General features: G+C 47.7%; 6 protein-coding genes, 1 long non-coding RNA gene, 1 other non-coding gene and 2 pseudogenes across 35 annotated transcripts; 4 read left to right on the top strand and 6 right to left on the bottom strand.

Annotated features, from left to right (window-relative positions):
* Positions 1-19,686: 19,686 nt before the first annotated feature.
* LOC149123465 (small nucleolar RNA SNORD43) lies at positions 19,687-19,741 on the top strand. The gene has a single exon (XR_016217185.1). It is a non-coding gene; the product is annotated as a small nucleolar RNA SNORD43 (small nucleolar RNA).
* Positions 19,742-57,207: 37,466 nt separating this feature from the next.
* On the top strand, positions 57,208-156,270 carry LIMA1 (LIM domain and actin binding 1). 11 transcript variants are annotated; one of them, XM_089308318.1, is made up of 12 exons: positions 57,279-57,417; positions 87,145-87,235; positions 90,487-90,628; positions 103,621-103,666; positions 113,189-113,635; positions 128,458-128,542; positions 131,319-131,467; positions 134,451-134,558; positions 139,918-139,975; positions 141,317-141,426; positions 151,179-151,312; positions 153,765-156,270. In XM_089308318.1, exons 3-12 carry the CDS (start codon positions 90,510-90,512, stop codon positions 154,768-154,770), a joined length of 2,262 nt encoding a protein of 753 aa, XP_089164444.1. In that variant the 5' UTR covers positions 57,279-57,417; positions 87,145-87,235; positions 90,487-90,509; the 3' UTR covers positions 154,771-156,270. The 11 variants fall into 11 exon arrangements, with proteins under 11 accessions (XP_051702233.3, XP_089164443.1, XP_051702231.3 ...); XM_089308316.1 differs by having other exon boundaries at positions 139,918-140,002; positions 141,314-141,426; XM_089308323.1 differs by lacking the exon at positions 87,145-87,235 and adding an exon at positions 133,993-134,012 and having other exon boundaries at positions 57,296-57,417.
* LOC108176640 (protein lin-28 homolog A pseudogene) lies at positions 97,289-98,220 on the bottom strand (annotated as a pseudogene).
* On the bottom strand, positions 108,196-109,246 carry LOC149123464 (uncharacterized). Its single transcript, XR_016216724.1, has 2 exons — positions 108,763-109,246; positions 108,196-108,670 (listed from the first exon to the last, which is right to left on the bottom strand). It is a non-coding gene; the product is annotated as an uncharacterized LOC149123464 (long non-coding RNA).
* Positions 129,316-130,580, top strand: LOC103348300 (large ribosomal subunit protein uL16-like; annotated as a pseudogene).
* Positions 156,271-158,942: 2,672 nt separating the features above from the next.
* CERS5 (ceramide synthase 5) lies at positions 158,943-193,946 on the top strand. Of its 12 annotated transcripts, none has more exons than XM_070052214.2 (11): positions 158,943-159,351; positions 180,337-180,442; positions 181,024-181,154; positions 181,822-181,879; positions 186,290-186,340; positions 187,155-187,247; positions 188,613-188,741; positions 188,842-188,948; positions 189,975-190,131; positions 191,709-191,817; positions 193,038-193,946. In XM_070052214.2, the coding sequence occupies exons 1-11, from the start codon at positions 159,155-159,157 to the stop codon at positions 193,049-193,051; spliced, it is 1,152 nt and encodes a 383-aa protein (XP_069908315.2). In that variant the 5' UTR covers positions 158,943-159,154; the 3' UTR covers positions 193,052-193,946. The 12 variants fall into 12 exon arrangements, with proteins under 12 accessions (XP_069908315.2, XP_069908319.2, XP_069908313.2 ...); XM_070052218.2 differs by lacking the exon at positions 193,038-193,946 and adding an exon at positions 192,725-193,011 and having other exon boundaries at positions 158,974-159,351; XM_070052212.2 differs by lacking the exon at positions 193,038-193,946 and adding an exon at positions 192,022-192,153 and having other exon boundaries at positions 158,996-159,351.
* Positions 193,947-204,758: 10,812 nt separating this feature from the next.
* On the bottom strand, positions 204,759-208,199 carry COX14 (cytochrome c oxidase assembly factor COX14). Its single transcript, XM_089308314.1, has 2 exons — positions 208,140-208,199; positions 204,759-205,164 (listed from the first exon to the last, which is right to left on the bottom strand). The coding sequence occupies exon 2, from the start codon at positions 205,154-205,156 to the stop codon at positions 204,983-204,985; it is 174 nt and encodes a 57-aa protein (XP_089164440.1). The 5' UTR covers positions 205,157-205,164; positions 208,140-208,199; the 3' UTR covers positions 204,759-204,982.
* Positions 204,759-215,593, bottom strand: GPD1 (glycerol-3-phosphate dehydrogenase 1). 3 transcript variants are annotated; one of them, XM_051846267.3, is made up of 9 exons: positions 215,310-215,368; positions 214,601-214,778; positions 213,783-213,923; positions 213,132-213,270; positions 212,795-212,907; positions 211,993-212,226; positions 211,693-211,799; positions 210,440-210,553; positions 204,759-205,164 (listed from the first exon to the last, which is right to left on the bottom strand). In XM_051846267.3, exons 1-8 carry the CDS (start codon positions 215,348-215,350, stop codon positions 210,457-210,459), a joined length of 1,050 nt encoding a protein of 349 aa, XP_051702227.2. In that variant the 5' UTR covers positions 215,351-215,368; the 3' UTR covers positions 204,759-205,164; positions 210,440-210,456. The 3 variants fall into 3 exon arrangements, 1 of the variants encoding a protein (XP_051702227.2); XR_016216722.1 differs by lacking the exon at positions 204,759-205,164 and having other exon boundaries at positions 209,976-210,553; positions 212,795-212,929; positions 213,025-213,270; positions 215,310-215,593; XR_016216723.1 differs by lacking the exon at positions 204,759-205,164 and having other exon boundaries at positions 209,976-210,553; positions 212,795-212,929; positions 213,054-213,270; positions 215,310-215,593.
* Positions 215,594-219,033: 3,440 nt separating this feature from the next.
* SMARCD1 (SWI/SNF related BAF chromatin remodeling complex subunit D1) lies at positions 219,034-232,424 on the bottom strand. Its single transcript, XM_008256439.5, has 13 exons — positions 231,327-232,424; positions 230,578-230,765; positions 230,248-230,290; positions 230,031-230,153; positions 229,434-229,556; positions 228,308-228,424; positions 227,051-227,152; positions 226,618-226,779; positions 226,090-226,187; positions 224,231-224,366; positions 222,429-222,551; positions 220,824-220,925; positions 219,034-220,707 (listed from the first exon to the last, which is right to left on the bottom strand). The coding sequence occupies exons 1-13, from the start codon at positions 231,501-231,503 to the stop codon at positions 220,654-220,656; spliced, it is 1,548 nt and encodes a 515-aa protein (XP_008254661.1). The 5' UTR covers positions 231,504-232,424; the 3' UTR covers positions 219,034-220,653.
* Positions 232,425-233,316: 892 nt separating this feature from the next.
* Positions 233,317-256,459, bottom strand: ASIC1 (acid sensing ion channel subunit 1). 5 transcript variants are annotated; one of them, XM_051846263.3, is made up of 12 exons: positions 256,321-256,459; positions 255,123-255,500; positions 254,396-254,591; positions 237,943-238,093; positions 237,173-237,300; positions 236,774-236,927; positions 236,075-236,131; positions 235,483-235,636; positions 235,049-235,140; positions 234,689-234,768; positions 234,487-234,591; positions 233,317-234,383 (listed from the first exon to the last, which is right to left on the bottom strand). In XM_051846263.3, exons 2-12 carry the CDS (start codon positions 255,482-255,484, stop codon positions 234,279-234,281), a joined length of 1,584 nt encoding a protein of 527 aa, XP_051702223.1. In that variant the 5' UTR covers positions 255,485-255,500; positions 256,321-256,459; the 3' UTR covers positions 233,317-234,278. The 5 variants fall into 5 exon arrangements, with proteins under 5 accessions (XP_051702223.1, XP_051702225.1, XP_089164431.1 ...); XM_051846265.3 differs by having other exon boundaries at positions 236,774-236,924; XM_089308305.1 differs by lacking the exon at positions 256,321-256,459 and adding an exon at positions 255,997-256,021.
* Positions 256,460-256,963: the final 504 nt, after the last annotated feature.

Genomic DNA, 256,963 nt, shown 5'->3' with positions numbered 1-256,963 from the left:
TCCACTTCTGACCCAGTTCTCTGCTATGGCCTGGGAAAGTAGTAGAAGATGGCCCACATCCTTAGGCCCCTGCACTCACAAGGGAGACCTGGAAGAAGCTCCTGGCTTTGAATCAGCACAGCTCTGGCCATTGCAGCTGACTGGGGTGTGAACAAGTGGATGGAAGACCTCTCTCTCGCTCTCTGCCTCTGCCTCTCTGTAACTCTGCCTTTCAAATAGACAAATAAATCTTTTTTTAAAAAAAAGTTTTCCCCTCTTCTGGCTTACACTACGAAGTTTCCATATAAAGAGGAGAATATGGCTAGTTTTTCTTCTCCTCTATAGCCTAGTTCTTCTATTCCACTTCCCCAGGTTGCTGCTGTGATTAGGGAGCTGTTAGGGATTTGATCTCTGAGAGGTCAGAGAAGGCGAAAGGAAAAGTTCTTATTCAGTGTTACTGTGGCATTTTCTAGTATCATTGTAATTTTCTTATTTAAATTTTTAATTTATTATTATTTATCTTACTTATTTGAGAGGTAGAGAAACAGAGACAGAAGTAGACAGAGCTCACATCTGCTGGTTCACTCCCCAGATGCCTGCAATGGCAGGGGCTAAAGACAGGAGCTAGAAACTCAATCTGGATCTCCCACAGGGGTGGCATTTATTTTATTTACTTCAAAAGGTAGAGTTACAGAGAGAGGAGGACAGAGAGTGAGAGCAAGACCAAGAGTGAGAGAAAGAAAGGGAGAGAGCGAGAGAGAGATCCTCCATCTGCTGGTTCACTCCTCAAATGGCTACAACAGTTAGGGCTGGTACAGGCCGAAGCCAGGAGCCAAGAGCTTCTTCCAGGTCTCCCATATGGGTGCAGGTGCCCAAGCACTTGAGCTATCCTCCACAGCTTTGCCAGGCCATTAGAAGGGAGCTACATCAGAAGTAGAATAGGCCGGCGCCACAGCTCACTAGGCTAATCCTCCACCTTGCTGCGCCTGCACACCGGGCTGTAGTCCCGGTCGGGGCGCCGGATTCTGTCCTGGTTGCCCCTCTTCCAGGCCAGCTCTCTGCTGTGGCCAGGGAGTACAGTGGAGGAAGGCCCAAATACTTGGGCCCTGCACCCCACCGGAGACCAGGATAAGTACCTGGCTCCTGCCATCGGATCAGCGCGGTGCGCTGGCCGCAGCACGCAAGCCACGGCGGCCATTGGAGGGTGAACCAACGGCAAAGGAAGACCTTTCTCTCTGTCTCTCTCTCTCACTGTCCACTCTGCCTGTCAAAAAATTAAAAAAAAAAAAAAAGAAGTACAATAGCCAGGACTCAAACCACTGCCCATGTGGGATGCCAATGTAGCAAGGCTGCTACACCACAATGCTGGTCCTGGGGTGGCAACTTTCATAAAGTACTTTGGTGAGTTCTCTGGAGAGTGTGCTCATGGGATCTCACCTGCAGTTGTCTTGATCTGGGCAAATGCATTTCTATTTCAACTGACTCTTTACATTTATTCCCTCAATACCTGGGAATCCTGCGAACATCTAGCTTCTCTCTGCTTTGTGCTGTGATTGCACATTTAGGCAGCCATCCTGGACAGAATCCAAGACAACCCACGGACCATCTCTTTTTTCATTTTCTTTTGTTTTTAAAGCATTTATTTAGTTAGTTATTTGAGAGATAGAGTTACAGATAGAAAGATGAAGAGACAGATAGAAAGGTCTTCCATCTGCTGGTTCCCTGCCCAAATGGCTGCAATGGTCAGAGCTGCACTGACCCGAAACCAGGAGCCAGGAAGTTCTTCCAGGTCTCCCACTCGGGTACAGGGGCCCAAGCACTTGGGCCATCTTCTGCTGCTTCCCCAGGCTATAAGTACAGAGCTAGATAGGAAGAGGAGCAGCCAGGACTTGAACTGATGCCCATATAAGATGCTGGCACCTCAGGCAGAGGCTTAGCCCACTATGCCACAGTGCTGGCCTTTTGTTTTTGTTTGCTTGTGTGTTTGTTTTTTTTAAACTAGAAACTTATTTAAAGTATACAAACTTGACGCATTTCATATATACCATTTTAGGAACACATTGATTCTTCTCACCCTACCCTCCCTCCTGCCAGCACTCCCACCTTTCTTCTTCCTCTCTCTCTCCTATTCTCATTCTTATTTTTGACAAAGAACTATTTTCAATTAACTTTATACTCATAAGAATAACCCTACACTAAGAGTTCAACAAATAATATGATGAAGAAAATTAAAACAAACAAACAAAAAAAAAAAAAACCTGTTCCTCAACAATCAAGACAAGGGCTATTCAGATCATTGCATCTTGAAATGTCAATTTCACGTTCATAGATTACCTTTTTTTTTTTTTTTTTTTTGACAGGCAGAGTTAGACAGTGAGAGAGATATACAGTGAGAGAGACAGAGAGAAAGGTCTTCCTTCCGTTGGTTCACCCCCCAAATGGCTGCTATGGCCGGCACGCTGCACCGATCCAAACCCAGGAGCCAGGTGCTTCCACCTGGTCTCCCATGCAGGTGCAGGGCCCAAGCACTTGGGCCATCCTCCACTGCCTTCCCGGGCCACAGCAGAGAGCTAGACTGGAAGAGGAGCAACCGGGACAGAATCCAGTGCTCCAACCGGGACTAGAACCCTGGGTGCCGGCGCTGCAGGTGGAGGATTAGCCAAGTGAGCCGCGGCGCCGGCCCATAGATTACCTTTTAGGTACTCTATGAGTCACCATACAAAGGATCTGTGGAGTCCTCAGTGAGAGCATGGATCTCATTGTGATGACCCACCCCAGGCAACCAGGGAGCTCTGAGCATGTGAAGCCACTCATAGTGATTTCCCCAGAGACCCAGCTACACCCCACGCCCTCTCCTGCAGTCACAGTGTTCCCACAGTCTCAGCACACAAGGCTCCCACAGTCATGGGGTGCAGAGGATCTGCTCTACCCAGCTAGTCTGTCCCAGAGAGAGGCAGAGACATTCCCAGAGCCAGCTTCCTGTTGGTGCTCTGGCTAGGCACTTTGAGTACGAGAGCCTGTAAAATGTTGGGAGTCTGGTGGCACTTCAATGTCCTATGTGGGTGTTCAGTCCTAATCAATCCTCCCAGCCAGACTCAAGCATCTCCTCTCAGCTGGTTGCTGGGCAGGTGGACATGAGCTGGTGCAGCTGTTACGTATATCCAAAATGGCGCCCGCCCTCTCTCAGCTGGTTGCTGGGCACCAGGGCAGGGGACAGAAACATGTCCCTTTTCTTTAATTTTGGTTGGGTAAGTATCCTGTCCCCCACGGGGCTCCACATGCCAGGCCCTCCCGCAGCCATACTGCCAGTGGCATGGGCTGCTGCAGTCTGGTCTCACCTCACTCTCCAAAGCTGGTTGTCAGGTTCTCCGCTGTGGTATCTTGTGTTGTGTCCATGCCCATGCTGGGCATCCACACACTCCACACAGTGTCCCTCTTCAGTCCATGGAATTCCCACTGCAGTTTTCTTCCTAACTCTTCCCTGAGATTGCATTGTCTCCATTTTTTTTTAAACTATCTTCCCCTAGCCTAGAGCAGTAAGTGCCTTCCTATTCTGCCATCTTGCTAACCCCCAGCAATCCCACACCATCTCTAATAAGTGTATGTGTTTGTGTGGCCCCCATCTGGTATAAGGGAAACACTAGAGCTTTCTTTGGCCCAACATTCTGAGGTTAAAGGCTTATCCCAGAGTAGCAACCAGTGGAGGAGGAACTTTTTTTAAGCAAAGAAATTCACTTAAAATCCTCTTCTTGATAATTCCATGCCCTCAAAGGTCAAGAGTCAATTACTTTTTAACTCTTGGTCTAGTACTTCTCTTTGGAAATTGGTATCAATGTTCTGTTTTTAATTTGGTAACCTTTCTATTGGGTTTCACCAGAATGTCCATTTGTCCATGCTATCACACATGAAGTATATCTCTGTTAGAGGGGAGTCTAATTAGAAGTTAGGTGCCTGAAAACTTTCAGAGTGGGAGACACCAAAAAAGTGAAAAAATTTAAGGTATTATAGGAAATAAAGAGTTAGGGAAAATGAAATCTAATCTTTGCCAGGACTGAGGGATATGACTATATTCAGCATCAGCACTCACTCTTTTTTGGTTCATAGTTGAGATTTAATTGGTCCTAGGAACCAGTACACAGGTATTTCAGTTCATTCACAATTCTTAACACACAAACTGAAAACCTAAAAATCCATAAATTGCCATTCTTTTTAAAGGTATTCCATTGACTTTCCAGCTTTAAATTTGGAGGCAACTTTTCCTTAAGGGATATCAAGTACCAGTATCTTCAAATGTTGCTGTTAACATAAACCCCATCAATTCACAATTTAATGTCATATACATGAAATACCCAAATTTTCAATCTTTCACAGCACATCAATTAAAACTATTGGGATAAAATATGTGCAAAGCATATCTAAAATAATGGAGTTGTACTCAGCACTTACAAAGAACTCTCATAACTCAATGAAAAATAATCAATAAAAATAGCAAAAGGTTTGAAGTTAATTCAGCAGAGGACGGTTATGAATGGCAAAGAAGCACATGGAAAATCCTCAACATTGTTAATCATTAGGGAAATGAAACACTACTATAGACCTACTATAAAATGTACAATTAAAAAGACTGACCATACCAAGTATTGCCAAACACGTAAAGGGTCTGTTATACATTGCTGGTGATGATGTAAATTAATATATCCACTTTGGAAAAGTTTCACAGTACTTAAAAGGTTACCCATATACCTGCAGTATGACCTACCTATTATATATACCCCCAGGTATTTACCTGAGAGAAGTGGAAGCATCAATCTTGGCAAAGATGTGTGTATGAAAGTTCATAGCTGCTTCATTTACAACAATAAAAACTGGAAATAACTCAAATGTCAATCAACAGGTGACTAGATAAAGTGTGATACTGACAGTGGAGGATTATACACCATAAATGGAATGAACTATTAATACATGCTATAATTCAGATCAATTTCTAAATAATTACTCTGCAGGAAGTCAGATAAAAAGTACATGCTGTACAACTGCACCTACAGTAGATTCTAGATGTAAATGTACTTACAGTGACAGAAAAATTAGTGGTTGTCTGTAGACGTGAAGGTTTCAGAAGAAGTTAGAAGGAGCATAAGGAAGCTTTTGGGAGTGATGGACATTCTCAACATCTTGATGGTAGTGGTGGTTATATGGATGTAGACAGATATCCAAACTTAGCAAACTGTGTTCTGTAAATATAGGCAGTTTAGAATGAGTCAGCTGCATCCTAATAAAATATTAAAAAGTCTTTTAAATCTATTTATCATCTATCCACTCATCTACATATTTCTGTGTAATCAGCTCTGGTTAAAACAGAACCCCCAACCTATATTAGAATGCCTGAGTTTGATATTTATCTCCTACTCCTCACTCCATCTTCTTGCTAATGCAGACCCTAGAAGGCATCAGGTGATGGTCCAGGTTACTGGGTTCCCAGCTACTGGATTCAGCCTCACCCAGTCCCAGCTGTTGCAGGGCATTTTGGAAGGATACCAGCAGAAAGAAGAACACTCCCCCCCACCCCGTGTGTGTGTGTGTGTGTGTGTACACAAATATTTATAAATAAACAGATTTTAAGAAAAGAATCCCAGTAATCTCCCTCATGCTCCCTGCCAGCTAATAGTCTTCATTTCAAGATAAATACTATGGAGAATACCATCACTGTAAATAGTCTTGCCTATGTTGGACTTCATCGAAATCAAATCATATAATATTTTATCTTTCTGTCTTCCTTCCTTCTCACATTATTATTTCTGTGAGATATATCAACATACTTGTTTCTCATATATATTATAAAGTATCTTCCTTTCTACTGCAGATAAATATATTATTTTTTATGAATCAATGCTAATATCCAATGTTTTTCTACATCTACTGAGTTGAGTTAATCACATGATTTTTCTTCACCTTAGCAAGGTTATATATGATACTGGTTTTTAACTAAGAGTATTATGATATATTTTACCTTGAATAAAATGTATACAATTGGAAAAAAAACTCAACTCTCCAGTTCCTTCTCTTCCTGTTTCCAAAGAGGGTAACTAGAACTGAAATTTCTCCCTTCTTCTTGACCTGCTGGAGCTACTACCATCCTTGGCAACCTTGAGATGATGATGGTGAGATCAAGACTTGAAGAGGGGAAAAATCAGAAAAACCTTGTTCTGTATAACATCACCAAATTGTAGAAGCTGAAGTACATCTGCCTCTCAGCTTCTAGTTGCTCACTTAAGTGGATGATAAATGGCCTTCCAGCTTCAACCATATTTAGTCAAGTATTCTGTTCCTTGCAACCAAAAAAAAAACCTCCTGATTTGCTCAGCTTAGTTTTTCCACTGGGGAAATTCTTTCCTGACCTTCCCTATTGTCCTTGAGTGCCATTCCTCCATACTCCCATAATATCCTGAACTTATTACTCTCTATCACTGTATTTGTCACATGACTTGTACTTGTCTGTTTATGTATCTGTCTCTGTCTCCTTGGAGGACTGGCACTTTTCCTGGCCTATAAGAGTTACTCAAAATAGTTTCATGTTCAGTGAATGAACAAATCTATGGTTTTCCCCCCAGGAGGTGAGGAAATATTGAGGAATGACAAAAGATAACTATCAGAAAGACTCTCTTCTTCTTTTTTTTTTTTTTCTTGACAGGCAGAGTTAGTGAAAGAGACAGAGAGAAAGGTCTTCCTTTTCCATTGGTTCACCCCACAAATGGCCACTATGACCAGTGTGCTACACCAATCCAAAGCCAGGAGCCAGGTGCTTCCTCTTGGTCTCCCATGCGGGTGCAGGGCCCAAGCACTTGGCCATCCTCCACTGCCTTCTCAGGCCACAGCAGAGAGCTGGCCTGGAAGAGGAGCAACCGGGACAGAACCGGCGCCCCAACCAGGACTAGAACCCAAGGTGCCAGCGCCTCAGGTGGAGGATTAGCCTAGTGAGCCGCAGCACCGGCCAGAAGGACTCTCTTCTGACAGAAGCGATTTGAAAGTTGCAGGATGTGATGTGACACTGGCATTGTGGCACCGTGCAATGCTAGCATCCCATGTGAGTGTTGGTTCATGTCCCAGATACTCTAGTTCTGATCCAGCTCCCTGCTAATGCACCTAGGAAGACCATAAAGAATGGACCAAGTACTTGGGTGTCTGCACCCACATGGGAGACTGGGTCGGAGTACCTGGCTCCTGGCTTCAGCCAGGCCCAGTTCTGGCCATTGTAGCCATTTGGGGAGTGAAGATTAGATCTCTCGATCTCTCTCTCACTGTTTACAACTGCCTTTCAAGTAAATAAATAAATCTTTATTAAAAATGTATAAATGCAGGAATGTCTATTAAGTGAGCAAAGTACTACTGCCTGATAAGTAGTAATAAAGCCAGTAACACTTCATGTCTGTCATGTACAGTATAAATACAATCACTATTGAACCTCACAAACATCCTAACAAGGTAGGCAGAGCATTTTATTTTTTTTTTTAAGATTTATTTATTTTGTTTGAAAGGAAGAGAGAGGGGAGAAAGACAGAGACATACAGACAGAAAGAGAGATCTTCCACCCGTTGGTTCACTCCTAAATGCCCACAACAGCTATTGCTAGCTAGAGATAGACCAGGCCAAGGTCAGGGGCCATGAACATCATCCAAGTCTCCTCATGGGTGGCAGGAGCCAAGTACTTTGGCCATTATCCACTGCCACCCAGCCACGTTAGCAGGAAGTCGGATCAGAAGCACAGAATATCTGAGACTTGAACAATGCACTCTGATATGGGATGCAGGCAACCCAAGAGTCAGTTTAACCTGCTGTACACAATGTGAGCCCCCAGATCAAGCATTTCGTGATAGGAAGCTGAGGCAAAAGAAGACTTTCAAATAAATTTCTATACCACATTATAGACATATAATGTGAAATGTGCCTTCAACTAAATGGTTTAAATATTTAATGTGAAAAATTTCACTAACTACTAGGTTAAGGTCAAGGTCATTTAGAATCATTATAACTGCCAGTTCTCTCTGTCATTCACCCTATGTTTCTGTGACTGTATTGCCTTTCACTACTAAACTCTCTGCTAAAAACCACAGAGAGAGCTGGCACATACTGTGCTATGTTATCATCCTTTACTTCCCTAAGGGAGGTCTTGGCTAGGGAGTTGTGTAATTAAAAATAATTAAATGACAAATGTAATTTACGGATGTTTGAATTGGCTTTTTAAGAGCATTTACCTTTTGAAAAAAAGCTACTTATACAAATTATAAACTAGAAAGTTGTCTGGTAAATACAGAATAAGGGGGGCTGGTGCTGTGGCGCAGCGAGTTAACGCCCTGACCTGAAGCACCGGCATCCCATAAGGTCGCCAGTTTAAGATCCAGGTGCTCCACTTCCAATCCCACTCTCTGCTGTGGCCTGGGAAAGTAGTAGAAGATGGTCCAAGTCCTTGGGCCCCTGCACCCACGTGCGAGACCTGAAAAAAGCTCCTGGCTCCTGGCTTCAGATCAGTGCAGTTCCAGCCATTGAGGCCAATTGGGGAGTGAACCAGCGGATGGAAGACCTCTCCCTCTCTCTCCCTGCCTCTCCTCTCTCTGTGTAACTCTGACTTTCGAATAAATATATAAATCTTTAAAATAAATAAATAAATCCAGAATAAGGGCAGAAGCTACTTGTGTGCTATCAATGGTTGTGATGTAAAATCACAATTTGTATTCACTTCCACTGTAAAGACACATCTGACACACAACCTGGACAGTTATGCTGCTTGTGTACAACCAGAAACAACTCTCTGACCCTACGTTTCTTTCTTTTTTTTTTTTTACAGGCAGAGTTAGACCGTGAGAGAGAGAGAGACAGAGAGAAAGGTCTGCCTCCCGTTGGTTCACCCCCAAATGGCCACTATGGCCAGCGCTGCCCCATTCCAAAGCCAGGAGCCAGGTGCTTCCTCCTGGTCTCCCACACGGGTACAAGGCCCAAGCACTTGGGCCATCCTCCACTGCCTTCCAGGGTACAGCAGAGAGCTGGACTGGAAGAGGAGCAACCAGGACAGAATCTGGCACCCCAACTGTGACTAGAACCCGGTGAGCCGGCACCACAGGTGGAGAATTAGCCAAATGAGCTGTGGCACTGGCTAACCCTACGTTTCTTATTCTCATGCTATTAGCCATTCCATTTTTTAATATATTTATTTTATTTATTTAAAAAAGCAAAGTTACACAGAGGCAGAGGGGGAAAGAGAGAGAGAGAGAGAGGTCTTCCATCCACTGGTTCACTCCCCAAATGGGTGCCAGTTCGAGTCCCTGGTGCTCCACTTCCAATCCAGCTCCCCGCTAGTGTGCCTGGAAAAGCAGTGAAAGATGACCCAAGGACTTGGACTCCTGCCACCCTTATGGGAGACCTGGGTGGAATTCAAAGCTCCTGGCCAGCGCCACGGCTCACTAGGCTAATCCTCCGCCTTGTGGTGCCAGCACACCGGGTTCTAGTCCCGGTTGGGGTACCAGATTCTGTCCCAGTTGCCCCTCTTCCAGGCCAGCTCTCTGCTGTGGCCAGGGAGTGTAGTGGAGGATGGCCCAAGTGCTTGGGCCCTGCACCCCACCGGAGACCAGGAGAAGCACCTGGCTCCTGCCTTCGGATCAGCGCGGTGCACCGGCCGCAGCGCGCCGGCCGCGGCGGCCATTGGAGGGTGAACTAACGGCAAAGGAAGACCTTTCTCTCTGTCTCTCTCTCTCACTGTCCACTCTGCCTGTCAAAAAAAAAAAAAAAAAAAAAAAAAAAAAAGCTCCTGGCCCAGCCCCTGCCACTGCAGTCATTTGGGGGCTGAATGAGCAAATTGGAAGATATCTCTCCCTTCCTCTCTCTCTCTCTCTCTAACTCTGCCTTTCAAACAAATAAATAAATGTAAAAAAAAAAAAGTACCACATATGCCTACGAGTGGTTTGTGTAATCTGATGAACACTTGCTATGTGCTAATCCTAAACAACAAAAGCAAGACCTAATTTAGATGACAGATCATGCTGGACCCAACCTTTGCAATAAGAGTGACTAAAGACTGAGTTATTTGTTTTTGTTGCTATTGAGTTTCCCAAGCTCCTCATATAACCTGCAAGTTAATATTTTATTTGGATGTATAGTTTACACATATTTTTCTCCCATTCTGTCAGTTGCCTCTTCATTTGGTTGTTTCCTTTGCTGCAGATGCTTCTTATCTTGATGTAATTCCCTATGTCTATTTTTGCTTTTTTTTTTGTCTATGATTCTAGGGTCTTATCCAAGAAGTCTTTGCTTATGCCTATGTCTTGCAGTGTCTCCCCTATGTCTTCCTCTAGTAATTTGATGGTTTTAGGTCTTAAGTTTAGATCTCTGACCCATTGTGAGTTGATTTTTGTATACAGTATAAAGTAGAGGTTTTGTTTCAACCTTCTGCATATGGAAATCCAATTCTCCCAACATCACTTTTGGGAACAATCCAGGGAATGATTTTAGTTTGGTTGTCAAAGATTAGTTGGTTATAGATGTATGAGTTAATTACTGGAGTTTCTATTCTGCTCCATTGGTCTATATGTCTGTTGTCTTCAAGATTTTATTTATTTATCTATTTGAGAGGTAGAGTTACAGACAGAGAGATGGAGAGACAGAGAGAAAGTCTGATTTTTTCCTAGAAAGTCTAGGAAAAAAATCCTAAAGTTCTTTTGGAAACACAAAAGACCTCAAATAGCCAAAGCAAACTTATACAATAGAAACAAACACAGAGGCACCACAATACCAGATTTAAAGACATAATAATGGATTGTTATAATCAAAACAGCCTGGTACTGGCACAAAAACAGGCATTTAGAAGGCTGGCACTATGGTGTGTAAGGCTAAGCCTCCACCTGCAGCACCAGCATCCCATATCGGCACCAGTTCAACTCCTGGCTACTCCTCTTTGGATCCAGCTCTCCACTAATGGCCTGGGAAAGCAGTAGAAGATAGCCCAAGTGCTTGAGCTCCTGCACCCACATGAGAGACCCAGAAGAAGCTCCTGGCTCCTGGCTTTGGATGAGCCCAGCTCTGGCCATTGTGGCCATTGCAGAGTGAACTAGCAGATGAAGACCAACCTCTCTCTCTTTCTCTCTCTCTCTCTCTCTCTCTGTAACTCTGCCTTCCAAATAAATAAACAAAATCTTTTTAAAAATAAAAACGTACTCCTTACCCTAATTGTTGCAATATGGTTTAAAAAAAATTGAGAGGGGGAAATAGTAAAATACTGAGGGCACAGGGCCAGTGCTGTGGCATAGCAGGTAAAGCTGCAGCCTATAGTGCTGACATCACAAATGGGTGCCAGTTCGAGTACCGGCTGCTCCACTTCCAATCCAGCTCTCTGCTATGGCCTGGGAAAGCAGTAGAAGATGGCCCAAGTCCTTGGGCCCCTGCACCTGCATGGGAGACTTGGAAGAAGCTCCTGGCTCCTGACTTTAGATCAGTGCAGCTCCAGCTGTTGTGGCCAATTGGGGAGTGAACCAGCTGATAGAAGACCTCTCTCTCTGCCTCTCTCTATAACTGTGTCATTCAAATAAATAAAATAAATCTTTAAAAAAAAAAGAAGAAGCATGTGTCCCATAATGAGGTGCTTTGTACTTTATGTATAACTCTAGACAACATAAAAAATGATTAAAATTACCAGATAAAATATGATACCCAGTTAAATTTGTTAACTTTCTCTATTGCTTTCCTATTTTTTATTTCATTAGTTTCTAGTCTGATAACAAAATAAGAATAAAATATTAATACATTATATTATATATAATAAAATAATACAAATTTATTTTCTTCTCTTTACTTGGGATTTAATTTGCCCTTCTTTCACTAGTTTCCTAAGGTGGTAACCTAAATGATTAGTTTTAGATTTTTTTTAATATATGCATTCAATGCTATAAATTTCCTTCTATGCTCTGCTTTCATTATGTTCCATGAATTTTTTTAAGATTTATTTATTTATTTATTTATCTGAAAGTCAGAGTTACACAGAGAGAGAAGGAGAGACAGAGAGAGAGAGAGGTCTTGCATCCGATGGTTCACTCCCTAGTTAGCTGCAATGGCTAGAGCTGGGATGATCAGAAGCCAGGAGCCAGGAGCTTCTTCTGGGTCTCTCATGTGGGTGCAGGGCCCCAAGGACTTGGGCCATCTTCCACTGCTTTCCCAGGCCATAGCAGAGAACTGGATTGGAAGTGGAGAAGCTGGGACTTGAACTGGCGCCCAGATGGGATGCCAGCACTGCAGACGGTGGCTTTACCCACTACACCACAGTGCCAGCCCCATCCCATGAATTTTGATACCATACTCTCATCTTACTTAGTCCAAAGAATTTCTAAATTCCTCTTGAGATTTAACCCATGTTATATGTATGTTATATATAAAGAATTGTGTTGTTTAATCTCCAAATATTTGAGGATTTTTCCAACTCTCTTTTTTTAAAAAGATTTCTTCTATTTATTTGAAAGACAGAGTTACAGAGAGAGAGAGGTAGAGAGGTAGAGAGGTAGAGAGAGAGAGAGAGAGAGAGAGAGAAAGTCTTCTGTCTGCTGGTTTACTCCCCCAAATAACTGCAATGGCCAGAGCTGAGCTGAGCTGAGCTGAGCTGAAGCGAGGAGCCAGGAACTTCATCCAGGTCTCCCACATGGGTGCAAGGGCCCAAGGACTTGGGCCATCTTCCACTGCTTTCCCAGGCCACAGCAGAGAGCTGGATCAGAAGTGACTCAAACCAGTGCCCATATGCATGCTGGCACTGCAGGCGGTGGCTTTACCTGCTATGCCACAGCGCTAGCCCCTGTACATTTCTGATATGAATGTTAATGTCTGTAACTATAAAAGTAGATTCATCTATTTATCCTTGTAATTCTATCAGTTTTTGCCTCAAGTATTTTGATGCTCTGTTGTTAGATACAGAAACACTAGGGATGGTCGTGTCTTCATAGAGAATTAGCTAGCCTCTTTATCATTATACCCTGCCTACCCCAATAACTTCCTTTGCTTTGACATCTGCTTTAAAAAATAGCTACTCCTGCTTTCTTTTGATTAGTGTTATCATGCTATATCTTTCTCCATATTTTAAATTAAATGTCTTTATATTTAAAATAAGTTTCAGGCAGAGGTTTAACCTCTGTGCCACAATGCTATCCCCTATCCACCTGTTCTTGCATTTGTTTACATTTTTCCATTAGATCCCCTTAGCATATGAATTATAGTTGTTTTATATTGCTGCTCTGCAAATTCCAACTTCCCTATCATATCTGACCTGTTCTGTTGCTTGCTGTGTGTCTTAAACAGTGCTTTTATTTTTAGCTTTTGGCATACCTTGTAATTTTTTGTCCAGTCCACATATAATGTACCAGGTGAGAAGAAGTCTAGTATAAATAGACCTTCAGGGGTATAGTGTTGTGTGGGGAGGGCAAATGTTCTACAGTCCTACAACTAGGTCTTGGTCTTTTGGTGAGCTTGTGTCTGTGGACTGTGAACTTCACCAGTACATCTAAGTTGTTTTTTCTCCACTTAGGAACAGTATGGCTACAAGGAGCCAGAATTAGATATTTCCCTCCCCCTGGTAGGTTACATACTAGTAAAACCACAGGCTCTTGAAGGCAGGCCTTGTTAGAACGCAGTGGCACACTTCAAAATGGTTACTTTTCCCCTCCCTCTGCCAGGGCACAAAGGATCTTTTTCCCACATCTTCTGTGAAATGAGCCCCTGCATGTAAATCTCACAAGAGTGGTCCCTCCACAAGACAGGGTCCTCCTGGAATTTTCTCTCTCCAAGTGTCCACATTGGGCCTCCAGCAATTCAACAATGACGCTTTAGATTTCTCAGGACACATTCCCACATTCTCACTTATGTTTCTGCTTTATTATGTGGTGATTCTCTTTACCTATCTGTCTCTGATTTAAGGGGCAGCGACTGTGACCTCACTTCCCTATCAAATCTAAGGCAATATATATGTATTTATTTTTTTAAATATCTGTGTACCTATTTCATTGCAAAAATAAGCTTATATTTGGTAAGTTTTTAAACTTCCTTTTTTAAATATTTATTTATTGGGGCCACCACAGGTTCTCTCGCCAAATGGCTACAACAGCTGTAGCTGGGCTAATCCTAAGCCAGGAGCCAAGAGCTTCTTCTGAATCTCCCACATGGGTGCCGGCCCCAAAGAGTTGGCCATCTTCTACTGCTTTCCCAGACACATTAGCAGGGAACTGGGTCAAAAGTGGAGCAGCCGGGACTCAAACAGACACACCCTGATGGGATGCCATTGATGCAGGCTGAAGCTTTAACCTCCTGAGCCAAAGAGCCGGCCCTATAAAATTCCTTTTGTTTAACTTAAGAGTGCATCTTTGGGGCTGGTGCTGGGGCACAATGGGTTAATGCCCTGGACTGAAGTGCCATCATCCCTTAAGGGCACTGGTTTGAGACCTGGCTGCTCCACTTCCAATTCCGCTCTCTGCTGTGACCTGGGAAAGCAATAGAAGATGGCCCAAGTCCTTGGGCCCCTGCACCCACGTGGGAGATCCGGAGTAAGCTCCTGGCTCTTGGCTTCGGATCAGCACAGCTCCGGCCGCTGCGGCCATCTGGGGAGTGAACCAGTGGATGAAAGACTTCTCTCCCTCTCTCTCTGTCTCTCTCTCTCTCTGCCTCTCATCTCTCTGTGTAACTCTGACTTTCAAATAAATAATAAATCTTTAAAAAACACGTTTTTTAAAAAAGAGTGCATCTTTGTAATTTTTCTATGTTGATAAATAGAGATTTACATTGTCAGTTCCTTGGTTAATTGATATTCAGTTACACAAGTGTTTCCTAATTTACTGAACAATTCTCATACAACTGTCAATGCTATTCACAACACTGCTCAGTTATCCTTGCACTAATTGCCATATTTATATGATTACTGCTCTACGAAAACCCCATTAAAAGAATATTTTTGTTTGTTCTAATTACAAAAATAATGCATGTTCACTGTAGAATATTGGAAATGCAAGCAAGTGTACCCCAGAAATAACAACCAGTGTCCATATTTAAGCCATGTTTTTTTTTTCTAAAAGGTAAGTTTATTTTGGTACAAAAACCTTTTGAAATCCATGTATATAAGGGATCTTCAAAAATTTTATGGAAAATGCACACTATAAATAAAACTATATATGGATTTACAATGATATATTAATACAGCTATGACAATACAGTGTGATACCCATATCATTTTTTTATAGCCACATGACATCAGCACATCATAAGCCATGTTTTAACTTTAAATATAAGAAAACTGTCTTGGCCAGCTCTGTGACAGAGTAGGCTAAGCCTCTACCTGTGCTGCTGGCATCTCATATGGGTGCCAGTTCAAGTCCCAGTTGTCCCACTTTTGAGCCAGCTTCTTTTTTTTATTTATTTATTTATTTATTTATTGACAGGCAGTGGACAGTGAGAGAGAGAGACAGAGAGAAAGGTCTTCCTTTGCCGTTGGTTCACCCTCCAATGGCCGCCGCGGCCGGCATGCTGCGGCCGGCACACCGTGCTGATCCAATGGCAGGAGCCAGGTGCTTCTCCTGGTCTCCCATGGGGTGCAGGGCCCAAGTACTTGGGCCATCCTCCACTGCACTCCCTGGCCACAGCAGAGAGCTGGCCTGGAAGAGGGGCAACCGGGACAGAATCCGGCACCCCGACCAGGACTAGAACCTGGTGTGCCAGCGCCGCAAGGCGGAGGATTAGCCTAGTGAGCCGCGGCGCCAGCCTTGAGCCAGCTTCTTGCTGATGGCCTGGGAAAGCAGTAGAAGATAGCTCAAGTGCTTGGGCCACTGGGAGATCCAGAGAAAGCTTCTGGTTCCTGGCTTCAGATCAGCTCAGCTCTGGCCATTGCAGCCATTTGGGAAGTGAACCAGTGAATGGAAGACCTCTCTCTCTGTCTCTCCCTCTCTCTGTCTATAACGCTGCCTCTAAATGAATAAATATTTAAAAATAAATAAATAAAAGTAATGAATGCCTCTAATGAAGGAGGCATTGGGCACAGTGGTTAAGGTGCCTCTTGAGACATATGTATCCCATACTAGAGAGCCTGGGTTTGAGTCCCACCTCCACTTCCAATCTAGCTTCCTGCTAATGCACACCCTGAGGCAGCAGGTGATTGCACAAGTTCTTGAGTCCCAACGCCACCTGTTGGAAGACCTGGATTGAGTTTCAGGCTCCTGGCTTTGGCCTGCTGCAGTCCCAGCTGTTGCTGGCATCTGGGGAATGAACCAGGGGACAGAAAATCTATGTCTCTCTGTTTCAAATAAATTTTTTAAAAAATACTGTCTAATTAGTAATCAGCTACTCCCAAGCCCTTCTCTTCTTGATTTTGTCCTGGGAGATATTCCGCCTCCCTCACCTGACTTTCATAAATATGGACTACATGACTTCACTAAGCTGACCTTTGTGAGTTCTGGAGGCACTCTTATTTTCCAATATGACTTACCTACATTCCCACAAATGTATTTAAGAACTATTTGTAGTAATTTTTTTGTTTCATTTCCAGGTGTAAGAAGACCCCCAAGTAACTACAAAATTAAATACAAGCATGCTTATAGTAAATTCACTGTGTCTCATTTTGTTCTGTTTCATGGATATACATACATTGCTTTGTCTCTTCTTTGCCTTTGCATTGGAGCCAGATTTATGTACAGAAACAAGACATTGAGGTCTTTAATAGGAAGTAGTCTTTTATTATTATTTATAACAGCATAAGGCCTAGGTGGATTTTTACCCAAAAGCCTAAGCCGGAACAGAGAGGGCTATTTTCTTATATATGATTTTAGCTTCTTTGTCTCCCTTATGTGGCTACATGCCTGCATTTGAATGGATATTCTAATGTTACATGGGAGCCACAGAAATTGATACAATACTGCACAAGCATACATAGTTACTGATGATGGGTTTGTTTTTTTTTTTCCACACACATACTGAGCTGTATGCGCTCTCCCATAGGTTAACACCATCCCTCTACACTAACAAGCAGGAAGCCAAGCAGATAGTAACTCACAGGCAAGCAGATAACAACCACATTTCATTCCCAGGACAGGTTCCTCCTTTTGTCTTCTTCGGACCTCGGGCCTCCTCGGGAAGCCTCTACCACAATGTTAATCATGTTAGTTAGAAACCATTCTAATTAAAATACAAAGGTCTTGAGAGAACTCAAGATGGCAGAGTAGGGAGGGAGCTTACCGCTCTAGTTTAGGAGATGATTTTAACAAATAGAGAGAGTGCAGGCTCAGGGAAGAGTTAGGGAGAAAACAGCAGAGGAAACTCTACAAAAATTAGAGGGACACAGTGGACCTACATGGAGGGCATGGATGCCCACAACTCAGGACCCCAGCAGCCGAGAGCTTCCACACCAGCGTTGGACAGTGAGGTGAGACCAGACTGCAGCAGCCCAAGCAGCTGGCGATGAAGCTGTAGGAAGAGTCTAGAGGGAATCCAGCTTGGAGCCTTGTGGGGGATAGTGTACTTGACAATCTAGAGGAGAAAAAAAAAAGGAGGAGCATATTTCTTTCTCTCGGATCACCCTGCAACAGCATCCTGTAACAAGCTGATAGAGAGCAGGTGCCATTTTGGACATATGTAACAGCTGTGCCAGCTCATGTCCTTGCCCAGCAGCCAGCCGAGTGGACAGTCCTGAGTCCAGTAGGGAGATCTGACAGGGGGCTCGGTGCTCCTGACTGTGGGAGGCTTGTGTGCCAGGACTGTGAAAACAATGAGGCTGTGTGGGAGGGCTCACAGTGTGCCTGGGACTGACAGTCACTGTGGGAGGCTCCACACTCACAGGGCTCCCTAGTTACCTGGTGAGGGACACTGCTGGGGAATCTGAGCTTACACTGAGAACTGCACAGATCCTTTGTGTGGTCCTTGGGGCACAGTGAATGAATATTTTACCCACTGGGGCCAGCGCTCAGGCACTAGTCTAGTCTCCCTTGAGGAGAGGAGCTCAGCTGAGAAGAATAAACCTTCCCTCAGATTTGAAAAAAAAAAAAAAAGGGAGACTTACCACGATAACCCTTCGTGTCACCTTAGACACGCCCTTCACCCTGGAGAACGGAACAGAGCTCCCTGGCCACACCCACCACAGGCCTCTAGGTATTCAATGAAAGCAGACACTCCACTAATCTACAAAGGCATAGTACAAAGATAAAAGCTGCCATAGAGAAAAAACAAAGAAGAAACTAACAAAAATCTCCACAAAGAACGAGTAACAAACACACCAATTCAAGAAATAAGACTAAGGAAGAAAACATGATGCCCCCAAAAGAACACAACATTTCATTCTAGAATGTGAAGATAATGAAATTGAAGAAATGCCAGAAATGGAATTCAAAAAATTGATTGTAGGGGCTGGCACCATGGCACCACCTGCAGCATCAGCATCCCATGTGGGCGCTTGTTCTAGTCCCGGCTGCTCCTCTTCCCATCCAGCTCTCTGCTATGGCCTGGGAAATCAGTAGAAGATGGCCCAAGGCCTTGGCTCCCTGCACCCTCATGGGAGACCTGGAAGAAACTCCTGGCTCCTGGCTTCAGATCAGTGCAGCTCCAACCATTGCGGCCATTTGGGGAATGAACCAGTAGACAGAAGACCTGTCTCTCTGTCTCTCCCTCTCACTGTCTGTAACTCTACCTCTCAAACAAATTTTAAAAAATTGATTGTAGGACTACTTAGAAGTACTCAAAAGTAAATGCATGAACTAATGAAATCCATACATGACATGAAATTGAGATCTTAAAGAGAAAGCAAAATGAAATCTTGGAAATGAAGAATTTAATAGAACAAATAAAAATTGCAGGGAACGCCTAAACAATAAAGCAGAAGACAGAATATCTGACTAGAAGACAAAGCGAAGAAAATTATATAATCAGAGCCAGTGCAGAGGCTCACTTGGCTAACCCTCTGCCTACAGCACTAGCACACCAGATTCTGTCCCGGTTGGGGCTCCTCTTCCAGTCTAGCTCTCTGCTGTGGCCCGGGAAGGCAGTGGAGGATGGCCCAAGTGCTTGGGCCCTGCACCCGCATAGGAGACCAGGAGGAAGCACCTGGCTCCTGGCTTTGGATCGGCACAGCACACCGGCCGGCCGTAGTGGCCATTTGGGAGGTGAACCAATGGAAGGAAGACCTTTCTCTCTGTCTCTCTCACTGTATATCTCTCTCACTGTCTAACTCTGCCTGTCAAAAAAAAAAAAAAAAAAGAAAGAAAGAAAAAAGAAAAAGAAAATTATATAATCAGACAATAAACAAGAGGAAGAAATTAGAAAACAAAAAACCATGTTGGGAATCTATAAGATACTATCAAACAACTCAACATACATGTTCTAGGAGTTCCTGAAGGCATGGGTAGAGAGAAAGGATTAGAAGGCCTTTTTAGTGAAAGAATAACAGAAAATTTCCCCAATTTGGAGAAAGATAGGGACATCCAAGCACAGGAAGCACATAGAACTCCTAATAGACATGACCAGAAAAGATCTTCACCACAAAACATTGTAATCACACTCTCCACAATAAAACATAAAGAAAAGACTCTAAAATGTGCATGAGAGAAATGCCAGATTACTTTCAGACAATCTCCAATTAGACTCACAGTGGACTTCTCATAAAAAACCCTATATGGTAGGAGGGAATGGCAAGATACATTCTAAGTCTTAAGAGAAAAAAACTACAGATGATGAACTCACTGACGGGCAGAGACTGTGCTCTGTCATGTTCTGATTGGGCTAAATATTAAAAAGAGAGAGAGAGAAAAACCTATCAACACAAAATACTATACCTTACAAAGCTCTCATTTATGAATGAAGGTGAAATAAAGATCTTCCATGACAAACAGAAACTGAAAGAATTTGTCACCACCCATCCAGCCCTGTAGAAGGTGCTTAAGGATGTGCTGCACACAGAAATACAAAAACATGATCATTACTATGGAAGAAGGCAAAGGAAGGAGATCTCCCCATAAAAGTACAATGGAAATCCAAAGTAAAAAATGGGAATATTTATGGAAAATGCCAAGGCAAAGTCATTATCTATCAATAGTCACCTTGAACTGTAAATTGCCTTAACTCTCTAGTTAAAAGACACACGCTGGCTGAATGGATTAAAACAAAACCCATCGGGGCTGAAACTGTGGCGCAGCAGGTTAAAGCCCCAGCCTGCAGTGCCGGCATCCCGTATGGGTGCAGGTTTGAGTCTCGGCTGCTCCACTTCTGATCCAGCTCTCTGTTGTGGCCTGAGAAAGCAGAAGAAGATGGTCCAAGTCCTTGGGCCCCTGCACCCGTGTGGGAGACCCAGAAGATGCTCCTGGCTTCGGATCAGCACAGTTACGGCCATTGCAGCCATCTGGGGAGTGAACTACCAGATGGAAGACCTCTCTCTCTGTCTCTGCCTCTCTGTAACTCTGCCTTTCAAATAAAAATAAATCTTTATATAAAAAAAAAAGGATGTAAATGAATATCAGCCAATTGAATACAATAATCAACATTTTCTTCTAAAAATACAAGAATGGCTTAACAGAAAAAAACTATCATATACACTATTGGTGGGAATGTAAATTAGTATAGCCACTATGGAAAACAGTATGGAGATTTCTTTAAAAACTAGAAATAGAACTGCCATACTCCTACACCCATGTGGGAGACCCAGAAGAAGCTCCTGGCTCCTGGCTTCAGATAGGCCCATCTCTGGCAGTTGCAGTCATTTGGGGTGTGAACTGGCAGATGTAGGATCTCTCTCTCTCTCTCTCTCTCTCTCTGTAAGTCAGATTTGAAGTAAATACAAAAACTTTTATATATATAAAATTAAAAAGAACTGGCCAGCGCTGCGGCTCACTAGGCTAATCCTCCGCCTGCAGTGCCAGCACCCCGGGTTCTAGTCCCAGTTGGGGCGCCGGATTCTGTCCCGGTTGCTCCTCTTCCAGTCCAGCTCTCTGCTGTGACCTGGGAAGGCAGTGGAGGATGGCCCTAGTGCTTGGGCTCTGCACCTGGCTCCTGGCTTCAGATTGGCGCAGCACACCGGCCTTAGCGGGCACTGGGGGGTGAACCAACAGAAAAAAGGAAGACCTTTCTCTCTGTCTCTCGCTCTCTCTCTCTCACTGTCTATAACTCTCTCTGTGTGTGTGTCTCTCTCTCTCACTGTCTAACTGCCATAGCAATATTTCTTGGTATATATCCAAAAGACATGAAATGATCTTATCAAAAAGACATCTGCTACACAACGTTTATTGCAGCACAGTTTGCTATAGTTAAGACACAGAATCAAACAAGGTATCCATCATCAAATGAATGGATTTTTTTAAAAAATGTGAACTATATACACAATGGAATATTATTTAACAAAAATAAAAGAATGAAACCCTGTCATTGGCAGCAACATGAATGGAATTAGAAGATATCATGTTAAGTAAAACAAGTCACACACAGAAAGACAAATACTGCATGTTCTCCCTCATAGGTGAAAGCTAAAGCAAATCCAATCTGAACTCACAATGGTGATTGGTAGAGGCTGGGCAGAGTGGGGAGGATGGAGGAATGTGGATAAGAGGCACTAAATCAGTGAGAGGGGCCAGCCTCATTGTGCAGCAAGTGAAGCTGCTGCCTGTCTGCAATGCTGGAGTTCCATATGAGTGCCAGTTTGAGTCCCAGCTGCTCCATTTCTGATCCAGCTCCCTGCTAATGTGCCTGGAAAAGCAGCAGCGAATGGCCCAAGTTCTTGGATTTTTCAGGGTCCTGGCTTCAGTGTGGACCAGCCTTAGCTGTTGCAGCCGTCTGGGGGAGTGAACCAGATGATGGTGTGTGGGTGTGTGTATCTGTAACTCTTCCTTCTAAATAAATAATAAATATTTGAAAAAAAAAAAAGTGAAATCGAAGGAGTAAACTACCCTTACACAACAAAGTGAGGAGACCACGTAGTTCACGGTAACCTAGTAGATAGCGTATGAACAAATAGGAGAAAGGAGTTCCAAGCTTTTAATCAAAACCAATGGCAAAGAAAGGGAAATATTGATTACCTTGTTTTGATCAGTACACATGTATTGAAATGTCACAGTGTAGCCCATAATATTTATAATTAGTGGATTTTAAAAAAATAAGAGATAAGTAGCCAGCGCCGCGGCTCACTAGGCTAATCCTCTGCCTTGCGGCGCCGGCACACAGGGTTCTAGTCCTGGTCGGGGCACCAGATTCTGTCCCGGTTGCCCCTCTTCCAGGCCAGCTCTCTGCTGTGGCCAGAGAGTGCAGTGGAGGATGGCCCAAGTACTTGGGCCCTGCACCCCACGGGAGACCAGGAGAAGCACCTGGCTCCTGCCATCGGATCAGCACGGTGCGCCGGCGGCAGCATGCCGGCCGCGGCGGCCATTGGAGGGTGAACCAACGGCAAAGGAAGACCTTTCTCTCTGTCTCTCTCTCTCACTGTCCACTCTGCCTGTCAAAAAAAAAAAAAAAAAAAAGAGAGAGAGATAAAAAAAGAAAAACTATCAATATAGGAATCATACCTATGGATTCAAGGAGAAAAAAACACATGGTCATGTGAAGAATTGCAGAATATACCTAATAAAGTTAAATGTTTATTTTTAAAAATCAGAAAAATAGATATTATTTGTAATATTAGTAATAATAGATATATTAGATATTATTAGTAATAACAAAGCAAAATTGGCATCCTACCATTCACAGTATCACTAAAAACTATAAAATCTCTGAAAGTGAATTAAAAAATGGCACAATATTTTATCCTGAAAAATGTTTAAGTTCTGTAAAGGACATATGAGAAAATCTAAAAAAAAGTTAAATGTTACACTATATTCTTAGATGACAACTTACTTTTTTTTTTTGACAACTTACCTTAATAAACGTGTTAACTCTTCCCAAATGAACTTATAAGATTAAATTAATTAAATGTATAAAAATTTTTAAAAAAATATTAACTTAGAGGTAGGCATTGTGGCATAGCAGGTTAAGCCATAGCTTGGGGTGCTAGCATCCCACATCAAAGTGCCAGTTTGCGCATAACCTCCTTCACTACAAGCCAGCTTCCCGTTAATTTACCTGTGAAAGTACCACTTGGGGTTCTGTCAGTCACATGGGAGACTAGATAGAGCACCTGGCTGCTAGCTTCCGCCTGGTCCAGCCCCAGCTATTGTGGCCATTTGTAGGAATGAATCAGCAGACAGAAGATCTCTCTCTATTTCTTCCTCTCTATCACTCTGCCATTCAAATAAATACATCTTTTTTAAAATGGTACCATAAAAGTGGCAAAGGCACCTTTATGAGGAAAGGTCAAATTGCTTAGAAAACAATTTTAAAGATTTATTTAATTATTTGAAAGGCAGAGTTACAGAGAGGCAAAGGCAGAGAGGCAGAGGCAGAGAGAGAGAGACAGAGGGCTTTCATCCACTGGTTCACTCCCCAGTTGGCTGCAACGGCCGGAGCTCTGCCAATCCAAAGCCAGGAACCAGGAGCTTCTTCTGGGTCTCCCACGTAGCTGCAGGGGCCCAAGCATTCAGGCCATCTTCTACTGCTTTCCCAGGCCATAGCAGAGAGCTGGATTGGAAGTGGAGCAGCTGGGACACGAACCGGCGCCCAAATGGGATGCTGGCACTGCATGCAGTGGCTTTACCCACTACACCACAGCGCTGGCCCCGCTTAGAAATTTTTATAAAACTGGTTCGTAACATGAAGAAAAATTGTTAGATGCCTACCTTACACTAAATATAAGGTGAACTTCAGACAGGCTGAATATAGTAATAGAAAAGTAAAAAAAAGATGTTAATGAAAAAAAAGTAGATGTCCACATTTGAGACATAAGGCAGGAAAAGGTTTCTTGTTTTAAAAATTATTTATTGGGGCTGGTGTTGTGACATAGCAGATAAAGTCATCGCCTGCAATGCCAGCATCTCATATGGACACCGGTTTGAGTCCCACTTGCTCCACTTTTGATCTAGCTCCTTGACAATGGCCTGGGAAAGCAGTAGAGGATGGTTCAAGTGACTGGGCCCCTGCACCCACATAGGAGATCAGGTAGAAGCTCCTGGCTCCTGGTTTTAGTTTAGCCCAGCCCCGGCCATTGCAGCCACTAACTGGGGAGTGAACCAGTGATGGAAAATCTCTCTGTGTCTCTCCTTCTCTCTCTCTCTCTCTCTGAAGCTCTGCCTTTCAAATAAATAAAATAAACCTTTTTTTAAAAGTATTATAAAGTTGGGGCCAGTACTGTGGCATAACAGGTAAAGCCACCACCTGCAGTGCCGGCACCCACATGGGTGCCGGTTCAAGACTTGGCTGCTCCACTTCCAATTCAGCTCTCTGCTATGGCCTGTGAAAGAAGCAGAAGGTGGCCCAAGGCCTTGGGCCCCTGTACCCACATGGAGACCTGGAAGAAGCTGCTGGCTCCTGGCTTCAGACAGGCCCAGCTCCAGTTGCTACAGCCAGTTGGGAAGTGAACCATCAGATGAAAGATCTCTCTCTGTCTCTCTCTCTCTCTCTGCCTCTCCTTCTCTCTGTGTAACTCTGACTTTCAAATAAATAAATACCTTTTTAAAAAAGTAAAGTAAAAAGTGTAGAGACAGAGCGCCTATCTGCTGCTTCACTCCCCAGTGCCTGTGACAGCTAAGGCTGAAGCAGGCTGAAGTGCGAACTAGAAACTCAATCCAGGTTTCCCGGGGTTACTCACAGGGCGCATATTACCAGGAAGCTGGAATCAAATGCAGAGTCAGGACCCAAACTCAAGCACTCCAATATGGGATGCAGGTGTCTTAATCACCATCTTAGCTCCTAGACCAAATGCCTGCCCTTGGAAAGGTTTCTTAAACAAGATCCAAAGCCATAATACTTTAGGCCAAAAGTTGACACATTTTTTACCAACATGGCAGAAATTACGAGGTAGTTAATACCAAATCCTGGCATGACTATGTGAGGACGCTGGTCTCTTGTGCAAGGCAAGTAGAATTACAAAATGTCTCAATGGGGAAGGACCTTGGAAGCATGAATTTAAGTGTGTATATGTCCTGGGTCCTAATACGCTGTCTTCTGGGTATGCAAGTAAATCCTGGAAAAACGGTCATGTGAGTCATCACAGGAACATATACAAATGTTCATCCATCTCTGCCATGATAACTGGCAGATGGAAGCAACCCAGGTGTTTTAACCAAGGGTCCAGGCAGATAAAATAGGGTGGATGTGACTATGAAAGAAACATAGAAACTAAAAACAATAAGCTAGGTATATATACTTCTATAGTACAGAGGTAGATTTTAAACACAAATACTAAGTGGAAAAGAATATTTATTTAAAGCACAATATTATTTACATATAAATATTTAAAAGAAATACACATTCCAGCCAGCGCCACGGCTCAATAGGCTAATCCTCTGCCTGCAGTGCCAGCACCCCGGGTTCTAGTCTGTCAGGGCGCTGGATTCTGTCCCGGTTGCTCCTCTTCCAGGCCAGCTCTCTGCTGTGGCCCGGGAGTGCAGTGGAGGATGGCCCAAGTCCTTGGGCCCTGCACCGGCACGGGAGACCAGGAGAAGCACCTGGCTCCTGGCTTCGGATCAGCGCGGCGCGCCAGCCACAGCAGCCATTGGGGGGTGAACCAACAGAAAAAGGAAGACCTTTCTCTCTGTCTCTCTCTCTCTCTGTCCACTCTGCTTGTCAAAAAATAATAATAAAAAAAATTTTTGAAAAAGAAATACACATTCCAAGTTCCTCTAACAAAAGCTCCTCCTTAAAACTATATAGAGCAGGAGCCAGTATGATGGCACCGTGGGTTAGGCCATCACCTGTGGCACAAGCATTCCATATGAGTGCAGGTTTAAGTCCTGGCTACTCTGCTTTCAATCCAGCTCCCTGCTAATGCATTCAGAAAGCAGCAGAAGACAGACCAAGTGTTTGGGCCCCTGCCACCGTTGTGGAAGACCTGGATGAAGTTCAAGGCTCCTGGCTTCAACCTGGTCATTGTGGCAATTTGGGGAATGAACCAGCAGATGGAAGATTGATTTTTCTCTCTCTCTCCCCTCTTATCTCTCTCTCTCTTTTTCAATAAATATGAATTTAAAAATCTTTTTAGGGGCCGGTGCTATGGTGCGGTAGGTTAATCCTCTGCCTGTGGTGCCGGCATTCCATATGGGCACTGGTTCAAGTCCTGGCTGCTCCTCTTCCAATTCAGTTCTCTGCTGTGGCCTGGGAGCAGTAGAAGATAGCTCAAGTCCTTGGGCCCCTGCACCCACGTGTGAGACTAGAAGAAGCTCCTGGCTTCCAATTGGCACAGCTCCAGCCGTTGCAGCCATGTGGGGAGTGAACCAACAAACGGAAGACCTTTCTCTCTGTCTCTTCCTCTCACTGTCTGTAACTCTACCTCTCAAATAATAAATAAATAAAATCTTTTTTTAATCTTTTTAGAAAAAACTACACAGAAAAAAGGAAAGCAAAGAAAAATTTCTGTAGCTGATAGTAAATACAGGGGAAAAAAATCCTATACTCTCCAATTTAAAAGCAGGTTGGGAAAACTACACTGGAGACCAGTCAGAAATCCCATGAGAATGTGTAGGGCCCTGGAGCTAATGGACAGCCTAGGAAATATGGAAACTCTTATCAATGAGGGATCCTGGTAACACCAACAAGCATTCACACCTAGAAGAATGGTGCCCAAGCTCAGTGAGAAAAGCTGAGACCTGGTCCAAACCCTGGCAAATCAAATCTGGCAATACTAATCATAAGTGCTTGAAAAATTCACAGGAACAATGATTGAAAGTATTGGTGAGGGGCTGGCCCTGTGGCGCAGCTTAATCCTCCCTGTCTTCGCTGGCGCTGCGGCTCACTTGGCTAATCCTCTGCCTGCAGCACCGGCACCCCGGGGTTCTAGTTCCGGTCAGGGCACCGCATTCTGTCCCGGTTGCTCCTCTTCCAGGCCAGCTCTCTGCTGTGGCCAGGAAGGCAGTGGAGGATGGCCCAAGTGTTTGGGCCCTGCACCCGCATGGGAGACCAGGAGGAAGCACCTGGCTCCTGGCTTCGGATCAGCGCGGTGCACCAGCCACAGCGCACCAGCCGCAGCGGCCATTTGGGGGTGAACCAATTGAAGGAAGATCTTTCTCTCTGTCTCTCTCTCTCTCACTGTCCAACTCTGCCTGTAAAAAAAAAAAAAAAAAAAAAAAAATCCTCCCTGTCTGCAGTGCCGGCATCCCATATGGGTGCCAGTTCTAGTCCTGGCTGCTCCTCTTCCCATCCAGCTCTCTACTGTGGCCTGGGAAAGCAGTAGAGGATGGCTCAGGTCCTTGGGCCCCTGCACCCCTATGGGAGACCGGAAGAAGCTCCTGGCTCCTGGCTTCAGATCAGTGCAGCTCCAGCCGTTGCAGCTATTTGGGGAGTAAGCCAACGGAAGGAAGATTTTTCTCTCTGTCTCTCCCCCTCACTGTCTGTAACTCTACCTCTGAAATAAATAAATAATAATAAAAAGAAAGTATTGGGGAAAAAGTCTCTTTTGGGATAAAGAGTTACTTTGAAAATGTTTTCCTAGTAAAAAGTACCCGACTGTAAAAAAAAAAAAAAAAAAAAAAAAAAACCAGAAAATCAGAGGAAGTCTGGCTACAAAAAAGCAAAAAAGCACACTAGCATTAGGAAAGCTGTTCTTCACTACAACACCAGAAGAGGGAGCTCGTGAACTGAAAAACAGGCAAGACCCTCAAAACCCTTCCCATTCTTTCCCAGACTGTTAAAAACTAGTCCAGAAAAATCCTACACATTCAAACAAGCATAACAAAAATTATGCATCCATATACAGTTACCACGAGGAAAAAACCCAAAGAAACAAGAATCAAGATATGACAGATGAAAGCACACCACAAAAACGATGTCCCGGATCCTGGAGCAGAAAACACGACTAAACCACCAGAGATGCAAACCGAGTAGAAGCCCTGTGGACCCCTCCCCCTCCCTGCCAACTCCTCAGGGCTGAAGCACTCATACTCCAACTTACTGGCAGTGCTCGTGGCTGGGCATTTCCTCTATCCAAAACAGAACCCCCTCACCCAAGGTCACCTGCATGCACTCACTGGTCCATGCTGGGCTATGGAAGCCCTGGCTTCAGGCTGTCACTCTGAAGGGCCATCCCAACTCCAGACTCCTCATGGGACCAGCTGAGACCTTTGCTGGAACTGCATTCTGGCCAGCGCTGTGGGGCTGGCGCTGTGGCATAGAGGGTTAAGCCAGTGCTCTTCTGGAACTGGCTCTACTGGCCTGTGAGAGCCAAGTATTACATTTTTAGGAATTTTGTAAGTAGGTTGCTAAATGCAAACTTTATTAAAATTTAAATTACATAAATTGAAAATTAAATAAGGTAATAGAACCTAAATCACTACCTCCTAATTATTTTATTACATTTACTATTATCTATGCTTTAGATACTGCATCTGTATGGGTGCTACTATGTCTCTCTTCCCAGCTTTTTGCTCAATGTCACATTGCTAGCTTAAAATTCACTATGATGGCAGTATTTACAAATGGGAAATTGTCAAATGTTGACAAATCCAAGGATTTATGCACCTGAGCACTGGTTGTTCATTTACCAGCACATCACTAGCTACAGTTCAGCTGCATTCCTTCACTTTGTCACAAGCATTGACCCCAAGGGTATTCTTCAATGAACTCTGTACCTATACATCTGTGTCTCAGACTCTTTAGGTCCCAGGAAAAGTGACCTAAACCAACAAAAAGAGAATCACTAGGACTGAATGTACAGTTCAGGAAAGGATGCTAATTAGAAAATCCAAGGTCTGGTGTTGTGGCATAGCAGGTTGGGCCACCGCCTGTGATGCTGTCATCCCATACAGGTACCAGTTTGCATCCCAGCTGCTCCACTTCTCTTCCAGCTCTCTACTAATGCACCTGGAAGGGCAATGGAGAATGGCCTAAATCCTTGGGCCTTTGCACCCACATGGGAGACCTGGGGGAATCTCCTGGCTCCCAGCTTTGGTCTGGTACAGCCTCAACAACGCAGCCATTTGTGGAATGAACCAGAGGATCTTTCTCACTCTGAATCTCCCTCTAATTCTGCCTTTCAAATAAATAAATCTTTAAAAAAAAAGAAAATCCAATAAAAATTAGACATTAAAATGACCAAAAACAATGATAAATACAGAAACCAGACAAACAAGACCCAACATACACATTCCTGGAATCCTTGAAAAGTAAAATCAAAATAATGGAATATATATTTACAACTACAATTCAATACCACCTACATATTAAAATAGCAGACCATGTATCAAGTTACATAAACCAATATTGGTCAGTTTATAGATATATCTCAGAAAATTATTACACTTTAATAAAAAGAAAGAAATGACTTATGATTCCCAGCACACATCAGAAACTATCCCTTTCTAGGGGTAGCAGCCATTTAGGCATCAGAGTTCTCAGCAACATTCAAGTCAGAAAACAGTCAAGCAGTATCTCTGGGATGATCAAGGGGAAAATACGCACCAGGGGGTTCAAGTGCCAGCACATTGTCTAGAAGTAGTAAAGCTACAGAAAAAGTTTGCAGCATGCTAAACATCAGCGACTATTATACTAACGAGACCTTTCATGAGAACACAGTGCTCCCAGCTAGAAGAAAACCGTGCAGAGACTGGTAGTGAAGTGTTGAATATATTCAACAGTATATCTAACACTAAAACGGAAGTGGAGATAAGAATAAGGATGGGGTTAGAACACACTACCCAAAAAAAACGTGGCACCTTAAGATTTGAGAAGGAAGCAGAAGCAAGAGGGTCATTCTCTCACTCCCCTCGCCCACCTCTCCTGAGGCAGGTCATAAAATCTTCATTTGAGAGATGCCCACAGGAAAGAAACCTCCTTAACTCTGAAGACTGTAGGACAAGGAAGAACAAGAAGCCTTGAGTTCCCTTTAGTTTATTCCCATTAGATCAAATCACTCTGTCCTCTCCTGTTGAACCATGACTGCCCGTATTTCATCAAACTAAGCATAAAAAATATACTGGTTTCCCTCTTTCTTTTGTTCTTCAATTCTGAAGGATCTCAGATCATACAAAACTTACATGAAATAGATGTATATGCTTTTCTCTTATTTACCTATTGTTATATGGGTCTCAGTCATGATCCTAGCAACTCGTAAGAAAATAAATCTTCCCTCCACTACAACAGTAGACAAAGTTTATTTGTCCTAAAAATTTAGTAATAACTAAACATAACTTTTTAAAAATGAAAGAATAGAAAGATAAAGAAGAAGTATAATTATCTCACTGATTTTCTCACAGGTAAAAAATGGAGATGGGGGCCAATGTTGTGGTGCAGAGGGCTAGGCCGCCATTAACAGTTGTATCCCATATAAGCATGGGTTCGAGTCCCAGGTGCTCCACTTCTGATCCAGATCCCTACTAATGAACTTGGGAAAGCAGCAGAGGATGGCCTGAGTCTTTGGGCCCCTACACTCATATGGGACACCCAGATTGAATTCCAGGTTCCTGGTTTCAGCCTGGTCCAGCCCCAGCCATTGCGGCCCTTTGGAAAGTGAACCAGCGGATGGAAGATCTCCGTCTCTCCCTCTCTTTACCTCTCCCTATCTGTCTCGCCCTCTTTCTCTGTAACTCTGCCTTTCAAATAGATAAATCTTTTTTTAAAAAAAAAAAAGTGGAAAATTCCAAGATAGTATCTTGGATGCACTACTTTAGGCTAGGGGAAAATAGTAGCAAAAAAGTGGAGGAAGTACATCCCCAGAGGAGAGTTGAAGAGGAATTTGCAGTGGAAATTCTACAGAAGGAAGAGGGACGCTGGATCAGCGTGAAAGGTACAGACGCACAGCAATGAGCATGAAGAAACATGCTACCCCACAGCCAAGAGCCGGACAAAGCGCCAGCTGTAGAGAGCAAGGTGAGAGCAGACTGCAGCAGCCCCAGCCACTGGTGATACTGCTGGAGGAAGAGTATGGTGGATTATGCTATCTTTGAGTCCGGCATGAAGCCCCAAGGGGACAGGGCACCCACCTAACCAAGTGAAAAAAGAGCATGTTTCTCTCTCCCCATTCCACCAAAATGGCCCCCGGCAAGTGGCTGGCACAGGGCGCCATCTTGACACCGGGTAGCAGCTGCAGTGGCTCATGTGTGCACACCGCAACAGGTGGGGAGAGGGAGCCATTTTGACATCAGTAGTGGCTGCAGCTACTCTTGTACACATCTGCAACAGTCAGGGAGAAGGGGCCATTTTGACATCATCAGTAGTGGCTATGGCAGCCCTAGTGTGCACACAGCAACTGGTGGGGAGAAGGAGCCGTTGTGACACAAATAGCAGCTGTAGTGGCTCTTGTGCATACGTGTGATCCAGGGATTTTACCAGAGGGAAAAATCCACATTTCCCACTGTTTGGAGTCTGGCTGAAAGGAATGACGGGTGGATGGGCACCCACATGGAACTGTAAAGTGCCCCCATCCTCTCTTACAGGCTCTGGGGCTCAAACTGCCAAGGAGGACAACCTACAGGGAGCCGGCTCTGGGAAAGCCTCTGTCTCCCTGTGGATGGACAGGCTAGTGGGCCGGAGTGGATCCTCTGCACCCTGTGACTGTGGGAGCCTCGTGTGTTGAAACTGTGGGGACTTCATGACTACGTGATAGTGCACAGGGTACATGGTTTCTGGGCCATCACTTGGAGTGGCACCAGAGTCTCAGAGTTCCTGCTGGCTGGGGTGAGTCACTGCAGCAGGACCTGGGCTCACACAGGACTGCACAGATCCTCTGTACAGTTCATACGGCAGTGTGAGCATTGTACCAACTGTGGGCTAACCCAGGGCATTAATCCACCTTGGAACAGAGGTGAGAGTGTGACAATACCCTGCCCCCTGCTGACAATACAAAAGATCTACCATGCCCACCCAAATTGGGTGTCACCCTGGATACTCACCCCACCCTAAAGCGAACACCAGGACTCCCTGACCTCATCCAGCACACGCCTCTGGGTATTCATTGAAACAGCCAACACTCTACTAAGCCAGAGAGGCATAGTTCAAAGATGAAAGCCATGAGAAGAGAAAACCAACAAATAATTCCATAATTGCCTAAAAGTAAATGCAGAAATTCAAGAAATAAGAATAAGGAAGATAAAATGACTCCACCAAAGAAATGCAACAATACTTCAATATTAGAATGTGAAAATTAACAGCTTGATGAAATGCCTAAAAAGGAATTCAAAAGATTAATCATAGGATTGCTCAAAAGCAATGAGAAACAAATTCACAACTTAAAGACTTCTTGGAAAAGACCCCAGAAGCACAGGCAATCAAAGACAAAATACATAAATGTGATTACATCAAGATGAGAAGCTTCTTGGGCCCCTGCACCCATGTGGGAGACCCGGAGGAAATTCCTGGCTCCTGGCTTTGGAGTGGCACAGCTCCAGCCATTGTGCCCAACTGGGGAGTGAACCAACAGATCAAAGACCTCTCTCTCTTTCTCTGCCTCTCCTTCTCTCTGTGTGTAACTCTGATTTTCAAATAAATAAGTAAATCTTTTTAAAAAATTAAGAAAAGTAAAGAAATGGGCAGGGGCCAGTGTTGTGGTGTAGAGGGTTAAGCCACTGCCTGTAACGCCAGCATCCCATATGGGCACCAGTTTGAGACCTAGATGCTCCACTTCCTATCCAACTTCCTGCTAATGTGCCTGGGAAAGCAGCAGAAGATGGCCCAAGTTCTTGGGCTCCTACTCCCATGTGGACATCAGGAAGAAGCTCCTGACTCCTGGCTGTAGCCTGGCCCAGCCCCAGCCATTACAGCTATTTGGGAAGTGAACTAGAGGATGACTCTTCCACTATTGTATAACTCTGACTTTCAAATAAATAAATAAATCTTTTTTTAAAAATTGGCAAAAGACTTAGGTATTCTTCAAAAGATGAAAGTTAATGGCCAATAGACACATGAAAAAATGCTCAGGATCAGTAGCCATCAGGGAAATGCAAATCAAAACCACAATGAAGTTTTACCTCACCCTAGTTAGAGTGTCTATCATACAGAAATCAAAAAATGATAAATGCTGGCAATGATATAGAATACTACTCAGTGGGAAAGAAAAATGAAATCCTGTCTTTTGCAACAAAATGGATGCACCTGGAAACCATTATATTTAGTAAAATAAGCCAGTTCCAAAAAAAAAATCACGTGTTTCCCCTGATCTATGGTGACTAATAGAGTACAAAACATTATAATGTATAGGAGTGAAATTAACATTTGAGATTTGATTATTGTTAACAGCCCTTGTCTCTACTATTGAGGAATAGTGTTTTTTTTACTTCTTACTATTTGTTGAATTCTTTTCTTAGTGCAGTGTTAAGCTTATGACTATGAAATAAACTGAAAGTATGTCACTGTAAACATTAAAAGAAAGAATAAGAAAGAAAGGAGGATGGAGGGTGGGAGCATGGGCAGGAAGTGGGGGGGAAGTATCACTATGCTCCTAAATCTATATGTATGAAATACATGAAATTTGTCTACCTTATAGAAATAAAACAAAGCCAATAAACTGAATATTATAATCAATACATTTAAAAGAGTAATAATAAATATTGGGAAAGATAATACTCACATAAGCGATAGACTGATTTCCCAAATCCTGGCTTAAACCAGCCCTGCCCTGGTCATTGGGGGCATCTGTATAGTGAACTAGCCAAAGAGATCACACACACACTCTTATTGCCTCCAAATCAATTTTTTGAGATTTGTTTATTTATTTAACTGTCACAGTTACAGAGAGAGGCAGAGACAGAGACAGAGAGATTTTCCATCCTCTGGTTCACCTATGAGATGGCTGCAACAGCTGGGTCTGGGCCAAACTGAAGCCAGGAGCCAGCAGTGTCTTCCAGGTCTCCTGTGTGGGTAGCAGAGGTCCAAGAAGGAGCCATATTCCATTGCTTTTCCCAAGTTATTAGCAGGGAGCTGGATTGGAAATGGAGCATCTGAGACATGAACCAGCACCCAGTGGGATGCCAGCATTGTAGGTGGTAGCTTTACCTGCTATACCATAACACTGGCCCCCTCGCAAATTAATTAATTAATTAATTAATTTTAAAAAGAATTTATATCAATATAACATAACTGAAACCAAACATAATAGTTGTATCAATATTTATAAGTGGGTATAAATCATCCATTAAGAGAAAAATATTATCAGGTTGGCTCATACAGTAAAAATTCAATTCTATGCTTTATATGAGAACCTAAAATTTAAAAGTGAACAAAGATATACTGGGCAAATTAAAACTTTAAAAAGCAAGTGCTGGGGCTGATGCTGTGGTATAACAGGCTAAGCTTCTGCCTCTACCTGTGGCACCAGCATCTCATATGGGCACCAGTTCATGTCCCAGCTGGTCCTCTTCAGATCCAGCTCTCTGCTTGTGGCCTGGGAAAGCAGTAGAAGACGGTCCATGTGCTTGGGCCCCTGTATCCACGTGGGAGACTTGGAGGAAACTCCTGGCTCCTGGCTTCAGATCAGCCCAGCTCTGGTCACTGCGGCCATTTTGGGAGTGAACCAGTGGATGGAAGACCTTTCTCTCTCCTTCTCTTTATAACGCTACCTCTCAAATCATAAAATCTTAAAAAAAGCAACTGTTATAATGATAATATCAGACAACGTAATAAGCAAGACATTGAATGAGATAAAGAAGGACATTTTCTAGTCTAAAGGCTAGAACTCACTATGAAGATATGATAGTCACTAATATCTACACAAACTTTCTGAAAGCAGAAACTCCAGAGGAATGAAGAAATAAAAACATGTTAATAATATCTTTGATACATATCTCTCAGTCCCCTCTTTATAAGATGGACAAAAGGTTTATGTTTTCTTTACCACAAAGATGTTATGTGATAGGGGCTGGTGCTGTGGCACAGTGGGTTAACACCCTGGCCTGAAGCGCCAGCATCCCAGCGGGTTCAAGACCCCGCTGCTCCACTTCCCATCCAACTCCTCTACTACTGCCTGGGAAAGCAGTGGAGGGTGGCTCACATCCTTGATCCCCTGCACCCGTGTGAGAGATCCAGAAGAAGCTCCTGGCTCCTGGCTTCAGATCGGTGCAGCTCTGGCCATTGCAGCCAACTGGGGAGTGAACCAGCGGATGGAAGACCTCTCTCTCTCTCTCTCCCTCTCTCTCTGCCTCTCTTCTCTCTGTGTAACTCTGACTTTCAAATAAATAAATCTTTAAAAGAAAAAGTTATATGATGGTGTATCAGTTACCTACTGCTGCAAAACAAATTATTCCCAAAATTTAGTGGCTTAAAACAACCCAAACATCATCTCACAATTTCTGTGGGTCAGGATTTCACCCATGGCTTAGCTGGCTAGTTCTCAGGGCCTCTCATGAAGATGTAGTCAAGACATTGGCTGGGGCTGCATTTAACTGAAGGCTTGACTTCGGGGTGGGTAAGAAGGTGAATGATCTGCTGACTCACATGGTTGTTGCTAGAGGCCATGGGGGCTTCTCCATGGAGCTTCATGAATATACTGATGACTTGGTGGCTGGCTTTCCCTAAAAAACTGACCCAAGGGGAAAAAAAAAAAAAAAAAAAAGGCCACTAGGCTAATCCTCCACCTAGCCGCGCTGGCACACGGGGTTCTAGTCCCGGTCGGGGCGCTGGATTCTGTCCCGGTTGCCCCTCTTCCAGGCCAGCTCTCTGCTGTGGCCCGGGAAGGCAGTGGAGGATGGCCCAAGTGCTTGGGCCCTGCACCTCATGGGAGACCAGGAGAAGCACCTAGCTCCTGCCTTCGATCAGCACTGTGCGCCGGCCACAGCGCGCCAGCCGCAGCGACCATTGGAGGGTGAACCAACGGCAAAAGGAAGACCTTTCTTTCTGTCTCTCTCTCTCACTGTCCACTCTGCCTGTCAAAAAAAAAAAAAAAAAAAAACCAAGAGAGAAAGGAAGGGTGAAGCCACATGCCTTTTTTTTTTTTTTTTTTTTTTTTTTTTTTTTTTTTTTTGGACAGGCAGAGTAGACAGTGAGAGAGAGACAGAGAGAAAGGTCTTCCTTTTGCCGTTGGTTTACCCTCCAATGGCCACCGCAGCCAGCGCACTGCGCTGATCCGATGGCAGGAGCCAGGTACTTATCCTGGTCTCCCATGGGGTACAGGGCCCAAGGACTTGGGCCATCCTCCACTGCACTCCCGGGCCACAGCAGAGAGCTGGCCTGGAAGAGGGGCAACGGGACAGAATCCGGCGCCCCAACCGGGAATAGAACCTGGTGTGCCAGCGCCGCAAGGCAGAGGATTAGCCTAGTGAGCCGCGGCACCGGCCGCCACATGCCTTTTTAAGACTTACCCTCAGGGGCCGGCGCTGTGGCACAGGGGGTTAAAGCCCTGGCCTGAAGCGCCGGCATCCCATATGGGTGCTGGTTCAAGACCCGGCTGCTCCACTTCCAATCCAGCTCTCTGCTATGGCCTGGGAAAGCAGTAGAAGATGGCCCAAGTGCTTGGGCCCCTGCACCCATGTGGGAGACCTGGAAGAGCTCCTGGCTCCTGGCTTCGGACTGGGGCAGCTCCAGCCATTGCAGCCAACTGGGGAGTGAACCAGCGGATGGAAGACTTCTCTCTGTCTCTACCTCTCTCTGTAAATCTTTCAAATAAATAAAATTTAAAAAAAAAATAAAAAGACTTAGCCTCAGGGGGCTAGCACCAGTTCATGTCCCAGCTGCTCTACTCCTGATCCAGCTCCCTACTATTGACCAAAGTGTTTGGGTCCCTGCCACCCACATTGAAGACCCAGATGAATCTCCTGTCTCCTGGCTTCAGCCTAGCCCAGTACTAGCCATTGCAACCATTTGGGGAGTGAACCAGCAGATGGAAGATCTCTCTCTCTATGTTACTCTTTCAAAATGAATAAATAAATCTAAAAAACAAACAAACAAACAAAAAAACCGACCTGGTCTCAGAAGTGATACTCTTATTTCTGCCACATCTGATTTATTAGAAGCAAATTTGTAAGTGCTCCCATGTTCAAGGGGAGGGACTTTGTTTTTTCCAGGACAGAATTATCAAAGAATTTGTGAGTTAGATATAAAACCACTACAATGCTATACCAAAAGTCAAAATTAGGAGTTTTCTACTAAAATAAAAATTGATCTTTGAATACATAGGCTGCTGTAAGTGACCAGGAAACAGAAGTTTCTTAAATCACAAAAATACCCTCAAACAAGAGCCTACTACTTTATGAGCCTGGCTTTCGCGGTAGGTCCTCAAGAGATGTAGGAAAGGAAGAAAGGGAAGATGTCAAGAAATCATGGCAAGAAATACAAAACCACATTTGGTCAGCGTGACTCACTAGTGGGAATTCTCCAGAATTATCTGACTTGTTTGGAAGGCAAAGACCTTTAGAGAATAGTGCGATTTAGAGATTTGGACGTGGTCCTGCTTGGGCTGAAGGGGCTTTGCCTTGTTAAAAGCTGCACGCAGAGGATAGAAGAAGAGGTTAAGTATAGTCTTTCTTGCATGTATGTGGCAATTATCTCTAACCTGGATAAAGGAATCTACAAAAGACTATATACCTTTGCTTTAGTTATTTTCTACCTAGGTTAGTTGCTCAATAAATGAACTGCCTAGCCAGTCCTAGTCCTGGCCGCTCCTCTTCCGATCCAGCTCTCTGCTATGGCCTGGGAAGGCAGTGGAAGATGGCCCAAGTCCTTGGGCCTCTGCACCCATGTGGGAGACCCCGAAGAAGCTCCTGGCTCCTGGCTCCTGGCTTTGGATCGGCGCAGCTCCAGCCGTTGCAGCCAATTGGGGAGTGACCCATTGGATGGAGGACCTCTCTCTCTTCCTCTGCCTCTCCTTCCTCTGTGTAACTCTGACTTTCAAATAAAATAAAAAAATCTTTTAAAAAAATGAACTGCCTAAAAGAAATTGAGATTTTAAAAATACTGGAGGTCCAGTGCTATGGTGCTGAGCCCCTCCTATCCATATGGGAGACCCTGGAGGAGTTCTAGGCTTCTAGCTTTGGCCTGGCCCAGCCCTGGGAGCTAAGACCATTTGGGAAGTGAATCAGCAGATGGAAGATTTCTGTGTTGCCTGCAACACCAATTGGTTCAAGTCCCAGCTGTTCAACTTACAATCCAACTCCCTGCTACTGTGCTTGGGAAAACAACAGAAGATAGGCCAAGTACTTGGGCCACTGCTACTCATGTGGGAAACTCTGGTGGAGTTCTGGGCTCCCAACTTTGGCCTGGCCCAGCCCTGGCAGTTGTGACGATTTGAAAAGTGAATCAGCAGATGGAAGACCGTGTGCATGTGTGTGTGTCCTTCTCTTTCTGTAACTCTGCCTTTCAAATAAACAAATTTATTGAAAAGGGGGTGGGGAGGCCAGTGCTGTGGTACAGCAGGTAAAGCTGCCTTTTGCAGCATTGGCATTCCATGTGGCTGCTCCACTTCCAATCCAGCTCCCTAATACACCTGGGAAAGCAGTGGAGAATGGCCCAAGTCTTTGGGTCCCTCCACCTATGTGGGAGACCTGGAAGAAACTCCTGGCTCCAGGCCTCAGACTGGCCCAGCTCCATCTGTTGAGGCCATTTGGGGAATGAACCAGCAGATGGAAGATCTCTGTCTCTCCCTCTCTCTCTCTAACACTGCCTTTGAAATAAATAAATCTTTAAAAAGGAAAGGAAAGGAGAGGAGAGGAAGAAGGAAGAAGGAAGAAGGAAGAAGCAAGGAAGGAAGGAAGGAAGGAAGGAAGGAAAGAAAAAGAAAGAAAGAAAGAAAGAAAGAAAGAAAGAAAGAAAGAAAGAAAGAAAGAAAGAAAGGAAGGAAGGAAGGAAGGAAGGAAGGAAGGAAGGAAGGAAGGAAGGAAGGAAGGAAGGAAGGAAGGAAGGAAGGAAGGATTTGCCAGTCATCATGTCATGTCAGGTACTAATTATAATTCCAAGAGTGCTAGAACTGAAGTCCTGTTTTCCAATTCTTCTATGTAAATGAGCTAACTAGAATTAATAGTTCTAATTCTAATCACCTGCTACACAAAAACAGGTTTAACAAATCCTGGTATTTTCTAAGTTAAAAAAACAAAACCAATTTAGCAACCTAATGCACAAGACTATTCTTCCCTTATAAGTTTAATGAGAAAAAAAAAGTCTCCCAATGAAAAGAGATAAAATGAGCACATTTGAGCCTCCTCTCAGGGTAGTAATATGTAGATGGTTGGAAAACGGCCAGAGCTCAGCTGTCCCAAACTCCCATCACAGTTGACCAACTGAAATTAATAGTGTGCCTTCCAGATGAGGTCAGTTCCCATGAGGAGATGGCCTGGATGAAACTGCTGACCTTTTCTCACTCCTTGGGAAGGCATGATCCATATTTACTCCAATATGCTTTAACTCAATCCAACGATCCACCCAGTCCTCTTAGCCAATGGACTTAGTTATGAGATGCTCTTTTAATGTTAGGATCTGGGAAATGTCAATGTCTCTGACAATGACAGGAACTAAAACTCTTAGTTACTTTTCTCTTCCCAGTTTATTTGCAAAGACAGAATATTTTAGTGCTGATTTAAAACACAAATGACATGAAAGAAGAACAAATTGAGGTTTACAGCACAAAATATGGTCTTAAGTAGGTCATCTAATCTCTCTTTTCTTCCAGTTTCTGAAATGGCCATAATAATATTCAATACACAGCATTAGGTTACAATAAGCAATTAATGATTTAATATTAGATGAGCTCATTTTAACAAAATCTACAGAACCCCAGTGTTCTAGTGTAGGAGTTGGCAACCTATAGTCTGTGACTCAAATCACTGCCTATTTTGTATAGCCCATAAGCTAAAATAGTTTTTACATCTTAAAAATGTGTCAATTTTACTAAAATTTTTAAGGTTTTTTTTAATTTATTTGAAAGGCAAAGTGACAGGGAGAGAGACAGAGAGAGAGCAATCTCGCATCCATTGGCTCACTCCTCAAATGGCAGCAAGGTGAGGCTGGGCTTGATTAAATCCAGGAGCCCAAAACTCCATCTGGGTCTCCCACATGGGTGGCGGGGGCCCAAGTACTTGGTGATCTTCTTCTGCTTTCCCAGGCATGTTGGTAGGGAGCTGGATCTGAAGCAGAGCAGTTGGTATTTGAACCAATGCTCATATGGAATGTCCCTCCCAAGCTGTTCCATTTTTAAAGGATTGGAAAGTAAGAAGGAGGAGGTAGAGGGAGTGTACAGAGGTTGTATGAAGGCAACAGAGTTCAAAATGTTTACTTACTGATCCATTAGAGTTTCTGACCTTTGTTCTAGTGGATTCAGCTATTAGAAAAAATCATTTCTGGGAATATTTTTCAATACATATAATAAAATTTACATACTTCAAAGTTATACTATGGGCAGTTAATGAATAAAGAAGAAGAAGAAGGAAAGTGTATTACAGGCCATTCATTAAATATTTTGAATACCAACACAATAATGTGCTAAGCAGGAGCTGGCATTGTGGCACAGCCAGGTAAGCTGCTGCTGGGATGACCACATCCCATCTGGGAACTCTGACACCTCCACTTCCAATCCAGCTTCCTGTTGATGCACACACGGGGAGGCAGCAGGTGATGGCTCAAGTGTTTGGGCCTCTGCTACTCATGTAAAAACCCCAGTGGTGTCCTGGGCTCCTGGCTTCAGACTGGGCCAGTCCCAGCTGTTGCACGCATTTGGGGAGTGAACCAGCAGATGGAAGTATGCTCTTTCTCTCTCACCCTCCGCCCTGTCACTCTGCTTCTCAAATGAATAATATATATTTAGAAAAAAAAAAGTGCTAATGAATGAGGATGTTAGCAGTGAGTAATCAGCTTCAAGACCTTCAAAATAGTGCTTTATGGTGCTGTTTCTATTAGGATTTTACTGTTGCTGGAATTTATTTTGATTACAAGTAGGAATGGTATTTTCTATTTTTCCATATTAATAACCATTTTCCCCAACACCCTTTATTGAATAATTCATTAGTGACCTGAATTGTCATCTTTAATCATTTGCAAAATCAATTCTTATATGTGGATTTGTTTCCAGGCCCTACATTCTGCTTCATGGATACATCTTATTGTGTGTAAATTATAATTTTTACAAGATTTATTTATTTATTTGAAAGGCAGAGTGACAGAGAGAGGGAGACACAAAAAGAGATCTTCTATCTGCTGGTTTATTCCCCAAATAGCCTCAGTGTCAGAGACTGGGGGCCAGGAGGAAGCCAGGAACTCCATCTGGGTCTTTGATGTGGATGGCAGAGTCCCAAGCACTTGTGCCATCATCCAGTGTCTTCCCAGGCACATCAGCAAGGATCTAGATGGGAGGCAGAACAGCCAGGACTCAAACCAGAGCTCCAATATGGGGTTCCAGCATTGCGAGCAGCAGCTTAACCCACTGTGCAATAACAGTGGCCCGAAGTTATTATGACTTTTAAACTCAGCTTGATGGGGTCGCCAGCTTCCCATATGGACTCCAGTTCAAGTCCCGGTTGCTCTACTTCCTATCCAGTGCCCTGCTACTGCACCTACTAAAGCAGCCGATGATGGCCCAAGTGCTTGGGCCCCTGACACCCATATGGGAGACCCAAATGGAGTTCCTGGCTCCTAGCTTCAGCCTGGTTGTTGCAGCCAACTGGGGAGTGAACCAGCAGACGGAGAATCTCTCTCCCTCTCTCTATCCGTGACTCTGCCTTTCAAATAAACGAATAAATATGTAAATAAATAAGTAAATATATTTCAGCCAATAGGTGATTTCTGATATTGAGTCCTCCCACACACGAACACTGTATATTTTTCCATTCATTTAGACCTTCTTCAATGTTTTTCAATAAAATTTAAAATTTTCCTCAGAAATACCTAATATTTTGTTAGGTTATTCCTATTTATATTTTGCTTTCAATGTTACTGTAAAACACATTCAAAAGTAAGTTTTTAGGCCGGCACCGTGGCTCACTAGGCTAATCCTCCACCTTGCGGCGCCAGCACACCAGGTTCTAGTCCCGGTCAGGGTGCCGGATTCTGTCCCGGTTGCCCCTCTTCCAGGCCAGCTCTCTGCTGTGGCCAGGGAGTGCAGTGGAGGATGGCCCAAGTGCTTGGGCCCTGCACCCCATGGAAGACCAGGATAAGTACCTGGCTCCTGCCATCGGATCAGCGCTGTGCACCGCGCAGCGTGCCGGCCACGGCAGCCATTGGAGGGTGAACCAACAGCAAAAGGAAGACCTTTCTCTCTGTCTCTCTCTCTCACTGTCCACTCTGTCAAAAAATAAATAAATAAAAATAAATAAATCTTTAAAAAAAAAAAAGTAAGTTTTTGGGGCCGGCGCTGTGGAGCAGCAGGTTAACACCCTGGCCTGAAGTTCCAGCATCCCATATGGGCGCCGGTTTGTGTCCCGGTTGCTCCTCTTTTGATCCAGATCTCTGCTATGGCCTGGGATAGCAGTAGAAGATGGCCCAAGACTTTGGGCCCCTGCATCCATGTGGGAGACCCGGAGGAGGCTCCTGGCTCCTGGCTTCAGATCGGCGTAGCTCTGGCCATTGTGGCCATCTAGGGAGTGAACCAGCAGATGGAAGACCTCTCTCTCTGTCTCTACCTCTCTCTGTAACTCTGACTGTCAAATAAATCTTTAAAAAAAATAAGTTTTCTGGGGCTGGTGTTGTGGCATAGGGGTTAAGCTGCCAGAATCCCATATATGAGTGCCAGTATGAGTCCTGGCTATTCCACTCAATCCAGCTTCCTATTAATGCATCAAGGAAGGCAGTGGATGACAGCCCAAGCTTTTGGGCCCCTGTCACCCATGAGTAAGACATGGATGGAGTTCCTAGTTCCTGGCTTTAGCCTGACCCAGCAACAGCTGTTGTGGGCATTCATGGAGTGAACCAACAAATGAAGGAGTTCTCTCTCCCTCTTACCTCCTCTCTCTCCTTCTCTCTGACACTCTGCCTTTCGAGTAAATAAACAACATAAATCTTTTATTTTTATTTTTTGACAGGCAGAGTAGACAGTGAGAGAGAGACAGAGAGAAAGGTCTTCCTTTACCGTTGGTCACCCTCCAATGGCCACTGCAGCCGGCGCGCTGCGGCCAGCACACCGTGCTGATCTGAAGTCAGGAGCCAGGTGCTTCTCCTGGTCTCCCATGCGGGTGCAGGGCCCAAGGACTTGGGCCATCCTCCACTGCCTTCCCGGGCCACAGCAGAGAGCTGGCCTGGAAGAGGGGCAACCGGGACAGAATCCGGCACCCTGACCGGGACTAGAACCTGGTGTGCCGGTGCTGCAGGCAGAGGATTAGCCTATTGAACCGCTGCACTGGCCAAATCTTTTATTTTTTTTTTAAAGTTTTCTGGGGCAGGTGTTTAGCTTAGTGGTTAAGACACCTGAATCCTGCATTGGAAGGCATAGGTTCGATTCCTGGTTCTGGCTCCTGACTGAAGCTTCCAGATACTGCACACCCTAGGAGGCAGTGGTGATGGCTGAAGTGAGGGATCCCTCCAACCACGGGGAGAGCAGGGATCCCTCCAACCACAGGGGAGAGCAGGGATCCCTCCAACCACAGGGGAGAGCAGGGATCCCTCCAGCCACAGGGGAGAGCTGTATCGAGTTCCCAGCTTCTGGTTCCAGCTCCCTGAATGCTGTTGCAGACCTTTGGGAAGTAATGGGAGCTCTCTCTTGCTCTCACTCTCTCTCTTGCTCTCACTCTCTTTCTTGCTCTCACTCTCTCTCTTGCTCTCACTCTGTCTCTAATAAATAAAAATTTTGAAAGTAAATAAAATGAAAATTTAAATCTTACATAAACCCTTCCAGAAATGACGTTTTCTCAGCATTCATGGCTGAAGTATAAACATGGATTTGGTTTGCCAGCATCGTGGCCTACCATGTTAAGCCACCGCCTGTGACATATGGGTGCCAATTCATGTCCCGTTCCACTCTGATCCAGATCAGAAAGCAACAGAACATAGCCCAAGTGCTTTGAGCTGCTGTAAGAGTGTATGGGTATTTACAAGGTCAAAAAATATTTACTTATGTATTTATTTCTAAAGATTTATTTATTTATTTGAAAGGTAGAGTTACAGAGAGATCTTCCATCCACTGGTTTGCTCCCCAAATGGCCGCAACAGCTAGAGCTGGTCCAGGCTAAAGCCAGGGACCTGGAATTCCATCCAGGTCTCCCATGTGGGTGTCAGGAAACCAAACACTTGGGCCACCTTCCATTGCTTTCCCAGGCGCATTAGCAGGGAACTGGATTGAAGTAGAGCAGCAGGGACTACAACCAGCACCCACAAGGGAGGTCGGTGTCACAAGCAGCTTAACCCACTGCACCACAGGGCTGGCCCCAGAATTGACAATTTTTTGGCACAATCCCCAAACTATACTAAGATATTTGTACATGTAACCAAGAATTTGTTGTTTGCTAATTAGAATGTAGAGATCTTCCCAATAAATAGGGCATGTTGAACATTTTTCCAGCCTTTTGTAATAAAATTGATTGTGAAAAGGCAGCTGTATTGGGGAGATGAGAGGAGGAACAGGAAGCAGCTTAAGTTGGGCAGCACCACTGTTTCTTTCACAGGATAAAGGTGGGAGGAGGTGAGGAGGGCCAGGGTCTGGTAATTTAAGGTGACAGACACTAATAGTAAGTGTCTCTGAATTTAAAAGCTGCAGTCAAAGAAGACATAATTAAATTACATGAGGACAAAGAGGGATAGAGAAAGACTCAAAGGCACTCTCAGGTCACCCTTCCACTACAGCTGGGTACTGTTCTCAGAGAGTTCCCTAGAGAGCCTCTTACCATCAAGTGACATTTGAGGTATTAACATGCGAGATGGGATTGGACACCTTGAGCATATGATCCTTAAGGGGCTGACAGTGCACCCTTCCTGCTGAACTAGTTTCTTGTCCTAGAGGCTGACCCCTGAGCTCAGGTGTTCTGTTCTCCAGCACTTTTCAAACTTCTATCATTCTGTTACTAAAAAGAATGAGGAAGAACCAACAGTTGAGCTTCTGCTGTGGGATATGCAATTTACCTCTAGAAAACCTCTCAGCCTGCAAGAAGTGTGGCATCCAGTGCCTGCTACAGGCTAAGCAGAGTACTAGGAGTCATTTCATTTAACCCTCATAATAACAGTGTCATACACTAGTCTTACTGCAAAGGAAGAAGCTGAGGCTTAGAGAAGCTAAGAAAGTTGCCCCCTAACTCACAGTTAAGAAGTCAAAGATAGAATGCAGGCTGGCGCCGCGGCTCACTAGGCTAATCCTCCACCTGCGGCACTGGCACACCGGGTTCTAGTTCCGGTCGGGGTGCCGGGTTCTGTCCCGGTTGCCCCTCTTCCAGGCCAGCTCTCTGCTATGGCCAGGGAGTGCAGTGGAGGATGGCCCAAGTGCTTGGGCCCTGCACCCCATGGGAGACCAGGATAAGTACCTGGCTTCTGGCTTCGGATCAGCGTGGTTCGCCTGCCGCAGCGGCCATTGGAGAGTGAACCAACGGCAAAGGAAGACCTTTCTCTCTGTCTCTCTCTCTCTCTCACTGTCCACTCTGCCTGTCAAAAAGAAAAAAAAAAAAAAAAGATAGAAAGCAAGTGAATTCTGACTCCAAAGCCTGTGCTCGTTCCACCAAGTAAGGGGTAAGGGAACCCTCCTGCACGGGTAATGCCTGCATGTTTTCCTCCCTCGTAGTGATGCACCCTCTCCTTGGCTCTGGAACACTTCCACAAAAGACTGGTTTGTTTTACTGAAGCAACGTTAACGTTCTGCACACTCAGAATCTGACAAAATCCCAAAGGTTTATTAAGTACAGGAATATCTATGTACATGTTCGAAAGGAAGTACACAGGTCCTGCCAACAATAAGTTTTTAAAAAAAGGAAAATCACTTCCTCCTTCATTTATTGGAATTGCCTGGAAGCAGAAGTCAGGAAATCCCCTCCCTTGACTTGTGGTATTTATATGACCAAACTGTTATTCCCAAAGAACAGAATTTATTCTGTTTTACCCTTTGAAACTTTCAGCAATTTCCACATGACTTAAGTTTATTTTATTCCTTTCTCCACATTCCCAGAAAATGAAGCAATCAGCAAAGAATGCCTATGTCTCATACATTAAAAATGTAAATATGATGGTAACTTACTATAATTACTTACAAGAAAATATCTTAAGCATATGTATTTCTAGTTAAGTAATAGATGTTTGTGAAGAATCCAAATTGTTCACATGTACAGGATTCAGCTCTTTTTTATAATATCAGAGTTTCTTTTCACCAAAGTAAAATAATTTTCATTACTAAAAAAGTTATCATAGATAAATAGATTAGAATAATGTGTCTAAAATAGACCCACAAAAAATATCCAATTTTTCAACAAAAGGCCAACATAACTCAATGTTGGAAAGAACAGCCTTTTCAAGAAATGGTTTTAGGGGAGCAGAGGTTTAGCCTAACAGTTAAGACACCCATGTTCTACACTGCAGTAGCTGTGTTCAAGTCCGAGCTCTGAGATCCTGACTTCAGCTCCCTGCCAGTGCAGATCCTGGCAGGCAGCAGTGATGCCTGTAGTTGGGTTCCTGCCAAACATGGGAGACTTGGATTGTGTGCCCCACTCCCAGCCTGAGCCCCAGATATTGCAAGTATCTGGGGAGTGAACCAGATGGGATGGGAAGTTCTCTCTGTGACTGTCTTTCTCTGCTTCCCTGTTTTTCAAATAAATAAAATAAAATAATGACCCTAGAACAACTGGATATGCACATGGAAAAAAATCTTGACTTTTACCTCCCTCATACCATATTTCAAAAAATTAACTTAAAGGGCATAGCAGGTTAGTCCATTGCCTATGATGCCAGAATCTTATTTGAACATCAATTTTGAGTCCCAGGTCCTCTACTTCCAATTCAGCTTCCTACTAACATGCCTGGGAAAGCAGCAGAAGATGGTCCAAGTACGTGGGCCCCTGCCATCCATGTGGGAGACCCACATGAAGCTCCTGGCTCTTGTATTCAGCCTGGCCCAACCCCAACCATTGCAGCCATTTGAAGAGTGAACCAGTAGATGGACAACTTCTCTCCCTCTACCTTTCAAAGAAATAACATAAACCTATAGGTAAGAGCTAAAATTATAAACCTTCTAAAACTGTAAGACATAAGAGAAAAATGTTTGTGACCTTGGGTAAAGATTAGACAGGATGAAAAAAATCATAAGCCATAAAATTGAAAAGCTATAAATTATGCTTCAGCAAAATCTAAAATTTTTACTTTTTAAAACACTGTTAAGAAAAATAAAGGAATAAGCCACAGACTGGGAGAAAATACTTTCAAGTCAAGTATCTCTAAAGAGACTTGTATCTGGATGATACAAATTTTATACTTTTAACATAAGATAAATAACTCAATTAATAAATGGGCAAGGGGCAGCATTGTGGAATAACTGGAGAAGCCACCACCTGCAGCACCAGCATCCCATATGGTCACCAGAGTCCTGGCTGCTCCACTTCTGACCCAGCTCTCTGCTATGCCTGGGAAAGCAACAGAGGATGGCCCAAGTGCTTGGGTTCCTGATTTATGCAGGAGATCCGGAAGAAGCTCCTGGCTCCTGACTTCCGCCTGGCCCAGCTCTGGCCATTGCAGCCATCTGGGGAGTGAACCAGTGGATGGAAGCTCACTGACTCACTCACTCTCTGCAACTTTGCTTTTCAAATAAATAAAATAAGTCTTTAAAAAAAAAAAAAAAAAAAAAAAGATCCTGGCTGAGACATCCACATCCCATATCAGAGTGCCTGGATTCAAGTCTCAACTTGGTCCTCCATTCCAGCTTCCTGCTAATGTGTAAACTAGGAGGCAGCAGGTAATGGCTGAAGTACTTGGGTCCCTGCCTGGTTCGATATGGCCCAGTTCCAGCAGTTGAAGGCATTCGGGGAAAGAGCCAACTGATGGAAGATTTGTGTCCCTGTCTCTGACTCTCTGCCTTTCAAATAAATAAATAAATAAAAATAAAGGGACTGGTATTGTGGCATAATGGGTTAAGCCCCTGCCTGCAATGCTGGCATTCAGTATGGTTGCCAGTTTGAGCCCTGGCTACTCCACTTCAGATGCAACTCCCTGCTAATGCACCTGGGAAAGCAGCAGAAGATGACTCAAGTGCTTGGGCCCCTACACCCACATGGGAGACCCAGATGAAACTCCTGGCTGCTGTCTTTGGCCTGGCCCAGCCCCGGATGTTGCAGCCATTTGGGAAATGAATCAGTAGATGAAAGTTTTTTTTCTCTATTTCTGTAACTCTGTCTTTCAAGTAAATAAAATAAATATTTTTTAAAAAATGAAAAGAAAGCTGATCAGTGGTTGTCTACAGCAGAAGTGAGGGGTTGAGGGAGATTTACAACAAAAGGGCACAAAATTTAGGGATCACAAAATCATTCTAAAGCTGAATTGCATTGGTGGTTACACTATTATATTCATCTGTCAAAAACACATAGAAAGGCTGGCTTCGTGGCATAGTGAAGAAAACTGCCACCTGCAACACTGGCATCCCAGATGGCCACCAGGTTAAGTCCCAGCTGCTGTACTTCCCACTCTCTGCTGTGGCCTGGGAAAGCAGTGGAAGATGGCCCAAGTCCTTCAGCCCTGCACCCTTGTGGGAGACCCAAAAGAGGCTCCTGGCTCCTGGCTTCAGATCAGCCCAGCTCTGGCCGTTGTGGCCAGTTGGGGAGTGAACCAGAGGATGGAAGACCTCTCTCTCTCTCTGCTTCTCATTCTCTCTCTGTGTAACCCTGACTTTCAAATAAATAAATAAAATTTTTTTAAAAAAAGGATCTCTGTCTCTCCCTCTCTGTAACTCTGCCTTTCAAATAAATAAATATTTTTAAAAAGACACATCGAAATGTATACTAAAAACTAGTGATTCTTAATGTATGTGAAGCATATTTGAAAAAATTTATTTTTAAAAAATGGTCCTCTTCCTTCATGAGAGATTTAGATTAGCTATAAGAAATTTTTGATCTTGTAATATGATTAAATATTCTTTTTGGCAATTCTGAACAAAGGGCCATTCCTTTAACTATAATAGGGTTTGGGAGCAACGAGTTAATGATACCTTATCTGATATATTACATATATACAAATATAAAATGTAATATATTTATCTGATTCTAGAATATTAGATAAAAACCGCATTTTTTAAAAGATTTATTTATTTTACTTGAAAGACACAGTTACACAGAGAGAGAGAAGGAGAGGCAGAGAGAGAGAGAGAGAGGTCTTCCATCCACTGGTTCACTCCAAAACTGGCTGCAATGGCCGGAGCCGTGCCGATCCGAAGCCAGGAGCCAGGAGCTTCTTCCAGGTCTCCCATGTGGGTGCAGGGGCCCAAGCACTTGGCCATCCTCTGCTGCTTTCTTAAGTGAATCAGCAGGGAGCTAGATAGGAACTAGAGAGGCTGGGACTCGAACCGGCCCCCATATGGGATTCCAGCACTGCAGGCCAGGACTTTAACCTGCTGCACCACAGCAACAGCCCCAAAGCTATAATCTTAACTAAACCTGAGCAAATCATATGACCACAAACACCAGGGCCTGTGTTGTGGCACAGTGCATTAAGCCACAGCCCACAATGCCAGCATCACACATGGGAGCACCTGTTCAAGTCCTGGCTGCTCTATTTCCAATCCAACTTTCTGTTAATGCACCTCAGAAGGCAGCAGAAGATGGTCCAAGTACTTGGACCCCTGCCACCCACCCACATAGGAGATCTGCATATAGTTCTAGCTCTTGGTTCAGACTGGCCCATCCCTGTAAGCCATTTGGGAGGTTAACCAGCAGATGGAAGACCCTTTCACTCTGTCTCTCTGGCTGTCAAATAAATAAGTATTAAAAAAAAAAAAAAAAAAGGCTGGCGCCGTGGCTCAATAGGCTAATCCTCCGCCTTGTGGTGCCAACACACCAGGTTCTAGTCCCAGTCGGGGCGCCGGATTCTGTCCCGGTTGCCCCTCTTCCAGGCCAGCTCTCTGCTATGGCCCAGGAGTGCAGTGGGGGATGGCCCAAGTCCTTGGGCCCTGCACCCGCATGGGAGACCAGGAAAAGCGCCTGGCTCCTGGCTTCGGATCAGCGCAATGCGCCGGCCGCAGTGAGCCGGCCACGGCGGCCACTGGAGGGTGAACCAACGGCAAAAGGAAGACCTTTCTCTCTGTCTCTCTCTCTCACTGTCCACTCTGCCTGTCAAAAAAAAAAAAAAAAAAAAAAAAAGATTTATTTACAGGAGCCAGCACTGAGGCACAGCGGTTTAACACCCTGACCTGAAGTGCTGGCATCCCATATGGGCGCTGGTTCGAGACCCGGCTGCTCCACTTCTGATCCAGTTCTCTGCTATGGCCTGGGAAAGCAGTAGAAGATGGCCCAAGTCATTGGGCCCCTGTACCCGCATGGGAGACTCGGAAGAAGCTCCTGGCTCCTGGCTTCAGATTGGTGCAGCTCTGGCTGTTGTGGCCAGTTGGGGAGTAAACCATCAGATGGAAGACTGACCTCTCTCTCTCTCTCTCTCTCTCTCTTTCTCTGCCTCTCCTCTCTCTGTGTAACTCTGACTTTCAAATAAATAAATAAATATTCAGAAAAAAGATTGATTTAGAGATCATCCATCTGCTTGTTTGCCCACTAAATGGCCACAATAGCCAAGGCTATGCCAGGCTGAAGCCAGGAGCCAAGAACTTATTCTGGGTCTCCCACGTGGGTACAGGGCCCAAGGACCTGGGCCATTTTCTGCTGCTTTCCCAGGTGTGTTAGCAGGGAACTAGATGGGAAGTGGAGCAGCCAGTTTCAAACCGGCCCCCAAATGGGATGCCAACATTGCAGGTGGCAGCTTAACCCACTATGCCACAATGCCAGCCCCATTAATCTTTTTAAAAATTTTACAGAGCTTTTGTGGTGCATTTAATTTTTCTTAATTTCTGAATGTTAGTTGATTTTGACTGCAATACAGTTGAAAGTAATGAAAATCCTTGACGAATATCAATCATGAAACACAATTCCTTGCCAGAAATTAACATTAATTAATCTCTTTACCAAACTAGAGAAAAGGGACTGAAATCAAAAGAGCATATATAATGCAGGATATGCATGCCAGACATCAGTGGCAGTTCATAAACTACATGCTATTCATCTTGATCCCAGTTCTAAGTCAATTTCAAGTTCTTTGGCTATACAATTTCAAATTCAGATTCATTTTTATTGCATTGATGATAAATTTTATCCAGAATATTTTTAAATGATTGACTTGTTTTATTTCAGATACTGAATTGCAATCATTGACTTAAACAGTGCCAAAGACTTTAAGAAAAATTTCCAGGCCAGCACTGTGGTGTAGCAGATAAAGCCACCACTGGCAGCATCCCATATGGGTGCCAGTTGGAGTCCCGGTTGCTCCACGTCCAGTCCAGCTCCTTGCTGATGTACCTGGGAAGGTGGTGGAGGATGGTTCAAGTGCTTGGGCCCCTGCGCCCATCTGGGAGACCCAGAAGAAGTTCCTGGCTCCTTGCTTCAGATTGGCCCAGCTCCAGACGTTGCAGTCATTTGGGGACTAGGCTAGCAGGTGGAGGGTCTCTTCTCCTCCTCTGTCTGTAACTCTGCCTTTTGAATGAATGAATGAATCTTTAAAAAGCCAGCATAGAGATAAGTTATGCAGGATTCCAAAAAAGAAAAAGAAAATTGTCCAGGGCTGGCATTGCGATGTGGTGGGTTAAACCACCACCTGCAATGCCAGCTTCACTTTTAATCCAGCTCACTGCTAATGTACCTGAGAAAGCAACAGAAGATGGCCCAAGTACTTGGGCCCTTGCAACCATGTGGGAGACCCACATGAAGCTCCTGACTCCTGGCTTTGGCCCGGCCCAGCCCTGGCTGTTACCACCACTGGGGAGTGAAACAGCTAATAAAATATATTCTCTCTCTCTCCCTCTCTCTATATATAATTCTGCCTTTCATAAATAAGTAAATATTTTTAAAAAGAAGAGAAAAATTTCCAACAAATTTGTAGCCTTGCCAGTTTTCCTTCCCACTGTTATACAAGTACCATTAGAACAGGATGCAATTAAGTTCACTTTCAAATATTTATTGTTAAATTTCAAATACTCACTACTAAACCCACAATCATTTTAAGTAGACAATAATTGGGGCTGGCATTGTGGCACAGCAGGGAAAGCCACCACCTGCTTTGCTGGCATCTCATATAGGCACCAGTTCATGTCCCAGCTGTTCCACTTCCAATCCAACTCCTTGCTAATGGTCTGAGAAAAACAGCAAAAGATGGCCCCATCTTTGACTTGGGCTCTACTTGGGCCTCTACTACCCACCTGAGAGACCTGGAAGAAACTCCCAGCTTAACTTTTTTATTTATATAAAGGGACTGTATTTCATGTATGTCATATATACAGCATAAGGGGCCAGCACTGTGGTGTAGTTGATTAAGCATCCACCAGCAGTGTTGGCATCCTGTATAGGTACCAGTTCAAGTCCCAGCTGCTCCACTTCTGATTCAGCTCCCTGCTGATGGCCTGGGAAAGCAGTAGAAGATGGCTCAAGTGGTTGGGCCCCTATACCTGCATGGGAAACCAGAAAGAAGCTCCTGGCTCCCGGCTTTGGATCAGCCCAGTTCCAGCCATTGTGGTCATCTGGGGATTAAGCCAGCTAATGGAAGACCTCTCTCTCTGTCTCTCCCTCTCTCTGTAATTCTGCTTCTCAAGTAAATAAATAAATACTTCCCACCATACTCTCCATCTCTCCCTAAATATGCCTTTCATTCCTTGGAATCATAAACAAGCCTTTTGATTGTCCCTCCTTAAAGCTGAACTATCAAATACTCTTTATATCCAAATTCATATTCTTTTATTCCAAATCCTTGGTACTGTTTTAAAAACATAAAACACAGGCTTTTCACTAAGAAACACAAATTATCTATTTCTTCCTTTGATGAAAATTATCACTTTCTTTCATGATCGGTCATTTAACAACTATGAAATTTGTTTCTATTAGTTTAAGTGCCCTCTGATTTTTATTCCCATTATTGTTTTCTGTGTCCACTTTTACCTTCCCAAATTTAAAAACTTGATTATTCTGCACTAAAATTAACTACAATTTTTAAAAGATGTACTTATTTGAGGGGCTGGTGCTGTGGCATAGTGGGTAAAGCCACCGGCTGTGGTGCCAGTATCCCATATGGGCACCGGCTCAAGTCCCAGCTACTCTACTTCCTATCCAGCTCTCTGCTGTGGCCTGGGAAAGCAGTAGAAGATGGTTCAAGGTTTTGGTCCTCTGGACCCACGTGGGAGACCCAGAAGCTCTTGGCTCCTGGCTTTGGATCAGCACAGCTCCAGCCGTTGCACCCAATTGGAGAGTGAATCAGCTGATGAAAGACCTCTCTTTCTCTGTGTGTGTGTAACTCTTTCAAGTAAAATAAATAAATCTTTAAAAATGTACTTATTTGAAAGGCAGAATTGGTGGGGAGTAGAAAGAGACTTTCCAACTACTGGGTCACTACCCAAATGGCCACAAGAGCCAGAGCTAGGCCAAGCTGCAGCCAAGCCTGCAACTTCATCTGGGTTCCCATGTGGGTGGCAGAGGCCCAAGAACTCAGGCCACTTTCTGCTGCTCTCCAGGCACATTAGCAAGGAGCTGGTTTGGAAGTAGAACAGCTGGGGTTCAAACTGGTGTTCATATAGGATGCCAACTTCTCAGTGGCTTAACCTACTGTGCCATAATGCCAGTCCCATTAATTACCATTAATTGAATCTGGAAACTAATTTTATGCTACTAAAGGTTTACTTGGGTAATTACATAAAATTTTTGTCAATGATTTCTTTCTTTCTTTCTTTCTTTCTTTTTTTTTTTTTTTTTTTTTTTGACAGGCAGAGTGGACAGTGAGAGAGAGAGACAGAGAGAAAGGTCTTCCTTTTGCTGTTGGTTCACCCTCCAATGGCCGCTGCGGCCAGTGCACTGCGGCCGGCGCACTGCACTGATTCGAAGGCAGGAGCCAGGTACTTATCCTGGTCTCCCATGGGGTGCAGGGCCCAAGGACTTGGGCCATCCTCCACTGCACTCCCTGGCCACAGCAGAGAGCTGGCCTGGAAGAGGGGCAACCGGGACAGAATCCGGCACCCCGACTGGGACTAGAACCCGGTGTGCTGGCGCCGCAAGGCGGAGGATTAGCCTAGTGAGCCGCAGCACCGGCAGGTCAATGATTTCAATATGCATTTTTTTAAAAACATTGATGTATTTACTTGAAAGTTAGAGTTGCAGAGAGAGTGGGAGAGAAAGAGAGGTCTTCCATCTGCTGATTCACTCCCCAAGTGGCTACTCAGGATTGAGCCAGGCTGAAGCCAAGAGCTTCATCCAGGTCTCCCATGTGGGTAGCAGGGGCCTAAGCACTTGGGCCATCTTCTGCTGCTTTTCCCAAGCCATTAGCAGGCACTAGATCAGAAGAGGAGCAGCTGGGACTCAAACTGGCACCAATATGGGATGCTGGCATTGCAGGTGGTAGCTTTACCCACCACACCACTATTCTGACTCCTTATTATGACTTTTGAAATGACATGAATTTTAAATTAAAACACTTTGCTTTAGAGCATGCATCATGGCACAATGAGTTAAGCTGCCACCTGTAATGCCACCATCACCCATGAGCACTAGTTCCAGTCCCAGCTGTTCATTTCCAATCCAGTACCCTGCTAATGTGCCTGGGAAAGCAGTGAAAGGTGGCACAGGAGTCTGAGCCTCTGTCACCCACGTAGGAGAACCAGATGGAGTTCCAGGCTCCTGACTTCAGTCTGGCTCAGGCCCTGTATCTGTGTGCGTGTGTGTGTGTGTGTGTCTGCATAACTCTTTCAAAGAAATACATAAATCTTCAAAAAAAGAAAAACACGTTGTTTTTCACTCTGTACCTATATCTTCATTATGGTTTTCTATATCTTGAAAAACTCACTTTTGATAATTTTTTCCAACAGTATTTTGTAAAATATATTAACAAGTGTTTGATTACTATTTTATTCAATAAGAAATTGTTCACCTCACTGCCAAAGGAGTATAAGTGGATGTTGGCTGACATTTTGTTTATGGTAACCAGTAAAACAAAAACAAAACAATAAAGTGGAACTGGTTATCAATGACATAAGCAACTAATATCTGGCCAGCCTTTATTGGGTTTCCCCTGATTCCCAAACTCACCAAACCTCTTGTATTTCCCCATTCCTTTTCTGAAAGTTCCATCTTATGCTTTAACAGTGGGTCTGATCATATTTTTAATGTTTTTGGCTTCTTACAAGAGTTACTTAGGATACTCTCACACTATGCTGGCCTGATTCCACACCCCTCCATTCAGAATTCCCTCACCAGCATTTCTGCACACCAGCTACCTCCTTCGTGATCCATAAAATTTTTTCCAGACCCCCCATATGAAGAAACACATTTGAATAATATCCTCCTGTCTCATCACTGGCCCTTAATAAAGGCTTTCCCCTCATGTGTCACAGATGTGGTGCCTCAGGCAGCAGACCTACCTGGTTCAGTGACACAACGTACTGGATGAATCACATAATTTTCCAAAACTGCCTCAATTTCTTGTGCTATTCACAATGTAAAAGGCAAAGTTGTCTCACACCATTCAGTTTATTTCTGCATGATCCATATCAAGAAACAAGCCTGATGCTTGTTTCTGTAAATTAAGCTTTTTTAAAAAACAAATTCTTTAGGTATTGCCTATGGATACTTTTGCACTATAATGAAAGAGTAGAGTATTAGTGACAGAGACCATATGTTCCACAAACCCTAAAATAATATTTACGCATTTACAAAAACATTTGCTGCAACCTGGTCTAGAAAAAAATTTTAAAAAAACTACCAACTCTGATATATGGCATTTGCTAATTTCCATGGTGTGCATACTCCCATTAAACCATAGATGTATACATTACACAGTATCTCTGTCATAGAGATATTATGGACAAACAACTTCAAGAGTAAAATTATTGATGAAATGAAGTTAGGAATAAAACCTATGAAGTAATGACTTCGGAGTATTTACTCTCTTAGAGATATTATGGTATGTTAAACTATAAATGTTTAGATGGACGATCTTTCTGTCTCTCCCTCTCTGTAGCTCTGATTTTTAAATATATAAATCTTGGGGCCAGTACTGTGGCATAGCAGGTAAAGCCACTGCCTGCAGTGCTGGCATCCCATATGGGTGCTGGTTCAAGTCTCGGCTGCTCCACTTCTGATCCAGCTCTCTGCTATGGCCTGGGAAAGCAGCAGAAGGTGGCCCAAGTCCTTGGGCCCCTGCACCCGCATGGGAGACCTGGAAGAAGCTCTGGGCTCCTGACTTTGGATAGACGCAACTCCGGCCGTTGTGGCCAACTGGAGAGTGAACCAGTGGATTAAAGACCTCTCTCTCTCTCTCTCTCTCTCTCTCTCTCTCTCTCTGCCTCTCCTCTGTGTGTAATTCTGACTTTCAAATAAATAAATCTTTAAATACATATCTTTTTCAAAAACTTTTTAAACTGTTAATGCCACTCTCCACAAACTTTTTGAAGTACCCATATACCTTTTCAGTAATCAGCCCAGGCTGCTTATCTGAAGAGAGGAGAACAAATGGCTGACCTAGTCACCGCTGGCAAAACTGTCACTAACTGCTTCAGCATTTATCGCCACTGGCTCCTTCTAAAGACTTATCACGCCGCATGAATTCCCAACAGCTTTAGAAACCTTGTGAGCGGAAACTCTACTAAACCTGGGGGACAGGAAAGGGCTCTATCAAGGAACTGGGGTGAGAATTTGGCGGGAGAACGTCCACGCGGTGGAACCTCTTGACGTTTGCTAAACCATTCGCCAGGCTGGGAGAGCGCGTGGAGATCGTTTGCCCTCATCCATCCCCTTCATTCATGAGGAAACTCAGATCCAGCGAGCGGGAGCGACTTAGGAAAGCCAAAGAGCCGGAGTCCCCATTGAGGGGCAGCTCCATCCACTGCACCAGCCGGCCACCTGCAAAACACCTTTCCTCGCACAGGCCTTACCCCGGAAGCCGTCAGGTGAACTGACGCGAAACCTCGGGGTGACTCCTAAGTCAAACTGAGGTGACCTGCACTCAGAGGCCTCAAGGCCAAAGTACAGAAGCGCAGGAACCAAAGTCCTTTAGGGCTCGGATCCTCCAGAAAACCTGAGATAGGAGCCACGCCTCTCGCAACACCAGCGCCCCGCCCCGCGAGGGCGCCGCGCGCACGTAGCCGGCGGCGCGCACGCTCGCCTAAGTCCGCCCGAGACGAGGGCGGCCGTGCGCGCGCCCGCGGGCGATGGGCGGGGTCCGGGGGCGGGGCTCTGAGCGGGACCTGGGCGGAGCCGCCAGAACTTGTAGGTGTAGCAGCTTGGGCGCGACAGGTGCGCGAGGTAGAACGCCCGAGACCCGTGACAGGGCTGGTAACAGCGTCGGGAAAAGACGGCTAGTAGTCAGGTAAGGGCCTTCTGGCTCCACCTTCTCCACCGCCGGAGAGTGAGCCTACACTCGCTGCTTCTCCCGCGACTTGTGCGAGGAGAGGGCGCCAGGCGCGTGAGCCCCTCCCCCTCGAGAGAGCCCCCGGATCCGGCTCCTTCCTCACGTCTGGGGACTGCGCTCGGGGTGGGAGTGACTGAGCTCTTCCAGCCGGAGAGCGGGAGCTGATGGAACCCCCCCCCCCGCCCCCCGCCCCCCGCCCCGACTCCTGTGCCGGCGGGAGCGCTGCTTTCTCACTGTGCGCATTTTTGCTGTGTTGGTAAGGGAGCAGTTCTTCAAAACTCGAAATCTGCCCCCCAGGGATATATTCTAAATATTTATCTGCTCCTTTTCCTTCTCCGTCTGCAGCCGTTCCCTCTCCCTTCGGCTTTTCTGCCCTTTTGTTCCTCCAACTGAACTCTTGGAAGACTGTGGAGAACAGAGCAGGGCTTGCAGCTGATGGGTCTCTGTCGAATCGCTATTGTGGGTGTCCTAGCGGCACCTGTCTCCCACATACGTAGGTGCTAATGGGAGGTAAATGGACACCCCTGGCTACACATACCAAAGCTTGAAGTTGTAGGTTCCAGGAGTGAACCAACCGGCGCCCTTCCTCCCCTCCTTATGGGGGTCGCAACAGCCAGATTAGCTTATCCTGGCGAGAGACATTTGAACTATGATTGGTTTGCACCTAATTCCAGCTTTTGGGAATTGACTTGACTTTTCAAATTAGTCAAAGGTACCAGGGGCCTTTTCGGCAGGGGTCTTCTTTTGCATTCTTCAATCTCCTCTTGATTTAAGTGGCTCATTGGAATATTTTTTATCGACATTTTAACAAATACTGTTCGCAAATGACATATTTTAGGAGCTGTAAAGTAACTCTTGCTTCTGATGTAGATACAAGAGGTGACCCTCAATGAACATTTTCTAAGTTCCAGCGCAGTTATAGCCTGGCTGCAGGATAATGCTTTAGATAGATCTGCAAAGAGTACTAAAGTCGACTGCAGATAAAGAAATTAAAAGTTCACATGCATATATATTGTCTGGTTTTACACTAATAAAACAATACGTATTTTGGCACCTGTTAGTTACTTTAGGACCTTATTTTATTCTTTGACAAAACCTTCATTGAGTGCCTCTTGTGTCAGTGCTGCTGTGGATTCGACACTCCCAACATCCCTGCCCAGAACAGCTTGAAATCAAGTGGGTTGGCAGTCATCTATACAGCTGATAGTTGAGTGAGGTCAGCCCAGGGTGCTTTTGGAGCTCAGAGAACATAGGTTTTCTGTTTTAGTCCCCTTTTTGCCTTTCCTTTAAAAATAGATCAAAAATACATAAAAAAAAAAACGGTATTAAAAACCTTTGGGTAATAATGAGTAATGCCCTTCAGTTCGTGTATTTGTATCATGGTCCTATTTCTCACCTCTTCTCTCTTCAACTCCATGGCCTGTTAAAGATGGGATTAGATCCTGTTTTTAATTCTCTAGTGATTCGCAGTGTGGTTGGTGGAACTACTTTTACTGTTCTTTGCTGGGCCCAGAAGTGTTATCAGGTAGGCCCTGAACTGCTGAGCATCTGGGAAGAAAACATTATATTGGGGAGGTTAACAAAGCAGTGCCATTTTGTAAAAATTACCTCATTGTATAACTTTGTTTAACTTGCTACATTCAATCTTTGTTTCAGACTGGTTAAAGGTGGGGCCGAATTTCAACCCCATAATTCTAGGAAGAGAAAGCTTCAGAAGGGGTACAATTCTCTGAACCGCACATCTTAGTATCGGAGGATTCTTTCTCCTGCTGTGGTCCCCTCAAAATAGCTTTTCCTTTCTTTCTTATTTTTTCTTGAGTGGGGGAGGAAGGAGAGGGGAGTTGGTGGTGAGCAAAGGATCAGAGTGTTTGGAGAAATCTTTGCAGAGTTTTGATGAACTAAAACTTATACTCATCTTGTGTGTTCCTCTATAACTGTAGACTTTGATGAATTGCCTGCTATGTGCCAGTATTCTAGGATGTGGAAGATGAACTGGACACAGTGCCTTCTATATGCTATTTTTTGTTTGTTTAAGTAGAAGTTTTGAGTTAACAATGCAGGTGGTGGTGGTTTGGTGGTCTCAGTCACTGAACACATTTCTTTGACCTCATGCATCTTTCTTTCTTGGTCACGCTCCAGGAAAGTGGTCTGTAGCAGAAGTTTTTGGGAAAGAAGCAAGTGTATTTGAGAATGTGTTGGCCCTCTATGATATTTATATAGTTTTCTTTGGATGTTTTTAAGTGAAATTTTAATTACTGTTTCCCTTTGGATTTCAGATTTTTGGCTTTCCTTTGGTATTTTTCACCAATCAACTCAGAGCCTTTTGTAACAAAAAGGTTCACCAAAGACACATTGTGTACACAATACAGAAAAGAATGAGTGTGGGAGGCCATTGGACATTTTACCGTGAAAGGCCACCTACCCACAAATTGGGAGAATTTACCGTTGACAATAAAATTCATTGTCAGGTATTCTTAATTTTATACATTTATATAGGAATTGTACCCCATACTGCAGATAGGAAAATGTGTAACTTCCAAGTCAATATTTCACACAAAAAGACTTTTTTTAAAAAAGGTTTCTACCATCTATCACTATGTGCTTTTTAATAGGACGTTAAAGTAATTCATTTTCTAATTGTGTGCAGTAATCTCCTGAGGTTAAATTACTTACCGCAGACTCTCAAGGTTCTTTAGCAACAAACCAGTGGTTGCAAATTAAGTACTCTCTACTTAGGGTTTGTGAAGTTGAGATTCTTCTATATTGCTGGGCCTGGCAACTCAGTCAAATTACTGTGCCACTGCAGACCTCTTTTCATAAAAAGAATCAGGTTTGACCCAACAATCAAACAATTCACTGTTCTGCATGTCAAATGATTTCTTGACACTTGAAATTCTACATCTGCTCAGTAAGAAAATTAACATGATACTATGAAAATTCACAACCTTTTGATTTTCTTTTAAAGAATTTCTCACTAAGTCGACCCTGAAACTAAGAACTTTCTTCTTTAGGAGGGAAAAAAGATACCGCTTTTTTTCATACTCTGATAACTGATATGGGGCTATTTTTCCCATATTTATTCTTTTTTTTTTTTTTTTAAGATTTGTTTATTTATTTATTTAAAAGGCAGAGTGACAGAGAGAGGGAGAGATACAGAGAAAGAGAAAGATCTTTGATCTGTTGGTTCACTCCCCAAATGTCCACAACTGCCCCAGCTGGAAACCAGGAACCTGGAACTCCATCCAGGTCTTCCACGTGGGTGGCAGAGGCCCAAGCACTTGGGCCATCTTCTACTGCTTTCCCAGGTGCGTAGCTGGGAACTGGATCAGTAGTGGAGCAGCCAGGACTTAAACCAGCACTTTAACTGTTGTGGTAGTAGCTTTACCTGCTATACCACAATGCTGTCCCCAACCCATATTTATTCCAAAACAGAGTGTACAATCCCTCAAACATGTTCTGTCTTGGATGTCAGAGTATTTTTAATTTCATTAACCATAAATCAGTAATCCTGATATGTTTTTACTTGATTTAGATTTCTACAATCATTTGTGTGTGTGTGTCTTTTTTTCCCATAAATTCGAAAGCTAAATGCCCCAAGACTTCCTTGCAGTCAGCCTGATAGATTAGATGACATTTGCTCAGATTTGGCTTCTGTGTCGAACACTAGAAGAACCTTGTCTGTCCAAGCCCAGTATCCAGTGGCCCTAGCACTGTTCTCCTTACACTTAGCGACATTTGACCAAGTGGACAACTTTCCTGGTTCTTTCCGTCTGTGTGTGCTTTTATATGACTGGCTCTCCATCATCTAATCTCACCACTGCCTCCTGTCCTTCACTAATGCAGTCTTTTTGCCCCTTAAATCAGTGTTTGCCATCACCTTATCCAGCAAGGTGTTCTCACCATGGCCTCTCCCTGGGGGACCTGATCTGTTTCCATGACCTCATCTGTCACTTCCATGTGAATGACTTGCAAATTTCTCTTTTTGTAAACCTTTTTTTTTCATATTTTCATGTATACAAACATACATACTTTTTTAAAAAATATTTATTTGAAAGAGTTACACAGAGAGAAAAGGAGAAGCAGAGAGAGAGAGAGAGAGAGAGGACTTCTATGCGCTGGTTCACTCCCCAGTTGCCCACAAGAGCCAGAGCTGTGCCGATCCAAAGCAGGAGCTTCTTCAGGTCTCCCACACAGGTGCAGAGGCCCAAGCACTTGGGCCATCTTCCACTGCTTTCCCAGGCCATAGCAGAGAGCTGGATGGGAAGTGGAGCAGCCGGGACTCGAACCAGTGCCCATATGGGATGCTGGCACTGCAGGCGGTGGCTTTATGCCACAGTCCCGGCCCCTATATGTACATTTTTTAAAAGTTATAATATGTTTTTAATAAAAAAAAAACCTGGAAAAAGTAATAAAGAAGACAAAATAATTTATATTTCATACCCTGCTCCAGAGAGAACTACCACTTGGTGTATTACTTTTGCTCTTTTTTTTTTTTTTTTTTTTTTTTGGTGATAAACACACACACTTCAGGCCAGCGCTGTGGCCTAGCCGGTAAAGGCACCGCCTGCAGTGCCAGCATCCCATAATCCCATATAGGTGCCAGCTCGAGTCCCGGCTGCTTCTCATCCAATCCAGCTTTCTGCTCTGGCCTGGGAAATCAGTAGAAGATGGCCCAAGTCCCTGGGGCCCTGCATCCACATGGGCGACCTGGAAGAAGCTCCTGGTTTCTGGCTTTGGATCAGCACAGTTCTGGCCCTTGCAACCAACTGGGGAGTAAACCAGCAGGTAGAAGACTCTCTCTCTCTCTCTGCCTCTGCCTCTTTGTAACTCTGCCTTTCAAATAAATAAATAAATTTTTAAAACACACACACATACTCACATAAACTCTCAGGGAATTCAGCTCATACTATTATCATAGATAATATATTAATATAGTAGATATAGTTTTGTATCACTTTCACTGTTATTTTTTCTATACCATCAAAATTATTTGTCAATGATTTCCATGGATGTTTAATACCTTATTGTATTCATATTGCATAATTTAACTATGTTCTTGGGCCTTCTGATTGTTACAACATTATTAAGTGATAAACTTGAGAACAAATTTATGCTTAGGTCTTTGTGAAAACCACTCATTATTTCCTTAAGTTAGATTTTTCAGAAGTTGAATTACTGGCTCAAAGGACATGAAAATTTAAAAATACTAAAACTGCTCCCAAATCACTTTTCATAAAGACTAGACAAGTTAACATTCTCTCTACAGGGATTGTGAATACACATCTTAGTGCATCTTTGGGAACACTGATTTTTTTTTTTTCTTAGTTTATTTGAAAGATCTTCCATCCACTGATTCACTCCTCAAATGGCCGCAATGGTGCATTAGCAGGGAGCTGGATCAGAAGTAGAGCAGCCGGGACTGGAACTGGCACCTGTATGGGATGCTGGCATCGCAGGTAGAAACTTAACCTGCTACACCGCAATGCCAGCCCTAACGTTGATTTTTTTTTTTAATCTGTACTATTTGGACCAGGAAAAATTACTTACTTCATTTACATTTCTTGTGAGAACAGATGTTTTCCACACATTCATCCCAATTTCTGTGTGTTCTGTGAATTGTCTTATTGGTTAATTCTATTACCAGTTTTCTTTGGTTGTTAACATTTGAATTATGTTGGCTTATTGTTTGGGGTTCTTTCATTTATTTGGGGTGTTTTTGGAGGAAGCACGAAGTTTCTTTTAGTCCAAATTGAGTGAATGGAGTGCTAAAGTGCGAAGTGTGTAGAAGTTGGAATTGTGGTTTGCAGGCGCCCTGAGGGGTAGAGCTTGTGCTCCCCGAAGCAGCACCAGGGCAGGTGCTGCTGGGAGTCAGGACTCAGTCTTGGGATTGTGGCCAGCCAATCAGGTGATCCTGGAAGTCAGTCATTGACTCAGAGCCTCAGCTGTAAAATGAGAGGGTTGTGCTATTGATCTCAAAGTCCATCCAACCTCTGTGCTGAAGGTTGACTTGAGAGCCACTGTTGGCTAGTCATTCTGGAAGTTCTTTAGCCTCATCCCCAGCCCTCTACTCTTCTAGGTGTGTAGAGACTGGGGTGAAACTGGATGCAGTGAAGGCAATTTACACTGTAGTAGCAGAGATCAATGGAGCCTGGGGGAAATTGAATTCAACAGATGGGTGCAGTATGTTTCAGACATTGCCATAGACAGAGTTAGGAACCTGGGAAAGTAAGTCATAAGAACCCTGCTGACTGATGCCATAAAAATCTCATCATCTCCAGTGGATGTGTGAAACAGATGTCATTTTATTATGAAGGGTTTATGTTGCTACACCAAGTTATTTAATGATTTCTGCTATCCCATACAGAAACTATTTTTAATAGGTCTGTGTGTGTATGTGTGTGATTTGTATCTGCTCTTCATTTTTAAATATATTGCCCTCCTTGTCCTGTTTTTAAATATTTAACTGATTGTTTGCCTTATAATTTTCCTGTGACACATTATCTATAAATCTTTTTATTTGGGATTTTTTTGCTGTGGCCTTTATGTTTAGAAGGTCTTCACCAGCCATATAGGTTAAATGTTCACTTTCATTTCCTTCTTAAAAAAAAAATTCTTTGTATTTATTAGAAAGGCAGAGTGACAGAGAGAGAGAATGAGAGATTTTCCATCTGCTGATTCACTCCCTAAAGGGTCACAATGACCAGGGCTGGGCCAGGCGGAAGCCAGTATCTGTTAACTCCATCCAGGTCTTTCATGTAGTTGGCAGGGGCCCAAGTACTTGGACCACCTTCCACTGCTTTCCCAGGCACATTACTGGGGAGCTAGATCAGAAGCAGAGCAGCCAGGACTCAACCAGTATGAGTTGCTGGCCTCACACATGGTAGCTTAACCCGCTGTGATGCAATGCCAGCCCCTCATTTCTTCCTAATTTGTATGGTTGTACTTTTAACCCTCTGTTTTGAATTTGGAGTACCAAACTGCGTGTTTAGTGCCTTTGACAGCTTAACCCCAGATCCATATTTTTGGTTTCCTGGTAGATCCCATGGACAGTATCCATATACCACGTATCTGTCTCTGCTGTTCTCCTTAAGGAGAAAGTTTGCAATTGTCTGTAACACTTAAGTCCTTCTCTCCTTTCATATTTAATCAGTCACCAAGTTTGATTGATGCAAACCCCAATAGTGATAAAGGCTCTTTAATCGGTCGTCTTAGTCTTTTTTTTCTCCATAGTTCTTAAGTAATTCTTAGAGTTGGCTGAGTTGGCTTCAGCTTTTCCCTTTCAATCCAGAGTTGCTACTTTAAAAAAAAAAAAAATCACTGATTTTCAAAGCAAGATTCTCTCAACTGCCTGTATCAGAATTACCTGGGAGTTTGTTGAAAAGGTAAACACTCAGGGCCAAGCTAGACCTTCCTGCATATCAGTGTATTGGAGGGATGGGTCTGGAAATCTGAACGGTTTAACAAGTATCTCAAGAGATTCATAGGCACATTTAAGGGACACCAGTGCCCAAGTAAATTAAGTCTAAATGTCTGGGCATGCCCTTGAAGACCCCCACTCCCCGCCCTGACAGCCTGTTCCTCCAGGCTTATCTCCCGACGTTACCTGCTCCCCAGCCTGGCACTGTGGCCTTGGACTGAGTCACGGTTTCCTGGCCCACCCTGGTCTTTCCTGCCTCTGTGCCTTTGCTCATGCAGTTCCCACAGCCCCGTGCTCCGCCCCTCACTTCCCTTGAAAGCCTTTTCCTTAAGGGCCTAAATCAAATGTTACATTTTTTTAATTTAAAAAAAAGTATTTTCTAATTTCTTCTATTTAAGTACGTGGTGCCCTCCCCAGTGTTCCCTCAGTACTTTTAGTTCATCTTACCTTGATGTTGTCATTATTTATGAATTGTTGCTTCATTGTAAGATTATAAGCTTCCTAAGTGTGAGAACCTATCTTTCCTCTTCATTTTGTAGCCATTATGCATTTAGGAAACAAATACTCAAATTTGTGGTACTAGGATACTTTCTAAAGCTCGTGGAAAATGTAATTAAAAGATAAGTATTTTGGTGTAAAAATTTTTGAAATCCATGCATAGTTTCTTCATACTACACTTTTTAAAAAAGGATTTACTTATTTATTTGAAAGAGTTACAAGAAAGAGAGATACAGAGTTTAGAAATATTCCATCATCTGGTTCACTCCCCTGCTGGCCACAATGGCCAGCGCTTGTCCAGTTCCAGGCCGAGAGCCAGGAGCTTCTTCTGGGTCTTCTTCAAGGGTGCAGGGGCCGGACTTGGGCAATCTTCCACTGCTTTCCTAGGCACATTGGCAGGGAGGTGGATTAGAAGTAGAGCAGCTGGGACTCGAATCACCACCCATATGGGATGCGAGCACTGCAGGCATCATCCACTATGCCACAGCTCCCATCCCATACTGCATATTTAAAATTCATTCAGGGTCGGGCTGCAGCATTTCTGATCCAGCTCCCTTGCTAATGCACCTGGGAAAGCAGCAGAAGATGGCCCAGGTGCTTGGGCCCCTGCCATCCACATGGAAGACCCAGATAAAGCTCTGGCTACTGGCTTTCTCCTTGGCCCAGCCCTGGTCTTTGTGGACATCTAGAGAGTGAACCAGCAGATGGAAGACCTCTCTATTTCTGTCTCTCCATGTCTCTGTAACTCTGACTTTCAAATAAATAAGTAAACCTTTAATAAAAATTCACTAGAGACAGAGAACATGTTTCCATCCACTTGTTTACAAACCATATGGCCATGGCCCTGGGAGCTAAGAATTCAATCCAGGCCGCCCACGTGGGTGGGCAGGAACCCAGTCACTTGAGCCATCATGGCTGCCTCCCAGGGTCTGCATTAGCAAGAAGCTGAAGTCAAGTGACAAAGCCGGGACCTGAACCCCAGGACTGCATTACAGTAGGACACGGGCATCTTCCCCAGTGACTTAACAGCTAGCCCCAACATCTGCCCCTCTATGATCTTTTTAAGATTCTTTGTATAATAAATACATCTGATCTTGCAGCCATACTATTATATAACAATGTTTGGTTTTGTATCACATTTAGAAAAAAAAATTGAAGTTTGCATTCAATTTTGCTGCCACTCTGTCCTCTCATAGTTCTCACCCATTCCCCAGGCACCTACCTCAGGGTCTCTTTCTCTTTCCTTTGCCTAAGAAACTGCCTTTCTGTTCTCTTCACCTGGCTGGCTGCCTGTATCCTCCCCGTCATTCAACTTTTAGCACAAATGCCATTCACTGAAAGAGGCCTTCCCTGACCACTATCAGTGTGGCTGCTCTTTCTCAGCGCTAGTCCCTCTTGGGTTTCCTCCCCAGCGCGAATCACACTGCATGGGTAGTCCTGCTTCTCCTGCGGGAATGGAGGCCTTGTCCATCACTGTTCACGGTATGGCCTTGGCACTTACAGGGTTGCCCAGCACATAGTCAGTGCTCAGAGAATATGTGTAGCTTGCATGAGTGAATGAGCTTTGAAGATACGAGTCTCAGGTTGCCGGCCAAAGCCTTGTCTTTGGTATTGTTTCTAACGGACAGCCGCTGAAGTGGTTCCATCGGGGTTCAAATCAGGTAGCAGTCTCTGAGGATTTCTGAAGGTTGCCGGACACACTGGGACTCAGTTCTGCCTGAGTGCAGGTTTGCCAAGGTGTTGTGAGTTCCAGACCACTATTTTACTATTTCCAGGGCTGTCATTGCCGGGCAACACGAGCCTGTTGGCTCCCATTACACTTTAACAGCAAGTGCAGCAAACTGGAAACCAGCTGACTAGAAACTTCATTCAACCAGAAGTTTTCTTCTGCTTTCCTTCTCTAGGAGAAAAATAAGAAAGTTATCTCAACTCCTGCAGAAAACAGTAACATTGTTTTCATTATATTTGCTCCATGCCTGGAAGTAGGACAGTGTACTGGTAAACATTTTCAGCAACACCTTCAAGCAACAGGCTTCCTTATTAACACCTGGCAGAACCAGTCATTGTAACTAATTAGGTCTAATTTATTCCTGTTTCTCTTCATTGATAGCCTTTTTTATTTTTTTTTCTTAACCCAGGTTTGATGTCTATTTAAAAAATAATAATAGTAATGCTATACTTTTGGTTTTATCTCCTTTAATCTTCTTGATCTTCTTCATGAATTAATATCTCTTTTGAGATGAAGAAATTGAGAACTGGAGGGTGGGCATTTGGCATAGAGTTTAAGATGTCACTTGGGGTGCCGGTGCTGTGGTGTAGCAGGTGAAGCCACCGCCTGCAGTGCTGGCATCCCATATGGGTGCTGGTTCAAGTCCCAGCTGCTCCACTTCTGATCCAGCTCTCTGCTATGGGCTGGGAAAGCAGCGGAAGATGGCCCAAGTCCTTGTGTCCCTGCACCCCCATGGGAGACCTGGAAGAAGCTCCTGGCTTCAGATTGGCCCAGCTCCAGCCATTGCAGATACTTGGGGAGTGAACTAGCGGATGGAAGACTCTCTCTCTCTCTCTCTCTCTCTCTCTCTGCCTCTCTGTAACTCTGTCTTTCAAATATATCAATCAACCTTTTAAAAGATTTTTTTTAATTAAAAAAGATGTCACTTGGAATCCCCATATCCTATGTCAGAGTACCTGCTTTCAAGTTCTGGCTTTACTCCAGATTCCAGCTTCCTGGTAGCAACAGGTGATGGCTCAAGTTCTTGGGTGCTACCACCTCCATGTGATACCTGGTTTGAGTTCTGGATTGTGGTCTGGCCCAGCCCCAGATGTTTCAGGCATTTCGGGAGTGAACCAGCAGATGGCAGATCTCTGTCTCTGTCCCTTTGCTTTCAAATACATAAAAAATTTGTTTCCTGGGGCTGGTGTTGTGGCACAGTAGATTAAACTTCAGCCTGTAACACCGGCATCCCATGTGAGCACTGGTTCAAGACCCAGCTGCTCTAGTTCTAATCCAGTTCCCTTCTAATGCACCTGAGAAAGTAGCAGAAGATGACCCAAGTGCTTGGACCCCTGCACCCATGTGGGAGACCCAGATGGAGTTCCTGGCTCAGACCTGACTAATGTGGTCATTTGGGGAGTGAATCAGTGGGATGGAATCTCTCCCTCTCTGTCTCTGTCTCTCTCTTAAAAATATGTATTAAATCAACAATTAAAAAACTGAGACCCAAAGAATTTGATTTACTTTCCCATACCACCTGCAAGATCACTGGCCCAATAAATTTCTCTTATTTTTTACAGTTCCATAATTTGATGTAATTCTTAGGAAACAAACATGACAGTTCAATTAAAACATTAACATTAATATGGGTATTTGTGTTACCAGTCCTTAAGAAATAAGAAGCAGGGGCTGGCGCTGTGGCTTAATGAGTAAAGCTGCTGCCTGCAGTGCCAGTATCCCATATGGATGCCGGTTCAAGTCCCAGCTGCTCTACTTCCAATCCAGCTCTCTGCTGTGGCCTGGGAAAGCAGTAGAAGATGGCCCAAGTCCTTGGGCCCCAGCACCAAAGTAGGAGACCTGGAAGAAGCTCCTGGATCCTGATCAACGCAGCTCTGGCCATTGCGGCCAGTTCAAGAGCAAGCTAGCAGATGAAAGACTCTCTCTCTCTCTTTCTCTCTTTCTCTCTCTCTGAAACTCTGGTTGTCAAATAAATAAATAAACAAATCTTAAAAAAAAAAAAAAGTAGCATAGCATTCATTAGTCCAGATACATAGTGAAATTGTATCGCTTCTGTGGCTGTGTGATTTGGTAATTCTGTGTGTAACCAGCCTTGGTTATACAAATCTTTGGCTAAAGCATTGTTCTGTGTTAGCTTCTCAGATTTTTAAAGAAAAGATTAGAGATTTTGCCTAGAAGAGTCACTTTTCAATAAACATGTTTTAATTCTCCAGCTTGAAGGGATTGGTTAAATTGATCTGAACTGGCTCTTCAGATTGAGCAGGTTCTGAAAAAAGCACATCTAGAATTTCAGATAAGAAGAATGGAAGCTAGGCCTTCCCTGCAAATGGCCAGGAGTGAAATTAAGAACGTCTGTGTTTGGAGAAACTTGATTAATTATTAAGGATAGAGGAGCGCTATAAGAAGGTGATATCTTTGACAGACATAGCCTTCTTAAAATAAGTGTATATGGGACTGTTTATTCTGTCTTGACATTGTAAAGAAGGCTAATTAGCTACTTTGTCTTAATTAAACATGTAATTGGGGAGAACTGTGAGCAGGTAATTTCTCAGCAGGAGTTGGGCTGTGGAGGTGCATTTTTGTTGAGATAGACTAGCACTGAGTACTAACGTTGTACCATGTTTCATTCATACAGCAAACATTTATTGAGCCCCTGCTGCGCCAGGCCAGTATTTGCTGTAGGTGATGTTCAACATGGAATGGTTGCAAAGGTTAAAGGAGAAACAGACTGTTCAAAGGAAATCTATGCTTTGTGTGTAATTGTCTTGTCCAGCTATAAATTTCCACATTCTTTTTCTGTTAACTCTGCTTTTCTCTGTTTTTCACCCTAAATTTGAGGTTACTGACATAATGATCTGTTTTTGTCTTCACTGAAAGAGATTTTTCCTACTATATTTAAGAAAACAAAACCTTCCGTTGGATTATGTTTGCTCTTACAATGAGTTAATTATCAACTAAGAAGGGAAAGGTCAGGAGGGAAGGAACCAAATGAATAAATAACAAATTGGATTTGAGAAAGAGGTGGCGTTAAACTCGATTCACAGCTGGTAATTCCTGAAGTTAAGGGAGAAACAGTTTAGAAAGGTTTTGAATGGTACGTCATAGCCTTCAAATTTTAGACCAAAGTCAGTTTTTCAAGATTAATTGTGTTATTCTTTTACCTGTTTAAGTAAGATATATAAAGAATACCACAGTTATGTAAAAAGCTAATTTGGATTTCAAAAGTGCAACAAGATAGTCAAATGAATAGAATAAGGTAACAAAAGCCATCCGGGAAAGTTATGGTTGTGGTATTGTCTGCAACTTAGAATTCTTATGGGGTGTTACAATACCTTAGATTTGGCTCTTACAAGGTATAATTTGACAGATTTAGATTTTGTGGTACAGAGAAATGGTGTCAGGGTTTTGAGCAGGTCTGGTGTTCTTGGTAGAAATTACCAGTTTCAGGGCTGGCATTGTGGGACAGTGGGTAAAGCTGCTGCTTGTAATGCCAGCATCCCAAATGGGCGCCGGCTAACCCAGCTACTCCATTTCGATCCAGCTCCCTGCTAATGCACCTAAGAAAGCAGCAGAAGATGGCACAAGTACTTGGGCCCCTACACCAATGTGGGAGACCCAGATAAATCTCCTGGCATCAGCCTTGCCCAGCCCTGGCCATTGTAGCAGGGTAGGGAGTACACCCGCCGGATGAAAGAAAGCTCTCTCTCTTCCTCTCTCTGCAATTCTGACTTTCAAATAAATAAATATTAAAAAAAAATCAATTTCTTAGAGATGACATTAGGTACTCTCTTTATTGATAATTTAACAGAAGTAATTTGGCCCTAGAATTGCTTTTCTGGTTTACTCTCTGTACTGGAGTTCATTTTGTTTCCAGCCTATTCGCTTAAAAAAATGAGTAAGAATCAACATTTATTTAACCTCTGTATTGGGGGTGGGATGTAGGGGGGTTGAAGGTCCAGTTTCTTGTCTCTGCATGGAAGAATTCAAAGATAAGTAGATAAAGGCTAGCAGAGAAATATGACTTACCAGCCAAATGAAAGTACCGCTCGGGAGGGAGAGGGAGCTTGATCTGGAGTGGGCCACAACCCCTGAGGTTCCAGTGTCAGACCTGTGTGTGACCTGGAGGCACCTGGGGGTGGGAGTAGGGTTTCCAAGAAAAGGATGGAAATTTTCAGCAAAGTGACCACTGCCCATTTTCTGGCCTTTTTATGAAGTCTAGGAATTGTCCTGGCCTCAGGTGGGAGTAAGAGTGTCACTTAGGATGAATTTTTTATAATGTTGTTATAGGCTGTAGGCTATTGTGGGGCCGCGGTCAGAAGCCATGTTGGATATTTTAGGCCTGCTGCTGTTCTGGGCAGTAGTTTTGCTACAGTAGTAATTTTCTGATGCCAAGGTGGGGAGGAGTTTTAGAGGCAACATCAGAGGAGGTTACAGGGACATGTTTACTCTGGCTCTTTTTCTGATCCCCAGCTGTCTCCTTACCTATACCATGTGGGCTTCGGTTTCATCTGAATGTCACTCATTGACACACTTAAATAAATGGACAGTGATACTAGTTCTGAATGTGTCACTGTGAAGATGAAATGAATTTCTATGTGCAAAGCAATTAAAACAGTGTCTGAAATATGGTAAATGCTCAATAACTGATAGATATTTTTGCTGCACTTATTTTGCTGCACTTATACTTGATCTTAGCCAAAAGGCCAGGAAGCGATTAATCACTTACTTTAGCAATGAACCAAAGGAACATTTTAGAAATGATGAGACTAGGCATGGAGTAATTTTCCTTTTTTTTTTTTTTTAAAGATTATTTATTTGAAAGACCAACACACACACACACAGAGTTATCTTCCATCCACTGGTTCATACCCCAAATGTCCACAATGGCCAGGGCTGGGCCAGGCCAAAGCCAGGAGCTTAATCCAGGTCTCCCACATGGTGCAGGGGCCCAAGCACTTGGGCCATCCTCCACTGCTTTCCCAGGTGCAACAGCACCCATGTGGGATGCCAGCACTGCAGTCAGAAGCTCAGCCTTCTCTAGCACAGTGTGGGCCCCAAGGTCAAATGGAATGGGACCTGCGCTGTGGTGTAGCAGATTAAAGCCATGGCCTGCAGCATGAAAATCCCATATGGGCTCCGGTTTGATTCCTGGCTGCTTCACTTCCCATTCAGCTTCCTGCTAATGCACCTGAGAAAGCAGCAGAAAATGGCCCAGGTTCTTGGGCCCAAGCATCCGCATGGGAGACCTAGAAGAAGCTCCTGGCTCCTGGCTTTGGCCTGACTCAGCCCTGGTTGTTGGCAGCCATTTGAGGAGTGAAGCAGATGGAAGATTCTCTCTCTCTGTAATTCTGCCTTTCCAATAAATAAATATAAAAAAAAATCAAATGGAATGAGGTAACATATGTAGAGTACCTTGCATATGGCCATTGCTCAGAAATCAATCCCCAGGGCCCTAAACTTTGACCTAGTTCTGACTTAACACTAACTAGATGGTGGGCAAGTGGGGTCTGTATCTGCCTCCCTATTGTGATCAGTAACACTTTTTATATTAGAATCATTGGGGACCCTTTTCAGAAAAATTAGATGTGTGTGGATTCCACATGAGAGACTCAGATCCCGTAGATGACCCTAATATTGAGAGCACCAGCTCCACCACCAGCCCTGAGAAGCCCCAGACTGCCTAATAGAGGGTGGTAGCTGAAGCTCTGCACAAAACTGGTCTGTTAATGCCTGGGTTGTGACACAGTCTGTCAGGCGCTCACAGGGCTATGCTCTGGAAGGAATATTAATGAGCAGTCAGGGACGGGCACCCTACAAAAGGGAACTCTATAGAAACAAGGCTCTCATCTGTATAGTCAAGTGGCATTTCTGTTTGGAAAGAATATTAATGAGATCTGGATAAGAATCAGACACCAGGAAGGGACAGCTGCTCTGAGAGGCAGTTTTAATTGTACAAGGAGTTACACATGATATTCAGAAAGTCTTTGTGCAATTAAAAAAAGTAATTAAGTTGTAGAGATAATAATTTATAAATGACGTTTTAAAAATAAATGTCTCAAAAAGGCAATGTATTGAATGGCCAATACACAGTTCAGAATTTGCTCAGCCTACTTATGATTAAAAGAATTAAAACTAGTGAAATAATGAAGCATTTTTCACATATATCCTATCAGGAAAAAATAATGCTTGATATTGATAAGGGTGTATAGGCTTTCTCATGTAGCTGGTGGTTCAAATATAAGTTGACACAAGTATATAAATGAATGCCACATTTTTTAGAGAAATTTTGGAATGTCTTAAATATTTTACAATTTCGTTTCATTTTGAGAGGCAGAGACAAAGCGATCTTCTATCTGCTGGTTCACACCTCAGCTGCTCACACACAGCAGCTGGGACTGGATCAGGCCTAACCCAGGAGCCTGTAACTCCGTCTAGGTCTTACACAGGGGTAGCAGGGACCCAAGTGCTTGAGCCATCATCTGTGGACTCCCAAGGTGCACATTAGCAGGAACCTAGATCGGAAGCAAAAGACTCAACCCAGGTACTCCAATACGGACTGCAGGTGTCCCAAGAGTCCACCACTGCACCAAACACCTGCCCCATTAAATATTTAAAGACATAGGCCTTTTGAACAAGAAATGCTGCTTCTAAGAATTATACCAAGGATGCATGCCTCCAAGTTGCATAATAAGAACCCAAAACAACCTGAATAAGTGTTCATTGACAGGGGCCTGTGATGCTTAAAGATTGAAATAGATCTTTGTATCTTGAGGTGGGAATACTTCCAAGAAGAAATCAGCCATTACTAAATATCACATTAACATAAAACAATTGTATTCCCAATGATTCTAATTTATAATAGTTTACACATGCTGTGTGTTATTGTCTGGGCCTTGGTTTTCTTGTCTGTAAAATAGATATCATAATGAGTTGTTGCAAAAGTAAAATGAAATAACATTTTTAGAGTGCTTAGAATGGTGACAGACACAGAGCTGTGTGTTTAGTGTTGTTGTATGTAGACACCATCAAAAGGGTTGTACTCCAAACCCTGACAGAGGTTACCTTTGAGAAGTAGAATTGGCCTGGGGAAAGCAGCACATAGGAGCAGGCAGGGACTTTGACTTATATTTAATATTTCTATGTAACTGTTTATAATAGGCACACCCATCTGTTGACAGTCACTGTAAGCAGACAGCTGGACAGTGAAGAAAACAGCGGCTCAGGTTTGGAGAGATTGAGACTCACAGAAGCGGTCTCCCTGAAAGGGAAGGAAGAGGTTGAGGAGGATGCTGCTGGACTCCACCAGGCTACTGAGCTCTGGAAACCACTGAGCTGATTAAAGTGTTTTTCATTATTTAATTGATTAAGTTCCGAGCTCCTGGCTTTGTCCTGGCCCAGCCATAGAGTTTGTGGAGTGAACCAGTGAGCACGTGGATGATCTCTCTCTCTCTCTATGTGTGTGCCTGCCTTTCAAATAAAATTAAATTTTAAAATTGTTTAAAGAAATTGGTGGCTTTTCTAATAATTGTGAAATAAAAATTTTGATGTTATAAAGAGACCACTAATTTCTTCCAACTAGTATTACTTTTACCATTAGATAATATTACAGAGCAATTTTTGTACTAAAAAGTCCACAGCAAATGTAATATTTATGAAGTATCTTTAATCAGAGCCTTGTGAGATTGGCTTTGTTAAGACCATATGACTTGTAAACTACGCTTACGTGTTCTGCTAACTAAACCTTTAGAGTGTTTAATGAATGTGTCTTAGACACCGAGGCATGCAAAGACTGAGAAGACACGGCTGTGACCTCAAGCAACACGCCAGGAATTGTTTTGCATGTATTATCCTCTCTTTGTGTTTAAAACCACCCTGTAGGGCAGGTTGTCATCCTCATTTTACATAGAAGGAAGATGAAGTACAGAGAAGTTGCCATGCATCTGGTAGCCACCAGAATCAGAACGGGGATCAGCTGCTGTTTCCATTACACTTCACCGTCTCTAGTGACCACAGTTTTAAGGGTGTGTGATATGAACCCTGTGTGGAGGCACTGGGGCTTCTCAGGGACCTCTGTGGCCATCTTTCATCTAGCCCAGGGACTTTCAAACTATAACTATTCTTATTTATTTGAAAGATTAAGAGAGAGAGAGTTTTCCCAGTACTGGTTCACTCTCCAGATGCTGGCAATAGTCAAGTCCAGGCCAAGCTGAAGCCAGGAACTGAAAACTCGATCCAGGTCTCCCACACTGGTGGCAGGGACCCAATTACCTGAGCCATCATCACTGCCTATAAGGGTGTGCATTAGCAGGAGTCTGGAGTCAGGAGCAGAACCGGGCCTCGAACCCAGGCACTCTAACATGGGATGCTGACCTCTTAACTGATAGACCAAATGTCTGCCCCCTGTAATTCTTTAAATAACAGTTTTATTGAAATATAATTTACATGCCATATCATTCACTGATTTAAAGAACGTGTTCTGGTGTCTGGATATTTGCAGTTATGCAGCCATCACAGTTCATTTTACAACATTTCATCTCCTCCCAGGAAAACTCCAAACTTCACTAGCAGAGTCCCTGTCCTGGGCAGCTGCTAATCTACTGTCTGTCTCTGCAGATTTTCCCATTCTGGGCATTTCATTTCAGAGAATCATAAAAGATGCAGTCTACAACTGGCTTCTCTCAGTGAGCTTCCCATTTTCAGGGTTCATGGTATAGCATGTATCAGCACTTCATTCCTTTTTATGGCTGAATAATATTCCACTGTATGGGTATAGCGCATTCTGTTTATTCACCAGTGGATGGACATATGGATTGTGTCTGCTTTTGGGTTACTGTGATAATGCTATGAACGTTCATATACAAGTTTTTGGTCATGTTTTCATTTCTCTGGAGTATATGAGAGTATGCCAAAAAAAAGTTCCTGGAATGGAATGAAGAGATTATTTTGGTGCAAAAGATTTTGAAATCCATGCTTAGTTTTTTTTTTTTTTTTAAAAAAAGATCTTTTAATTTATTCGAAAGTCAGAGTTACACAGAGAGAGGGAGAGGTCTTCCATCCGATGGTTCACTCCCCAGTTGGCCACAACGGCCGGAACTGCGCCAATCTGAAGCCAGGAGCCAGGAGCTCCCGGGTCTCCCATGCGGGGATCCAAGGACTTGGGCCATTTTCTGCTGCTTTCCCAGGCCATAGCAGAGAGCTGGATCAGAAGTGGAGCAGCCGGATCTTGAACCGGTGCCCATATGGGATGCCGGCACTTCAGGCCAGGGTATTAACCTGTGTGCCACAGCACCAGCCCCAATGTATCGTTTTTTTTAATAGTTCCATGAACTTATTGAGGTTGTCTTATGTGTGTGGATTTCACAAAACCTGTGTTTTTTATTAGATTTTCTGCAAACTTTTTGAAGTGCCCTCACATATATAAACATATAGGAATGGATTTGCTAGGTCCTATGGTAACTCTGTTTAAGCCTTTTGTGGAACTGCCAAACTATTTCCCAAAGTGACTGTGCCATTTTATATCCCACCAGTGGTATGTCTGGATTCCAGTTTCTCTGTATCCTCACCAGCACTTGTCAAACTAATTCTTTCAGCCATACCCCGCAGGAGGAAACTTTTTACATTGCTATCCAATTTATAATAAGAATTTCTAATCTGTACTGTGTGTGATACTCCGACATTTTCTTTCACATGTGGTTGTTTTTAGTGGCAACACACATGCTGATTCTGACCACTGTAACTGATTCACAACTCACTAACTGTGACTTTGGCTAGAAAAGCACTCAGCTATTTTAACCCCTTCATTTTACACACAGGGAAAAAAGCAAGGCCCAGAACCGGGGCTTGTTCAGAGTTGTACTTACTAATTAGCGGCACATTCAAGATCACAGCCCAAGCCTTTGGGTTCTGGCTTTAACTTTGACATCTCAGTAAGTTATAGTTGCCCTCATATTCACTAGATAAAAATAAAATAGGCATAAGCATTTGGCCTAGGGTTAAGACTCCTTGTTGGGATGCCTACTTGCCTTAGTGGAATGCCTGTGTTCCAGTCCCAGCTCTGCTCCTGATTCCAGCTTCCTACCAATACAGACTAGGGGAGGCACTGGGTAATGGCCCAAGCTGTAGGATCTTTGTTACCCCGTGGGAGACCTGGATTGGGTTCCTGGCTCCTGGCTTTGGTCTAACCCACCCCTGGTTGCTCAGGCATTTGAGGAGTGAATCACTCACTGCATGGAAGTTCTTTTTTACTCTGTCTCCCTGCCTCTCCAAATAAGTAAACAAAATTTCAAAAAATAAAAATAAAAAAAAAGTTTTTATTCTGACTCCATTTTGAAAAAATGTTTTTCTCAAGCAGCGTTTTAGACTTACCAAAACTGACCTACCGAAGAAAGAATGAAAATAACTGAATTTCAGTTATCATGAATCACTGATCTTCACAGAGGTTGTGCTGTGTAGGTAGGGAAGTTCTCAGTGAACCTAGATGATGGGCATCAGATCAACCAGATCAAGTTTATCAGTTCAGTGTACCAGGTTCAAGTTGTCAGAACTTCATTCTATTTTATTTTATTTTTTTTTTTTTTGACAGAGTGGACAGTGAGAGAGAAAGACAGAGAGAAAGGTCTTCCTTTTGCTGTTGGTTCACCCTCCAATGGCCATATTTATTGATTTGTTTGGAAAGCAGAATGACAGAGAGAGGAAGAGATAGATAAATCTTCCATCTGCTGGCTTACTCACTCCCCAAATACCTACAACCACCATGAGTAGGCCAGGCTGAAGCCAGGAGCCAGGAATTCCACCCCTGTCTCCAACACCGGTGGCAGCACTCAAGTGCTTGAGCCGTTGTCTGTCGCCTCCCAGGGTGAACATTAACAGGACTCAGAACCAAGGGCAGCCATCTTCCTTGCAATGCAGATTTGAATGGCATATAAAAATTTGAAGTGGGCAGTATAAAAATATGTTGTGCTGCTCTTCTGTTGTTCTTGGGGGTGCATCTAGATCTTCAACCCTGTAATTGTTGTCCAACATATGATGAGGAAACCCTCTGACACAGAGTCACTTCAAGGTTCTTGTTAAATGTGATTTTCCTGGGCCCTACTCCAGACCTGATGAATCAGAATCATGGGATGGGACCTGGAACTTAGTATTATAAACAAGTTTCTTAGGTGATTCATATTTTCACTCAGTTTGTGACTTAATTTCAAGTCTCCCCTCCCTCTTTTTTATTTCTCATCTTGACTCCTTTCGAGTTTCTAGAGTTACTGTCCAGCTTTGGCCCAGGCAAAGCCAAATAATTATTCATTAGCATGTGTAAGAAAATACCTGGATCATGACAAAAGAGGGAGTGAGCTAAAACAGTCTGCGTTGATGGGATTCAGTTTTATTCTACCTGAGTGTAGTGTTACAAACTATTTTTTGATGGCTATATCCACTGGTTTCTAATGATTTATTTTGGGATAAACACAACCTATTATATTGTTTCATTTTCTACCCACCCCCCAGCACTAGTTTATAAAAACGCTGAATCCAACAAATGACCTCAGATACTTGGGATCCCTCCATTCATTAACAAACACTTGTGAGCCCACCATCTGTCAGTCACTATTCTAAGAGTTAAAATGCAGTGTGATCAAAAAATCACAGTGTCTGTCAGTGTTAGGGGTAAGTCCAGTACCTTACAAAAGCAAGAGGAACCTCCTAGCCCAGACTTCAGTGGTGGGTGAGGAATCAGAAGAAGCATCTGGAAGGGAGATGTAGCCCTGCAGTGAGTTAATCCACCACTTGGGACACCTGCATCCTATATCAGAGTCCGGCTACTACTTGTCTTCCCAGTCCAGCTTCCTGCTAATGCATTCCAGAGGCAGCAGATGATGGCTGAAGCACTTGGGTCCCGGCACCCATGTGGGAGACCCGGATGAAGCTCCTGGATTCAGCCTGGCCCAGCCCTGGCTGTTGAGGCCATTTGGGGAATAAACCAGCAGATAAAAGATATATCTCTTCTCCTTCTCCCTCTCTGTAACTCTGCATTTCAAATAAATTAAAAAACAAAGAGGTAGAGGTTGAAAGCGAAGAATACGTATGGTTTGGGCTGTGCTGTGTTGTGTGTATTTGTGGGACAGTGGAAGCCATCCATCATGCAGTGGAGATTCTAAGCATGGAAGTCAGGAGGGCTATGGCTTATTCAGCTTTGGAAATCATCTGATGTCACTGACCTGTGATGATTTGAGACCAGGTGAGCTGACCCAGAGAGAGAAGAGGATCTGATGCTTAGGTAGTTAGTGCCAGGGAACAAGAGCCAGTGGAGGTAGAAAAGGAGGCATCTGAGAAAACTGAATAGTTTAAAAGATGGAAAGGAATCACAAGAGTTGTATTTAAGACTAAACAAGGGAAAATAGCATTGCAAAAATAAGAAATTCATCAACCAAATGGTGACTAAGAATGATTAAAACTGAGCCAGGGCTCTTGGGTTTAACAATGAGAGATCTTTAGTGACCTTCAGGAGAACAATGGCAGTGGGATGGTGGGAATGGAAGCCAGGCCAATGTAGGCAGAGGCATGGATCTGAGCTGAGGAAGCAGAAAGACCATGGTTTGGCTGTGACAGTGGGAGTGAGGTGAGGTAGTCATTTGAGAAGGAAAGAGACTTAAAAGTAAAAAGGAACTTTAAAACATTAATATATTCAAATTTCAGGTATGCATATATACATCTTTATATGCATACTTATCAAAAACGTGAGCCTGTTGTGGGCGGAGGGGGTCCTGTCTGGTGCAGGTGGGGTGAGGTTTTGGGGAGATGGAGCTTCTGCCTGGGCAGTCACGGCAAATGTTTTCACCCTGACACAGGCAAGCAGAGGGCAGATTGTGTCTGCAGGTGCTTGCTCGCTTCTTCCTTTATCCCTGGAGTGGCAAAGTGTGAATCAGCAACGATGAATGTTTGTAAGCCCCTAGTGAAAGCTGCTTTGCAGGCCTAGCCTCCTTCCACGATTCCTTGGTGAGAGCTTCCAGATGTGAGACTGCTTCTGTTGCACAACTTCTTTTTCCCTGCTGTTGCTCTATTTATTTTTAAGACATAGAATCTCCTTAAAAGGAGATAGAGATTGTTATTGGAGTGACTCTGTCGTGATGCAAACATCTCCATCCTTATGACCCAGGGAACGTGGTCAGTGTTACAGACATCCTATTGTCTGGATGCATGTTTCTACAGGTACCTGGCAGAGGCTCTTCTAAGAACAGTAGCGAGTTGATTCCAGCACACCTACAGACTAGTCTGTTGTCATGCTTCTGAACAACAGAGTAGTGAGCCTTTTATATCTAATATTTAAAGTTATTAGTGGTTCCATTTTTTTCATAGCATGGGAGTTTATGTCAGAGTTTCAATGAGCTAAAATTACTGAATAATTCACGGTATTGAAAAATCATATGCTTTCTTAACAACTAGTTTTTTTTTTCTAGAAAGTTTTTATTTAATAAATATAAATTTCATAGGTACAACTTTTGGATTATAGCAGTTCTTCCCCCCACCCAAACCATCCCACCTCCTACTCCCTCTCCCATCCCATTCTTCATTAACATTCATTTTTAATTATCTTTATATACAGAAGATTAACGTTATACTAAGTAAAGATTTCAACAGTTTGCACCCACACAGACACACAAAGTATAAAGTATTGCTTGAAGACTAGTTTTACCATTTATTCTCTTAGTACAACTCATAAGGACAGAGGTCGTCCTACATGGGGAGCAAGTGCACAGTGACTCCTGTTGTTGATTTAACAATTGATACTCTTATTTATGATGTCAGTGATCACCCAATGTCATGAGTTGCCAAGGCTATCAAAGCCTCTTGAGTCCACAAACTCTGACATTTATACAGAGCCATAATCAAAGTGGAAGTTCTCTCCTCCCTTCAAAGAAAGGTACCTCCTTCTTTGATGCTCTGTTCTTTCCCCTGGGATCTCACTCACAGAGATCTTTCATGTAGGTCATTTTTTGCCACAGTGTCTTGGCTTTCCATAGCTGAAATGCTCTCATGGGCTTTTTAGCCTGATCCGAATGCCTTAAGGGCTGATTCTGAGGCCAGAGTGCTGTTTAGGGCATTTGTCATTCTGTGAGTCTGCTGTGTGGCCTGCTTCCCATGAACAACTAGCCTTAAGATTGCCTGATAAGCATTCATTTTCTGCACTACTTGTGTTTTGGATAAAATTTAAAGCTTTGTACAATTCCATTCTAGGCAGATGTAGAGAGCTTCCTCTGTCTAATTTTATTTATTTATTTATACTTTGTTTGAAAGAGACATAGAGACACACAGGAAGAGATCTTCCATCTGCTGGTTTAGTCCCCGAACGTCCACAACAGCAAGGGGCTAGGCCAAGCCCTCTGCTTCCCTCTACTTCTCAAGTGCAGACAACAGCTGGAAGCGGACCAGACCAAAGCCAGGAGCCCAGAACTCCATCTGGGTCTCCCATGTGGGTGGCAGAGACCCAGGTTCTTGAGCCATCATCTGCTATCTTCAGGGGTGTACATTAACAGGAAGCTGAATTTCCAGCAGAGGTGGGACTCAAACCCAGGCCCTCTGATATGGGGTGCAGGCATCCCAAGCAGAGTCTTACCTTCCATGCTGACCACTGCCCCACTTCTGCTTAGAAAGCAATATACTTGATGCAAGAAGGGCAAGAGGCAGTGTCAAGAAGGGTTTATCAAATTATGATGAGGGAGGGGAAGTGACCTGTGCTGACTGGGAATAGGATTGGGGCAGTTCAGGAGAGGTTGAGCAGGTAATTTTCATTTGCGTTATTAAAGGTAAATAAATTGAGTAGGCGATATGGTCCCAGATGGTATGAAAAAATATATAGTGTTTCAAGGGAAGAGAAACTGATAATGGTATCATTTTAGAGATTCTGGATCTCTCTTGAGAAGTCTAAGTCCTATGGGGCTAGGTTTTTGACTATCAGAGAAAGAAGTTACAAGTAAGCAAGAATAGAGATGTATGTCTGAGCGTCAGGGGTTAAGAAGCTGCTCGGGACACCTGCATCCCATATGAGGTACCTGGTTCAAGTCCTGCTTCTGATTCAGTTTCCTGCTGATGTGCCTTGGGTCCCTGCCAACCAAGTACAAGACCCAGATTGAGTTCCAGGCTTCTGATTTTGGCCTGCTCTACTCCCTAGCTGTTGCATGCATTTGAAAAGTTGGAGGGAATATCTTTCAAGTAAACTGCAAATAAATAATAAAAAATTAGGTAACAATACATATATAACTGTAAAAGTAGTTGTAACTTGGATCTTGAAAAAGCACTATGTGTGAATGCATTTCATGTTGCTTGTATATAAAATTCCCCTTTGTACCTTGAAGTTTTTTCACTTTTTATCTTAACTAGTTGTTCCCTTTTACTTGTTGATATTCAGATTGAGAAGGTTTGTTGGTAGATAAATAGAGAAATTTTAAAACTCCACAACCTCCTTCTAAAAGATAACATTTTCTCTTAGTAAATCTGTGCTTTGTTCTAATTTTTCGTCTGTATTCAGGTAGCTATACCACATGCTCAGGTAATCTGTTGGGACAAAGGGGTAGAAAGGAGGTGGGGTGTGGAACTGAGATTGGATTTATATAAGAGCAGGATTTTATTAGTGGCTTCTGGGATTGCTATTGTGACAAGTCCATTTGCTTCTGTCCCAGCCTGGGAGAGAGAATTCCCTTGGTTAGGTGAGTCTGTAAGTGAAATTAGAATAAGTTTCCTGGAACAGCCAAGGGCCTCACCCTAAGCAATAGCTTAAGGAAGCAGATACGGGCCAGTTCCCAGTGAGTCACAGCCCAACCCTTAAGCTTTTCAAGGACCTTTGTTCCTGAGATCTTTATCTTCAGGCCATAGCTCACCCAGGACCATTGAGCGATCCCCACTCAAGCTGCCTGATTTGATAAAAGACCTTGACCAGGATTTAGAACTCTAGCTCTAATACAAATCAGCAGGTGACTTTGGGAAATTATGGGGCCATTATGTGGCTCAGGTCCCTCAATATAAAAAAGAGGGAGATTTGGTTACTGCATTTCTAAGCTTCTCCCTTAGTGTAAAATTCTGTAGTATGTATCTAAAACTGGCATCTTTCGCCTCAGCAGCTTGCCTTTCTTTCTTTTTATTTTAATTAAGGTTTATTTATTTGAAAGGCAGAGCAGTAGAAAGACACAGAGAGAGATCTTTTATCCACTGGTTCTCTCTCCGAATGGCTACAACATCCAGAGTTGGGCCAGGCAGAAGCCAAGAGCCAGGAACCCAATCCAGGTCTCCCATGTGGGTGGCAGGAACTCAACCCAATTACTTGAGCCATCCCTACTGCCTCCCCGAGTTTGCATTAGCAGGAAGCTGGAATTGGGAACAGTCCAGGCACTGCAGCCTGGGACACAGGTATTCTAACGTGTGGCCTAACCCACTAGGCCAAATACCTGCTCCTTGTATTTGCCTTTTTTTTTTTTTTTTTTTAACAGGCAGAGTGGACAGTGAGAGAGAGAGAGAGACAGAGAGAAAGGTCTTCCTTTGCCGTTGGTTCACCCTCCAATGGCCGCCGTGGCCGGCGCACTGTGGCCAGCGCACCGCGCTCATCCGAAGGCAGGAGCCAGGTACTTATCCTGGTCTCCCATGGGGTGCAGGGCCCAAGCACTTGGGCCATCCTCCACTGCACTCCCTGGCCATAGCAGAGAGTTGGCCTGGAAGAGGGGCAACCGGGACAGAATCCAGCGCCCCAACTGGGACTAGAACCCGGTGTGCCGGCGCCGCTAGGTGGAGGATTGAGCCGCGGCGCCGGCTGTATTTGCTTTTACAGAACCTTTCTGTGTTCCTCCATAGAGACTGGGTAATCCACTGCAGAGCTCTTATCTTACAGATAGGGATATTAAAACTCGGGGAAATCATTATTTTTATTCACAGTAAAGGTCAAACCTGTGTAAGGGATAGCACACTGAGACTAGAACTCACCGTGCTCGCCCACAGGCTCCTTCTCCACTGTTGGAAAATAGCCCAAGGTTTCCAAGGCTCTTCCTATGCTGGCCCCATTCTGTCTCTTCCTATCTTATCTTCAACTTCTTTTGCACCTAGAGTCTAACTCACTCCCTAAAGGTGCTAATGCTTTTCCTCACACTGAGGTGCCCTTTTCTTCTCCTGTGCTCACTTTGTTGAAATTCTGTCTATTCTGTAAGTCCCAACTCAATTCAGGTTTTTTTTTTTCCCCTTCTTTCCCACCAAGCCAGAAAAGCAGGTGGTATAGCAACCCTGGTAGATTAGGAGCACTGCTGGGGCAGGGTCCTCTCCCTACATCTAGAAAGTAGGTATTCAGAAACCTGGTGCCAGATCTATCAAGAAATCAGGTCCTGGAGCTGGCACTGTGGCATAGCGGGTTAACGCCCTGGCCTGCAGCGCTGGCATCCCATATGGCCGCCAGTTCTAGTCCAGGCTGCTCTTCTTCCGATCCAGCTCTCTGCTATGGTCTGGGAAAGCAGTAGAAGATGGCCCAAGTCCTTGGGCCCCTGCACCCATGTGGGAGACCTGGAGAAAGCTCCTGGCTCCTGGCTTCGGATTGGCGCAGCTGCAGCCATTGCGGCCAGTTGGGGAGTGAACCAGCAGATGGAAGACCTCTCTCTCTGTCTCTACCCCTTCTCCGTAACTCTGTCTTTCAAATAAATAAAATAAATATTAAAAAAAAGAAATCAGGTGCTAACTATAGCTATTGTGGTACAGTGGGTTATGTTCTTGGCTTGGAATACCTGCACGCCATATCAGCATGCTGGTTCAAGACCCAGCTACTCCACTTCAAATCCAGCTTCCTAATAATGCATCTTGCAAGGCAGCAGATGGTGGCTCAAGCGTTTTGGGCACCTTCCACTCAGATGGGAGACCTGGATGGAGTTTGGGGCTCCTGACTTCAGCCTGTCCCAGCCCTGGCTATTGCAGGCATATGAAGAGTGAACCACTATGGCGACCCTGTGGCATAGAGAGTTAAGCTACCCTCTGCAGTGCCAGCAACCCATATGAGCGCCAGCCCAAGTTCCAGCTGCTCCACTTTCAATCCAGTTCCCTGCTATGGCCTGGAAAATCAGCAGAAGATGGAGCATGTCCCTGGGCTTCTGTACCCATGTAGGAGACCCAGATGAGGCTCCAGGCTCCTGACTTCAAGCCAGGCCCAGCTCTGGCTGTTGCAGCCATTTGGGGAGTGAACCAGCAGTTGAAAGCGCTCTCTTGCTCTCTCTCTCTCTCTCTCTCTCTCTCTGTGTAACTTTGCCATGCAAATAAATAATATATTTTTAAAAAGAGGCTTTTTCCATATGTTTAAAAATAAAAAATGAACCAGTAGATAGATTACTCAGTTGTTGCTCTGCCTTTCAAATAAATGATTTTTTTTTTTTTAAATCATGTGCTGTGGTGGACATTTGGCCTAGTGGTTAAGACGCTCACAGTCTACATCAGGACTTGAGTTCAATTCCTGGCTCTGACTCCTGACTCCAGCTTCCTGTTGTTGCAGACCTGGGAGAAGCAGTGGTGATGCTTCAAGGAGTGATACTCCTGCCCCCATGTAGCAGCCTTGTGTGGACTTCCTGGCTCCCATTATCAGCCTCTGCCCAACCCCTCACTATTGCAGGCATCTAGGGGGTAAACCAGCGGATGGGAACTCTTCTCTGCCTTTCAAGTAAATAAGCAAACAATTTTTTTAAAAAGTCATGTATTGAGGTTCTAGTGTTGTGGCATAGCAGGAAAAGTTGCCACCTGTAATGCCAGGATCCGATGTGGGTGCCAGTTTGTGCCCCAGCTGCTCCACTTCTGATCCAGCTCCCTGCTAATGGAGCTGGAGTGCAGCAGAAATGGCCCAAGTGCTTGAGTCCTTGCCACCCACACAGGAGACCTGGATGAAGCCCCTGGCTCCTGGCTTTGGCCTGGCTCAGCCCAGGCCATTGTGATCACTTAGGGACTGTACCAGTGGACGGAAGATCTCTGTCTCTCTCTGTGTCTCTCCCTCTCTCTATGTAACTCTGAGATTCAAATAAATAAAATAAATATTAACAAAAAACACATATTTTGGCCTGCATTGTGTCATAACAGGTTAAGCTGCCACTTGCAGCACCAGCATTCCATATGGGCAGAAGTTTGAGTCCCTGTTGCTCCTCCTCCCACCCCTTTTTAAGATTTATTCATTTATTTGAAAGACAGAGAGAGAGGTCTTCCATCCACTGGTTCACTCCCCAGATGGCTGCAACGGCCGGAGCTGCACCAATCCAAAGCCAGGAGAGAGGAGCTTGTTCCAGGTCTCCCACATGGGTGCAGGGGCACAAGCACTTGGGCCATTCTCCACTGCTTTCTCAGGCCACAGCAGAGAGCTGGATCTGAAATGTACCAGCTGGGACTCAAATGGGCACCCACATGGGGTGCCGGCACTGCAGGTGGCAGCTTTATCTGCTATGCCATAGCACCAGCCCTGCTGCTCCACTTCTGATCCAACTCCCTGCTAATTCACCTGGGAAAGCAGCAGCAGATGTCCCAAGTCCTTGGGCCCCTGCACCCAAGTTCAGGACCTGGAAGAAGCTTCCAGCTTCTGGCTCCAACCTGGCCCAGGCCTGGCCATTGCAGCTGTTTGGGGGAATGAACCAGTATGTGGAAGATCCCTCTCTCTGTAACTTTGCCTTTCAAATAAAATAAATCTTTTTTTTTTTTAAAAGATTTATTTGAAAGCCAGAGTTACAGAGAGGCAGAGGCAGAGAGAGAGGTCTTCCAGCCACTGGTTTATTCCCAATTGGCTACAATGGCCGGAGCTGTGCTGATTCGGAGCTAGGAGCTTCCTCCAGCTCTCCCACGTGATGCAGGGCCCAAGGACTTGGGCTATCTTCTATTGCTTTCCCAGGCCACAGCAGAGAGCTAGATTGGAAGTGGTGCATCCGGGACTCAAACTGGTGCCTATATGGGATACTGGCACTGCAGGCAGTGGATTTACACACGGTGCCACAGCACCAGCCCCTAAAATAAATCTTTTTTAAAAAAAGCCATGCTTTGATCCTCAGCTTTATCTGTTTCTCAGGTGCTAATCATGTTGCTAAGAAGTAAGAGTGTGCCTCTGAAAGAAGTGTGACCAGGGTGAAAGTGAGAGCCACTCAGTGCTTAAGTATAAGGTATGCCTTACATCAAGGTGGATGTTCTCACTTTGCTTGGCTATCTGGCTGAGAGTAATCAAAGCCATTGACTTAAACATGGGAATTAACTCCTTTTTCTGGGTACAGCACAGTGGCATACAGGTTAAGCCACAGTCTGCAGTGCCGGCATCCCACATGGGCCCTAGTTTCAAGTCCTGGCTGTGCCACTTCTGATCCAGCTCCCTGCTAATCCACCAGCAGCAGAAGATGGCCCAAGTGCTTAGGCCCCTGCACCCATGTGGGAGACCCGGAAGAAGGTTCTGGTTCCTGGCTTTGGATCAGCCCAGCTCCAGCTGGGGAGTGAACCAACGGATGGAGGACCTTTCTCGCTCGCTCTCTCTCTCTCTCCCCCCCTCCCTCTCTCTCTCTCCCTCCCTCCCTCCCTCCCTCCTTCTCTAACTCTGCAGCTCTGCCTTCTAAAAGAATGGATAAGTCTTACAAAAAAAAAAAAAAGATGGGAGCAACAAACAATTCAGATTAACTGAATTATGTAAAACCACAAGCCTCCATCTGCAGCGCTTGAGTATCTTCTACTGCTTTCCCAGGTCATCAGCAGGGAGCTAGGTCAGAATCGGAGCAGCCGGGATGTGAACCAGCACCCATATGGGATGCTGGCTCTGCAGGCAGGGATTTACCCACAATGCCACAGTGCTGGCCCCTGCTTCCATGTCTTTTGCTCACTGGAGAAAAGGCTGACCAGTGTTTGTGAGTCTGTCAGTTATAAAGTGGAGAACAGTTGTCATGTATTATGTGATGCCCTCAGGTTTATTTATTAAAAAAAAAAAGGTAGATTTAAGGTTATTTAGTCCAGGAAGCAGATAATATTTTAAAAAATTTTTATTGCTTCCTTATACTGTATCAGGGTCTTTTCTTTGTCTTATTTATTCATCATAAGGATACTATGAAAAATCCAAGTTTTAGGGAAAGGAATCCAAATTTATGTGTGAGGCCAATACCACTTACTTTAGACATATCTATCTCTTACAGCAGACATCCTGACCACTAGAGTACTTGTTCTGTGGTGCCTTCCAACCTGGGGTTAAAACAAATAGATTCACACAAATAGTAAAGCTGTACATAGATTTCAAAATTTTGGGCACAAAAATAAACTCGCCTTTTAATTCTGTTTTTCCATAAACTTTTTAAAAATGTTTATTCAAGAGGTAGAAAGAAAAAGCTTCATTCCTCAAATGTCTGCAACAGCTGGGATTAGGATGGGGCTGAAGGAGCCTGGAAGTCAATCCAGGTTTCCCATGTTGGTAGTATAAACCGTATATTCTACCAGATCAGTTATGCTCTGCGGCTGTCAAAGAAAGCTACAAACAGTACTTCAAAAAGTTCAAAGAAAAGAGTGGGCAGTTGGCCTAGCAGTTAAATGCTGTATCGGAGTACTCATTTGAGTCTCAGCTCCTCCACTTTCCATCTAACTTCCTGCTAATGCTCCTGAAAACAGATGATGGCCCGAGTATTTAGGTCCCTGCCACCAGATGGAGTTCTGAGCTCTTGACTGCTGCCTGGCCCAGCCCTGGCTGTTGTGGGTATTTGGGTACGTTGTGGGTATCAGCAGATGGGGAAGATCCTTCTCTCGCTCTCCTGCTCTGCTCTTTGAAATAAAAAAATCAATATTTCTTTTTTTTGACAGGCAGAGTGGACAGTGAGAGAGAGAGACAGAGAGAAAGGTCTTCCTTTGATGTTGGTTCACCCTCCAATGGCCGCTGCGGCCTGCGCGCTGCGGCCTGCGCACTGCGCTGATCCGAAGGCAGGAGCCAGGTGCTTCTCCTGGTCTTCCATGCGGGCGCAGGACCCAAGCACTTGGGCCATCCTCCACTGCACTCCCGGGCGACAGCAGAGAGCTGGCCTGGAAGAGGAGCAGCTGGGACAGAATCCGGCGCCCCGACCGGGATTAGAACCCGGTGTGCCGGTGCTGCAAGGCGGAGGATTAGCCTAGTGAGCCGCGGCGCCGGCCAAAAAAAAATCAATCTTGAAAACACACACACACACACACACACACACACACACACACAGAGTTCAGATTAATGGATAGAGACTACTTGAGGCAAAGATATGGCTTTATGTATTCTTTAGTTTGAAGAGATTTTTTTAATTTAAAGATTTATTTATTTTTAAGTCAGAGTTACACACAGAAGGAAAGGCAGAGAGAGAGAGAGAGGTCTTCCATCCTCTGGTTCACTCCCCGATTGGCTGCAACGGCCGGAGCTGCGCTGATCCGAAGCCAGGAGCCAGGAGCCAGGAGCTTCTTCCGGGTCTACCACGTGGGTGCAGGGGCCCAAGGACTTGGCCATCTTCTACTGCTTTCCCAGGCCATAGCAGAGAACTGGATTGGAAGTGAAGCAGATGGGACTTGAACTGGCGCCTAAATGGGATGCCGGCACTGCAGGTGGCGGCTTTGCCTGCTACGCCACAGCACCAGCCCCTGAAGAGATTTTTATAAAATTCAGTTTAGAGATTTTATTTTCTGAATTGAAAGTACATTATGTTTCCCCCAATTGTTTAAGGGCTTTAAAATACTAAGAATTATAAAATCAGCCAGTGCTAATAAATTATACTTGAACACATTATCTCCCTAAGTCTACATTAAAACCCTTTAAAGATAGATATTATCCTCATTTTTCAGCTGAAGAAACTAAAACTGAAAAATTACATAATTTGTTCAAAGTAACAAAGTTGTGATTTTGCTGGAATCTGTCCCACCTTAAAGCCCTTGCTCTTCTAATACGCCATTCTGTGTACTCCTATCTCTCCCCAACACCAGGTGGCCAGTGCCACAAAACTTGTGGGTAGAGGGCAGCCAAAAGAAACTTGGATGCAGGTAGAACCTACTTTGGATCTGACTCTTGTGAGAGGCTGATTGTACCTCTCCTGGGATGTAATTCAGTAGAGGAGAACATTTCACTCCAAATGTGACTTTGGAACAGACTTGGGTTCAGGAAAAGGCCAGTTAGTATCTACACAGTAGGATCAGTCATAAAATGATGGAACTGGAAGGGACCTTAGAGATCATCTTGTCTAACCTCCTTTTGTAGGAAACTCCAGCCCAAAGATATTCAATCATTTGACCAAGATTACACAGTTTCGGGGAGAATCAGTAGAAAAGTATAGTGTTCTAGTGTAGAGTTCTCTGTTCTCTACTTATACCACACCACTGCCAGTCCCTGGATGCTGGAAAGTCCTCTCCTGTGTCTAATGTTTTGCTTTTCTTTGTTGCATAGGTATTTCAGTATCTGAAGACAAGATGGAATCAGCTCCATTTAATAGACGGCAATGGACTTCGCTATCACTGAGGGTAACAGCGAAAGAACTTTCTCTTGTCAACAAGAACAAGTCATCGACCATTGTGGAAATATTCTCCAAGTAAGTGCTGAGCCTGGTCCAAGAGGACCATCTGTGTGGAGCGCATGTTGCCATCTGTCAGGGAAATTGTGAAGGAAATACAAGTACGAAGGGGCCTTACTGAGCACTCCCTGGATTTTGAGCACCGTGGAAGGCACTGTGGAAACAGAGGATGGTAACAGTAATCAAAAGACATATTCTCTGCCTTGGAATTTTTGTTTAGTTGGGGAAAGAAAAAGTTACAACAGACAATTATAATAAACATAATTGCAAAGCAAAATATCAACAAGGGCAAAAGGAATAGAAGTGAGGATGGGATAAAGAGAAAGACCATCATGAGCAGGAGCTGAGCAGGAAGGCTTTCTGGTGGAGATGAATTTGAACACAAGTTTTTTTTGGTTGAAGGGGCTGGTAGGTACACTTTATACCTGCATTTTTCTAATCACTATTTACATGGCTGTTTAGATTTAAATTAATTAAAATTAAACAGCATTTACAATTCAGTTTATCAGGTGCATTTGTTGCATTTCAAGCACCTGATAACCCTTGGCTGCCATCTTCAACAGCACAGAGACATTTCATCACTGGGCAAACTTCTGCTGAACAATGCAAAACTGTGCTCGCCTGGCTGCATGTTTGGGAAATCAAGGTTTTTTGGCACACAGCTGCGCGCATTTGTGTATGTCTATGGCTGATCTTGTGCTATAACGGTAGAGTTACAGTTGCAACTGAGACCATATCACCCTTACAGTCCAACATATTTACTGTCTGGCCCTTTAAGAACAAAGTTGCTGACCCCTGCTCTGGGTATGAGGGCCCCATTCTTGTGTGTTTTATATCCCTAGTGTGTAGCTGTAGCCCAATGACTAGCATAGAGACATCAGCAGATGTTCAGGGGCCGGTCTGTGTCAGTGATGTGCCTGAGTTGGTACACACATTGGCCAGTGGAGATGCCGTGGTAGGGAGGAGCCTTGGACAGGCAGTAGGCTCGCCTTGTGCGTATAGACTTTGCGAGTAACAGGAAGCTGCTGCACATTTTGTAGAAGAAAGCTGGTAAAGATGTGAAGAAAGTGATTCTGGGAGCTGTGTCAAGGACACAGTGAAATACCAATAGGGAATTTCTGTTATCTGCAATGTCACCTTTTCTTCAAGAACAAATCCGTCAAACACCTGCTATGTGCAAAATGCTGCCCTTCCAAATTGTTGACCTTGGTTCCTACTTGGTGCAGTGGAGGTCAAGGTGAGACCACATGGCCCTTTTACTGTCTGCATTATATATTTTTACATTGCAGTAATTTTTATCAGAAATAAAATCTAGGAATTAATTTTTATTTTTATCAGAAATAAGAGAAAATCCATAAAGATATGTCAGATGGGGGAGGGGGGATAAAGCTACTAAAACTTAATCCTGACCTCAAGGAATTAAACAATATAATTTAGGTCTCCAGACTTTCCTGGTCTTAAGGATCACCTAGGGTTCTTATTGATAGCATGGTTTTCCAATTACCTATGGTGGTATTTAAAAAAATTCTCCAAGATGTAGTGTCTTAAAATAATGACAGCATTTATTTTATAGCTTATGAATCTCCTGTTTGGGCCGGGCTTGTCTCTGCTGTATTCAGCATGAACCATGGTAGCTCAAAGGTGGAGGCTATCATCCAAAGACTCCTTGCAGTCGGGTGGTTGATGTTGACTGTTATCTGGGCTCTCAGCTGGGGGGCCGTGGTCATAACATCCACACATGGCCATTCCATGTGGCTGTTTGGCTCGGTGACTGGATTCCAAGGGCAAGAGTCCAGAGCCAGAGGCAGGGAAAGAACAAAGGAGGAAGAGAGCTGGAATTTGGGTTCCCTGGAAGTCGTCCACTAATACTCTGGTCACCTTTTATTCATTAGAGGTGAATAAGCCTGGCTTATTTTCAGGAGAAAAGGAATTCAACTCCGCCTTCTGGTGGGAGGAATTTTTTTCCAGAAATGTTTTAAAATCATCCTATATGACTTCCCAGGCTACTCCTCTGCAGATTCTAATTTGTCTGGAATGGGGCCCAGGGGCTTGTTTTAAACAAACAAACAAAAAAAATGATTTTTAGCTTCAGGGAAGTTTGGGAAGCACTGGGAGTGGAATAGATGGTCTTAGGAAACCTAGCAATAAACTTGAATATGAAGTAGAGTGAATACAGTTTAAGACAGGAGGTTCCAGCAAAGGATCATGGAAGCTGAACACGAATAAAGGAATCAGGGATCAAACCAGCTGGCATGGAGACGTATGAAAGGGAGAGGGACCGGTGCGGTTCAGTTAGGGCCAGGTGGCCTTGAATGCTGTGCTAAGGTTAGGGTCTTGTTGAAGGTTTCCACGCAGGGAGAGTGTCAGGATCAGACTTACCATGCTTCTCACACAGTGTCAAAGGTATAGCGGAAAGGTAAGGGATCGATAGCACGGAGGCAATTGATGGAGCTCTCTCCGGAGCCAAAGTGAAAGCTGTTGAGTGTGGGGCACCAGCGCGGGGAAAGGAAGGGAAGGATATGAGGCGGCGTTGAGATGTGATTGATGAGATTTGGAAACTCCCTGTTCTGCGGAAAAACTTCTACACATTCTTGCCCTTTTTACCTCCATCCCCCACTCTGCCATCCCCACCTGTCTAACTAAAATTGGCTTTCCCTTTTCATGGCTTCTGTCTCTGAGTAGTGGCTGCCTGCTCTCTCTGCACATGCTTCCCTGAAATATGCTGGGCTGGGAGCTTAGGTTGCTACTCTTCTACATCTCCAGTGCCATTTCCCGTGCACTGTTTTCCATGCCCACTTCCATATGTCTGCCTATACCACACTGCTGTCTTCCCCTTCATTGCAGAGGTGTGTCACCTCTGGGATGAGCTCCCTGCCTTCCTTGGGGACACTAACTCCCAGCCTCATTTTCCTCTTTATGTCTCTCTTTCTGGGTGAGGCATATTTTCCTTGTATAGACTATTCATCATCACTCCCTCCTCCAAGTGCAAGCAGCAACCCCCAACATTGTGGCACCCAACAAAGAAAAACAGGAATACAGGAGAAGACCCAACAAGACAAAAAGCCTGCACATTTCCAGATGCCCCCCACCCAGGTCCAGTGGCACCCCCATGAAGAACCACTGGCCCATATTGTTGGACCTGTGTGATACTTTGGACTCATAATTTCTTTCTTTCTTTTTTTTTTTTTTTCAAGAATTTATTTACTTGAAAGGCAGAGTGTCAGAGAGAGAGATCTTCCATCCACTGGTTCTATCCCCAGATATCCACAATGGCAGGAGCTAAGCCAGGTCAAAGCCAGGAGCTCAAAACTCCATCTTAGATCTCCCATATGAGTGGCAGAAACTCAAGTACTCAAGCTGCCATCCAGTGCCTTCCCAGGCACATTACAGGAAGCTGAACTGGAAGCATGGAGTGGCCAGGACTTGAACCCAGGAAGCGGCTTAACGTGCCGTGCCACAATGCCCACCTGAAATTTCTTGATCTTCCCTGCTTCTTCAACCTGCACGTTGTTTGGCACACTTCCGCTTCCAGTCTCAACCTTATCCTTCTATGAAATGACCCATTCAGAAATCCTATTAGAGCCTCCTGGTCTTCCACACGTTACATTCTCTTACTCGCACTAGCCCTGGGCTTTGACCTCACCAGCACACCCTGCTCCACACCCTGCTCTGGACATCAGCCCTCTTCCTGGCTTCGCTTCATTCCTTGCACTTCAGTGAGGCACTCACCTCTTCCTCAGTGCCTCTCACTCTTCATTCTGTCCCTCTCCAGCCCAGCTGCTTCTCACAAGGGCTTGGGTCCTGCAGTAGCACTGAGGAGAGGAAGTTGGAAAAGGCTGTTCATTGCAGGGGCCTTTTCATCTTTCAGAAAGAAAGTACAAAGGGACCTCAGAGGTCTCGTCTTCATAGCATAATGGGTTAACTGTCTTTCCCCATAAAGGTTACTAAGGGCAAATGGCAATTATGCAAAATTGTAAATCCTGAACCCATTCAGCGGAATCAGTGCACCAGGCAGCTTGCTAGACATCTGAGAGGAATACATACTATTTCTAATTCTAATAAACACTCTGTGAGGAGGGATATTTATCCCTGTTTCATAGTTGAGACAAGTGAGATGTAGAGAAGAACATACACAGTTAATGTTTAGGCTTGTTGCTATTTTTTTTTTTTTTTTTTGACAGGCAGAGTGGACAGTGAGAGAGAGAGAAAGGTCTTCCTTTTGCCATTGGTTCACCCTCCAATGGACACCGCACCAGCGCGCTGCAGCCGGCGCACCCGCTGATCCGATGGCAGGAGCCAGGTGCTTCTCCTGGTCTCCCATGGGGTGCAGGGCCCAAGTACTTGGGCCATCCTCCACTGCCTTCCCAGGCCACAGCAGAGAGCTGGCCTGGAAGAGGGGCAACCGGGACAGAATCCAGCGCCCCAACCGGGACTAGAACCCGGTGTGCCAGCGCCGCAAGGTGGAGGATTAGCCTAGTGAGCCGTGGCGCCGGCCGGCTTGTTGCTATTTATTACGTTTCTTCTGATGTCTTATATTGAAGAAGAGTAGAGTTTTATCTGGTAGACTGTGAGATTGGTGGGGACATTTATTCCAGAGGAACGGAAGGGAAGGGCACAGATGTGGGGCAGTTAATATTATATTCTTTTTTTTTTTCAGTACCAGTAAATCTTGATTTATTCATTGCATTTCCCCAGGGAAAGGAGAAGGGATGGGGAGAGTCAGCATATGTATTACAAAGCAATTAGAAAATGGGAAAGGAGGAACCCAGTACAGCAAAAATCAACCTTCAAATACATACTCCCCAGTGATGGGGTCACCAAACCCAAGGGGGCTTATATCTCCTGCAGTTCAGGAATGGGGGGGGTCAGCCAAAGAACAGACGCAAGCTTTCCTACCCTCCTTCCCTCCCGCCCATAAATTCAAGATTTCACACAAAGCTTTGGTTTCTAGCAGTAAACATGGAGTTACATTCGTCTGTCTCCTATCAAACAATCTTATGGCCACTTTGACGTAAGTTTCTTGCACCTGCATAAAAGTTCCTGAGTGACTTGGATGTACATTCATAGTCCCCTTCTTGATCTCCAAACCCCTTTTCTACACAGAAGGTGCCCAATAGCTTCTGTTCTTTCAGATAAATTGAGGTCTGACCAATCCAAATGCATCAGTGTCTTAAGTCTTTGGCATGAGTCCCATCAGGAAATGGTCTTGACTCAGGAGATTGGGAACAAGGGGCGGAGCTTCCTATTTTGTTCAGGATTTTTGTATGAATCCTTTGCGTTCTATTGCATTTGTCCCATTTCAACACAGTGAGGTAGGTTGCGGTGATCTCTCAGCATGTACATGAAACCCCCTTCTCCTTCAGTTACCATGACAGTAATCACTACAGTCACAGAGCAGGACACTGGCTCCAGACACCACCACCGAGGCTCTCACTTATGGGTCTCCCTGGAAGCCTAGAATTTGGGAAGGTTAAGAATTTTTTAGTCCTTGCTTCATGTTCACTCCTGGACAGCACAGGATGGGTACAGGGGTATTGGTCTTCAACTCATCCTTACCAGCTCCCATTTTTCACACACGCGTGTGTGCACACAAACACACACACCCTGTTGTGCATAGTGGGCCTCGCCTAAATCTGGTTGATGAAGGATGGCTCTGTTAAGTGAAGCAAAAGACCTGTGTCCTAGGATCAAGCAGCCCTGACCATGGCTTCCTCTCTGGGCGTTTCAGCTGGCGTGGCCCGTCTGACTTCTCTGTACCGTCTTTTCCTGCCCAGACTAATTTTCAGTCTTCCGGGAGGAGGAGCTCAATCATGGGGCAACCCCATTAACACTTCATCTCCCTGAAACATTTTCAAGGTGGAGGGGGTTTCAAGAGGACACTGTGGCAAAAAAGCCAGCTCCAGTTGGCAAAATGAGGTAGTTCAATAAGCTGTGCACTCTAAATAGTTGCTCTCCATGGTGATAAAAACAACAAAAAGCCTTCCTGCTGTGCAGACCTGGAGCTGCTGCGGACTTATCCCTGAGATTGCTCATGTACCTGAGAACACAGTGCAGGAATGAGGGACTTTGATTAAAATATACAAAAATACAAACCCAGACTATTTATATTAAAAAAAAAAAAAGTTCAAATGCACAAGATACATCATTCGCACATAGTACAGTTGGCATCCTGGAGAAAGTGGGACCCAAGGTGCAGTTATCCAAGGGAGCAAGTAAATAAATCGCATTGGCCCAGAATGGGGTCAGGAGTGAGCTCAGGAGCAGCAGGTCTGTGACTGTTCCCCTAGCCACCCTTTTTGCCAATCGTCAGAACCCACGGCTTGGGACAGTTCCCAGCACCCTGTCCCAGGATCGAGTTATGAGGAAACAAGATGTGGAAAAACCCTGCCTTCGTCCCGAGAGTCCCTCCCACAGGATGTAGTGGTTTGGGGGTTGGGTCCAGGAATCTGGTCCCACAACCAGTCTTCTCACCCTGGCTAGGGAAGTATTCCATATCCTTCCTTCAAAGGAAAACTTCCCCCATCCAGGCGACTTTCCAAAGCTAGAGATTTGGCACGCGGGGCCTCAGATAAAGCATGCAGGCTACAGGGTGATACCCCCCCAAACCCCTTAATTGCATTTGGATATAGCATGGTTGGAATTCCCTGCCTCACTCCTTCCTCCCAGCACGAGGGAAAAGGGGGTGATGCTGTGAACCCCAGCCTGGGATACGTGGCAATGCCAGTTCCCCCAACCCACCCTGTCCCCATTTTCTCCACTCTGCAGTTGATGCCTGTTCCTTGAAACTTCCTGATAGCCAAAAAACCAGCCCCCACCACTGTGGCTCAATTCTGGGCCTCAGGGAGCATGGCAGGGCTGTGGATCTCCTCTTCATCCTCCCGGAAGTAGGCTGGCTTTCGCTGGGAGCTGGGGGCCTGCTGGGCCTTCAGGGGGCGCGAGGCCACCATGTGGCTGATGCTCTGGCAGAAGTGGCACTTCTTGGGTTGGGGTGGCAGCTTGCACTCCTTGGCATGATGGTCTAGACCTCCACAGTTGTAGCACCTGTCTCCTTTAGATCTGCGCTTTTGCATGCTCTTCCCCTTTGGCCGCCTCTCACTGCCAATACAGAACACCCTACCAGGCCCGGTGACACGGATGGATTCCAGGCCCTTGGCGGACTTCTTGAAGGTGAATTCCACTGCTTCACCCTCCTTCAGGCTCCAGAGGCCCCATGTGCAGCTTACTCTGGTGCACAAAGACGTCCACCGCGGGGTCTAGCGCGACCCCGGCGCCTGCGGTCATGGACAGGAAGCCGAACCCCATGCGCACGTTGAACCACTTACAGATGCCGGCCCCGTGTAGCAGCTGCGGCGGTGGTGGCTCGTCCACCGCCCCCGGCCGCGTCCTCCGGCGCCTCTTCAGGCGTCTTCGCCGCCGCCTTGGTGCAGCCACCTGCAAACTGCTGGTTGGACATGGAGCCCATGGTCGTCGGCAGAGCCCGCGGCCCCGGGCCCCTAGTTGGGCGACTGCTGGCCCCAGAGAAGTCCGGAGGCAAAGGGGTGGTTCAGAGAAGAGGCAGCTACATCTTCCCCCGCACCAATATTATATTCTTAAGACAGCAAAAGGGGCGGCACCGTGGCTCCCTTGGTTAATCCTCCACCTGCGGCGCCGCCATCCCATATGGGCTCTGGGTTCTAGTTCCAGTTGCTCCTCCTCCAGTCCAGCTCTCTGCTGTGGCCCAGGAAGGCAGTGGAGGATGGCCCAGCTGTTTGGGCCCCTGCTTCCGCATGGGAGACCAGGAGGAAGCACCTGGCTCCTGGCTTCGGATCGGCGTAGCTCCGGCCATAGTGGCCATTTGGGGAGTGAACCAAGGGAAGGAAGACCTTTCTCTCTGTCTGTCTCTCTCATTGTCTAACTCTATCTGTCAAATAAATAATAAATAAATAAAAGAGACAGCAAAAAAACAGAGAATGAGCCTATGTTTCTTTTCCAGTTTTTATACTCATAGGAGACAGGTTGCTAATACTGCTTAAACTTTTTAGGGTTTGCTCACCATAGATTCTCAGAGAAGACTGCAGTACTGTTTTCCATAAAGCACAATATTAATTTCTATTTCCAACACCTACCTGGTGACCTTTTTCATATTTTAAGATACTATATTTTGAGTTTTAGAATTATGTATTTTTTTATTTGAAAGAATTACAGAGGGAGACAGAGAGAGCTTACATTTGCTGGTTTATACCCCAAATTGCTGCATCAACTGGGACTGTGCCAACCCAAAGCCAGGAGCCTGAACTCCATCCCAGGCTACCACGTAGGTGGCAAGGGCTCAAGTACATGGGCCATCTTCCACTGCTTTTCCCATTTGCATTAGCAGGAAGCTGGTGAGCCTGTTACGTAAGCTTGTATAATATTTACTAGTTCTGGGAACAGTGTTATGGCACAGTGAGTGGGTTTAGATGCTGCCTGCAAAGCAGTATCAGAGGATCTCTGGGTCGAGTCTCAGCTGCTCTGCTTCCAATCCAGCTCCCTGCTAATGTGCCTGGGAAGGCAGCAGAAGATGGCCCAAGCACTTTAGCCACTGCCAGCCACCTGGAAGACCCAGATAGAGTTCCTGGTTCCTTGCTTCAGCCCAGACTTTGGAGTGAACGGTGGTTAGAAGAGCATATGCCCTCTCTCTGTCTCTGACATCCAAAATAAATACATCTTTATTTTTTAAGAGGCTGTAGAAACCTTAGGTTTCTAACTAGAGACTAATGTAAAAGTATTTGTAGGAAGCTTAATCTGGCCAGTGTTGATAGATTAGTTGATCTTGACTTTCGAATTGCTAATACATTTTATGGTTAGAGGTACAAATGTTTCAGCCATAAAAACTTGAGTCTCAGAGGTTCTTATAGCTTCCGGCTAGTTGTTTGACTGAATTTCTAACTTTATAAATCATTAAATTTGAGGTAGGGAAGGTCCCACTGACAGGGACGATTTGAACAGCTGCCCTTAGTTTCACTCCATAGTGACTTCAGCATGACATGATTTTACTTCATAGAAGTGGGCTCTTGGGTAGAAGCTGGTTTCTTTACAAAAGGTCCCTTGTATGATTCAAGGGACTCCAGTTCAGTGGTTTTCAAGCCATCTTCATTGAGTTCTTCACAGACCCTCAGGGACTAGCTCTGGAAAAGATGGGAAGATCTAAAGGGCTGAGCCCCATGACCTTCCACTCAGCGGTCCCACTTTGATCTCTTTTATATGGTATGTTCTAAATAAGACAGCGTTTGAAAAGAACTAAGAGTCTGAGAGCCACAGACCAGGCTAACCTCTGTCACCCTCCTCTAACAGATTAGGAAGTCCTGAAGTCGTGACTGAGGTCATCCACCAAGATGGTGGACTCAGTGAGCCCGGCCTGTGGATCCCTGACTCCCAGGAGGCCAGCGTGCCTCCACTTATCACTCCTGCTACTCAAGATACTTTATCCATTCCAAAGGGAAAAAAAGAGTGTTCATATCGAGTTTTCTGCGACTGTTCTTCTTTCACTAAGACAAAACTGACCTTTGGCCCTCCCTGGTTAGCTTCCTCTTCTTCGGCTTTTCTGTAACATTTTAGTGGGTGAAATTGTTCTAAAAGAAAAGGGCACATTGCCTAAACCTTGGGAGTTTCCATTTTCCCTTTTTTGGCTCATAGTTCCCTTTGCTCTGTTTGAGGGCATACAAGCAAGAGTCATGGCTCAGGAACTCTGTTTTCTGGTCTCAGAAAAATTTGAGACACTGTTATTACTCCCCAGATAATTTTAGCATCCTCCATCAGCTGCCTGCCTCACAGCTGAGCATTAATGTGCAGTTGCAGGATTAAACACTGCTGTGAGGAAAAAGAGACTGTAGCACAAGAAAATCTGGGAAGGCATGGGGGACGTGTTTTATTTATAGAAATTTCATAGCAAATATTTTTGCCTCAGATTTGATCTTCCAAATGCCTTTCCAAATAAATGACCTTCACGTTTTGTGTCAGAATAACGCTTGTTGCTCCGAGTGCCTTTGAGTAATGTCCAAGGCAGGAATCCTGTTCAAACACTGAATTCAAAAGCACTGGGCCTCAGAGTCTCTCCGAATTCTGAGAGTCCAAAATGGAAAAGTACCAAGGAGGGCCGGCGTTGTGGCACAGCAGGATGTGCAGGGCAGAGCATCCCATTCAAGTGGTGGTTCAAGTCCCAGCTGCTCCACTTCCGATCCAGCTCTCTGCTGTGGCCTGGGAAAGCAGAGGAAGATGGCCCAAGTCCTTGGGCCCCTGCACCCATGTGGGAGACTCAGAAGAACCTCCAAGCTCCTGGCTTCGATCTGGCCCAGTCCTGGTCATTGCAGCTATCAGGGGAGAGATGAGTGGATGGAAGATTCTCTCTCTTTCTCTTTCTTCCTCTTTCTCTATAATTCTGTCTTTCAAATAAATAAACAAATCTTTAAACAAACAAACAAACAAAAAAGAACCAAGCAACTAACTTGGAAGAAAGCGGTGGTGTAGAGTCTTTCTCCCTGTGTATCTGTGTAGCAATATTTCATTATAGATAAAGGGTGGGAATTTCAAAACAGGCGTCAACACAGTCATCAGCACATACACCTGTCTTACAGCTGCCTTGATACTAAAAGAACAGGGCTGAGGAGGGCACCATTTGGTGTTTTAAAATCTGTGCTTCTGTTGGGACAGTAAATGGCCAGGAACCTCTGAGCTTATTTGCTCAGCTAATCACATTGTAAATACCTTGCCCTGGAGGACAAATGACTAAGTAAAAACCCATCAGCTGATTGGCTCTTTCATATATTGCATTGTTGCTGTAATATGCTGTAGATGATTATCCCAGGGGCGTGGAAAGATAAATTCAAGGCCAATTCTAAAGTCTTGTTTAGCTACAACCCACTGTTTCTGAATTCCCACTTTTAGGGAATCTCTTGGACAGATATTTTAGTACAAATGCAAGAAAATACACGCACAAGGACATTTGTGGAGACACTTTGCAATAATGAAAAACTGGGAATGGTGTCATGGTGCAGTAGATGAAGGTGCTGTCTACAATTCTGGCCTGCCATATCTCAGTGCCAGTTCCAGTCCTGGCTGCTCTGCTTCTGACCCAGCTCCCTGCACTTGAGAAAACAGTGAAATATGGCCCAAGTGCTTGGAGCCTTGCCCATGAGAAACATGGATGAAGTTCCTGGCTCTCAGCTTCTGCTTGGCCCAGCCCTAGCCGTTGCAGCCATTTGGGAATTGAATTAGCAGATGGAAGATTCTGTCTCTTTCTTTCTCTCTTTCTCTCTTTCTTTCTTTCTCTTTCTCTCTGTCATCTGCTTTTCAAATATATGAAATAAATCTTAGAAAAAAAAAAAACCTAGAATACTCCAAATGCCTATTAAAGAATCTGGGTGAACTAGTGATTTTTATCATGGAAGAGGCTTACCAAGATTACCAGACATACTGGTTACTACATCAAGGGGATGTTGCTTAAACAGGGCCTCTCACCACTTATTCCTCCCCCAATTTTTTCTTCCCTTGGCTTTTCTGGCACTTTTCTGATTTTTCCTTGAAGCTTTCTGTGGTCATTCTCTTACTACCCCTTCTTCCTCTGTCAGTTGCTAAATGTTAGAGTCTTCAGGACTGAGTCTGTGCATCATCTTACACTGTACACTCTTGGTAGATTTTATAAATGATATCATCTATTATTTTAATAATGTATCTGGGCAAACAAGTCCTAACTTTTAAAAAAAAAAGATTTTACTTATTTGAAAGTCAGAGTTACACATAGAGAAAAGGAGAGGCAGAGAGAGATCTTCCATCCACTAGTTCACTCCCCAAATGGCCACAATGGCTGGAGCTGCACCGATCTGAAGCCAAGAGCTTCTTCTGGGTCTCCCACGTGGGTGCAGGGCCCAAGGACTTTGACCATCTTCTACTGCTTTCTCAGGCCATAGCAGAGAGCTAGACAGGAAGTGGAGCAGCTGGGACTTCAACCAGCACCCATCTGGGATGCTGGCACTGCAGGCGGTGGCTTTACCCGCTACACTACAGCTTCGGTCCCAACAAGGCCTCACTTTAAATGACCTTCTCAAATCTCTCTTCCAAGCTCTAAATCTTGGTTTCTAATGACTACTACCACTAAAGGGATGTTTTACTAACACAGCTAACACTGAATTGTTTGGGTTAATTTTTTTTTTTTTTTCATTTATTTGAAAGAGTGGAAAAGACATCTTCCACCTGCCAGTTCGCTTCTCAAATGCCTGCAATAGCCAGGGCTGGGCCAGTTGAAGCTAGGAGCCCAGGATTTCATCTGGATCTCCCATGTGGGTGACAAGGACCCAAGTACTTGAGCTATCACCTGCCAACTCCCAGAATGCACATCTACAGGAAGCTGGGTGAGAAGCAGAGGCAGGAGACGAATCCTGGCATTTCAATATAGAATGCAGGCTCCCAAGTGGTAATTTAATCCACTCTACCACAATGCCTACTCCATAATTTTTTTTGAGAGATAGAAAAAAGATAGATAGATAGATAGATAGATAGATAGATAGATAGATGATGGATGGATGCATATGCTAGATATATGTTCACTCCCCAGAAGCCCAGACTGGTTGCATCTAGGCTAGGTCAAAGCTGGGAACTGAGAAGTCAATCCAGGTCTTCCATGTTGGTGACAGAGACCCAAGTCCTTGAACCATCAGCATTGCCTCCCAGCATCTGCAGGAAGCTAGAACTGGGAGCATAGAACCCAGGCACTCTGTTAGGGAATGCATGTGTCCCAAGAAGTGTCTTAACTGCTAGGCCAAATGCTCGCCTCCCTAACAGTATTTTCCTAGCATTGACCCACGTGGGTCTTTTTGTTGTAACAGGGTGAATGACTGGAACAGTCACAGGGCTGTCTGGTTCTCTGCTTCTTCGACAGAGTTGATTAAAAACAATTGCTAGCACAAGTAGACATGCACAAGTCATTTCTTAAAGATTGAAAAAGCGAAAATATAAGTTTAATCTGAGAGTATTCTCTTTTTCCTCCTTCTCTGTAGGTACCAGAAAGCAGCTGAAGAAGCCAACATGGAAAAGAAGAGAAGTGTAAGTATTCAGAAGCCCTGGGGTGTGTAGAACTCCAGGAGCAATGCTTGGGTGACCAAGACTCCAGCAGGCTCTGGGGGGCTTGGGCTCTGTGTCCTCTGAGCTGGACATTTGTGCCAGCTGGTCTGAGTGTGAGCCATGCGCGCAGGATAAATTGGCTCAGGTGCAAGGAATCTGATTTTTTCACTTAACTGAGGTTCTCCTTTTGAACCGTATTTTCTCTCCTTTGCTGAGTGAAGCACGTACGGCCAAGTGCTTTGCCTGAGGTTAATAAAATAGCTACAACTTCTGCTCAAATGAGAACGCACTGTTTCCTAGGCTGTCACCATTTTTTTCCCCAAAGCCAACAACCAGAATTTTTATATCTATGCATGTAAATGGTAGAAGCTGTGCAACTTTTGTCATCCTCTGGGTTCTTTGTTTAAAGCAAACTCCTTGACCCAGTCTAGTTCTCAAGTTTCCTCACTGAAGGGCCCATCAAAGACAAAAATGTCCCGCATAAACTCTACAAGTTCCCATTCTCTGCTCCCCCTGCTTGTAAACTTTCAACTGGCCTGGATAATATATTTATTTTGAACTCTTACTTGATTTAATCTTACAGGGAACAAAACTCTGGGCAAGAATTCTCTAATTTGGCTGTCATCACAAACACATGCTCCTGGCAGTTTTCAGCACCTAATGGACTTAAATTAGCACATAACGTGCCTCTGTCAATCTGTTTCTCTCTAAGGGGGCAACACTGACCACAGCCTTGGCATAATTCCTCTGTAATTAGAAAATGGATTTCCACAGGTGCATTACAGAAAAAGCTCGGGTTATTTACTCAACTGCGGGTGTCTTGCATCTGGATCTCTCCTTCCTGTTTTTACCTCCTTCCTCCTCCAATTCCTTCTTTCCTTTCCCTCATTACTTTAGCGGGTTTTCAAAGAGCACTTGCTGACACCAAGCCCTATTTGAGGCACAAAAAATACGGACTACATCTCTGCCTTCATAGAGTTTATATTCTAGTGGGAGAAATGGCCAAAAAAAAAGTGTTGTGTGTGTGTGTGTGTCAGGAGTGATTAGTGCTGTGAACAGCATAAGCAGGTAAGAAGAATGGATTGGGTCTTTGGGCCTCTGACAGGGAGACACTGGCACAAAGATCCAAGGATAAGAGCTAAGGAATAAAAACAGAGGGGCCAGTGCTGTGGTGCAGCAGGTTAAAGCCCTGGCCTGAGGCGCCAGCATCCCATATGGACGCCAGTTCAAGTCCCGGCTGCTCCGCTTCTGATCCAGCTCTCTGCTATGGCCTGGGATAGCAGTAGAAGATGGCCCAGGTCCTTGGGCCCCTGCATCCATGTGGGAGACCTGGCAGAGGCTCCTGGCTCCTGGCACAGCTCCAGCCGTTGCGGCCATCTGGGGGGTGAACCAGCAGATGGAAGACCTTTCTCTGTCTCTCTCTCTCTCTCTCTCTCTCTCTCTGCCTCTCTCTGCCTCTCTCTGTAACTCTCTTTCAAACAAATAAAATAAATCTGGAAAAAAAAAAAAAAACACACAGCAGAAAGAACAAAATGTCTTCCTGGGGCCCACGTTGTGTGTTGTGACACAGTGTGTTAAGCCACCAGTTGCAGCGCCAGCATCCCATGTTGGGGGGCCAGGTTGAGTCCCAGCTTTTCTGTTTCTGATTCAGCTTCCTACCTTCATGGGAAGGCAGCAAATGGTGACTCAGGTGCTTGGGCCCCTGCCACCTACGTGGGAGATAGAGTTCCTCTCTCCTGGCTTTGGCTTGGCCTAGCCCTGGCTGTTGTAGTCATTTGTGGGGGTGAACGAGCAGGTGGAAGATTGATCTCTCTGTCTCAGTCTTTCTCTCTCTGCCTTTCAAATAAATAAATCTGAAAAAAAAAATCTTGCTATGATTGAAGAGTAGGAAGAAAAACATCATTTAGAGTTATTTTGAGGGACCTAGACTTTAACTCTAAAAGCAGGGAGGCCCTTGGAGGGCTTATGTGTAAGAGTGATATCTGACTTAAATTTTTATTTTTTAAGATTTATTTATTTGAAATGCAAAGTAACAGAGAGAGAGGGAGAGACAGAGAGAAAGAGATCTCCTATCCACTGGTTCACTCCTCAAATGGCCGCAACAACAGCTAGATCTGGGCCAGGCAGACGCCAGTAGCCAGGTATTGTATCCGGGTTTCCCATGTGGGTGTCAGGGATGCAAGTACTTGGGCCATCATCTGCTGCCTTCCTAGGAACATTAGCAGGAAGGTGGATGGGAAGTAGAACAGCTAGGACTCAAACCAGCACACCAGTATGGGATACCAGCATTCCAGGTGGTGGCTTAACCCACTGCTCTAAAATACTGGTCCCTAACTGAAGTTTTGAAAAGAGGAAGAGGCTGTAGAGGAACAAAGGCAGAAGCATGGAGAACAGTTAAGAGACACTTGGAATCAACTAGAAAAGATATGACCATGATTACTGAAAGTGAGAGGTGGTCGGGATTTTTACTGAAGGTGGAAAGAAGAATCAAGAGTGGTGATAATTTTTTTTTAACCTAGCCTCCATTAAACTAAATTAAAATGCTATTCATTGAGATGGGAAAGACTGCAATGGAAGCAAATTTGGAGAGGAAATAGTAGAGGCTCAGTTTTGGACGTGTTAAATGTTAAGCGTTTTATTAAGACATCCAAGTGGGAATGTCAAGGAGGACCTTGGGTAGACAAGTCTGGAAGGGGAAGAGCTGCCAGCTGGAGATAAAATGGATGTGGGTCAAGTGTCAGTGGTGCTTTAAGCCATGACATGCTCGAGATAACCTAGGGAGTGTAGATGGAGAAGAGAATGGGTCTGTTCACTGCGCTCAGAAGCTCAGGGGTGTTCCAAGAAATAAGGGGGAACCAGCAGAGGAGAGAAAGGGGGGAGCAACTGGTGAAGTCACCATGGAAACAAGAGAATGGGGGTACTGAAAGCCAAGTGAAGAATGTTTCTAGGAGACTTAAACACACTGAGAAGCTGAGGACTGATCATTGTGTCCAGCAACCCGAATGTCGTTGATCATCCTGTGCTGTTGGGGAGTGGTCGGATAAAGGCTTGATTGGGTTTGTCCAAGACTGAGAAAACGGAGACCAGCAGTAGAGACAAACATCTATGGAGTATCACCCACATGCCATTGCTGAAGACGTAAGAATGGTAAGATGTATTCCCCACTTTCGTGGGAATGTTTAGAGTCTGGAAAACAGAACTAAAAGCTGAGGTGTGATAGGTCTGATATTTTAGGAGCAACTTGTAACCATGTGACTATGTCTCATCAAGGAAGGCTACCCAGAGGAAGAAGAGCATGATTGAACCCTAAATGGCCAATAGGAATTATTGCATCAAAGGGGACAAGGGAGGGGCAGAAGGAATGTGTATCTCAGAGGAAGCAGTCCATGAACAGCAGGAAGGCACAAGAGAGCAAGCACTTTTTCTTCAAAATTGATTTGTTTATTTGAAAGTCAGAGTTACAGAGAGAAAGAGGGAGAAGCAGAAAGAAAGCGCTTCCATCGGCTGGTTTGCTCCCCAGATGGCCGCAATGGCCAGGACTGAACAAGCCTAAGGCCAGGAGCCAGGTGCTTCATCTAGGTCCCCACATGGGTGTCAGAGGCTCATAAGTTGGGCCATCTTCAGCTGCTTTCCCAGGCACATTAGCAGGGAGCTGGGTTAGAAGCGGAGCAGCTGCAATTTGAACTGTGGCCCACAGGGATGCCACCGTCACAAGCAGCAGCTTAACCCATTAAACCACACACCAGCCACAAGAGCAAGCCCTCTTGGCATATGAAATGAGAATTGTCACATCCACCAAGATGAAGGTTTCAGAAGCACTGAAAGAGTGAAGGAAGAAAAAGGAAGATTTCAGCCTTAGGCAAGGGAGAGTTGAAGATGCCTATAAATTTTCCAGATAGAATTGGTGGACCAGAAGTGACATCAGGCCAGAGTTATATAGGTCATGGGTCACCACCAATAGATAGCTGGTGGGTGAAACCTGGGGGTGGATGACATCATCTACCAAGGATTTGTGGAGAGAGCAGTGGCAAGAAGCTAAGACAAAGGGACCCCACCATCGGAGAGAGGGACAGAGGAGGAAAAAGCCGTGAAGCAAATTGAGGGCTGGCCAGAGAAATAGGAAGAATCCAGGAAGCAGGCTGCTGCACCACAGTGGCAGCCCCCAGTCTTTATATGAATTTCCCCAGTTTTCCCACTAGTGACTGAGGGTTGCTTTTAAGATGCTCTATACTTACAAAAGTCTCAATGATCTCCTGGTCACAGAAGTCTAAGAAGTAAATGACTGGGCTAAAGGTGCCTGCATGTTACAGTGAAGAGTCAGTCAGAGATGTCTCTGTGACTTTCACTCTTTGTGTCTTCCAAATAAAGTGAAAATAAATTTAAAAAAAATTTTTTCCAAGCAAGTTAGAGAAATAATAGGTAATAATTGGATAAATTTACTTCCTTAGCAACTAGTAGAATCTGGCTACATGATAACCTGGATCCCCAGGAATTCACTCCTTTTGCCTCCATTTTTTTTTTTTTTTGAAAGATTTATTTATTTATTTGAAAGTCAGAATTACACAGAGAGAGAAGGAGAGGCAGAGAGAAAGAGACAGAGAGGTCTTCCATCCGCTGGTTCTGGTTCACTCCCCAGTTGGCCAAAATGGCTGGAGCTGTGCCGATCCGAAGCCAGGAGCCAGAAGCTTCTTCTGGGTCTCCCACTCGGGTGCAGGGGCCCAAGGACTTGGGCCATCTTCTACTGCTTTCCCAAACCATAGCAGAGAGCTGGATTGGAAGTGGAGCAGCCAGGACTTGAACCGGTGCCCATATGGGAAGCCAGCACTGCAAGTGGCGGCTTTACCCACTACTGCACAGCGCCGGCCCTAACTCTACACCACTTTTTTGAGATGCTCTTGGCCTAGGAATTTCTTCCCTTTCTTGGAGGCTGTTCCTCCAAGTAGTCCATGTTTCCAACCCCATTGCTGTATCATGCCAAACATCCTCCTGCATTTAAAACAAAGATATGCCTGCTGATATTTCAACATGAAAGCTCATTTGAGCCAGCCTCTTTCTGTGAAAGAAGGGAAAGAACTTACCGAGGGCCATACATCTCAGAGTGACAGTGCTGTGACTCATCGCAGTATCCAGGTCAAATGTTCCTGCAGGGAGGAGACTGGGTTGCATGTCCTGGATGGGCCCGAGGTTCGTGCAGCACTACACTACGGTCCAGAGGCAAATCTGCTGAAGTTGTTCTCAGCCTTCGTGGGTAGAATGAACAGTTTGCTGATGTCACTTGGAAAATGGAAGCTGTACAGTTAGTGTAGCAAGCAGTGTGACCCTTGAAAACATTCAGCCTTCATGACTTCCCACTGCTTTATTCTAGGAAAATACTTGGGAAAAAGTTATAGCCTTGATTCAAATGACATCAGCTGGATTTTCCCCTTATTCTGTGTCCCCTAGCCTGGAAGAATTCAGACTGTAGAGAGAGGAGAGTAGCTAGAGTCCATAATCCGGGATCAGGATTTGAGAGATGAGTGGATACTGTGGCTGAACATGGTTGATCACCATTAAGAGATGCGGCTGGAAGAGTAGAAAGGACCACCCCATTTAATAATAATTGTCACCACTTTCTGGTTGCTGACATGTCAAATACAACACTGATATAGTTACATTAATTCTCCACAGCAGCCTGTGTAGTGTTACCCAGAAATCAAGAAACTTACCCAAGGTCACTTGGCTGCATAGAGATGGATTACGTAAATATTAACATGTTCATTATAGAAAATAACAGGGGCTGATGCTGTGGTGTAGCTGGTAAAGCCACCATCTGCAGTGCCAGTATCCCATATGGGCAGCTGTTCAAGTCCCAGATGCTCCACTTCTGATCCAGCTCTCTATCATTGCCTGGGAAAGCAGTGGAGGATGGCCCCTGCATCCTCATAGGAGACCTGGAAAAAAGCTCCTAGCTCCTGGCTTCGAATCGGTACAGCTCCGGCCATGCGGCATTTGGGGAGTGAACCAGTGGATGGAAGACCCCCCTCTCTCTCTCTCTCTGCCTCTCTGTAACTCTGCCTTTCAAATATATAAATATTAAAAAAAAAAAAGATAAAATATAAGTGACCCATCATCCAATGATAATTCAGGCTGTCTCAGTCTAATAATCTTTCCATGGTGTTGCCCAAACTGCTCTTAACTTTTTTAAAGGATTTTTTTTTTATTTTAAAGACAGAATTGCAGAGAGAGGGGGGAAGAGAAAGATTCGTTCCCCAAATGGCTGCAAAGGCCTGGCCTGGGCCAAGCCTAAGCCAAGAGCCTAGAACCCCATGTGGGTCTCTTACCTGGGTGACAGGGGCCCACATCCTTGGGTCATCTGCTGTTGCTTTCCCAGGCACATTATCGGGGAGCTGGACTCAAATCAGCACCCATATGGGATGCTAGTGTTGCAGGCAGCTGCTTAATCTGCTGTGCCCCAGTGCCAGCCCCTTACCTATGGCTTTTGTTCTGTGCCTTGTTTATCCCACGCTTTGCCTCCTAAAGACTTGAACAACTTGGCCTGGGCAGCACTCCCAGGATGGATTTAAGGGTGTGGGCCCCTTAGTACTGTCAGGTCACACAGCCCTGCCCTTCCCCTTCTTGCCACCCTATCCCCATGTTGTTCATGAACTTGTGTCCTTAAGAGCTCCTTTCTGGTTTCTTTTCTTTCTTTCTTTCTTTTTTTTTTTTTAAAGGCAAAGAGACAGAGACAGAGATCTTCTGTCTGCTGGTCCACTCCCCAAATGCCCACAACAGGCAGGGCTGGGCCAGGTTGAAGCCAAGAGACAAATTCTATCCAGTTCTCCCTTGTGGGTCGCAGGGACTTAAGTACTAGAGCCATCATCTGCCTTCAAAGATCTGCATTAGCAGGAAATAGCAATCAGAACAGAGCTGGGCTGGGGCCAGCACTGTGGTGTAGCAGGTAAAATCGCTGCCTGCAGTGCCAGCATCCCATATGGGCACCAGTTCAAGTCCCTGCTGCTCCACTTCCAGTCCAGCTCTCTGCTATGGCCTGGGAAAGCAGTAGAAGATGGCCCAGGTCCTTGGGCTCTAGCACCCACGTGGGAGACCTGGCAGAGGCTCCTGGCTCTGAACAGCTCTGGCCGCTGTGGTCATTTGGGGAATGAACCAGCAGATGGAAGACCCCTCTGTCTCTCTCTGTCTCTGCATCTCTCTGTAATTCTGTCTTTCAAATAAATAAAATAAATCTTTATATATATATATATACATGCATGTTATAAATGGGATCATACTATTTATTTTTTTTATATTTATTTATTTGAGAGGTAGAGTTACAGACCGTGTGTGTGAGAGAGAGAGAGAGAGAGAGAGGTCTTCCATCCACTGGTTCACTCCCCAAATGGCTGCAACGGCTGAGCTGCGTCAATTCATAGCCAGGAGCCAGGTGCTTCTTCCCAGTCTCCCATGTGGGTTCAGGGGCCCAAGGACTTTGGCCATCTTCTACTGCTTTCCCAGGCCACAGCGGATAGCTGAATTGGAAGAGGAGCAGCCAAAACTAGAACTGGCTTCCATGTGGGATGCCGGCACTGTGGGCAGAGGATTAATCTACTGTGCCACGGCACTGGCCCCAAGGGATCATTCTGTTTATAATTTGCCTTTCACCCAGAATTATCTTATGAGCATCTTTCCACGTCAACAGATATGCTTTGATCACTTGATATGTGTCTGAGAAAAGCATTGTGCAGTTACCAAGGCAAAAAGCCCCTTAGATTCTTGGGGCTCCTCTTGGGCAAGGTGGGGACCATGAAGACAGAGACCCAGGTGACTCATCTGTTGTGTGCATGAGATAATAGAGCCAAGGGTACTGCTGGCAGTGAAGGTAGTGCCAGTTTGTGGAGCAGTTTTTTTGGTTTTATTTTATTTTATTTCTATTTATTTGAGCACCAGAGAGGGACAGAGAGAGCACTCCCATCTGCTGGTTCACTCCCCAAAGGCCCACAAAAGCCAAGCCTGGGTCAGGCTGAAGCCAGGAATTGGGAACTCAATCTGGGTGTCCCACATGGGTGGCCAGAAGCCAGGAACCCAAATACTTGAGCCTCCAAAAACCGCTGCCTCCTAGGGTCTGTATTAGCAGGAAATTGCAGTTGGGGGCCAGAGCCATATATGGCATCCAGGCACTCCGGTGTGGGATGTGAGTGTCTTCATTAGCATCCTAACAGCTAGCCCAAATGCCCACCCTTGAAACTGTCTTTTAATTTTCCATTTTCCAACATAAACTTTTTCTCCTGCTTCTATCTCTAGTCCATACATGCTTCTCCCAGTGAGTCATCTTGGAAGCTAAGATTTAAACACCAGCATCAAACAGCTGTTTTCTATCACTTTTTTCCCCCCAGGCCTTGCTGCCACTTGATGAAGTGGCTCTCAGACTGTATTCAGAAGAGTAATAGGGTGAGAGACTTAATTCCCAATATAGCTGCTAATCCTGTTTAATTCCCCAAGTCTTTCAGTCCTGGGTTGTTTGTCCTTTCTTTCTGAGCTGAAAGCCCGGGGAGTCGAAGCTCTCAGGAATGGAGAATCGGAAGGTCAGAGTTTGGGCTGGTGGTGCTAGTGCTGTTCACTTTTCTAGGAGTGCTCTCGAAGTACCTGACAGTTACTTCCACAGCAGTGTCAGCGTGGTTCCCAGGTTATTTGCAGTCTGTCTTTACACGGATGTGTTAATTCCATTTCTGACCCAGGTGAAAGTAACCTCTCTAAGAGGTGGAAGTGTGTGTGCTTTGATCATCAGGGTAGGTGATGGCTGTTTTCACAGAAAACCTGGATCTTCTTCAACCAAAGGGTCCGGAAAATAGCGAATTTTCTGTGAGCTGAGAATTTATACATAGATGAAACAGGTAGAGAAAAGCAGGAAAGAAAGGGGATTAGGCTCCTATATAAAAGTAAAATGTATTTATGTGCATGTAAATTAGGTCAAATACAACTTAATATTTAGCAAATACTTGTACAAGGATGGTGACTTCTTTAGGTTATTCCAGAGAGCTTCAATCCTCAATGTTACTGTATAATTATTGGTATTAGTTTCAGCTATCTTGTGTCTTTATCTTGTTTAAAAGAAAAACAAAACAGAATTCACGTCATTTTTTAGTCTAATGAATTTCATTAGTGCATATTTACAGTGTTTAAAATAAGAGGTATTTTGCCCCCCCCCCCTCGTTGATCTTGGAATCAGAATTTCTCGTCTCCGATGTAATAACTATCATCAGAGCTGGGCTCCCCTTTCTTCTCATTTTGCCCTTATAAGGCTATCCTGTTTTATCACTTCCTGCTGCAGCTCCTGACTTTTTCTCTCTTCCCCTCTGCCTCTCCCGGGTGGATGCTTGCTCCATGTGGCAGGGCTGTAACTGCACAGCTGTCTGAAACAGCCGTGGACTCGCTGCAGCTTGCAGTTTGAACTTTCATTTCGCAAAGAGCAACATGTTTGAATGTTTCAGCAGGCAAGTTGTAACTGGCACTTGCTTCTCCTTCTTGTAGAACCCTGAAAGTTTGCCCCCGCACTTTAGACGGGGGACCCTGACTGTGTTAAAGAAGAAGTGGGAGAACCCGGTGCCGGGAGTGGAGCCACACACAGACACCGTGCGAAACAGCAGCGCCGAGACTAGGCACAGAGTCGGCCATCCGCCCACAGAAGTGACCGGCAGCTCTGTTCCTGCCACCCGAGTGGATCCGCAGGTCCACCCCGGACCCGGTTTGGAATCACCTCCTGAAGCCCTCTCTCACCGCATCGAGGAGTGTCAGGATCATAAGGACCACGCAACAGAAAGTAAAAAGATGGAAAACTGTCTGGGAGAATCCAGGCATGAAGTAGAAAAATCCGAAATCGGTGAAAACACAGAAGCTTCAGGCAAAATAGAGAAATACAATGTCCCACTGAACAGGCTTAAGATGATGTTTGAGAAAGGGGAACCAACTCAAACCAAGGTAAGAATGGGCTGGGAGTAAAACTTGAGAAGGGCGAGTCCAGTACTAAACAAAGCTGGTTTTCTCATTTAGACAGTTGGAATAGAGGCCGAGTGTGTCTTTTGATTCAAGTTGGATGAATTCACAGGTGAATTATTTATATAGGTGCTAAGATTCGTGAGTATCTGACCCAATTTCATCTTAATTCAAGCTGAGGCCGAGAGTCCAATTGCTATCTAAAAATGAAGATTGGATTCTGTTTCTGTGTACTTGCCCTTTTAATTGGTCTTCCTGTGCCTTTTGTCATTGTAGCCTTGGGGGGTGAAATGACTGCTGAATCTTGCTCTCTGCTGGACACAGCTGCAGAGTTGAGCATTAAGACTGAGGCTTAGTTGTCTCTTTGCTAGCTGAACCCTTTCTCCGCTTCTCAACTTCCTCATCTGTGCCTTCCAACAAATGTTTTCTATCAGCTAAAACCCTCTCCCAGGAAAAATCAATGAAGATAGCCAGACAAGCTGTAGCTTTAGGAGTTTTGACTTGCAAATGCCCAGGGCTGCATTTTCCTACAACTGCTAATGAAATCTGAGCCTTCGTGTGGATTGTAGACTGAATCCCCAGAGGGCATTACTTAACTAGAAAATGAGTTACATATGCTGGTGACTTACAGCACAATCCCGGGGCCGCAGAGCTGGTAAATTTTTCCAGTTTTCTCAGACTTTCCTACATATCTGGCTTTGTACGCGGGGATGGTTTGTTACAACAGTCATTATAATGAAATAAACAGATCCAACTGGAAGCGAAGCCATCATTTACTACAGATTCCATCTTCACGGGAGAGCTGAGTTTTTTAAAAGCTAAATATTTGGCCCAAGTCCCTCTATTTGTGAAGTAATAGGAGGAAGCATCCTCAGATAAGAAAAGAAAAAAAATAGATAACTCATCCAGAGGTCCTCTGCTGCATTCATTGTGACATTGTTGTCTCGAAGTGCCTGTTGCTTTCCTGCCTAGGAAAGTTCTTGAATGTTTGAGGACCGAGGAAGAATTTGTGAAGGTTCGACAAGCTAGAACCTTTCTCTGTGAGCAAGCTTTAACTACTTTAACATTGAAAGCAGTTGGCAAGAGATACAACCACAAAGCAGTTTTATTACTTTTCTTCAACTCTCTTCCCTCTCAATTTTTAGTCCTCTTTCCCCTTTATGATCTTAATTTAATTTTTTTAAAAGTTTAAGTGAGAGGAAGAATTTTAACTGGAAGGAAAATATGTCAGAAATCTGAAATAGAGAGGAAGGGGCTTTGTGGTGACTCAAAGCACCATTGTAAGTCCTCTCCTCTCAGACCCTGCTTAGGGGAAGGATGGCTGATGTCACGCCAGCACACACAATGTGGATTCAGTGCAGAAAGCATGTCGAAACTGGCCTGAGGTAGGAAATGACTAGGACCGCAGCAAACAAAAGTGCTGATTATGCGTAAGGATCTGGCAAGAGGCTTTTTTTTCTCATAAATGTCTAGTGCGAGATGGGTCAGAACAAGCCTATCTCTTTCTGCCTGGTCGGAGTAGGGGTTGTTGAAACACCGTATAGAGACTGATCCTACCAGATCACTGATGGCACTGGACAACCTGACTACAGAAGGATAGAAAGGAGGAGGAGTTTTGAGAGTCTCCTGGGCTTTGTTTTTTAGGTTTGGATTTTTGTGTATGGGTGCCCTTTTTTACTTCCTGATTAAATAGTCTTTTTGACTTAATGGACTGCTCAGGGAATGAAAGGCATAGTTATCCTTGGTTCTTCAGCTGTTTCTGAGCAAGCATCATTATCCATGTTGCAAACAGTACAGAGCAATTTTTTTTTTAAATTTTGGTTTCTTTTTTAAGATTTACTTATTTATTTGAAAGAGTTACAGAGAGAGAGAGGGATGCAAATCTCTGTCCGCTGGTTCACTCCCCAGATGGCCACACAACAAGCCAGGGGTGAGCCAAGCCAAAGTGATGAGCCTAGAACTCCATCCAGGACTCCCACATGGGTGCAGGGGCCCAGGCACTTGGGCCATCCTCCACTGCTTTCTTAGGCACTTTAGCAGGGAGCTGGATCAGAAGTGGAGCAGCCAGGACTCAAACTAGTGCTGTTAGGATGCCAGCATCACAGGTAGGCTTAACCCATTGTGTCACAGCGCAGGCCTTCCTAGTGTCATTTATATGTTGACTGGGTTTTAGGTAGCTGAGGTGACTATTCTGGGAACTTTTTTATGAAAAAGATACCTGATCAGAGCTGGTGTTATGGAACACTGGGTTAAATTGCCACTTGCAACATTGGCATCCCATGTTGGAGTGCCAGTTCGAGACTCCGCTGCTCTATTTCCAGTCTGACTGCCTACTAATTGCGCCTGGAAGGCAACAGCTGACAGCCCAAGTACTTGGACTCCTGCCACCCATGTGGGAGACCTGGATGGAGTTCCTGGCTCCTGATCTTGGTATGGCCCAGCCCTGGCTATTGTGGCCATCTGGGGAGTGAACCAATAGTTAGAAGATCTCTGGCCGGCGCCGTGGCTCAATAGGCTAATCCTCCACCTTGCGGCGCCGGCACACCGGGTTCTAGTCCCGGTCGGGGCGCCGGATTCTGTCCCGGTTGCCCCTCTTCCAGGCCAGCTCTCTGCTGTGGCCAGGGAGTGCAGTGGAGGATGGCCCAAGTGCTTGGGCCCTGCACCCCATGGGAGACCAGGAAAAGCACCTGGATCCTGGCTCCTGCCATCGGATCAGCGCGGTGCGCCGGCTGCAGCGGCGGCCATTGGAGGGTGAACCAACGGCAAAGGAAGACCTTTCTCTCTCTGTCTCTCTCTCTCTCACTGTCCACTCTGCCTGTCAAAAAAAATAAAAAAAAAAAAAAAAAAAAAAACAACTCCCTCCACCCCCAACCACTCTTCCTTTCAAATGAATAAATCTTTAAAAGAGATGATCAACAGGTTATAACCAATGTCCAGATATTGTTGACAATCGAATCTTTAGAAACCTCAGGATACAGTTAGCCAGAAATGAAATCCTTCTTGGAGCCAGTGCTATGTCACAGAGTGTTAAGCCTTGGCCTGAAATGCCAGCATCCCATATGGGCACCAGTCTTAGCTGCTCCACTGTAATCCAGCTCTTCTTGCTAATGTACCTGGGAAAGCAGGGGAAGATGACTCAAGTTCTTGGGTCCCTGCAACCATGTAGGAGACCTGGATGAAGCTCTTGACTCCTAGCTTCAGCCTGGCCCAGCCCTGCTCATTGCAATCATTTGGAGAGTGAGCCAAGCAGTTGGAAGATCTGTCTCTGCTCTCTTCCTGTAACCCTGCCTTTCAAATAAATAAATACATCTTAAAAAAAAAAAAAAAAAGTCAAGGTGGAGGGGGCCTGGCACTGTAGCACAGACAGTTAAAGCCCCAGCCTGCAGCACCAACATCCCATATGGGTGCCAGTTTGGGTCCCGGCTGCTCTACTTCCAATCCAGCCCCCTGCTATGGCCTGGGAAAACAGCAGAAGATGGCCCAAGTCCTTGGGCCCCTGCACCCCCATGTGTGAGACCAGGAAGAAGCTCCTGGCTTAGCTCTGGCCATTGTGACCATCAGGGGAGTGAACCAGTGGATGAAAGTCCTCTCTGCCTCTACCTCTCTCTGTAACTCTTTCAAATAAATAAAATAAATCTTAAAAAAAATAAAAAAAGAAATTCTGTACTTCTTCTCCCATCCCCAGGAATTATCAAACAACAAAGAAAACTCCTGAAAGACTCCTAAAGCCTCTGTTCTTTGTTTGATTGCCAAGCACATGTTTGGTCCACACAAATCCTTGGAGAGGAGAATAAGGACCAAATATTTGGATGACTTATTTCTACCTTCATAATCTATTTAAATTATTACCCTTTCTTTAGGTCCATATTGAACCAATTAGGCTTAATACAAGGAAGTAAGGCTGGCAAATATGGTTGCCCTTGTATTCCTTTGCACAGATGCTGACTACTGCTACTACTATTACTACTTCCGGCATCATTTTCCACCTGTTGGAAAGGAATTAGGTAAAGCAAAGCGAAAAGAAGCTTCCTCCCAAAAATTCTAAGACACATAAACACTTACTCTCTGGGCACTACCCCAGGCTAGGAGATAGCAATGAGAAAGGAACAAGAAGTTTATTCATAAATGAACAGAATTGCAACTTTTTTTCCTCTCCCTTATCCTTTTTTTCCATTGCCCATGGTTTATTTCAATGCTCTCAGTTATTCGTTTTTTAATTGCTTTTCATTTAGAGTGTAAAGGTGAAACAGCACATTCAGATAATTTGCCTTGCCCCATCCTCCTCTTCCCTTGTTTGCTGCTTCTCTCCTCTTAGACTCCCTGTCCCTCGGCTTCCCTCAGAATTTCTGTCCTCTGATTGCCAGGATCATACATATGGACAGCATCAAAATGCCAAGGAAAGCTTTGCTTGTTAGCCTGAGAGTAAAACCATATTTCTCCAAATGGTCTAACATTTTTGTGGTTTTTCTTGTAAGTTCCTGGAAGTGACACTTGGTATTTTGTTCAGTTTTACATAACACTGGTATATAACAGTATATATGTGCCAGTGTAATACAGTGAGCCCTTGAGAAAATACACAGCCAAACTGTAGTCTGATCTGTGTTTACCAGATATTTTATCCATAGACAGCTAATTTATAATCTGGATAAAATAAGTCATTTATGTATGCTTTCCTTTTTATTTTTTGAATATTTATTTTATTCAAAAGGTAGAGTGACACGGAGGGAAGGAGAAACAAAGAAAGAGATATTTCATCTGCTGATTCACTCCCCAGATGGCTACAGCAGCCGGTCTGGGCGAAGCTGAAGCCAGGAGCTCCACCAGAGTATCTCACATGGGTGGCTGGGATTCAAGCACTTGAGCCATTATCTGCTGCTTTCCAGACACGTTAGCAGGGAGCTAGATTGGAAGCAGAGTAGCCTGCACTCAAACCAGCACTCCAGTATAGGATGTGGGCGTTCCAAGCAGCTGCTTATAATCTATTACACCACAAGGCCCGTTCTGCCCCTCTTTTTAAAATTTTCTTTATTATTTTTAATGTATTAGAGTGTGTGAATGAGCATATGCCAGCTCCCATCTGCTGGCTCATTCCTCAAATACCTGCAATGGCCAAGACTGGGCCTAGGCAGGAGCCAGGAGTCAGGAATACAGTCCAGGTCTCCCACATGGGTGGCAGGAACTCAGTGCCTAAGTCATCACTACCACTTCCTGACCTTCATTGCTGGGAAGTGGGAGTCAGTAGCCAAAGACAGGAATTGAATCCGCACTCCTCTCTGGGACATGGGCATCTTATCTGCTTGGCTAAATGCCTCCTCCTGTGTGTGCCTTGACAGGTAGGTGTCCACTGGGAATCCTCAGATTGTTGCAAAAACTATATATAACATTTTATCTTCCCGTCTCTTGGTTAATAATTGCCTGTATTCCCTTAAAAAAAAAAAAGATTTATTTATTTGAAAGTCAGAGTTACACAGAGAAGGAGAAGCAGAGAAAGAGAGAGGTCTTCCAGCCACTGGTTCACTCCCCAATTGGCCACAATGGCCGCAGCTGCGCCAATCCAAAGCCAGGAGCCAAGAGCCTCCTCTGGGTCTCCCACGCGGGTGCAGGGGTCCAAGGATTTGGGCGATCTTCTACTGCTTTCCCAGGCCATAGCAGAGAGCTGAATCGGAAGTAGAGCAGCCAGGACTCGAACTGGGGCCCATATGGGATGCCGGCACTACAGGCGGCGGCTTTACCTGCTACACCACAGCACTGGCCTCTCTGCTTACTTTCATGCCAGCTGGTTACTTACTGGTTTCTAGCTAGTTTCATTACAATAAAACCTGTTGAAAAGCAATGTCAGGGAATAGAAGAGTCTCTAGGGGCTGGGACTGTGGCGTAGTAGGGTAAACCTCCTCCTGCAGCACTGGCATCCCATATGGGCGCCGGTTCTAGTCCCGGCTGCTCCTCTTCCAATCCAGCTCTCTGCTGTGGCCTGTGAAAGCAGTAGAAGATGGCCCAAGTGCTTGGACTCCTGCACCCATGTGGGAGACCTGGAAGAAGCTCCTGGCTCCTGGCTTCCGATAGGCCCATCTCCAGCCATTGTGGCCACTTTGGGGAGTGAACCAGCATCTGGGAGACCTTTCTCTCTCTCTCTCTCTCTCTCTCTCTCTCTCTCTCTCTCTCTCTCTCCCACCCCCCCCCCCCCGTCTATAACTCTACCTCTCAAATAAATAAATAAAATCTTTTTTAAAAATTCAAAAAATAAATAATAGTCTCTAGGCAGGGTTGGCTATGTGAGAGTTTGAGGATCCAGAAATCCTTTGTCTGCTCCCACCCCCCAAATATCACCCCTTTTGTTTTCCTGCTATTGAACTCTCCTGGCTTAGACACGTGTATCCATACGAATACATTATAGAATCATTTCCTCTAGTCTTCTAAGTCACTGATGAGTTAAAATGAGTGAAAAATTCCCATCAAGGTTGTTGTTATATACATTCTAGAATTGTAAGGTACTTCTGGGAGGTAATTTAATCCAGCACATTGCTCACAGGCAGTTCGGATACTACGGTCCCAATTTTATAGATGGAAACAGCTGAAGTTAGGGAAGTAAACCCACATATCCAATGTCATATGGTTAGTTAACAGCAGGACAAGGATTAAAATTGTGTAGTATCTCATCTACCATATAGCACTGGCTCCATGGAAATGATGACGACTGTTTATTGAATAGAAACAACTGGCCATGGCCCTACATAGCTTTGAAATCTAACGAAACTGGGAAAAATGTAAAACATATCAACAGCTGCATTCTCAAAGACATTAACTCTGTCTTCCCACATTTTATACTTAATGAAAAGAATGAAGAGAATTTTTTGGAATGCAAGAGATTTATCTGAAACTCTGGAGTTAGAAGCTTGTGGTTTGGAAGGTTTGTTTTTCTTTTCTTTCTTCCTTTTTTTATTTGAGAGGCAGAAAGAGAGCGCAACAGCTCCCATCTGCTGATTCAATCCCAGATGCCCTCAGTGGCCAAGACTGGGCTAGGCAGAAGCCAGCAGCTGGAAGTTCAATCCCAGTCTCCCATATGCATGGCAGGAATCCATTTAGCTGAGCCATCACCACTACTTCCCAGGGTCTGCATTAGCAAGTATCAGGCATAGTTACCACAATGTAGAAAATGAATATTTGAGTTCCCTAGGCCAGTTGCCTGCCCCTGTTACTCTTTTTTTTTTTTTCATGATTTATTTATTTATCTGAAAGGCAGAGAGAGAGACCCCTTCTATCCACTGGTTCACTCCACAAATGGCAGCAATGGCTGGACCTGGGCCCATCTGAAGCCAAGAGCTTCTTCCAGGTCTGCCACTTGGGTGCAGGGGCCCAAGTACTTGGGCCATTTTCTACTGGCTTCCTAGGTGCATTAGCATGGAGCTGGATCAGAAGTGCAGCAGCCGGGGCTTGAACTGGTGCTCATATGGCAGTGGCTTCATCCTCTAGACCACAGCCCCTGCCACCACCCACCCTTACTCTTATCATGTAAACTAAATACTCTGCTAAACACACAATGTGGGGGCTGGCGCCTGGCATTCCATATGAGAGCTGGTTCAAGTTCTGGCAGCTCCTCTAATGATCCAGCTCTCTGCTATGACCTGGGAAAGCAGGAGAAGATGGCCCAAGTCCTTGAGCCCCTGTACCTGCATGGGGGACCCGGAGGAAGTTCCTGGCTCCGGATCAATGCAGCTACAGCCATTGTGGCTAATTGGGGAGTGAACCAGTGGATGGAAGACCCCTTTCTCTCTGCCTCTCCTCTCTATGTGTAACTCTTTCAAATAAATTAAACATACACACACACACACACACACACACACACACACGATGAGTAAACCAGAAAGAAGAAGAAAAAGTCAAGTAAACCAGGAAAAAAGAATAACCTTTATCAGTTGTACACAAGACTCAATCATTTTTGGTTCTTACCATTGCTTAACTAGTTCGGTTGTTTTTCTTTTTTGTAAGATTTATCTATTGATTTATTTATTTGAAAGGCAGAATCACAAGGAGGGAAATGAAAGAAAGAGAGAATGTTCCACTTATTGGTTCACTCCCCAAATGCCCACAATAGGCAGGGCTAGGCCAGGCCAGAGTCAGGAGCCTGGCTTCAGCTTGTCACAGCCCCAGCTGTTGTAGGCATTTGGGGATTAATCAACAGGTGGAAGATCAATTTCTCTCTCTCTCTCTCTCTCTCTCTCTCTCTCTGTCTCTGTCTCTGTCTCACCCTACCTCTCCCCCACTCTTCCTCTCTGCCTTTCAAATAAATCTCTTTCTTTTATTTTCTCTGTGCTGTGTTACTGAAGTGCTAGTATCAGTATCATGGTCTAAAGGTGCACAGTAACTCATTAAACATTCTCCTTACGTATCTTCGGCTTGTTCTCAAAGATGATACTATTCTATAACACCACTAGCACAGCTCCCCACAGCTTCATTAGCATTTGGTTTTTTATCATTTTTATCTGTTTATATGTAAGTAGGAAGTATTACTTCTCCTTTCTCATTTTTCCTAATTGTGAGACTAACACATAAGTTTTATAGAAAGCTTGGAAATACAAAAAAAAGTCAAGAAATCCTACCACTTAGAGATAAGTGCTCATTCTATTATTTTCACATAAATGAGTTCTAATTTTTCTAAGAGGATACCTAAAGAAATAAATTCTTTTCTCTCAGTCCTTTGAGAAATTAAGACTAAGTTTCATCTACACCCCCATAACCCCCATGCCTTGTTTAGCAAAGTCCTATTTTCCCGTAAAAGCCACTCTTCCTGTGCCCTTGAATCTGGAAGGTTGAAGTTGAAAGACTGAAGAAAGTGGCTGAGGCAGACAGTTCTTATTTGGTTCCAAAACTCAGGAGAATCAGCTTCCAAGGAGAAATTGTTCTGAAAGGAGTGGAGGAGAAAGGAAACCCTACTTTAATGTTACTTATTTAGAACCTGACTTGCTTTATTTCTTTACAAAAGGAATCCCTGCAATAAGAAATTCGGCGGAAAACTGACTAAAAGTCCCAGACTCTTATCCTCTTATGGGTACATTTGATTTATGGATTCGCAGAGAGTATTTAAGGGGCATTCACACTAATGAAGTTAGAGTCAGCTCACAGGAAGGAGGACGTGGGTGGGTAAGGCCAAATCTTGGCAAATTCCAGAAAATCCCAAGTGTCTTGACTTTTCTGTCTTCCATGATAGATTACGATGACTAAGGCTCCCTCAAATATCTAAGAAAAAAGGACTGAAGTGTGGTGGAAGTCTGTTAAAGAAGAGTACTTAAGTGTCAAAATTTCTGTTAAGTGTGTGGGCTTTTCTTCTTTACATCCTTGAGAAATACTGGAGGAAACCTCTCTTTCCTGTGCCGCAGATAACCACCCATAAAATTAACCTCAAGTGCATTTGGGATCTGGTTGTTCTTCATGTCTGAGTGGCTGGGAGAGGAAAAGGAACTGAAAGTAATGCTCTGTGCTTCACCTGGGCTCTCATCAAATCCCTGGCATCTCAGCACCATAGTCAGTGTAGCTGATTTCCGAATAAATTGTTTCTTTTTTTTCCTCCAAGACCAAATTGCTTTTGCACATTCACTCTTTGCAAAAAAAAATTTTCCTTGAAAAAGTAGTTTTAAAAAACAGTACTTGAGGGACAGCACTGTGGTATAGTGGGTAAAGCTGCCGCCTGCAGTGCTGACATCCCATATGGGCACCGGTTCAAGTCCCGGCTGCTCCACTTCCAATCCAGCTCTCTGCTGTGGCCTGGGAAGCAGTGGAGGATGGCCCAAGTCCTTGGGCCCCTGCACCTGTGTGGGAGACCTGTAGGAAGCTCCTGGCTCCTGCCTTTGGATCAGCACAGCTCCGGCCACTGTGGCCATCTGGGGAGTGAACCGGAGGATGGAAGACCTCTCTATGTCTCTGTCTGCCTCTGCCTCTCTGTAACTCTGCCTTTCAAATAAACAAATAAATCTTTAAAAAAAAAAAAAAAAAAAAAAAAGCAGTACTTGAGCCAGCGCCGCGGCTCACTAGGCTAATCCTCCACCTTGTGGCGCCAGCACACCGGGTTCTAGTCCCGGTCGGGGCACCGGATTCTGTCCCGGTTGCCCCTCTTCCAGGCCAGCTCTCTGCTGTGGCCAGGGAGTGCAGTGGAGGATGGCCCAAGTGTTTGGGCCCTGCACCCCATGGGAGACCAGGAGAAGCACCTGGCTCCTGCCATTGGATCAGCGCGGTGCGCCAGCCGCGGCGGCCATTGGAGGGTGAACCAACGGCAAAGGAAGACCTTTCTCTCTGTCTCTCTCTCTCTCTCACTGTCCACTCTGCCTGTAAAAAAAAAAAAAGAAAAGAAAAAAGTACTTGAAAAAACGGTACTTGTACTGATATTCTTACAGACCAGAAGTTGTGTTTTTCATTTTTTTTAAAGATTTATGTATTTATATGAAGAGCAAAATGACATAAACACACACACAAACACTACATACACATAGATACAGAGGTCTTTCATCTGCTGGTTCACTCCCCAAATGAATGCAACAGCTGGGGCTGGGCCAAGCCAAAGCCGGTAGTTTAGAACTCCATCCAGATCTCTTACGTGAGTGGCAGCACAAGTACTTGGGCCTCATCTGCTGGTTTTCCAGGAACATTAACAGGGAGCTGGATCAGAAGCAGAGCAGCCAGCACTCAAGCCTGCGTTCTAGTGTGGGATCCTGGCATTAGAAACAGCGGCATATCCTGCAGCACCACAAAGCCAGCCCGCAGAAGGCTTCTTTTTGAAAGGCCCTTACAGGGGAAATTGGATGCATCTGAAACCAGGGAGAGCCTCTGCCATAGCCGGGTCTGTATTCTGGTTCTAAATTAGTCTGCTCTCTTGGGGCTAGCACTGTGGCATAGCAGGTAAAGCCGCTGCCTGCAGTGCCAGCATCCCATATGGTCGCTGGTTTGAGTCCCGGCTGCTCCACTTCTGATCCAACTATCTGCTCTGGCCTGCAAAAGCAGTAGAAGATGGCCCAAGTCCTTGGGCCCCTGCATCTGTGTGGAAGACCCAGAGGAGGCTCCTGGCTTCAAATCTACCCAGCTCTAGCCATTGTGGCTATTTGGGGTATGAACTGGGCATGAAAGATTTCTCTGTCTCTCTCTCTGCCTCTGCCTCTCAAGTAAATAAGTCCCAGTAACAACAGTGCAGGAACTTGACATAAGAGGGATGGATACTGATTGAACTAGACAGAAAGCTGCACTCTATAGGTTGCAACATGTAACACATACTCTTTGTTTGTTTTTGACTGGCAGAGTTAGACAGAGAGAGACAGAGAGAATGGTCTTCCTTTTCCGTTGGTTCACCCTCCAAATGGCCGCTACAGCTGGCGTGCTGCGCCAATCAGAAGCCAGGAGCCAGGCGCCTCCCCTCTGGTCTCCTATGCGGGTGCAGGGCCCAAACACTTGGGCCATCCTCCACTGCCCTCCCGGGCCACAGCAGAGAGCTGGCCTGGAAGAGGAGCAACCGGGGCAGAATCCGGCGCCCCAACCAGGACAAGAACCCGGGGTGCTGGCGCTGCAGGAGTAAGCCGGCACGCCAGCCATAACACATACTCTTGAAATTGTACTTGAACATACCTTTGACAGAATCAAGAATGAAAAACTCATTCATTCATTCCCTTCTGATTGAAGAAGTAGTAGTAGTAGTAGTAGTAGTAATTGTGGTGGTATTTCCTGGATTTCTCTCTTTTTAGTGTCCTGAAAATTTTAGTTCTTGTAGAACAGCACCATTTAGAAAACATCTGTGGAATTCACTGTATTTTAGTGATCAGGAAATGAGAAGTATGGTGAAAACAAAACAGAACATGTGAATGGAGGGTATCCTGCCAAACGTCCTTTCCTTTTGGCTGATAATTTTCATTTTTGCATGGGGTGGGGGGGCGCCTGCAAAAGTATATCCTACAGCTATGATTGAGGTTAGAGCTGTGTTTGATGTAGTGAGGTTAGAGTTGCCACATCTTGTTTTGGTTTTTATATAAAATGGATCCAGATAAAAATGTAAATTGCAAAGCTGACCAAAGTATGTTATTTGTATACTGAATTTTTGAGAAACTATTCTTAATGGCATGGTGCAAACAAACCAGTCCTTGGCTCTGATTTCTGAAAGGCAAAATTTCCTATCTCCACAGGAGACGAGTTAAAAAAGTATAAATGTATGATAATACAGCTTCTTAAACTTCACTGTCAAGTTGATTAGTCCATTGAACTTAATGATTTAATAACTATTGACTAATGTTGAACTCAAAAAGGTGATATGTGTTCAGTCTGTCAGAGTGGATTTTAGATTTCTTTTCTACGTTAAATGATCTGGGAATAATGAGATTTGAATGACAGAATCTGGTTGGAGCCTCCTGTTCCAAGTTGAGTAAATATAACATACTCCCTGTCTGCTATGGAGCTATTCTACAACACTCTGTAGCTTTCAGTTGAGTTATTTTTTCAGTCTTGTAAATTATCATGTGTAAATTTCTTGGAGATCCACACTGGATATGAAAAGGATAGATGTAGTGAATTACAGGAATGAGAAAATATTGAAAGTCTGTACCAACTTCTTTTTCTGTAAGTCCTGTAGATACAGATGAAAAGGCATGGTCTCTGCCCTCTGTGAACTTACAGTGTAGCAGAGGAACAGTCCCACTAGTCTATGGGCATTGCAATGGGAGTTTGACCAGGGAACAGAGGAAGAACTGCCTAGCCTTTTTTTTTTTTTTTTTTTACAGGCAGAGTGGACAGTGAGAGAGAGAGAGAGACAGAGAGAAAGGTCTTCCTTTGCCGTTGGTTCACCCTCCAATGGCCGCCGCGGCTGGCGCACCGCGCTGATCCAATGGCAGGAGCCAGGTGCTTCTCCTGGTCTCCCATGGGGTGCAGGGCCCAAACACTTGGGCCATCCTCCACTGTACTCCCTGGCCATAGCAGAGAGCTGGCCTGGAAGAGGGGCAACCGGGACAGAATCCAGTGCTCCGACCGGACTAGAACCCGGTGTGCCGGCACCGCTAGGGGGAGGATTAGCCTATTGAGCCGCGGCGCCGGCCTACCTAGTCTTTTTGAAGACTTATTTATTTGAAAGAGTTATAGAGAGGAAGAGCCAGAGAGAGAGAGAGACTTTCCATCCACTGATTTACTCCCCAAATGATCACAATGGCCAGGACTGGGCCAGCCAGGAGACAGGAGCTTCTTCTGGGTCTCCCACATAGGAGTAGGGGCCCAAGGACTTGGGTCATCTTCCATTGCTTTCCCAGGAAGCTGGATTGGATGTACAGCAGCTGAGACTCAAATCAGTGCCCATATGGGACACTAGCATTCTAGGCAGCAGCTTTACCCACCATGCTACAACACCTGCCCGAGAACTACCTAAATTTATGTAGGAAAGGCGATTGAACTATAGACTGCATGCGCTGAGTCTTGAAGGAACAGGCATTTGCTAGACAACAGGGCAGTCCTGGTGGAAGGAGCCTCATTCACAGAACTGTGGTACTCCCAACCGCTTTCTTTTCCTGGAGGGTAAAGACAAAGCAGAGAATACCCAGAAGAGAGGAGGCTGAGTAGGTAGGGACCAGACCTGGAACGGGCCTTTCGTGACATGCCAAATACCTTGGATTTAATTCAACAGGTGATTGTGAATTTGGGAAACAATATTGAACAGTAGAGTAAAATTAATTTATAGTTTGAGGATAATTACTTTGTATTATTTAGGATAATGGCAGCATCATAGAGAATAGATTAGAAGAAGAATCAATTAAAATGGTTACACAGTGGCAGGCATCTGGCCTTGCTTTTAAGACACCCATATTCCATAGCGAAGTCCCTGGATTCAAGTCGCAGTTCTGGCTCCTGGTTCCAGCATCCTGCTGATGCAGACCCTGGGAGGCAGCAGGTGATGGCTCAAGTGGTCGGGTCCCTTCTACCCATGTGGGAGACTGGGATTGAGTCCTGCTTTGGCCCCAGCCCATTCCTGGCCGTTATTGGCATTTGGGGATTGAACCAGTGAATGGGAATGCGCTCTTTTGTGCTTACTCATTCTCCCCGTCTCTCTCTCTCTCAAAAAAAAAAAAAAAAAAAAAAAAAAAGATGCACTAAGGCAGTAACAGGAAAGATAAAGAGGGATGGGGATGGGAAATGGCAAATGTTTCCATAAGGATTTAGCAGTTTGGAGGAACATACCATTGTTATCCGGGATGTGAGGCTCTCCCTACAATGACTGTTTCAATTATAAGCCTTGCTGGTTAAGCTAGTTAGGCAGTGACCACTGGGTGATAGCATTATCTATATGGAATTGCTTTTTTTTTTTTTTTTTTTTTAAGTTTATTTTCATCTAACTGAAAGGCAGAGAACAGAGAGATTTGGTTCACTCCTCAAATGCCCACAGCAACCAGGGCTGGGCTAGGTTGAAGCCAGGAGCTCCATCTGTGTCTCCCACTTGGGTGGCAGGGACCCAAGCACTCAAGCCATTATCTGCTGCCTCCCAGGATACATTAGCAGGAAACCAGAGCAGAAGTCATAGTAACAGAAACTCAAACCAGCACTCTGACATGGCATGTGGTAGTCCTTAGCAGTGCTTTAACCTGTTGTACCATAACACCTACCCTGGGGTTTTATTTTTTCCTGGGCACCTGTTAATTTATAGTGTTTTATAGTTATAGTATCTTTTTAATTCTAAGAAATGTCTAATCTTTTCTATATTTTATTTATAAAGGAAATGTATAAGCCTCCTTTCTGAATATCGCATCAAGATTTCCCATCTGCTGTGCAAATCTTATCCTTGGGTTTTGTTTTCCAAACAGAATCTTTGGGCCCATGGCCGAAATTCAGGTGGAAGGAAGATCTCTGAAAACAGCTATTCTCTGGATGACTTGGAAATAAGCCCAGGTAAGCAGAGTTCAGTGTGGGTGAAGTCCTATTAGAAGTGCCTTCTGGACTCAGAGCCAGTGCTTGCAAAGGAAGAGTGACACAAATTAAAAGGAAGTCTGTCAGAGACAAGCCATCCGAAATCCCCTTGCCTTCTATAAATAGCTCTTCTTGTATTTTCAACCCATCTTTAGTAGCCTGTGGTAACCAAAGGGTACATTTAAGTGATTTCAAGTGGCTCCTCCATAGCATCTAGTGCTTGAGGGTTTTAATAGGTGGATTATATCCTTTATCAAGGTGCATTGTCTCCTATTACCAACGGTAACATAAGACCGTGAGTATAGAATTTTATGTTTTGAGGGGCCTACATAGGCACCTCATAAAATAAAAAATTAATGTAGGAAATCATAATCCTCCTAGTAATAAAAAATGCAATTAAAACAGCATTGAGGGGGCCAGTATTGTGGCACAGTGGTTTAAACCACCACCTGCAACACTGGCATCCCATATGAGTGTGGGTTCCACTGCTGGCTACTCCACTTCTGATCAAGCTCCCTGCTAACACACCTGGAAAAGCAGCAAAAATGGCCTGAGAACCTGGACCCCTGTCACCCACATAGGAGACCCAGATAGAGCTCCAGGCTCCTGGCTTCTGCCTGACCTGGCCCAGCCCCTGCCGTTGCAGCCATTTGGGAAGTGAACTAGCAGATGGAGGATATCTCTCCCCCCGCCTTTGTAACTCTGCCTTTCAAATAAATAAATAAGTCTTTAAAAACACACATACCAAAAAATAAAACAACTTGGAGTCTCCTTTTCTTTTGTGTGCCACCAAAGATCCTGGTTTCACCACGGACCGCAACCCTGCGCAGTGTTACCAGTATTGTAAGAACAGGCCGCACCCAAAGTCTTGCTTCTCCCAAAGTATCCAGGATGCCTGGATCCCTGATTTTGATCTGGGTCAGAAGAAGACAAAAGGGGATGAGTTCCCACCGTGTGGCTGCAGGGTGTCAGATGAATATGAGCAGCTCTCCTCTAGAGTCCTGAGACTTCCTGTATTTGTGTCAACAAGGAGCTGGTAAAAAGCTGTGGCAAAGATGGCTTTCCTACTCAAGTGTGCCTCCACCCCTTCCACGTCATCTGCTGGTGCTGACAGGTTCCAGACAGGTGTGCCGAATGCTTTTGGAAAGCCCCAGGGCACAGTGACCTGGGTTCATATTGGCCAAGGCATCATGTGCCTCTGCACCAACCTGCAGAACAAGGAACATGTGGGTGAGGCCCTATTCAGGGCCAAGTTCAAGTTCCTTGGCCAACAGAAGATCCCCATCTCAAAGCAGTGGAGCTTTACAAGTTTAATGCAGATGAATCTGAAGACTGAGTGGCTGAAAAGCAGCTCTTTCAGTTAGTTCTAGGGTCAAATACATCCCCTGCTGTGGTCTCCTGGACAAGAGGTGAGCATTGCACTTGCGAGGGCTTCCACTATTCTGCCCTCTCTTTAGTCGTATAACCAATAAGAAAACCTGTTTGCTGATAAGAAAGGAAAAAAACAGCATTGCAGTCTCATTTATTTTTCACACTTATTTTAAATTAGCCATAATTTTTTAAAGTTTTATTTACTTACTTGAAAGGCAGAGATACAGAGAGAGAAGGAAAGAGAGATCTTCCATCCGCTGATTCATTCCTCAAATGGCCTCAGTGGCCAGGGCTGAGCCAGGCCAAAGCCAGGAGCCAGGAGCTTGTTCCAGGTTTCCCACATGGGCGCCAGGGCCAAGTACTTGGGTCATCCCCTGCTCTTTTCCCAGCTGCATTAGGGAACTGGATCCAAAGTGGAGCAGCCAGGACTCAAACTGGTGCCCACATGGGATGTTGGCACTGCAGGTGGAGGCTTAGCCTTCTATACCACAGTGCCAGCCTCATATTAACCATATCTTAAAATATACAAGGCTCAATTATGATAAAGGTTCTTTTAGTGTTAGGAATATGAGTGAATATTACCTTATAAATGACAATTATATTCCTAATTTCCTTCTTTGTACTCTTAGTGGAAGAAATTGGCCTCTAGAACACAATAGCCCAAAACTTAGAATCTTAGAACCATTTGAAACCCATTTGGGGCTGGCACTGTGGCCCAGCGGGTTAATGCCCTGGCCTGAAGCACAGGCATCCCATATGGGCACCTGTTCGGGACCCAGGTGCTCCACTTCCAATCTGGCTCTCTGCTGTGTCCTGGGAAAACAGTAGAGGATGGCCCAAGTCCTTGGGCCCCTGCACCCGCATGGGAGACCCGGAAGGGGCTCCTGTCTCCTGGCTTTGGGTCGGCGCAGCTCAGGCCCTTGCGGATAACTGGGAAATGAACCATCAGGATGGAAGACCTCCCCCTCCCCCCCCCTTCTTCCTCTCCTCTGACTTTCAAATAAATAAATAAACCTTAAAAAAAAATTTTTTTTTAAGGTTTATTTATTTGAAAGTCAGAGTTACAGATAGAGGGAGGGAGAGACAAAGAATCTTTCATCCACTGTTTTACTCCCCTAGATGACCACAACAGCCAGGACTGGGCCAGGCCAGAGCCAGGAGCCAGGAGCTTCTTCTTCCAGGTCTCCCACATGGGTGCAGGGGCCCAAGCACAGGGGCCGTCTTCCACTGCTTTCCCAGGCCACCAGCAGGAAGCTGGATCAGAAGAGAAGTAGCTGGGACACGAATCGGCATCCATATGGGATGGCGGCGTTACAGGCAGCAGTTGTACGTGCTGCGCCACAGTGATTTGAACTCCTAACAAAGCGTGTTATTTGTGTGCTTCCAGGTCAGTCATCATCCTCGGCAATCAACTTGGAGAAAAATGAGAGTAGGCGAAATCTGGAACTTCCACGCCTCTCCGAAACCTCCATAAAGGATCGAATGGCCAAGTACCAAGCAGCTGTGTCCAAACAAAGCAGTTCAACCAGCTACACAGTATGTGTCCTGAGTGTTCCTTGACTGTTTGTTCAGGCATCAGCCAGTGGTCACTGAACACTAGGACAAGGGAGTGTCTCCCAGACCTTTCTTTCTGTGCCCTGCTCCCTTCCCTGTGCCCTGTCCCTTGCTTCCTTTGTAACCCTCGCCCGGTTCCTCCTGAGGCTCATCCCTTGCCCACTCATTTTTTTTTCCCTAATGTTACTAGCCAGTAATGTCATCTACAGTTTTCCAGCCTCTTCTATTTATTCTTTTTGTTGTTACTAAAGTAGTACTGTAATGAAACCAGACTAAATGTCCATATTCACTTTAGCCTTATTTTTTCAAGTAAAAATTTGAATTTTCAAAAAAGAACAGTAGTACTTTATTAGTTTTAACAGAAACACTTATTTTGCTTTTTGAGGGAAGAAGGGAGAATATTGGAATGCAATAACAAATGTGTTCACCATGAACATGGGGTCTTTTGCAATTTTTTAATTGAGAAATAATTCATGTGACATAAAATCACCATTTTAAATTCTGCAATATAGTGATTTATTAAGCATATTTGCAAGATTCTGCAGCCATCACTACTGTCTAATTCCAAAACAGTTCTGTTATCCCAAAAAGAAAAGAAACCCCATACCTATGCAGTCACTCCCAATTCCTCCCTCCACTCATCTTCTGGCAACCACTAATCTATTTTCTGTCTCAGTGGTTCTAACCATTCTGGACATTTCATATAAAGGAATCATAGAGTCCATGGCCTAGTTAATCCTCAATTCTTGTGATGTTATGATTTTCTACAGAGTTAGACCAGTGGTTAAAAAAAGGGAGAGGGGGGTAAGAAATGACAAGAAGACAATGTGCTCAGTAAGCACAAAAATTTAATATTCTAAATTACCATTTTATACCTTCCTATACTTCCCTGGCAAGCTGATACTGCGGAACTGCTTAATAGAAGTTATCTCTCAAATGTCATTCATTTATAAACACACACACACATAGAAGTATGTATGTATCTTTCAGACATCTGTTCCTTCAAATTACAAACCGTTAATCTCTTGATGTCCTAATTTTTTTTTTAGCAAAGTTGGAAGAATAGTGATGAATTTTATTTGTTTCAGGCTGAATGAAACTGGCTCATATTAGAAATCATAATGTGTATTCAGGAGTTAAGCCTTCTTTTCTCCACGTAATTAAGTGTGCACTCTCCGGTGGTATTACTAGATTACTCTCTGGGCTATGACTAGTAGTTCCATCTTGATTTTTCGCTGTAGTTATAAGAAGAGGTGGTTGTATAAATCAATAGTGAAGTGGAACATCACAGGGTACTCTTCACTGTGAACATGGAAAATGAGAAAATGTAGACTTCTCTTGGAAGGCCGGTCAAAAAACACAGCAAACGTAGGAGTTCTGGGACCTTAATTCCCTCTTGGTTACAGGATTGAGCTGCTCCTCAGTGTCTTCCTTCTGCAAACATTCCAACCAAATGACTCCCTAAGTAGAAAAACCAGTTTAGTAACTTTCATTTTAAAACTCCTAATTGTGTTCCTGCATTGCAGTTCTGCCCTTTTAAGACTTGAAAAAATTCTTGTAAAAAGTTTACATTTTATCTCATCCCAGAAGAATTCCACAGGCCCCTGACGGAAGCGGTCTGTAAGGAGGCACATACGGGCTCAGCGGGAGCTGGGAAGAAGCTGTCGGGCTGTGTGGTTGCCCGCAGGCTCCTCCCACTGGATGCACCTCCAGCTCTGTGTGCCTGGAACACCCCTCACATTCCTTGGCCGTAAATGGCTGGTTTCCTCTCAGGCGTAAAGATCACAGAGAACAGAAAGGTGCTAGATTACTAAATTACTAGTGTACTGAAGGTCAGAAATAGTCAAGCCATCTACTTCATTACGTTGATTTTTTTTTTTTTTTTTTGACAGGCAGAGTGGACAGTGAGAGAGAGAGAGACAGAGAGAAAGGTCTTCCTTTGCCGTTGGTTCACCCTCCAATGGCCGCCACGGCCGGTGCGCTGTGGCTGCGCTGATCCGATGGCAGGAGCCAGGATCCAGGTGCTTTTCCTGGTCTCCCATGGGGTGCAGGGCCCAAGCACCTGGGCCATCCTCCACTGCACTCCCTGGCCACAGCAGAGAGCTGGCTTGGAAGAGGGGCAACCGGGACAGAATCCGGCGCCCCGACCGGGACTAGAACCCGGTGTGCTGGCGCCGCAAGGTGGAGGATTAGCCTAGTGAGCCGTGGCGCCGGCCCTACGTTGATTTTCAATCTAATAGGTTAATTTTAATATTTGCCCCAGGTGTCTTTTACAAGGAAAAAGAAAGTGTGATTATGCTTACTCCTGTGACAAGATTAATGCATGCTTTTTTTTTTTAATGTTGAGGCTTTGTTATGAGAAGTATTAAAATATGTGTTAGTATACTACTCTATGAACTTCATATACAAAAGTATGTTTTTGAAAGTCCCATACCAAAAACGTTTGTTATGTCATTACGTACAGTTTCAGTTTTTATATGAATACATCACCCTGTCTCTCTTTCCAGGCCGGGCATTTATATATATGGTCAGTATATTTTCGCAATTATTGGCACTTGGCATCACCTTCCCCCTGCTCCAGAATGGCCTTTTCTGGTCAATTTCACAAGCTTTGCATTGCCACAAGCTGTGCTGCTGAGAGTGAATCACAAGAATGCTGTGTGCTGGGGGCAGTCTGTGGGTGTGGTCCTGTGGATGTGTCTGTATTCTAATGAGCACCCAGTGTCAGACTGGCCTACAAATATTTAACTCTGAGGGGTGTGTCCACAAAGCTGCTTTTGTCAACTCACTAGTTAATGGGTTTCGCTTGGGAGAGTTAAAGGGTTGATTTAACCTGAGGCCTCTTACAAGAATTTTTTTTTTTTTAGCATTCCAAGTTTACTTAATAGATGTGCTATGAAAAGAATGGAATGGTAGGGTTTTTTTTTTTTTTTTTTGAAATTTACAGGTTATTTTTATTTTGTAGAATGAGCTGAAAGCCAGTGGTGGTGAAATCAAAACTCATAAATTGGAGCAAAAGGAGAATGTGCCCCCAGGTCCTGAGCTCTACAACTCCCATCAGGAGGGAGAAAAGGTGGGTTAAAAAGCTTGCTCTCCAGTTGCCGAGGAAGCATGTGTTCTAAATTAGATGCTAAAATTAGAAATAACTCTAACTGCAGGCTGTAGAGTGTCTGGGAATTCAGTAACAGCTGCCAGGACAGATTGTCATTTCTGCAGGTCACATAATTTCAGTTGGGGAGCCTGTAACTTATAGCTGACCAAATAATGAGCCTTCCTTGGAAAATTCTTTGCTCAGCAAATGCTCATGTGGCATAGAGCTAAAGTGAATTTTCCTTTCTTTCTTTCTTTTTTTTTTTTTTTTTTTTTTTTTTTTTTTTGAAAGGCAGAGCAACAGAGAGGGAGAGACAGAGATATTCCATTCCCTAGTGTTCATTCCTCAAATGCCTACAACAGAGGGGTTAGGACAGGCCAGCACAGGCCAAAGCCAGAAGCAGGAACTCAGTCTGGCTCTCCCACATGAGTGGTAGGAACACAAGTGCTTGAGCCATCACCTGCTGCCTCCCAGGATGCCAGGATGCACACTTGCAGGAGGGTATTTGGGAGCAGAGGACGGACTCAAACCCAGGCACTCCAGCATGGCACCCACTTATCCCAAGGGGCAACTTAACCACTACCCCAAACACCACTAAAGTTATATCTTTAACTTATTAAAGACATTATCTTCAAAGCACTTGTATATTCTTTTTCTATATATAAAGATGTATTTATTTGTTTGAGAGAGTTACAGACAGAAATCTTCTATCCACTGGTTTACAAACCCCAAATGGCCATACAACAGCCAGAGATGGGCTGATCCGAAGCTAAGAGCTTCTTCTGGGTCTCCTGCATGGGTGCAAGGGCCCAAGGACTTGGGCCACCCTCTTCTGCTTTCCCAGGCACATTAGCAGAGAACTGGATCAGAAGCGGAGCAGCCCAGACTTGAACCAGTGCCCATATGGGATGCTGGCACCAGTCTGGGGCTTAACCTACCATGTCACAGTGTCGGCCCTAGTACTTGTATATTCTTAATTTAAGTATATGTCTAAGGTATTTTATGCAAGGAAATCTCATTCTTTCCTCAAAGTGTTTTGAAAGCTAGGAACTATATCAAACATAGGAAATGCTAGGCTTAAAAACTAAAAACAAACGATTCCACATGATCTTTCTGTACAAGGAAACTGTAACAGAGGAGACAAATAGGAGATTGACTCTCATCAAACCGTGTGACAGGAGAGAAGCCTGCAGGTCTCTGGAGCTCAGACTCAGGCCAACTTAACCCAACTTCCTGAAGAAGGTGCCATCTGGTCTTGAAGAATGCGTAGAAATAGGCCAAATGAATTAGGGAGACTGAGTAAGAGAAAGAAGGGCATGCAGACACAACAGCGGTCTGGAAACCCTGGGGGCTTACATAGGGATTACAGGTCTGGGAGTTTGGCTGGAGTATGTGGTACATATAGGCAGTGAGGAAAGACCTCTGGAAGAAGTCCCGGGCAAGGTGTGGAAAGCTGTGTGTACTTCGGAAGAAGTCGTGCAGTAGTGGAAAGCTACTAAGATATTGTGAACAAATCACTGCTGTGATTTATGCATCAATCATTAGATGAGTGTCCTCACTTCATTAAGTAACAATGTGTATGCTGGGTGAGTTTGTCGTGTTCTCTGCCAAAATATAACCCACTCTTTTGAATCTTTCTGACAATACAATAATCAAGTGTTGGATGAGGAGAAAGGGCTTTCAGGTGGATTGCAGGGACTAATCTCAGGAGAAGAGGTCATTACTTCTGTTACACATGCGGATGACACCTTTGATGCCATTCATCCACAGGGAGAGGAGGGTATTAAAACTGGTTAAGAGCAGTAGTTTTCTGAAGCCGGCATTGTGGCAAAGCAGGTTAAGCCACTGCCTGCAACAGCTGGCATCCCATATGGGTGCTGGTTCGTGTCCCAACTGCTCCACCTTGAATCCAGCTCCCTGCTGAGGGCCTAGGAAAATGGCCCCAGTGTTTAGGGCCCTGTCACCACATGGGAGACGTGGAAGAAGCTCCTGACCTCTGGCTTTGTCCTGGCTCCTGCCATTGCAGCCATCTGGGTAGTGAACCAGCATATGGAAGATCTCTCTTCTCTCTCTGTCTGTCCCTGTCTCTCTGTGTAGCTCTGACTTTAAAATAAATAATTTTTTAAAAACAATAGTTTTCAAACTTAGCTACAACAGATTTTTGAAAGTATGATATATTAACATTAATAGGAACTCATGCAATACACTGAACACTTGGATCAAAGTAGGCACACAACAAAATCATCTCAGATTAATGGCTACAAAATCTGACTCACAGAATATAGTGAGGGAAATACTAGAAAATTATTTTATAAAAGTATACCAACATGGCTTAAGAAGTTGAGTTCCTGGCACCCACATGAGAGACATAGATTGAGTTCCTAGCTCCTCGCCCAGCTGTGGCTGTTGCAGGCATTTGATGATTAAACCAATGGGTGGGAGATCTCTCTCTGCCTTTCAAATAACTATAATAAAGAAATAAAAGAACATATCAACAATGTAGATTGAAATAATACGGGGCCGGCACTGTGGCACACTAGGTTAATCCTCTGCCTGCAGCACCGGCATCCCATATGGGTGCTGGTTCTAGTTCCAGCTGTTCTTCTTCCAGTCCAGCTCTCTGCTGTGGCCCGGGAAAGCAGTGGAGGATGGCCCAAGTGCTTGGGCCCTTGTACCCGCATGGGAGACCAGGAAGAAGCACCTGGCTCCTGGCTTCAGATCAGCGCAGCTCCAGCTGTTGTGGCTATTTGGAGAGTGAACCAACAGAGGGAAGACCTTTCTCTCTGTCTCTCTTTCACTGTCTGTAACTCTACCTATCAAATAAATAAAATCTTAAAAAAAGGAAATAAGACAATACTTGACAGTCATGTGTTACAAGGTCACATAGTCATCAAATAAATTGCACATTTTTTAATGACGTATTTTTTAAAAAAAGTTTATTTGAAAGTCAGAGAGAGAGAAAGAGACAGCAATATTCCATCTGCTGATTTGCCACAACAGCCAGAGCTAGGTCAAGCCAAAATCAGGAGCCCAAAACTCTATCCAGGTCTTCCACATGGATGACAGGGACCCAGAGTACCTGAGCACCAGGGAAGCTGGATGAGAAATGAGGCCAAGACACTGACATGGGATACAGGTATCCCAAGCAGCGTCCTCACTGCTACGCCACAATGCCCACTGCAAATTTCACATATTGTTACAACAGTGGGTTCATGCATCAGTCCCTAAGTCACATGCCATGTATTGAGTGAGTTTTCTCCTTAAACTGCCTGTTTTCCCCCTGTTTTAAATGGAAGATTATTTCTCAACTTTTAAATCCCCATGTTTACCTCCCAAACATAATTTAGAAAATAATCCTCCAGCAAATAATGTTGGGTTGGCCCTATATGTGATTTCACATTTCCTTCCGGATTGTCTTCATGCTGATTTGAAACTGGAACTTTAAGCCCAACTGGAAGATGAGGACATTTAAATTACAGCCTAACAGGGCATTAGTATGACTGAGTCACAAATTGGGGAGTGGGTGGCAAAGAAAGGGGTTTAAGTTGGTGCATATCTTTCATATACACCCTGCAGGTGTATAAACCCTTGGCTGCCTTAAAATTTGCAAAACTTTAGAGCCTTGGCAGCCATCCTTTTGCCCTCTCTTGTTAACCAGTACCTAAGCACGGTATGAATTTTGTCTTACTACAAAAGGATATTGATACTAATAGAAACGACTGAAAAATGGAATATTTTGTCAAGGTCTTGTTCTCCCTTTTCTCTTCTTATGAATTAATTTGTACTTCTCTATAATGACAAGTTGGAGCAAAACCTCACATATTCCCACCTGGTTGTTGCAAGCAGTGAAGTCGTATGGTTGGCCACGTGCAATGAGGTCATGATTGGCATTATATTTACCCCAAAGGCTCAAGGTGACCCAATTAGAGGTGAGAGGAGACCATCCTGGGATGGATATACCTACTCATTAACAAGACCTGAAGAGCTTTTTATGGCTGGACACAACTTTCAGAAAATGTATTTGCATTAAATGCAATAATATATGTAAAGGTGATTAGTTCAATGCCTGACACAGAGTAAACACCAATAAATGTTGGCCATCATTATACTGATTTATTTTATGCCATGTCAGAATTGGCATAATGAGAGAGAGTAGAAAAATGGCCATGCTGAAATGCAGGTGCATTCCACCAACAACTTAATCTCCATTGTAAATTTATTCAGTGCATTCGACATCCTGATATAAACGCTCAGCATTGCCAATGGAAATGAAAGAACATTATGTGAAGAGTACACGTCAGGTCATCATTTGACCCTTTGTGATTTAGGGCTTGGGAGAAAGACATTAGCAAGGCTTAGGGTCCAATAGGAAGGAGAGAGAGAAAACTACTAGAGAATTCTTTCTTTTTTTCCTTCTGCAATTTTTATGTTAAAATTTATTTGTGAGAAAGAGTTGCCATGCTGGTTTCCTCCTCTAATGCCTACAATAGCTAAGCCAGCAGCCAGGACTCAAACTGGGTCTCCAGGGTGGTTGGGAGGGATCCAACCGTTTGAGCCATCACCTGCTACCTCCCAGGGTATGCATTAGTAGTAGGAAGCTGGAACAGTAGTGGAACCAGAACTTGAACTCAGGCAGTGCAGCACAGGATGCAGGCATCTCATCCTGGCATCCTAACCACTGGGCCAAACGCTCACCCCAAAAGTTATTTAAATTTGCTGGCTTCTGGGGAATAAGATGTGCCTGTTTGTTAAACACTGCCATTTTGAGACTGAAATTAAAAAAGCAAAGTATCCTTAAAGATAATACTGGAGGTGAGTTTCAGATAAAGTTTTTTGTTTGTTTGTTTTTTGTTTTTTTTAACTATCCAAAGGTCTTATATGGGCACGCTTGTTTCAGCAGAATGTACTGCGTTAGCAAATAGCAATTAGGAAAACAAAAGAATAAGTATAATTCTTATGTTCAAACACTTCGTCTTGCCCTGTGCTGCTTTATGGTCACATGGTAAGAAGCTTTGCTATCCTGGATATAGAGAGTGTTGTTTTGCTTTGTTTTCTCGGAGTGCAAAGGTACCATTTAGGACTTCTTTTATCAAGAGAGATGAGGCTCACTGCTGGCAGCTGGATGCAGTGTGTTTCTCCCGCTACCCTGTAATTGAGAGGCATGTTAATATCCTCATAAAAGATGCTTTGCCGCTGCTTATTTAAACGCTCAGCTGTTCCGTGCCCGTTATTCCCTGCAGGCAACCAGTGGCGGAGTGGAGTCAGCAGGTTTTTTATGGCATTAACAGCCGTTCGCTCTTTTATTTTTAATGTGATTCTTAATCCGCCCCTTTTCTGCTAGATTTCTGCAACTGAAAATAGCCTGGCTGTCCGTCCCTCGCCGGCCGAAGATGACTTCCGTAAGCATCTGTCGCAGGGTCCGGATGGTGAGGTCCTTGTCCCTTGTGTTTGATTCCAGTGTAGCCTCATGTCTGTCAGTGTCCAGAAACCTTACTGAGGCCAACGGTCAGCTGATCAAATCTTCCACTTGGTTTTAAGGACTGGTGCTTTAAGACCCTTCACACATTTCCCGGCTTACGGGAAGTTCTATTCAACCGAATAGGATTAACCTGGGGCAAGCTGCAAACTTTTGCTGCTTCTCATTGAACTTACCCTACCTTTTTTGTCCTAAACCCTTTAAGAATTAAAACCGTATAGACTAATTTTGAGGTTTCATTGGACAGATGTTTGGGCAAGAAGGATTTTATTCATTTATAGGGATTAAAAACTACAAGTGTTTGAGTAACCTTTGAAGGGGTGTTCCTATTGGTGCTGAATTTTGCCACTTTCTCATCCTGTTTTGGAGACATTTTCGATCCTCATTTCTCCCAAAGACAAAAATGTTTGGTTTTTACCAAGTCCACTTTTGATTCTGTTTTTCAATGTATTATTTTAAAATCTATGTGGATTTCTAGTTTCTTTCCCAGCTAATTAGTCTACTTAGATGTGAAAACCCCTCAACATAGAGTAGAAACGTGAGCTAAACAGATCTCCGGTAAACCCCACCTTAAATATTCAGAGGAAAACTCTTGCCATTTGAATCAAGGAACATTCCCTCTGCAATCATTTTGCTTGGACTTGGACTCTCTGAATTTTGACTAGGTTTGCAAAAAAAATTTTTTTTTAAATAAGCCATAATCTTTTACTGCTGTGTTGACTCAACTGTAGACTTTAAGGAATTCTTTAATGGTTCTGTAATAGCTGTGTAAATGGCTTTTCTGTACCACTTCTGAGCTCCACGGGTGAATGCCCTGGCCGGAAATTAAGTCATGGAATTGGCACTGAATGATTATGAAGCAAAACCTTCACCCATGCATATCTGCGTTAAGACTCACCACACCACACAGGCACACGAGGTTTGAAATTTCTGCCCTCACATTCCCCCCATTTTCCCTACCTTCAGTGAAGCCCCCTAGAAGTTATGGAAGTGCAAAGCACCAGAAAGATACCAAATTCAGTAAACAGCCTCAAAGAAAGACAAATGCGCTAGAGTTGTTTTTGCAAGGTGGTTTGGGGTCGCACTGTGGGTGAGAAGGCCTCCCACGTGAGACCCTCAGAAGCATAGCTTTGAGTGCCAGAATCTTCCTCCTGGTACTGAGAGGGCCTGTGGTTCGTGGATGGTGCCCAAGCTTTGCTTTTTGGCAGAGCCTGAGATGTCCCATGTGATACAATACAATGTCTTCCTTTTGTAACTCAAGCAGGTAACTCCCAGGTTAAGAGTGAGGCCCAGCAGCCTGTCCACCCCAAGCCGCTGAGTCCAGATGCCAGAGCCTCCAGCCTCTCTGAGAGTTCTCCTCCTAAGTCAGTGAAGGTATGATGCCCAGGCATCCCTGAGCCTGCTAATGGAGTCAAATGCACCTTTAATTGTTACACTGCGTTCACCTGTGATTGGGCCAAATGCGCACCCTTCAGCCAATCCTCTGTTCAGGTATTTGGGCCAAGAGGAAGAGGTTAACTAACATCTCTTCAGTTTGAAATCTGAAACACTCTGGAAAATTTTAAGAAAACAGGAGTTAAAATAATGCAACTTTTTTTAATGTCCGAGTTCATAAATCTGTGAATGGGTGAAGCCTATAAAGTGGGAAATATGAAAAAAATCTGTTAAAAATCTGCACTTTGGGTGGAGATGTGCAATGTGCAATGGTGAAGACGGTGGCTCCCTGGCCTGAGGATCTTCACCATGGCATGATTGGTTGTTAGATTTTTCTTTAAAGATTTATTTTTATTTATTTGAAAAGCAGAGTTACAGAGAAGCAAAAGCAGAGAGAGAGGTCTTCCATCTGCTGGTTCACTCCCCAGATGGCTGCAATGGCCAGAGCTGTGCTGATCTGAAGTTAGGAGCCAGGAGCTTCTTCCGGGTCTCCCACACAGGTAGCAGGGGCCCAAGGACTTAGGCCATCTTCTGCTGCTTTCCCAAGCCATAGCAGAGAGCTGGACTGGAAGTGAAGCAGCCGGGACTTGAACCGGCGCACATATGAGATGTTGGCACTGCAGGTGGCGGCTTTACCCACTACGCCACAGTGCCGGCCCCTGTTAGTATTTTTAAAGAAAGGATGTATCGGGCCGGCACCGCGGCTCACTAGGCTAATCCTCCGCCTAGCGGCGCCGGCACACCGAGTTCTAGTCCCGGTTGGGGCGCCGGATTCTGTCCCGGTTGCCCCTCTTCCAGGCCAGCTCTCTGCTGTGGCCAGGGAGTGCAGTGGAGGATGGCCCAAGTGCTTGGGCCCTGCACCCCATGGGAGACCAGGAAAAGCACCTGGCTCCTGGCTCCTGCCATCGGATCAGCGCGGTGCGCCGGCCGCAGCGCGCTGGCCGAGGCGGCCATTGGAGGGTGAACCAATGGCAAAGGAAGACCTTTCTCTCTGTCTCTCTCACTGTCCACTCTGCCTGTCAAAAAAATAAAAAAAAATTAAAAAAAAAAAAAAGGATGTATCCACTAGGATGGGGGTTGGCCAGGCCAATTTCTGTAAATTCAGCATTCAAGCAACACTTAATACCAGATGTAAGTATTATAATATTAGATGCTAAGGAATGTATGGAAGTTTTTATATGCTAAGAAAATTTTACAAGGCTATTCAGTCTCTGGTCTTCTTGTAGTCCCCAGATTTTGAAAGGAACAGTGTTTGAAAGGGAACAGTGTTCCCTTTCTCTGAGCAATATATATATATATATATATATATATATATATATATATATATATATATATATACATATTGCATAAAAGTAAGCCCCCCAAAAAGGTGTTTATTTTTTTAAATACCCTCCAAGACTAACTGAGGCTTATTAGCTGACTTGCTTTCTTGGAGTGCTTTGCCAATGCCGTGCTGCCTTACCTCTCTGGATTCAGAAGCAAACACACCTCATGCTTCTTTAGTGTCCTTCTCCTCTGAAGTAGTTGGGTTCTATTTTCAAACATTTCAGCTTTTGAGAGAAACTCAATAGATAGGAATTAGTTTTAAGGTGGTTTGTGCTGCCCCAACCTCATGCCCGTATCTGCCATGCACCTGTCTCTTCATTATGTGTGCCTGGTGCCTCTGCGTGAAATTTTGGTTCTGAGAAAGGTTGAAGGGAAAATGTAAGTGAGGGTTTGGAACAAAGAAGGAAAGGGGAGAATCCAAGATTTAAAGGATGAATTTAAAAGGTAGAGGGATAGGAAATAGGAAACAAAAAAAATTTTTTTTTAAGATTTATTTTATTCGCCAGCATCCATATGGGTGCCAGGTTCTAGTCCTGGTTGCTCCTCTTCCAGTCCAGCTCTCTGCTGTGGCCCGGGAAGGCAGTGGAGGGTGGCCCAAGTCCTTGGGCCCTGCACCTGCATGGGAGACCAGGAGGAAGCACCTGGCTCCTAGCTTTGGATCGGCATAGCACCTGCCGTAGCAGCCATTTGGGGAATGAACCAACAGAAGGAAGACTTTTCTCTCTGTCTCTATCTCTCACTAACTCTGTCAAAAAAAAAAATTATTTATTTGAAAGAGTGACAGGGAGAGGCAGGGAAAGAAATCTTCCATCCATTTAGTCATTCCCCAAATGGCCCAGAGGAATACAGGAAAATTTTAAAGAAAGCTGAGATATAAGGGGCCAGCACTGTGGCGTAGTGGGTAAAATTGCTACCTGTAATGCTGGCATTCCATATCAGAGCAACAGTTCAAGTCCTAGCTGCTCCACTTCCAATCCAGCTCCCTGTTAATGAGGCTGGGAAAGCAGTGGAAGATGGCCCAAGTACTTGGGCCCCTGCCACCCATGTAGGAGACCCAGAAGAAGCTTCTGGCTCCTGGCTTTGGCCTGGCCCAACCCTGGCCATTGTAGCCACCTGGGGAATGAACCAGCAGGTGGAAAATCTCTCTCTCTCCCCCTCTCCCCCTCTCCCCCTCTCCCCCTCTCCCCCTCTCCCCCTCTCCCCCTCTCCCCCTCTCCCCCTCTCTCCCTCCCTCCCTCTCTGGATCTCTGGATCTCTGTGTGTGTGTGTGTGTGTGTGTGTGTCCATCTCCGTCTCCCTCTCTCTAACTCTTGACTTTCAAATAAATAAACCTTAAAAAGAGCTGAGCTGAGATGTATGTGGATATTAATGTTTATTGGAGAATGAAAGGTACAAAAGTGTCAAGAGAAAGCGAGGACAAGATGAACTCCCTGCGTTATCACAGTGATTGGCTCTGCATATATGTTCAGCCTATGTGTTTCCATGGAAATCTGCTCAGCCTGCCCTCAGCACTTTTTTTTCCCAGCAGAAGCCACGGGGTTACTTTCCCCTCCAACAGCAACAGCCGCCCAGATACAGATCGCTGGTTGTGGTTCTGGGATCAAGAAGTGCCAGCAGATTTGACTTAATTGTGGGTTCTTTGTAACCAACCAAGGGACCCGGCAAACTAAAATCTGTCCTGAAGAATATTCAAGCTCTCCACATAGTCTTCCTTCCCTGCCTCAGAGGAACAGGTCTCCTCCCAGCAGGCTAGACTGATCTGTACTGAGTTGAGATCCCTTCTGATTCAGACTGAGCTGATGAGGGCTGTATGTGCATCAGAGAGAGAGGACAGCGGCAGGGCCGTCTGGTACCTGCCTCAGACCCACGCGTGCTGCCTTGGCCTGGTCACTGAGCAGTAGAAGGCAGACAGCCTTGTTATCACAGACTTGTCCCTCAGCTTGTGAGCATTGTGTTAAAACTGGAGGAAAACAGGCCTGGTTGCCTTTGTTTGCCTGTGTTCCAAAGCTCCAGTGGCCATGGTGCACAGAACCTGGGCTGAGACCCAGTTACATCTCTACGTATTTGTGCAAGAGCAGTTTGCTTTCTCTTCCTCCAAGTTCCCCTTGCAGTCTGGCAGGCAAGTAAAATGCTTTCCGTGGGTGTTTATGGGAAGACCTGCTGGCGTGACTGGTCTCATGGATATAGACCATGCAACAGAAGTTGTTTCTCCACTTTGGAAAATTACATAAAGCTAAGAATAAACTTGTTCACTCAGAATAGATTTTTGGGTCCCACACATCCTAGAAAATAACTGTTCCTCACTGCCTGCCTGTCTGTTATTGAAAATAGGACATCTAAGGTAGAGACTCAATTCCTTTCAAATTTTAGCTTTATTAAGTCTTTAAAAGTTAGGATTTTTGTATACTTTTGTTTTTTAAAGATTGATTCATTTATTTGAAAGGCAGAGTTACAGAGAGGCAGAAGCAGAGAGAGAGAAAGATCTTCCATCTGCTGGTTCACTCCCCAAATGGCCACAATGGCCAGAGCTGAGCCAATCTGAAGCCAGGAGCCAGGAGCTTCTTTCAGGTTTCCCACATGGATGCAGGGGCCCAAAGACTTGGGCCATCTTCCACTGCCTTCCCAGGCCATAGCAGAGAGCTGGATTGGAATTGGAGCAGCCAGGACTTGAACTGTTGCCCATAAGGGATGCTGGTGCTGCAAACAGTGGCTTTACCCACTACGCGACAGCACCGGCCCCACCTTATATACTTTCAACACTAGCTCCAGAGCTCAGCTGATGAGACTTGAGTTAAGAAAGTTGTAGTTGTTCTCAGAACAGAGCTCTGTAGACCCTGTGAGAAGGATCAGGCCCTTACTGCTTAAGAGACTCAGAGGTTTTTTGTTTTGTTTTAAAGATTTATTTATTTGAAAGGCAGAGTTACAGAGAGAGAGGAAATTGAGGGGAAGGTGGGGGGAGCGCTTCTATCCAGTTGATCAGCCCCCAGATGGCTACAACAGCCAGTACCAGGCCAGAGTGAAGAGCCAGGAGCTTCTTCCAGGTATCCCATGTGGATGGCAAGGGCCCAAGGACTTGGACCATCTTCCTCTGCCTTCCCAGGAACATTAACAGGGAGCTGGATTGGAAGTGGAGCAGCTGGGATATGAACCAGCACCCATGTGGAATACTGGTGTCAGAAGTGGTGGCTTTACCTCCTATGCCACTATGCCAGCCCATTTCTGTTTTTTAAAGATTCAGTTATTTATTTTTAAAAGCAGAATGACAGAAGGAGAGAGAGACAGAGATATATTCTACCTGCTGATTCACTCCCCAAGCGGCCACAACAGCCTAAGTTGGGCCAGGCCAAAGCCAGGAGCCAGGAATTCCATCTGAATCTCCCTATTTGAGTGACAGGATCTCAAGCAATTGGACCACCCATCCACTGCCTCCCCAGGCACACTAGCAGGGAAGTGGACAGGAAGTAGAGCAGCTGAGATGCAAACCTTTGCATTGGGATGCTGGTGCTGTAAGCGATGCCACAACACCAGCCCAGGTTTCTGATTGTCAACTACACTGCAGTAAAGTTGAAGGGAGAGGGAAAGAGAAAGACTCAGAGATCTTTTTTTTTTTTTTAAGATTTATGTTATTTACTTGAAAGAGTTACAGAGAGAGGTAGAGAGAGAGAGAGGTCTTCCATCTAATGGTTCACTCCCCAATTGGCCACAACAGCCAGAGCTGCACCGATCCGAAGCCAGGAGCCAGGAGCTTCTTCTGGGTCTCCCACACGGGTGCAGGGGCCAAGGACTTGGGCCATCTTCTGCTATTCCAGGCCAGAGCAGAGAGCTGGATCGGAAGAGGAGCAGCCGGGACTCGAACTGACACCCATATGGGATGCTGGCGCTTCAGGCCAGGGCGTTAACCCACTGCACCACAGCACCAGCCCCCTGACTCTGAGATCTTTTAAGCTTTGTGTCCCCCCATTTGAAAGAAGTCTCCCCTTAAATGTTTCCAGAGGGGAGGACAAGACAAGCAGACGTGCTCCATCTGAGAACACCCGTTGTCTCCACTGTGCCCAGTCCTGGACAGCCCTGTCCTGGGCTTCTTCCCTGGCTGGTCCTGCTTGTGGATGTAGAGAGAGAACTCAGCCACGTGCTCGAGAGGGCGTGCGTTGCAGTGCCCCTCGTGGTGCCCTGCCGCTGTCCCTCCCTGGGCACAGGGTGGACGCTTGTGTGCTGTTTTGCAAAGCTACCAGAATTATGCTGGGAGGGCATCTGGGGTTTGCTTCATCTGCTGCTTTTCCAGAACACTGCCCCTTCCTCCTCCTCTGTGTGCAGGTCAGTCTTCCTAAGACAGGAAGAGCCCCCACAATGCTTTCACAGGGTTCCACAGAGAGCCAGGGGAAGGGTTAAGGCTGTCCAGAACCGACACAACCATGTACTACTGTGTGGTGAAGAATTTTAGTTCTATTACTGGATATTTTGCACAGATGGGGAGGAGAGAAGGAAAGACATTTTGTGGTGTCCTACCGGGCAAAATAGAGACCCGACATCAATACAGAGTTTTCTTCTGGTTTCACTGTGTCTAAGGGCTAGTTAGCCTCACTGTCTGTTGCCGGCTGCTGCCCCTCCCCAACACACCCACACCAACTGGGATCTGCATTAGACTAGAAAATACACGGGAGGCAAGAAGGTGAAAGAATGCAGGGGCAGATTTATTGGGAAAATAGCTGTAAGTGGATGCTCACCAGCGGAGGGATCTTCGCTCACATGGAAAGGCAGAGTTTAAGGACATGCATCATTCACGCACCGCCCCACTCAGCCCAGAGCAGCGTGAAGATGCTCTCTGCCTATTTGAGTTTGAAGCAAAGTGAAGACTATCAGATGTTCAAAGTGCTCTTCCCCAAAGGGTTTCCTTCCACACGGAAATATAACATTCCAGGACAATGGAGAACATGGCTCTACTGATGTGTGGGTCAAGAGTTCTGAGTTTTAATTCTGTGGCTGACAGCATGAATTTCGATAAGGCACCTGACATCGCGGTCCTTTTGTTTCTAGCATGTGAAAAATGGTGGGCAAAGAGAGGAAAAACATTTTGTGCGAACAGGAAAAAATACAGATATTGCAAAGATAAGAGCCATCTCACACTCAGAGGCAGTGTTTGAAGCCTGGCCGTGCCAAGTCTGAGCATGCCTGGAGGCATAGGCAGGATGCTTGCCAGGTCCACGATAATGGTGATTTCTGGGCACTGACTATGCTTCCTGTTGTCTGAATAGGCATGGGGGGCAATTACAGGAAAGTGGCTGAAAGCCCAGGATGGAGAAAATAAAGGGAACGGACAGCCACTGGGACTTGGCATTTGTTCATGTCGGGATCCTCCTGTCTTTTTGAAACTGTGAGGTCCCTTGGGCAGCTGCTGTGTAAACCTTAAATAATATCCAGAAGGCTCAAGGGGAGGACTTGAACATGAACACTGGGAATCTGGTCGTCTGGCTGGCTGGAACTCGTGGTCACTTGCTTGTATGATCTGGCAGTCTATGAATTTGAAGTTAAAGAAGAGGCATGAATTCTCACTTGTGTGGCGGAAGGCCATGCTAAAAAGAGCCATTGTGGGTCAGGTGTGGGTGTCAGGAAGACGCTAAAGAATTGGGAATGATAACACTCGCTGTGTAGGTGAAAGCTCCCAAAAGCGTGCTCTGCTGAGCTGGGAGGTGTTCCAGCCGCAGGCAGATGCGGCAAGGCTGACTGTGGCCACAAGGAGCAGGTACTTGAAAAAGAAAGCAAACGCGGCCTTGTTCTTCGATCTGAGTCTGCGTTTCAGCGCACCAGGCCCATCGAATGCTGTGTATTCACTGGAGGTTCCTGTTTGTCTCTTCCAGCTTCTGCTTCCTGCTCCCGGTACCTAATTTCTGCTCCTGCCTTCCACTTTCCTCCTAATGTGAGCTCCACTTTCACTTCCTCTCGGGTTCTCCTTTCTGTTCTCTGGGCTGCGCCCTTGCACAGTGTTTGTGAGGGAGGCAGGCTCTGACCCCCCATCACTCCCCTGTAGCAGAATCACACCCACTTTTCTTAGCTCATGTGAAGTTTCTGCCTCCTGCTCTGTCGCTACTGACCAGAATGAGTATTTAGTCCCCTAAATCCAGTTCAGGGGGAAAAAAAAAATAAAGAATCTCTTCTATGTAACTGAAAAATGTTTTTGGTCTGACAAGTATGTTTTTATTCTGAGTGAACTGTGATTTGTACAGACTGTCTCCAGTGACCTCAATTGTACCATCATACCTAGATTTTTATGTTGCATTTTAATGTGTGTCCTGCATGCTACACAAGGACCTGATCCTTTTAAGTGAAAACCTAATCAAAATTATGCAAAGACATCTCCATTTATGTTCTATCTTGATAGAAATGTCCATAATAAGGGGGCCAGCACAGTGGCACAGTGGGTTAACTCCCTGGCCTGAAGTGCCGGCATCCCGTATGGGCGCCGGTTCGAGACCTGGCTTCTCCTCTTCCAATCCAGCTATGTTATGGCGTGGGAAAGCAATAGAAGATGGTCCAAGTCCTTGGGCCCCTGCACCCTCGTGGGAGACCTGGAAAAAGCTCCTGGCTTCAGATTGGCGCAGCTCTGGCCATTACAGCCAGTTGGGGAGTGAACCAGCAGATGGAAAACTGCTCTCTTCCTCTCTGCCTCTCCTCTTTCTGTGTAAGTCTGACTTTCAAATAAATAAATCTTAAAAAAAAAAAAAAATGTCCGTAATAAGGAAAAAAAATTCTGAGCCCAAAATAATTCGTTAATTTTTTCCAAGAATGTTCAGTACAGTGACATTGGGTCACATCTAAATACCTCCCTTGGGCTTTGATTTTTTTTTTTAAGATTTATTTTATTTATTTGAAAGACAGAGTTATAGAGAGAGGTAGAGACAGAAAGAGAGGTCTTCCATCTGCTGGTTCACTCCCCATCTGAGAGTCATTTCTGCTTAGATTTGTTCCTTGGTTATTAAATCCCTTGGCTCTCATTTGGGCATTTATCACTAATTTTACTAAACTCCCTTTTGTAAATCTCGCTTTCTACTCATATTTCCTATCTAAATCCACCTAGAAAACCACCCCTTGCTTTTGCTTTTGCTTCCTAGTGAATCATGTGGCAACTGAACTAGCAATCTGAATTTTTTAGGGGCCTACTTTCAGATTTTTAAATCAAAATGCTCTTTTACTCATAACCTGTTTCATTGTAGGCTTAAGCACTCAGGTCCCGGACCTTGGGGCCAATTTGCATTATTTACCACCATGAGCATTTGTTTTTGTTTTTGTTTTTGAGTGCCCAAGCAGATCTTGGCAGCAGAGCATCTCCACAGGCTGCTTCCTACGTCTACTGGTCCAAGTGGTTGTTTTGGGCAAGTCTAGTGTGACGCACACATATGGGCTTTTTACTCCCCTCCCCTGCAACTGATAGCCATGTAACCATTTCTTTTTCTTTCTTTCTTCCTTTTTTCTTTTCTTTTCTTTTCTTTTTTTTTTTTTTTTTTTTTTTTTTTTAAGATTTACTTACTTATTTGAAAAGCAGAGACAGATCTTCTGCTGGTTCACTCCCCAAATGACTGCAATGGCCAGAGCTTTGTCAGTCTGAAGCCAACAGCTTCTTCTGGGTCTCCCAAGTGGGTAGAGGGGCCCCAGGACCTGGGCCATCTTCTACTGCTTTCCCAGGCCACAGCAGAGAGCTGGATTGGAAGTAGAGCAGCCAGGACACAAACCAGCGCCTCAGGCAGAGGCTTAGCCTATTATGCCACAGCGCCAGCCCCAATAGTTCATCTTTTATAAATGATTCCTTTCATTTGTCAGTTTTGACTTTTTAAATATTCTTCCCAGCTGATTGATCAGGTCAAAATCATAAGCAGAGGGGAGTAAAAGATCCTTTACTAAAATATCTTTTCCTCCTTCCCAAAGTCAAATGTTCTTGCTCTCCTTGACATGCATCCCCTTCAGTATCTGTTCTCAAGGAAGTCTGCCCTGCTGTGACCTGGTACTTGAGTCAAACTCCCTTCTTCGGTATGTGAGGACATTTTCTCCCAATCCGTGCACCCTCCTCCCTGTCCCCTGGTCCTTTCTGTGCATACCATGTGTGTGTGTGTGGTTATCTGAGCCTTTCTCTGCAATGCAGTCCCAACTCTCCCAGTCCTCCATGGCAGCTGCAGCCAGACAATTTGGGAAAGGAAGCCAGGAGAGCCTCCCGGCTTCAGTGAGTCAATGGATAGAACTGTAGCACGGTTAGTGCTCCTACGAGAATTGACAGACCAGCTAAGGGAGTCCTTAGGTCAAGTAAATCCTAGGACCCAACTCAGCAGAGTGCTAACACATCGCTACCTAAACTAAAGTTGCACTTTTCCTTTTTCTAGAAGTTTCAGGTGCCTGTGAGAGAGACCTGCGTGGAATGTCAGAAGACAGTGTACCCCATGGAGCGGCTCCTGGCCAATCAGCAGGTGTTTCACATCAGCTGCTTCCGTTGCTCCTATTGCAACAACAAACTTAGGTAACCCAGTCCTCTCTCTCTATGGGTGGCACTACTGTTTTTTTGTTTTGTTTTGTTTTTTGTTTGTGTTTTTTTTTTGTTTTGTTTTTTTGACAGGCAGAGTGGACAGTGAAAGAGAGAGAGACAGAGAGAAAGGTCTTCCTTTGATGTTGGTTCACCCTCCAATGGCCGCTGCGGCCGGCGCGCTGCGGCCAGTGCACTGCGCTGATCCAAAGCCAGGAGCCAGGTGCTTCTCCTGGTCTCCCATGTGGGTGCAGGGCCCAAGCACTTGGGCCATCCTCCACTGCACTCCCAGGCCACAGCAGAGAGCTGGCCTGGAAGAGGGGCAACTGGGACAGAATCCGGCGCCCTCACCGGGACTAGAACCGGGTGTGCCGGCGCCAGCCGTCTGTGGCTCTTAAAGCACTGATACTCTGAATAAAGTCAGCAGCATCATTTAGCAACAGATCTTTCATATAAAATGATAATTTTATTTGGAGATACTTGGTACCTTGATATGTTAATTTCCTTGTTAGAACTGAAGCTTACTCAACACAGGTTGTAGGTAAAAACCCCTGTGACCTAATTTAGTAGAAAGTTTTCCCTTGGTGTCCCAGAGTCATAAAGTTAAGAAATCTCAAGGGGCGCCGGCATTGTGGTACAGCGGGTAAAGCCGCCGCCTGCAGTGCCAGCATCCCCTGTGGGTGTCAGTTCGAGTCCTGGCTGCTCCACTTCCGATCCAGCTCTCTGCTGTGGCCTGGAAAGCAGAAGAAGATGGCCCAGGTCCTCGCACCCCTGCACCCACGTGGGGACCTGGAGGAAGTTCCTGGCTTCTCACTTCAAATTGGCTCAGCTCCAGCCATTGTGGCCATTTGGGGAGTGAACCAGCAGATGGAAGACCTCTCTCCCTCTGTCTCTGTCTCTGCCTCTCTGTAACTCTGCCTTTCAAATAAATACATAAATCTTTAACAAAAAAAAAAATCTCAAGGGGTTCCTTGCCTAAGCCATTACCTCAGGGGGTTCTAAGCAACGTATAAAAGGTAATAACACCAATAATAATCCCCACAAACAGCATATGTCTTTCTCTATCTTGTTTCATTTTAGTTTTTCCCTGAGAAAATAATGATGTATCATTTTTTCTAAGTAAAGCAAAATGCAGATATACATGGGACAAATTGGAAAAATATTCCCTAAGAATCATTTTAGTCATAGAGTCTTAGAGAAGGAAGTAACCAAGATGTCACTTTCTCCAGCTTTCCTTACAGCACAAACATTTGTTCTAAAATAGTTTATTTTTGCTATTGTTGTTTTGCTTTTAATTCACTTGAGAAACATAGAGACAGGGAGAGACATGGACATAGAATTTTTGCAGCCACTGGTTCACTCCCCCAAATGCCCACAACAGCAGCCCCAGCCAAAGCCCTGGTAGAGTTAGCGTTATAGCATAGCAAATTAAGCCATTTCTTGGGATACCTATATCCCATAATGGAATGGTGGTTCTAGTCCCAGCTACTCCACTTCTTTAAAAAAAAAAAAATTTATTTGAAAGTCAGAATTACACAGAGAGAGAAGGAGAGGCAGAGAAAAAAGAGAGAGAGAGAGAGAGAGAGAGGTCTTCCATCTGCCTGTTCAAATCCCAGTTGGCTGCAATGTCCAGAGTTGCATTGATCCGAAGCCAGGAGCCAGGAACTTCTTCCGGGTCTCCCACATGGGTACAGGGGCCCAAGCACTTGGGCTATCTTCCACTGCTTTCCCAGGCCATAACAGAGCTGGATTGGAAGTGGAGCAGCTGGGACTTGAACCAGCACCCATATGGGATTCTTGCACTGCAGACAGCAGCTTTACCCACTATGCCACAGTGCTGGCCCCATGCTATTCCACTTCTGACCCAACTTCCTAGTAATTGCCTGGGAAGGTACAGGAGATAGCCCAAGTGGTGTGGAGGAGAAGCGAGGAGATTCATGGCTGGGGGGGTGGGGATGAGAACCTTCTAGAACCTTCTCAATTGAGCCCCTGCCACCAATATAGGAGAACCAGATGAAATTGTTGGCTCCAGGCTAAAGTCTGGTACAGCCTTGCCTGTTGTGATCACGTAGGGAGTGAACCAGCGGATAGAATATCTGTGTGTGTGCATGTGTGTGTTTCCCTCTCTCTCTGTCACCCTTTCAAATAATAAATAAAATATTTAAAAAGATTTAACCTTACATCCACGTGGGAGACCCAGATGAGACTACTGGCTCCTGGCTTCACTGTGGCCATTTGGGAAGTGAACTAGCAAATAGAAGATCTCTCTCATCTTTCCCTTTCTCTCTGTAAATCTGACTTTCAAATAAAATAAAAATAAGTCTTAAAAAAATAGAAGATTCTCACTTAGTATCTTCTAAATATACTGGAACTGCTCAATTTTAGCATGCTGGTGCAAATGAAAGTCTAAAGACTTGCTAAGTTTATGCTCTTTTTCCTTTAATAACAGTCTGGGAACATATGCATCTTTACACGGGCGAATCTATTGTAAGCCTCACTTCAATCAACTCTTTAAATCCAAAGGTAACTATGATGAAGGCTTTGGGCACAGACCACACAAGGATCTGTGGGTTAGCAAAAGTGAAAATGAAGAGACTTCAGAGAGACCAGCCCAGCTCCCAAGTGCAGGGGAGGTCCTTCAGAGCCCAGGGGTAGAAGATGCCCCCATCGCTAAGGTGGGCGTGCTGGCTGCAAGTATGGAAGCCAAGGCCTCCCCTCTGCGGGAGAGGGAAGATAAGCCAGCGGAAACCAAGAAGCTGAGGATCGCCTGGCCACCCCCAACCGAACTTGGCAGTTCAGGCAGTGCCTTGGAGGAAGGGATCAAAGTGTCCAAGCCCAAGTGGCCTCCTGAGGATGAAATCGGCAAGCCTGAAGCTCCCGAGGACATAGACCTGGATCTGAAGAAGCTACGGCGGTCTTCTTCCCTGAAGGAGAGGAGCCGCCCCTTCACTGTCGCGGCTTCGTTTAGAACCAGCTCTGTCAAGAGCCCGAAAGCTTTGTCCTCACCTGTCAGGAAAGGCTGGAGCATGTCCGAGCAGAGTGAGGAGTATGCGGGAGGAGCAATAGCAGAAAGGAAACAAGTGGAAAATACTAAGGCCTCCCAGAAGAATGGGGGTGTGGGGAAGACAAGCTGGCAGCACAAGGAATCTAAAGGAGGGGTGGTGGGGAGGAGAAGCGAGGAGATGCATGGTCTTGAGGGGGAGGATGAGAACCTTCTAGAAAATGGTGCAAATTTAGATGAAGATGATAACCACACGAAGCAGCAGTCTCCACTGGAACCTAAGTCTCCCAGTTGGTCCAGCTTTGTAGACAACACCTCCACTGAAGAATTCACTGCTCAGAACCAGAAATCCCAGGATGTGGGATTCTGGGAGGGAGAAGTGGTCAAAGAGCTGTCTGTGGAAGAACAGATCAAGAGAAATCGGTACTACGATGAGGATGAGGATGAGGAATGATGAATTCGCAACCGCGCTGGGCCTTAAATGAATGTTAGTGAGCCACTGCCCTTTATCCAAGTGATGCCCATAAGCAGGTGTCTTAATTTACATGGACGCAACTTTGGAAGAGAGCTTCGACCACCAAAAGAGCCCCATACAGCAGCTTCAGTGAACCCATTCTAAATGCTGGTGACAGCATTCCTTAAATTCTGCACATTAGCAGTGCTGATACACAGAAGTGCTGTAAAGTCTTCTAACAGGGAAACATCTAGCTGATCCAGTGATGTAGTCCAGATCCCACTGTATTTCCCAAAAGGCAATATTAAACAGATGATGAGCCGTGCATTGTTAGACTGCAAATACTACTATGGAATGAGAGAACACACAGAAGGGACTTAGAGACCTAAACATTATGACTGGATGCACTTTAGTACAAAGCACACATTTGTATATTTTCAAAGGAATACCACTTCAATTTTTTAGGATTCAGCTGTTAAGGGATCATTTATTTAGTCTTCTTAAAAAAGTTTTAGGTGAATTTTCTTACTCTCAGATGTATGGGGAATTGATTTTGGTTTGCTCTCTTAGACTCCATCCTTGTTCCGATGTAATACAGCCATCTTTTCAGAACAGCTTTTTGAGGCAAGTAGAGAACCTACCAGCATGCCTTGGTCCTTGGCGAGATCTCTTGTCCCCCACACCCGCAGTGGTTTTGCCAATGAGTTTGACCCCAAGAGACCGACTTGTTTTCTGGTGGTCTCTTTCATGCTTTACTGAGGCTACAATGTCATTATCCACCACACTCCATGTTAGAGCACAGTGCGGAACTTAATGGAGGAGATACAGAAAGAACCGCCTTAAACTTGTTCTACTTGTGATGTCTTCTTTCTGAGGACTGATTTTTAAATACTTATCAGCTCTGAAATATATTGGTTTTTATGGTAGATAATATTCCCAGGATGATAATAAACCAATGATTGGCCTTTTTCTTGGGATGATTTTCTCTAGTATTAAGGCTTTGGAACACTGGGGCAGGTCACCGATTTGGGATGTCCGCATCCCATGTTGGGGTACCTGGCATCAAGGCCCGGCTCCACTTCCAGTTCAGCTGTGTGTGCCCTAGGAAGCAGCAGGTGATGACTCAGGTGCTGGGAAACCTGGATGGAGTTCCTGACTCCTGGCTTTGGCCTGGCCCGGTCCCAGCTGTTGCAGGCATTTCAGGAGTAACCAGCAGATGGAAGATTGATCAATCTCTCTCTTTCTCTCTCTGCCTTTCAAATAACCTTTTTTAAGTCTTTGGAACATTATCAACTTGAGTACATCTGTACATAATCGATATTCCAAATTTTATGTGCGGGAGGGAGAGGTGTTTCAAGCTATAGGCCCTTCTTTGTACTGCATTTCTAGAGATTTAGTCTGATATTTTAGAGATGTAAAATATTTTGCTTTCTTACAGCCTTGCTTAGTCTGAAACATTTTTATTCAATAAAGAATTTAATTTACATTTGAACTTTTCAATGTGCCTCTTAAGTTTTTTTTTACATTGTTACAGTCTGTTGGGATCTAATTTTACTTTAGCAGTTTGGGAAGAAAAGACAAATGGGTGTTTTAGGTAGAAAAGGCCTATGAATACATGTTGCCACTAGATGGCGATGTTGTACTGGTCGTCTGCTTTCATCCTCCCTGAAAGAAGACAAAATTTTTTCTGAAAAATTATAAGCGGCTTGGCAAGAGAATTAGTGTGTGTGTTTCAAATGAGCTGTTTGCTTTACCAATATAAAATCCACTGTGCCCAACATTTAATAATCCACCTCACAATGATACCTAAAAGGCAAGGGGAATTTCTACATGTCTGTGCTGGAAAAGGAGTTTCTCCACTTGAAACTGGGACATTTTTGTTGGTTAATTTCTTTACCTGGGGTGCTCTTGCCCCTACCCTAGGCTGACGTCCTTTAGAAATCCCTCTTCATTAAACAACCTAGATGCCCCTATATCGGCATATAAAAGATCCAATCAGCTCTCTAAATGAATACAACCTTGTTTGGACTTGGTAGACAGTAGAATGAGGTGAGTTTTTCTATTGATGAAGCAGGAAAAGAGGCCAGCTTGGGCCTGGAGATGGTTTACAGAGACTGATTGTGACACTTTGCACAGCCAATTGCTTTCAACAACCTGCTGGTGGGATCACTCGGCCAAAGAGAAAGCTGCATCGACTGCTTTCATTGCGTGTTTCAGAGCAGTATGTTTCCTAACAGCCAAGAGGAAGGATAAGGAATGACACAGGTGCATTTTTCTGAGGATAGACCAAGATCACTGTGCACTGGTGCCTGCATGCCAGGTTGGGGTATTCTGTTTCTTGGGGCTCTGATTTAAATTCTGCGAAGGAAGAGGAGGTTTACTTCAGTTTAAACTGTATTTTTGAATATAGGGTAGTTAACTTTTTTTTTGACAGGCAGAGTTAGAGAGTTATAGACAGAGAGAGAGAAAGGTTCCCTCCGTTGGTTCACCCCCCAAATGGCCGCTACGGAGCCAGGTGCTTCCTCCTGGTCTCCCATGTGGGTGCAGGGCCCAAGCACTTGGGCCATCCTCCACTGCCCTCCCGGGCCACAGCAGAGAGCTGGACTGGAAGAGGAGCAACTTGGACAGAATCCGGCGCCCCAACCGGGACTAGAACCTGGGGTGCCGGCGCCACAGGCGGAGGATTAGCCTAGTGAGCGGCAGCGTCCACCGCTTGCTAAGGTAGTTAACTTTTAAGCTATTGCTGGTTTTGAATGAAAATGGCTTCAAGCAGTGGTTCTGAGTTAGAAATCAGAAACCAAACTCATGGTCTCTACCCCCTGCCTCTTGAAATCAGAATCTTTATGATTGGCCCCAGAACGCTTTGCTCCAACTCCCTGTGGGATATGAGACAAGCCAACATTTGAGCTGATGCATGCTGAAGTTTGAAAAGCCGAGAGGAAGCAAACCCTAAAGTCTACTCCTTGGGACGGGCTGTTTTTTCTTCCTCTCCCTTTAAAACCCTTTAAATGGCATAAGTATGCCTCCGTAGTTAGAGTTACTTTATCTGTTCTTGAACCAGAGGGAGAGATTTAGTTCTTTTAAGCATTTTTTCTCCCCTCTCAGATCATTCTAGATAATGTTTGGTAATTAACCTTGTGGCCAAGTTTTAACCGACAGGGTTCAGGGTTCTCAGGCATGCGGGGGACAATTTAGTTCAGCCTTTTGAACGTGCGCAGTCTATGGCTCCCCTTCCTAAGTAGATTCGCAAGAGTTCGATGTTCACTGTGGGAAACTAAAGTTAAGGAAATTTATAGGATAAGAGCTCGGAGTTCTAGAGTCTGCAGACTTTCTGTTTACTTCTTATCTGTAACCTTGGGCAGGCTGTTGGCCTCTTTGGACTAGTTTATTCCTCCATAAATTAGTGGGGATAACAAAATCTCTTTCATAGGGTAAAGGGTTGAAATAAAATGCTGCGTGCAATACCTGCCACATAATTATTAAACACTGGCCACCATTTATTTTTTTTTTTGCCTCTATTTTCCTTTGAATATCTCGCTTTTCACAATACTTTACCCCATGAGAAAGATAAAAGGATTTCTTTTAAAGCCTGCTTTTTTTTTTTCCCCTGAGGAAAAGTTTCTAAATTTAAGGGATGAAGCCGCAGTGAAAAAAAGGTCGAGATGCTGGCGGGTTACAAAGGAAGGGAAAGATGGGAAGCAGAAAGACCTTTGTGGTGAGGAGGTGGGGCCGGCTGAGCAGGCGAGACAGTCCGGGCAGAGAGGGGCTGGGAGTGGAGACAGGTGTGGACGGTCCTGCTGGGAGCAGGAACGCGCTGGAGTGGCGGGGCCAGCCGAGAAACAGGAATGTCCCCATAAGGGCGCTAAGCCTGAAGCCAGGGGTGTGGCAGTGCTCGGGAGCGCGAGCGAGGAAGAACAAGACTCGAAGCAAGAGGAGGCGGGCCCTGGTGGGCGGGGCCAATGCTGCACGGGGGCGGGGCTCCAGGGCCGCGCTGGGTCCGAGTCCTTCCCGAGAGGGGGCGTGGCCAGGGCTGCGCGGGGGGCGGGTCCGGGGCGGGGCTCCAGGGCCTCGCTGGGTCCGAGTCAGAGGCCCGGGAGGGGGCGTGGCCAGGTTTGGAGGGCGGGGTCCCTCGGAGAGGCAGCCGGGAAGTTGGCTGTGAGGGAGGTGGGCGGGGAGGCGAAATGGGCGGTGAAGAGGCCCGGCCTCCCAGAGCCGAGCTGAACTGTGCCCGGGACCGAAGGGGCCGGAAGGGGGTGGCCGCAGGCCCGACCCCGCCCCGGGGCTGCCTCCCCGAGGGTTCCGTTGGCTGTGGCGGCAGCTGAGGCTGCGGCGGCGGTGGCGGCGGCGGCGGCGGCGGCGGCGGCGGCCGCGGGGCGGGCGTAAGATGGCGACGGCGGCGGCGGGAGCCCTGGGCCTGCTGTGGGGCTGGCTGTGGAGCGAGCGCTTCTGGCTGCCCCAGAACGTGAGCTGGGCCGACCTGGAGGGGGCGGGCGACGGCGACGGCTACCCGCGCGCCCGGCACATCCTGTCGGTGTTCCCGCTAGCGGCGGGCGTCTTCTCCTTGAGGTTGCTCTTCGAGCGGTGAGAGTCGGCGAGCTGGCGGCGCGGAGGGCCGGGGGGCGACCCGGGCACGCGGGCTGGGGCAAGCCGCCTTGGGGGAGCCTGAGGGCCGGAAGCAGAACTGGAGAGAGAGCCCGGAAGCTGGGGCCGCGGTGCAGGATGCTCGCGGCGTGGCCGTAGTGGGAGTTTGAGCCCTGGGCAAGTGAGAAGGGCAGGGTCCGGCTCAAGATCCTATCCCGGGGGTCGCCTTGCGGAGGATTTAGGCCTCCTCCCAACCTTCAGGAATTCTGCAGGCGAGGAAGCAGCCCCGGCAGAGACCCCCTAACCGAGGAGAAGGAAGGGCTCAGTAGAGCCACTTAGTTGGGGTCTTGGAACCCGAGGGATCACCGCAAGGGCCAGACGCTCTCAGCAAAAGGAGTGGGTGCGCAAGGATCTACGTCCCCCCCCCCCCCCCCGGCACTGTCGTTTTCTGAGAGTTGGGGGAAGAGTTAGGCCCTTGCGCCTAACTTGGTTTGTCAGCTCGAGGACGTTTATCAGTAGGACCGTAGAAATCTGGTTGGAAAAGGGTGTGGTGGAGCCCAAGGCCTCCAATGTGCGGGACATTGTCAGATTAGCTGCAGAACAGGCCTTGGGGACCTCAGCGGCAGGAGAAGGGGTCGTCTTGAAGGGATGGAGAGCCGCGGGGGACATTATGGGAGCCGAGTGGAAGCCGTCTTCTAAGTAAGGTTAGCAGGGTCGCTGCCCACTTGGTTCAAGCGTGTTCTCTTGGTAGAAGTGACTTCTCCCTTCTTGGAGTGAGTGGATCATACACGCTTGCTAAAATATGCTCCCTGAGGATTTGATGCGATGATTTTGTAATGGGAGCTTACAGCGGTGGATGATTTTGATCAAATCTACTCGCATAGGGCTTAGGTAATGAGGGTGGCATCATAACATCGTCTTTGCCTTTGGCCTTTAACCAGAGCGGTAATGTTTGTAACGCAGAAATACCTTTTCTAGGATGGTAGCATACTGCAGAAAAAGTCATGGTACTTCCTGAAAAGGTCATAACCTGTTTTGGATTATTTCAGTGATGTGTGGAACATTTCTGATTCGTCCATTTATTCGTAGTGTTTGTCTATCGTCATCAAACTGCTGTACCAAGGGCCAAAAAAGGTTTTTTTGTTTTGTTTTGTTTTGTTTTTAACTGAAGCATATGAAAACCAAAGGTCTTTTCTGGATTCCCCAGGAACTTAGTGATGCAGTTTTTTAAAGTATGATCATAGTGTTAGGTATTCCCAGGTAGGGGCATAGGCCACTTTTCTCTCAGATTGGGAGTAAAATAGATCCAGGTATTCTGTTCCTTGGTATCTGTATATGAGGGCTGAAAAAGAGAAAGGAAAGAAAATGACAAAGAAAATACAAGATTGAAGACCAAAAGAGAAAAAGAGAAGTCTCTGCTTTTCATATGAAAACATGCAGGCATCTTCCCCATGTTAGTGCTGAGAAGAAACAGCTGGCTACTTCTAAATATTTAATAGAAATTTGTGTATCTTTGGATTCCATAGGGTTTCATCAGGTGGCTGAAGATGTATATCTATCCCCTGACAGAGGTGCTGGAAAGGATCTTTGACCTGTGGGAATTCTATCTGGATGTTTCTATGGTACTCCAGTGTCAGGAGAGTACAGAGTGATGGGAAGACTGAGTTGAAAGCATTCTAGTATGGTGTTTCTTAGCTAGTAAGAACAGGCGTGTTGTTTGTTGCGTGTTTGCTCTTAGGAAAATTTTAACCCTAGAAGCAGTCTTGCCATTTTGTGTCTCAGCTACCTCAGTAAGTAATTAGAATTGACTTCTGGGTTACGAGTTCCGCTCCTATGAGTTTTCCATAAAGGGACCAGAAACTACCCTTAGAGTGGAGTAAAGGCCATATCAGAAATACAGGGACAATTAGTCTTTCCCACATTATCCCATTTCTCAAATCCCACCTAAATATTTAGTTTTTAGAAGGAATTCATGTAGTAATCATAGACCGTTAAGATCTAGAAGTCCCACATCCCTTTTGCAGATAGTAGAAACATCCTATGCTTTCAGAGGTTGGAGGAGGAGCTACAAGTAAGATCCAGGTTTTTTTCCCCAACTCAGTGCTCATTCCACTGTATAAACATGGCCATCCTTTCCTAATCCCTAATCCACCTTTCATATGGTAAGATTTAACCTCCTGTTCCTCGTATTCCAGGATAGGAGGAGCGCAAATCCATGCTCATCCCAATCTTAGTTATTTGATATGATGCATTTGACTTGAACTTTGCATTTTGGGGAGGAGGTTTGGATTATTACTATAAACTTTAATATTAGGTAGTCTAATGAGTATTTCACTCCTCTCTTATTAATGGTCTCTGTGTTTTCAGGAATCTCCCAAAGAGTAAATACGCTCTATAGAGTTTGGAGTTATTTCTTGCTTTCCTTTCCTTCTCATCCTTCTCATAAATGCTCACACTGAGCATTTATGATTTTGAGTTTTCCCCATGTCCTAAAGAACTGGAGCTGCATCTGATGAGGATGATTTGAAAAGCCATCTGACCATAAATAAAGTGTTTGTATCTGACTATTTGTTTTATTAAAGAACTGCAGAGAGGCAATTATTACCTGCCACAGAGCAGAAGGTCTCCTTTGTGGGCCTCTGTTGACTGATTGCCTTGTGGTGGCCTGTACCTTGCACAATGCCTCCTCAACTGTAGCATATGGTCAGCAAATACTGAATGAGAAGGGTTCAGTCATCTGAGATGCCCAGAGGAGAACCTGGTATCTAGATCTTCAGTCTGAAATAGATGTTTGGCTTAATTGAGAGAGGTAAAATTCTAATTCTTTGTTTCTGTTGTTAAGCTTCACCATACCACATTTGCAAGCTGAACACTTCCACAATATCTCTTTCTTCTCTCCTCCAACATTCTTACACTACCCCCACACTTTGTCACAAAGAGAGATAAAAAACTCTTCCACTTGTTGCGTCTTTTAATACCATGTTGCTGATTGAAATCAGAGGGAAAGAGTGGTCCAACCTAGGTCTCTTGGGTCTGACTTCAACGAATTTTTGAAGAGAAAATTTTTTTAAAACTTAAGGTCTAGTCCCTTGAACTCTTTTTTTTTTGGGGGGGGGGCAACTAGGAGTTTCAGACTTAACTGATACTATCAGATCTGGACAAGCTCATTTATTTGGAGCGTGGCATTGTGATAGGAGCTTTTTGTTGGCAGGAGAAAATTATTTTGTGATTGATACAGAAGATGGATGAGCACTTCACTGGGTTTATTCCAGTCCCCTCGTATTACTTAAAGGTAACCTTCCTAGGGCATGTCAAGAACCGTCTAGATACCATTCTCTGTCGCTAGGGACTGAACAGATTAATTTGCTGCCCGTCATGTAGCTGATGGCAGGAGAGGTGGTGACTCACTTTCTTGTGCGTGTTCTTTAATGATTCTTTTCATCTCGAACTTGGAAGCCTTGCTACCTCTGCTGCATGTTGCGGTTTTTTTCCTGCTCTTTCCACTTCCGCTATCTTAAGTGGAGGATGAGCTTTCTTTCTCTTCCTAACAGGCCTGTTGCCTTCCTCCCAGGTTTGCCATTTTCACAGCATTGTGGTGCAGCATCTGTGTGTCCTCCAGAGAGGAGAAAGGCTTTGGGAAGAGTGGCCGTAGCTGCTGACTCGCTGTAAGGGAGCCAGCCCATTCCACTGCATCCCTAAAGGTACTCTGCAGGCATCCCTGCATTGTAATCACAGAATTCTGTGAGCTTTGCAGATGCAGCCGAATGAGATTGGCGAACGTGGCCCCATGGCCCTGCCCTTATCTAAGGGCTCACCTCTTCATAAGTTACAGATGGCCAGAAGCCTTCTTGTCCCACCCCTCTCTGGGAAAAGCTCTTCTCACCAGCCCTTGCTCAGTGGGTGTGGACGCTCTGCAGACAGCTCTTGAATACTGTGCTGCCTGAGGTTAGGTTCCTGCCTTATCCCTGGAGACAGCATACTTGTCAGTGCAGAGAAACATGTCGTATTTTTGCAGCAGCCACTTCCTGATGCAGAAGACTCAAGTCTCCTGATTGGTAAAGAAGAGATTAAAGGGGAGGCAGCAAGTAAATCTATACCTTACTTACAGAGTACAACAGGGAGATACACCTGTTTTATCTAACTCTATGAGGTATTTTTAGGCAAATAAAATGTGAGTTTTGGCCCATTTGTGTGGATCCACTCTTTATTTCATCATTAGGTAAGGTAATTAAGGAGTTACTGCAAAAGGAGTTAAATATAAATACAACTTTTTTTTTTTTTTTTTTTTTTTTTTTTTTGACAGGCAGAGTTAGTGAGAGAGAGAGACAGAGAGAAAGGTCTTCCTTCCGTTGGTTCACCTCCCAAAATGGCTGCCATGGCTGGCGCTGCACCAATCCGAAGCCAGGAGCCAGGTGCTTCCTCCTGGTCTCCCATGCGGATGCAGGGCCCAAGCACTTGGGCCATCCTCCACTGCACTCCCGGGCCACAGTAGAGAGCTGGACTGGAAGAGGAGCAACCGGGACAGAATCCGGCACCCCAACCGGGACTAGAACCCCGCGGTGCCGGTGCCACAGGCAGAGGATTAGCCAAGTGAGCTGTGGCTCTGGCCAATACAACTTTTTTTTAAAAAAATCTTTTTTTTTTTTAAAGATTTATTTGAAAGGTAGACTTACAGAGAGAGAGGGGGAGAGATAGATTTTCCATCTGCTGGTTCACTCCCCAAATACCTGCAATGGCTAGGAGCTTCATCTGGGTCTCCTACATGGGTGCAGGAGCCCGAGTCCTTGGGCCATCGTCTTCTGCTTTCCCAGGTTCATTAGCAGAGAGCTGGATCAGAAGTGGAGCAGGGACTGACGCTGTGGCATAGCAGGTAAAGCCACCGCCTGCAGTGCCAGTATCTCATATGGGCGCCAATTCGAGCCCTGGCTGCTCCACTTCCCATCCAGCTCTCTGCTATGCCCTGGGAAAGCAGTAGAAGATGGCCCAAGTCCTTGGGCCCCTGCAACCACATGGGAGACCTGGAGGAAGCTCCTGGCTCCTGGCTTCAGCTCCTGCCATTGCAGCTGACTGAGGAGTGAACCAGCAGATGGAAGACCTCTCTCTCTGCCTCTCCTTCTCTCTGTGTAACTCTGACCTTCAAACAAATAAATAAAACTTTAAAAAAAAAGGTATGTGGGAAAAATGGAATTAAAGTTTATAAAAAAAATAAAGTGGAGCCACCAGAATTCGAACTGGTGCCCAGATGGGGTGCGAGCATTGCAGGCAGCAACTTAACTCATTACACCACAGTGCCAGCCCCTAAAAAATCTTAACAATTTTCTTAGATACAAAGAATAACTCCCTCTTAATTAATGTAGAACTGTGCTGTCTAGTAAGAGTCATAGCTGCATGTGGCTTTTGGGGATTTCAGATGGGACAAGACAGAATTGGGATGTGTCATTAAGTATAGAAAATACACTAGATTTAGAAGGCTTAGTATATGGGGCTGGCACAGGTAGAGCCATTGGCCTACAGTGCCAGCATCCCATATGGGCACCAGTTTGAGTCCAGGCTGCTCCACTTCCTATCCAGCTCTCTGCTATGGCCTGGGAAACAGTGGAAGATGGCCCAAGTCCTTGCACCCTTCACCAAGTGGGAGACCCGGAGGAAGCTCCTGGCTCCTGGCTTCAGATCGATTCAGCTCCGGCCGTTGCAGCCAACTGGGTAGTGAACCAGCGGATGGAAGACCTCTCTCTCTCTGCCTCTCCTTCTCTCTCTGTGTAACTCTGACTTTCAAGTAAATAAATAAATCTTTAAAAAAAAAAAAAAAAAAAGAAAAGAAAAGAAAGTTACAGAGAGACAGAGACAGAGAGAGAAAGAGGTCTTCCATCCACTGGTTTATTCCCCAAATGAGTGCAACAGCCAGAGCTGAGCTGATCCAAAGCCAGGAGCCAGAAACTTCTTCCGGGTCTCCACGCAGGTGCAGGGGCCCAAGCACTTGGGCCATCTTCTACTGCTTTCCCAGGCCACAGCAGAGAGCTGGATTGGAAGTGGAGCAGCCAGGATTTGAACCAGTGCCCATATGGGTTGCCAGTACCACAGGTGGCAGCTTTACCCACTATGCCCCAGTGCCAGCCCAACAGGTCTTTTTTTTTTTTTTAAAGGATTATTAGCACAGAAGAAAAGATCAAGTACCTCAATTTCTATGTTGATTATGTATTGATATATTAGTATTTTGAATATATCAGACTAAACAAAGTACACTATCAAAACTAATTTTACTTTTTAAGATTTATTTATTTGTAAGGCAGAGTGATAGAGAAGGAGAGACAGAGATCTTCCATCCACTGATTGACTTCCCAAATGCCCAGAATTGTCAGAGTTGGGCAGTGCATAAGCCACAAGTCTGGAACTCCATCTGGGTCTCCCATGTCAGTGGCAGGAGACCAAGCACTTGCCATCAGCAGCTGCCTCCCAGGATGCCTTCATCAGCCAAGTATACAGGACGTGAACCAGTACTCCAATGGGGAATGCAGGTGTCTCACGCTGTGGCAACCTGCTGCACCACAGCACCCACACCTTCAGTTCCTTTAAACAGTTGTTAACTAAAATTCAGGCTTAGCATCTCACTAACAACCACGTATTTCTTGGACTATGAAGGATAATAAAAATCTCTTGAGAAAGAGCATTCTGTTTGTTGCCTTTTCTCCAGCCCACTTATTTGGCTTGAGTGTATATGTGTAGGTTTGGTTGTGTTTCTGCTTAAAGAAAGAAATGCATTGTTGTGTAATCAGTCACATTTAAAAAGATAAATAGGGGTGGCCGTTTGTCATAGAGGTTAACATATCACTTGGGACACCTGTATCCTCTATGAGAGTGCCAGCTGTACTGAATCCAGCTTCCAGTGAATACAGGTGATGGCCCAAGTAGTTGGATCCCTGCCACCCACGTGAGAGAGCTGGAGGGAGTTCCAGGCTCCTGGCTTCAGCCTGGCCCAACCCCAACCATTGCTGCCATTTGGGGAGTGAACCAATAGTTAGGCGATCTCTAAAGATCTGTTTGTGTCTCTGCCTTTCAAAGAAACAAAATCAAGAAATAAAAATTCTAAAGATTTATTTATTTATTTGAAGTTAGAGTTGCAGAGAAAGAGAGGTCTTCCATCCACTGGTCCACTCCCCAGATGGCCACAATGGCCGTGGCTGAGCCAAGCCAAAGCTGGGAGCCAGGATCTTCCACATTTGCCACTTTGGTAGCAGGGGCCCAAACGCTTGGGCCCTCTTGCAACTGGGACACAAACTGATATCTAGCCCCCTAAGTAAAATTTTTAAAAAAGATTATGTAATGAAAGGAATGAGTAGGTTTACTTTTCCACATCTTAGTGTTCTTTTCTAGAGCTCTTCTTGTACATTAGAATGATTAAATACACAAAAAAGAAGGTGTACATACATTGCTGGAGAAGAACATCTATTATGGTAAATTCTTCTGCTTCTAGCTAGGTAGATAATCTTAATTATTGTTTCCAGCTTTATCATTTTTCCTGGGCAATTTCCATATTCTCTTTACTCAGTCTACTAAGGTTTCCCCATAGTATGTTTGTGCTGAAATCAAGGAGCTTGGTGAAGTGAGTGATGCCAGAAACATTGTCAGGTCACAGCTGAGATTTGAACGGGGAAATCATTTTCAAAGATCTTGAATGAAACTGTTTTACAGGAAGCTTGAACTTACCTGCTCTCTGGAGATGACCGTCAGACTGGGCTCTTTTTGTAGGCTTCTCTTCCCCCAGAACCATATTTCTATTGCACTACTTATTAGCTTTTCAATAAGTGTTTATTGAACAAATGACTGAGACATACTTCTGCTTTAGACATTGGCTCCTAAAATTACTTTTTCAATAACAGTAAATTCTCAAATATTTTATCTGCAGACTCCTTTATACTTTGAAAAATTACTGAATGCCCCAAAGAGTTTCTATGTATATAGATTATATCCATCAGTATTTATTGTATTGACTAAGAAAGTTTTAAAATATGTATTTGTTAAGTCATTTAAAAATAATGGTAAGCTCAGTACATGTTAATGTAAACAATATTTTAATGAAAAGTAACTATATTAAAAACTTACTAATAAGAATGGCATTGTTTCATGCTTTTGTAAATCTGTTTTCTGGTTTAATAGAGGCATCTGCATTTAGTCTGTTGTGTTAGGTTGTTTGGATTGAAAGTCATGAAGAATATCTGACCTACATTTAACATAACCATATTTCATACACACTATAAAATAAGGCCGTGTGTGTGTGTGTGTGTGTGTGTGTGTGTGTATGAAAGAAATACAAAGTTGGAAAGGGAAGACTTTGTAAATATCCTAAGAGTTTCACACACTCCCAGCTGTTCTCCAACCATGCTTTGAGAACCATGGCTCTGTAGAAAGTAAAATGTTTATTTGCTACTGTATAATAAAACTGCAAGTTAGTCTCAAATTAGTTTGTGTCTGGAAACATTTTAACATTGAACTTGAAATAATTCTCTTTTTAAAGAGTTATTTATTTGAAAGGCAGAGTTACAGACAGGAGATTGTGTGTGTGTGTGTGTGTGTGTGTGTGTGCAAAGAGACAAAGAGATCTTCCATCCGCTGGTTCAGTCTCCAGATGGCCACAATGGCTGGGGCTGGGCTGGGCCAAAGCCAGGAACCAGGAGCTTCTTCTGGGTCTCCCACGTGGGTACAGGGGCCCAAGCACGTGAGCCGTACTCCACTGCTTTTCCCATTCCATTAGCAGAGAGCTGGATCAGAAGTGAAGCAGCCAGGACATGAACTGGCATCCCTATGGAATGCCAGCATTGCAGATGGCAGCTTTACCCACTATGCCCCAGTACCAGTGCTTTTTAATCATCTTCAAAGAAAACTGCAGCTTATTTGCACATGGACCACGAAATAGATGTTGAGTTTGGTGATAGAGGTGTCCTTGAAAAGTACAGTATTATGTACACAGTGAATCCTATCCTTTGAATAATTGACTTAGAAGGCAGAAGCACCTGGCATGTCAGTTAAATACCACGTAGGATTACTGTATCATCCTCTATCACAGTCTGGAGTCTGGGTTTGAGTCCCAGTTCCACTTCCTATTCCAGCTTACTACTAATGTTCACACTTAGAGGCAGCAGGTGATGGCTTAAGTTCTTGGGTTCCTTCCACCCACATGGGAGACAGAGATGGAGTTCTTGGGTACTGGCTCCAGCCTGGCCCAACCCTGGCTGTTGCAGAGGTTTGGAGAGTGAACCAGTGGATGGAAGATTTCTCTCTCTCATTCTCATGCTGCTTCTTTCTCTCTCTCAGTCTCTGCCTTTCAAATATATAAAAATAAATTTAAAAAAAAATTTTTAAGGGAGCTGGCATTGTGGTGTAGCGGGTTAAGCTGCTGTCTGCAACGTAAGCATCCGTTATCAGTGCCAGTTCAGGTTGCAGCTGCTCCGTTTCCAGTCCAGCTCTCTCTGCTAATGCACCTGGGAAACCAGCACAAGATGGCCCAAGTGTTTGGACCCCTGCCACCCACATGGGAGACCAGAATGGAGTTCCAGATTCCTGGTTTCAACCTGGCCTGGCCCCAGCCATTACAGCTAGCTGGGGAGTGAACCAGCGGATGGAAGATCTCTCTGTCCGTCCCTCTCTCTCTGTAACTCTTCCTTCCAGACAAATAAAATAGATCTTTTTAAAAAATTATAAATAATTTACTCAGAAAAATACACTGACATGTGTGTGTATGTACACATCTATCTATATATCTATATATATAGCATATACAAAATAATATATGGTAGGGAGTCACCAGCACTTAGAAGGTGTTGGTGTAATTTAAGTTTTTCTTCTTATTATTATTTTTCACCCTTAAAAATTATTGGGGGGGGGGGCAGCATTGTAGCACAGCAGATTAAGCCACCACTTGGGATGTCAGAATCACATGAGAGCTAGTTTGAGGACCAACTCTTCCACTTCCAGTCCAGCTCCCTTCGGATGCACCTGGGAACGCATTAGAAGATGGCCTGGGTGCTTCAGCCCCTGCCACCCACATGGGAGATCTGGATGGAGTTTGTGGCTGCTGGCTTTGGCCTGTACCAGTCCTAGCTGTTGCAGCCATTTGGGAAGTGAACCAGAGGAGATAGATTTCTCTCTTTCTTTCTCTCTTTCTCTCTCCCCTTCTCTCCTACTCTTCTCCCTCTCCTCTCTGTAACTCTGCTTTCAAATAAAATTTAAAAAAATTTTTTTACAGTTGAGGATTCCAAGGAGCTTTTATGTAAGTTATATATTGAGAAATTTTAAGAAATGTACTTATTCATTAAAAATAATAAATCTATTACATATTAATGTAAATAAGATATTAAGACTTTTTTTAAAATTTATTTGAAAGTCAGGGGCCGGTGCTGTGGCATAGAAGGTAAAGCCTGCAGTGCCAGCATTCCATATGGGTGCTGGTTTGAGTCCCGGCTGCTCCACTTCCAATCCAGTTCTCTGCCATTGCCTGGGAAAGCAGTAGAAGATGGCTCTTGCACACACCTATGTGGGATACCCACAAGAATCTCCTGGCTCCAGGCTTCAGATCGGTGCAGCTCTGGCTATTGCAGCAACTGGGGAGTGAACCAGCGGATGGAAGACCTCTCTCTCTCTCTTCCTGCCTTTCCTCTCTCTGTGTAACGCTGACTTTCAAATAAATAATTTTTTTTTAAAAAAGTCATAATTACAGAGAGTGGGAGAGACAGAGAGGGACCTTCCATTTATTGGTTCACTCCCCAGATGGTTGCAACAGCAAGGGCTGGACCAGGCCAAAGCCAGGAGCCAGGAACATCTTCCAGGTCTCCCATGTGGATGCAAGGGCTCAAGTACTTGGGCCATCTTCCACTGCTTTCCCAGGTGCATTAGCAGGGACTTGGATTGGAAGTAGAGCAGCGGGGACTCCAACCAGCACCCATATGGGATGGTGGCATTGCAAGTGGCAGCTTTACCTGCTACATCACATTGTAAGCCCATAAATAAAGTTTTTTAAAAAGAATATTTTCTGGGGGTGGACATTGTGATACAGCAGTTGGAAAGCAACCATAAATTAATGTTTTTAAGAATTTATTTTCTAAAAGAAAAAAGTATTTCATGAGAAAACACTACTTTTACATTTTTGCAAATCTCTTTAATGTCTGGCTTATTCTCCTCACTTGGTTCTGCATTTGATTTTTTGTGATATGTTGCTTTTGTTGAAGTATATGTGAAGAAAAGCTGACCTTACAAAAGTATGCTATTGAAAGGAAATAAGTATATGTTGTGTGTGTATAATATATATATATGTAATATTTTTAAGATCGACTTTTTTGGAAGGCAGAGCAGTAGAGAGAAAGAGAAGTCTTCCATCCAGTGCCTACACTAGCAGGAACGTGCCAACCCATAGCCAGGAGCCAGGGACTGTATCCAAGTCTCCGATGCGGGTGGTAGAGGCCCAAGTACTTGGGCCCTCAAGAGCTTCCCAGGAGCATTAGCAGGAAAGTAGATCAAAAACTGAGCAGCCAGAACTCAAATCAACACTCTGAAATGGGGTGAGGGTTAACCCACTGCACCACAATGCCTGCCCCAAAAATAGCCCTTTCATTTAACTTGATATTTTTGATATTATACCAAAACACAAGAAGTAGTAAATTTGGTTGCAAATTGTAATCAGAAGCCCTGTCAGCAACTGTTCGTTCTCTTGTGATACAATTGGCTTATCCATATTTTACATTTTGAATGGACAGTCATGAGGCAGGTGTTTGGTCCAGCTATTAAGATGCCATTTGGGGGCCGGCGCCGCGGCTCATTAGGCTAATCCTCCGCCTAGCGGCGCCGGCACACCGGGTTCTAGTCCCGGTCGGGGCGCCGGATTCTGTCCCGGTTGCCCCTCTTCCAGGGCCAGCCCTCTGCTGTGGCCAGGGAGTGCAGTGGAGGATGGCCCAGGTGCTTGGGCCCTGCACCCCATGGGAGACCAGGAAAAGCACCTGACTCCTGGCTCCTGCCATCGGATCAGCGCGGTGCGCCGGCGGCAGCGCGCCGGCCGTGGCGGCCATTGGAGGGTGAACCATCGGCAAAAGGAAGACCTTTCTCTCTGTCTCTCTCTCTCACTGTCCACTCTGCCTGTCAAAAAAAAAAAAAATGCCATTTGGGACAACTGCATCCCGTATCAGATTGGTGCAAGTCACAGCACCTCCTTCAATTCTAACTTCTTGCTCATGCCCACCCTAGGAGACAGCAGGTGATGGCTCAAGTACTTATGTTCCTGCCACCCTTGTGGGAGACCTGGCACGAGTTCTGGGCTCCTAATTGTCCTGACCCAGCCCTAGCTCTTTCTCTCTCAAATACATAAAAATAAATTAGCTTAAAAAATACCCACATTTAAATAATGTTAGTCTCTCGTCATTCTTTTAGGTAAAATTATGGTTTTATGAAAAAGGTGACGTAGTTTAGTTCACGTGTCAGTCACACAAGTGCTTTTTCTTGAGACAACCATACGCTTGTGTGTGGAACGAAGTACTTCATGTGCACATCCTCCTTATCACAGAATAGTGTCTAAAAATGTACTCAGTGTGCCCGGTACTGTGCTACAGTGGGTTAAACTGCTGCTTGAGATTCTCACACCCCATATCACATCCCTCTGTCTGCCTTTTGAATAAATGAATGAATAAAATCATTTTATAACATAGAACGCAGTTGTAAGAGGAAAGGACTTTCTGAATGTGTTTCATGTGGGACTCTGCGTGCTTCTTGGGAGTGCATGTATCAGGAGAATTTTTCAAATACTTTTATATATAAGGATTAAATTAGCTGAATAAGCAGACTTTATTTGGCCTTGAAATCTTTATTTAAACATCTCAGTTATCTGTTGGGGGTGGGTGGATTTCTGATTCAGAAATGATACTCCATCCTCATAAGTTTGTGTAGGACCTTGTTTTTTTTGCTTGTTTGTTTTGTTTTTTTAAGATTTATTTATTTGAAAGGCAGAATTTAGAGAAAGGAGAGACAGAGCAAGACGTCTTCTATGTGCTGGTTCACTCCCCAGATGGCCTCAATGACCGGGACTGGGCCAGCCCACAGCCAGGACTGGGAGCTTCCTCCAGGTCTCCCACGTGGGTGCAGGGGCCCAAGCACCTGGGCCATCCTCCACTACCTTCCAGGCACATTAGCAAGGTGCTGGATGGGAAGTGGAACAGCGGGGACTCGAACCGGCGCCCACATGGAATGTTGTTGCTGCAGGCTGTGGCTCTAACCCACTGTGTCACAGGGCTGGCTCCAAAACCTTATTTTCTTGTATTTTATTTCTTTCATTCTATTCCCTGTTTGTTTCTTTGGTCATTATTGTTCTTATATATTTACCTTAGTACTTTATATTTTTCTAGAAATTGATCTAAACCAGTGCTTTCCAATTTGATCATCTTGCTACACACATAAAAAATAATTTACATTTTACAGTGGAGTAAATGAGGCCAGCAGCTATATACTCTAAGGGTTTCTGGCTACCCCAGTCCTCATGGACCACCCTAATAGCCAAGATCAATATCTCCACAAAAGTATAGCCTATTTGTATTAACTTGCCATGATATTCCAGTTGAGAAACTTGATCTAGACTTTCAAATGCATTTTTGTAGGGTTAATATCCATAAATGATGTCGTAGTGACTCAAAAGCTAGAATTGTGAGTATAACTCTTCTATTCGGTATAAAAAGCAAACCAGCAGTTAATTTTATCTATTAACCCAGTCTTAGGTCAACTGTTGCTGTGTATCAAGAATGCAGGAAAATGGGGCCAGCTCTGTGGCACAGTGGGTTAAAGCCCTGGCCTGCAGCACTGGCATCCATATGGGCGCTGGTTCGAGTCCTGGCTGCCCCACTTCCAATTTAGCTATCTGTTATGGCCTGGAAAAGCAGATGAAAATGGCCCAAGTCCTTGGGCCTCTGCATGCACATGGGAGAAATGGAAGAAGCTCCTGGCTCCTGGCTTTGGATCAGCCATTGCGGCCATTTGGGGAGTGAACCAGCGAATGGAAGACCTCTTTCTCTCTTTGGCTCTACCTCTCTGTATTACTCTTTCAAATACCCCCCCCCCCAAAATGCAGGAAAAGAACAGTATGAAATAATCTCTATAAGGCAGAACCCAAAAATTACTGTCATATTGGGTTACGAGGCCCATGTTCCTGGAGTGGCAGGTAGAAGGGAGTAGCTTCCTTTCGTAGACCTACCTCTTCAGACCTGCCAGTGAGGGGAAGTCTCATTTGACAAATTATTTTAAAACTTGGACATCACGTTGATCCTGGAGAGGAAAGAAAATCATAGGATAAGTTTGATATATTTTTTCCCCAGTGTTTTTCAAACTATGCTCTCAGGGCTTTTTTCAACCTTAAGAATGCCTCAGGGATTCCACAGTGTTGTTTATGTGAGTAATGCCTATTGATATGTACTGTTGGAGAAATTAGGGTGGAAAAATTTTCATAAATATTTATTCATTTAAATGTAACAGTAAGCCACTTCTATGATAGTATATATTTTATAAAAAATAACTTCAAAGAAAGTGAAGAGTAGCATTATTTTACATGTTGTAAATCTCTTTATCTGGCAGCTGAATTTTCATGGCAGCTTCTGCATTTAGTCCATTTAGATGTGTAATGTAACCTGTGGAAATTTCATGAGCAAAGGAGAGGGAAAAAAAATTCTTAAGAAGTTACAGAAGCACAGGACAGGCTGCACTGGGGCCAAACACAGGATCAGCAAAGAGGAGGCCTGTGCACTTGTTCCAGCAGAAGTATCCAAAAGTCCAATAAAATGTTTTCAGTGAAAAAATGTTACAGAATTTTTGTGAAGATCATTGAAATAGTTTTGACCTTGTAGACCTCCTGAAAAGTCTCTAGGACCTCCAGGGGTCTCAGACCACATTTTCAGAAAGTTATGTCATGCTCTGCTCAAGGGATGGACGCCAGGCTCTTTGGAGTTTGGTCAGCCTAGATAGCTGCTTCATAGGTTATTCCAAATGCCGGCATTTGCAATGATGCAGAATGAACTTGCTCTCAAAGGTTGTGATTTCATGGGGTGGGTAAATAGCTCAGCAACAAGATGCCAACATCCCGTATCAGAGTGCCGCCATTCAGTTCCTGGCTCTGGCTCCTGACTCCAGCTTCCTGCTAGTGCAGATCCTGGGAGGCAGTGGTGACGGGCCAAGTGATTGGGTTCCTGCCACTCCCATGAGACACTTGCTTTCAATTCCCAGCTCCCAGCTTTGACTTGGCCCAGTCCCAACTGTTGTGAACATTTAGAGAGTGAACCAGCAGATGGATGGAAGCTTTCTCTTTCTACCTATGAAAAATAAAACCTTTTTTAAAGAATATTTATTTTACTTGAAAGGTAGAGTAGGGGCCGGCACTGTGGTGCACTGGGTTAATCTTCTGCCTGCAGCACCAGCATCCCATATGGGCTCTGGTTCTAGTCCCAGCTGCTCCTCTTCCAATCCAGCTCTCTGCTGTGGCCTGGGAAAGCAGTGGAGGATGGCCCAAGTGCTTAGGCCCCTGCACCCACATGGGAGACCAGGAGGAAGCACCTGGCTCCTGGCTTCGGATTGGCACAGCTCTGGCCGTTGAGGTCATTTGGGGAGTGAACCAATGGAGGGAAGACTTTTCTCTGTCTGTCTCTCTCTGTCTGTCTGTCTCTCTCACTGTCTGTGACTCTACCTGTCAAATAAATAAATAAAATCTTAAGAAAAAAAAGAAAGAACAAAGAAAGGCAGAGTTGCAGAGAGAGGTTCACTCCCAAAATGGCCACAACAACCAGAACTGGGCTGATCTGAAACCAGAAGCCAGGATCTTCCAGGTCTCCCACTATCATCATGAAACTTCATATGGGGTCAGTACTGTAAGCTGCCATCTGCAGTGCTGGCTGGCATCCCACATAGGCGCCAATTTGAGTCCCAGCAGCTCCGCTTCCGATCCAGCCCTCTGCTATGGCCTGGGAAAGCAGTGGAAGATGGCCCAAGTCCTTGGGCCTCTGCACCCGCGCAAGAGACCCAGAAGCTCCTGGCTCCTGGCTTTGGATTGGCCCAGCTCTGGCCATTGTGGCCAGTGGGGGAGTAAACCAGTGGATGAAAGACGTCTCTCTCCACCTCTCCACCTCTCCTTCTCTTTCTGTGTAACTCTGACTTTAAAATATATAAATAAATCTTAAAAAAAAAAAAAAAACTTCATATGATAGGAGCCAGCGCTATGGCACAGTGATTTAAAAGCCCCCATCTGCAGCTCCAGCATCCCATATGGGTGCCAGTTTGAGTCCCGGCTGCTCCACTTCCTATTTAGCTCTCTGCTGTGGCCTGGGAAAGCAGTAGAAGATGGCCCAAGTCCTTGGGCCCCTGAACCCCTGTGGGAGATTGGAAGAAGCTCCTGGCTCCTGGCTTCAGATTGGTGCAGCTCCAGCCGTTGCAGCCATCTGGGGAGTGAACCAGTGGATGGAAGACTTCTCTCTCACTCTTTGCCTCTGCCTCAATGTAACTCCACCTTTCAAATAAATAAATAAACCTTTAAAAAAACTTAATATGATAGCATAAAAATAGGTGCTTGATAAATATTTGTGAAGTAAATATTCTTAGGGTGAAACAGCTACCACTGACAAATGCTAGTAGCTTTCTATTTTTCACTGAACTTGGTAACTAGTGAGGGTGGGGTGTAAACTAATGACAGTTGTAGGACATTAAGTCTGCTCCACAGTCCAGATAATCATAATTATTATCTTGGTGTCACCCAGGTGAGTGGGCTACAGAACTGTCCCTGTTGTGTGAAAGGGTTTCTTACTTGTCATCTTTCCCAAAGGTATCAGAGTACCCATACTGAAATGTCTGTTTCTAGCGGAAATAACAGCTGCTTTTCAGTGACTGTTCAAGTGTCAGATACATCAAGTCATTTCATCTTTAAAATAACCCCATGAGGTAATATTACCCCATAATATAAAATAAGTGTGTGACTTTCCCGGGTTCTGCCAGCTAGTGAAATCCAGCTCCACCTTCCAAGATGTAATCACTTAATTGCTTCTGGGTTGAAGAAGAGGCCTGGGTTAGAGGGAAAGAGTAAGAATTGCAAAGGCTGTTTTCTGCTTTTGGGTCTTTGTACAATTATGTAGCTGGGAGGAGACAGATGATGCACTTTTCTTTTTGAAGATTTATTTTTATTTATTTGAAAGACAGTTTCAGAGAGAGAGATAGAGACAGAGACAGAGAGAGAGAGAGAGAGAGAGAGATCTTCCATCTGCTGGTTTATTCCCCAAATGGCCGCAATGGCCAGAACTGAGCCGATCTGAAGCCAGGAGCTTCTTTCAAGTCTCCTGCATGGGTGCAGGGAGCCAAGTGCTTGGGCCATCTTCTACTGCCTTCTCAGACCACAGCAGAGAGCTGGATCAGAAGAGGAGCAGCCTGGACTAGAACCGGTACCCATATGGGATGCCGATACCACAGCTGGAGGATTAACCTATATTTCTGATATGACATCAGCACAACAACAAAGAATGACTGCATTCATTATTTTTCTGAATGCTGATTAATCCTGGATCCAAACTGAGCTCCCAAAGTGGATTTCTCTAGACAAGTCACTTGTTGGTTACTGAGCAGCTATGAAGCACAGAGCTTTGGTAAATACAAAAGGAATATATTATCTGTGTCGCACAGAGATGAAACAAGCTGGGGATTAAATTATTGGTGTGCAGAATAATATACCAGCAATATATAATAAGATATCCAATAACATTGACCTTTTGAATGGAACTTGTTTTTACCTCCCATGTAAAAGAGAATGGGTTACTGATGTGACTAACTTTGTACTCTGAATCAATGTTTCCTTACAGCTCAGGAACTTCACTGATGATAAGAATTAAAAAAAATTTTTTTTTTCATAGAGAAAGAGTAAAGTTTCGTACTCTCAGTCCTTTAGAGATAATAAAATCTAGATTCATATGCAGGTCAAGAAAACAGGTCAGGAGCACTGCGTCTTCTGCCTCTCAGCACATTTTCAGCGTGGGACTGCCCATGCTGCTAAGGGGGCTGAAACTGGTTTTGGCTAATTCTGTAAGGGCTCTGTAGAGCTTTCCTAGAGTGGATGCTCACACAGATCTCTGCTGTGTTGGAGAGCGAGATTCTTCTTGGAAAACCAGTTCCTCAAATTTTTTTTTTTTTTTTTAAATAAGCCTTATTTGAAAGGCAGCACAACAGAGAATCTTCATCCACTGGTTCACTCCCCAGATGCCTGCAACAGGCAGAAGTCCAGAGCCAGTAACTTCATCTTGGTCTCCCATGTGGGTGGCAACAGTCCAAGCACTTGGGCCATCGTCTGCTGCCTTCCCAGGCACATTAACAGGAAACTGGATTGGAAATGGAGCACCTGGGACTCAAACCAGCACTCTGATATAGGATGCCAATGTTGGCAGGCAGTGTGCCACAATGCCAGCTCCCAGTTCCTCAGTTTTTAAAGATCCAAAAGCTACAGCTTAATTACAATCAATAACATCATAGAATTGTAAAAAAAAAAAAAAAAATCTTAGAAATCATTTTGTGTAACCTCTTCTTTAAGATGATGAAACCAAGACCCAAGAGAGTAAGTGACTTAAGCAAGTTACTGATAGATCTGGCAATAGAATTGAGTGTGAATAGGTAATTTCCCTCCTGCCTTCTGATTTCTTTATTCAGAACTACTGAAAGTTCTATTTCGTCAAAAAAAAAAAAAAAAAAAAAAAAAAAGAAAGTTCTATTTTTTTTTTTTATTTATTTTTTTTTTTTACAGGCAGAGTGGACAGTGAGAGAGAGAGAGAGACAGAAAGGTCTTCCTTTTGCCATTGGTTCACCCTCCAATGGCCGCCGTGGCCGGCGCGCTGTGGCCGGCGTACCGCACTGATCCGAAGGCAGGAGCCAGGTGCTTCTCCTGGTCTCCCATGGGGTGCAGGGCCCAAGCACTTGGGCCATCCTCCACGGCACTCCCTGGCCACAGCAGAGAGCTGGCCTGGAAGAGGGGCAACCGGGACAGAATCCGGTGCCCAAACCGGGACTAGAACCCGGTGTGCCGGCGCCGCAAGGTGGAGGATTAGCCTAGTGAGCTGCGGCGCCGGCAAAAAGTTCTAAATATTTCCAGAATATTTCTTTTGGTCATGCAGGAAGGTGACTGTGACTCAGGAAGAGCTCAGTCTCCATTCCACTTTCCCCTCCAGTTAAGCTCTTCGTCCTTTGATATACAGAAAACCGCTTATTAAGCACCTCGCTTGTATCGGTCTTCCGTATACATTATCTCATTAAAAAGTAGAAAGTGCTCCCATTTGAATAGGATATGAGTCACCTGGGGAGCTTGTTAAAAATGCAGATTCTGATATTTCAGGGCTGGGATAGGGCTCAAAATTACGCATTTTTTTCTCTCTGAAATAGCGTATTGAGCCATTACATATGCTAGCTAGAAAAAGAAAAGACCAAGTCCTGAGATGAGTCCCTACACCTGCTAGCAGCAGAGCTAGGTGGCAGTTGGACAGTATCCCCAGATTCTTTTGCTAAGGTTGATTTATTTATTTTGAAAGAGTTAACACAGAGTGGAAGACAGATCTTCCATCTGCTGGTTCACTCCCCAGATGGCCACAGTGGCCAAAGCTGTGCCAGGCTGAAATTTATTTGAGAGGCAGAGTTACAAAGAGGGAGAGACTGGGAAAGAGGTCTTCCATCCACTGGTTCACTCCCCAAATGGCTGCAACGTCCAGAGCTGAGCCGATCTGAATCCAGGAGCTTCTTACAGTTCTCCCAAGCGGGTGCAGGGACCTGAGTACTTAGGCCATCTTCCACTGCTTTCCCAGACCATCAGCAGGGAGCTAGATCAGAAGTGGAGCAGCCAGGACTCAATCCAACGCCCATATGGGATGCTGGCGCTGCAGGCAGACTTAACCTGCTGCATCACAGCTCTGGCAAGATTCTGTGTTTTTAAAAAGCTTCTAGGAAATGCCAGTAACGCTGTTGACGTGGACCATGCACTGAGTAGCAAGGGGATTGATATTCTCCTCTGCTTATAGATGAAAAAACTGAGGCTTAACTTGGCCAGAGTCATGTATGCAGTAAATGTAGAATAGTGATTTTATCTAAGTTGTTCTGATTCCAAAGCTCAATAAGTTATGACAAGTCAGAAAAGAGAGCTTACATTCCAACATGTCTCTCTCTCCTCACTCTCTATTTGATCTTCATTCATCTGAGAGGCAGAGAGATCTCCCACCTGCTAGATCACTCCTCAGATACCTTCAGAGGGACTGGGCCAGGCTGAATCTGGGAGCTAGGAATTCATTCCAGGGCTTCTGTGGGTAGCAGGAACTCGGTTACTCAGGGCCTTTGTTAGCAGGAGGTGGGAGTCAGGAGCCAGAGCCAAGTGTGGAATCAAGGCTCTGCAAGGGAGATGTGGGCATCTTAACTGCTAGGTTACATGCCCACCTCCCATTATTTTTTTTTTAAGATTTATTTATTTATTTGAAAGAGTTACACAGAGAAGAAAAGGGGAGGCAGAGAGAAAGAGAGAGGTCTTCTATCCGCTGGTTCACTCCCCAGTTGACCGCAACTGCCAGAGCTGCGCCCATCCGAAGCCAGGAGCCAGGAGCTTCTTCCGGGTCTCCCACTCGGGTTCAAGGGCCCAAGCACTTGGGCCATCCATCTCCTACTGCTTTCTCAGCCACAGCAGAGTTGGATCGGAAGTGGAGCAGCCAGCACTCTAACCGGTGCCCATATGGAATGCCTGCACTGCAGGCAGTGGCTTTACCCACTATGCCTCAGCACTGGCGTGCCCAGTATTTCATCAGTTGGTCAGTTCTCAAGTATATCAGTGGTAGAATCCAGGACAAAATCAAAAAGTTCTAGCTCCCTGCCCATTTTGTTTCCTTGTTTTCTTCCCAACAGTCCACTAATCAGGATCTATCCTTCATGTATAGCAAACCCTATTTAGAATTGGCTTTTGGGTTTTCTCCATTGCAGATTTATTGCTAAACCCTGTGCACTCCATGTTGGCATCGAGGACAGTGGACCTTATCAGGCCCAACCCAATGCCATCCTTGAAAAGGTGTTCGTATCTATCACCAAGGTAAGTGGCCAAGGACATAGGAAAACTCATGTGAGGGGTTGTTCCATAGGGCAGAGGAGGTAAGGACAGAATGGGATGATCTTTAACATTTGGGTAGTCTTCACAGCCATAAGGAGAACTTCATCACCTTAGAGAAGTCCCTGTGGGCCAGGGGCCCCTACATGGTCAAGTTTACGCTTTTGAATTTTAGGCCCAGCGGCCATCTGCACCCCCTTTTACCCAAAATCGTGTCAAATCTTATTTTTGTTTTTCCTTGCTCCAGCTTCTGTCACTGCTTAGTTGCATAATCAGGATGGGGGTGGTACAAGCAGCCTTTACAGTTTGGGTTTTGAATGTGCTTTTTTAACTCAGCTTGGACTGGAGGGAGAAGACCAAACAAGGATGTGTGTAAGTAAGCAGTTAAGGCCCTTAGCTTAAGAGCTAGAATTTCTTGCAAAAAATGACTTTGGGATAAAACCTGGAGTGGTAACCATCAGTTGGGCCAATGTTAGTATCACCCTTCTGCCACTTGGTTGGTCAAAAAGATTTAATGAGGGGTGTGAGGGAAAATGGGTATTCTGACTCTGGTCATATATCTACAGTATCCTGATGAGCAGAGGCTGGAGGGCCTGTCAAAGCAACTGGACTGGGATGTCCGAAAAATCCAATGCTGGTTTCGCCATCGGAGGAATCAGAACAAGCCCCCAACGCTCACTAAATTCTGTGAAAGCATGTAGGTGTGCAGAGGGAGGTGGGCAGGGATAGAACTGAACTGAGGTTTCCTTTTTGGAAGTCATTTCTATTATTAGGATAACAGTCAGTGGATGTGGAGGACTAACTTAGCCTGTTACAGGGAAAAAAAAGAACAGAACTAGCAAACATGTGGCCCTTCGTACCTTGTATATGCTTACTACAAAGCTAGATGTGGTTCTATTTGGCTCCCATTACCCAGATAGACTGGGAGTGAATTCCTGTAACTGCACTTAGGTAGATAGAGGAGCACATTCTCGTACATCTTGATAGGGTCAGCAGTTTAAGTGATGTTTTTGTGGGAAATGTCTCTCCACTAGGAAATATAATCCTTCATTTCGCGTGGTTTTCACTAATCAGCCTTAGGAGCAGAGTATTGTATTAGTCATGCCATGCAAAGACAAACATTAGCATTATACCAGGGTGTCTGATAGGGAAGAAAAGTGTGTTAAAGCCAATATGTACTTGTGGAAGTCTGCTATAGGCAGAGGCTGGAAGGAGACTGGTTTTTAGGCAACGGTATTTGCCCCTATTCTGGAAGACTTAGGCTCACGAATAACTGTCTTCTCCCTGGATCTGCGGTCTTTGCTTCCCACAGCGACTTTCTGCTGACTAGACGTTTGTCTAACCTGTACATTTTGCCCACCCAGGTGGCGATTCACTTTTTATTTATGTATATTCTGCTACGGAATTAGATTTCTCTGGTCGGTGAGTCTGAACTTTCTCTGGCCTTCTGATTGTGTTCTAATCATGTATAGATCTCTGGAGATAACAGTTAAGTTCCTTTAGATCTTTATGTTTCCCTAAGATTTTTCTGTGATGCCTGCAGCCCAGGTTTGTATGCTACTAGATTGCCTTACCTCTGGGGGCTGACTTCAGTGACCTCATGAGCCCTCTTGTCATACTAATAACAATAGAAAGAATTAAATTAGAATAGTGCTTGATGGTTTACCAAGTGCTTGACAAAAACCCTGTTCTTGTGTCAGCCTACTTCCCATCCAGCTCCCTGCTAATGCACCTGGGAAAGCAGCCGAAGAATGGAAGACTGCCCCAGTGCTTGGGCCCCTGCACTCACATGGGAGACCTGGCTCCTGGCTTCAGCCCGGCCCAGCCCTAGCTGTTGTGGCCATTTAGGAAGTGGGCCAACATATGAAAGATCTCTCTCTCTCTCTCTCTCTCTCTCTCTCTCTCTCTGTGTAACTCTGCCTTTCAAATAAATAAAAATTTTTTTTTTAATCCTGTTCTTTCAAAGAGAAATGGAATCAATTTCACCCCTTCCAAGTGGGTGAAACAGGTATTATTCTTACTTTTCACTTGTGTCAAAGTCAAAGAATTCTGGGCCTTTTGATTCCTGATTGCATATTTTTCCCCTGTACCCTATGGTTTCTCTCTAAATGATATAATCGTTGTCTTCAAAATAGAGGAAGCAAACACTAGGCAGAACTGAAGGAATGAAATAGACGACTGCACATAGTTGGAGATTTTAATGCTGTTCCCTCGGTAACTGGCTAAATCAGTAGACCAAAAACATCATCACTAAGGATGTAAAAGATAATGAACAGCGTGATCCACCAACTTGACCTTGTTGACATTCGTGGACTACCATGTCGACAGCTGATGAATAAATATCATTTTCAGGTACACATGGAACACCTTGGACCATGTGCTGGACCATAAAGAAAGTCTTGATAAATTACTGCAAAGTATTGATATCTTACAGAATGTATTCTTTAACCATAATGTAATTATTTTAAGATCAATAATAGGCCAGTGCTGTGGTTCAACAGGCTAATCCTCCGCCTTGTGGCGCCAGCACACCGGGTTCTAGTCCTGGTCGGGGCGCCGGATTCTGTCCCGGTTGTCCCTCTTCCAGGCCAGCTCTCTGCTATGGCCCAGGAGTGCAGTGGAGGATGGCCCAAGTCCTTGGGCCCTGCACCCCATGGGAGACCAGGAGAAGCACCTGGCTCCTGCCATCGGATCAGCACAGTGCGCTGGCCGCAGCGCACCACGGCGGCGGCCATTGGAGGGTGAACCAACGGCAAAGGAAGACCTTTCTCTCTGTCTCTCTCACTGTCCACTCTGCCTGTCCAAAAAAAAAAAAAAAAGATCAATAATAATAAGATGGAAAGTATTTTGAAGTTAACTCTTTAAATAGCCTGTGAGTCAAATAAGAAATTGCAAGGGAAATTATAAAATATTTTTATTGAACGATGCTGAAAATATATCAAATTGCATAGATACAGCTAAAGTAAACTAAAGTGGAAATTCATAGCATTAAATTTTGTATTTAAAATGAAGAAAGGTTTAAGTTAATGATATAAATTTCTACTTTCTAATCTGAAAAAGAAGAGTAAAATAAACCCAAAGTAAGTTACAGGGAGAAAATAAATCTTAAAAAGTAGAAATTAATGAAATAATTTACCAATTGGTAAAATAAAGCCAGAAGTTGGTTCTTTGAAAAATTTAATTGAAATTGATAAACTAACGTTGCAGCCATTTGGAGAGTGAACCAATAGATGGAAGATCTATCTCACTCTGCCCGTCAAATAAAAAAATAAATTATTTTTAAAAAAGATTTATTCATTTATTTGGAAAGCAGAGTCACAAAGATGCAGAGGCAGAGAGAGAGGTCTTCCATCCGCTGGTTCACTCCCCAAATGACCACAATAGCCAGAGCTGTGCAGATCCAAAGCCAGGAGCCAGGAGCTTCTTCCCGGTCTCCCACATAGGTGCAGGGGCCCAAGCACTTGGTCCATCATCTACTGCTTTCCTAGGCCATCACAGAGAGCTGGATGAGAAGTGGAGCAGCCGGGACGAGAATTGGTGCCCATATGGGATGCTGGTACTGCAGGCGGCACTTTACCCATTACACCACAGCACCGGCCCATAAATTAATTATTTTTAAAAAAACATGGTAAACTCTTAGGAAAAAAAGAAAATAGGAATTATCTATGAGGGAGAAGGAGTATCTCTATAGGTCCTACAGACATTGAAAGGATAAAATAATATAACGAGCAATTTAATAGTAATAAATTCAACAGCATAGATATAATGGACAATTAACTCCATTAGAGATTTTTATTTTATTTTGGTAATTTATTTATTTAAGAGACAGATATTCAGAGAACTCCCATCGGCTGGTTCACTCTCCAAATTCCCTGCAATATCAGGGCTGGGCTAGGTTGAAGCAAAGAGATGGGAACTCAATCCAGGTCTACCACATGGGTTGCAGGGACCCAACTACTTAAGCCATTGCCACTGCCTCGCATTGTCTTCATTAGCAGGAATGCTGGGAGTTAGCAGCAGAGCTGGGTATCAAATCCAGGTGCTGCAATATAAGAAGTAGGCATCTTTTGTGTTTTTTTTTTTTTAAATACTTATATTTATTTGAAAGGCAAAATGACAGAGAAAGAAAGAGATCTTCCATCTGCTGGTTCATTCCCTAAATGGCTACAATGACCAGGGCTGGCCCAGGCTGAAACTAGGAGTCTAGAATTCCATCTTGGGGGCCGGCATTATGTTGTGATGGGTTAAGCCACTGCCTGTGATGCTGACATCCCATATGGGTGCCGGTTTGAGACCTGGCTGAGCCATTTTCCACTGTGTTTCTAGATAAATTAGCAGGGAGCTGGACTGGAAGTGGAGCAGCCAGGAATTGAACAGAGTACAAGTTTGATACAGATGGTTCGATACATCTGATACAGATGCCAATGTCCCAAGCAGTTGGCGAAATGTAACAATGCCGGCCCTCAGAAGAGAGCTTCTTAACCGCTAGGCTAAATGTCCTCACTGAGAATTTTTTCTTTTGGTTTTTGAACCTGTTATGGAGAGCTCTTGGTTTTTTAAGGATTTATTTATTTATTTGAAAGGCAGAGTTAGAGAGATGGAGGGGCAGAGAGAGAGAGAGATCTATCTTTGTTATTCCGCAAATGCTTGCAATGGCCAGGGCTGGGCCACACTGAAGCCAGGAGCCTGTTACTCCATCTGGCTCTTCCATGTGTGGCAGAGGCCCAGTTGTTGGGGCCATCTGCTGCTTTCCCAGTACTAAATAAGCAGGGAGCTGGATCTGAGGCAGTGACATCACAGGCAGTGGCTTAACTTGCTGTGTCACACACTTGCCCCTTGCTTTGTTTCTTTAAGATTTGTTTGCTTGAAAGGCAGTGTAACAGACAGAGACAGAGAGGTATCTTTTCCATCCACTGGTTCACTTTCCAAATGGTTACAACAGCCAGGTCTGGGCCAGACCAAAGCTAGAAGCCTGGAACTCCATATACCCATGTGGGTGGCCAGCATCCACTGCTTTCCTGTGCACATTAGCAGGGAGCTGGATCAGAAGCCGTAGCCAAGCCCTGAACCAGCACTCCAATATGGGATGCGAACGGCGCAAGCAGCAGTTTATGCTGATGCACCACGGAATCAACCCCTCTGTTGACTGCTGCATGGTGTCACTGTCTTCCTGCTTCCCAGGTTTTTATATCCCAGGTAGTAATAGTTTTCCCAGAACTACCCTCGAGTTCTTCCTGTCCTTATTTATCTCATAGCATAGTTTTGTGTTTATAACACTTCCTTGTAGAAGAATAACCTAGCCATTTTTCAATCCTTTAGAGATTCATAAAGAATCTGTCGAGGCTGGCACCGCGGCTCACTAGGCTAATCCTCCGCCTGCGGTGCCAGCACACTGGGTTCTAGTCCCGGTCGGGGCGCCGGATTCTGTTCCGGTCACTCCCCTTCCTGTCCAGCTCTCTGCTGTGGCCAGGGAGTGCAGTGGAGGATGGCCCAAGTACTTGGGCCCTACACCCTCATGGGAGACCAGGAGAAGCACCTGGCTCCTGGCTTCGGATCAGCGCGGTATGCCAGCTGTAGCGCGCCGGCTGTGGCGGCCACTGGGGGGGTGAACCAACGGCAAAGGAAGACCTTTCTCTCCGTCTCTCTCTCTCACTGTCCACTCTGCCTGTCCAAAAAAAAAAAAAAAAAAAAAAGAATCTGTCAAGGACAATTCTTTGTTGTGTTCCTCTTTAGCCCATAGCATGGAAAGAAGGGGAATACACCGGGGAGATCTTGAAGCAAGATGTTTGAGAGTCCCGGGACTAACTTGGATGATGTGTTTTATCTTTTCAGTCCCCTTGGTTCTGGGACACCCGACAGTGCTGGCACAGCTATCCATATCAGGTAGGACCTGAGCCATTTCGAGATAGGGACCAGAAAGTTCATGGGAAATGTATGCTAACCACAAAACCTATGCATGGATTTCCAAAGTTTTTTTCTACCAAGATAAACTTTAATTCCATTTTCCACAAACTTTTTGAAGTCCCGTTGTATGTGTACAAAGTAGGGTGGGTGAGAATGCATTGTTAGTCCCAGGACAGATGGCATTTGCCCTAGTATTTTTTTAGGGAGACTGAGAGGATAATCTGGGTGTTTCTGGAGCCCCCGTGGCAGTGAAATCCAGTGAGCTTTTTGTTCCAGGTTCCCCTCCAGGGCGGGGAAAAGAAGTAATTTTCCTGTACGTAGTGAGGTACTTTCTGGTCAGGTGTCCTGTCTATATCAAGGACAATGTAGACTTCCCTTCAGTTCATCTTGGTTCTAATCTATACCGGAGAAATGTGAGAGAACTGTTGGAGGGTTGGGAGAGGAAAGCATGAGTAAATTTAATTCCTTGAAAAGCACTAATTGTCCAGAATTCTAGACGTATTGATTGATGGCTATAGTATAAAGTAACTATGTCTCATCTCCAAAAGTTGAGTACTAAGGGTGTGTGTGTGTGTGTGTGTGTGTGTGTGTGTGTGTAGGAGCGGAGAAAAGAGATTTAATAATCTTCATGCCAGTCCAAAAATCTATTAGCTGCTGCAGATCTTGGGAGGTGATGGAGAGGAAAGATGTCTTATAATTGGGGGCATATTGGTCCTCTGAGAAGGAGAAAGTGGTGTAGATGGAATATATCTTTGACTAGCTGGTATTCTAACTATTGCTTTCTCTCTTCCAGCCTCTTTCAAGTGGACTTTACTACTATTATGTCATGGAATTGGCCTTCTACTGGTCTCTCATGTTTTCTCAATTTATAGACATTAAAAGAAAGGTGAGGACATGGACTCGCTCAACTCCTTAACTTACTAAATCTTCCTTTCTAACAGCTACCATCATTGCCATGGGGTTCTCCTCCTTAACAGGCCCACCAAAGAGGGGGAAAGTAGGTGTGATAGAACTTTTAGCTCTTGGTAACGCTCCCAGAAAGGAGACTTGATTAAGAATCGCGTCTGTTGAAGACATTCAGGGCTGTCCAGGATGAGGACCGTGAACCAGCTAAGAGGAGTGCTGCCTGTGCTTCTTATACTTTACAAGACTCAGAAGATGATCAGGACTTGAGGATATCAAGGCCTGATTTCTAGAAAAGTTGCTTCTGGCTTTTGTGTGACACCAGGACACCACCACCCCAATCTCTTTTCTTTCCCTCCCATTTTACTTACTTCACTTATTCAAAGAATGTCAACCAGAAGGGATTTTATGATTTGTTTCAGAAACAAAGACTCAAAGAAGTGAATTGACTTGCCCATACAGAAATGACTTTTTTTTCTAAGATTTATTTATTTATTTGGATGTAAAGTTACAGGAAGAGGGAAAAAGGGAGAGAGGGAAAGAGAGAAAGAGGTAATTTTCATCTACTGGTTCACTTCCCAAATGGCTACAATGGCTGCTGCTAGGCCAGGCCGAAGCCAGGAGCTTGGTCCAGGTCTCCCCTACAGATGGCAGGGGCCCAAGTACTCAGGCCATTTTCTGCTGTTCCCCCAGATGCATTAACAGGGAGCTGGATCAGAAGTAGAGCAGCTGGAACTCAAACCAGGGCTCATGTGGGAAGCTGTCCTCACTGGCAGTGGTTTAACCTGCTGAGCCAGTGTCTGCCCCTAGAAGTGACTTAAGTTTCATACAACTAGACAGAAGGGTCAAAGTCTTCATGTTCTCAGTGATGTCTACCTGACCTAATGTGGTTGCAGCATCTCTAAATGTGGTATTGGGTGAGGGTAACCAGGGTTAGCATTTATGGGTTTGAAACTAATCTGTTAGTTTTGTTAACATAGAAATTTAATAATCAGTTTTGATGCCTCTCATTACCTATGATCAGGGCACACAGATCCTCCTGTTAAAATTTTAATATAATTTGAAATATGTATATGAATTTTAAAACATAATAGACTATGTACTTGCAAGATCATCAAAGAAAATTGCTGTGTTTTGTGCTTTGGGCTACATTAACATAGGCTCTGGGTCAGTCACTGATGGGGGAGGCGTTCTGGGTCAAATGCTAGGCAGCTTCCTCAGGGAGACTCTAACCAGAATGGAACCTACAAGAGGCAGGCTCAGATGCTCAGAGAATAATGCAAGGTGATGGTTTGACTAGCACTGCTACAACCTTGCCCGCACCTCACCTATTTCCTTTCCTTCCTAGGACTTCCTGATTATGTTTGTGCATCACTTGGCCACCATCGGGCTGATCACCTTCTCTTACATCAACAACATGGTCCGGGTGGGGACTCTGGTCATGTGTCTTCATGATGCCTCAGACTTCCTGCTGGAGGTGAGAATCCGGCTTCTCTTTGGTCGTCATCCTTTTCTGTCCTTTTCTTCCTATGCAAGAACTGATTCCCCCGACTCAATTCTTATCTTCCCTTCTCCAGGCGGCCAAGCTAGCAAATTATGCCAAGTATCAGAGGCTCTGTGACACCCTTTTTGTGATCTTCAGTGCTGTGTTCGTGGTCACTCGTCTAGGAATCTATCCATTCTGGTAGGTGCCAGGGCTGTGGAGCTGTGGTAGGTATCTTAGTAGTGATACCCTTCAGCTAATAGAGAACACCAAGAACCCTGGGGTCCTGCTTTTTCCTTGACCTAAGCTGACTCTCCATAGAACTCCCTCTGCAGCAGCCAGGGCTGGACCAGGCCGAAGACAGGAGCCTGGAACTCCATCCAGGTCTTCCACGTGGGTAGCAGGGTCCCGAATACTTGGGTCATCTTCTACTGCCTTCCCAGGTACATTTGCAGGCAATTGGATCAGAAGCAGAGTAGCCAAAACTCACACCAGCTCCCCGATGTGGAATGTAGGTGTGTTAAGTGGCAGCTTAATCCACTGTCACAAAACCAGCCCCAGACACACACAATTCTACATTCACCAGTTTATGGTGCAAAGTCGATGACTCTCTGGAATGGAAATTTTGCTTCTTCTGGGGGAATCATCTATGTACTATCTTGGATGCACCTACTACTGATCCAGTTTTTTGAACCTCTGCATATCTGACATGCTTAACAATGTGCCTTATATCCATTCATAAGATTTACATCTCTACTATCTTTAAGAAAGAAAACCCTGAGGGCTGGCACTGTGGCATAGCTGGTTAAGCTGCTACCTGCAATGTCGGCATTCCAAATGGGCACTGGTTCAAGACCATCCCCCTACACTTCCCTTCCAGTTCCCTGCTAATGCACCTGAGAAAGCAGCAGAAGATGGCCTAAGTGCTTGGGCCCCTGCATACCCCCATGGGGTTCCCAGAAGCAACTCTGGGCTCCTGGTTTGTTGTGGCCTACCACCAGCCATTGCTGCCATTTGGGAAGTGAACCAGCAGATGGAAGATCGCCGTCTCTCTCTCTAACTCTGCCTTTCAAATAAATCTTTAAAAAAAAAAGTAGAATACCCTGTAGTCCCCTCCTCTCCTTTATCCTGTCCCTGGAACTTCAGCTGATGTAAGGTATGGGGAAGAAGCACACAGGGCTCTGCCCGGCTTTAACTCTAGAATCTGACAATTGACTCCTCTTCCAGGATTCTGAACACGACCCTCTTTGAGAGTTGGGAGATGATCGGGCCCTATCCTTCCTGGTGGCTCTTCAATGGCCTTCTCCTGATCCTACAGGTCCTACATGTCATCTGGTCCTACCTTATTGCACGAATTGCTTTCAAAGCCTTGATCCGAGGAAAGGTGAGGATGCGAGATGGTTTCTTTGGGCTGTGTGGGAACATGGGCATTAGCCCGCAGGCCATCTCTTGCTCTGTAGCCTGGGGAGTCCCATCTGTTCAAGCTCACCAAGCACAAAGCCTAGGGCTCCAGAATTTTTTTTTTTTTTTTTTTTTTTTAAGATTTATTTATTTATTTGAAACACAGTTACAGAGAGGCAGAGAGAGAGAGAAGTTTTCCATCCACTGGTTCACTCCCCAACTGGCCGCAACATCTGGAGCTGGGCCAATCCGAAGCCAGGAGCCAGGACCTTCTTTTGGGTCTCCCACATGGTTGCAGGGGCCCAATGAGTTGGGCCGTCTTCTGCTACTTTCCCAGGCCATAGCAAAGAGCTGGACAGGAAGTGGAGCAGCCAGGACTCAAACTGGCACCCATATGGGATGCCAGCACCATAGGCAGTGGCTTTACTTGCTACACCACAGCACCAGCCCCAGGGCTCCAGAATTTTTAACTTTTCTGTCAGCATGAATGTTTAGCCCTTGAGGCCTGACAGATGCAAGAAGCAAGATCTACCATCTTCCTGTCTCTTAAGAATGGCTGTCATGGGGCTGGCGCTGTGCCGTAGCAGGTAAAGCCACCACCTGCAGTGCCGGCATCCCATGTGGGCGCCAGACGCCGGCTGGAGACCCGGCTACTCCACTTCCGACCCTTTTCTCTGCTGTGGCCTGGGAAAGCAGTGGAAGATGGCCCAAGTCCTTGGGCCCCTGCACCCACATAGGTGACTTGGAAGAATCTCCTGGCTCCTGGCTTCGGATCGGTGCAACTCCGGCTGTTGCGGCCATCTGGGGAGTGAACCAGTGAACCAGAGGATGGAAGACCTCTCTCTCTCTCTCTCTCTCTCTCTCTCTCTCTCTGTGTGTGTGTGTGTGTGTGTATGTGTATGTGTGTGTGACTGTGATTTTCAAGTAAAATAAATAAATCTTTAAAAAAAAATGGCTGTTGTTAAAGAATTTGAGAGGTGGCGTTCACCATGTCCTGCCCCTTAGCTGCCCTACTTCCAGGGATTTCGCATTTTTCTTTTCCGCATGAGGGCCTTTTCTCAAAGGCAACCACAGGCAGAGCACCCAGATATAAACTGCGTAGAGGCCGATCGTTAGAGTGCTTTGGAGTGGGGTGTTGAGGTTTCTAAGCTACACCAAGATGATCATGCTGTGATACTCATGATGTAGTCTACGTGAAGAACTGTTTACCTGCCTCACCCCTTGCTGGTACGAGGCAGGGACCCTAAGCATTTGGTGTAAAAGACTACGAGCACAAAGAAAGATGCCATCAGTAAGAAACGCACCCCTGGGTCCTGCAAGCTGGGAAGCAGTCAGCCTGCTGGCCGGGCAGCCAGGCCTTTCAGCCTCCGGGACACAGAATCCCAGGTGGCGGGGCTCTGCCAGAAGGGCGCGGGCTCCAGGACAGCTGGGCAGAATGGGGCCTGGGTGTTTACGCTCTCCTGTGTCATTGTTCTCCAAGACCGTAATGGGTTTCAGAGCGTGCAGCTTGCTGTGGCTACTGGACGTCTCTCTTCTCCTCTGCTTCTCTTTCCTGACCAGGTGGCCTGTCCAGGAAGGACTAGATCCAGACTCTGTACTCTCCACTCTTTTCTCACCTCCTTCCTTTTCTCTATGCCTGGTGGGAGCTGGACAGTTTCATCTCTTGCATGTAAGTGTATCTGTGCTTCTAGTATCGGGGGAAGCGTGCCTGCCGGACCGTGGTGCTCCTCCTGCTCACTTCTGTTCCCCGGATCTGTCTCCAGCGTCCCCTCTCTCCTGACCTTGGGGGGCTGTGCGTGACTGGAGCTGGGGTTGCCGGGTTCCCTTCCTAACTGGAAGCAAGAATTGAGTCTATTTTGTTTTGCTTTTGAAGCTCCTTTTCCCTCATGTGTGGAGACGTTCTGCCCTCTGATGAATATTTTCTAACGATCAGAAGTCCACAGCTGTAATAAACCACTGAGCACAGAACTGACCCAAAATAAATGGCCACTTCCTGGGAGCAGCATTTGTGGCTTGCTTCTTTTTGATTCCTTCCTCTCACTCACTTTTCGGTTTTGGTTTTGAGCATACATTTATTATCCTTGAGTTCAGAGGTCAGAAGTCTGCCAATGGTCTCCCTGGGTTTTTCTTCTTCACATTTAAGATCCATGGGACTTTAAATACCTTTGACTTGCAGGGTAGCTTGAATTCGGAAACACTATTCTTATCCAAACTCCTCATTTGAAATTGCAAAAAAAAAAAGCTCACTTGGAGGTGTAGGTTGGCCGATGACATCCTCTTCACTAACTGCCCATCCATTTTTTTCCCCACTGTACCACGTACCTTGTGGGTACTGAGTGTCACAAGAGAAGTGACCTTGATGATCGGAGAGGAGAGAAGATGGGGGTGTGGTATCATGAAATAGTGATGCTTGAGCCCAGGAATAGTAGGACTTCTGCTAGAGCTGTTAGGGATCAGGTTTGGAGATCAAACTCAGGGTAACCAATAGGCATAAAGCAGTATCCACAGCACCAGAAGGCGGAAGCAGTGGTGACTGTCATATGTGTTGTTTGACTTGGACTTTCTTGTTCTTTGAGGTGTAGAAGGAAAAGGGGTAACTGGAGCTTCCATGAATGATGTCAGTTCTCACAGCCAAGAGGTCCACTCCCTCTCCCAAAGCATCTTCTACTCCGTAGAGAACAGAATCAGAGCTGACAAGAGAGGAAAACAGAAAGCAGGCAAAGCACATTGACAACGTGCTCCAGATAATACTCGGGAGTCAGATGTCGCCAGAAAGTAGGCCAGACTGGGAACAGGGCTCGGATGTGGGCTCTGTGCGCTTAATCTGCCTCTGATCCTCTCCAGAAAACCCTATCCTCACTCTGCTGCCTTTGGTTTCGTGCCGCCCAGGTGTCCAAGGATGACCGCAGCGACGTGGAGAGCAGCTCAGAGGAAGAAGACGTGGCGGCCTACACAAAGGGCCCGCAGGGCAGCTGCCCCAGCAACGGGGCCAGCTGTGTGAACGGCCACATGGGAGGCAGCCACTGGGCTGAAGAGTGAAGTGGTTGGTATGGGAACTCGAGTACACATGGACTTGTAGGGCCACTGGTGACCTGCGCCCATTGGGCCACCCCACATCTACACACCTGTGACTAGGGGACTGCAAGGCACTGAGGAGAATCAAAGAAGCAAATATTTTCACTTTTTTTTTTTAAAAAAACTCTGCCATTTTGTATTTAATAGCCTCCAGGTCCTTTAAATAATGTTATTTGTGTGTGTGTGTGTGTGTGTGTGTGTGTGTGTGTATGCGTGCATGCGTGTATGTGTGTGTAAATGCATGCGTTTCATTGTCTGGGTTGGGGCACAACTCGGGACGGGGCCACAAGGCCTCTCCTGGCCCTCTCTGCACCCACCTCCAACCCGGATCTGGCTGCATGTGAATTCTGCTGGCTCTGGACTGTCCTCCCTTACTGCCCTGGCCCTGAGGCTCTAAACCCGGACCACCTGAATGGAGCAAGCCGGCTCAGCTCCCGGCTCCTGCACGGTTCCTCTTTTGGAGCTGGAATCCCCACTGAAGACTTTGTATAGAAACACAGACCTGGGCGGATGGCCAGACTGCCGTGGCCTCTAACTAGATCCCCTTCCTACCACCTGGTGACGACAGGGACAGCTGCTGATTCCCTGCACTTTGCTCATGGTACGCAGGCAGGGGGGTGGCGGAGGCTGAGCCGAGGGCCGGAGGACAGCAGCCACTGGGTGAGCTGTTCCTGATTTGATACTGTTGTTTACTCTCTCGTGATTAAAAGTGCTTCAACCCTCCTCTCCTGTCTCACCCTGCTCAGTGATTCTATCCCAAATGTTTTTCAGGTCTGACTCAAAAGGCCCTGGACACCAAATTTTTTTCTTTCTCCCAGGGTGTGCCTACATTTAGGGCTTAATATTTAAAGAAAGAGTAAACATGCCCAATGGGTCACGGGAACAATACTGACGAAAAATAAAACAACGGAGGCTTTGGTTTAAAAGTGGGGTTACCTTTGGTTATATATATGCATTTCTCAGAGACAGCATTGTAAAATTTTGTTAAGTGGGTCTAAGTCGATGTTTTCCCTTGTAGCCACTAGAGTACTCATGCTAATCCAGATTTTTCTCTAGTTTAGGTCTGGTTTTCATTCTTCAGAATAACTTTCCATTTAGTGAACATTCCAGTTATCAAAATACTTAGGAACGCTCTACGTACATTAAGATATATGGACGCATCATGTCGGGGAAACGCTACAAATAGAAAGAAATAGCCTTTTGTTCCAAGTTTCAGACACTGCCTTGATGTTCACTACATTTTAGGAACGTTGGTCCTCCTAAACTTAGCTTACTGAGAGACTGGATTTTAAAACGACTTCCTGTAGAGCCTGGGAAAGTTGAGTTCTAAGTAGTCATTTGTTCAGCTTCCCATACTGTTAAATAGAAGCATAATTTTGAAAATGCTTTCGAACATCAGACAAAATATTTCCCTTTTGAAATCTGAACAATTGCTTGGTTAATAGAATCTTGGTTGGTTGGCCTAACTAATCAAACTGTGCAACCAAGTGGTATAATAATAGCTAGTCCATGGCTCTTACTGCATGCATGTCAGGCAATGTATTAAACACATACGATAAAGGTCAAACAACCAGTAAGAACTCTAGCACTGTGGCATAGTGGGTAAAGCCACCTCCTGCAACACCAGCATCCCACATGGGTGCCAGTTGGTGTCCCGGCTGCCCCACTACAGATCCAGCTCCCTGCTAATGGCCTGGGCAAAGCAACAGAAAATGGCCCAAGTGGGAGATCTGGATAAAGCTCCTGGCTTCAGCCTGGCCCAACTGGCTGTTGTGGTCATCTGGGAAGTGAACCAGTGAATGGAAGCTCTCTCTCTCTCTCTCTCTTTCAAATAAATAAATAAATATTTTTAAAAAGTCAAACCCAATGTCTCTATTCTTTTTTTCCCATTTCTACTTTATTTTAAAGGCAGAGAGAGACTCTTCCACATAGGTTCACTCCCCAAATGTCTGCAACAGCCAGGACTGAACCAAGCAGAAGCCAGGATCCCAGAACTCCATCTGGGTGTCACCACACAGGTAGTAGGGACTCAAGCACTTGAGCCATTACCTGCCGCCTCCCAGGATGCACATCAGCAGGAAGCTGGTTCAGAAGTGGAGGGGCCAGGACTTGGAGGAGGCACTCTTGACATGGGATATGGGTGTTCCGAGTGGGGCTTCACCGTTGCGCCAGAACACCTGTGCCCCGTGGTCTGTATTGTTAACCAGTATATCCTCTATATTCACCATAGTGATGCCTGTACTACCACTTCCAACACCTCATAATAAGGAAGAATGGATGTTAAAGGAACATTTATCCAGAGGCACAGTCATCACAGTTTGCCTTGGACGAACAAAGATCGGTTACAGGAACAGGATTTTGTTCTGTGAAGAAACTAAGTGCGTACGGTTGGAGTGGGAGTGAAAGCTGGGGTGCTAGGGAGTTTGAGTACAGAGTGAGGAGATAATTGTGTTCTTGGCACAGTGAGACTGTCATAACACCAATTTTGTAGATACCCTGAGAAGTTTTCATGCCTGCAAAGAAAGACCCAAATTAGTGGAGAGTAAGATACTCACACCCTCCCTACCAGAGAACAAGGTATATCTTTAAGAGAAACAAGGCATGACCTTTCCTCTGTTGAATGTAAAAGGGTTTTAACTTAATTGCAAAATAGGGGCTGGCATTGTGGTGCAGCAAATGAAGCTGCTGCCTACATTGACATCCCATATGAGCATTGGTTGTGGAATCCTGGCTGCTCCACTTCCAATCCAGCTCCCTGCTAATGTGCCTAGGAAAGCAGCAGATAGATGGCCCAAGTGCTTGGGCCCCTGCACCCACATGGGAGACCCAGATGGAGTTCCAGGCTCCTGGCTTCAGCCTGGCCCAGCCCCTGCTGTTGTGACCATTTGGAGAATCCACCAACAAATGGAAGATTCTCACTCTTTTTCCCTTTCTCTCTATAACTCTGCCTTTCCAATAAATAAATTTTTTTAAAAAAGAAATGTTATGTAGTGCTTTATTCTATGAAAGTGATTTCACATCAATAACTGAATTTTAAAACACATATGGAAAAGCAGGAACTATTATCCCCACTCCATAAGTGAGTGTTACACTTATCTATCACACTAATCAAAACATACCCTAAAACACACTGGCTTAAAAGGATAGCTTATTATTGGTCATGATTGGTTGGCTGCTTAAGCTTAGTTGGGAGTAGCAGGTGTCGCAGTCAGAAGGCAGCTAGCTGGGAGTGGCAGCATTTGAAGACTCAACTGGGGTGGATGCACTTTGCCTGGCTATCGGCTCTACCTCGGGAGCTGTCGACTGAGTGCCTCCACGGGACCCCTCCGCTGTCTTGCACTTTGCACAGGGAGCTGGGTTCTAAGAGGCAGGAAGCAGAAGCTACTAGGCCATTTGACAGGGTTGTCTAGAATTGGTACATATCCCTTCCACTGTATCTTCCTGACCAAAGTTGTCACAGGGAATGCGCAGATCCAAGATAGACTCTGCCTCTTGACTGGCAAGCGGTAGGGTCACTGAAGAAGAACATGTGAAATGGGATGTATTGTAGCATGTTTGAGACATCTAATCTTGCCTCAATGAGCAACTCTCTGAAGTTTCAAAAACAAGTGTCTTTGGGGCGGGCATTTGGCAGCGGTCAAGATCCCACTCGGGATGCAGGCATCTTGACCACTAGGCCAAATATCCACCCCTGTTCTCTGAATTTAAAGCAAGTTCTTTAAAATTCAGATCCAAGTATTCATGCAGGGACATATTTTCAGTTCAATAACACACTGTGTGCCTGCTTTGTGGTAGGCACTGTGAGAGAAGCTAAGAAGACAAAGATGGAGGCCGGCACTGTGGCATAGCGGTTAGGCTGCCACCTGTGGTGCCAGCATCCCATATGGGCGCCGTTTCAAGTCCAGGCTGCTCCACTTCTGATCCAGGTCTCTACTATGGTCTGGGAAAGCAGTGGAAGATGGCCCAAGTCCTTGGGCCCCTGCACCTGTGTGGGAGACCCAGAGGAAGCTCCTGGCTCCTGATCGGCACAGCTCCAGCCACTGCGGCCAATTAGGGAGTGGACCAGCAGATGGAAGGCCTTGCGCACTCGTTCTCTCTCCCTCTCCCTCTCTCTCCCTCTCTCCCCCTCCCCTCCCTCCTCTCCCCCTCCCTTCTCTCTCCTTCCCCCTCCCCTCTCTCCCCTCTCCCTCTCTCCCTGCCTCTCCTCTCTGTATAACTCTGACTTTCAAATAAATAAATCTTTTTTTTTTTTTTGATAGAGTGGACAGTGAGAGAGAGAGAGAGAAAGGTCTTCCTTTTTGCCATTGGTTCACCCTCCAATGGCCGCCGCAGCTGGCGCACTGCGCTGATCCAAAGGCAGGAGCCAGGTGCTTCTCCTGGTCTCCCATGGGGTGCAGGGCCCAAGCACTTGGGCCATCCTCCACTGCACTCCCTGGCCACAGCAGAGAGCTGGACTGGAAGAAGGGCAACCAGGACAGAATCCGGTGCCCTGACCAGGACTAGAACCCGGTGTGCCGGCGCCGCTAGGTGGAGGATTAGCCTATTGAGCCGCGGCGCTGGCCATAAATGTCTTTTTTTTTAAAAAAAAAAAAAAAAAGGTGAACAAGACCAGGTTTCTGTTAAAGGGCTCACACTCCAGTAAGTTTAAAAAAAAAAAAAAAATACAGTGCAGTGAGAACTACTTTAAATTGTTCTTGGCAAAGTAAAGAGAACTTTAAAACGGAACAGGGCCATTAAAGATAATAAGGCCCATCTTATATTGCAATGCCTGGTTCAGGTCCTGGCTCTGCTCTCAACCCTAGCTTTCTGCTAATGCACACCTTGGGAGGCAGCCCCCAGCCACTGTGGGTGTTTAGTGAACCAGCAGACGGGAGACCTCAATATCTCATTCCCTGTTGTGTCTCTGTATCTTCACCTTTCAAATAATTTTTTTTTTTTTTTTTTTTTTTTTTTTAACAAACGGAGACAGGCTTCTGGCACAGCAGTTAAGATGCCATGTGATGGAGACCAGAAGCACCTGGTTCCTGGCTTCGGATTGGCGCAGCGCCAGCCTTGGCGGCCATTTGGGGAGTGAACCAAAGGAAGGAAGAACTTTCTGTCTCTCTGTCTTTAACTCTACCTGTGCCTTGGTTCAAGTCGCTGCTGATCCCAGCTTCCTGCTAATGTGCACCCTGGGACGCAGTGCTGATGGTTCAAGTGACTGGGTTCCTGCCAGCCACACAGGAGACCTGCATTGAGTTCTGGCCTTCCAACTCCCATCTTGGACCAGCCCCAGCTGTTAATGGCCATTTAGGGAGTGAACCAGTGGAAGAAAAATGCTCTGCCTTTCAAATAAAAATATAAGCATTTTAGAAGAGACATAATAAAATATATGAAAGATGCCAGTTGTGGCTTAATGCAGAATAAAATAAACATCCGGAAATGGTGGGTGATTTTTTTTTCTATGTCTAGCTGAGCTCCCAATAAAGAGACAAAAAGATAAAAAGAGCAGATGGCAGAACAGCTGGTTGAGTTCGCACAGGAATGAGAGAATCCTAACAAGGACTTGAGTTTTAGTACCAACAACAGGAGACAGGACTACAGGGCTACTAGTTAGGTTGCTCTGTCCAACATTTCAGTACCTGGGCTTGTTTAACAGCTCCGGCTCCTACTCCAGCTTCCTGCCAGTGCAGACCCTGGGAGGCAATGGAAATGGCTCGATTGGGGTTCCTGCCATTTAACGGGACACCTGGGTTGAGTTTGCTAGTTTGACCAGACACACCACTTTAGGAATAAACCAGCAGAAAGGAGCTCTTTCATGCTCTATTTCTCTTTTTCTTGCTGCCTCTCAAATACATTTTTTTTTAAATTGTTTCAAAGATGTATTTATTTATTTGAAAGGCAGAAAGAGAAAGTAGTCTTCCATCTACTGGTTCACTCCCCGAATGGCCACAACGGCCAGGGCTGGGCCAAAGTCAGGAACCAGGAGCTTCATCCTGGTCTCCCATGTGAATGCAGGGGCTCAAGCACTTGGGCTATTCTCAGCTGCTTTCCCAGGCTCATTAGCAGGAAGCTGGATCAGAAGTGGAATGGCCAGGACTTGAACCAGTAATCACATGGATGCCAGTGCTGCAGGCGGCAGCTTAACCCAGTACCGGCCCCTCAAATTTTTTAAAAACCTTTTCAGTGTATGTATGTATGTGTGTGTGTGTGTGTGTGTGCATGCGGCAAAAGGAAATTTGAGCCTGATCTTGTGGGATAGGAGACTTGAGAATTAAGCCCCAGGCCTGCTCTCCATGTTAATTTGAGAACATAAATGTATATTTCCTAAGTGGTCTGAGAAAAGAGCATACCATTCCCCAAAGGTCTAGAGAGAGAAAGAAATCTTCCATCTGTGGTTCACTCCCCAAGTAGTCACAACAGCCATGGTTGGGCCAGGAGCCAGGAACTACATCCAGGTCTCCCACATGGGTGTCAGAGGCCCACGGCAAACTAGGGCCATCTGCTGCTGCCTTCTCAGGCACATTAGCAGGGAGCTGGATCAGGAGTGGAGTAAATGCAATGTCTGCATTACAGGCTGTGGCTTTTCCTGCTGTACCACAATACCAGCCCCCATGTAAGTGTCATTAAACAGAGAGTGCGAGTCCGAATTTATTCCAACCCTGCTTTCCCCCTGTGGTTTGGTGATGTTACCCTCTATTATATCCCAGGTTCTCATGCATACACTGATCTGTTTCTGAGTTTGTCTACACACTGGCCTCTTTGTCTACACTGGCAGTGATACCACACCATTTAGATTACTATTAGCTGTTGGCTGTGTCTTGATATCTGGTAGGCCCAAAATATCTTCTTTGTTCATTTTCAAAATTGTCTTGGCTACTTAGGTAGAGATTTTTAGGAGGAAAAAGTTGTGTCTTCTACAGACATTTGGCCCAGTGTGGGAGGGTGAAAGGTCAGAGGTGGGAGTAGACAGGCTGTTCTTTTCAGAGAAAACAGACAGTGTGGTCCAACCATACAGGCAGGCAGATCTTACTAGAATATAACTCTGTAGGCCAGGGATTCTTTAAGATTTATTTACTTACCTTAAGGTCAGAGGAAAAGGGGGTGGGGGGTACAGAGAGATCTTCCATCTGTTATTTACTCCCCAAATGCTCAGCCTGGTTGGGCCAGGCTGATACCAGGAGCCGGGAACTCCATCCTGGTCTCCAACGTGAGTGCACGGGCCTGAGCGCTTGGGCCATCCTCTGCTGCCTTCCCAGGTGCATTAGCAGGGAGCTGGATCAGAAGCAGAGCAGCTGGAACTTAAACAGGCAAGACGTCAGCCCGGAGGCCGGGATTCTCAGCTGACTGCCTGTGTTAAACTTCACAGTGCATCTGGAGCAGGAGAGTGAGTGCCATACTCAAAGCCGTTCCAAATACATGTCTTTGAAGGCAGTGTAACAAACGTAATGAGAGCAAGACTGGAATGGGAGCAGGGGGTTAGCCTCGTGATGGGGGCTCCCGTTGAGTATCAGGTGACGTGGGTTTCACACTTGGCTCTGCTCATGAAAGCATCTTCCTACTAATGAACACCCTGGGAGGCAGCAGTGACAGCTCCGATAATTAGGTTCCTGCTACTCATGTAGCTTCTGGCCTTCTGGCAGTGTACCAGCCACTGCAGCCATCTGGGGAGTGACACAGCAGATGTGAGCTCTCTGTCAATAGAAAAAAAAAAAGAGAGAAAGAAAACTGGAACCAAGACCATGAAAAGACTTCTGCAAGAAATGACATAGATTAAAAGTAAGTAGATGTTTCAGTGATAAAAAGACAATTACTTGTGGGAGCAGAGTGCAGGTAATAATCTAGTCAAATTCCCCTGTTTCTGACTTGAGTGGTAAGGTGGATGACAGTTCCATGAACTAAATTACGAGGAAAATGCAAGGCAATGCCGAAGAGAAGACATGCTGTCAGGCACGGAAATTTCAAGTTAGGACTGCAGGATACCCAAGTGGGTATATCAAGCAAGTGGATCTATCAGAAGCTCAAGGGTAAACCTCGGAGAAACAGACTTGGCAGGCAGCTGGATCAGAAGCATGTGGGTGGAGGGACCCAAGCACCTGGGCCAGCCTCCCCTGCCTTCCCAGGTGTAGCAGGGAGCTGGATTGGAAATGGAGCACCAGGGACTCCAAGTGGTGCTCATGTGGGATGCAGTGTCACAGGCAGCAACTTTAACCTACTGTGCCACAATGCCAACCCAAGCTGTTTAAGATTTCTTTGAAAGGCAGTTACAGAGGGAGCAAGGAAAGAGGCCTTTCATCTACTGATTCACTCCCCAAATGGCCCCAGCAGCCAGGGCTGGGCCAAGCTAAAGCCAGGAGCTTCTTCTGGGTTTTCCACAAGAGTATAGGGGCCTAAGCACTTGGGCCATCCTCTGCTGTTTTCCTAAGCTCATTAGCAGGGAGCTGGATCAGAGGTGGAGCAGCCGGGACTTGCACTGGTGCCCATAAAGGATGCCAGTGGCAGCTTTATCCAATATGCCAGCTCCCCCCCTTTTAATGTTTACTTATTTTTAGTTACTTGAAAGGTAGTGTGACAGAGAGGGAGAGGCAGAAACAGCTGATCTTTCATCTATTGGCTGACTCTTCAAATACCCCCAACAGCCAGGGCTGGGCCAGCCTAAAGCCAAGAGCCCCAAACTTGATCCAGGTCTCCTCTGTGGGTAGCAGGAGCCCAAGTACTTGGGCTGTCATCTGCTACACTGCCTGATGCATTAGCAGGAAGCTGGATCAAAGCATGCAAAAGAGCTAAAGACAAAAACTAAAGAACAAGGTGTGGGGGGCCAGCGCTGTGGCCTGTGGCACTGGCATCCCACACAGGCACCAGTTTGTGTCTCAGCTTTCCTCTTCCTATTCCTGATCCAGCTCTCTGCTATGGTCTGAGAAAGGAGTGGAGGATGGCTAAATGCTTGGGCCCCTGCACTGGTGTGGGAGACCTGGAAGCAGCTCCTAGCTCCTGGCTCCTGATCAGCCCAGCTCTCTGGCGGTTGCAGCCATTGGGGAGTGAGCCAGCAAGTGGAAGATTTTTATCTTCTGCTGTTCAAATAAATACATCTTTTTTTTTATCTTTTTTTTTGGACAGGCAGAGTGGACAGTGAGAGAGAGAGAGAGAAAGGTCTTCCTTTGCCATTGGGTCACCCCCCAATGGCCACTGCAGCTGGCGCGCTGCGGCTGGCGCACCGCACTGATCCGAAGCCAGGAGCCAGATGTTTCTCCTGGTCTCCCATGTGGGTGCAGGGCCCAAGGACCTGGGCCATCTTCCACTGCACTCCCGAGCCACAGCAGAGAGCTGGCCTGGAAGAGGGGCAACCAGGACAGAATCTGGCGCCCTGACCGGGATTAGAACCTGGGGTGCCGGTGCCGCAGGCGGAGGATTAGCCTAGTGAGCCACAGCACCGGCCATAAATACATCTTACACACACACACACACACACCAAGGTATGGAGTTGATCAGGCTAAAGCTGAAGGCAGAACCCGCAGTTTCAGGGTATCAGCTACGGACAGAGGCGGGACAAAGAAGCAGCTGACGCAGAGGGAACTGAACCACTGGGAGAAGACACTGGGAATCAGAAGAGCTGAAGTCTCAAAGTTCTGAAACAGTACAAACGGGATTAGTTTTTGGAAAATGGAATTAAATGAGCCTGAGGTAGGTGTGTGGCCCAGCAGTTACAACCCGGGTTAGGAGCTCTGGGATCTCAGGTCTGCACTGGGCCCAGCACGCTGAGCGGTCACTTGCCACGCTGGCCCACCCTGTGGGAGTGCAGGCTGCTCGGGCTCCTCATTCCAGCTCCCTGCTAATGTGCACCCTTGGGAGGCAGCATCGATGGCTCAAGTGCTTGGGTCCCTTGCTGCCCACATGGGAGACCCGGATTGAATTCCAGTTTCCAGTTTTGGCAATAGTTGGATGTGCTGTTGCATGTCCTTGGGGGAGTGAACCAGCTCTACTTTTCAAATAAAAACTAACAAGTTTAGAAATTCATGTACAGCTTTTTCATCCCAGGCATTTTCCACATAAGAATACAAAGACACCTTTAAGTGCATTTTTGCATGAAATTTCTGAAGTATCCTTGTACTTCCTACAAAATCACTCTATTACTGAATAGTGGAGTCACTATTGGAAGGTGGCACTGGGGATGTGGGAGAACGGTGACCCTGCCCTACAGCAAGTGAGAAAGGAGAGGTGGCAGTATTCTCAGTCAACAACAGGAGAGGGAGTAGAGGGGTCAAGGATATGGGGAAGTTGGTCTTTCTAATCATGGAACAGGTTTCCGAACACGCACAGGAGTGCCTGGGAGAGAACAGGGATTCAAGGGAGCCGCCATTGTGAAAAATCACCAAGAATATGAACCAAGCGGCTTTACAGCCCCAAGTGGAATGGTGGGTGGCAAGAGCATCTCTGTTTATAGTAAATTTTTCTTTTTTTCCAAATATTTATTTGCAAAGTCAGAGTTACAGAGATCTTCCAACCACTGGTTCCCGACCCAGACGGCAGCAACGGCCAAGCGCTGGGCCAGACTGAAGCCGGGAGCCAGGAGTGCTGGTGGCAGGGGCTCAAACACTTGGGCCATCTTCCGTTGCTTTTCCCAGGCCATTAGCAGGGAGCTGGATTGGAAGCAGAGCAGCCGGGACATGAGGCGGCGCCCATTTGGAATGCTGGTGTCACAGACGGTGGTGTTAACTGCTATGCTACAACACCGGCCACTATAGTGAGGTTTTATTGAACACACTGTGTGTTCTTTCAAATTCTCTGCATATACCTGCAGTAAGACCTACAGGCGGATTCCCTGTGTGGTAGCACAGTGAGATATCAACCCTTATGCTAAGACCACCCCCAGTGGGCTTAAGGGGGTGAACTACTTTACCATACACACTGCCCTAGAGCCCTCCCTTTCAGGAACTGCCCCTCCACTTCCTACAGCTTCCTCAGGGCTGTCCAACAAGGCTTCTGCCTTCCTTGACAAGTGTCTGTGTGGCCCCCCGCCCCCAGCAGAGGACCCCACTCTCTAGCCACAGCAACTGGGCCAGGCACAGTCACTGCCGGAAGAAGAGCTTTGCAGTTTTTCCTTCTCGGGGGATTTAGACAAACGCTGGGCAGTCTCTTCTCTGAGATCAAGAGAAGCTGATGTCCCTCCTGGTGTATCCATCTCAACTTCGTGGGCACTTAAAAGCTCAACAGAGGCTACCCTGGTTTGTGACTAGAAACTGGCAGAACGGCGCCAAGACAGGGGCCCGCACTGCAGTCAAGCGCTGCCAGCACTGCCAGCATCCCGTGTGAGAGCACCAGTTTGAGACTTGGCTGCTCCACTTCCGACCCAGCTCCCTGTCAATGTGCCTGGGAAGGCAGCAGAGGATGGCCCAAGTGCTTGGCCCTGCCACCCATGTAAGACCTGAATGGGATTTCCAGGTTCCCAGCTTTGGCTTGGTCCAGCCTCATCCATTGTGGCTACTTGGGGAGTGAACCAGCATATGGACGGTCTCCCTCTCTCTAATTGCTTTAAAAGAAAAAAAAAAAAGACACAACCACGACCAACCATTTAATGTCTGCAAGTGTACTTCACCCTCACAGCTCCCACAGGCCTGGTGAAACCGGCACAAGCGAGCAGTTCCAAAGAAAGCACAGCTCCTCCTTCTAGCCCGAGTGGAAAACCAAGCAGGCCATGGGTCTCTCGATCTGGCGATGCCTGCAAGGGAGGTCTTCCCACAGCACACCTCAGGCCTGCCTGCTCGGGAGACGGGCCCGCAGCTCTACAGGGCTCCCGAGGGCTTCTGTTCTTCCGCAGCCCGGCGCCGCAGGCTGCGCAGCTGCAGGTAGTGGTAGGCCCGGACGCTGCAGAGGTAGCCCCCGTACACAGTGAGCAGCATCATGGAGACGGAGAAGGTCTTGTAGCCAATGTCAGCCAGCTGCTTGGCGCTCGGCATGTCGGCCCCTGCACACACACACCGGGTTTAGTACTGAGGAAGAGGCCTTCGCTGCCCAGCCCCGCCCAGCCCCCTGTTTGAGGCCATCCCCCAACTCCTGCACCCTGGCGGTCTGTCTGCACTCCCACATGACGGCCCCTGCCTGAGGACAGTCTTGTAAAAGGGCCCCAGAAGACAGAGTCTGGGAACTACACAAATTCAGACGGAGATGAAACCTGTGTACAGGACCCGGACACCAGGCTGCACCCACATGCACCTGGGATATTAGCTCGAGGACACCTGGCCTGCCGGGTCTGCGGAGAGATGCAACGCACAGGCCACCAGGGCTGTTCTTAACTGCTACACTGCTTTAAGCATGCATCTGTTTTTTCCCCTTATAGAGAACTAGTAGTGATGGCCAGGGATTAAAAACATTTGCAGGGGCTGGCACTGTGGCACAGTGGGTAAAGCCACCGCCTGCAGCGCCAGCATCCCATATGGGCGCCGGTTCGAGTTCGGCTGCTCCACTTCTGATCCGGCTCTCTGCTGTGGCCTGGGAAAGCAGTGGAAGATGGCCCAAGTCCTTGGGCCCCTGCACCCACGTGGGAGACCCAGAAGAACCCCCTAGCTCTTAGCTTCAGATCGGCCCAACTCCAGCTGTTGCGGCCATTTGGAGAGTGAACCAGAGGACAGAAGATTTCTCTCTCTGCCTCTGCCTCTCTGTAGCTCTGCCTTTCAAATACATAAATCTTTAAAAAAATAAAATTAAAAAAAAACCATTTGCAGTCCATTATTCTAAAAGGAACAAATAAGAGCCTTTCAGTCAAATCTCAATTTGTCCTCCCATCAGAACAATCTTATTCACAGGGGTTAGGTTTCCAAGTTAGCCTTAAAGTAGGTTCAAGCCACAACACAAAAACAGTACCCATGACACTTCTCTATTATTTCAATTATACTTCACCTTCTATAGCATTCATTCCAAGTTCCAAACTCAACACTAAAAACCCTATCCCAAGGGTACAAAGAGACATGGGGTCCCCAGCTAAGCGTTACATCAGAATTGCATGGAGTAAGTTACTTCTAATTTAACTGTTCCCTAGATATTCTGAGTTAGGGAATGTGTTCCTAGGTTCCTGTCTATTGAGGGAATTGAAACCTAAAAACCTGACTGACGTTAGTGAGAATGAGTTTCTTAGAAGTAAAAAATTTGGAAGCAGCTCAGAACTACCCCCTTTAGGGGGTCGCAGGTAGGGGAGAGATAAGCTTCTCAAGAGAGAACCCCAAGAGCTGAGCACCGCTTTGTGAGGGTGGGGACAGCGTAGACTCCACACTGAGCTGAGGCACAGTTTCTTTGAATCATATTCCTGCCATGGAAAGCGACCTCACACAAGGTCAGATGAAGAAAACCCAGTGATGAGAACGGGCTGTATTCAGGTGCCCCGAGGTGTGGACGAGCCCAGGTTGTGTGAGACAGTGAAGAAGGCAAGCCTAGAGAAGACACAACTGTGGCAAACCTGCAGCCTGCGACCTCCCCTCATTTACTCTTTCTCCTCTCATCCCCCTTCCCCTGGCTAACTGCTACCCAGTTACAGGACCACCTCTCGGAGGGGCTGGAACATTCACCAGGCAACAAAGAAACCGGACGGTGCAGCTGACAGAGCCAACAGTGGGACCAAGAACCTCACTCTTCTCCTGTCTAACCCATCCCGAGGTTTCTATTTTCACATTAGCAAGGACTCTTCACGCATCCTGATAAGGGGTACTGGAAACAACACACGTATACACTGTGGTGGAAGTTAAAACAAGATTAATCAACTGAATGGATTAGGAATGGGCAAAGCTGACACTTCTGATCTAGCAATTAAAATGCCTGCATCCCCCTTTGCAGTACTTGGGTTCAATACCCGCCTCCAGCTCCTCATTCCAGCTTCCTAACAACACAGACCCGGAGCCAGCAGTGCTAACTCAAACCTATGGGGTTCCTGCCTCCCACGTGGAAGACTCGCACTGAGTTAACCCTGGCTCCTGGCCGCAGCCGGGCCCTCGGGGACTGATCTGGAGGTAGCAGCATGCTGGCTCGCTCACTCTCTCAAATTAAAAACTCCCACAACAAAAAATAGGCACCTCAGAGTCAGGAAACTGGATTAGGATACTGTTAAAAGAAGCAGGCAAGAAGAGAAGTGGAATGTGTCAGTGCGCGGGGTGGGGTGACGACCGTGTCGGTAGAGGCCACCAGCCCGGTTCAGAACTTGTTCAAGATGCTCAATGCCAGCTGCTGTCCATCGGGCAGATGGAAGCCCAAATCTGGACAAGCCGCTGGGAGAGAGGTTCGGCTTCAACACAGAGGACAAGACCGGTCAGAGAGGCCAAGGGAGCAAGTCTGAAGAAACAATTAGGGAAAGGCGGCAGGTAGGCAATTCCAGAAACATCCGGGGTGGGGCGGGGGAGGGGGCGCTTTTCATTTAGCTACACCCGCTTCCTGACTGAAAAGATCACTGTTGTATTCAGTTACGGCGCTGACGGCGGTGTGCAAAGTTCGGTGTTGTAGAGACTGGTCAGATGGGATCGGCGGGCGGTGCCGATGCCAGGGACAAGCCCAGGGTGGGAAGACAATTTAGTGCGCCGGCAGAGCCCAATCAGCACAGATCCAGTGGGTCTACGACCCCTCAGAAGTTCATCCGCGTCTAGCACTTTTCCAGGAAAAGATGGAATTAGGATCCTAGTAGGATCAACCTTGGAAACAAGGGCAGCTTTTGAGGTGAGCAGAAGACTTGTGGGCGGCCCGCGGCGGCGGAGGGGGCGGAGGCACCCGGGAGCTCGCGGACAGGCTGGGGCGGCTTTAGAAGGGCGAGCGGTGCGGACACCCGCAGAGGCGCGGAGGGAGCTAGAGTGGGAAGCAGCGGACAGGTGGAGCCCGACGGCACAGGCAGGAAGGGTGGCCGGGAAGCCAGCCTCCAAGCCCGCCCCACCGGCCCAAGCGCGCTCGGCCCTCGCGACGGCGTACCTGCGAGCGACGGCTTCCTCGCGCCCCGCCGCCACTTCCGAGCGCGCCGGAACTCAGCACACGGACCCAGACAAGGAAGGACCGGGAGCCCCCGGAACGCCGCAGCTATTGGTGCGAAAGGCGACCCTTTCTCCCGCCCACCCGCCCGGCGTGGCCTCTAGGATTCGGCTCCCGACGTGAGAGACAAGAACGTGCGCCCCGCAGGCCAAGACTCCGCCCACTAGGGGCGGGAGCCCGCCGGCTCGCCTCCGAACTTCCGACTTCCTTGTCAGTCACTCTTACGACGCAGCCTCAACCCAGTCTTCCTGTTGGAGGGACCCGTTGAATCCTGGGGATTGTGGTTCTGCTCCATCGCGAGAGGCTCTCTGGTGGTGATTCTAGTTAGCATGCTCAGTGAGAGCCAGCCAATCCCCAGCCCAAGGTCTGGTGACGTCTCGGGTCGCTAGGTAGATTCTATCGGGCCCAGAGCCGGGAGCGCGCGCCCCCTAGAGCCTGGAGCGGCCCTCTCCCGAGGGCGGAGCTCAGGTAGGGCCCCGGCTGGCACCGCAAAGCCTAGACGGCCGAGGATGCGGCAGGTTGGGCCGTGATCTCGGGTCCCGGGCTGGGTGCCCGCTTTCTGAACGGCGCAGAGGTGGAGGGTACTATTGGTACAGCTGCTCCGGGGCCGGGAGCGGCTGCGATTCCGGAGCAGGGACTCCTTTTTTCACTTTTCCTACCGTGAGAGTGACAACATGCATGCAGTGATACCCCCACGGGCACACACTGCGCCCCGTGCCAGGAGCCACCCGCCCCCCCCCGCTCCCCCCCCCCCCCCCGGCAAGTCCAGTTCCTGGAAAAGCAGCTTCATTCTTTACTGGGTAGACAGGTAGGCCTGATAGGAATGGGGCCGGGTTCACAATTAACCGTGGAGTGAATGAAAGGAGGCAAACGTTTACAGCTGCCTCTGGGGTCCCCACTCTGACCCCACCCCGCCCCCGCTCCTGGCCACGCCTGGGGTGCAAGCTGAGACCCCTGCGGGGTAGAGAAGGAGCCTCAGGCCATGCGGCGCTATTTATAGCTGCGGGCCTAGGCTGCTGACCTGTGACATTCCCCACCTGGAGCAAGGCCAAGTGGCAGGTCGCTCCTCTGCCTCCCTCGCCCTTGCTCTACCCAGACCTCAGCAGTGGGGTGGTTTTAATTTTCTTCCTCTTCCGTCTTCTTCCAAGCTGCTAAGGTGGTGGAATCCCTGAGGCGGGCCTCCTTCCCCAAAGGAGAACTGGTCTTGGAATATCAGGACCGAACCCACGTGGGAGCCTGCTCAGCCTCTGGACCTCCCCCCACCCCACCCCACCCACAGACACACGCCCTCCTCCAGGCGCCGGGGTGCAGCAGAGCAGCTCTGGGGCACCTGAGAGGACAGGGCTGGGGGGGAGGAGGAGACAGGTTGGGTGTGGGGTGTCCCTCTGGGGAGATAAACAGCAGGAGAAGCCCAGCAGACTCCTCCCCCAGCCAGAGCCCGAGGCGTGGGGGCGGGGCACACACAAAGGTCACAGCGATTTGATCCTGCTATGAAATGGTGTAGCTCCGTCAGCACTTTAAGTCCCCGCTCACCAAAGAGGGTGCTGGTAGGGAGGGTGCTGGAAGGCTTCGAAAGGTCATTCAGGGTGTTGAGCAGCTGGCAAAGAACCAGGGACCAGGAAGTCCCCGGGGCGGGGTGGGGGTGGGGGAATGGCAAGCCCCAGGGTCAGAGCCAGCCAGCGTGGCAGGAACTCTGGGGCCAGGACAGCTTTGGGGGTAGGGAGGGAAGACCAGAGGTTTCTGAGGACGCAGATGTTGCTAGGAGAAGCTAGAAGGGCGTTGTTTGAGATCTTTGTATTTTGTGAACAAACACTGAGATCCATTGATATACAGTGTGGGGCCTGGCAGAGAGGGCAGCCAAGGGGCCCCTGGGGCCGCGGGCAGCTCCAAAGCCCAGACTCCGTCCCTGGCTGCCCTTTGCCACATCCCTCGGATGGCTAAGGTACTTCTTTGGCCACTTCACTGGTCTTTCGTGAGGCAGCAACTGGCAGCCCATAGGCCACAGCCCCAAAAGCACGAAGTGGGAGAAAGGCTCCCATCGGGAGAGGGGCAGAGCAGCTCCACTTCGGGCAAGATGTGGTGGCAAGAGGCTGCAGGCTGCACGTCGCTGCCCCCACCCCCCGCCTCCTGTCCTCCAGTGAGGAGCTTATGGGGGGGGGGGGGACTCTGCTCCCTGAGGGGTCCACCCAGTCCATGCAACCTCCAGGCTTATTATCTCTGTTGGAGTAAAGCAGCTGCCTGACCTCGAGGCTGGTCCAGCTCACATGTGTTCTGGATGGTTCTGCAGGCAGCGGATGAATTCTCCCACTGGCTGGCCCTCATAGCACACCTTGTACACAGCCATGAACAAGGGGAACCTGGAGTGGGGAGGGAAAGGCCCCGCTTAGCCTCCTTTTCCAGGGGCCCAACACGCTTGCCCTCCCACCTGGGAGCTCAGACTCAGGGCCCCAATTCCCACCTGTTGAGAATCAGAGCTCTCCCTAGCCCTGGTTTTTAGGGTCAGGTTGCTAACTGCCCTGCCCCCTATCAGGTTGACCTTGGCCTTCAAGGTTTTTTCCAGTTGGGCCACCCACTGAGCCTCAATGCCATCAACTATAAAATGGGGCCAATGTGACAAAACAGAATTAGGTACTACATGGGGCCGGCGCCTTGGCTCACTTGGTTAGTCCGCTGCCTGCAGCGCCGGCATCCCATATGGGTGCCGGGTTCTAGTACAGGTTGCTCCTCTTCCAGTCCAGCTCTCTGCTGTGGCCCAGGAGGGCAGTGGAGGATGGCCCAGGTGCTTGAGCCCCTGCACCCGCATGGGAGACCAGGAGGAAACACCTGGCTCCTGGCTTCAGATCAGCACAGCACGCTGGCTGTAGCGGCCATTTGTGGGGTGAACCAATGGAAGGAAGACCTTTCTCTCTGTCTCTCTCTCTCTCACTGTCTAACTCTGCCTGTCAAAAAAAAAAAAAAGAATTAGGTACTACATAAGGCCCTCTTGGCCGGCTGCTCCCTTTACCAGGAGCCTTAACCCAGAGCAGCCGCATCTCGTGCTGTCTTTTTCTGGGATTCTCTCTTGAGCCACCTCAACTCTGACCTGATCAGCCCAGTCCCACCTCCACCCCCACCCCCCGCTGTCTTTGTGCTAAGCACCCTAGAGTAGAGCCAGCCCTTCTCAGACCCCAGGATAGGATTCAAGGCACAGGGGAGATGGACAAGGTGACGCAGTCCCATTGAGCTTATCCCTCCCGCCCCCCCCCCCCAGAACTGCAGCCCCCAGAGCAAGAGGACAAGGAGGGGAAAGACAAAGGGGAGGCTACCCAGAGGGGTCAGAGCAATGCAGTGTAAAGAGCACTAGACTGGAAGGAGCGGCAGGCCCGTGAGCTGACTGCAAGCTCCGGTCTCTATCTGGAAACGCAAGGTCACGCTTGCCCACTCCACGGAGGGTCGGGCAGGCGCAGGGCGCAGGAATGAAGGGCGGGGAGGTGGCCCTGGCCTGGCCCTCACTCACTTGTCCACCAGGCCCTTGTGCTGGAGGATGCTGTGCAGCTCCCGGGCTGTCTGGGGCCCCTGCAGCTTCTGCCCATTCAGCATCTCTTTCTCCAGCTGCTCGATGGACTGGAAGGGAATGGGATGAGTGAGTGGATGTGGGGGAGGAGCCGTGCCCGGGAGGTGGGGGGGGGGGCAGCTGGGGCTGGGAATGTTTCCAACAGCCTCACGCCTTGTTGAGATGTTCCGGAGCCACCCTCTCGCGAGTGTCTCTGCCTTGATTCCCCACCACCACCACCACCACGGGTCACCCCAGACCCACCTTTCCGGTGCGGGCAAAGGCCTCGGCCACTTTGCGGTTCCGGCCCCCGTAGCAAGTAGTGATGAGGTCAGCAACGCCACAGCTCTCCAAGAAGGTGGCGGGTGACACGGGGCCACTGCAGAAGAGCTTGGCGAAGGCGATCATCTCCATGAGCCCCAACCGGATCACCGCCGCCTTGGTGTTGTCTCCGAAGCCCAGCCCATCACAGAAGCCGGCCCCGACAGCCACTATGTTCTTTCGGGGGGAGTCAGGGACTTGAGTGAGAAGGGAGCCCTCAGCCCTGCCTAGTGCTCCCCACCTCACTGAATAAGTGGGGTACCGTGTGCAGGCCCTGAAATGCTTTCATGCCCCCCATGTTCCCACTGGCTACACCTGCATTCTAAGCCCTGGCCCCAGATCCACCCCCCAAGGAGTCTTTGAAAGCCACTCTCCTCCGGCTGTTCCTCTCACCCATGACCATTCTATCGTGTAGCCCTCATGTCCACAGGGGTCGGGATGCAGAATTCTGCCTGGGAGTGGGGGGTCTTGCACTTGCACCTGGTCATTAACCTGGGTGTCTCCTCTTCCCCCTCTGGGACCACCCTGTGCAGTTCCAGAGATGGGGCTATGCCTCAGGGGGTTCTAGGAGGGGAAGAAAGAGGGGGCTCTAGTCTCTGACAGTCTGAGTGGCCCTGGCTTTGCTTCTGTAGTGCGTAGTGGGGAAAGAGCCGGAGCTTGGAGCTGCAGCAACTTTGTAGAGCTCAGCCAGGTCTGTCCTGGGTCCCTCTCCCCACCCTAGGGCTGCCCCTGGGCCCCCTCTCACCTTTAAAGCCCCACAGATCTCCACCGTGTCCACCTCCTCCACCACCGTGATCCGGAAATTGGGCGTCTGCATCAGTTCTTTGAGGAGCTGTCCCTGGGCCTGGTCCTTGCAGCCTAAGGTCGGGAGAGGGCAGGACTGGAGACGGGTTGGGGTGGTGGGGACTCTTTCCTCCTACACCTGCCCCCAACAGGACCTGCAGCCCCTTCCCCAGTGTCCCAACCCTGCCTCACCTCTTACATTTGGGTCCTCCTTGTCCTACCTCAGGGCTAAGCAGGGCTGGAGGGAAGGGTGGGGAGCGGAAGTGAGCCGCGTGGTGTGTGTGGGTGGAGGCTCTCACCAATGGTGGTCTCACAGAACTTCTCATCAGCCACCTCGCTGGCGATGTTGGCACCCATCAGCACGCTCATCGGGATGCCCAGATGCTCCCCAATCACTTCAGAGATGAGTTTCAGCCCTTTGGGGCCCTCGTCCACCCCCTGAGTACAGGATGGAGCTCAGGCCAGGTCCCCTTTATGCCCAACCGAGGGCTTCCCAGCCGGAAGCCCTATCGCTCCCACCAGTGGCCCTCGCACGTCTGCCCCGTTCCAACCCAGCTGGCTATGAGAAAGGATTGGACTGTGCAAAAGGAACCCTTCCACGCCCCCTCAGCCAACGCTCCCCTCTACAGCCCCTCCCAGCTGCCCAAACCCAATGCCCACCCAGATCAGGCCCCCTCATCTCTCCCCACCCCTTTACTCCCATTCTGCCTCCAGAATTCCCCCACATTACCTGCCCCAAACCAATCCCACATCCACTTCCCAAGCAAGCCCCACCTCCCGCAGCAGCCCCAGTCCTGACCGCTTCCCTGCACCTCCCCAAGGCCCAGGTCCTCCTCTGTCCAGGCAACATTTGGCCCACTTCCGCCAGCCACTCCTCTCCTGGCTTCACTCACCTTGAGCCCCCACAACAGCCACACCCTCCCCCAACCACAGAGAGGCGTCCCTGGCACCTTGATCAGAGAAATGCCGATGGCGTTGGCCTTCAAGTGGCCCTTGATCTGGTCACAGATCTTGCCGATGAACTGATGGGGCACCACGAAGATCAGGATGTCGGCATCAGCTGCAGCCTTGACCACATCTGGGACGGCCACCTGTGGGGTGAGCCAGGTGCTCAGGGGCCTGGTGAACCTCTCCTAGTCCCCCCAGGGGGACCCCAAACAGGACATCGAGGAGCCAATGAGAAAGGCCGGCAGGGGAGAAGGGAGGATGGTTTGGGGCTGAATCTGGAAGGAATGAACTTGGAGGCATAGGAGAGAGATTGTGTCCCCTGCCCCCAGCTGTCACTTCTCTTTTAGCTGCCCTGGGGTCCTGAGGATTCCTGGTAACCTCCTCCGAGCACCTGCCTTGCCCTTGGCCATGGGTCAGCGAGAGAGGCCAAAGACAGCCTGAACTTGGCAGGAGGAAGAGGCCAAGTGAGATTTCATCACTCTGTTCTTCAGGGCCCTCTTCTGGGAAGGGGGACTCCCCCTTTTCGCAAGGGAGGAGAGAGCCACATGGATTTGACCAACGACCACAAGTCCAAGGAGCAGCTTCCCAGGCTGTTAATAACCGGGTGAATGAGTAACAGGGTTAGAGCCTGGGGCAGGCAATGTCCAGGACCCCAAGTCTGAGAGCCTGAGAGCCAGGCCTCAGTTGCTGGGGAAACAGACTCCGTTGTGGGGGGCTGTGCCCAGAGCAGCCCTCCTAAGGTGCTTCCCAAGTACAGCTGGCACCAGTCAGGGGCCCTGGGTGAGAAGGGTCCCTCCCTCTCGCAGGGTGTGGGGCTTACCACGTTCGGGGGCAGCTTGTGCCCTGGGAGGTATTTGACATTCTCGTGCTGCGTGTTGATGATCTCTGTCAGCTTTTTGCCACCGATGTCTTCCTCAAACACCCACATGGTCACTCGCGGGTCGAACTGTGCCAGCTGGGCCGCATTGCCACCCACGATCTTGGCAATGGCTGAGCCCCTGGCAGGAAGAGTACAGCAAAGTGGAGGAGTGGCAGCAGGCAGCGGTGGCGGGGCGGGGGGAGGGATGTGGGGGCACAACAGTGGGGGCTGAGGTGTCGCCCCACCTCAGGGCCTCACAGCAGCCCACCCAGCCCATTGCTTCCCAGCTTCCTTGTCACCCCCCATTCCCGTGGCAAGTATGTCCCCAGTGACCTGGCAGTGGAAAGGGCCTCCAGTCTTGGCTGCAGGAGGGGGCCAGCCTGCTGATCTCGCAGGCCCTAAACCTGAACAGCTTTTTAGGCAGGAGAAGGGCCCTGGAGACCCCTTCTTGCAGCTGCAGCGGGCAGGTGCAGCTGCCCAACCGGTGTAGCGCAGCCAGGTCTGTCCCGTGCATGCAGGCACAGATCACAGCAGGGGTCGGCCCGGGGCCTGAGAGCGTTTCCTACGCACTTGCTCGCCTCCTGCCCACCCAGCCTCTCTCTCCCTGGCCTGGCCCCTGTGGCCTTGGGGGAAGGCCGGCCCTGCCCGTTTCCCTGACAGAGCTGCTCACCAATTGCCGGAGCCTACAATGCAGACTTTCTTGCCAGCCATGGTGCCGCTTCTCTGCCTGAGCCGGCTGGGTGCAGGCTGGAGCATTTAACTCCGCCACACGTGGGTGCAGCCAAGCCCCGCCCCCCAGGGTGGGTGGGGAGGCTGGCGCCCAGGGAGAGAGGGTATGGCTGAGCCAGGGAAAAGGGAGAAAAGGGTAGAGACAGGTGGGGAACGGGAATGGGGTATGGACTGGCGCTGCCTGCCCTCCGGGTGCCAGCTGACGGTCCTGGCAAGCTTCTTCCCTGGGCTCCAGCGGGTTTCCCGCCCCCTCCCTGTGTGGGTCTTGCTAGTCTGCCAAGCAGTAGTCCAGATAAGGAGTAGGTGACTGCCCCTCCTCCTTTCTGTCCCCAGCCCTGAAGAAAACCGTATTTAGCCCTAGTAGCTTTCTATCCAAGGCACGGCCGCTCCGTCCCTCCTGCACACACGCCACATACCCTTGCAGGAGCCCCAAAAGCAGCTCTGGTTTTTCCCTCTCGTAGCCTCCCGTGAGCTCCCTGCAGGACCCCGGGGGAGGTCGGGGCCTGCTCTGGGGGCAGCCCAGCCCCAGGATCAGAAGAGACCCAAGGAGTCTGAGACAAGGCCATCTTGGTGACCCACAGTGACTACGGCCGTCTTCTCGGGGACTTGCCAGTGGGGCTCTCATGTCACAGCCCCCACCAGAGCATTTTCTATGAAGGGAGTGGTGGTGAGAGGTCAGATTTCAAAGGGAACCCTTCTGATGCCAAGTGGCCCACAGCTCTCCTTTGGCAGACCCTGGGCTGGAGGACAGGCCAGAGAAGCAGCCAGAGCAGGGCTGTCACAGTTGTCATTGGGAGGCCTTGGGCTTCCACACTGTACACTCCCTCAGGTTAACCGCCAGTTTGCAGGCGCTGGGGCAGGCGTAATTGAGAGCAAGCTCAGCCCAGTGTGTGCATTTGGGAGAAGTCATTCAGAGTTCAGGGTTCTCTGTGGCCCACAGCCACATGCGTGATAGGGGGAGGAGCTGTGGTCTCCAGGCCGACCTGGAGTGAAGCAAGAGGCTCCCAGCTGGCCGTCGGTGCTCCTTGGCCCAGAGGACAGACAGCACCCACCACACTCACACGTGCTGGACTCCTGGCTTGGCAGTCGGCAGAGTGGGCGTTGCCATCCCCCTAGACGGCCACTGGCCGCCAACAGTGAGAACTGGTTTAAAGGGGAATCTGGGTGCAAGCACTAGGCAGGAGGTAAGGATTGGGAAGAAACGGTTTGCTAAATCCCAGAGAATGCCGGGAAAAGTCTCCCACACTCTCCTGCCATGGCCAGGAAGTTCCCACCAGGGGAACATACATGAAAGTAACAGTTGGAGGTTTTCCTTAGGAAACGTCCTATGCCTCCCACACACCGCTCGTGTACTGCACTGGCATGGAGCTAAGGCCACCAGTGCCAGGCCACCAGCTGAGAGCTCCGATTGTGGGGACGGGAGAGAAAGGATGTCTCTGTCCCTGGCACATGTGACATGAGTCCCTGTGAAAGGGCATTTACGCAACAAATAACAGCAAACAACCGCTTCTACCTCTAATCATGGTAGGCAGTGTGCAAAGAACTTGCTCACTTAGGTCGGAATAAAGAGGGTGCAGGGCTCAGAACAGGGCACTGCAGGAAGCTGTCCATGACTGCTAGAGCGCTTTTCCCAAGAGCCAACTCTAGACTATTTGAAATTAGAAATTCACCGGCCACTCTGACACGTGTAATTTGCCTGGGTAAAAACAGAAGCCAGGAGGCTGGCGCTGTGGCATGGCGGGTAAAGCCACTGCCTGCAGTGCCAGCTTCCCATATGAGCACTGGTTCGAGTCCCGGCTGCTCCATTTCCCATCCAGCTCTCTGCTGTGGCCTGGGAAAACAGAAGATGGCCCAAGTCCTTGGGCCCCTGCACCTCCGGAAGAAGCTCTTGGCTCCTAATTGGGATTGGTTCAACTCAGGCTATTGCAGCCATTTAGGGAGTAAACCAGTGGATGGAAGATCTCTCTGACTCTGTAACTCTTTCAAATAAATAAATCGTTAAAAAATAAATAAATAAGGCCGGCGCCGTGGCTCAATAGGCTAATCCTCCACCTTTCGGCGCCGGCACACCGGGTTCTAGTCCCGGTCGGGGCGCCGGATTCTGTCCCGGTTGCCCCTCTTCCAGGCCAGCTCTCTGCTATGGCCAGGGAGTGCAGTGGAGGATGGCCCAGGTGCTTGGGCCCTGCACCCCATGGGAGACCAGGAAAAGCACCTGGCTCCTGGCTCCTGCCATCAGATCAGCGCGGTGCGCCGGCTGCAGCGGCGGCCATTGGAGGGTGAACCAACGGCAAAGGAAGACCTTTCTCTCTGTCTCTCTCTCTCACTGTCCACTCTGCCTGTCAAAAAAAATAAAAAAAAAAAAAATAAATAAAAAATAAAATAAATAAATAAATAAATAAATAAATAAATAAAAAAGATTCTGGTTCAATGTGCTTCACATCAATTTTCTCTCCTCCAAGCTGTCACCCTACACAGTCCTTGGTCTTTCCTGCCAAAGCCCGCAAACCCCCACATTCCGGGCTGACAATACTGGTCATCTCAGCGGCTCTGACTGTATGCAGGCAACACCTGAGTGTTGCCCTCCACAGAAGCAGAGAATTTAAAAACTCCAGGGCAGGCGCCGTGGCTCACTTGCTTAATCCTCCACCTGTGGCACCGCCATCCCATATGGGCCCTGGTTCTAGTCCCGGTTGCTCCTCTTCAGAGTCCAGCTCTCTGCTGTGGCCCAGGAAGGCAGTGGAGGATGGCCCAAGTGCTTGGGTGCAGGGGGGCCAGAAGGAAGCACCTGGCTCTTGGCTTCGGATCAGCGCAGTGCCAGCCATAGAGGCCATTTGGGGGGTGAACCAACGGAACAAAGACCTTTCTCTCTGTCTCTCTCTCTAACTCTGTCTGCCAAAAAAAAAAAAAAAAAAAAAAAGAATTTAAAAACTCCAGACAGGGGGTTAAACTACCCCAGTTCTAAATCCCCTCTTGGATACCAGCACAGAGGAGGAAAGTGCTGAGCCAGCAAGTGGAAGGCAGGCAGAAGTGCAGCAACCACCACGCTGATGTCAATGGCTTAAAACCTCACTCCTGAGCTCGCATCCACCACACTCGGCCAGCAAGGGGCTGGCTGTCTATGCATACATAGTCCCAGGAGAACAACACAGCCCTTGTTCACTGGTCTATGCTGAAACCCTGCGCAGGACCACAAAAGAAGAACTCTATTACAGAGTAGAGGCCACAGAAAACAGAAATATCCAGATAGGAGCCTGGTCAGGGGGAAGCAGCTCGGGTTCCCCACGCCTAGGGGATCCTGGACACCCACGGACAGCTCCGTGCAGCCAGCAAATGGCCAGGGAAGCTCGGGAGGACCAGGGAGCAGACAGCAGCCTGTAACCTGCTCTAACAGGGGAAGTGCGGGGCAGGACCGTACAGTCTGGTAGTGAGGCCCAATGACCCCAGCCTGCATGCCTGGTTGGGCCCCTGGGGCTGACACAGCAACCTCTAAGCCCTAACCCCGAGCTCCACAGGGCGGAAATCTCATTTCTCACCGCAGGGCTCACGCCCAGCAGATGCTCCCTAAGCATGCTATGTGATAGGAACACAAATATACAACTAATGTTCTGGAAGGAGAAAGGGCAGCTCAGGGGAGGGCTCTCCCAGGGAGGGAAGACAACCCAGCCTTCAGAAGATCCTTTTATTAAAATGGGGTGACATCAATAAGGGGACAGTACAAAAAAAAGTTTGGTCCATGAAAAAAAAAAAAATCACAATTCAGTTAATAAAAACAGTTATCTTCAACAGGGACACAGGGCAGGAGTGCTGAACTTCCTTCCCGTGGGTCCAGCCAGGAGCTGGGCCAGGGCTCAGCGGCTCCAAAGCTGTCCAGTGTCACTGCGGGGAGAGCCTTTCGAGGGAGGAAGGGAGGTGAGGGTGGGGGTGGGGGTGGGGATTCAGCTGTCCCCAGTGCAGGACGGGCAGGGACAAGGGGCTGGGGATGTGCTCGCAGGAGCCTGAGGAGGGGGTGGGGAAGCAGAGGCTTTGTCAGTTCTGTGGGTGTCAAGCCCATGCTGAACGGAATCCCCCTCGGTGCCCAGCTGTCTCCCACCCAGCTGTATTGAGTCTGCGAGCCTGGGATATGCTAACTCGGGGGTGATACAACCTGGAAGAAGAATCCGAGGCTCCCCTGGGCAAGATGCAAAAATCATCTCAGCTCCAAGCGGGGCCCACGGTCACAAGGTCCTGTAGCTACCTGAGGGGGTCTGAAGCTTTGGGGGCAGGGGTCGGGGGGCAGAAGAGTCACAAACCCAACTCGGAGCCACGCTCCAGCCCTAGGCGCTTTCACTCCTCAGTGCCCTAGAAGCCACCAGTGGGTGTCAACTGGGCAGACAAGGGACAGGAAGACGGGACAGCCCAGGGCTCTTACCCGTTTGATTTCAGGCCTGTTTCTTCATTAAGGGATGGGGGGGCGGGGTGGAGTGAATGAGTCACCCCTCCTAGCCGCAGCAGCAAGGACAGCCCCTGCTGGCGAGCACAGCACCCCAGACTGGACCCCTGGGGCTCGCACAGGGAAAAGGCAAGACCCCCAGACAAACGCCCTGGGTTGGGGCAGGCGTGGGGGTGTCCCCAAAAGGGCAGCCGAGAGGGTGTGCGGGGAGGGAGCCACAGTTTCAGAGCAAACCCCAATACTGACGCGCACCCTCTGCGGGCTAAGGGAAGCACTGAAGCAGCGGCCGAGCCAGCGCGCTGGGCACTGCCCAGGCGCCCAGGGAGCCCCACGGCCGGGGCTCCTGTAGTGCTATGGGCAAGTGAGGGGAGAGTTTGCTCCAAACCTGTGGAGGGAGGGGGCAGGGTTAGGAAACTGGAGTCTGATCAGTCAAGGTCAACTAGCTTATAGAGTGCCCTCAGGCCTGAGTCTGGGAGAGGGGGCGCTGCCCCCGCTCCTGGGTCTCTGAGGGGCGGGATCAGTGTACGCGGCTGGTCCCCTTGCAGACCACCAGTCCATTCAGAGCACTGATTACCACTACAGGTTCTCTAACACTATCTAGAGGTCCTGCGTAGACCAGGGGAGGGGAGAGGCACACGGGAAGTCTGTGGGGTGGGGAGAGACGGGGCGCGAGAAGAGGGTAACAGGTGTCTTGTGAGACAGCAACGCGACCGACACCCTCTTAGTTCTGGTGTTGTCCTTGAGCCAACAGCATCCCCTGGAAGGCCCCAAGCAGACCAAGGCAGGTGCTATGAGGCAGGCAGCACGGGGCCCAGATAAAGAACAGGTGCAGCCGAATCGGGCTGTGGGAGAGGCCCTATGTATTTCGGATTCCCAGGGCTTGCTCTAATTCTTGTCGTCTCTGCTGCACCTGAGGAGAAAACGGCGGAGGGAGTGGAAGATGAGACAACCAGAGGCTGGAACCTAACACCACTGACCCCAGCGGGACTGCAAGTCCCGCCGCCCAGCGCAGCCCAGGGCACCCACCTTGGAGTAGAAGTAGCGGCACACGGCCTCCTGAGCCCAGGGCTGGAAGTAGAACTCGGCTCGGCGCTCCTCCTCCGGGTTACCCACCACGTCGGTCATGGTCTGGGAGGGACCGGGGGAGAGAAGACACTGACTGCCTTCCTTTACACTTGACAGCCCCCCTCCTCAGTCCCTGTGAGCGTGACCTCACAGTCAAGACAAAATGAGGCTGTCAGGGCAGACTCGAACCCAGGACAACTGCTTATCTTTAAAAAAGGGCAACGCTGGGCAGAGACAAATACCGAGGGACGTCGATGTGAAAACACACAAAGAACACCGCTTAGGAGCCAAGGGAAAGGCCAGGAGAGAGGCCTGGAACTCCACCTCCCTCAGTGCCCTCAGAGGGAACCCGGCTGCTAAGGCCTGGATTTCAGACGTCCAGCCTCTGGAAGTGTGAGTCAAACGTCTGCTCTTGAAGCAGTCAACCTTGCAGCAGTTGTCACGGCCGCCCCAGCAACCTAATACAACGGCCAAGGTCACCTTCTGCAGATCCACAGGTCACGGCTGGGGCCAGTGTGGTGGCACGGCGGGTTAAGCCACCGCTTGCGACACTGGCAGCCCACAGTGGGAAAGCAGCAGAGGATGGTTCAAGTGCTTGGGCCCCTGCCACTCATGTGCGAGACCTGGATGGAGCTCCTGGCTCCTGGCTTCGACCTTGCCCAGGCCCGGCCATTGCAGTCATTTGAGGAGTGAATCAGCGGATGGAAAAATCTCTGTCCATCTTGCCCTCTCTGTGAACTGCCTTTCAGATAAATAAATACATTTCTAGAAACAAGCAGAAAGCATGCCGTCTCATTCACAAACCTTCTCTGGCACCCCTTTTCCCCTTGTCCCATGAAGCCTTTATCAGGGACTCTGGCCTCATCCAAGCTCCCTTTTCCTCTCTCTTTTTTTTTTTTTTTTGACAGGCAGAGTGGACAGTGAGAGAGAGAGACAGAGAGAAAGGTCTTCCTTTGCCGTTGGTTCACCCTCCAATGGCCACCGCAGCCGGCGCACCGCGCTGATCCGATGGCAGGAGCCAGGTACTTATCCTGGTCTCCCATGGGGTGCAGGGCCCAAGTACTTGGGCCATCCTCCACTGCACTCCCTGGCCACAGCAGAGAGCTAGCCTGGAAGAGGGGCAACCGGGACAGAATCCGGCGCCCCGACCGGGACTAGAACCCGGTGTGCCAGCACCGCAAGGCGGAGGATTAGCCTTGTGAGCCGCGGCGCCAGCCCCTTTTCCTCTCAATCACCTTGCTGGTCCTGGTCAGTTCTAATAATGTCTTAACTTGGTTCCCTACTCTAATCACACTGGCCTGGTTTCTCCAGACTGACGGCTGCGCTGAAGGCAGAGCCAGGCCTTGCACCGCAAATCCCCGATGCCACAGAGCACGGACACTAAGTCAGCACCCGACAGCGTGCCTCTGCTTCCCCACTTCACTGTAACCTGGACCCTGGGGCGTGCTCAAGCAAACCTGGGTGCACTCTCTCTTCCCTGCCTGGCTCTTCCACCAGGTGCTCTGCCATAAAGCAGACGAGTGCCTCGCAGATCTGAGGCCCGCGGATCAGCCCCGGCTTCCTTACCTTGAGGTCTCGGCACTGGGACTGAAGCCAGTCATTGATGAAGCCCTGGGGGTCTCTGGCAAAGCTTAGCATGAACTCTCGCTGCGTCTTCAGCTGGTTGATGGTTTCTATCGTCTCATGGATCTGAAAGCGAGATGGAAGCTATACCAGTTTCAAGCTGGACAAACAGAATGAAGCGGCACCTGATGTCTCTGTGTGTCACTCCTGGCCTAGATCCAGCTCAGAGCCAGCGCCACTGCACAGGGTGCCAACTGCTCCGGCCTTGGGGCTCCCCAGCAGGTGATATGCACCTGTTTCTGTCTCTCTGTTTACCTCCTGTGAGAGAAGTTTCCATTCTCGACTCCTCAATACATACCATGGGCACAGCTGCAAAGAATACTTAATCCAAGCAGAAACAGGCGCCAAACAACTGTGAGGTGGAAAAGGAGGCGCGCAGGGCTGGCTCAGCAGGTGTCTGGTTCCCAGCTCTCTCCTTGTTCTGCACACTCTTCCTGGCAATGTCTGTCTTGTACGTCTTCTGTGTACACCGACAGGGGAACAGCTCCCCAGTCAGCAGTCCATTTCCTGAACGCCAAGCAGATTGGCTACTGTCTCGACATTGCAAGGCATCTGACGCTCACCACATCCAAAACGAAGTTCATGGCCCTCTCCCCGCACCTGCTTCTCCTCCTCTGCTCCCAGCATTGCCCATCACTGCCACCAGCCTGGGAGTCCTCTCAATGCCTCCCCCTCAGCACTCCACCCCTCACTCCCATCTAAACAGTGGCCAAATCCCTTGATTGCACTTGAGGCCCCGTCAAGCCTGTCGACCTGTTTCCAGCCTCACTGGGCACGCCTTATGTTGAAAGCCCCAATAGCTCACACACGGATTACTGTACCAGCCTCACTGGGGCTTCCGGCGGCTTCCAGATCTGCCCCTCTTTCTACTTCCTGCCAGTGATCGCTCCAGATGCAACAGCGCCCCCACCTCCACTGGGGATGCTCGCCCCAGCAGACTCCCGGCCTCCTGTCCAGGACGACGCGCAAACCAGTTCTCCCTGCACCAAAGCTTCATGATCAGGCTCCTGTTTCCCTGCCCAGCACCCTGTGCTGTGTCTAGAGCCCTAACAGCTTGTTCTTCTTGAACACGCCGGGCTCTCTCTCACTTCTGGAAGTCTACAGAGCCCACTCCATCTTTCTGGACTGCCCTCTGCCCCTAAGGTCCCCGGCCCTGCTACCCTTCCACCCCTGTGGGAACTTCCATGTGGTCGTTCAGGGTTTACTAGTGCATCAGCTCTCCCTGTTCTCCCCTGGATCCCCAGTGACTTCACTGTCCGGGACTCTGTCTACCGTTAGTAGGAGAATGGAGACAGCAGCGACAGCAGCAGGATTTCCCACTCTTGTTCTTACACGCCGGAAACACACTCATGTCTTTACATACACGATTTCATTGACTCCGAATGGCAACCTCCGAGGAACAGGTGTTAATGGTCCCCACTTCACAGATCAGAAAGACGGAGGCTTAATGCTATTAAAAGGGGCAGCCAGAGTCCAGAGGAGGGGATTCATGGGGAGGTTGACTCCAATCAGCACCAACCACGGCACCTGACAGACGCTGGCTGTCCACGTATTGGGGAACCCTCAAAAAGATCCCAGGAAACGCGCATGCAAAAGCACTCCGATGCATCTCCGAATTTCCTCACGTCACAACAGATCTACCTCTCAATTCCGTCCTTCATGAAGTGCCCTTTATTCAGAATGAATACCAAGCAGCAAAAGGTGGCCTGCTGGCGACAGCCACGCTATCTAGGCGGGGCCCCTACCTTGTTGTCCAGGGTCGCGATCTCCTGCTGGCTGGCAGTGGACAGCAGGAAAGAATTCATCTGAGTCTTCAAGGTGTCATCCACCTCCACGTCAATGTCGTAACAGGCTGTCTTCTTCTGATCATTCGGGTCAACACTGGGGAGGGAAGCAAACGGCCTGGTGAGGGGTTTGTCCCAAGATCTGACAACACAGCATCAGGGACAGGAAAAGGAGCCGACTCCAAAAGGGCCTGAGGACTTTCAGGTGTGACAGAACCTTCTCGCCTTTCATTGCAATGGCAGCTTCCCAGTGTACACAGGTGCCCAAAGTCTTCAAACTATACTTCAAATGGCTACAGTTTACGAAATATAAATTACTCCTCGACAGGGCTGGCTTTTTTACAAAGTCAAAGGTAAGGAACGGGTAGCTGGCACAGTGATTAAGACAACACTTGGGGGTGGCCAGTATTGTGGCACAACAGGTAAGGATGCTGCCCGCATCCCATAGGAGCGCTGGTTTGAGTCCCAGCTGTTCTGCTTCTGATCCAGTTCCCTGCTACTGCCTGGGAGAGCAGAAGATGGCCCAAGAACCTGGGCCCCGTACCACCCACGTGGGAGACCCGGAAGAAGCTCTTGGCTCCAGGCCTCAGACTGACCCAGTTCCAGCTGGCGAGGCCATTTGGGGAACGAACCAGCAGACGGAGACATCTCTCCCTCACTCCCTGTTCTCTGTAACTCCACCTTTGAAACAAACACAACTTTAAAAAAAAAAAAAAAAAAACCCTCTTATTTATTTTGAAAGTTAGAGTCACAGAGGGAGGGAGACAGAAAGAGACCTTTTATCAGCTGGCTCAGTCCTCAGATGACTGCAACAGCCAGCACTGGGCTAGGCTGGAGCCAGGAGCTTCACCTGGGTCTCCACATAGGTAGCAGGGGCCCAAACACTTGGGTCATCTTTCTCAGAACACTGGCAGGGAGCTGGATCGGAAGTGGGGCAGCCGGGACTCGAATCAGCGTCCATATGAGATGCTGGTGTCACAGGAGGTAGCTTTATCCACCTAGCCACAGCGCCAGCCCCAACCTTTGACGCTGAAAATAATGTGTACACACACACACATCCCTAACTTTAAGCACGGGAATACAGGACAGACCAGCTCCAGTGCCAACTTATAGGGTATAGGAACTGCTACCAGGTGAGTGATGGTTCAGGCCCCTGACTGGATAGAATCTGCAGCAAAGCGAGGAAGGCAAGACGATAACTACAGAGAGACGCTGTCTAACTACAGAGAGACGCTGTCTAACTACAGAGAAATGCTGCTCTGAGGAGGAAGTACTCTTCTTCACTCCGTATCTGCCTAGAAGTGCCTCGCTCTCTAACTTGGGAACAAGAAAAGTGAACAGAAGGGATGGAGTTCGAGCTCCAGCTGGAAGCCCTAGGACGGACCCAGGAGAAATGGCTGCTGATCCCTCCCATCAGCACTGAGCCAACAGATGCTGAGGTCCCCCGAAGGAGGGCTGGGGAAGGACCTGGCCCGTCACATCTGCTCGTTCCTGTGGCTTGAACATCCTCAACGTGGCTGGCTTCCAGCTACCACGATACAGCAGTGCTCAGGGAATCAGGAAGGGATGTGCACTAACACACCATCACACAGGACTCCTACCACAGACCCAACAGAGGCACACACACCCGAGAGCACAACACCAATAAAATATAGTCAATTAGGACGTGCAAGTTTGCAGTATACATTACCCTTGCTGTCAATGCGTTCAATTGTATTTATATAGCTTAATGTTAAACATCAGCTCTGTTTAACAAGCTGCCTTCAAAACCCCCAAACAGCTGACAGCTGGCCCATGCAGGCTGGTAGGACACCGCTTACCTAATGACATGGTTAATGATGATGGGCTCCGGTGGCATGAGCAAGGCGTGGAGCCGCTGAGGGATCTCTGAAAACTTCATACGCTGAGACTCAAAGATCTGTGGGATAGTGGAGAAGCTGCTAGAAGTTGGTTTTTTTTTTTTTTTTTTTTTTTTTGAAGATTTCTTTTATCTACTTGGAAGGCAGAGGCACAGAGAGGCAAGGTCTTTGTATCTGCTGGCTCAGCTCTGTCTGCAACGGCTGGGGGTGGGGCCAGGCCAAAGTCAGGAGAATGGAAATCCATCTGGGTCTCCCTTATGAGTACAGGGGCCAAGCACTTGGGCCATCTCCCGCTGCTTGCCCAGGCGCGTTAGCAGGAAGCTGGGTTGGAAGCAGAGCAGCTGAGATTGGAACTGGTACCCAGACGGAAATATGGGGTTGCAGGCAGCGCTTTAACGCACTGCGCTATGACACTGGCTGCAAAGTTGGCGTTTTAAGATTACTGAAAGCTCTGGTGAATCCTAGCAAGAGAACAGCTCCTCTCCTTACCTGCTGGAGGTACTTGTCACAGATGACAAACTCCCGCTCGTGCGGGTCCTGGAGCTTGTGTGTCTTGATATACTGCCACAGTGCCTGGATGATCACTGGACGGGTCTGGGTGTGGATGCCCAATAGCCGAGCCAGGCGAGGGTCCAATTTAAACTGGGGAGGCTGTGGAAAACCAGAGAGTAGAGAGAACAGAGCTGGTAACTCGGGCCTAGGTGCACCGTGTGGGGGAGGGGGCTCCCATGCACACACTTGGTGGCATGTCCAAGTATCTAACAGCCACGTGGTGCTCTCTCGCGCGGAGGAACCCGGAGACGACGACGCTAGTCCTGTACTAAAGTGCAAATGTTTTCACGCTCAAACTTAAGCCCTTCAAAGTCGGGGGCTCAGAGGATATGGCTGTGCAAGCCGGGGTCCCTCCCACCTCACAGGGTACCTGATAATCCAGCATCAGCAGAACCGTACACCGTACATTCACGTCGCCAGGCCGCTTCACCTGGAAGCCATCGGTCTCCTGGGTGGTGGCGGTCCTGTGCCACTACAGAGAGGAAGGTGTCAGGGGGTGCTCTCCCAGAGGAAGAGCTGGGAGGGGCGGGAGGGAAGAGCTGCTATAGTGACTGACGGCTCAACTCTGGCACTGAGGCTGCTGGAGAGGTGCATTTTTAAAAGTGCACACGGCTTTGGGACTACGACGTGCTCCTGTGCATACGTGGGTCACACCTCTAATTGGGACTCTTTGGGGTTGCGTGAAAAGTGGCCACAAGTGCCAGCGGCAATTTTAGGCACACAAAGTGGGCACCACAGACGTGAACAGTAACACAGCACCAGCTATTGTTCTCTCGGTACCTACTACGTGCCAGAGCAGTCTAAGGCATGGACCTGGATCACCTCGTTTCATTCCCCAACAGCCAGACAAGACATACCCACTCGACAGCCGAGAAAGCTAGTGCCCGGAAGAAGGAAAGGACCTTGCCTGGGTCAAACAGCACGTGACAGGGCTGCAGCCTGCGCTCTGTCTGGTTCCACAGCCACTACACTCTATGCTATAAAAGGACGTGTATTTACGAATCTCTACCGAGTCTACGACTTACTTCCCTCATTAGGTGCCAAAGACCTTCCCATGTCTCTTAGGGGCTGCGGCTACACTGGCAAAGAAAGGAGCAGGTTAGGTTCACTCGGCATGCTGGGCTCTCGTTCTGCCTTTAACTGCATCTCAAAGAATACTGTTAGGTTTGAGGGACACCGTGGCAATGCAATACGCCATTGTGAAAAAAGGGGGTTCTGGTGATTTTGTATGCAAATTTAATGAAGCAGGTACCAAAAGGGAGCCCCAGAACTACGATGGCAACCTCAGCAAGTTCGAGTACCCTCTCAGTCAGTCACTTTAAACGCAGCAACTGCTACGAGGGGAAAATTAAGAAGGGTGTATGGATTCACTACGACTCGCCATTGTCAGCAGGCAAGATGCAGAGAAGGCCTGGCCTGTAGGAGAGGCCTCCCCGTGAAAGGTGGGCCGGTAACGTGACAAGCGCACCTGGGTGCAAACTAAGACTGCTAGCGCCCCCTGGAGGCTACTGTGCAAACTGTAGCGGCGGTCCTGGCCACCTGGGGCAGCTCTCTCCTTTGCACCTTCTCCTCTCCAGGGACCTCAAGGTCTGGCTCCAGGTCACAGAAAGCAGGTGGAACCACTTACTTCTACCAGGTGGTTGTCTGGCCCATACAGATCTTTGTCCAGTTCGATCACCAAGGACTTGAAAAAGGAAGAGAACTTCCTCTTTTGTTTGGTGGCGTCATATTTGGACAAGGCTGACTGGAGAAAGAGAGGAAAAGCTGAAGTTAGAATAAAGGGCAGAAGAAGCTCCCCAAGACAAAGTCCTACCAAAAAGGAACCCACAACAACCGAAAAAAAAAAAAAAAAAAAACAACACACACAACTCAAAAATGTTTTCTGAGTATCTTAGGAGATGGGAAGGTAGGCATTCATGGGTATTACACCAGACATGGTAGCAACAGACACCCTGAAGCAACAGCCTGTCACACTGACTCACCCCTGGGGAAAGTTCAGACGAACCCCTGCACGTAGCACAGTGAGTAAGAACAGAGAAAAGCCCGACTTAGAGGGAAAGGGAATCAGCTGTATGTGGACACAATGACACCACCAGCAGCTGGGCTGGACCTACGTACACAAGACGGAGGCTCTAAGCCCTGACTCTCCATCGAAAGTGCATTCAAATTAGCTTGCCTGCGAGCAGCTAAAAATAGCCAGCCAGCAGCTCGGAGGGGAGTGAGAAGAAAGGTGAGCTTCTCCCAAGGAGCTGCTGGGGTGGGCGGTCTGGGGGCTGCTAGCTGATGCTCCCCGGGAAGCAACCGAGAGGCTGCCAGGGAAATCTACCCCGCGGGGTGTCTCCAATCAGAGTCGGGAAGATGGAGGGGGGCCACAGTGGGGATCAAGGACCTCGGGACTCAGAGGAAACATGGCTTCCAATGCTAAGTACAAAAAAAAAAAAACCCAAAAAACAAAAAACAAACCCACACAACAGAACCATCTGCAGATACTGCTAAATCCAACGGTCAGCAGCACCAGGAGGAAGGTAAACAACAAATCAGATCCCAGGACAATAAGGTTCTCCATTCGACCCCCGTGAGGGCCAGAGCTGTAGGAGCCAGATACAAAGAACCATTGTCTCTCAGCGCAGGGCACAGAGCGTCCCTCTCACAGGGGCTGTGAGCAGCAGCCGGGCGTCCTGCGACCAGAGAGCACTGCTCCGTTCCCAGCAACTCCCACCCTGGACGCCGACCACGGTGGACCTTGAACTCACGTCCTCCAGGAGCCGTCCTTCTACCCGAAGCTCCCAGGAAGCCACCGTGCCTTCCCCGTCCTCGGCATCTGACTTAGCCGGGTTGAAAGTGTTCGAAATGAAAATTCGCAGCTTCCGTTTTTGCTGAGGAAGGCAGGGACAGGAGTGATGGTGGGGCTTCAGTGGTTTGACGCTGAAGACAAGGGTCTCCCCGAACCCCAAGGCTAACTCCTCCACGTTCGCCGTCTCCCCAGCCGCTTGGGTACACGGAGGGAGACTCCATTTAGGAGGGGACTACAGGCCTCGGGCCTGACTACGTGTGTGCACACCGCATGCCAGGTGGACCAGAGTCAGGCAAAGTGGCAGGTTCCCAAGGTAGCAGAGCAGTTATAGCAAACACATGGACAGGGGGTATTTCTGGAACAAGACATCAGAAGCCCCTCCCCTTTGCTGTTCTGTTCTGGATCGCCTAATGTAATTCCCTGTTTGTAGGCGGAAGGGGGAGAGGCAATTTAAATGCCAAGGAGAACAGCGCTGCGTCCTTGGTTTCTCCTCCCGGGCCTGACGCAGGTTCCCGCGCCCTCTCTTGGCGCTCCGCCTGGCGCGTCTGTGTGTTACCTTGATGGGACGTTTCAAGGCCTCCTGGATATCCAGCCGTTTCCTCATGATGGTCTGGTCCAGCTTCCTTTCAAAAGCCAAGAGATCCATATAGGCCTGGGACTCTGGAACCAGCTCGCGGATCTTAGGAACAGAAAGGTGATCACTGGGGTCTGGCGCCTGAGGGCTAGCCTCCAACTCACCGCGCCCTCGAGAAGACCCACAGTTGGGGACTCACCCTCTGAGGTAGAATTTTGTCAGCCATCTTCTTTTTCTTTGCACTGGTGGGGATAAATACTGTTATCAGGTTGGACTAGAACTAGTCAGAACAGGAAGATAAGCTGTCAGCACCTCCATGTATGGTCAAGCGAGGGGACCACAAAGCTGCCCTCAAATAAGATAGCCCCCTGCCCCCAAAACCCCTACCCCCATAAGCCCAATGATGAGTGGCAGGTCACCACCTGCTGATGCAGTCCCCCTACCCCCCACCCTTCCTGGCTCAGGGGCTCCCACCACCTGTGTCCTCCCAGTCCCCCTCTCCCCCCCCAGGGGTGGGGGGGCGGCTTACTTGTGGTTTCGGTTTTGGACCGCCTGCTGTTGGGCCTGCTGGATCTGCTGAGGCGCAGGCCTCTTGCGGGACTGGTCCATCCCTGACTGGGCCAGGCCAGGTCGGACTGAAGGAGTCCCCCCATAGCCAGGGGGTCCCATGGAAGGTCCCTGAGGTGTCATTCGGCTGCCTGGCAGCATGCCTGGTCTCTACAGAGGGGAGAGGACCCAGACATGTTCCAGAGGCCCGCACCGCGAGAGGGCAAGCTTGGGGCGCCTGAGTTCTCGGAATGAAACCAGGCTAGGGGGTTCAAGGACAATGAGAGGAGAGCCCTTGGCCTCTTGGAAATATGGGTAATTGGGGCTCCCTCCGTTCCACGAGTGCTTCCGTGGAAACACAGGGCCCAAAGGCTTAGAGGCAGCCGGACTGAGCCCACTCAGATTCTCCCCGGTCCACTTTGGATCTGACCCATGGCCATCTCCGCTGGTCCTGCACTTACTCGGCTAGCTTTGAAGCTGACCTCAATCTACACCGCCCAGCCCTCCGACACCCATCCCCGGCTGTACACCGACTCCCCTCGGAAACAATACCCCTAGGAGCAGGTGGAGATCTAAGTGCCTCCCCCGCCCGCCCGGCCCCGGCCCGGGCCCCGGCCCCTGCCCAAACCCCTCCCAGGGGAGTCCCTCCCACTTCTACCCCTCCCCTGTCACTCCCAGGCCCCCGCTCGGCCCCGCCCCCGGCCCGCGCGCCCCTCCTCCTGCCCCACTCACCGGATAGGCCGCTCCTGGCATCGGGGAGCGGTACAGCCCTTGACCCGGCGCCGGGCCCATTCGCACGGGAGGCCCCGGGGTTCCACCCGGGCCCAGGGCAGCCGCCGCGCCCGCCCCGCCTGAGGCTCCGGCGCCGCCGCTCGGAGCCACAGATTGGAAACCCGCCCGGGCAGCCATCTTCCCGGAGCCGCCGCGGCAGCTGCACAAAGAACCGGAACCGGAACTCCCCCCGCCCCCCGCGTGCGCCCCCCGAGCGCCCGCCTGTCCGCTGCCTGCCTGCCTGCCCGGCAGGCACGGGCAGCTCAGGGCAGCGAGACTTGTGGGCTAGAGGGGGGCGACTAGCGGAAAAGGAGTGCAGGCCACGCCCTCCCGCCTTCAGGGTCCGGAGCGAAGACCATAGAGAGGAGCTGTGGGGTAGAGAGGCCCCGCGAGCGGGCGCCGCCAGCCGACGGGAGGCCGACAGGGCCCTGGGAAGAGGGGGACCGCAGCCCAGCCCCAATCCTGCCTCCAGCCGCTGATGCAGGATTTGGAGTTAACTGCCTGGTCTCCAAAGAGCTTTGCATGCTTTTCTCTTCGTCTCTTACTGCTCTAACCCCGAGGAGCTGAAGAGGAGAACGCATTATTTTCACTTTATAAATGGGAAAGTCGAATTCGAAGACGGTAAACGACTTCGCAAAGGTTAATCAGCAAGTTAGCAGGCGGGCCAGATCCTAGAATCCAGGCTCGGAGCCCGGCACTCAGAGAAAGTCCCACAATAACCACTAAACGCGGGAACTTCCACCCAGTCCTGGAGCGGACTTGCAGCCTAACCTTCTTCCAGATGTTGAGTTGCCGCTTCAACTTGAATCTGCACCCTGCCCTTCTCCAAAGAATCCGCTGTGCTGGGAGTTGTTTGGGGTCTTCGTTACCTTTGACCCCTCCCTCTGAAACCATTCCTGTTGTGAGGTCAGCCTTTCCTATCCCAGGAGGACCCGGGCCACCCTGTTCAAACCTCCTCTTTCCTCTTCCCCGGATTGTGCGAGCCCCCCCCCTCCCCCCAAGGCTAGCCAAGCTCTGGGCAGTTAGCGGGAATACTAGATACTTTCCAAAGAAGAGAACAACACTGAAGCGAAGACGGTTAAAACCCAGTTTATTAGACCAGTGGCATGCGTCACGCAGAGTCCTGCCTGCTGTTCCCCAATCCACTGCACAATTCTTGGCTTTGCTCCCGCACCCCTCTCGGGGAGGTCTGATCTCTAAGGAACTCCTGGGGAACCCAGGAATTCCCAAGAGCCCTAGCCTCTTCAGCTCCAGGCGGGTGCACACAGGGCACCTGCCCACGGGTCCTGCTCTGGGACTGGAGACCAAGAGACAGGTGGGCAGAGAAGGCCTGGGAAGGGGTGGGGCTCTGGCCTGCGGGGAGCGGCTAGTAGAGGCAGTGGGGCAGGCCCTCTACCTCGCTTGGGTCCCTCATCAAGGGGCGGACAAAAAACAGAGCTTTCAACTCACTCCCTCTAGGTGTCTTTCCCCCCCACTGCCAAATCCTACCTAACCCAAAAATATAAGTGGTGGGCTTCGGTATCCGCTGGGGGAAGGGGCTGGGTGCCCAGGAGGAGGGAAAGGCCACAGACCGAGGGCCTCAGCTTCTGCCGGTCAGCCTCCCACTGCCCCAGCTGCAACAGTCACCAATCCCCAGTTCCCTTCTCTCTTGGTCACTCTTGGCTTGGTGTCTAGAGGCGGTCTCTGTCCCCTGGGCTGGGGGCTACCTCTGCAGCTGACCCTTCCCTGGGAGGACAAGGGCAGGGGGCTAGGTGGAGCAGCAGGAGGATGTTAAGGCTGCAGAGGGTGCCCTGGGGGCTGGCGGGAGAGGGTGAGGCCAGAAAGAGGCAGAGTTTGTGATTCACAGCTTCCTTTTATGTCGCCACCGAGACAGTGCGAGGGTTACAATGCGCGTGTCGTCTCCTTGTGCTTCTCAGAGGGATGTGTGTACACAGTACAGACACCGGGGAGAGAGTCCAATTCTTTATACAGGCGAAGGCATTCAGAGACCAGGGAGGGAGCAGAGACACAGAGGGGCTGGTTGGGAGGCTTGGGGTGGGAGGATGGTTTTCAGAGACAAGAGGGGATGGGGTCCAGACAGACAGGGGAGGGGCAAAAGTATACACAGAGATGTAGCAATATAGAGTCTGTATCATATAGAAATAGAAAATGCAGATGAGGTCGTTGAAAGAAGCAAATGAAGTCGGAGAAGAAGTCTTGGGGGAGTTCCATAAGAAAATTTATGGATGTGGCCCTCCGCGGGGGCCTCCGGGGGAGGGGCCGGTGAGGGTGAACTTGTAGGTTATCAGAATGTGGCCTACAGCACCAGGGCCACATCTTGTGCCCATCGGGGCCTCCTCCACCTGCACCCCCACAGATATTCAACTGTGTGAGGGGGCCGGAGTGAGGGTTTAGTTCTGGCCTGGAGACGGGTTTGGGGCAGTCACTGGGCCAAGAGGGTCTCTTAAGGCTGGGGAAACCCCGCCCCCGCTAGCCCTCCCCCTTAAGGTACATTCTCTGGTTTTGGGGGCCGAATTCCAGACCCCGAGGGGGATCCCCTCCACCCCTCACTGGGAGGGGGCTTTGGTGACCGGCGGCAGCAGAATGTAGGTGGACACTTAAGATGACAGACAGCAAGACAGAAAGTTCAGGCTGGGAGCTGCAGAGGCGGCATGGAGCAGAAAGGGGCAGTGTCCCCTTGCCCCGTTCTGTCTTTTTAGATTTTCTTTCTTTTTTTTTTTTTTTTTAAGATTAGTTTTGTTAAAAAGAATGGGATAGAGGCAGGGAGAGGACTCTATGGTCAAGCCTCCTTCCTCACCACCGCAAGAAGAGTGGACCGCCCAGGAGTGGAGCTGAGTCCCGGGGGCAGGCGTGGGGGGCGGCAGCCCTGGCCCTCCTCATCTAGGCCTTTGGTGCAGGGCCCTGCGGGGGGGCTCAGCAGGTGAAATCCTCAAATGTGCCTCGGGCCGGGTGATGAGGTAGGATGTTGGCAGCGTAGGTCATCCCGGCTGGGTGGCCCCGGAGGCTCTCGCACGGATTCTGGGGTGGGGGAGAGCACAGAACACAGCACGGTTAGGGCGGCGAGGGGCCACAGCGATGCTGGCGAAGCGGGGTGGGGGGCGCCCCTCGCTCGCTCCCTCACGTGTCTCTTGACGTCGTCCAGACTGAGGGCCACGCCCTTGTCCGCGCTGCTCCTTTTGGCCTCCTTCTGACACTTCCCTCGGCGGCACAGCTTGTGCTTGATGACCTGGAACGGAGGACGGAGGGCCCCGGGCGAAAGGTGTGGAACCCCGCCCCTCGCGGCCCCGGGCCACGCCCCCGCGCGCGGCCACGCCCCCGCTCACCTCGTAGGCGTAGTCGAAGAGCTCCAGCACCGTGAGGATGCTGGCCCCGATGAACAGCCCCATCTGGCCCCCGATGTCACCTGCGGGGGAGTCGGGGGGCGGTGGCGCAGGGTGGTCAGTGGGGCCAGGGCACCGTGGGAGCGGCAGGGCTCAGGGGACAGGGGCAAAGGGATTGGCAGATTCCATTTGGCCCTTAAAGGAGGAGGGAGTCCCTTGCCCCGCCAAGACCGCAGGGTCTGGGAGAGGCCTCGGCATGGCAGAGGCCCTCATGGGACAGGGCTGAGCGCCCTGCTTTGAGCGGGAGGGAGCCACAGGCTGCCCCTGGCTTGAGGGGGGGCCCGGGTGCCCTCAGCAGCTCACCCAGGAGCCCGGCAATCTCATAGGCCTTCTTCTGCTCGATGGTCTCATAGTTGAGGACTTCGAAGAAGATGTCCAGCACCAGGATGTTCTCCCTGCGCAGGGGTCGGGGAGGAGACCTAGGTTCAAGTCCTGTCTCTGCCCCTGATCAGCCAGGTGACAGTGGCCAGTTAGCCTGTGTGGCTCTCAGTTTCCACTGATGGGAGCTGCCATGTACGAAAGGCCCTCTGCCTATGAGCAGAGCAGGGTGAGGCGATGCCAGTTACAGCAATGAATGACAACAGAGGCTCCATCATCCCTCCGTGCCCACCCCCAGGCTCCTGGGCTGCATCTTGGACTTTCCCCATCTTCTGTTGTCAACTTCCTCCTGCCTGCCAGCCCCCATCTAAGCCCACTGGTACCCTTCACAGCCCTGCCATACGGCTCAGAGCCCTTACCCTATGTACTGCTCAGACTTGTTGAATTTCTTGGCCAGGTACTTGGCCGAGGCTTTGCTGGGGATCTTCACCATGGACAGCTCCTTGCCGTAGCGGGTCAGGTTGCAGGGCATTTCACACACGCAGTACTCCTGGTCCTTCTCCACCAGGAAGTCTGCGCCCAACCCGAGTGAGAGGAGCCCGCTGAATGGCGCCCCACGCCGAGCACCCTCCCAACATGCACATCCTGGCCCTGTCCAAAGGAACCCTGGGCCCCCTTCTCTCTTCTTGGTCTTCCCTTCACCTCAGCCCTGTGCTCACCCATAGGGATTCCTTAATCCTACATGTCATTCTCTCGGGGGGGGGGGGGCTTGGGGCCAACCAGATGGGGTGCTGATGACAGAGGGTGAAAGCCCCTCCCACGCAACCCCCTTCATCTATCACAGGGGCCTCTGAAGATGCTACCATCAGCCTTGAAGTCAGGTTCAGGTGAGAGCACAGCTTAACCTAGGAATTACTCGAAGCTTCTGGAAGCTTGGTCTTGAAATGCCTGTGCACATGGCTGACAGAAACCCCTCCCCTCCCCGAGGTGTTCCAGGACAGGGGTGCTCACCCAGAGCAGGGTCTGCACACTCCTTGTACTGCTCTGGGGTGCAGTAGGGGGCATCCCCTGCAGAGGAGAAAATACAGCAAAGCAGGTTGGCGATGAAAGGGGTCTTTTTTTTTTTTTTTTTTTTGACAGGCAACATTAGACAGTGAGAGAGAGACAGAGAGAAAGGTCTTCCTTCCGTTGGTTCATCCCCCTAATGGCTGCTATGGCCGGCGCCGTGCTGATCCGAAGCTAGGAGCCAGGTGCTTCCTCCTGGTCTCCCAAGCGGGTGCAGGGCCCAAGCACTTGGGCCATCCTCCTCTGCCTTCCCGGGCCACAGCAGAGAGCTGGACTGGAAGAGGAGCAACCAGGACAGAATCCGGCACCCCAACCAGGACTAGAACCTCGGGTGCCGGCACCACAGGCAGAGGATTAGCCAAGTGAGCCGCGGCTGAAAGGGGTCTTGTGTTGACCATGGTACCGTAGACCCAGCATGTGGGAGCTGGGACAGCCTGGGACACAAGGATTAGCTAGCTTCAGTGTGCCCCAAAAGTGACTCATTCCCACCATCTAGCCCTTCTAGACCCTTCCCACCATCCCTGTGCTTAAGGCAGGAAGTGAGGTCAGAGAGAGTCCATGGGTGTGGAACAGGGTGGGCTGGAGCAGGGGTGAATGGGGGGCTGCAGAGGGGGCAGTGAGGGCTGGGGGGGCCCAGGACCCGACCTGGCATGTGCACCATGCGGCAGTTGCAGTTCTCCACCAGGTAGCGGGTCTCACAGTCGATGCGGCAGGCGGTGATGCTGTAGGAGTCGAAGAAATCCGAGTCCATGGTAACCGCTTTGCAGGTGCCCCAGGGCGGGGGCAGGTAGATGAGCTGCTGGGAAAGCCGGGGAGCTGGGCGAGGGTGGGCACTTCTCCCCGAATCGCTTGGAGGGACTTTTCTGAGGATAGGCAGCACTCAGCCCCCGACCCTCCATGGCTCCTGCAGGTCTCTTGAGTTCACTGCATCAGAGCAGCCAGACTCCACCAGGCCCTGGCCCACCTGTCCCTCCCATGATGGCCGCCTGCTACTGCATCCCTGGCCCCACCACAGGACCAGCCCCTCCCCCCATGGCTGCTCACCCGCTGTTCCTGGCAGGCCACGAAGGTCTGGAAGCCTGGGGCCACGCCAAAGCCCAGCTGGTCGATGAACGGCGGCTCATCTTGACTATGGATCTGCACTTTGATGCCTGCCTCAAAGGACGTCTCATCTGCGGGAACGAGGGGTGTGTGGGAGGGGAGGGGGCTTCTGACTCCCTAACCCCATTCCTAGCTGGAGCATCCACCCTTTTCCTGGGAGTGGGCACAGCATACACAGAGACTGGATGAGGGGGTGTCCACGGGGCAGCAGGGGTGGGGCTCCTGGCTTCACCAGCTCCAAGCTGCTCCAGCGGCCTCTGAACCCTACACATCACTTTTCTCACCTGGCTTCAGCTGTGCATCTTGGTGTCTCAAATTCTTTCTCTCAGACAGTCACTGTCTCGGGTGAAGGTTTTTTTTCTCTCTCTCCCTTCTCCCCCATCTCTCTCTCTCTCTCTCTCTCTCTCCCTCTCCCTCTCCCTCTCCCTCTCCCTCTCCCTCTGCCCAAGGCCCCCCGAGACCAGGCAGGCAGGCAGCCTGAGAAGAGAGGGAGTTATTTATAGAGCTGAGTGGCAGCCGCTGATGGAAAGGGATGACTGGTTACCTTGGAGAGTAACTGAGCCGGGGGTGGGGGGAACTCAGGTAGACTCAGGGACAGAGCTGGCGAGGTGCTGGGAGGGAACGGAGAGCCCAAGCCCTGCCCCAGGGCCCACAATGACACCCGGGGGTCCCCCAGCGACGTGGGGAGGTGACCCCAAGCAGAGGCGACATACCAGTCTCCCCCCACACGGGCAGGTACTCATCCTGTTGGATGTCCAGCATGATCTCCAGCCCATTGCCTGTCCCACCCTTCATGGTCTTCAGCCGCGGCCGCCCGTCTCGGCCCGAGTTGAAGGTGTAGCACTTTCCGTACCGTGTGAAGACCTGCAGGGCAGAGTGGGCAGCTTGAGAGTTCTGCCTGTGCCCCCTACACACCCAGGGTGGCCCCAGGTTCCTCTAGCTTTTGGAATCTCAACGCTCCCTGGGGATGATTCTTCCTGTCCACACTCCATCCTCCATCTGTGCCCCCCTCCCACTTGTTTTCCACCCTTTGCAGCACTGTTGATCTGCTGGGGGCATGGGGCAATGGCTTGAGCTCCATGACCACTTGGCTGGGCTTCTGGCTGGGTATGGCCAATAAGAACCATCAGCAGGGGATCAGAAGGTAGGAGGAGAGAGACAGTGTGGGGCACTGGTCCTCCACCACTCCCACCCTTCTGAAACCCTGGCTTCTGAGACCACATGCAGAATCTGCAGGGAGGGTTCCCACCCCACCACTGCTAGCCACTTCAGTCATCCTGTTTCCTTAATCTTGCCCATAGCTCTGAAAACACTCCCTTTGTTAAAAGTCTTCTCAATGGCACCCACCTTGACAGTGCACCTGCAGCCCAGAATCCTGTCACTGGTAGACTCTGGGCCTTCTGACATGTACTGTCTCTTCTCCTAGGTGTCACCCCTGGCAGCTGAAAGCCTACTGTCCTGAAGACCTGCCTCCAAACCAAGCTAAGGCTTTTGGTCCTCTCCACTGGTCAGCCCCTTGGTCCACACTGCCCCACTGTTGCCAGGGCACGAAAGCAGGCCCCATTAGTGCCATGCCACACACTGGAATCCCCCTGGCATCAGCACCTCTCTTCTTTCAACACTTGGGACTGAGCACCCAGGGCATGGACGCTTTGACAGTGCTTCTGCAGAACTCTGGGGGTCTAACTCAGGCCAGGGGCAGTGCCCACATCCTCTCCATGCTGGGAGGGGAGAGACCCCTCTCCAGAGCTGCAGAGAGGAGAGGGAACCAGTTCCTGTGACCATTTCCCACAGCCTCCCTGAGTGTCCCACAAATGGGATGGGTGTGCTTCTACTACTGCAGGATGGTGACAAAGCAAGTCACAAGGCGGGTACACAGCCCAGAGAGCTTCAGACCAGACCGGAGCATCAGACATGCACCCATGCCACACTACAGCTGGGTGCCAGGGATGCCCAGTGGTTGAGGCTGCCTAAGAGCCCCCAACCCTTGCCCATGTTCAGCAAGCCAGGCGACAGAGCAGTGGGCTGTGCTGCCACCTGGTGGCTGAGCATGAGAAGTGCCTACCTTACCCTCAAGCCCAGAGAAACGTGTTGACCCCCTTCCGTGTCCTATGTCCCTCTCTCTCCCGGCCTCCCTGAGGTCCAGTTGTGCAAACTTCCAGGACCCCAAGTGTCTGCAGTTATCACGTGAAATTGTGCCCATGTGGGAAGGTTTAGGGATGGGTGTTTGGGGCAGGAAGGCCTGGTGTCTGGAAGCTGGAGACGGGTAGGAATTATCGGGACAGGATGAGAAGATGAACCGGGAAGATGGTGGGTGCCATAGCCCCTCTAGGGAATGCCCTAGAACTCTAGATGGGAGGACTAAGGGGGAAGCTGACTTTCCCAGGGAGGGTTTGCCCTGGGAGAAGGGACCCTGGCCAGGTCGAATTGTGGGAGTGGGGGAGGGCATGACTCATAGGAGACTTGCTTTGCCTTTCTCTCTCTCTCTCTCTCTCTCTCTCTCTCTCTCTCTCTCTCTCACACACACACACACACAAAGAGTGGGGAAGGGGGCAAAGCACCCATAGCAGAGGCACAGGAAGACCATGCCAGGAGGCAAGGGACTCCCTGCTGTGGGAGCTGACAGGTGGAGGCGGGAGCTGTCCCCACCCCTTCTCTTGCACCTCCAGAGAGCAGGTGGCTCCCATCCCAGCGTCGGCCCAGGACCACAGTCTAAACAGTTTGCAACTGGTCAGGCAGGGGCACCCGCCAACAAGGCAGAGGTTGACCTCACAGACGGAGCAAAAGGCTCCAGGGCCCTGTGGGAGCCTTGAGGTTGGGGGAAGGGTGGGAGACCCTGGAGGATGCTCTGAGAGACACCAGGGGCCTCAGGGCAGATGTGTTTCAGGATCTGAACAGGACGAGCAGGGAACATCGGTCCTGGCTGCACAGTGGTAATGTGGGTGGGGGACAGCACCGTCACCAGCCCCCAGCCCCGGGAGGTGAAAGCCCGGGAAAGCCATGGCAGACCCTCGGGCACCGTGCCAGGTATGGGCCCCCCACTCACCACGGAGAAGTTGTGCGGGCCACAGGGGCCCCCGCAGTAGGAGCAATAGAGTAGCATGTCCTCCAGCCGGTGGCAAGAGCGGTTGTAGAAGCGGTGCAGGTTAAAGGGCTCCCCAGAGAAGGCCTCCGGCCCAGGGGGAGCGAGGGGCACCCCGGGGTCGTCACTTTCATCCAGCCCCAGCATGGGGGCCAGATAGAGCAGGTCAGGGTAGCTGAGCTGCGACAGCCGCACGGCATTGGTGTTGCACAGGGTGACGGCCGGGAAGGCCAGCTCTGTGGTGGCCACCTCGTCCAGCAGAGTCACGTGCGGGTAGCTGAGGTAATAGGCAACGCGGTCCCCTACCTGGCACAGGAAGGCACCCAGGGCCAGGACAAAGGCCACCGCCCACAGGGCCTGCCGTGGCCCCGGACCCCCCTCCACAAAGACGTGGCTGGCGCCGTGGAGGGTGCAGCTGTGGGCAAACGTCACCAAGTCCACAGGCAAACGCCCCTCTTGGGGGTCCCTCCTCGCTGCCTGCTTTCCCTTCTCTTCTTCCTCCGCGTCCGATTCGGAGTTGTCCCGCTGCTGCTGCCGCTGGAGGGGAGAGGACCCCCAAACATCGCCCAGAGGCCCCGGGGCATCGTCTCCAGAGGAGACCGACACAGAGCAGAAGATGTGCAGGGGCATCTTTTCTCGGGGCTTCCTGGCTCCCGGGACGTGCAGGAGGGAAGGGGCGAGGCCCCCGTACTCTCTCCGGTGCCTTCCTAGCCGGCCGGCCGTAGTGACAGTGGGGCGAGGGCGGGGCGGGGCGAGGAGGCGGGACGGGGCGAGGAGGCCCCGCCCACCCGGCCCGCCGGCCGGCCAGAGTGGCTGACCACTGGATAATTGCGGGCGCTGTGAAAAAGCCCGCTGATGGAGAGGAGGGGGCTGGAGTCCCTGCTCCACTGTGTAAGGCAGAGTGGAGACCTGGGGCTGGGGGCTCCGGGTCCTGGCTCCCCCAGGTGAAGTAGGATCCCGTGCAGCTCTCACAGCCACAATGACCTCAGCTAGCCAGAGTCCCCGCCCCCTTCAGTTGCACTTGCTCTCTCTCTCGCCCCACCCCCAGTCAGTTCTCAGTACAGCCCTGGTGCGCCCATCCCAATTCCAGCTCCTCTCCCTCAGCCTCCCCTGGTCCAGCGACTCCTCCGGAGACTGGGAGCCCCACTCTCCCAGCTCTAACTCTTCTCACATCGCCCTTGGGTTCTGCGCCACCCTGGGAGCCCACACCCCTCTCATTAGTCTCAGTTCCCTTCCCATCACTGTCCCGACCCCAGCTGCTCCTGGAAACCCCGATTTCTCTGCAGCCAGTCTCTTGGCCCCCTTCAAGCGCCCACTGGCCAAGGCCAACCCTACGCCCCCTCCCCCTCCCTCCCCCAACCCGGAGCTGCACCTCCGTCACTGCCCCTCCTCCATCCCTTTCTGCGGCTTTGCGGGGCGGCCCAGGCTCCATTAGCAGAGGTCTGCACTGACCACAGCCTCATTTCTGGCTGGTGCTGGGCACTGCGGGCATGGCCCGCCCCCCACCCCCTCCCCATAGCCCGAAGCTTCCCGAAGCTTCCTGGCAGGTCACCACTAGCCTCTCCCTCCCGGCCTGCGCTCCCCCCCCATCCCACCCCCAGCTCCAAGACAGGGGAGCCAGAGTAATTGAGATCAAGACAGACACATGAGCCTGGGGCTCTTGAGTGTGTGGAACCAACCTGGGGTCCCCTAAGTCTCAGACCCTCCTGCCCTGCCCCCCAGACCTCTCTGTGGGCTCTGATTACTCAGGGCCACTGGTTGAGGAACTTGAGCCACCAGCCAGGTCTCCAGGGCCCAGAAGGTGACCTGAGGTGTGTGTGTGCTGGAGGGAGGGGGAGCGCACAGCATTGTAACCCTTCCCAGGCAGGATCAAAGGCGGGGCTGCAGAGCCCACCGGGGCCTCCAAGGCCTCAGGTCACCCACTCCCCCACCTCCTTCCTCAGTGAGCCTGCAGTGTGCCGAAATGGCAGGCAGGATGCCAGGCGCTTTTCTGCTTTGGCTTCAACAGTGGCCTCCCTCAGTCCTTGCCCGTGATCCTGACCACTCTGCTGAGAGACTTCGCCCACTTCCCTGCCTGGCCTCCAGCCCCACGACCCTCCCGGCCACGTGCCTTCCTTGACGAAGAGAGAATTCTGGAGAAGATGCTACGCACATGTTGCCTTCTCCAAAAAGCCTCTGCTACCTCCACAGGCACGGGCAGTGCCCACCCAGGGAACAGACGCGAGGCCCAGTTCTCCCCCACGCCCATCCAGAGCCAGGAGGGACCAGCAGCTCCTTGGGGGCAGGGACTGCGCGAGTGAAAGACCACGCGAGGCCACGCAGGGAAACCGGAAGTGTGAGACCGAATGGGAAAACCAGAAGTGCAAGACCACTGTAGGGAAACCGGAAGTGAGGGGCGCAGGGCTGGAGTGGCTGCCACCACCCTCGGGCTTTCCCACTTCACCCACACGAGTTCTTGGGTTGTCTCCCTGTCCCTGTTCTGTATGCATTTTCTGCCTGCCCACCAGGGTCCTCCTTTGCATCTCTCAGCAAGTGTTTAGAGGTCATGGTCCAGACCCAGCTGCCCCAGGTGTTCCCTGCTCACCAGAGGGCGCTGTCCCACTCTTTCCCATGACCTGGAGGGACTCTGAAGTGGAGAAACTAAGGCAGGGAGAGCTTCCAGCTTGGGGCCCCCATCAGAGAGAAGACTGCACACACACACACACACACACACAGGGAGCAGCTTCAAAGAACAGCAAGTGTGGTACGGCTGGGGACCTCTTTCCTCACCTAGGATCCAGACCCCAGCCCCATACTCATCACTGCACAGCCCTCCGCCCCCAGTTTTCCACTTCTACTTCCCTGGTTGTTCGTGTCCTGCTCCTCTAACTTTCTCTCCCAGCTTCATCTTGTTGCAGTAGACTGCCCCAAATGTTTCACAGAAACCGGGCAGAGAAGAACAGTGTCAAAGGGCACACAAAGACCCCCTCCCCAACGAAGTATCTGTAGGGAGCTTCAGCAAAGGTGCCCAAGCAGTGACAAACACAAGACCACGCTCCATTCCAGACTCTGTCCAGAACATGAGCTGGACACCTCCTGCCCTGCCCAGGACTTCTCTTCAGCAACCAAGTGGTTCCCAGCTTTCTCTGTATCTCTTGCCGAATGCCAGTCATCCTGCACACCTGTGCAGTGTTTCAGGGTTTTCTGCTGATAGCTCCTGGGATCCTTACACCACCCAGTGAAATAAGCTGGTATGAATAATTTCACCCCGATTCGACAAGTGAGGAACAGAGCTGCGCCAACCTGTTCAAGTCACATTGAGAGCAACTAGTGGGTTTAGGATTACAACTAGGTCCTCTGTCTCCCAGTACCTTCCTGCCTTATTCTTTCTTTTACACATTGACATGAAAGAGGTCAAATCATGGACATGGATCCCGGCCTCATGGAGCTCACTTGTTAATGAGGGAGGCACACATCCATTTTCAAAATCACAATAGTACGGGCAGGGCCAGTAGGTAAAGCCTCCGCCTCCTGTGCCGGCATCCTGTATGGGCATTTGTTTGAGTCCCGGCTGCTCCTCTTCCAATCCAGCTCTCTGCTAATGTGCCTGGGAAAGCAGTGGAAGATGACCCAAGAGCTTGGGCCCCTGCAGCCACATGGGAGACCAAGAAGAAGCTCCTGGCTCCTGGCTTCTGGCTTCAGCCTGACCCAGCTCTGGCCATTGCGGCCATTTAGGAAGTGAACCAGCAGATGGAAGACTTCTCTCTCTGCCTCTGTAACTCTGCCTTTCAAATAAATCTTTAAAAAACAAACAAAAAACATGGTTCTTTGAGGGTAAATGAGAGGGGAGCTGACCAGAATATGGAATCAAGGAAGGTTGCTAAGTAAGGTTTGAAAAGAAAGAAAGAAAGAAAGAGAGAGAGAGAAAGAGAGAGAGAGAAAAGAAAAAAAGAAAGGAAGGAAGAAAAAGAAGAAAGAAAGAATAAGGAGGAGTAATTGGGTAAAGATGGGGGCAGATAAAATTGGGTTCCGGGGAGCAGGTAATGTGTTCACAAACCCCAGAGCAAGGGACCAGTGCTGTGGCATGGTGGGTAAAGCTGCCACCTGCAGTGCCAGCATCCAATATGGGCAACAGTTCAAGTCCCAGCTGCTCCACTTCCAATGCAGCTCTCCTGGGAAAGCAGTGGAAGATGGTCCAAGTCCTTGGGCCTCTGCACATGCATGGGAGACCCAGAAGAAGCTCCTGGCTCCTGGCTTCAGATCAGCTCAACTCTGGCTGTTGCAGCCATTTGGGGAGTGAACCAGAGGATGGAAGACCTCTTTCTCTCTCGCTCTGGCTCTACATCTCTCTGCAACTCTGACTTTCAAATAAATAAAATAAATCTTTAAAAACCCCAGAACAAGACAGAGAAGTGGCAGGTCCCAGGTTACTCAGAGCCTTGAAGCCTGGCTAAGGTATCCAGGCCCAACAACAATGGAAGCTCCCCAGCCCTCCATGGAAGAATTTCAAGCACTCAGCTGAAAGATTACTCTGGCTGCAGAGTGGAGAAGCCCAGGGGGCTGCTGGGAAGCTCCGGAGAAGCCCTTGTGGAGGCCGAGGTGGGACGAAGGTGGGAGTAGGGGCACTCAGAACTGGGTGGAAGAGTGGACATGCCTGGAAGCAGAACAGGTGGATCCTGCAAAGGCAGGTGAAGGTGATGGAGTGTCCGGGGTGACGCCTGGTTTGCAGAACTGGGTGAACGGGGGATAGCTCCCTAGATCAGGCACACAGGCAAAGGACTAGTTTGGGCAATGAGATGATGAGTCTGGTTTTGAAGAGCCTTGGGAACATCCAAGAAGAGATGTTAAGTGGAAAATTGGCCACTGGGCAGACGCTAAGGGGAGAGAGCTGGACTGAGACATACATTTGGCAGCAATGAGTATGTAAGATGGTAATTGAAGTCATGAATGAAGATGAGATTGCCCAAGAATAGAATATAAAGCTTTTTTTTTAAAAGAAAGTTAAAAAGGCCTGATTTGGCAGTATCCACTATAGCCAAACCGGCTCCTGCCCTATGAGATGACCACAGCTCCTAGGTGTATATATAAGAGAAACTAAAAAACTAAGAAACTAAACTAAGAAACTAAAAAAGCCAAAAAACGTGAACAAGAATGTTAACAGTACCTTTAGTTATCATAGCCAAAAACTAGTTACAACTCAACTGTCTAGCAACAGTAGAAAGGGTAAATAAATTGTTGGGCTATTCATATTATGGAATACTACACAGCATTGCAAAAGAACTGGGGCCCAGCGCTGTGCTATAGTGGGTAAAGTTGCTGCCTACAGTGCAGACATCCCATATGGATGCTGGTTCGAGTCCCAGCTGATCCACTTCTGATCTAGCTCTCTGCTATGGCCTGGGATAGCAGTAGAAGATGGCCCAAGTCCTTGGCCCCCTGCACCCACGTGGGAGACACAGAGGAAGCTCCTGGCACCTGGCTTTGGATCGGCGCAGTTCCAACCGTTGTGGCCAACTGAGAAGTGAACCATCAGATGAAAGACCTCTCTCTTTCTCTCTGCCTCTCCTCTCTCTGTGTAACTCTGACTTCCAAATAAATAAATAATATCTTTTTAAAAAATGTAATACTAGTGTAAAAATTCTTCAAGCAGGGGTCAGTGTTGTGGCCCCTATAGGAGTGCCAGTTCAAGTCTCGGCTGCTCTGCTTGCAATCTGGCTTCCGGCCAATGTGCCTGGAACAGCTGCAGAGGATGGCTCAAGTCCTTGGTCCTTTGCCACCCATGTTGGCAATCAGGGTGAAGTTCCTGTCTCTTTGTTTTGGCCTGGCCTAGACCTCTCTGTCTCTGTCACTCTATTCTTCAAATGAATCAACCTTAAAAGAGAAATCCTTCAAGCTATACTGTTAAACTGCATACTTATAATTTTAAAAGATTATTCATTTATTTGAAAATCAGAGTTATGCAGAGAGAGGTAAAGACAGAGAGAGAGAGAGTTCTTCCATCTGCTGGTTCAATCCCCAAATGGTTGCAATGGCAGGGGCTGGGCCAGGCTAAAGCCAGGAGCCAGGAGCTTCTTCCAGATCTCCCACGTGGGTGCAGGGGCCCAAGCACTTGGGTCATCTTCCACTGCTTTCCCAGGCACATTAGCAGGGAGCTGGATGGGAAGTGGAGCAGCCGGGTTTCGAACCAGCACCCAAATGGGATGCCAGCGTCACAGGTGGTAGCTTTACCTAGTAAGCCATAACACTGGCCCTGTATACTTAAAAGAAGACTAGGAAGCAGGCATTGGGCCTAGTGGTTGCAATGTCCACCTACATCCCATGAGGCAGTTGGGGTTGGTTTCTGAATCTGGCTCCTCAGCTTCCTGTCACTCCCTGTGAGGTAGCAGGTGATGGCTCAAGTAATTTCAACTAATTAGCTTCTTGTCTCCCATGTGGGAGATCTAGATTGAGTTTCTGTCTCCTCACTTCAGCCCAATCCCAGCCATTGCATGCATTTGGGTAGTGAACCAGCAAATTGGGTATCTATCTATCTATCTATCTATCTATCTATCTATCTCTTTCTGTCTTCCTCTCTTTCTCTCTCTCTCTTTCTCTCTCTCTCTCTCTGCTCTTTCTCTCTGCCTTTCAAATAAAAATTTTCAAAAAAATAAATAAAATAAGAACAAATCTTGGGCCTGAGCTTTGAATACAGTCAACACTGAATGGCTACACAGAAGGGAATGAAGAGGTGAACAGAGAGAGAAATAACCAGACCTAGGAGGAAAACTAGGGAAGTTGGCCGTCAGGAAAGATGCTCAGAAAATAAGTAGTCAACTACCTTGAATGCTATTGAGACACTGACGATAAAAAAAAAAATGTGTGCTGGGTTTGGCAACGTGAGAATCACTAGTGGTCCAAGCTGGAAACATGTAGGAGGAAGGGTAGGGAGGGGGGAAGTGGGTTACAAGGGATGGGTGTTGGGCACAGTGGTTAAGACACTGCCTCGGATGCCCACATGCTCTACTGGAGGTCCTGGGTTCAAATCCCAGCCCTGCTCATGATTCCAGATTCCTGCTAACCTGTACCCTGGAGGCCCCGGTGAGGTGAGGGCTCAAGTGACTGGCTCCCTGCCACTCTCAGATGCTGCCTTTGGTCCTGGGTTATAGGCATTTGGGACGTGGAGTGGAGTGCGCTCTCTCTCTCTCTCTCTCCAAAAAAAAAAAAAAAAAGTACAAAGTAAGGAAATAGAGACAACACTGATATATATATATATATATATATATATATATATATATATATATCACTTTTAAGAACTTCCCAAAGGGAAGCAAAGAGAGTGGCAGCTGGGAGCAGAAACAGAGGGTTTGTTTATTTATTTATTTATTTGAAAGGTAGAGTCACAGATAGGGAGAGGCAGAGACAGAGAGACAGAGAGAGAGATCCTTCATCCACTTGTTCACTCCCCAAATGGCCACTACAGCTAGGGCTGGGCCAGGTGGAAGCCAGGAGCTTCCTCCAAGTCTCCCACATGGATGCAGGGGCCCAAGCACTTGGGCCATCTTCTGTTGCTCTCCCAGGTGCATCAGCACTGAGTTAGATTGGAAGTGGAGCAGCTGGGACTCAAACCAGCAGCCGTATGGGATGTGGGCACTGCAGGTGGCGACTTTAACCACTACACCACAGTGCTGGCCCTGGTGTTTTTTGTTTTGTTTTGTTTTGTTTTGTTTTTTTTACCTTAGCCCAAGCCTAATACATAGTAAGTGCTCAATGAATGTAGCTGTCATTATGGCTGTGTATGTTCAGATGGGAGCATTTTCAGTGTTGATGGGCTGCGGAGAGGCAGAATCAGCGAAGTTCCTAAAAAAGGCAGAAGGGGGTTGATGGAAAGCCCGGGCTGAGGTCTCCGTCCTAGATAACATGGATGTTCCCCTCTGCAGGCTGGTGGCAGAGGAAGGAGATCTTGTCTGAAGCTGCTATTCTCTGGGTGACATGGGAGGCACGGTCCTCAGTCAAGGGTGAGGAAGACGCTAGGAAGAGCAGTTGTTTGAATGAGTGAGGAAGTCTGCAGCAGTCGATGGGGAGAGCAAGTTGACCAGGAAAACACAGAGGGGTTGCCAGGCAGCTCTGCAGGCCTGTTCAGGGATGTTGATTATGAGCTCAACGTGATACCAAGTGCATGGTGTGCGACTTCCTCTAGCGCAGCCTGGCTGCTCTGCTGCCACCCCGGGGACAGCCAGCGATGGCTTCATCCAGGGTTGAATGTGCAGATGGTGCAGCAGAAACAGAGCAAATCCTGGGGTGCTCTCCTCTCTCCTCTTTCTTTGCCTTCCTACCCCCCAGCCCTAGAGCCAGGGCAGATGGGGAGCCTTCACCACCCACACCCCTGCACCAACAGCCATGCACAAAGAGCCTGGACTTAGAAGCTCTACAGTCAAGGGCAGCTGGTTGGCCCAGCAGCTGAGACAGCCGTGTCCCACATCCAAATGCCTGGGTTTGAGTCCCAGCCCTGGCTCTTGACTCCAGCTTCCTGTTTAGGCACGTTCTGGGAGGCAGCCATGATAGCTTACGCACTTGGGTCCCTGTCACCTATGAGGGAGGCCCGAATTGAGTTCCCAGTTCATGGATTTGGCTTGGCTCAGTACCAACAGAGGTAGCCATTTGGGGAGTGGGGGCCAGCACTGTGGTGTAGCAGGTTAAGCTGAGGCCTGCGATGTGAGCCAGTTCGAGTCCTGGCTGCTCCTCTTCCAATCCAGCTCCCTGCTAATGAGCCTGGGAAAGAAATGGGAGATGGCCCTAAAGTTTGGGCCCCTGCACCCGTGTGGGAGACCTGGAGGAAGCTCCTGGCTCCTGGCTTCAGATTGGCGCAGCTCTGGCTGTTGCGGCCATCTGGGGAGTGAACAAGTGGATGCAAAATCTCTCTCTGTGTGTCTCTCCTTCTCTTTGTAACTATAAATTTTAAATAAATAAACATATATTTTTAAAAAAGAAAAGGCATTTAGGGAGTGAATCAGCAAAAGAAGCCCCCCCCCTCTGTTTCTCTGTCTCAAAAAAAAAATCTATAAGGGTCCTACTGTGTCATTTACTGACTGTGTGATCTCAGCCAAGCCACACAACACCTCTGAACCTCAGCTTCCTGTCTTCCCCAGTGACGACACTAACATCTTCCACTTCTCAGAATCATGAGGAACACACGAGTGAAAGTAGACAGAATTTGTGAACGGCAAAGCATGATTGAAGATATTAATTTTGCTGCTCTGTGCTCCGCATGCAACTGAGCTTTGCCCACACAAAAAGCTCACTCTCACAGCCACAGAGCCCCGGCTGAGTGTGCCCCGTGCACATCCACCGCTTCCACGTCACACCCTAGCCTCCTGCATCCACATTCTCCCCCAGATGGGCACACTGAGGTGCAGGCGCGTGGGCACACGTGCAGTGTGTCTGGCTTGGCTGCTGTCCATGGTCAGGGTCACTGCAGCAGTCTCTCCCCGGGGATGCTCTCGGCCTGGCATGCAGACGCCACACATCAATTAGAGATCACAACGCTAAGCCACACAGCTCAACCTCCAGGGCTGCCAGGGCTGTCGGCCTCCGGGAGGGTGTGCACAGGAGCAGAGGTTAAGGGTTTCCTGTCCAAGAACTCATCCTGGGTGAGAATGATCACAACATGCCCTCCTTCTCCCCCAGGGCGGCCTTGGAGAGCCTGGGGGTGGCAGTGTCTGCTCTTGCGGTTTCTTAAAGGAAGTTCCCTGTAGGATGGGTACACAGCAGTGCGATGCCCCGTGATCTGTGTGTCCTGGCACAGGCCAGCGTGGGCTTGGCCACGGAGTCCCCAGAGGCACGGCTGTCTCCAGAGGCTAAGGGAGAGGCCACCCTTTGACAAAGAACAGCTTAACAGCTCCCTTGCACCCTCTCCCCTCACAGGAAATGAGGCCTAGAAGCTAAGACATGGGGCCAGTGGAGCCCAGCTCCGTGGTCCACCCCATTTCAGTGCCACCTGCAGTTCTGCCTCCCACCCACCCAAGGGTCCTCATTGAAGAGGTCTCAGCCAGAGGGTGGATGGGGTGGTGGGGCCTGGCCTCGCTGCAGCGAAGGGGCTGGCTCATCTGCAGGGCGCACGTCCACAGCATTGAACTCCTTCTTTCGGTACCACTCCTTGGCTCTCCTACTGAGCTTCCTGGGGCGGGGGCGGGGTCTGCATTCCCACCACAGTGCCCTAGCACTTAGATATGGCTCCACCTACTCCAGAAATACAACAAACTTGATACTGCCCTGGGTCAGCTCCTCATCCCAGCCTTTCTCACTGCTACCTCCAGAACCGGAAATGCTTTCTACAAAGTTGACGGAAGCAACCCCCCCCTCCCCCAACATGCATACACACACCTCACTCCCAGTAGAACATTCCCCACCTCCCCACCTCTGGGCAGTCTCCTGCCTCCTGCACGCTGGGGCTGCAGCCATCACAACTGAGTTCTCAGATCTCTGGGCTGGGCCCAGAGAGAGGTCCCAGGCTGGGAGCTACTCCTCCCAGTCCTCCACCTCCCACTCTGGCCCTAGGGGCACCTCCTTAGTTCCATCAATTCCCTATCACTTAAGCCAACAGCCAGAAGATCAATTAGCTTAGAGTAGCCACTCAGCTGACTTGCAGCCCGGGAGCGGGCCAAGGCAGACGGAGCCAAAGGGAGAGAGGAAAGCAGAGAGAGAGAGAGAGAGAGAGAGAGAGAGAGAGAGAGGAATCTATGGGTTACCCAAAGGGAGCCTGCGTGAGAGGGGGAAAAGGAAGACAGAGGGACCCTAACCCAGGGTATGGCCCCTGGACCCCTACAACTGGCCCCTCTCCCGCCCCATGCCCAGTGCCAGCACTTCCTAAAGAGAACAAAGCAGGAAGGAGAAGGTAGCTTCAGCACCTCCTTCCATGGGAACCCCTCTTCTTCAGCCCTTTTCCTCCCTCTGCAGCCTGTGTGTGTCCCACCCGCCCGCCAAGATCTCCGGCCTCCAGCTAGGGCCGTCTGTGGCCCTGCGTCCTCTGTGCATTGCCACTTGGACAGCCTTCTCCTCCGCCATCCCCCAACCTCTCCCAGCAGCCCCTACATACCCCTTGTCTAGCAGGAGGGAACTGAGAGTGGAGCCCTCCCCTGGGCTCCCAGCTGAGCTGGTGAAGGGGCGGGGCCCCCAGGGACAAGGAAGCACCTGCTGGTCCTAGCTCTCCCTGGCTCTGCTGGAGTTCAGATGACCTCTCTGTCCCAGGACCAACCCCTAGAGCCCCTGTCACCTCCCTGGGTGCTCCAGACGAATCCCGTCCCCCGTAGAACCTTGAGGGATTTCACCCCATTTCTCCTCTGGGGGATTCCTAACCCCACGCGATTCTTGTGGGCTTCCCAAGGGTGCATCTTCTCCAGTTCCACTTCCTCCTAAGAGAAATTTCTTTCCCTCTCTCCCCTCAATGCATACAACCAGAATTTCCTTTGTCTGCCCTCCTCTTCCTTCTCTCTCAGGGCCCAGAAACAGATTCCTCCCCCACCCCCCGGGGGGAAAAGAGAGGCTCTGGACTCAGCTGGAGGAGGGGTGGCACAGGGCGCACTGGGCTGCCATCTGCCAGCCCCCTCCCCTTGGCGCTGCTCAACATTCCAGCCACATCGCTGCTCCCACTGCCAGGGACAGATAAGGTGCAGCTGGAGGCTGGCACCAGCTGCGAATCTGCTCACTTCCCCGGCGCCTGCCCAGACACCAGCAGGCAGCTGCGCCCTGGCCCCCTCGCGGAACCCCCTGCCCTGCCTTGTCCTGGCTGGCCTCAAGGTGGGGCGGGAGACAGGAGCCTCTGAGCCTGTTGCCTTGGCAACCAAGCACCCCACTGGGCAGCAAAGCTAGTGGCCTCAGTGGAGGAAGAGGCCGGCTCGGTTCGGTAGGGCCTTAGGTTGCTCTTTGGCGGCCGAGGGGGGAGCGACTGGGCCCACCCAACCGGACTGCCGTGGCGATGCGCCCCACATGGCTCTCTGTCTCTTCCGTCCCAAAGATCCCCAAACCAGTTCCTCGCAGGTTTCTCCAGCTTCCCCACACGCATCCCTGAACTCCTGAGCTGGCTCAGCCACACCCAAGCACAGCCCAGGCCAAATCGTCGTTCTGTGCCCACCACTCTACTCCCTGCAGCTGGGATGCCACCTCTTCACCCTCCACCTCCCCAGTGCATCCCCGCAGGAACAGGAGCTCTCGGGTTTTCCTTGACAATCTTGAATCAAGAAGTGCCACAGTCGGGCCCCGCAGGGTGCTAACTTGTGTATCTCTCCTCCCAGCAAGAGCAAGAACTCAGCTTGCTCTAGAAACTTGTGACCCAAACATACCTCCATGAGACAGCTTAGCACAGGCCCCTTGGAACACATGGACTACCCGCATTCCGTATTTCCGTTGCTGCAAGCTAAACACCTCTTGGCATCACCCCTGGGGCTCTTTCTGGACACAGTGGACAAACACCTTCTAGGGACCAACTATACCCAACGTCACACCTTCTCAGGTTAAGCCAAGCAATTCCCTCTGTCATCCAGCACTGACAGGTGTCCCTTCTGCTGTGTGCTGTGTGTGCTGGACATGGGAGGGCTCAAGCTTTCACTTCCACCTTGACCCACAGCCCTGCTATTCTTGGAAACACGGAACGGTAGCACCCAGGGAATCCTCTGGTCTCAAGCTCCAGCACACAATGGGAGAATCCAGGACCCTCCATGCATGCAGACTCCCCGCCAGTTTGCTCAACAAGAAGTGTGGTCTACTCCAGTAGGACTGGCAAAGGCCCATAAAACTGGTCTGCAGAGCAGGGACCTAATGAGATTAGGAAGTCTTGTGTAACCTCAGCAGGAAACCCAAAGCATAACCACGGCTCTAAACTTTGCACACAAACAAATGCAGTCCTTCCCCTATAATGCTAGGAGGAAACAGGTAAGTCGGGGAGCCAGTGGGCAGGCACAAGAAAGGAGGCTCTGAATGTGGGAAACTGGGAAGAGGCAAGCAGGGCCTCAGGGAGGCTGGGTCTTAAAAGAGAAATTACCAGAACGGGAAGTGGGCACTGTAACTCCAGGGCCAGCAAAATTGATGGAAAGAGCTCGCAGCGTTGAGGTTGAATAAGGTCCGAGTTTTAACCCTGAATCTGTCAGTAGCCAGCTACGTGGGTACAGACACGTTATTCTACCTCTTTGCACCTCAGTCTGTGCATTTGTGAATTAGAGTTCATGTGCTTATTCACCAGGAGCATAGAGGGAGAGCCTAGAGAGCATTCCTTCCTGCCCTTTGCGCTTATGCACGGCACTGCAGCTCTGTGGGTCTCTCTCCAACCTCTGTCCAGTTCTTAACCTTCGGAATCTGTGTGCCCAGCCCAGGAGCAGCTCGCCCACCAGAGGTCAAAGTCAGTTCCATGACCCCTCCCTGACCTGCATCCAGCAGGTAAATCTGGGGGTGTGAGTGTTTGTGGGGCATCTCATTTTAAGATGCACAGGGCCCTGCAGTTCAGTTCCCCCACGACTCTGCATGCATCCCGCTAATCTCTCCTTCTTCCGATGCTGTCTCTTGCTGGCAAAAAGGAAGCCCAACTGGCATGTGTGTATACGGGGTGATGTGGTGAGAATGACCTGTCCTGTGGGTTAAGACAAAGCATCCCTCACTTTCCAAGCTTCCCAGTGCTGCTCAGGCTATAACTGTGTATTCAGATCCCCTGGGGAGCTTCTTAGCATGCACATATGGACTCAGTACGCCTGGAACGTAGAATAACAGAGGCTTGCCTTTCTTTCAAGCCCCCAGACCTCATTTTGAGTGGCAAGGCAGCAGCTTACCCTCCACTCCTCCCAAATCTGACACCCATGACCCAGAAGGGGGAGGAGGACACGCCAGGCCACATGTGGGATGCCTACGTGAGTGCACCCGTGGGTGCTGTGTTCTTTCCCGTTATCCTGGAGGTAAGGCTAAGGCTCATGCCCTCAGCCAGGGCAAATGTGCTCCTTGGCGGAACAAAAGTCCCCTCCTGCTAGAAGCGATCCCCGGCACACACAATTTCCTCTCCCAGAATAGCAGGCACCAGTGGGGTTAGCCTGGTGGCATGGGGAGGGGTGGGCAGGTAGATTCAAACCCACAGCTGGGGGCTCACTCACCACCTTGAAGTCTTCAGCACTGCAAACCTCCCCCCGGAAATGGCAGGAGAGCAGCATGTCCCGAATGTCGTGCCCAGCTCGGTCGTAGAACTCGCGCATGTTGAAGGGCTTGGGCTTGAAGCTGCGGAAGTTGGCCTTGTCTTGCAATATCTCCAGCTGCTTTTCATCCGCCATCTGTGTGTCCGGTATCTCGTACCTGGAGTTCCCAGGGCGTGAGTAGCGCATGGGTTAGCACAGCCACCAATGCCCCCGTACTCAACCTGCAGCCCTGGGGATTTGGCTTGGACACAGGCAAGCAAAGAGCTGGGAGTGCCCGGAGGACCTGCCTGCCACATGGAGTTTGAGAAGACAGAAGGAGCTGCAGTGGTTGTCCGAGGGCTGAGCATCCCAGCACACAGGGTGGGGTGGGCAGAAATATCAAGGCTGGAGCTATGGCTTCTACATTCCAGTCTCTACCCTTGAAAGACACTGTGTCTGCTTCCTCAAGACGCAGAAGCGGGGGGGGGGGGCAGAACTTACTCACAGCACAGGCTGGGTAGGGGAAGAGCTGTCTTTGGCTTGTGTTGGGATCAGAGATGGGACGCACTAAGCAGTACATCAGCTTCTCTGAGCAGCAAGTTGCTGGGGTAGGGCAGGGGTGCAGCTGGAGGGCAGGGCTGTGATGGATTAGGGAGGCGAGCACGGGACTCCAGGGATGGGGCGGGGACGGGGTTGGGAAAGCACCCACCTGTTGTTGAGCAGGGCCAGCAGCTCCCCGGCATGGTACAAGTCATTCTTGGAGACTTGGCTAAAGCGGAACTCATTGAGGTTGCACAGCGTGACGGCCGGGAAGGTGAGCTGGGAGGCAGCCACCTCGTCGAGCTTGGTGACGTGGTGGTAGTGGAAATAGTACTGCACACGTTCTGTGCACACGCACAGCAGCACGGCCAGGGAACCCAGGAAGCACAGGGCCCACAGCGCCCGCTTCAGAGACAGCCGCTCGTAGGAGAAGATGTGCGCCAGGCCGTGCAGTGTGGAGCTGCTGGCGAAGGCCTGGATGCTCACCGGCTGGACGCCACCCACCTCCTCCTCTTCGGCCTTCAGTTCCATCCTTGCCCAGGGGATCCTGGGGGCGGGGGGAGAGGGGGGTGTCCTGAGGTGACAGTACACTGTGGGGTCCTCCAACAGTGTTCACCCAGACATCATTGTCCCCAAGGGGTGGAAGACTTGCCTGGTGTGCCAGCCCCGGAGGTGGCTGCCCTAGGGACACATCCCAAGGCTGGGGTCTTCCAAAGACAGAGGTGAGGGGGGGGGTGTCAGCTCAGGCAAAGAGCATGCTCTCCCACGGAGGATTCCCAGGCCAGGGAGGACCCCAGATACAGTCCTGCCCTGCAAAAGGGAACTCCTGATGCTCCTACGGCCAGGCACTGGAGTTCCCTCTAGATGTGGGGTCACTCTGGGACAGGAACGTCCACCCATCCTAGAGACCAAAACTCCCCCACGTGGGCTGAACCCGGGTCAAGGGTATCCCCAGGAATGGGGATCCCTCCCCAAGAGCTAACCTGGCCAGAAACCCGAGGGAGGCGGGTGCATTCGGGGAGGGGCGAAGCCCGAGTCCTCACCTGCCTTGTCTCCAGTTCCCACAGGCGCAGGCTGTGTGTGTACGCTTGGGTGGGGGGTGGCGGGCTGCCCGAGGTGGATGCACGGGGGAGGGGGGGCGCGGCTCCCTACGACAGCGAGCTGTCCCCGCCCCGGACGCTAACCCGCTCCCCCACCCCAGCACCCCCCCCCCCCTTAGTCCAGCTCCTCGTCGCAGTCCTATTCCCCGCCTGGCCCCCGCCCCCTCCCCAGCCTCCAAGCCTCCAAGGCAGACGGGAGCAGAGTCCCGGCTGCCGGGCGCGGGGAGTCCCGCGGCCAGGGGAGGGGGAGGGGGATCGGAAACCCACCTGAGGGGGCCTTCGGGAAGCCGGCAGCCGGCGGCAGGTCCTGGGCGCGGGCCGGGGGCGGGCTCAGCGCCGAGCCGCCGAGGGGCTCATGGCCCGGAGCCCGAGCCCGCGGCCGCCGCGGCTCGCCGCGCAGAGCCCTGCAGGGAGCGGCCCGCCCGGCCCGCACGGCTCTGATGCGCCCGCCCGCCGCCCGCGCGCGCCCGCGGGCCCGCTGGCCTCGGCTCGGTCCGCCGGGGCTCGGCGCGCGGCGCGGTGCTCTCAACCCCGGGATCTGCAGGGATCCATCGTCCGGCCGGCGGCGGCGGGCGGGGCGCGGCGCGGCGCGCGGGGCGAGGGTGCGCGTGCGCGCCCGCGAGTGTCTGCGAGGGCGGCTCCGGGCCCGACCGGGAAGCGGGACCGAGGAGGGCTTCGCGCGGGCTCGCCGCCGCGCCGGGGCCGCCTGCCTGCTGCGAGGCCCGGCGGCTGGCTTGTGAGTCTGTGCGCGCGATGCGAGCAGCAGGGAAGACGTCTGGCTCCTTCGGATCGATGCTCCCGCCTCTTGCTGCTGCTTCTCTGGTGGCACACGCGCGCGCACACACACACACACACACACACGCTCGGAGTCACACTTGCCGTGCGGAGACACAGGCACATACGCAGGCCT

The sequence above is a fragment of the Oryctolagus cuniculus genome, chromosome 11 (genome assembly GCF_051225735.1).
Source record: "Oryctolagus cuniculus isolate XC-2025 breed Fujian yellow rabbit chromosome 11, ASM5122573v1, whole genome shotgun sequence".
Classification (NCBI taxonomy): domain Eukaryota; kingdom Metazoa; phylum Chordata; class Mammalia; order Lagomorpha; family Leporidae; genus Oryctolagus; species Oryctolagus cuniculus.
Note: the sequence above shows the minus strand (reverse complement) of the source record. Positions and strands in the feature narration are given on the sequence as shown.

Coding starts and splice junctions, on each gene's coding strand:
- ASIC1 (XM_089308306.1), bottom strand. CDS start 240,941: ATGCCCCTGCACATCTTCTGCTCTGTGTCGGTCTCCTCTGGAGACGAT. Junction 237,301..237,942: donor GCCCGTGTGGGGGGAGACTG/GTATGTCGCCTC, acceptor TCGTTCCCGCAG/ATGAGACGTCCTTTGAGGCA. Junction 234,384..234,486: donor TGGACGACGTCAAGAGACAC/GTGAGGGAGCGA, acceptor CCCCCACCCCAG/AATCCGTGCGAGAGCCTCCG.
- LIMA1 (XM_089308315.1), top strand. CDS start 90,510: ATGGAATCAGCTCCATTTAATAGACGGCAATGGACTTCGCTATCACTG. Junction 131,468..134,450: donor GCAGTTCAACCAGCTACACA/GTATGTGTCCTG, acceptor TTTATTTTGTAG/AATGAGCTGAAAGCCAGTGG. Junction 151,313..153,764: donor TATTGCAACAACAAACTTAG/GTAACCCAGTCC, acceptor CTTTAATAACAG/TCTGGGAACATATGCATCTT.
- COX14 (XM_089308314.1), bottom strand. CDS start 205,156: ATGCCGAGCGCCAAGCAGCTGGCTGACATTGGCTACAAGACCTTCTCC.
- GPD1 (XM_051846267.3), bottom strand. CDS start 215,350: ATGGCTGGCAAGAAAGTCTGCATTGTAGGCTCCGGCAATTG. Junction 213,271..213,782: donor TCGGCATTTCTCTGATCAAG/GTGCCAGGGACG, acceptor TCCTGTACTCAG/GGGGTGGACGAGGGCCCCAA. Junction 212,908..213,131: donor GTTCTGTGAGACCACCATTG/GTGAGAGCCTCC, acceptor TCCCGACCTTAG/GCTGCAAGGACCAGGCCCAG.
- CERS5 (XM_070052218.2), top strand. CDS start 159,155: ATGGCGACGGCGGCGGCGGGAGCCCTGGGCCTGCTGTGGGGCTGGCTG. Junction 181,155..181,821: donor ACTAAATTCTGTGAAAGCAT/GTAGGTGTGCAG, acceptor TTGCCCACCCAG/GTGGCGATTCACTTTTTATT. Junction 190,132..191,708: donor AAGCCTTGATCCGAGGAAAG/GTGAGGATGCGA, acceptor TTTCCTGACCAG/GTGGCCTGTCCAGGAAGGAC.
- SMARCD1 (XM_008256439.5), bottom strand. CDS start 231,503: ATGGCTGCCCGGGCGGGTTTCCAATCTGTGGCTCCGAGCGGCGGCGCC. Junction 229,557..230,030: donor CCTTGAAACGTCCCATCAAG/GTAACACACAGA, acceptor TGCCTTCCTCAG/CAAAAACGGAAGCTGCGAAT. Junction 220,926..222,428: donor CCCAGTGCCGAGACCTCAAG/GTAAGGAAGCCG, acceptor GGTCCCTCCCAG/ACCATGACCGACGTGGTGGG.